A 288,358-nucleotide genomic window follows, 5' to 3' on the forward strand; every position below is an offset into this window, starting at 1 on the left:
TTTTTTTTCTTAATTTGAAGGAATATACAGTACTAATATGTATTGTTTGTTTCTAAAAGCCCCTTCCATTCTAAGATATAGTGGGATAATTATTCTATAAAATTCAAAATTACCCCATATTTTGTAAGGCAGAGGAAGCCAGCATGTTATTGGTTGTTGCTTCCCACTGTGTGACTCAGAAATGTACCCCAAAAAACAACAGGGGGTAGCAGATACTAATAGACAGCTATGCTTTAATGTACTAGCACTCAAATGCTTTGATTACAAAGGGGCAGAAATGATCAGCGGCAATATCTCAAGACTTGGCTCGGCATTAGCAGAGGTATTTTCAATTTACAAACCATTCTAATAATGTTAACAACGTACACAATCACATTCTCAGAAATAAAAAGCATTATGTTGAAACAGATATGCTTTCTTACCCCCCTATAAAGAGTTTCAATTATTACGAGGTGCTCATTCACTGAGGGGTGGTATAAGGAGATGGTTTATTTGATGTAATGTTATTATACAGTTGTGGCCAAAGTATTGACACCCCTGCAATTCTGTCAGATAATACTCAGTTTCTTCCTGAAAATGATTGCAAACACAAATTCTTTGGTATTATTATCTTCATTTAATTTGCATTAAATGAAAAAACACAAAAAGAATTGTCCTAAAGTCAAATTGGATATAATTCCACACCAAACATAAAAAAGAGGGTGGAGAAAAGTATTGGCACTGTTCGAAAAATCATGTGATGCTTCTCTAATTTGTGTAATTAACAGCACCTGTACCTTACCTGTGGCACCTAACAGGTGTTGGCAATAATTAAATCACACTTGCAGCCAGTTGACATGGATTAAAGTTGACTCCACCTCTGTCTTTGTGTGTACCACATTGAGCATGGAGAAAAGAAAGAAGACCAAAGAACTGTCTGAGGACTTGAGAAACCAAATTGTGAGGAAGCATGAGCAATCTCAAGGCTACAAGTCCATCTCCAAAGACCTGAATGTTCCTGTGTCTACCGTGCGCAGTGTCATCAAGAAGTTTAACCCCTTAATGTCCAATGACGGACACAGTCCGTCATCAGACATCTCCCCTGCTTTGATGAGGGCTCCGGCGCTGAGCCCGCATCAAAGCCGGGACATGTCAGCTGTTATGAACAGCTGACATGTGCCCGCAATAGGCGCGAGCTGAATCGCCGTCCGCCCGCGCCTATTAACTAGTTAAATGCCACTGTCAAAGCTGACAGCGGGCATTTAAATAGCATTTCCGGTCGCCGGGCCAGAAATGACGTCATCGCCGACCCCCGTCACGTGATCGGGGGTCGGCGTCATGTTGCCTGGACAACCAGAGGTCTCTATGAGACCTCTATGGTTGTTCCAGGCATATGGCTTTCATCGCCACCCGGTGGTCGGCGCTGAAAGCACAGCAGTAAATCTGATACATATGGGCGATCTGCTTATCGCCCATATGTAGCAGAGCCGATCGGGTTGCGCAAGCTTCTAGCCTCCTATGGAGGCTATTGAAGTATGCCAAAAGTAAAAAAAAAAAAATGTTTAAAAATAAAAAAAAATTAAAAAAACCTAAAAGTTCAAATCACCCCCCTTTCGCCCCAATCAAAAAACAGTAAAAAAAAATCCCACATACACATATTAGGTATCGCCGCGTTCAGAATCGCCAGATCTATCAATAAAAAAAAGCATTAACCCGATCGCTAAACGGCGTAGCGAGAAAAAAATTCAAAACGCCAGAATTACGTTTTTTTGGTCACCAAGACATTGCATTAAAATGCAATAACGGGCGATCAAAAGAACGTATCTGCACAAACGTGGTATAATTAAAAACGTCAGTCCGGCATGGAAAAAATAAGCCCTCACCCGACCCCAGATCATGAAAAATGGAGACGCTACGGGTCTCGGAAAATTGCGCAAATTTTTTTTTTTTTTTTTCTAGCAAACTTTGGAATTTTTTTTCACCACTTAGATAAAAGAGGACATAGACATGTTTGGTGTCTATGAACTCGTAATGACCTGGAGAATCATAATGGCAGGTCAGATTTAGCATCTAGTGAACCTAACAAAAAAGCCAAGCAAAAAACAAGTGTGGGATTGCACTTTTTTTGCAATTTCACCGCACTTGGAATTTTTTTCCCGTTTTTGAGTACACGATATGGTAAAACCAATGATGTCATTTAAAAGTACAACTCTTCCCGCAAAAAATAAGCCCTCACACGGCCATATAAATGGAAAAATAAAAAAGTTATGGCTCTGGAAAGAAGGGGAGGGAAAAATGAAAATGTAAAACCAAAAATACCCCTGGTCGTTAAGGGGTTAAAGCCCATTGCACTGTGGCTAACCTCCCTAGATGTGGACGGAAATTAAAAATTGACAAGAGATTTCAACGCAAGATTGTGCGGATGTTGGATAAAGAACCTCGACTATTATTCAGACTCATGGATATGTAGAACGTATGGTGCCTGGATAGACCTCTCTTTCTGGGCCCTTTCCGTATCGACCTGTACTCACGTTCATACCGATTAATCAGACAGCTTAACTCAGCCACGATCTCATGTAAGAAGACTCCAGGAAAAGAGGGATGCTTTAACTGAAATTCTTGTATTATGGTGAAAGCAGCAGGTAAAAAGGAATATTCTTCAGAGGAAATGCAACAGGATGCATACAGATGGAGGGACGATCACAAAATGGAGAATAAAGGAGGGGCAAACATACATCACAGGACTACAGGGAGAGAGTTGGGACAAAATACAGGGAAAGGCAAACTTCTGCCTTAGCAACAGAGATGCAATGCAAACAATACAAATATTAAATGATTTCCCAAGTCGTGGGACATGACACTCCCCGTCTGAAATCCTTGGATTTAACGATGTCCGAAATTCTTCGAAGTCGTTCGAACCTGAAAAACAAGAGAAAAGAAAAAAAACATGTATGCAATAATAAACATCAAACATTTTTAAAGTCCAACTCATTGTTGTTGACCCGTAGATCACACCGGAAGATAAGTCCAAGTCTATAAACCCATCTTCGGATTGGGGAAGCCGGAAACATGCCAACTCTTCCACCAACTCAGCAATCCAATGGAAAATGTCAATGTTCAATAAAAAACTGGGGAATGAGGAGGAATGCTCCCCGCCGTGAGCAACGTCCAGGAGCAATGTTCAGTTCATGTGACGTCCTCCTTTGGCAGTAGCAGCACGAGATCGGTAACCGGACGGAGGAAGGTTCGGGTAGAGCCCCCTTTTGTCACCTTAACTTCTGTCTTACGAGTCTTTCCGTCCTCGCTGGGCATGACCTTGGTGATAAGACCCATTGGCCAGTCGTTACGATGAGCCTCTTTGTCTTTTAAGAGAACAAGGTCTCCTTCTTGGAGATTGGGACTGGGTGTCTGCCATTTGTGACGGTTTTGTATATACTCGAGTACCACTCTGCTGTCTGTGTAGAAGGTAAAGGAATCAATTGCAATGTACATTTCGTCTCTTACAACTTCAGCAATTTCTACTGCCAGTAGTGCAGCGCAAAGTTCGAGTCTGGGTACAGAGTGTGCAGGCTTCGGAGTTAATTTGGCCTTACCCAGGATGAAACCACAATGCACCTTATCAGCTTCTAAGGTCTTCAGATAAGCTACTGCGGCTATGGCTTCTGTAGATACATCACAGAAAATATGGACTTCTCTTCTGATTGCAGCCAAAGATGATCTTGGAGAATAACAATGTGGGACTTGGAGTTGCTCTAAGAACTTCAAGGACTTCTTCCATGTCTCCCACCTTTGCTGTTTCTGAGTCAGAAGCGGGGTGTCCCAATCAGTGTTCTCGGCAGTGAGCTGTCTTAACAGTATCTTGCCTTGAATAGTGATGGATGCTACAAACCCGAGAGGATCGTAGATGCTGTTTATGACAGATAGGACTCCTCGTTTGGTAAAGGGTTTGTCACAGGGCGACACTTGGAAGGTGAAGGTGTCCTGTTTGATATCCCACAGTAGACCAAGGCTGCGCTGTGTGGGAGGAACATCAGAACCTAGGTTGAGGTCCTTTAGGTTCGTGGCATGGTCCTCAGATGGAAACGCGCTCATTACTTCTTGACTGTTAGAGATGATCTTGTGGAGTCTGAGGTTTGATGTGGATAGCATTTCCTGTGTCCTGGAGAGTAGGTCAATTGCCTCTTCACTTGTGGGCAAGGACTTGAGCCCGTCGTCTACGTATAAGTTCTTCTCTATGAATTGACGAGCATCGGATCCGTACTCTCTCTCACCTTCCTGGGCTGTCCGACTCAGTCCGTAGATCGCCACAGCAGGTGAAGGACTGTTGCCGAAGACATGGACCTTCATCCGGTAGTCTATGACTTGATTGTTGACATTGTTGTCTTTGTGTCATAGGAACCTAAGATAGTTTCTGCTGTCTTCCTTCATGATGAAGCAATGAAACATCTGCTGGATGTCAGCCATTATAGCAACAGGTTCTTGTCTGAAGCGGATCAATACTCCAAGGAGGCTGTTGTTCAGGTTGGGTCCAGTTAGTAGCAGGTTGTTGAGAGAGAGGCCTTCATACTGAGCACTGGAGTCAAACACCACTCTGATCTGGTTAGGCTTGCGAGGGTGATAGACACCAAAGGATGGAAGGTACCAACATTCTTCTCCTTCCTTCAGTGGTGGCGCAGGTTCAGCATGATCTTTGTCAATGATGTTCTGCATAAAGTCAATGAAATGCTTCTCCATCTCTGGTTTCCTCTTTAGGGTACGTTTTAAGGATGAGAACCTTGCAGTTGCTTGCTGCAGGTTGTTTGGCAATCTCGCTCTTGGGAAACGAAAGGGTAAAGGAGCTACCCAACTGTTGGAGTCATCTTGAACAAATTCTTTGTTCATAACCTTTATGAATTCTTTATCTTCCCTTGTGGGTGCTAACTTGTTGTCTTCACTTGTGGAATCGAACACTGTTGACCCGAGGTTTTCGTCCCAGGGCTGGAGTATGTTCATGTTGTTGAAGGATTCCTGTTGCCTCTTGGTGTTGCTCACTTTCTCTTTCACCCAGTAATGATGTGGGCATGGCTGAAAATGAGTGCTGCGACCATTTGGCAAGATGTGTGTTTTGTAAGAGGAGATGTTACTAGGTCTCTTCATCTTGTGTATGCAAACATCGCCTACAATTACCCAGCCTAGATCAAAGCTTTGGGCAAATGGTGCGTCGTGTGGTCCGTTAATTTGCTGACGTACCTTGTGCAGCCGGAGAATGTCTCTGCCAAGCAGAATCAGGATATCTGCGCTGTTGTTGAGGGCTGGTATCTTGTTTGCTATCCCCTTGAGATGTGGGTGATGAAGAGCAGCCTCTGGCGTTGGGATCTCTTCTCGATTGGATGGAATCTGGTTGCACTCGACAAGTGTATGTAAGGGTATCTCCACGGTGTTGTCAAGGGATGTCGCTATGAGACCACTGGCCCTTCTCCCAGAGACCTCTGTAACACCGCTGCAGGTACCTAAGGTGTAAGGGTAAGCATTTCCGTTTAAGTTAAACATATCAAAGAGTTCTGACCTTGCAAGTGATCGGTTGCTCTGATCATCCAAGAGGACGTACACCTTCACGGCTTTCTCTGGGTGACCGTTGGGATATACGTTCACCAGGCAAATCTTCGCACAGGACTTGTCCCAGAGACCTTCTCCGCAGACTTCTGTGCATGAAGAAGATATTGTGGTATGACTTGCAGTTTGAGCTGCGTCCTCCCCGTCATGGCTCGTGGTGGGGGAAGGAGTACGTGTAGAGTCAGGACGGTATGGGTGGAGTGCTTGTACGTGATCCTCACTGTCACACTCCATACACTTAATTGTAGTTTTACAGTCTTTAGCAAAGTGTTCAGTAGAAGCACAACATCTGTAGCATACCCCGAACTTCTTTAGAAGTTCCTTGCGTTCTTGGAGCGGTTTCTTCCTGAAGCCGATGCACTTTTTTAAGGGATGTGGCTTCTTATGGATGGGACACTCACGATTTGGGTTCTCTATCTTTTCACCCTTGTTGCTCTTGCCTGGAGCTGATGTTGGTAAGGGAAGAATATCCATCTTCTTCACTGACACTGGACCCCTGCGGTTTCTGTCATTGGAGCATGTGCTCACGTATTTAGAGGGAGGTGAAGCTGGGCCACTGGATTCTCCGTAGGAAAAGCTTGGGTCGTTCTTACGCTCTGCAATGTCTTTTATAAACTCACAGAAGTAGGAGAACGGAGAAAATGACACTTGATGGTCTTTCTTGTATTTTGACCCTATTGCAGTCCACTTCTCTTGTACATTGTATGGTAGCTTGGAAATAATGGGGTTTACTCCACGAGCAGTGTCCAGGTAGCTAAGGCCAGGTAGGTGGGTGTCTGCCTTGGCCAGCTGGAGCTCTAACAGCAGGTCACTGAGCTCTAGGAACTTTGAACTGTCCTTGCTGGATATCTTTGGAAAACTCTGTAGTCGCTTGAACAGTGCATCCTCTATGGCTTCTGGACTGCCAAAGTTTCTCTCTAGTCTTTCCCACGCAGCCATGAGACCAGCCGTTGGATTACTGATATGTACAGACCTGAGTCTCTTGACACGCTCTGTGGATTGTGGTCCTAACCATCTGATCAGCAGGTCCAGCTCTTCCGCAGCAGTGATGCCGAGGTCACCAGTTACGGTTCTAAAGGCACTTTTCCAACCTCTGTAATTTTCAGGTTGGTCGTCGAACCTTGTGAGACCGGTTTTAGTAAGTTCACGGCGACTCATGTACCTTGCGAAGTGGGACATGTCTGTTCTTTCTGACTTAGGATGCACAATTGTAGGCTGAGCGGTGTTGTACATAGGGGTGGAGACGTCTTGGCCTTGAAACATGGGGAAGTATGGAGTGGCATATGCATTTAGCCCAGCAACTGGGTTGGTGGGTATAGTTTCTGCTACATGTGGAGGTGGCACTGTGTGGTTGTCGAGGGTATAATGACCTTGAATGCAGGATTCTGTAAGTGGATCGGCATCCTGGTGCTCTAGAGAAGCGTCAACACCATCAAGAGTGTTACTGATGATCTGCGGTTCGTCATCTTGGCTTAGCACATAGTCTCTTGTGCGTTCAATAGGGTCTTCTGCCTCCATTTCACACAAACTGACGCTGTCTCTTTGACTCCCACTGACAGCCTGCTCGAGTACCTTTAATTCTGCCATGGCTGTTGCATGCTCACATTCCTTCTCTAGAGCTTCCTTTTCCGCTTTCACGCGTGCTGCTTCCATTTCTGCTCTCTTTTGTGCAAAGGCAGCTTGTACTTTAGTAGTTTCAGCCTTAGCACGTGCTCTTATAAGCTGCTCAGTAAGAGTAGAATATTTTGATGAACTTGACCTAGATGAACGTTTTGAGTGCTTACACGATTTGGATGAGCGAGTTGATGCATCTGTTGTCCGTGTGATTCTAGCCTCTATCTTGGCTTTATTGTCACGTACAGTGCAGTCTCTTTCAGAATTAAGCTGCTGGAAACCTTGCAATTCGTTTAAAGTCTCTGGGAGATTCAGTTTCTTCAGGAGAATAATGTATTGGTCACTCTTCTCCATATACATTTGGTATGCTGTGCATAATTGTTCTAGGACTCCCTCTGGTGGTAACTCATGAGAAGCAGGCCTTGATACAGTGTCTATGTGACTCAGCACTTTCTTCCATACTGAAGACACATCACTATATAATTCACATTTTGCAGTCTCTAAATTCTCCATGACTTTCCATGTGGGTTTGACTGTACGTTTTCCCCTTCCGCTAGATGGTGGATGGGGGTCTGGGTCTCTTTCCTGTGCTTGTAAGTCTGGTAGGGACATTGTATTCCTTGCTTCAGACATGATTAGATTGCAGGCAGGAAGAGTTGATGATGGGGGTTATACTTCCCACTGTTCAGCAACAGGAAATACACAGAGACTCTGCACAGAGTTGATACTTTGTATCTAATGCTGGAGCAGCTGCAGGGTCCTGTGTAATGATGGGAGTTATATTCCTCTCTGTTCAGCTGCAGTGTGTGGCTTCTATGCACGCTGGGGTCTGGCTGGAACTGGGTTACAGTCTATCTGGGAAATGTCCTTTTCCACTGAGATTTAGCACAGACCTTGAGTTACTGTCTCTGAAGGCAGGTTATTCCTTTTTACTATTCTGACTCATGGATATGTAGAATGTATGGTGCCTGGATAGACCTCTCTTTCTGGGCCCTTTCCGTATCGACCTGTACTCACGTTCATACCGATTAATCAGACAGCTTAACTCAGCCACGATCTCATGTAAGAAGACTCCAGGAAAAGAGGGATGCTTTAACTGAAATTCTTGTATTATGATGAAAGCAGCAGGTAAAAAGGAATATTCTTCAGAGGACATGCAACAGGATGCATACAGATGGAGGGACGATCACAAAATGGAGAATAAAGGAGGGGCAAACATACATCACAGGACTACAGGGAGAGAGTTGGGACAAAATACAGGGAAAGGCAAACTTCTGCCTTAGCAACAGAGATGCAATGCAAACAATACAAATATTAAATGATTTCCCAAGTCGTGGGACATGACAACCATCATCCAAACAAGTTCAAGCTGCCCTGCAGTCCGAGGGTGCAACAGTGTCAACTCGTACTATCCGTCGGCGTCTGAATGAAAAGGGACTGTATGGTAGGAGACCCAGGAAGACCCCACTTCTTACCCCGAGACATAAATAAGCGAGGCTGGAGTTTGCCAAAACTTACCTGAAAAAGCCTAAAACGTTTGGGAAGAATGTTCTCTGGTCAGATGAGACAAAAGTAGAGCTTTTTGGGCAAAGGCATCAACATAGAGTTCACAGGAGAAAAAAAGAGGCATTCAAAGAAAAAAAACACGGTCCCTACAGTCAAACATGGCGGAGGTTCCCTGATGTTTTGGGGTTTCTTTGCTGCCTCTGGCACTGGACTGCTTGACCGTGTGCTTGACTGTGTGCATGGCATTATGAAGTCAGAAGACTACCAACAAATTTTGCAGCATAATGTAGGGCCCATAGAACACCTGTGGATAGATCTAAAAATGGCAGTTTGGAGAAGGCACCCTTCAAATATCAGGGACCTGGAGCAGTTTGCCAAAGAAGAATGGTCTAAAATTCCAGCAGAGCATTGTAAGAACCTCATTGATGGTTACCGGAAGCGGTTGGTCGCAGTTATTTTGGCTAAAGGTTGAGCAACCAAGTATTAGGCTGAGGGTGCCAATACTTTTGTCTGGCCCATTTTTGGACTTTTGTGTGAAATGATCAATGTTTTGCTTTTTGCTTCATTCTCTTTTGTGTTTTTTCATTTAAGACAAATTAAATGAAGATAATATCTTGACTTCAGCAAAGCATTTGACAAAGTATCTCATACAATCCTTATTCAAAAAATGACTAAGTATGGAATGGACAAGGTAACTGTTAAGTGGATTCATAACTGGCTTAGTGATCGGACCCAAAGGGTGGTCATAAATGGCTGCACATCCAGTTGGAAGAATGTCTCAAGTGGGGTACCACAGGGCTCTGTCCTGGGCCCTGTATTGTTCAACATCTTTATCAACAATTTAGATGAAGGAATTGAGGGTAAACTGATTAAATTTGCTGATGACACAAAGCTAGGAGGGATAGTTAATACTAGAGAAGAGAGAGAGAGGATTCAAAAAGATATAAATAAACTGGAGAAGTGGGCAGCAACTAACAGAATGGTTTTTAACAGGGAAAAATGCAAAGTACTACATCTGGGCAATAAAAATGAAAAAAGCATATACAGAATGGGAGGAATAGGGCTAAGCAACAGCACATGTGAAAAAGACTTGGGTATACTAATAGGTCACAGACTGAATATGAGTCAACAGTGTGATGCAGCAGCAAAAAAGGCAAATGCAATTCTAGGATGTATTAACAGAAGCATACAGTCTAGATCACGTGAAGTCATTATTTCCCTCTACTCCTCTTTGGTCAGACCTCATCTGGAATATTGTGTCCAGTTTTGGGCACCACATTTTAAAAAAGACATCAACAAACTGGAGCAAGTTCAGAAAAGAGCAACCAGAATGGTGACCGGTCTGCAAACCCTGTCTTATGAGGAAAGGTTGCAGGATTTGGGATTGTTTAGTTTGCAAAAGAGAAGACTGAGAGGAGACTTAATAGCTGTCTACAAATATCTAAAGGGCTGTCACATTGTAGAAGGATCAACTTTATTCTCATTTGCACAAGGAAAGACTAGAAGCAATGGGATGAAACTGAATGGGAGGAGACACAGATTAGATATTAGAAAAAACTTTTTGACAGTTAGAGTGATCAATGAGTGGAAAAAGCTGCCACGAGAAGTGGTGAGTTCTCCTTCAATGGAAGTCTTCAAACAGAGGCTGGACAGACATCTGACTGGGATGATTTAGCGAATCCTGCTTTGAGCAGGGGGTTGGACAAGATGGCCCAGGAGGTCCCTTCCAACTCTACGATTCTATGATTCTATGATACCAAAGAATTTGTGATTGCAATCATTTTCAGGAAGAAACTGAGTATTATCTGATAGAATTGCAGGGGTGTCAATACTTTTGGCCACAACTGTAGAAGGATATGGGTTTGCTAGAGGGCATTGGAGCTGTGTTACGTGTTGCTATACAGGTGATTATATAGCCAAACATATTAGGTTATTGTGGTTTTACAAACAGGATTTACTAATACAAATATTCTTATACTTGCTATGTTCCAGCAAAGTTTATTGTTCCAAATTTAACATTAAATTGATATATGAAGTTAAATAATTCACTGGCAATCACTTTCAAGGTAGACTGGCCCACCATATCATCCTTCAAGCTCACATGTTGTGATGTTATAACAGCCCCCATAGACAGGCGTAGAAATTCAGGAATCTACAGGCAGGCGCAGTATGTCAGGAAACAGTAAGCAGGAGGAGGATGTCAGGAAGCGGCAGGCGAAGGACATCAGGAAACTGCAGGCAGGCAAGGGACGTCTGGAATCCGGAAGCAGGCAGCACAGGTATGTAGCAAGCCAAGGTCCAGCAACACAGAAGTCTTAATGCAATACCAAGACAAAAGGAGGTGTCTCAGTGAGCCTCATATATGCCCAGGCTGAAGCTCACATGGGATCACACAGGGACATCTGCATCTCGTGGAGTCTCAGCTCCAGGTGCGTGAGACATGAGCGTCGAACACAACAATGAATGGTGCGTGTCTTTCGAAGACATGGGCAGTCCATGCCTCCATTACTGAGAAATCAGCATTTGAATTTATATGCAAATGAGGCTGAAGAGCTACTGTAGATCTGAAATATCTGTCACTCCAGCTCTATTCCCAACCCAACGCCACCACATCCTGCTTGACTGAAAGCTTCTTTGCCTCACGTCTGACAGCATATAGGTTGTTAGAAAAGCAGGAGGAGATGGTGGTGTGTGGGGAATCAAGCTGGAGTGACTTCAGATCTACACCCTCATTAGCATAACCATTCAAAGGCTGATTTCTCAGTAATGGAGGAAGAGCCTGGCTAAGTCTTATCTTTGAAAGAGCTACATGCGTAAATAAATACTTTGGGGTGTGAAATCCTTCTGATAGATTCTGTTTAATTTTAGGCAGGGAAACTTTCAAAAAGGATTATTAAAAAGTATGCAGCTTGGATTGTGAAATCTGGTGACAGATCAACTTTAATAACTTATGAAGCAGTAAAAAAATGTATTACGTTTACTGCATATGTAATTATAATACAGCTTTTTTTAGGAAGAATCCTACTAAAAATAATACTCTAAAAGACAAAACTGAGGAATACCACATGTGTATAACATCTGCCCCCCACCACACACCCCAAAACGAGTTTCACCTGTGCTTCTTCAGGGAGTGACTTTCTTGGGATGCTTTTATGCAATTATATGGATTTTGTGATTTACATGTTTTTTTTGTATTCATCCTTTTTGATCAATAAAATACAGTAATTACTTGTTGCACACATATTGTATTTATTCTTCACTTTTTGTTTGCCTTTTTGAATACTTTTTGTTTTATTGTTATTTTCAGCATTCAGTGGCATTTCCATTAATTTAGGATTTAAGGGATTTTCTTCTAAAATAGTTCTTTTTAAAATAATATACTCAGAAGTGTTTGCTAAAAACTAGTGCCAGGTTATCAGATATTCTGGATGATTAGAATCTAATTACTAAGAACTATTACCAAAATTCTTTTTTATATTTGTACAAATAATATGCTTTCTCTTGGGGGAATTTCATCAGCCATTCATGGATGAGATTGGAATATCTTAATAAACTAATACACTCCATGCTAAAGAGGTGATGATACCTTATTCAGAACACAATGGTGAGTCACTCATATATAGAGGATACAGCAAAAAAATAATATACTAATATAAACTCACTGGCCACTTTATTAGGTACACCTGTCCAACTGTGTGTTAAGACTTAATTTCTAATCAGCCAATCACATGGCGGCAACTCAGTGCATTTAGGCATGTAGACATGGTCAAGACAATCTCCTGCAGTTCAAACCGAGCATCAGTATGGGGAAGAAAGGTGATTTGAGTGCCTTTGAACGTGGCATGATTGTTGGTGCCAGAAGGGCTGGTCTGAGAATTTCAGAAACTGCTGATCTACTGGGATTTTCACGCACAACCATCTCTAGGGTTTACAGAGAATGGTCCGAAAAAGAAAAAAAATCCAGTGAGCGGCAGTTCTGTGGCCGGAAATGCCTTGTTGATGCCAGAGGTCAGAGGAGAATGGGCATACTGGTTCGAGCTGATAGAAAGGCAACAGTGACTCAAATTGCCACCCGTTACAACCAAGGTAGGCAGAAGAGCATCTCTGAACGCACAGTGCGTCGAACTTTGAGGCAGATGGGCTACAGCAGCAGAAGACCACACTGGGTACCACTCCTCTCAGCTAAGAACAGGAAACTGAGGCTACAATTTGCACAAGCTCATCGAAATTGGACAGTAGAAGATTGGAAAAACGTTGCCTGGTCTGATGAGTCTCGATTTCTGCTGCGCCATTCGGATGGTAGGGTCAGAATTTGGCGTAAACAACATGAAAGCATGGATCCATCCTGCCTTGTATCAACGGTTCAGGCTGGTGGTGGTGGTGTCATGGTGTGGGGAATTTTTTCTGGGCACTCTTTGGGCCCCTTGGTACCAATTGAGCATCGTTGCAACGCCACAGCCTACCTGAGTATTGTTGCTGACCATGTCCATCCCTTTATGACCACAATGTACCCAACATCTGATGGCTACTTTCAGCAGGATAATGCGCCATGTCATAAAGCTCGAATCATCTCAGATTGGTTTCTTGAACATGACAATGAGTTTACTGTACTCAAATGGCCTCCTCAGTCACCAGATCTCAATCCAATAGAGCATCTTTGGGATGTGGTGGAACGGGAGATTCGCATCAGGGATGTGCAGCCGACAAATCTGCGCCAACTGTGTGATGCCATCATGTCAATATGGTCCAAAATCTCTGAGGAATGCTTCCAGCACCTTGTTGAATCTCTGCCACGAAGAATTGAGGCAGTTCTGAAGGCAAAAGGGGGTCCAACCCGTTACTAGCATGGTGTACCTAATAAAGTGGCCAGTGAGTGTATGTAGGGGCAATAACCCTGTATGGGAAAGGTATTCAAATCTGCTGTGATGGATGATCAGAATACCCACTTGCAACCCATGGTAATTTACACCTTGCTGTAACATGTCCCTTTGGTCACATTATTTTCAGGGGTACCATCATTTCTGTCCAGGCCTATTTCATGAGTTTTATTTTTTTAAAAATTCTAAGGAAGCATCTTTGAAAAGCAATGTCTGACTTTCATTTGTTCATTTTCATAGATTTTTGATTTATTATTAGTTTTGTCAGATTCAAGTTATTTCTGTGAACATTGTGGGCTTTTCTGTCATTATTTGAGGGGTACCGAAAATTTTGACCACGTGTGTGCATATAGTATAATGCACTCCCCATAGTCCTCCATATGGTATAATGTACTACACTACACTTAGTCCTCCATATAGTATAATGTCCCCCTTAGCACTCCATGTAGTATAATCCACTCCCTATAGTCATAATAAAAATAATAATCTTTACTTTTATATAGCGCTAACATATTCCACAGTGCTTTACAGTTTGCACACATTATCATCACTGTCCCTGATGGGGCTCAGTGATGAAAAATATAAATGTCCCTGATGGGGCTCACAATCTAAATTCACTATCAGTATGTCTTTGGAATGTGGAAGGAGTACCTGGAGGAAACCCATGAAAACATGGGGAGAACATACAAACTCCTTGCAGATGTTGTCCTTAGTGGGATTCGAACCCTGGACTCCAGTGCTGTAAGGCTTCAGTGCTATCCACTGAGCCACCATGCTGCCCTCCACATAGTATAATACACTCCCCATAGTCATCCACATAGTATAATACTCTCCCCATAGTCCCCACATAGTATAATGCACTCCTCATTGTCAACCATATAGCATAATACACTCCTCATAGTCCTCCATATTGTATAATGCATCCTCCATAATCCTCCATGTAGTATAATGCAGCCATCTTCAGAGTATAATGCAGCCCCCTTATGTAGTATAATACAGCCTCCCAATAGAGTATATGCAGCCCTCTCATAGAGTATACAGTTGTGGCCAAAAGCATTGACACCCCTTCAATTTTGTCAGATAATACTCAGTTTCTTCCTGAAAATGATTGCAAACACAAATTCTTTGTTATTATTATCTTCATTTAATTTGTTTTAAATGAAAAAACACAAAAAGAATTGTCCTAAAGCCAAATTGGATAGAATTCCACACCAAACATAAAAAAGAGGGTGGACAAAAGTATTGGCACTGTTCGAAAAATCATGTGATGCTTCTCTAATTTGTGTAATTAACAGCACCTGTAACTTACCTGTGGCACCTAACAGGTGTTGGCAATAACTAAATCACACTTGCAGCCAGTTGACATGGATTAAAGTTGACTCAACCTCTGTCCTGTGTCCTTGTGTGTACCACATTGAGCATGGAGAAAAGAAAGAAGACCAAAGAACTGTCTGAGGACTTGATAAACCAAATTGTGAGGAAGCATGAGCAATCTCAAGGCTACAAGTCCATCTCCAAAGACCTGAATGTTCCTGTGTCTACCGTGCGCAGTGTCATCAAGAGGTTTAAAGCCCATGGCGCTGTGGCTAACCTCCCTAGATGTGGACGGAAAAGAAAAATTGACAAGAGATTTCAACGCAAGATTGTGCGGATGTTGGATAAAGAACCTCGACTAACATCCAAACAAGTTCAAGCTGCCCTGCAGTCCGAGGGTACAACAGTGTCAACCCGTACTATCCGTCGGCATCTGAATGAAAAGGGACTGTATGGTAGGAGACCCAGGAAGACCCCACTTGTTAGCCCGAGACATAAAAAAGCCAGGCTGAAGTTTGCCAAAACTTACCTGAAAAAGCCTAAAACATTTTGGAACAATGTTCTCTGGTTAGATGAGACAAAAGTAGAGCTTTTTTGGCAAAGGCATCAACATAGAGTTTACAGGAGAAAAAAAGAGGCATTCAAAGAAAAAAACACGGTCCCTACAGTCAAACATGGTGGAGGTTCCCTGATGTTTTGGGGTTGCTTTGCTGCCTCTGGCACTGGACTGCTTGACTGTGTGCATGCATTATGAAGTCTGAAGACTACCAACAAATTTTGCAGCATAATGTAGGGCCCAGTGTGAGAAACCTGGGTCTCTCTCAGAGGTCATGGGTCTTCCAGCAAGACAATGACCCAAAACACACTTCAAAAAGCACTAGAAAATGGTTTGAAATAAAGCACTGGAGACTTCTAAGGTACCCAGCAATGAGTCCAGACCTGAATCCCATAGAACACCTGTGGATAGATCTAAAAATGGCAGTTTGGAGAAGGCACCCTTCAAATATCAGGGACCTGGAGCAGTTTGCCAAAGAAGAATGGTCTAAAATTCCAGCAGAGCATTGTAAGAAACTCATTGATGGTTACCGGAAGAGGTTGGTCGCAGTTATTTTGGCTAAAGGTTGTGCAACCAAGTATTAGGCTGAGGGTGCCAATACTTTTGTCTGGCCCATTTTTGGAGTTTTGTTTGAAATGATCAATGTTTTGCTTTTTGCTTCATTCTCTTTTGTGTTTTTTCATTTAAGACAAATTAAATGAAGATAATAATACCAAAGAATTTGTGTTTGCAATCATTTTCAGGAAGAAACTGAGTATTAGCTGACAAAATTGCAGGGGTGTCAATACTTTTGGCCACAACAGTAAATGCAGTCTCCTCATAGAGTATAATGGAGCTCCCATAGAGTATAATGCAGCCCCCTATAGAGTATAATGCAACCCCCATTCCTGCAGTATTATGGTCACCACCAACTTACTGATTATATATATATATACACTCACTGGCCACTTTATTAGGTACACCTGTCCAACTGTGTGTTAAGACTTAATTTCTAATCAGCCAATCACATGGCGGCAACTCAGTGCATTTAGGCATGTAGACATGGTCAAGACAATCTCCTGCAGTTCAAACCGAGCATCAGTATGGGGAAGAAAGGTGATTTGAGTGCCTTTGAACGTGGCATGATTGTTGGTGCCAGAAGGGCTGGTCTGAGTATTTCAGAAACTGCTGATCTACTGGGATTTTCACGCACAACCATCTCTAGGGTTTACAGAGAATGGTCCGAAAAAGAAAAAAAATCCAGTGAGCGGCAGTTCTGTGGCCGGAAATGCCTTGTTGATGCCAGAGGTCAGAGGAGAATGGGCATACTGGTTCGAGCTGATAGAAAGGCAACAGTGACTCAAATTGCCACCCGTTACAACCAAGGTAGGCAGAAGAGCATCTCTGAACGCACAGTGCGTCGAACTTTGAGGCAGATGGGCTACAGCAGCAGAAGACCACACTGGGTACCACTCCTCTCAGCTAAGAACAGGAAACTGAGGCTACAATTTGCACAAGCTCATCGAAATTGGACAGTAGAAGATTGGAAAAACGTTGCCTGGTCTGATGAGTCTCGATTTCTGCTGCGACATTCGGATGGTAGGGTCAGAATTTGGCGTAAACAACATGAAAGCATGGATCCATCCTGCCTTGTATCAACGGTTCAGGCTGGTGGTGGTGGTGTCATGGTGTGGGGAATTTTTTCTGGGCACTCTTTGGGCCCCTTGGTACCAATTGAGCATCGTTGCAATGCCACAGCCTACCTGAGTATTGTTGCTGACCATGTCCATCCCTTTATGACCACAATGTACCCAACATCTGATGGCTACTTTCAGCAGGATAATGCGCCATGTCATAAAGCTCGAATCATCTCAGATTGGTTTCTTGAACATGACAATGAGTTTACTGTACTCAAATGGCCTCCTCAGTCACCAGATCTCAATCCAATAGAGCATCTTTGGGATGTGGTGGAACGGGAGATTCGCATCAGGGATGTGCAGCCGACAAATCTGCGCCAACTGTGTGATGCCATCATGTCAATATGGTCCAAAATCTCTGAGGAATGCTTCCAGCACCTTGTTGAATCTCTGCCACGAAGAATTGAGGCAGTTCTGAAGGCAAAAGGGGGTCCAACCCGTTACTAGCATGGTGTACCTAATAAAGTGGCCAGTGAGTGTATATGTAAATATATATATATATATATATATATATAAAATACTCACCTCTCCTCCTCGTTCCCCTGCTGCTCTGGTCTCTGCAGAGGGCCTCAGCAGCCCCACTGCCCAGAAAAGCGATGATCATGATGTTATCATGGGTCCGCAGCATCAGAGGCAGAGGGGGAATGATGGGAGAGGGCATCAACTGATGTTCTTTCCTCCATCATTGGTTTTTATTATCATTATTATTATTTATTTATATAGCGCCATTAATTCCATGGTGCTGTACATGAGAAGGGGGTTACATACAAAGTTATAAACATTGTTAACAGTAAACAAATTTACATTGACAGACTGCTACAGAGAGGAGAGGACCCTGTCCCTGCGGACTTACATTCTATGGGATAGTGGGGAAGAGACAGATCAGGGGTGCAGCAACTCTAGTGGTTTTGAGGCGGCGGCTCGGGCGGTGGTGAGGCGGCAGAATGGTTATTGCAAGCTGTAGGCTTTCCTGAAAAGATGGGTTTTCAGGTTCCATTTGAAGGATCCGAGGGTGGTGGATAATCGGACGTGTTGAGGCATGGAATTCCAGAGGATAGGGGATATTCGGGAGAAATCTTGGAGATGGTTGTGTGAGGAACGAATAAGTGTGGAGGAGAGTAGGAGGTTTTGGGAGGATCCAAGATTACGTGAGGGAAGATATTGGGAGTTTAGTTCAGAGATATAGGGAGGGGATAGGTTGTGGATGGCTTTGTAGGTCAGTGTTAGTAGTTTGAACTGGATTCGTTGGTGAATTGGCAGCCAGTGGAGGGATTTGCAGAGGGGAGAGACAGGGGAGTAGTGAGGAGAGAGGTGGACATCTATGATGCTGATACAGTTGAATGCGAGGGGCGACGCTGGTGCCGTGACTCAGGGGCCCTATAGCGGTTGCGTAGTGTGCCGCTATTAGTGGCACACCACTGGCTTGGTTCCCCTGGGGGCATGGGGGCCATAGGCAGATGCCTAGTCTGCCTACCTCTAATGCCTGCCCTGTGTACACTCTAGACTCACACACTGAGAGACAGAGAGATAGAGAGAGAGAGACACACACAGAGACACAGATGGACATATCACCAGTCTGTACAGTACAAGACCTGTGGTGACATCACAGTCTCATTACCGATCACAATATCACCAAAGGTCCTGAAGCAGTCTCCATATCGTATGCTTCATTGGAAGAGGAGAGCCCCAATTGCCCAGTCTGATTTCCCTAATGCCAGCCCTGACATATATTTTGGTATTTGGTGGAAAAGTAGAATTACTGTATATTTTTGCTACTTTTTTTTTGCATGTTTTTATTTTTAATTTCATGTGATCATCATATTTTGGACAAATTCTTACGCATTATTTCAGTTCATACTTTCATGCAATATCTAATGAGCTCCAGGTCTTAATGTTGTAAGTAGCCCGCCGACCATTATTTCTGTTTAGCATACACTATATGACTCATGGGCTTGCCCTATACTAAGGAATGATGTCACATATTACGTCATCACTCATTTTCTATGTCTGATTCCCTAGCCTAACTAGTTTGTTTGTCATGGCTTGGCTTCTGCAGTAATTCACTGCCAAACTGCAAATAACAGACACAGCTATAATTTCACTCAAGCAAGTGCTTCCTAGTAATTAATTAATAAACTGGCATTCGTACATCTCCTCTTGTACTGCCAATTGCCTCTCCGTAAATCTCTGTTAAAGGGAGAAATGTACAAGTAGCTGAATTGCTATTACAGTGGCATGTAAAGGTTTGGGCACCCTGCATGGTTAGTACCTAGTAGCACCCCCTTTTTAAAGTATCAAAGCTTTTAAATGCTTTTTGTAGCCAGTCAAGAGTCTTTCAATTCTTCTTTGAGATATTTTCATCCTTTCTTCCCTGGGAAATTCTTCCTGTTCTGTGAGTTTTCTTGGTCGTTTTGTATGCACCACTATTTTGAGACCTAGCCACAGATTTTCGATGATTTTCAGATCATGGGACTGTGAGGGCCATGGTAAGACCTTCAATTTGTGGCTTTTGCGGTAGTCTATTGTGGTTTTTGACTTGTGTTAACCCCTTAGTGACAGAGTCAATTTTATCCTTAATGACCAAGCCAATTTTTACAATTCTGACCATTGTCACTTTATCAGGTTAAAGCTCTGGAGCACTTCAACGTATCCCACTGATTCTGAGACTGTTTTTTGTGACATATTGTGCTTCATGCTAGTAGTAAAATTTCCTTGATATGACTTGCATTAATTTATGAAAAAATGGAAATTTGGCAAAAATTTTGAAAATTTTGCTATGCTCTTAAATTATAGAGTTATATCACACAAAATAGTTAACAAATAACATTTCTCATATGTCTACTTTACATCAGCACAATTTTGGAATAATTTTGTTAGGAAATTATAAGGGTTAAAAGTTGACCAATGATTTCTCATTTTTCCAACAAAATTTAAAAAAAACATTTTTTAGGGACCACCTCACATTTGAAGTGAGTTTAGGCGGTCAATATGACAGAAAACACCCAAAATTGCCACCATTCTAAAAACTGCACCCCTCAAGGTGCTCAAAACCACATTCAAGAAGTTTATTAACTCTTCAGGTGCTTCACGAGAACTAAAGCAATGTGGAAGGAAAAAAATGAACATTTACTTTTTTCACAAAAAATTTACCTTAGACCCAAACTTTTTTATTTTTACAAAGGTACCAAGACCCAGGAGAAAATGGACCACAAAATTTGTTGTGCAATTTCTCCAGAGTATGCCAATATCCCGTATGTGAGGGAAAGTCACTGTTTGGTTGCATGGCAGGGCTCAGAAGGGAAGGGAGCACCGTTCGACTTTTTGAGCGCAAAATTGTCTGGAACCAATGGTGGGTACAATCTTGCCTTTGGAGACCCCCTGATGTACTTAAACAATGGAAACCCCCCAATTATAACTCCAACCCTAACACAGCCCTACCCCTGACCCTAATTCCAATCCTAGCCACAACCCTAACCCCAACACAACCCTATCCCCAACACCACAACCGTAACCCCAACACCACAACCATAACACTAACCCCAACCCTAGCCCAACCCTAACCCTACCTCTAACCCTAGCCCCAACCCTAACCCTAGCCAAACCCTAACCACAACCCCAACACCACCATAACTCCAGCACCCCAACCGTAACCTCAACACAACCATAATCCCAACACAACCCTAACCCCAACACAACCCTAACGCCAACACAACCCTAACATCAACACTACAACTGTAACCCCAACACCAAAACTGTAACCAGAGCCCCAACACAAATCTAGCCCCAACCCTAACCCTAGTCCAACCCTAACCCTAGCCCCAACCCTAACTCTAGCCCAACCCTAACCCTAATGGAAAAATTGAAAAAAATATATTTTATTATTTTTACCTAAATAAGGGGGTGATAAAGGGAGAGTTTGATCTACTATTTTTACTTTATTTTGATCACAGTGATAGGGTCTATCACAGTGATCAAAATTAACCAAATCTCCCATTGTTGCCGGGTGCCGGTCGGCAGGCGCACTGTGCATTTGCCCACCATTTCCTTCCGGGAAGATGACGTGCAGGGCCAGGGAATGGAACCAGAGGGTCTGGGGAAGGCAAAGGTACCGGGGTGGAGCTTGGGGGATCCCATTTCTCTCTCCTCTGGTATGCTAGATTATATCAGATGAGAGTGAAATGAATGGGAAATCTGATATTTTTTTGCGATCGCCGTTATTCACTGAGACTGGGGATGGTAAAAACCAATCCAAATGATGTTCTCCGGGGTCTCAGCTACCCCCGATTTTCCAATGCCGGGGAGCGCTATACCCTTAGTTCTCTGCGCTGTTAAAACCCTTATTTCTCAGAGCAGTTCAGCTTTGTTACAGATGATGTTATGTTTGCATCAAGAATTTCCTGAAATTTCATTGAATCCATTCTTCCCTCTACCTGTGAAATGTTCCCCCTGCAGTTGGCTGCAACACAACACCAAAGCATGACTGATTCACCTCTATGCCTAATGGTTGACAAATTTTCTTTTCCAGAAATTCTGTGCCCATTTTCTCAGGGGTTCTGACTTGCTTCTCTAGCAATCATACGAGCAGCTCTCACTGAAATTTTGCTTCCAGACCTTATCTTGACCGCCACTGTTCTTGTTAACTGCCATTTCTTAATTATATTTGGAACTGAGGAAAGGGCAACTCTAAAATGCTTTGCCATCTTATTGCCTTCTCCTGCTTTGTAGACCTCCATCATTTTCATTTTCAGAGTGCTAGGCAGCTACTTAGAAGAACCAATGCATACTGTTTTGGCACAAGGCTAAGGGAGGCTGGATTTTTAAAAAGCTGGGATTTTTTGCATCACCTGGCCTTTCCTAACAATGATAGTGAACAAGCCATAACCCTAACAGGCTAATTATGGTCTGAAACCTTGGTCAAAGTTATTTGAGCACAAAAATCTCCAAGGGTGCCCAAACTTTTGCATTGGCCCATTTTTCTTTTGGTAATTTTTAATATGTGAAATATGACAATATCAATTTTTTTGCCTAGAATACAAAGTAAATGTGTCATCTTTAACTTTTGGCCTTTCAGATATAATTCCATCTTTAGCCTATCTATGCTCAGTGCTATGCATAAATGAGAACACCCTCCGTTGAAAAGTAAGATGTAAATATCTCACTAAACATAGGAAGAATTTCCAAAATAAAATGTTGACATGCCTGAGTTTCATAGAACATTTTTTAACCAATAACATGAAAGGTTAATAATATAACTTTCATTACAAAATATATTCAGGGCCATGCGTCTGACCAGACGTGTCTGACCATGCATATTTCAAAATCCATATTTCAAACTACAGATTTCTAATTACACTACTGTGAATTATCTGGAATTCCATGATGCACTTACCCATTCATCACTGCTGTATTATCTTCATCCTCACCACCACCTGTGTCATCTAATTGAGTTGTTTTGTCTACCCACAGGTATGCTGCTCACTCATCTATTCAACTTTCCTGCATTGTGTGTGTATATGAATTGCATATAATCCTACCCTGGTATTGCACTGCTTTTGTATCCATAATGTATTCATTCCTCTTGTGTCTTCCATGCATACCTAAGTAGTCAATCCCTTCTCCCTTTTTTTATCACCTCTCTGAATCAGAACATGTGGTCTGGGCAATCACGTCCACAACCCCCTCACAGCTGACTCCTCTCAATTGCACATATATTCAGGGCTATGCGTCTGACAAGACGAGTCTGACCATGCATATTTCAAAATCCATGTTTCAAATTACAGATTTCTAATTACACTACTGTGAATTAGACTAGAATTGGACTGGAATTTGACTGTAAGGTAAAGGAATCTTTTTTTTTTTTTTTTTTTTATGTTTTCAAATAATTTTATTGTTTTTTTTGGAAATAAACAGGGTAGGGAAAGGAAGGTAGGAAGGGAGGGAAGGGAGTGGAGAATAAACAACCTTGTACAGGTACGGAAAAAAAATTTAAAAACTAGAGAACCCACAAACAGGCATAGAATAACATATCGAATAACAACATAAAAGAAAAAAAAAATCGACAATCCTTATTATGGGGTAACATTCTTGGAAGGAGATACAGCTCCCAGTACTAAAGCGCCCAGGTTTAAACTTCAAAATATAGTGCCTCTTGTTAAGTCTAGTTGATATGAAATTTGTTGTTCCAGGTCTTCCATTTTTTTTGAGTATTTGTGAATGTGATTGTTGTTAATTGCAAATCTGCGTTCTAAATCGCTGTGTTGGCCTATCTTGTCAAGTATGTCTGAAAACTTGGGAACCTCTGCTTTCTTCCACCATTGTGCTAACATGGTCTTGGTCACTAAGAGGATGTGTATGATAATGTGTCTTACCGAATCATCAAATTGTTCCATGTCTAAAGAAAGAAGTACTCTTTCGGGTGTAATTATGAAGTCCTTAGCAATGAGGTTAATGTGCTGTGTGACTTGAAGCCAGAGGTTTTTGATTTTTGAACAACCCCAGAAAATATGGTAGAGGTTCCCTTGGTGTCCACAATCTCTCCAGCACAAGGAAGATAGCTCTGTGTTAAAATGCGATAACCTCGTCGGGGTATAGTACCATCTATTTAACAATTTGAAATAACTCTCATGAAGACCCATTGATATGTTGGAATTGTAAGTGTTTTTGATGGCATCGTTCCAGTTCTCGAGACGGATATCAGCACCAAAATCAGACTCCCATCTCTTCATGTATATGTTTTTGTGGCTCGTTAGGTCTTTGACAACAGATCTATACAAATTACGCAGACTCCAGAGGTTTTTATTTTTAAGGTTGCACAGTAGTGAAGATAGCATTTCATAATTCAAAGTCTTCCCTTTTATGAATTTCCAAATTCTGTCTTTCAACATGGTGTAAAAGACTAGCTCAGATGACGGTAAATTATATTTAACCCTGATCTCACCGAATTTCAGGAACTCCACTCCACTAAAAACATCCCCCACCCTTTTAATTCCAGATTTCCCCCAAACCTCCGGTATCGGGAGATCATCCATCAGTGCCAATGAAGATAGAGGCAACTTTAAGATTTGCTCTGCTTTTTTGATATTTTTAGTCGGCTTAATGAGATCCCTCCAGGCTGAGATTATCGGCCGGAATATAGGATGAGATGAGTTCGCACTGGGCTTTTGCAGAAGGAAGTGAAAGAAAAGTTTTTGAATGGAACCTCTATCACTAGCATCTCCCTCCAAGCCATACCAAGCTGGATGTGTCATGTTTTCAGTAAACCAGTGCCAGCTCTGTTTGATGAGCGAGGCCTGATAATAAGCGTATATGTTGGGCAGTCCTGCGCCCCCATCTTTTTTATTTTTGTACATCAAGTCTGCAGATATTCTTGCTTTTTTACCTTTCTAAATAAATAGTCGGATGAGCTCTTGAGCTCTATCAATGGTTTGGCGCGGAAAGCTAACTGGTAAAGTCCTAAATATGTATAAAATTTTGGGAAGGATAAAAGTTTTGACTGCCAGAATCTTCCCAAAGATGGACGTCTCTAGCTGAGCCAAAAAGGATAGATCGCCTGTAATAGTCTTTATAATGCTGTCTAAATTGGCCCTAACTGTGGCTTGGATTGATCCTGCTATTCTAATCCCTAGATAGACAATCTCTTTCTCCTCCCAAATGAACTGGGTTTGGGCCTTTATTTCTCTAATTTCAGATTGTTTCATGTTTAGAGTTATACATTTTGATTTGTTTGGGTTTATCTTAAAATAAGATGCTCTAGAGAATTTTTCTAGTTCAACTGAAAGGGCTTTAATGGAGTTTGCAGGATCCAGTAGCGTGAGGAATAGATCATCTGCGAATAATCCAATTTTAAAATTTCATGATGGCAGTTCAAAGCCTTTAATATCATTGTTTATTCTTATTTTTTCGGCTAGGGGCTCTATGGCAAGCACAAATAGAAGGGGGGACAGGGGGCACTCCTGTCTCGTGCCATTGGTAATGTCGAACGGGTCGGAGAGGAAATTGTTTGCATAAATCCTGGCACTCGGACCTGAGTACAAGGCGAAGACTGTTGATAGAAACTTCTCATCAAAGCCAAATCTAGCGAGAGTTGCTTTTAAGTAAAGCCAATATAGCCTATCAAACGCCTTCTCGGCGTCCAGTGCCAGAAAAGCAGTTTGGGATCTCAGGTTGGTCGCTAAATTTATCAGATTCAACACCCTTCTAGTTCCGTCTGAGGCCTGGCGGCCCTCTGTAAAGCCTATTTGATCATCCGCCAACAGACGTGGAAGGATGTTTTTTAATCGGTTTGCAATGATCTTTGAGTAGATTTTAATATCGCTATTTATGAGCGATATTGGCCTATAGCTCTGTATCCTCTCAGGGTCCCCCCCTCCTTTGGAATCATGATAATTGTTGCCTCTAACATCTCCTTTGGGAAGGAACCCCGAGAGGACGCCAGATCAAAGACAGAAGCTAACTGTGGAGCCAGAACTTTTGAAAAGGATTTATAGTAGTCTCCAGAGAAGCCATCCGGCCCTGGTGATTTTTGGGACTGCAGTTTCTTGATTACGTCAGCAATTTCTCTCTCTGTAAAGGGGCTATTGACATAACTCAAGTCCAGCTCATCGACTCTTGGTAGATCAATACTCTGTAGAAAAGAATCTACAAAATTCAAGTTAACCACCGGTGTTTGGGGTCATCTTTCAGGTTATAGAGATTTTTAAAGAATTCTGCAAACGAGTTGACAATGTCCCTAGGGTGAGTTTTGGGGTCACCCGAGGGAGATACTATCTTATTTATTCTCCTTTTAATTCTTTCTCTTTTTAATTTCCTCATCATAAACCTGGTAGGCTTGTTAAGAGACGCATATGATTTGTACCTAGATGCTTTGATGACTGCATCATATTCCTGGTAGATTTCAGATCTCAAACCCTGTCTAAGTCTCAAAATCTCAGCCTGGACGGTCTGGGAAGGAACTTTTAAGTTTGTTTGTTTTTTCTCTAGATCATTAATTTGGGCCTGTAGGTTTGAAATATTTCCCCTATTTCTCTTCTTATGTTTAGAAAGAATTTGCATAAGACACCCCCTCAGGACCGCTTTATGGGCGTTCCAGACCGTGAACTGATCTACTTCACCAGATACGTTTTCCTTGAAGTAGTTTAAGAGAGCGCTTTCTATCTCTTGTTTGTACTCTGGTATATATAGCAAAGCTGAGTTAAGCTTCCAGCGGAATAGTTTGTCAGGGGGAGGACCCACAAGGAAGTCAATGAGAACCGGGGTATGATCCGAGATGGACTTCTGCATGAAGCGAATGTCCTTAATTTTGGACAGAGTGAATATGTTAGTAAGTAGAAGATCTATCCTGGATGCTGTCTTATGTACATCTGAAAATTGAGAATACTCACGTGACGATGTATTCAAGCAGCGGAAAGCATCATAAAGCTCATTTTGAATTAACCAGTTTTTTAAAGCTGGGACCTTGTGGCGAACTAAAGAGGATGAATCAATGCTGCTATCTGGGACAATATTAAAGTCGCTCAATAAGATGAGTTCGCCTGTTTTAACTTTGTCAATTTTTTTGATAAGCTTGTTCAAGAAGCGAATGTGTCCCTTGTTGGGTGCGTATACATTCACTATTGTGCATGGCCTTTCATGGAGTAAACATATGAGTATATGAAACCTGCCCAAGGAGTCTGGTATCTCTTTGATGAGCTGAAAAGGAACGGTGCCACCTACCAATGTGATGACCCCAGCCTTTTTCTTTGTGGAAAGTGACTTGTACATGTGTGGGAAGTACTTGTGCTGGAAGACCGGGTGTCGATCGGAAGCCAGTTTAACCTCCTGAAGGCATACCAATTCTGCCCGGGTTTGGTTGATCTCCTTCCATACCGCATACCTCTTATTCGGACTGTTGAGCCCCCTAACATTGTACGATAAAATTTTCATCGTTAGAATGCAATATCAAAACAGGAAAGGGAAACAAATAGAACAATGAAATACAGAAAAAAAAAAAAATTACGAACTTGAGAGTTCTCCTGGAGGACTCCAAACTGGTTGGTGTCTCACCTTTGATCGGGGGAAAAACGAGAAAAAAATTAAGTGGCAAGTTTCCACAGTGACAACGATAAACTGTAATTACGGGTACTAATATTCATGTTCAGGAAAAGGAAATAATAGTGACCCCCTAATAAATTCAAACATAAGACAAAGGTCAATCCTAATCCCTATCTCTAAAGGATGGCTCATCCATCAGGAATTTAAGAAACCTCTGACCCTCGTGAGGAGTATAGATGGGGTAGTGTTTATCTTTATACCAGACTAAAAGCTTGGTAGGGAAACCCCATCTATATGACACTCTAAGTTCCCTAAGTTTAGAGGCCAGATCTCTGAAGGAGCTTCTTGCGTCCATAGTCTCTTTGGAAAAGTCTTGGAAAATCTTAAGATCCTTATAAGGCTCAGGGGGTGAACCTCTCCCTCGCAAAGATTTTAAAACCTTCTCCTTGGTTTCAAAGAAATGGACCCTGAAGATAGTGTCCCTGGGCTTTTCCTGTGGGACCCCTTTGGGACGTGGGAGGCGGTGTATACGATCGATATTGACTTCTAATTCTGTCAGTTTTGGCGATAATTTTTTAAACAGATTTTTGGTGTAATCAGAGAGATCTGCCTGGGAGACCGACTCAGGGATACCTCGTATCTTTAAGTTATTTCTCCTGCTTTGGTCTTCCAGATCCGTCAATTTGTTTTTAAGGGAAATAACCTCCTTTTTGAGGAGTGAATTCTCCTTTGAGAGGTAAACTATATCCCTCTCCGCCTGTACCATCTTTACCTCATATTTCTCAACCTTTTGGCTAAGATTTCTGCAAGTTTCCTGTAGGGCCTTGGCCTGAGTCTCAAACCCTATTTTTAGGGCATCACTGAAGGACTGGAAGAGATCCGCCATGAATCCTTCAGTGGCTTGTTTGTTGGACCCCTTGTATTCCCCCAGGTTAATGGATGGAGGAGGAACCTCAAACGAAGGGAATGGACCTCCATTATCCCTCCTAGGCTTCTGCCTTTCAGGGCTTGTGTTTGGAGTATAGTCAGCTGAGACACTGTCGGAGTCCTCAGATGAGAGACTCCCAGTCTTTCCCTGATCGCCTGGTCCCTTCCTTTTGTTTGATTTGGAAGTGTCCATTTCCTCCGTAAGAGTCTCAATTGGAGGGGGGGGGTTTAATGTTGCCCCCTAAATTTTTATTTTTTTGAGGCGTTTCAGGTTGTGTTTTAGATAGGGTTTTTTGTCAATGAGCTATTAGTACCTGATCCCCCTTTTGCAACTTTGACAGATGCAGGGCTCTGAGATTTTTTTAGATAAGACATTTTTGGCTCGTCTCCTTTCAGGGGTGACCTAGATTTTATTGGGCTTAACAAATTAGAGATATCGTTGTATGATTTAGAGTGTGCCCCAAAATTGTGCCTCGTGACCCTGTGTGGGCTATTGGAAGCTCTGCCCCTACCTGACTGCATCTTGGTTTGCCACAAACCCTTCCCAGACATCAGATCTATGACCCCTTTAAATTATTCAAACAAGTTAAGAAAAATGGTCAAAAAGCAAGTTTCCCAAAGGAGATAACTGAGAGACCCTTAGTGAGCGCGAGTAAAGTCACACAATTCTGCAGTATCAATATCAGCAGCCCACTGTATCTCTGATCCTCAGTTGAAATAAAGGTAATCTTCTGTTATAATTCACTGGTCAGATGGATACCAGGCACAAGGACAACCAGCCATGAAATGCAGACTCTGTTATATTGTATGCCTGCGCCGCTCATATGCTGAAAGCAGCCAGTGAACAATCCCTAGCGATGCTATATGGGGATAAAGAGTGCCTCCAGATGCCTGTGTCCTTTCCCCAGTACCCCTGTGGTTAAGTCTCTGCTGTGTTATACAGTTTGTGGGAGTATCTGTGCCTGTCACAGGGGAGACCGCTGACTGAACGCTGCAGGGCCTGTGACGTCAGGTCTGCTCAGTGCTGACAGGCTGGAAGCTGGGAGCGGTCGGATCTACTTCCCATTGAAGTCTATTGTGGCTGTGAGCACTAATCAGCAGCCGGATCTAGTGGCCCAAACTCGGATGTGCCTCACCTCTGCTGTCTTCAGAGGCTCCCCCTGTGCTTGTCGCCCCCTGTCCGGTCCTCAATGTGGCTGTGGAACGCTGTTCTTAGCCGTTCTGATGTCTGTTCAATGGGTCCAGTGGTATCCCTCCGCCTCTCTGCTCTGTGACAAGAAAGTAATCCCTGCTTGTGTCCTCTGCTTATATTCTCGGTGTGTCAGTCCAGAAAGGGTCCAGATCAGCTCCTCTGCCCCCGCTCTCCTCACCCTGGCCGTGGAACTTCCTGATTTCGGTGGCACTCAGTCAGAAATCCAGAGGGGAGATTGTACATAGTTCCGTATCCCTCCGCCGCAGCAGTGCCATTATCCTCTACACCCCACAGGCAAAAAACATTGCAGGCAGTTAGAGTCAAGTTGTGCCTTACCAGGAGGATTCCAAATAAAGTCCTTATTGTCCTTATTACTGGCGATGAGCCTCCAGATCAGTCCTGGCTTATATACAGCCCACAGTAGCACTCCAGTCACTTCCAGGAAGGCAAATGGTGGGAGGGTGATGTCCCTCTGTTTCTCCTACACCACTACTGTCCCAAACTTTTAAAAGTTCATATCTTCGGTCTCCTTTGGACCAGGGACCTAGTTTTAGGCTCAGAATGTGCACCAGAGTTTCAGGAATAGAATAGGGTCCAGTATGGGGTTATTTGTTAACCCTTTGCACGCTTTTTTGTTGCTTTAGTGTGTGACTGTGGGAGCTTAGAGCTCTTGCCTCCTACATGCTCAGAGCCCAGGCCACGCCCCAGGTAAAGGAATCTTTAACCACCACAATGTTTCGGTTTCTTCTCACTTTCACTCCCATACTTTTCTATTTTGTCCGATCTCCTGTAATCCTCACACCTAGTAAGGAAGTTGTCATTTCCCCCCCCCCCATCCTCCCCAGCCACCTAACCTTCTCTTCAGAACTGTTCTTCAACATACAATCCTTTTTCTTCAGACTCACACGGCCACATCATGTCCTATCCTGCTCCCACCTTCTAACGCTCTGTCTGCTACTCCTCATTGCTGGCGACATATCCACAAATCCTGGCCCTCCTCAACACATCCCCACACTAATTTCTAACATCCTGCTACAATCCTCTACACGTTTTTGCAATCATGATAACCTCATAACTATTCTCCAGCCCCCGATCCTCTTACCTGGTGCCTTATGGAACGCACGCTCTGTCTGCAACAAGCTGTCGTTTATCCATGACCTCTTTATCACCAACAAACTCTCCTTCCTTGCCATCACTGACACCTGGCTCACTCCCTCTGACACAGCCTCTCCAGCTGCGCTTTCCTATGGCAGATTCCATCTCTTTTACACCCCTCGCCCCAGCAACAAACGTGGTGGAGGAGTTAGCTTGCTCCTGTCTGATACCTGCTCCTTTACCCCAATTCAACTTCCACCCTCCGCTACTCTTCCCTCGTTCGAGGTGCGCTCTGTCTGCATCTATTCCCCCTCCAACTGGCTGTCATCTACCGCTCCCCAGAACTAGCCATCTCCACCTTTCTCAACCACTTCACCACCTGGCTACTCCATTTCCTCTCTGCTGACATCCCCACCATCATCATGAGTGATTTCAACATCCCCATCGACACTTCCACCTCAGCTGCCTCTAAACTTTTATCACTGACTGCCTCCTTTGGCCTCACTCAATGGTCCTTTGCGGCCACTCACAAAGATGGTCACACGCTGGACCTTATCTTCACCCGTCTCTGTTCCCTCACTAATCTCACTAACTCACCCTTCCCCCTGTCCGACCACAACCTACTGACATTCTCTTCCCTCTCCTCTCCGACGGCGCAACCCCCACTCCACAAACTTGCTCATCCTCGCAGAAATCTCAAACACCTCAATTTACAATCACTCTCTGAGTCGCATCTCCCTCTCACAGACATAGCTTCCCTTTATGAAACAGATGCTGCTGCCACCTTTTATAACACCACAATAACATCAACACTTGATTCAGCCGCCCCCCTCATGCAGAGCAAAACTCGTACAATCAACAGCCATCCCTGGCTGACCAGCCTGACCAAAGAACTGAGACGGGTTTCCAGGGCCAACCCGTTCTACTGAGCACTTCAACACATACAGGCAGTCCCTTGCCAGTTTCAAGTACACACTCTCTGCAGCAAAACAAACTTACTTTGCATCCCTCATATCCTCACTGTCTCACAACCCTAAACAGCTTTTCAGCACTTTCAATTCTCTACTCCGTCCCACAGCACCTTCTCCATCTCCTCTCATTTCTGCTGAAGACTTTGCCTCCTTCTTTAAGCAGAAGATCGATACAATCAGAGAAAGCTTTGAGCCGCAGCCTCCAATGCCCCTCTTAGCCACTCAGCCCTGTTCTTCCAAAACCAGCTTCTCCACCATGACAGAAGATCAGCTCTCCACCCTCCTGTCAAGATCACACATCACCACTTGTGTGCTTGACCTGCTCCCGTCCCACCTCATCCCTAACTTTGCCACAGTCTTCATCCCAACTCTAACACACCTCTGCAACCTTTCTCTTACAAATGGTGTCTTTCCCTCATCCTTCAAACATGCCTCAATCACACCCATCCTCAAAAAGCTCTCCCTCGACCAATCCTCTATGTCTAACTATCGCCCGATATCTCGTCTCCCTTACGCCTCAAAACTACTGGAACAGCATGTATATCTTGAACTGTCCTCCCACCTCTCCTCCTGTTCCCTCTTTGACCGGTTACAATCTGGCTTTCGACGGCATCACTCAACTGAAACTGCCCTAACTAAAGTCACTATCGACCTACTAACCGCCAAGAGCAAGCGACACTACTCTGTCCTTCTTCTCCTGGACCTGTCTTCTGCCTTCGACAACGTGGACCATTTCCTCCTGCTACAGATTCTCTCATCTCTTGGCATCACAGAATTGGCCCTATACTGGATTTCATCATACCTATCAGACCGTACATTTAGTGTCTCCCTGTCTCCCTCTCACACACCACCTCCTCACCTCGCCCTCTGTCTGTCGGTGTTCCTCAAGGCTCAGTCCTCGGACCCCTTCTCTTCTCCATCTACACCTTCGGCCTGGGAAAGCTCATAGAATCCCACGGCTTGCTGTACCACCTCTATGCCGATGACACGCATATCTACCTATCTGGACCTGACCTCACCTCCTTACTGACCAAAATCCCACAGTGTCTGTCTGCTATTTCAGCCTTTTCTGCTCGCTTTCTCAAACTGAACATGGACAAAACAGAATTCATCATCTTTCCCCCATCTCACTCTACCCCTCCTCCAGACCTATTCATCTATGTCAATGGCTACTCGTCTTCCCCAGTCCCGCACGCTCGGTGCCTTGGGATGATCCTCGACTCTGTCCTCTCATTCAAACCACATATCCAAGCCCTTGCCTCCTCCTGCCGCCTCAAACTCAAAAATATTTCCCGGATCCGCGCATTCCACAACCATGAAACCACAAAAAACACTAGTGAACGCCCTTATCATCTCCAGCCTCGACTACTGCAACCTCCTACTCTCTGGCCTCCCCTCCAGCACTCTGGCACCACTCCAGTCCATCCTACACTCTGCTGCCTGTCTAATCCACCTGTCTCCTCACTATTCCCCAGCCTCTCCCCTATGTAAGGCCCTTCACTGGCTTCCTATTGTCCAGAGGCTCCAGTTCAAAACCCTAACCATGACATACAAAGCCATCCACAACCTGTCTCCTCCATACATCTGTGACATGGTCTCCCGGTCCCTACCCACACACAACCTTTGATCCTCTCAAGATCTCCTTCTCTACTCCCCCCTCATTTCTTCTTCCCACAACCGCATACAAGACTTCTCCCGTGCTTCCCCCATACTCTGGAACTCTCTGCTGCAACACATCAGACTCTCACCAACAACAGAAACCTTCAAGAAGAACCTGAAGACCGACCTGTTCTGACAAGCCTACAGCCTGCAATGATCCTCGGTCTACTTAACCACCGTACAACCAGCTCTACCCTCTCCTAGTGTATCCTCACCCTTCCCTGCAGACTGTGAGCCCTCGCGGGCAGGGTCCTCTCTCCTTCTGTACTTGTGTGTCCCTTGTCTTGCACATGTTTATTGTACTTGTCTATATTTCCCCTTTTCCCAGGTAAAGCGCTATGGAATAATTGGCGCTATATAAATGTATAATAATAATAATAATAATAATAATAATAATCTTTAGTTTTACCCAAACAAGTTGATGCTACAACCACTACATCTAGCATTTTGTATGACCTCCATGATTTTTAAGGACAGCAACAAGTCTTCTAGGAATGGAATGAACAAGTTGGTAGCATTCTAGACCTCTTTTAGAGCCTGAATGCTGGATGGAGAGTGATGCTCAACTTGTCTCTTCAGAATTACCCATAGGTGTTCGATTGGGTTCAGATTAGGAGACATACTTGGCCACTGAATCACTTTTACCCTCTATGTTTTTAGAAATGCTACAGTGGCTGTATATTTGTGTTTTGGATAATTGTCATGTTGTAAAAGTGCACATCTACCAAAGCCTTGAAGTGATGGGAGCATCTTCTCTTTCAATATAAAGGAATGCATCTGTGAATTCATGATGACAATAAATGAAATGTAGCCCCGACATCAGCAGCTCTCATGCAACCCCACAAAAGGACACTGCCACCACCATGTCTCACTGTAGGCATTTGGCATTTGTGTTTGTAATCCTCACCTCTGTAATCCAACACCATACAGTTTTGAAGCCATCAGTTCCAAAAACATTTATCTTGGTTTATCTAGCGTCTTCAAATTTTTGAGCATGGGCCCTGGCAAATTGTAGGTGAACTTTTTTGTGCATGGTCTTCAGGCTTCCTTCATGGATGATCCCAATGCATGCTATTCCTCTGAAGTGTACGCCTTATTGTGTCACAACAAACACTCACTCTGGTTTAGCGTTCTACTTCTTTAGCTAATTGCAGTAGACCTGCATGTCGATCTTCTTCAACTCTTCTAATCATTCAGAAGACGCTCATGTACTCATGTTTGTAACATGGCCTTGAATTAATTTGTTTAGGGAAATATGCTTTTTTGGGTGGTCAAAAAATAAAATCTTATTTGCAATCAATGCCTCTCTCTCAAATGTGACAAGCAGAGAGCCAAAAAACATGTACAAATTTTCAGCAGTAGCAAACACAGTTGCCTCCATATTTAATATCTAACATTAGCTACATGAGACATTGAGGGTGTGTAGGCCTGAATGTTCATGTTGTAGGGATACTACAGACACATCTGCTTAGCACAGCATGTACATCCATATAAATGTCCCCCACACTACCTAGCCATAAAGAATGTCCTGCATTTGGTATAAATCTGGGAATTTTATGACAGCTTTAAGCAGGTTTGGTCATCGGGGAATAATTAACACTTCACAGTCCATCAGATTACTTAGATCCAGGCGCCATAGCAACCATTTGGCGGCTGTTCATTGCCATTAAAAGTTATTGCTGACAACCTGAACCATAGGCTGGATGATACAGGATGAGAAGCAAAATAGAGGATAAATTAAGGATCTGACATAGCTGAAGTGTGTACATGTCAGCTCTTATGGAGAAAAACTGCAAAAACGCACTCAGGGACTACGGGGGATGTGAGAAGATGCTCTCAGACATGGGACTGGAAGACTGAGGATTAAAGCATCTGTCATATACAGAACTATGCAATCATTCTAGGAATGTGTGGAAAAAATGCTGCAAAATAGGAAATGCTTTAAAAAGTGAAACTGTTAGGCTATGTTCACACGTTGCATTTTTGCTGCATTTTTTAACTACTTTTTTCAGTATGAACAAAATCTATGAGATTTCAGAAATCTCATGCACACAGCTTGTTTTTTTCCTGACTGAATTTGAAAACAGCTGCTTTTTTGAAAACTGCAGCATGCAGATTCTTTCAGCATTTTTGCAGCATTTTTTCACTTATAGAAAGCTATTAGTAAGTGAAAAAAATGCAGTAAAGATGTTGCCTCCAAGACTGTACAGTGCTTTTAGCGGAAAAAAAAAACAGGTACAGCAGAATGTGAAACCTAGTTATTTTTGTGATTTTCCCACAAAAATCATCGCTGCATGTAGCACAAGCAAAAGGATGATCACATCTTCAAGACCACTAAACAGGCTAACAAATCAGTAAAAAGTAAACAAAAAGGTTTAAAAAATATGAAAAAACAACATAAAGTTCAAGTCAACCCCGTATCCCCCCATTGAAAATAAAGATATTAAATTTAAAAAAATACACATGTGGGTATTGCTGCTTTCAGAAAAGTCTGATCTCTCAACATATAAAAACAAATAACCTAATCACTAAACACCGTAAACAGAAAAAAAATTCAAGAACGCCTAAATTATGTTTTTTGGTCGTCACAATTCCACAAAAATGCTGTAACAAGTGATCAAAAAGTCATATCTATCCCAAAATGATACTAATAAAAATGTCATCTTGCCCCGCAAAAAATTTGCCATCATACAGCTCTATCGGACTCCAAAATTTGTTTTTTTGCAAACTTCAGATTTCTTTTTCACAGCTAAAATAATAAGAAACACTGGACATGTTTGCTATCACTGTAATCATATTGATGAGGAGAATCATATTGCATTGTCATTTTTGTCATATAATGTACACCTTAAAAACAATTCCCAAAAAACAATATCAGAATTCTTTTTTTTTTCAGAATTTCAGCGCACTTGGAATTTGTTTCCCATTTTTGAGTACACTATGTTGTTAAATGAATGGTAGAAAAAAACTGACGGCACATCTAGAACTAGTCTGAATAGGTGCATACCAAAAAACAGTTTACATATCAAATAAGGAAATGGTTGCACTCAATTGCATTAAGGCATATCAAATATGAAATAAGTGAAATATGAATAGCATAATGGCTTTTGTAATTTAGAAAAACATATGAGATACTTAGCACAAAATTTGGCCAAAAGATGTGAGCCCATTCACCAACGTCAAGGTGATCTCATTGAACGGATCCCTATACTAACTGCCTAGTGTGAACTAACCTCTGGCTAATAACATGGTAAAGCCTGTATTTATAGGAAGATAGGAACCAAAATGTGATTGGATTTAATTAAACTCCTAGCCTGATGAAGGGCGGAGTGCTCAGTCAGAAAGCTAACATACAAATGACAGAAAAAACTGACAGCACATCTAGAACTAGTCTGAATAGGTGCATACCAAAAAACAGCTTACATATCAAATAAGGAAATGGTTGCAATCAATTGCATTAAGTAGGCACCTATTCAGACTAGTTCTAGATGTGCCGTCAGTTTTTTCTGTCATTTGTATGTTAGCTTTCTGACTGAGCACTCCGCCCTTCATCAGGATGTGATTTTAATTACATCCAATCACATTTTGGTTCCTATCTTCCTATAAATAAAGGCTTTACCATGTTATTAGCCAGAGGTTAGTTCACACTAGGCAGTTAGTATAGGGACCCGTTCAATGAGATCACCTTGACGTTGGTGAATGGGCTCACATCTTTTGGCCAAATTTTGTGCTATATATCTCATATGTTTTTCTAGATTACAAAAGCCATTATGCTATTCGTATTTCACATATTTCATATTTGATATGCCTTAATGCAATTGAGTGCAACCATTTCCTTATTTGTTAAATGAATGGTGTCATTCAAAAGTACAACTCGTCCCGCAAAAAAAAAGCGCTCATATGTCTATGCGGACAAAAAAATAAAAGAGGCTCTGGGAGGAAAAAGCAGGAACAAAAAAAGGAAAATGGGCCCAAGTGTGGAGGTGTTAACTGAAATAAGTCATGCAATGGCAAGACTGAGCACAGCAACAAGACACAAGGTACATATACCATTTTAGCAAGGTTTTCATGAGCCAAACATTTCATAGCAGACTGAGATATTTTGTTCAAGTTGTTTTTAAGAAGCACCAAGAAATGGCAGCGTTGAGGACTGTAGACAGAGTGGACAGCCTAGGAAACTTTGTGCAGCAGATGAAAGACACATCATGCCTACTTCCCTTTGAAACTGGAAGATGTTCAGCAGTGCCATCAGCTTAGAACTGGTAGCAACCAGTGGGAGAAATCTGTCCAGAAGTGATTTTTATGGAAGAATTAAGGCCTATAAAAATAAGGCCAAGCAACTCAACTATGCATGCAAACATACAAACTGGGGTGCAGAAAATTGGCAGCAGGTGCTCTGGAATAATGAGTCACATTTTGTCAGTAACAGAAGGCAGTTTGCTCATCAGAGGGCTGGAGAGCAATACAATAATGAGTGTCTGCAGGCAACAATGATGCATGGTAGAGGTTTCTTGAAAGTTTGGGTCTTCAATTCAATAATGGGAATTGGGGTTTAGGTCAGGATTAACGGTGTCCTCAATGCTGAGAAATACAGACTGATATGTATCCATCATGCAATCCTAACTGCTACTGCAACTTTGGGGTCCGCCCTGGTTATAATCCACCAAAGGATAACATCCACATGGAGCATTCTATGAAATTAGCACTAGTGTGCATTTATATTAGACATTAGTCTGAGGACAGAAACTGATGTAAATGGCAGAACTAAAGACTATGTTGGTGCTATATAAAAAAAATGAGATCAATAAAAGATAAATGGTAGCATTTACATAGATGGATAATTGAGACATTTGTAATGATAACCCTTGCATTATCAAAGCAATTTAATCCAAATGGCTGGAATCACACAGGGAAAACTTAATGCAGCATTTTAAACCAAACAGAAGCAGGCACGAAAAAAACTAAAAAAAAATCTGTCTGTTTTTTTAATTTTCTTTTTGAATCCACTCACTGACTAATCTGATACATTTTAACTGAATATAGCAAAGGCGTACACAGAAATCATGAAGCCCCATAGGAAATGTTCTAATTGCCTCACTCACCTCAAAAATATGTTTGGCGGGGACACAGAAGAGCATATCTCACAACTCTGTAACCCTTACAAAGTAATTTTCCTCCCACTGAAGCCCTAGATTCCCCTTTCATTGCGCCCATAAAGTTGATGCCAACAAAAGGGACCCACGAGCAATGTATGATAGCCCCACAATGAACTCCTCCACAGTGCACTGGACACACACACAGTATGATGACCCTACTTTACCCCCTCTCAACTTCTTTGGAAAAATATGTTGATCCCAACACAGTATGATCCGCCAGTTGTGACCCTCACACAGCCCTCCATGCACCATAATGGACCAACATACAGTAAAATGGCCCCCACAACTCTCCACACTGTACAATGTCCCCCACTAGCCATCCAAACAGTATAATAGTCCCCACACAGTCCTCCACACATTATGATGGACCCCACACAAACCTTTATACTGTATAATTGCTTGCATACAGTATAAAGGCTCCCACATAGCCCTCCATATGTTATAATAGCTCCCACATAGCTTTCCATACAGTATAAAGGGCCCTCCATATAGTACGATGGGCCCCACATCGCCTTCCAGATAGTATAATGCACTCACCATAGTCCTCCATATAGTTTAATGCACCTCATAGTCCTCCATATAGTTGTCACGGGGAAAGTTTGGGAAAACAGGGGATGAGGAACCTGGGTCGCTGAACTGCCCCTCAGGCTAAGGGGGTGCCCTGACTTTCCTTAACTTGGGGGGTACACTTGAAGGTAGTGAGGCCCAAGTCACCGACCTGTCCCCATCTCCTGTTTAGCCCTGAGCTAAACCCCTAACCCCCTCCCCATGAGGTGAGACAGGGAAAAAAGGGAACTGCATCAATATAACAAAAGGAAAGATAAGACAGACATCTCGGGGTTAAATCAAAACAAAACTTAGCTTTCTCTGCTGCAGTGCACTGCACAGCAGAGTTAGGCACCAGATCAAGGTAATAGCTGAAGTTCCACTGCACTCAGCCAGCTCCTGACTCCAGCTTGGTTGGTCTCCAAAGAGGAAGTGTATCACCAACAGTTAGCTGAAGCATCTGGAGACCTTTTAAAGGAAGGTGGGAGTAGTCACCACCTGCATCAGCAAACTGACCAGCCATGTAATTACACCAGCAGCCACCGGGGGAAAAACTGATATTAACAACCGATGGCCTGAAAGGAAAAAAGGTTTAATATGCAAAGCAAAAATCTGCCACAGATCCAAAAATGGATCATGACAGTTCCCCCCTTACAATGAGGGGCCTCTGGACCCTCAACACCACACCTGACCAGAAAACAACCTATGGTGAGGACGCCTCAATCCACCAGAGTTCACCCCGGCAGTCACCTGACTCTCAGGTTTATGGTCAACGCGGACTGATGGAAGTAACAATAACGTATGCTCTCGAGGTGCCACAAATCTCCAGAGTGCCAACCTGGCGAATGAGTTGTGTACGGGCATTACTGGGGGTAACTCCAGCTGGTAAGTCCCTGGGCCGAGAATGGCCGACACCCGATACAGCCCGATCACCCGAGAATTCCAGACTCCAGCAGCACACTTCAACAGGATATTTTTGGTGGTGCGCATACATACTCGTTCACACACTGGTCCTTTCTGGAAACCAACCGTGCTGAAGACAGGAGCTTTCTGGTGTAGTGGTGATTCCGCTGAAAGCTGTGTTCGGGTGCCTTACTCTGCTGTGCGGTGCATTGCAGCAGAGAAAGCTAAGTGTTGTTTGTTTTTCCTTGTCTGTTATTTCTTCCCTTGGTGTTGTGTTAGTGCAGAGGTGGGACCAGTGTCCGCACTTACCAATTCCCTACTTAGGGATAGATGCAGGGCAAGTGAGGGCTAAGGTATCCTGCTCCATGACAGTTTGAAATAAGCCATATAGGGATGTCAGGATAATCCAGGACAGCCTCAGGAGAGTGCAGGAGGTGTCCATTTCCCCATTCCCTATTGCAGGGCCCACCGTTGTAATTGTGTCCCCGGTGTTCCCTTGTTTGTCTTCCTGTTTTGTGACTGACCAATTGTCGGGTCGAGTCACACAGGGCCAGTCACTTTGTGACAATAGTAAATCGCTCTCCTCATAGTACTCAATATCTAATATATAAAGCTCAAAGTGTGTATGTATGTATGTATGTGTGTATGTATGTGTGTATGTCTGGGATAGGTATATGGGCACGGGACTATGGGATGGAGAATGTGTGATGGGTATATGGGCACTGAACTATGGGATGGAGGATATGTATGACGGGTATATGGGCACGGGACTGTGGGATGGAGGATATGTATGATGGGTATATGGGCACGGGACTATGGGATGGAGGATATGTATGATGGGTATATGGGCACGGGACTATGGGATGGAGCATGTGTGATGGGTATATGGGCACGGGGACTGTGGGATGGAGGATATGTATGATGGGTATATGGGCATGGGACTATGAGATGAAGGATGTGTGATGGGTGTATGGGCACTCGACTATGGGATGGCGAATATGTATGATGGGTATATGGGCACAGGACTATGGGATGGAGAATATGTATGATGGGTATATGGGCATGGGACTATGGGATGGAGAATATGTATGATGGGTATATGGGCATGGGACTATGGGATGGAGGATATGTATGATCGGTATATGGGCACGGGCCTATGGGATGGTGGATATGTATGATGGGTATATGGGCACGGGACTATGGGATGGAGAATATGTATGATGGGTATATGGGCATGGGACTATGGGATGGAGAATATGTATGTTGGGTATATGGGCATGGGACTTTGGGATGGAGGATATGTATGATGGGTATATGGGCACGGGCCTATGGGATGGTGGATATGTATGATGGGTATATGGGCACGGGACTATGGGATGGAGGATGTGTGATGGGTATATGGGCACTGGACTATGGGATGGAGGATATGTATGACGGGTATATGGGCACGGGACTGTGGGATGGAGGATATGTATGATGGGTATATGGGCACGGGACTATGGGTTGGAGCATGTGTGATGGGTATATGGGCACGGGACTATGGGATGGAGGATATGTATGATGGGTATATGGGCATGGGACCATGAGATGAAGGATGTGTGATGGGTATATGGGAACTCGACTATGGGATGGAGGGTATGTATGATGGGTATATGGGCATGGGCCTATGGGATGGAGGATGTGTGATGGGTATATGGGCATGGGACTATGGGATGGAGGATAATTATAATTTGTTATAACTAACCACAGTTAGTTACTATGCCCGGGCAGCGCCGGGCTCTTCAGCTAGTAGTATAATATACCTCATAGTCCTCCATATCGTATAATACATTTTCCGTAGTCCTCCATACAGTGTAATACACTCCACATAGTCCTCCACATATTATAATGCCCCCATAGCCCTTAATATAGTTTAATGCACCTCATGACCCTCCATATAGTATAATGTACTTCCCATTGTCCTCAATGAAGTATAATGCACCCCATAGTCCTCCATATAGTATAATGCACTCCCCAAATTCCTCTGTAGAGTAATATGGGCACTAGAATGTACACATTGATTTAAAAAAAAAATACAATATTCCCCTCTCCTCCTGATTTCCCGCTGCTCCAGTCTCTGCTGCAAGCAATTAGAGCTCAGATGCAGAGGAAGAATGATGGGAGAGGGAGCGCTAGCTGGCATTACCTTTTTTCCTTGTTTTCATCTGTATTAGCATTTAGGATACCGATACATTTGAATGTGTGATGACAAGTGAGGTGGGAATGCCAGCCCTGGCCCTTGCCCCTGCGCCTCACGGCGATACACCACTGGTTGTTGTATTGTAAGAGTGGTGGAGCTGATGGTCTGCTCCCTGGCACTAAAAAGAGTTAAATGTATTTGATGTTCATGTATGTTACAAAAGGGTAACACTCACTGGGGTTGCAGTTTAGCTTAGGCAGGGTTAACTGTAATGGCCAGTCTAGTTTGGGAGGGGGAACTGAGAGTTAGTGTCAAGTACAGGAAGTGACAGTGAGTTGGAAGTAGTGACAAGCAGCAGGCACAGGTCAGGGACTGCTAGGGGTAACAGGAGTCTAGAACCTCAGGGGCAGTGGATTGCCAGAGAACCCTTCAACTACACAAGTCTTCTATTTACTGGACTGGGAACCTCAAGATAGATGTCGGGGCCTGGGGGCATGTTCTGCCTGTGAAACTGCAGGATAAATTGGACTCAAACTCTCAGAGGTGGAGTAAAATGGAATCCAGATATACTGCTTGAAAAAAGAGAAGATTCCCTGGGGCTAGAGAAAATAGTAAAAGGGATGCTCTTTCTCTACCGAGAACCAGGGCTGAAGTTGTGTCTGGTACCTGTAGAAAAGATGTCACCCTGGGGGTTTTTATGCTGGTTTTTTTTGCCTTTGTCTGGGCTATTATGTCCAGCAGTGACGCTTGTTCAGCATTTCTATGCCAGTGACATTTGTTCCACCTGGTGGATTATTTTGATTGTTGATTTATTTTGAGTGCATCAACTGTGTGGTACTATTGTCCAGGGGAATATTATTGCTCTTTCCCATTTATTTTGTGTAGACGTTTTTTTCTTTTGAGCTTTCTTATATGGTCTATCATTGTATGCAGCATAAGCTCTTTTTTACTATGAGATAAGTTATTCAAGCTGCAATATTAAGAATTTTTTGACTCTGAGATGAGATGCAGCATAAGCTCTTTTTCACTACGAGATAAGTTATTCAAGCTGCAATACTAAGAATTTTTTGACTCTGAGATGAGATGCAGCATAAGCTCTTTTTCACCACGAGATAAGTTATTCAAGCTGCAATACTAAGAATTTTTGACTCCGAGATAAGTCTACCTCATTATTGTGGGCTTAGTGCTCACTTTGATACTACGAGATAAGTTTATAGTAAGTTTGCAGTTTTTATAGAGACGGTATCGAGTGTCTCCACCAGGGGTTTTTAGGGTGTATATATATATGTCTGTGTTTTCTGTGTATCCTCGTCATTGACTAGGGATTTTTAGGGTGTTACAGGGCTGCCGACGTTGAGCGGGGGCGCCACATCGCCAACAACTAGGGTGCCAACCTCCATAGGCAGGAAGGGACTTATTAGGGCCCATTAGGGCAAGTGTAGTTGTCCCGAGTATTATTTATATTTTTAGGGGTGATTTATTGTCCTGTACCCTATAAGTTGGGATTGTCTAAAGATTTTAATTATTGAATTAAAAGTTAAATTTTAGGGGTCAATTTTGTTGCTCTCTTGGTATATTCAAGTTTTCCTGATCCTTTGTATTTTTTGAGGTTTCCGGCACTAGAGTTCTAGTCGTCTTCCTCTCTGAAGAGACAATGTGCATCAGACAGAGCACAAATTTACTCTGCGTGCATCATTAAACTCAATGGCCATTCTTTTGGGTGGGCAGCATGGTGGCTCAGTGGTTAGCACTACAGCCTTGCAGCGCTGGAGTCCTGGGTTTAAATCCCACCAAGGAAAACATTTGCAAGGAGTTTATATGTTCTCCCCGTGTTTACGTGGCTTTACTCCAGGTTCTCTGGTTTCCTCTCACATTCCAAATACATGCCGATAAAGAATCTAGATTGTGAGCCCCAATGGGGACAGTGCTGATAATTTGTGCAAACTGTAAAGCACTGAGGAATATGTTGGTGCTATTTAAAAATAAAGATTATTATTATTGGAGCCTCGAGATAGCCACTGAAGTATGGCTGACTTGTGGTGTGAACCTAGCTTTTAGGTTATGTCTAGAAAAAGAGACTGATGTGCACAATTGCTGTTGGGACTATCCACACAGTGAATTGCTATATAAGAGTATGCTGTTTTAAATCTGCTGTATTGACATTAAAATAACCTTAGGCTATGTGCACTCGCTGCAGTTTTTGCTGCGGTTCCGCTGCGGTTTTGGCCGCAGCAGAACTGCAGCAGTTCTGCAGACAGTGTACAGTAGCATGTTATCCTATGGGATTTACATTCTGCTGTGCACATGCTGCGGATTTTTAACTGCGGAAAAGCTGCGGTTTTGAATCCGCAGAAAGAATTGACATGTCAATTCTTTTCTGCGGATTCTGCTGTGGTTTACCATCTCCTCCATTGTAGAAATGATAAACCGCAGGTAAAACCGCAGGTCATTTTACCTGCGGTTCCGCAGATAAAAAATCCGCAGACCAATCCACAGCGTGTGCACTTAACTTTATACTCTGGCTAAAGAATAGATAATGACTTGGGGTCTGACAAGCTCTCCAGAAGCCCTAGGCAGGGGTCTAAAATGTGTCCTTTGGTTCCCGAAGCATAATAGATGTCAGTTTAATAATGATCGTTATCAGTATTTCTGATCGTTTATTACTGTAAACATACACATTTTGGCTTTAGATGACATATCCCAACGTCAAGGATGGCAATCAATCTAGTCTCATCTGTACGCAACTCTTGGGGATGAGGCCAGTGCACTTCACTGAACCACACATGTGCAGTTTTGGACTGGGATTCCAAAGGCTCACAAGTAACATTGACTCTGAGGGCCCCCTTTTCAGGTACATGCAAATATTGCATTACCCTTTATCACAAACCTTTTATACATTAGGCTAGGTAGTTTGTTAAATGATTGATAAGATGCTGCAATTGTCTTTACATAGAGAATCAAGTTTGTGCCAACTACTGCTCATATAGAAGGCTGGGGGGGCCTAAACCTGCACAGGGGCATTCCCCTATTCTCCTGTTGGCCATTCCGAGCCTGGCCAGGTACCACCACAACAGGTTGGAGATGACGAATCTTGGCTCTAGATTGGGTGCGTTTCAAGCACATGACTTTTATATATGCAGCCCCACCAATGTGACTGTGGCGCCCCAAGGAGTATGGTCACCATAGTGGCATTACCTTCCTCCTAGGGAGTGTGATGTCATGCTTGGAAGCAATAAAGGGTCTCTCTGGCAGTTAACCACAACACACAACACAGTTCCATTCCAGGTCAGCAGAGGGAGATCTGAACCAAAACTGGGGAGGAGCTACTCTCTGGGGGCCAGGAAAGGGAGATAGGAGTTTGTGTAAGGAGGGCAACGTGTGTGGTCGTGAGTAGAGCTGGGAGATTGAGCAGAGAGTTCAGGCTCATTCCCAGCTATAGCGCATGATCTGGAGCCCGGTATCCAAGGCTGTATGGACACTGATGGTCCTGCAACAGAAACCGGAGGAATAGGAAGCTGTAAATGCTCTATTCCCACATAAGACTTGGAGGCACAACAGCGACGTGTGAGCCAGAAGAGGAAGGCTACAGCTGTCTGCCATACGAGGGAGTTCTAGAGAGAATAAGCAAGTGGAACTTCAGAGTAACACAGTACTGCAAGTACCTAAAACTAAGCGCTAGGAAGGAGACTACACAACCCATCTGCCTAGAGAGAATCCTAAGTTGCTTCCAGGCTAGCCAGCTCCTGTGCCTTCTGTAATCTGGACCCTGGACTGCATTTGCCAAGCAAAGTAAAGGTAAAGAAACTGCACCCTGTTGTGTCCTTGCCTTCTTCCTGCAAACTCTCCAGCACTGCTACATTTCTGTGCCAAACACTACACCCTCTTCCTCAACACCTTCCCTCTTCATCTACTCTGCCCTGGGACTACAGCCCTGCCTGTGGAGGGCTACACCATCATTGCTGCACCACACCATCTGTCCCAGAGGATCTATCTGCAGCGTCGGCTTAACACCTTCATTGCCGAGCACCACAGGTGGCGTCACGAATCATTCACTCATAAACTTTATTCCATCACTTAATCCCTTTTACATGGGCGCCCAGGGCCACGGACCGGGTCACTGCTGCTGTGACATTCCCTTCTGGGAGACCGGCCCGGTATCGAGTACTCCACAGCCCTGGGAGGGCGACCCATTTTGGCGTCACAAACAGGATTTACGGAGCCCGGTGTCCTGTGTGCCAGAGACTGTCGGCGCCATAGCTGCCATTTCCCTGCTGCTTGGCGTGCGCGGGAAACAAAAGGGGCGGGCCGTTGTGGGCGGAGCCAGCCAGAGAGCGCGAAGAGTGAAGTGCCGCAGGGAAGTGAGGAGCAGAGGCCTGCAGTCCCGGCGTCCCCCAATCATCCAGCCTGCAAAGCGGCTACCGGTAAGCCAGCGCAACTCAGGGCCTGGTCAACGCTAACTGAGGGGGAGGAGAATGTCTGAGGCAAGAGCAGATGCAGTGGTGGATGCCACCGCACCCCACACAGCACCGCAAGATGCAAGGGCCAGCGCAGCTGCGGCTCCAATGGCACCGCAGAATCCAGCAGCCAGCGCTGCCTCCAGAGCACCGCAAGAATCAGCACCCACCGCAGCAGTCCCCATAATGCCGCTGTCTATGCCCTATAAACCGGGAGCAGCCTGGCTAACGCAGTACTCAGGGGAGTCACATACCCTGAGTGAATTTAAAGAGAGACTGTGCAGTTTGTTTGAGGTGTATCCTCTGTCTGAAAACCAAAAAGTGAACATCCTTATTGGACAGCTAACTGGTGCAGCACAGAGGGAAGTAAAAGCCTGGCAGGACACTTATAAAGAGACTGTTAAAAAGATCCTGGCTAAGCTAAAGAGCACCTTTGACACTCGCAATGCAGCTGAAATAAAGATGAGAGTCTTTGGGTGTAAGCAGAGAACGCAGGACAGTATACGGGACTTTGCCCTTAACCTGCAGGAGGCGCTGCGAGCCATCAAGCAGATTGATCCAGACAGTGTGAAAGATGGAGATAGACTGTTAAAGGAGCAGTTTATTGAGGGTCTCCTATCCAGTACCCACAGAGCACAGCTGCGCATCATAGCCCTACAAAACCCTGACCTAGACTTTGCAGACTTCAAAGACAGGGCTATTCGGGTGCTGCATGAACGAAATGTCAGCCGTCTAGCGCCCCCTAGGAGCCCAGTGATCACATACCATCAAGTAGCAGCATCTTTCCCTCTCAGCCCTGTGGAGGCTGATGCACAGACTCTGGACAAAGACCCATCTGCTGAACTGTGTCTTCGGGTCCAGGAGCTGACCAAAAATATGGCTGCACTTGCCAAAACTGTGCAGTCCCTGCAGGTGTCATCAAAGGAAAAGATCCTGCTGGCCTCCAGTCCATAGTATGTCCCGTGGCTATGGAAGAAGAGGATCCCGTCACGCCGAGGGAGAGACAACGATCGCTATGACCAGAACGGACGTCTCATCTTTCGTCACTGCAACAAGGCAGGCCACATTGCAAGGTTCTGTTATTTAAATGAGCAACCCCTGGGGCAGGGGGCCAACCCCCAGGAGTAGGACCACAAGGCCCAAAGAACTGGCGAGCCGAGTATGTTGGAGGGCGACCGGTCCTCCCAGTGGTGATTGACGGCATCCCCTTGAACGCTTTGCTGGACACTGGCTCTCAGGTGACAACTATGCCATATATCCTTTACAAGCGGTATTGGGCTGACTCTGAACTTACCCGTGGCCCAAGTGATGAACTCACAGTAGTTGCCAGCAATGGTCAGTCTTTGCCGCAAGTACGATGAAAAGAGATTACTATTAAATTAGGGCGAGTAGAGTTAAAATCTCAAGGTCTGATAGTTGTAGACATTGATCGACGAGAATGTAATCCAATGATGACCTTAGGTACTAATGTGATTGAAAATTGTCTTGCCGAGGTTATTGTTTTGCTGCAACAGGTAGCCGAGACTGCTGGTTCCAGTGAACAACGAGTCCTGCAGAAGGAGATCAAGGCCCTGATGCAAAGACTGCAGGTAGAACTGTCTGGCGGAGAAATTGGCAGCGTCAGAGTGAGTGATCCTTTCCCCATTGCGATACCTCCCAGATGTGAAATGTTAATTTGGTGTCTGGCAGCCATCGGCCTCAGAGGAAAAGATTACCAAGCATTGGTAGAGCCAGTGTACTCTAATAGCCGGCCCACTGTCCTGACAGCCAGAGGGGTAGTTGATGTTCGCAAAGGGAGAGTACCTGTACGCCTCTTGAATTGTGGGGAGGAGGAGGCCACAATACCTCGGTATGCCACAGTTGCTAAGCTGCTTACTGTCAGTAACAATGCAATATGGGCAGCAGAGCCCTTGGTCTCATCCGACCAGGTGGAGGACAATGGCTCTGTAAAGCAGCTGGAGGAGTGGTGTCAGCAGTGGCAGGCGGGAACTGACTCCACCCCTTCATACCAAAAGAGTGGGGTTTACCGAGTGACTCAGGAGTATGAGCGGGTATTCAGTAAACACCCTCTAGACTTTGGGAAGGCAAAAGGGGTTCAATACCATATCCCCACTGGAGATCATCCCCCATTAAAGAAAGGTACCGGCCTATACCCCCAACACAATACCAATGTGCCAAAAGTATGCTGCGGGAAATGAAGGAAGCTGGGGTAATCAGAGACAGTTGTAGCCCCTGGGCAGCTCCAATAGTCTTTGTGAAAAAGAAAGATGGTACCATGAGAATGTGTGTTGATTACAGGAAAATTAACAGCATTACACATAAGGATGCCTACCCATTACCCAGAATTGAGGAGTCATTAGCTGCACTTAAAACTGCTAACTATTTTTCCACCTTAGATCTCACTAGTGGGTATTGTCAGGTTCCCGTGGCAGAGGCAGACAAGGAGAAAACAGCATTTACCACACCAATGAGTCTCTGCGAGTTCAACTACATGCCATTCGGGCTCTGCACCTCCCCAGGGACATTTCAACGGCTAATGGAGGGCTGTCTTGGACACAAGAACTATGAGACAGTCCTGTTTTACCTTGATGATGTCATTGTTTTCTCCAAGACTTATGAAGACCATCTGGAGCACCTGGCTGAGGTGTTTGAAGCTCTCTCCAACTTTGGCCTGAAAGTGAAGCCATCCAAATGCCACCTCCTGAAGCCCAAGGCACAGTACCTCGGTCATGTAGTGAGCGCAGAAGGTGTGGCACCAGATCCTGACAAAGTCACTGTCATCCGGGACTGGCAGAAGCCAAGCAACCTCCATGAGGTACTTCAATTCCTCGGGTTGGTAGGCTACTACCGAAGGTTCATCAAAGGCTTCACTGAGATAGTCACACCTATGCAAAATCTTCTGGTGGGCCAACCCAAGAAAGCCAGGGAGAAGAATCCTACATTTGAATGGAATGAGGAACTGGAGAGATCTTTCACTCGACTGAAGATGGCTCTCACAGGCGATGAAGTTCTGGCCTACCCAGATTATGACCAACCATTTGTTTTGTATACTGATGCCAGCAATGTGGGACTGGGAGCAGTACTGTCACAGGTACAGAATGGCAAACAAAGAGTGATCTCCTATGCCAGCAGGAAGCTTCATCCCACTGAAAGGAACCCTGACAACTACAGTTCCTTCAAACTGGAGATCCTCGCCATAGTCTGGGCTGTGACTGAACGATTCAAGCATTACCTAGCTTCAGCCAAGTTTACCATCTTCACGGACAACCCGTTGACTCACTTGGAAACTGCAAAACTGGGTGCACTGGAGCAGCGATGGATGGCCCGGCTGTCTAACTATGAATTTACCATCAAGTACCGAGCGGGGCACAAGAATGCCAATGCTGATGCGCTGTCCAGAATGCCCAATCTGCCAGATGCAGGAGAAGACCCTGAGGCACTCGAAGAAATAGAGTTACCTGCCTTCCACCGGCCAATTGCGGCCCAACGTGCCCAAGGAGTGAGAAACAGACGGTCTATCATGAAAGAGGCCACCCTAAATCCATTGCCTCATCATGACTGGGCAGAAACCCAGGATAACGACCCCGCAGTCCACCTGGTAAAAGAGCTACTGTCACAAGCTGACTCACGCCCAGATCCAGATGCTCCTGAAGAAACCCAGCAGTTGTGGAAGGAAAGAGGCCGGCTGTTTATCTATGAGGGAAAGCTGTGTCGGAGGAGTATCAATGCCTGCACTCATGAGCTGGTCTGGCAAGTGGTAGTCCCAAAGAGGGAGGCATCAATGGTCTTGGAAGCATACCACAATGGAGCTGGACACTTCGGATGGAAGAAGTTGGAGGCCTTGCTCCGGGAGAGATTCTACTGGGCTGGTATGAGGAAGGCCATTGAAAATTGGTGCCGGGAGTGTGGACAATGCAGCCTGGGAAGAAAGGACCGTAAGAGCCAGCGAGCTCCTTTGCAGCCAATAATAACCCAACAGCCACTCGACTTGGTCACTCTGGACCATGTGAAGCTGGTTCCAAGCTGTTCAGGCTACATTTATGCTCTTACCATCGTTGACCACTACTCGAGATTCCTGGTAGTCATGCCTGTCAAGGATCAACCAGCCAGGAAAGCAGGCAGAGCATTCCAACAGCACTTTTGTCGACCACACGGATATCCCGAGCGAGTGCTTACAGATCAAGGTCCAGCCTTTGAGGCAGAAGTGTTCCAGGAATTCTGTAACTTGTACGGTTGCAAGAAGATCAGGACAACACCATACCATCCACAGACCAATGGCATGTGTGAAAAGATGAATCAGGTGGTGATCGATCTACTGAAGACCTTGCCTTTGGAAGAGAGGAATCTGTGGCCAGAGAAGTTGCCAGATCTGGTCGACCTCTACAATCACATTTCTGTGAATTCCACCAACTGCACTCCAGCCTACCTAATGAGAGCGAGGCCTGGCAAGCTGCCTATTGATTTGGATATGGGAGTCCTTACACCTGAGGTAACATCACCAGATGCTGACTGGGATACAGAGCGGCAGCAACAGTACCGAAGAGTACAAGAGTGCGTAGAAAAGAGTCTAGCTCAGGCGAGACAAAAACAAGAGAAGAACTACAATCAACATGCACCAGCAGTTCCCTTGTCACCAGGAGAACAAGTCCTAAAGAGGAAAAGAAGGCTGCATAAATTGGATGACCTATGGGAAGCTGAACTCTACACCGTCCTACCATCAAACTTTGACAACACCAAAGTGTGCCTTATCAGTAAGGATGGAGGAGAAACATCATCAGCAGTATCGAGGGATCATCTGAAACTGTGCCCTGACCAACTAAAGGACAGAATGGAAGAACAAAACAACCTTCAGCCCATAGAGGAAGAAGAAGAAAAGGTCAGCACTATACTCGCATAATTCCCTACAAATTGAACTAGAGCGAATCAAGCCATAGTGGTTCCAGTTTTGACCTTTCCCCAACTGGTAGTGCAAGAAGATGTGACTCAAGACCACCCTGAAACCCCTCAAGTACAAGCAGCGGATGCCACACCAGCAGTGGAACAAGAGAATTCTCACCCTGCCAGTGGTGAATCTGTCATGCCCACAGTGAGTAGAAGTGGTCCTAGGAAATCTAGTATCCCTGTGCTACGCAGAACCAACAGTAATGTAGCCAGTACAACACACACTACACCAGTAGTAGTTAACACAAGGCATCCAGTAAGGTCCCCAACAACACCAGTGCTACATAGGTCTGTCCGTAGTACCCAAGGTATTCCACCCTTAAGGTTCCGCATATAGATAAGTTTTGTAAATGTTAATTTGTAAATATGCAACGTTTCAAGTTTTGTGCCTACAGAGACTCTGTAAGACTTTTTGAATATTTTATTTTGTTTCAATGGACAGTTGGACCACAGGACTATGTGTGGTCAAAACTCTACTTGTAAGTAGTTTGCCAACTTGCTCAGGAATTGGACCATGGACATTGATGCATGGACTAATCGTCATTAGGACTATTTTTGAGCTTTGGTTTTTGTAATTTTTCATTTTTTTTAAATCTTGTTACAGTTATAATTGTTCATTTGTTTATATTATTTCCTTGTTTTCTTCAGTCCGGGAGTACTGAATTGCACTAGGGGGGAATGTGGCGCCCCCAGGAGTATGGTCGCCACAGTGGCATTACCTTCCTCCTAGGGAGTGTGATGTCATGCTTGGAAGCAATAAAGGGTCTCTCTGGCAGTTAACCACAACACACAACACAGTTCCATTCCAGGTCAGCAGAGGGAGATCTGAACCAAAACTGGGGAGGAGCTACTCTCTGGGGGCCAGGAAAGGGAGATAGGAGTTCATGTGAGGAGGGCAACGTGTGTGGATGTGAGGAGTAGAGCTGGGATATTGAGCAGAGAGTTCAGGCTCATTCTCAGCTATAGCGCATGATCTGGAGCCCGGTATCCAAGGCTGTACGGACACTGATGGTCCTGCAACAGAAACCGGAGGAATAGGAAGCTGTAAATGCTCTATTCCCACATAAGACTCGGAGGCACAACAGCGACGTGTGAGCCAGAAGAGGAAGGCTACAGCTGTCTGCCATACGAGGGAGTTCTAGAGAGAATAAGCAAGTGGAACTTCAGAGTAACACAGTACTGCAAGTACCTAAAAATAAGCGCTAGGAAGGAGACTACACAACCCATCTGCCTATAGAGACTCCTAAGTTGCTTCCAGGCTAGCCAGCTCCTATGCCACCTGTAATCTGGACCCTGGACTGCATTTGCCAAGCAAAGTAAAGGTAAAGAAACTGCACCCTGTTGTGTCCTTGCCTTCTTCCTGCAAACTCTCCAGCACTGCTACATCTCTGTGCCAAACATTACACCCTCTTCCTCAACACCTTCCCTCTTCATCTACTCTGCCCTGAGACTACAGCCCTGCCTGTGGAGGGCTACACCATCATTGCTGCACCACACCATCTGTCCCAGAGGATCTGTCTGCAGCGTCGGCTTAACACCTTCATTGCCGAGCACCACAGGTGGCGTCATGAATCATTCACTCATAAACTTTATTCTATCACTTAATTCCTTTTACATGGGCGCCCAGGGCCACGGACCGGGTCACCCCTGCTCTGACATTCCCCTCTGAGAGACCGGCCAGGTATCGAGTACTCCACAGCCCTGGGAGGGTGACCCATGATTTCTTAGGCCTGTTTCACACATCAGTTTTCGTTGTCAGTTAAAATCCGTTAAAATGGCGGACAACGGATCCGTTCCTGTACTGACCACAACGTTTGGCACCGGAACGTTGTTTTAACGGATCCGTCGAAGGAAGAATTTTAAAGGAACCGCTGCCTGGGGAAGGAGAGAGAGAGAGAGAATTTTTTTCAGCCGCCAGAACAGGGTTAAATTTGCGGACGAAGCAGATCCTCCGGGCATGCGCAATGTAAAATGCGGATCCGGACGGCCGAAAAAACGTTGCACGGTCCGTCCAGACATGTCGGCGGACGCTAAAATTTTGGCGGATCCGCAAAAAAATGGCCATCCATCAAGATCCGCCGGTAATGCAACTCAATGGGAAAAAAACGGATCCCCCAAGCAAAATGGTGGATCCGTTTTTTTGCAAAATGGCGGATCTTGACTGATTTGAAAAAACTGATGTGTGAAACAGGCCTTAGAAGTTATTTGCCTACAGTGTGTTCCTGGATAGAATATTTTATGTGATGCAGTTACTGATGATACAGATAGGGGACAAGTTTCAAAAGTATAAAACTAAAGTAAAAGCCAGTGGTCGTAGTGTCGGGACAAAGACAGTTGCGGCAGGCTGACTTTTGTAAAGGTGTGCTTTGCTGGTGATGTGCGGTGACTGTCAGTGTTAGTACTTTTCTTTTTCCACTGTCTGTTAAGCATACACTCCCAGAATCACTTGGGGCAGATAATGAAGACACTGAAGACTAGACACTTCATCTGAGGCATTTCATTACACAAGCCCCTCGGCAGCACTATATAAGTATGAGCTTCGGCCCAGCTGATAAGTTACCCAGCATCTAATTGCTGTAAATTACTTGAATGTCAAGGAATAATGGGAAAACTCCCAAGGCTGACCATATTACGTGCATTGTTTGTAGTTTTGAGCTCATTTTTGGGTAAAGTGGTCAATTAGAATGTGTTATTTTAGAGCGTTATATTTACTATTTCATATTTTTCTATATTTAATTATTGCATTTTTTCAAGAAGAAATCTTTTAGTCATGGATGTAAAGGTTTCTGATTCTTAATGTAATTCATACCTGCAAATTGACTGGATTTGGGTGTACAATGAACGGAGTCACAAATAGTGTGGAGTTGAAGCCTATTTGTGTTGATCGAGTATTTCCTTGATGATTAGGGCATATTGCAGGTAGGGCAAAGGTGGGACATAAAGGGAACCTGTCAGGTGGTATGAGCTGTCCGATCTGTGGACAGCCTGGTATAGAGAATGATATGCTGAGCATAATGATATATAGGTTGAAAAAGATTCAGAATATCTTGTTTTTTATTTAATATGATCCCCGGTGTTTGTATGAATATAAGTCCAGTGGGCGGTCCTACTACTGATTGATAGCTTTCCCTGTATGACTATGCTTGTAGATATAACTGAACCGAACATTCAGTGTCTCCCTCTCACACACCACCTCCTCACCTCGCTGCCTGCCTGTCGATGTTCCCCAAGGTTCAGTTCTAGGACCTCTACTCTTCTCCATCTACTTCCTCGGCCTGGGACAGCTCATAGAATCCCACAGTTTGCAGTATCATCTCTACGCCGATGACACGCAGATCCACCTATCTGGGTCTGACATCACCTCCTGGCTGAACAAAATCCCACAATGTCTGTCCACTATTATATCTTTCTTTTCTGCTCGCTTTCTAAAACTGAGCATGGACAAAACAGAATTCATCATCTTTCCCCCATCTCATTCTACCCCTCCACCTGACCTAACCACCAATGTCAATTGGCTGCTCACTTTCCCCAGTCCCACATGCTCGGTGCCTCGGGGTGATCCTCGACTCTGCTCACTCTTTCAAGCGACATATCCAAGCCCTTGCCTCTTCCTGCCGACTCCAGCTCAAAAATATTTCCCACATCCGTACATTCCTTGATCAAGAAACTGCAAAAACGCTCGTGCACGCCCTCATCATCTCCCGCCTCGACTATTGCAACATCCAACTTTCTGGCCTCCCTCTAGCACACTTGCAACACTCCAATGTATCCTAAACTCTGCTGCCCGATTAATCCACCCATCTTCCCATTATTCCCCAGCCTCTCCTCTCTGCCAAGCCCTTCACTGGTTTCCTATTGTCCAGTGGCTCCAGTTCAAAACCCTAACTATGGCATACAAAGCCATCCACAACCTGTCTCCTCCATATATCTGTGACATGGTCTCACGGACTCTTACCTACACGCAACCTTCTATCCCCTCAAGATCTCCTCTATGTAATGCTGCTTCGACACTGTGATGCGCAACCTCCACCAGGGGGTGCTGGTGGGGGAGGAAGGTTGCACTAACAGCATAGCACCACAATGTCGCAGCACACGCGCCACTAGGTGGCAGAAGAGTAGTCAGACAGGCTGGGTCAGAAACCAACAGGAAACGCAGTACCAGAGGACAGAGCAATACATGTGGTCACAAACAAGCCAGAAGAGTCAGAGCCGAACGGGAGCAGGAACGCACGACAGACAAACAGGTCAGAGGACAAGCCAGATCAAATACTAAGGGGTCACAACACGGAGAGCAAGCACTAAGATGATCGCAGTCACAGGAGATTGCGGGAAAGGGACATAGGAAAATGGACAGAGGACAAATCAGGGTATAACGGAGTCAGCCGCTCAAGCCGGAGGCAGGAACTATAACTGACGCTGCCTGAAGGTGGCAGGGAACCGAAATAGCCAAACAGATCCCAAAAAGAGGCAGGGAAAATTAACCCCTGCATGACCAGACCGGGGAAAAGATAACCAGAAACAAACCCTGACCTGGATCATGACACTCTACTCCCTCTTATCTCTTCTTCCCACAACCGCATACAAGACTTCTCCCGTGCTTCCCCCATACTCTGAAACTCTCTACGCCAACACATCAGACTTTCGCCTACTACGGAAACTTTCAAAAGGAATCTGAAGACCCACCTCTTCCGACAAGTCTACAACCTGCAATGATCTTCAGTCTACTGAACCGACGCACATTCAGCTCTACCTTCTCCTAGTGTATCCTCATCCATCCCCTATAGACTGTGAGCCCTCGCAGGCAGGGTCCCCTCTCCTTATGTACTTGTGTGTGCCTTGTATTGCTCATGTTTATTGTACTTGTCTATGTATGCCCCTTTTTCACATGTAAAGCACCATGGAATAAATGGTGCTATAAAAATGAAGAATCATAATAATAATAATCATAATAATAATAATATAGCTGTCAATCACTAGTAGGACCGCCCACTGGACTCCTACACATACAAACAGCGGGGGGTTTCAATGACTAAAATACAAGTTATACTAAAACTTCTCCCACAGAAATGTATATGAATCTGATCAGCTCCTCCTGCCCTATAACATCCTGCCCGCTGATCAGAGACCATGTTCAACATTACTTTTAAAGGTCTCATGTTTTGCATTCCAACATTGGCAAATAATTTTGGTGATTATATACTTTATGATTTATTATCTATGAATTTGATATTATGCTTTAGTTCTTATTGTGTGTATGATTGCCAAAAGTACCGCTTTTCTTGTATCCCAATTTTTCAGATACAATGTCTGCAATTTTGGTTTTGTCCCGGGAAGAAAAGGACATGTAAACTTCACTGAAAGTGGGTGATCTTGTTCTGATTGGGGACTTTCTCGGGAGGAGTGGTGGGCATTTATGGGTGAGACTGCTGGATACAGTTATACATCCCTATACAGCCATCAGCAATGTTGGTAAGTTTGTTCTGGTTACGGTGTTGCATATAAATTGATATCGTATTCGTATCCATGGAAAAACTAGAATTTACAGGGCCCATATCAAGGTTAGGGATGGACTTGTAGCACCTAGTTAACAATCATATCTGTACAAAAAAACAGCACTACTAGCTATGCTAAAGGAGCCCAAAAGCTGGAAAATATGAATGTACGTATAGCATGTGAGCAGGGCTCCACAGAATTGGTGGAGGAAGGTTGAACTTGATGGAGCTAGGTCTTTTCCAACTTATGTAACTGTGTAATGATGCAGATTTTGCATTGACAGACTAACAAATAACTTGAATGAAACAAGTTGCCCGACTTTCTTCATGGTTCCCTGAGAGGCAGCTCTCAGCCTGAGCATGTCCTTGCAATACGCAACCCAAGGAGCTGAACCATTTACTTAAAGGGCTATTCTCAAGCTGTCTCCTGAGCAGTTCAGAGTAATGCAATTACTTTAAGGTTTCCTTTGATTTTAGGATATTTTACTATAAATTCTTTACAAAACCATAAGTTAAGTTGCGGCGTGACATTTTACTTTATGATAATCCTGGTGTCAGAGAAGTTACTGCTGCCACCAAGTGGTCTGTTGTTGTAGTAGCACACATCACATCCTAATGGGTCTCACAAAAATCGAGACAGGTAAAAAGTGGAGCATGTCTTTAAAGACCATTGTCATCACTTTCTTCATTTTCCAGTTTTTGGGAGATGCAATCTGATCTGGTGCTATTGGTAAATGCTATGCTATTAGTTTGTCTTAGATATAGGAAATATGGAAAAGTGATGAGGTTCTTTCCTCTGTCATGGATTTTTTATGTTACCTTATTAATGAGTGCTCGTAATAGAGGAGATATATTTATTATTAAAAACAGGGGCGGACACTGACAGCTTGGGGCTGCTGTACAAGAAATATGTTTGGGCCCCCCTCCCTGCCCTGCATGCTGCTTATGATGAGGACAATCTGCGATGGGACCACCAGAGCCTTGGGCTCTGAGGAACAGGCCAGATTGCCCTCATTATCACCGCCCTGCAAACAGGGGCATACATAGAGTTCACAGGGTAACATAGAAAAAGTTCTGTTTAGGCCCCCACACCTCTAAATATATGTATATATATATTTTTTTTTGCTGAGATTGATTTATATGTCTCCGTTAGGATTTGGTTCTGCTGAATCCAACCATGTATATATTATTATTATTTATTTATATAGCACCATTGGTTCCATGGTGCTGTACATAAGAAGGGGTATCACTTACAGTAAACAAACTAACAATCACAGACTGATACTGAGGGGAGAGGACCCTGCCCTTTTGGGCTTACATGCTACAGGATGGTGGGGAACGAGACAGTAGGTTGGTGCGTTGCAGCAGTTCTGGTGTGGGTTGAGGTGATATCTCCAGTAGTGGTGAGGAGGTAGTGGGGTCATTGCAGGCTGGAGACTTTCTTGAAGAGGTGGGTTTTCAGGTTCCATCTGAAGGATCCGAAAAATGTAGTTGATAGTCAGACATGTTGGGGCAAAGAATTCCAGAGGATGGGGGCTATTCGAGAGAAGTCTTGGAGATGGTTGGGTGAGGAGCAAATAAGTGTGGAGAGAAGGAGGTCTTGGGATGACCAGAGATTATGTGAGGGAAGGTATCGGGAGATTAGTTCAGAGACATATGGGGGAGACAGGTTATAGATGGCCTTGTAGGTCAGTATTAGTAATTTGAACTGGATACGCTGAGGGAATGGAAGCCAGTGAAGAGATTTGCAGAGGGGAGAAGCGGAGGAGTAGCGAGGAGAGATATGAATTAGTCGGGCAGCAGAGTTAAGGATGGACTGGAGAGGTGCGAGGGTGTTAGCAGGGAGACCACAGAAAAGGATGTTCCACTAGTCGAGGCGGGAGATGATTAGGGCATGCACAAGCATTTTAGTAGATTGAGGGTTGAGGAAAGGATGGATTCTGGAAATATTTTTGAGCTGGAGGCGACAGGAGGTAGAAAGAGCTTGGATGTGTGGTTTGAAGGACAGGGCAGAGTCAAGAGTTACTCCGAGGCAGCGGTCTTCCGGTACTGGGGAAAGCGTGATGTCATTAATTGTGATAGATAGGTCAGGTAAGGAAGATCTGTGAGATGGAGGAAAGATGATGAGTTCAGATTTGTCCACATTAAGCTTGAGGAAGCGAGAGGAGAAGAAGGAGGATATGGCTGATAGACACTCCGGGACTCTGGACAGCAGAGAGGTGATGTCTGGGCCAGAGAGGTAGATCTGAGTGTCATCAGCATAAAGGTGGTACTGGAATCCATGGGACTTTATGAGTTGACGCAGGCCAAGTGTATAAATTGAGAAGAGTAGGGGTCCTAGAACAGAGCCTTGGGGAGAGAGGGTGGGATGAGGAGGTAGTGTTGGAGTGGGAGACGCTGAATGTGCGGTTTGAAAGGTATGAGGAGATCCAGTATAGGGTGAGGTCTTTGATTCCAAAGTAGGAGAGGATCTGTAGTAGGAAGCAGCGGTCAACTGTGTCGAATGCAGAGGACAGGTCTAGAAGCCGGAGTATAGAGTATTGTCCATTTGCTTTGGCTGTAAGTAAGTCGTTAGTAATTTTGGTCAGGGCTGTCTCAGTGGAATGATGGGGGCAGAAACCAGATTGTAGATTGTCAAAGAGCAAGTTAGATGAGAGGTGGGAGGAAAGTTCAGCGTGGACGTGCAGCTCCAGGAGTTTGGAAGCGAATGGGAGCAGTGATATTGGGCGATAGCTGGACATAGCGGTTGGGTCAAGGGTTGGCTTTTTAAGGATAGGCGTGATTATGGCATGTTTAAAAGCAGAAGGGAAGGTACTGGACATTAGAGATAGGTTGGAGGTGGGTTAGGGATGGGATAAGTGTGGTGGTGAGGTTGGGGAGGAGGTGGGATGGGATGGGGTCAAGTGCACAGATTGTGAGGTGCGATTTGGAGAAGAGGCGATTAAGCTCCCCTTCAGTGATGTTGGAGAGGGAGTTTATGGGGTTTGGGCATTGGTCTGGTATACAAAGAGGTTGTGGTGGTTGAACAATGAAGACTTGCCTTGTTTGGTCGATCTTATTTTTGAAGTGTGTGGCAAAGTCCACAGCAGAGATGAGGGGGGTTGGAGGGGGCAGTGGTGTGCCAGGGGCGTATCTAGGGGGGGGCAGCCGGGGCAGTTGCCCCGGGCGCAGCCAGCAGGGGGGCGCAGTCGGGCCGCCTAATGCAGCGGTCCGCAGTGTCCTCCCTGGCGGCTGCGTTCTGCCGCCCCCCCGGCCTGATAGTCGGCGGTTCTCTGTGTCAGCTGTCAAGCTGACAGCCGGTGCAGAGAAGGAGCGCGTGCCAGCTCCCAGGGAACAATTGTACTGGCGTCTATACAGACGCCAGTACAATTGAAGTTCTGACCGCCGGGCCAGAGCGACGTCAGCAGCGTGATCAGGCATGTGATCACGCTGCTGACGTCACTCCCCGGCGCCCAAAGCAAACGCTGGTGGTAAGTGTGCTCCTCTGTGGAGCTGAAGAACCACCGAAGATGGGAGATGAGGGGGAGTTAATGAGTGGAGATGGGGGGGGGGATTTGTAGAGGGGATGGCGGTTAATGTGTGGGGGTATTTAGAGTGGGGATGGGGGTTAATGTGTGTGGGGGTTAATGAGTGGGGATGCCATGGGGTTAATGTGTGGGGGGATTTGGAGTGGAGATGGGGGTTATTTAATGTGATGGGGGTTAATGAGTGGGGATTGGGTTAATGTGTGCGGGGGTTAATGAATGGGGATGGGGGTTAATGTGTGGGGGTATTTGGAGTGGAGATGGTTATTTAATGTGTGGGGGGATTTGGAGTGGTGATGGGGTTAATGAGTGGGGATTGGGTTAATGTGTGCGGGGGTTAATGAATGGGGATGGGGTTAATGTATGGGGGCGTTAATGAGTGGGGTTGGGGTTAATGTGTGCGGGGGTTAATGAATGGGGATGGGGGTTAATGTATGGGGGCATTAATGAGTGGGGTTGGGGTTAATGTGTGGGGGTATTTGGAGTGGGGGTGGGGGGATTTGGAGTGCTGATGGGGGTTAATGAGTGGGGATTGGGTTAATGTGTGGGGGGATTTGGAGTGGGGATGGGGGGTTATTTAATGTGTGGGGGGGATTTGGAATGGGGATGGGGTACTTAATGTGTGTGGGGGATTGGGGATGGGGGGATTTAATGTGTGGGGAGATTTGAGGACACAAGATAAAGAGTATGTATGAGGAAACAGTATGGGGGATGGGTGCAGACAGTATGGGGAGCGAATGGGTTAATGTATGTGGATGGACACAGTATGGGGAGTCAGGGATATGTGTGAGCAGACAGTATAGAGAGTGAGGGGATAAATATATGAGGAGACAGTATGGTGAACAGGTGGGATGCTAGAGGGGAATAGTGTGAGGAGACAGTATATTGCAGATATTTGTATTTAGGAGCATTATAATGACACTTCTATCTTTAAGGGCATCGTGTGGAGATTTACTGCAGAAGACCGGAGAAGATGGACGTCTACAGAGACGAGATGTGGATGAGAAAACTCATCATGGGGTCTAGAAGAAAAGGTGACTGACTGCAGAGACGACGTCATCTATAAGGTACTTGGATGTAAATGTTATTTGTGATACTGACTAATTCTCATGTTTTTATTTATGTTAGGAACATTATAGGGGTTGTCCAGGTTTGTGCTGAGTCTGCAGACATTCTATGTGACTGCAGACTTCTGAATTCTCACAGTGCGCCCTGTACGCTGTTAGGATTCTCTCGTGCCGGTAATTTACATACATGCGGTCACATGCTTACTAGACGTGTGTGGCCTCACTCAATGAAAATGAACAGAGCGAGGCCGGACACGTCTAGTCGGAATGTGGCCAGAAGTATATAAATCACATGCTTGTGCTGACATGATTGTACATCGGCAAGGGAGAATCCTAAAAGTGTGCAGTGCATTCGTTGTGAGAATTCAGAAGCTGCAATGTCAGGATTCAGCTCTGCAGGTTGCCGTAGTCATCACATGGACACTTCACTCATATGCGATTTTCATAGGTATGGTCCTGTGACAACGAGCTTCTCTTCCTGCTTCTCTCAGTTTTTTACTGAACATTGAGAGCATTAGGAGGAACAGCTCGCAGGTACATGGCTAAGTGTGCAAGTGGCATATGTACTTGGGCGGGGGGGGGGGCGCCGAACCGAATTCTTGCCCCGGGTGCCAGAAAGCCTAGATACGCCTCTGTGGTGGGCGAAGGAGGGAGTTGAAAGTTTTGAGTAACTGTTTGGGATTGTAGAATAGGGAAGATACGAGGGTTGTGAAGTAGGCCTGTTTAGCAGAGGTGAGGGCAGATGTGAAAGCGAGTGTTGTCTGTTTGAATGCAGTGAAGTCATCTTGCAAATTTGTTTTCTTCCAACGCCGCTCTGCAGCCTTGGACACCTGCCGGAGCTTTTTAGTGGTGTTGTTATGCCAGGGTTGTCTGTTGGTACGTCGCATTCTGCCATGAACGAGAGGGGCGACCGTGTCAATAGCTGATGCGAGAGTGGCATTGTAGAAAGCAGTTATTAAACTATTAAACTGTATGTCTGATATCTAATAATGGGTTATTTCACAAATAAATCAAGTTATCCCCAATCCCGATGATAAGGGATAACTTACTGACTTTTGGGGGACTGACTCCTAGGAACCCCCAGTAACCGAGCTCAGCCACGGATGGATTGGAGGGCGCATGCTAGTCGCCTGTTCTATTCATTTTCTATGGAACTGATGGAAATAGCCGATCACAGCGCTCAGTAGCTCTATAGATAATGAAGAGCAGAGGCCAAACATTCACATCTCTGCTCCATCCAGGAGGAGTCTGCAGACCCCTGTTCTCAGAATCTCTGGGGGGGCAGTGATTGATCCTTTGGAGCAGAGATAACTTGATTATTTGGTGAATAACCCTTTTAAAAGCCAGGTTGATGTTACAATTCTTTACAATTACAGTATCAAAGTTGAACCAAAACAAATATGTTCACACAGACACATGCATAAACACATACATACACACACATGCATAACTAACAAAATAAAGAATAAATGTAGGCTATCAGCTCATGAGAGGAGTCCCCACAGGAAAGGTCCCAGCAATGAGAATCACCATATTGCGGCTGCTGGGTATACATGAATTGGCCAATTTATGCGCTAAGTATTCTCAATTGTTCTTGTTTTCTAGAGCAGTAATGCAATTCCAATTTCATATATTTCATGTTTGCATGCTATAGTTCTACAGAGTGCTACTTTATTTGTTTGTTATATATGGAGATGGCTACTCTTAGTAAGCAACTGTTCACACCTGTTTTCTGTTTGGAAGTGACAGTCAGTCTTTTGATATTTTTAAACACACATGCATACATACACACACACATTCATAAACACTTACATATATACACACTAAGATGCACACATACATAAACACATGCACAGAGACACAGGGCCGGCTCCAGGTTTCCGTGGGCCCCGGTCAAAATAATGTCTCTGTGGGCCCCTTTAACACATACCCCAATTCATGATGCACAGCTAATGCAGAGAAATATACAATGCCTGATTTAACTTCTTACATTACATTAGTGATATCTATTGTAAATTATACAATAGCTCAGAAACCGGAGAGTATAGTCCTCCATACAGTATAATGGGCACCACATAGTGCTCCATACAGTATTATGGGCACTACATAGTGTTCCATACAGTATTATGAGCACCATGCAGCAAAGTGGATTTAGGTGATTGGGGGTCCACAGGTTTCAGGGTTTCAGTACCTGTAGCATTAAAGGTAAATGAGATATTGATAAATGTACCTTACCTGTAGAAACTGTCCTCAATTGTGTACCCTTTACAAAAGTAAATTTCCTCTACAGTATTATGGGCACCATATATTGCTCCATACAATATTATGGGCCCCATAAATTGCTCCATTCAGTATAATGGCCCCATATCATTCTTCATTCAGAATAATGGGCCCCATATAGTGCTCCATACAGTATAATGAACCCCATATAGTTCTCTATACAGTATAATGAGCCCCATATAGTGCTCCATACAGAATAATTTACCCCATACTGCTCCATACCGAATAATATACCCAATATAATGCTTCATATAGAATAATGGGCCCCATATAATGCTCCATACAGAATAATGGAACCCATATAATGCTTCATACAGAATACTTGGCCCAATATAATGCTCCATACAGAATAATGGGCACCATATAATGCTTTCTACAGAATAATGGACCCCATATAATGCTCCATACAGAATAATGGGCACCATGTAATGCTCCGTACAGAATAATGAACCCAATATAATGCTCCATACAGAATAATGAGCCCATATAATGCTCTATGCAGAGTAATGAGCCTCATATAATACTCCAGAATGGAGTACATATGGGAACAGGATGTGGAACATTATTACTGTAGGATACTGTTTTCATTGTGTATGTGTGTGCATGGGTCCCTGTTACTGTGCAGGGCGACAATGTCGCCTATTTTCATCTGGCTTAGTGTAGAAGTTGGGGAAAAAGTGGGGAATGTGCTCTAGATAATTGTGTTATTTTATGCAGAGATGAGTCCTGGCTGGAAGAAGTGATGGCACTCTCTGCTGGATGAAGATGAAGGACTTCAACTAAAGACCTCACTGGTGAATCAATGTGTCACCTGTACAATGACACTATAGACTGTATATTATATATAGAGCTCCTGTGTGTAAAGTCACTGGTGATCCCTGTATTAGCTGTACACTGACAATATACACTATATATTATGTACAGAGATCCAGTGTATAATGTCACTGGTGGTGATCACTGTATTATCTGTACACTATCCACTATATACAGAGCTCCTGTGTATAATGTTACTGGTGATCACCTTATTACTTGAACACTATGCACTATATACAGAGCTCCTGTGTATTTGTTCCTTGTATGTGGTAGTAATATATGGTTTAGTCATGGTGTGGCGGTATTTGTTCCTTGTATGTGGTATTATTCGGTACCTATGTGGTGGCAGTATGTGGTCTGGTTATGGTGTGGTGGTATTTGTACCTTGTATGGGTATTATTCAGTCACTATGTGGTGCTAATATGTGGTCTGATCATGGTGTGGTGGTATTTATGCCCTGTATGCGGTATTATTGTTCATTTTAAAAAATGTATGTGGCACATTGCCTTAAAGAAACATGAATAAAAATATACCTAAAAAGAGTACAGAATATATTAACAGAGGTTTAATAGGTTAGATTAGAGCAGGGCCCGGCCAAAAGAGTTTACCTTGTCGTGGTGGCGGCTTAAAAAATCTTTTAGCCAAAACAAAAGCTGATCCATCCTCAACTCTGATGCCCGATAAATCCACCTCTCTCCTCGCTACTGCAGTACATCTTCACTCTGTAAATCTCATCACTAGTTTCTAGTTTACCAGCAAATCCAGTTTAAACGACTAACACTAACTCCTCCATATACATTCGGGACCATTCATTTGCTGCATATATCCTGAAACCTCATTTCCATCTCTGCAAGCATATTTAATGGTTTATATTTCATTCATCTTACTGAGCTAGTCTCTGATGATGTAAGGTCATCCTACTAGCTCGAAGAGTTTTATGATCCATGTTGACCGGCAAACTTGTTTGTTTATCTCTATATTTATTGTCTCCTGCTGTCTTAACTTAGTTGATTGTTAATGAATCATATTAGTGATAGATCTAAGAACAAACCTCCTATATATTCATACACAGCTTTGGGGATGCAGTTATGTAGGGGGCATATATGCACATTTTATTCTAAGTGCATTTTTAAAAGTGCCTTGCAGTTAATCATGTAAGACAGGGCAGGAGACAGGTAAGACATTTAAAGAAACCTATTTCCATGACATTTGGATTGCAACAAATATTCACCATATGCATTTGTATAATTTATATCCTGGCCTGTTGTGAGCTCATTTTCTGGTTCACCTTTGGTGTTAGATGAACTCCCTCTGCTGGTGAAAGGAGGTGGTGAAGCTGATTTGGATGGGAGAGACCTGCCACCTGAACAGGTGGATTGCGATTGGACATCAGGAATCTCTGAGTGGATATAAGGGAGCCGACGCCATGTAGGGTTGCTGGTGATTTTCTCCCGCTCTGAGGTCTGGCCTCCAGTTCAGTTCCTGTCTTCTAAAGCTAAGTTTTGCTCTGCTATTGTGCCATGAGATTTTGTCTGATTTACTTAGTTTTGTGTTCAGCCAGCCCCGGCTGGGGCTGTGCTGAATTTCCATTTTTGTCCCTGATCGGTTTAATCTCTTTTGCTCTGTCCTCAGAATATATCGGAGTGCTGATATAGGGATTTTGAAGTCTAGTGACTTCAGGGCCGTTTTTCCTATCAGACGTGTTGGGACATTTTTGGTAGAGTTTTTGCGGATTGCAGCTAGCATCTTTTCTGTCCTGTCCTATCTAGTTAGTTGGGCCCCATTGTTTGCTCTGCCTGTCTTTATGTCTGTGTTTGTGTTTTCATCTTTTTTCACCGACAATACATGTTGGGGGCTGTCTATTGCTTTGGGGTCTGCTCTGGGGCAGTTTAGATTTCCCCTTTCTTTCTTTAGGCTTATTTAGCTCTCCGTCTGTGATGAGGTGTCTAGGATCATCGTAGGAACGCTCCACGGCTACTGCTAGTTGTTGTGAATAGGATCAGGGGTCTGCAATCCGCTAGTTACCAACCTCTCTGGTTTTCTGGACTTAGCTTGCCTTTTTGTTTTTTCCTCCTCCGGTGACTCATAACACTGGCCGCTGTATTCACTCACATCCATTGTCCTCGCACAAATTCTTTTTACTCTATCCATATCAGCCCCTCTGTCCTTTCCTCTCCTATGTACAGTACGCACACTCTTCACAATCCTAAACTGCACTAATCCATTCAGTCCCACCATACAACACAAAAGACACTCTCAGCTCACAAATCACTTATCCATTTGCTCACTATATCTATCCTCCTCCACCTAGTTGCAGGACATATCGCTCCCAACCCTGGCCCTTCTTGTAATAGTAAGTCGAACCCCTCACCTATTACATCCAGAACCCCCTCAAATCTCATTAATATTCCCTGCATGACATTTGTTAACTGTGCCCTCTGAACTCATGCTCAGCGTGTAACAAACGCTACTTCATCTATGACTTCTTCCTTTCTGATTCGCTCAATCTTCTGGCTCTTACTCAAACTTGGATCCAGCAGTCAGACACCACCGCTGCTTCTGCTTTGTCATATCGTGGACTACATTTCGCTCATACCCCGAAATTGGACAAAAGACCAGATGGAGGTGCTGGTCTGCTCCTACAGCCAAATGTACTTTTCAGGTTATTCCCCAAGTATCCTCTCTTATCTTCCCTTCTTATGAGGTCCACATTGTCAGACTCTACATCCCTTTTCTCCCTTTGAGTGGCGGTTGTGTATGATCCTCCGGGCCCCTCCCATCAGTTCCTTGATCACTTTGCCACCTGGCTTCCCCCTTTTTTATCCTTGTGACATCCTCAACCTCATCATGGGAGACTTTAATATCCCCATTGGTTTCACTTTCTTCCCATGTGCCACTCACCTTTTATCTCTAACTTCCTCCTTCTGCCTTTCACAGCTTACTAACTCTTCTACACATGAAAATGGAAAGATGCTGCACTCCTATCCCTGCCCAGTGCATTCTTTTACCACCTACCTTACAACCTTCTTTAATTCTCTGTCAAGAACTGTCATCCTGCTCACTTACAGGAATAAATGGCCATTATCACCCAGAAACTTATGAAGACTTTGCAGTCAACATTGACCCCAATCTCCTCCCTCTCATGTCCTGAGTCTGCACAAACCTGGCACATTCTGAAAACACGTTTCCTACAGCCAGTGCTGGCGTTAGGGGCAGGAAAACTAGGCAAATGCCTAGGGCCCCCACTCCCTCAAGGGCCCCCATCCAGAGGCATACTGACAGGCGCATTGTTAGGCACTTTAGTTGGAGCTGAGGCCTAGATCAAAGTGTTCTCCCCCGTGTCTCCCTCCCGGGACCATACGTGTACACGTGCCTATCTACTTAGCTCCTCCTCCCCAGCAGGACAGTTTCCTGCTCTCTGCTTCTGTTTTCAGCCTCTGCAAATAAAGGTCAACACACACTGTGGCCTGTTCCACCATCTGTCAGGCTCCTGCAGCTTTTCACTGACTCCGCACTCCCAAGAGCAGGTGAGGCTCAGCCAGAAATTGTTTTATTTCCCAGAGCAGCAATAACAGGTCAGAGAGCAGTGATTTACTCACTGTGGTCCCGGTGCTCCATGCTGATCACTGCAGGATCAGGATTCACAGCCACATACAGCAGCGATCAGGATCGACTCTGACCACAGTCACTGAATCAGTGCTTGTAATCTCTGGCAGGGTGACCTCCTGTCACTACTGTCTGGATGACACGAAACAGGGCTATTGTCTGCTGAACCAGTGTAAGGCTATGGGCCCACGTAGCGTTTTAAAACGCACAATGAAAACCGGACTCCTTCCCAGAAATGGCGTGTTTTTTTCCACGCGATTTCACCGCAATTTTACCGCGATTCTGTTCGCGATTTTGCCGCGATTTTCTCAAGCACTTTCCAAGCGATTTGAAGCATCGCTTGGAAAGTGATTGACAGGTTGGTCACACTCGTCAAACATAGTGTTTGACAAGTGTGAGCAGGTTTTTACTATTGAGGCCGCCTATGCGGCATCAATAGTAAGAGATAAAATGTTAAAAATGATAAAAAAATAAAAAATCAGGGTAAATTTACCTTCCGACGTCCCGCGCTGCCATCCCGGGCCTCAGCGTTCCCAGCAATGCCTTGCGAGACCTGTGATGACGTTGGTCTCGCGTTACTATAGCGATCTCGCGAGACCGCTAGAGTCACGCGAGACTACGTCATTACAGGACCTTGCCGCAAGGCATTACTGGGAACGCTGAGGCCAGGGAATGCAGCGCGGGACGCCGGAAGGTAAATATACCTGGATTTTTTATTTTTTATTCTTTTTTTTTTACAGGGGTATGGTACCCAGGGCCTGGAGGACAGTCTCCTCTCCTCCACACCGTGGGTACCAACCGCACATGAGACGCTTAACTTCTCGCATGGTGGGCATAGCCACATGCGGGAAGTAAGCGATTCTCATGCATTCCTATGAGTGCGGAATCGCGGCAATTCTTTGCGATTCCGCACAAAACAATGAGTATGCTGCGATTTTTTCCGCGATGCGATTCCACCGCGGATAAAAGCGCAGCATTAGCACAGCATGTGCGGAATGCCATAGGAGTGCATGGGGGGCGTCATGTACAAGATTTTTAAACGTTTTCGCAGCGTTTTCATGCCGAAAATCGCGGCAAAAACGCTTAAAAATCGCATAGTGGGCACACAGCCTAAATGTAAGGGAATGGAAAATGTTATTGCTCTATCTTTTATCTCTTTCTCATGTTTTACTGGTACTGCTACACGTTCATGTGCATTACATTATGTGTTTGTCACATAGGTACTGCTACACTAATCTGTGTATTACCTTAAGGCTAAGTGCACACGTAGCAGAAAATTTCTGCTCAAAAACCTGACTCCCTTCCCAGAAACCGCGTGTTTTTTTCTGCGCTTTTTCTGTGCGGTTTTGATGCGTTTTTTTTCTGTGCGTTTTCTAAACGCATAGAAATAGCCAGAAACGTGGAAAAAAGCGCGAAATTAATGAGCATGCTGCATTTTTTACTGCGATGCGTTTTTTTTCGCGGTAAGAAACGCATCAATATGCACCAAAAGTGCAAAATGCATAGAATTGAATGGGAAGCTTATTTTTAGCGGTTTTATAGCAGTTTTATTGGAAAAACTGCTAAAAATACAGCTAAAAAAATGCTGCGTGTGAACACAGCCTAAGGGATGAAAGTGTAATGTATATTTATGTTAATGCTATGTATAACTACAGTTGTAGGGAAAGCGTAGTACCCCAGTTAGGCCACTAGATGGGGGTGGAGCACATAGCCTGTAAATAGTTAAAGTAGGAGGAGCTAACGGCCGTTAAACTGAGGAACAGCTGAGATTTGAATCAGTTGGGCGGGAGCGCCCTGACAGGGCAGTCAGCTCTGTAATGTTAAAGACACGGGACTAGGCGTCCAGGGCCTGAAGGACACAGATAACAACACTGCAGAACACAGCAGCACAGATCACAGCCACACAAATCACAGCAGCCCAGAACATAGCAGTGCAGATGACTACACTACAGATGGTAGTCGGACAGTTGGCAGCAGTTTGGCAGCACATTTTGCTCATTATGAGGCAGCGTGCTACGTGGGCAGACACCTTTTTGTCTGGGGCGAAACAGACAGGGAAACTCCCAAAAATGGTAGAGCTGGACAGGGAGGATGCTGTGATGCTGAACGGGACGGGACATTCCGGGAATGTTCTGGAAGAAGAAGCTAGGGAAAGTGACAGAATTGTGCACTGTGGAATCTGAGGTAACTGCGGTAAAGAAAATGGATGCGCTGCATACAAAAATAAGTAAAGCTGTTATTGTTAAAGTTGAGCTGGACTGTGTCTCCGTTTGTGCCTGGAAAAAAATATACTTTTACCTGGAAAAGGTCCTGAGGGTGAGAAGAATGAAGCTACAGGTATTCTGACAGAAAACTGTCATGACTATATGAGGGGAGGCCAGGACACCGTTGCCCCGGAGTCCTCGGTCTCGACTACGGTCCTGGCAGACCCTTATATATTCATTATATAGAAATAAATGAATTCCCATGTGAAATAAGGGAAAACCAAACACATATATAGTACAGGTGTGTATTTGCAGTATATACCTTTATTGTAGATACTTCATTCAAAACTCCCATTTTTTAGTTTTTGCTGTTTGCTTTTTTACAGCATTTTTTTGGGTGCAGATTATCTGTGCGCTTTGTCTTACAGTAACGCAGCGAAAAACAATGTTGCGATATCTATAGCTTTTTTTCACTTTTTCATTGCTTTCTATGGGTGAAAACATGCTGAAAGAAGAGACGTTCTGAAGATTTAATAAACGCAGCAGTTCTGAAATTCAGTCAGGAGAAAATAAAAGGGTGTGCAGGAGATTTCTGAAATCTCAGTTTTTATATGTGCTGTAAAATGCAACTTCTTATTTGCAGAAGAAAAAACTGCAAACATTCTGTATATGAACAGAGCCAAAAGCTGCTTTTTAAAGCACCTTCGAAACACATGAGATTTCCAAAATCTCCTGCACGCGCTTGTTTTGTTTTTTACTGAATTTCAGCATGGCAACGTTTTTAATTCTGCATCTTGTCACTTCCTTCAGTATTTTTTCACCCATAGAAAGCAATGAAAAAAGCTGCCAATGTCACAACGCCACTTTTCGCTGTATTTTTTAAAGTGTTTTTGGTGAATTAAACTATTAGGCTACATTCACACGTATTCCGTGTTTGGTCAGTATTTCACATCAGTATTTGTAATCCAGAAACAGCAGTGGAACAATCAGAGGAAAAGTATAACAGAAACACGTCCCCACTTCTGTATTTATCACCCACTCCTGGTTTTGGCTTACAGATACTGAGGTACAAAAACTCGCCAAATACTGATAGTGTGAATACTGTAGACAAAGCAAACATCCGCACCCCTAAAAAACTGAAAAAAGCGTTAAAAACACCACAAAAAACGTTGAAAAATGAGCATTTTGAACACAGCATTTTTACTGCTAATATACGGTAACTGGTTTTGGTTACTGAAAAAAACGCTGCATGTGAACATAGTTTTACTCTGAAACACTATGACTTTTCAGAGAAAACAGTATAAAAAGCTGACCAGGAACTAAGGGGGGAAATCAGTATTACTAGCATTGTACATGCCAGTCTAAAAAGAGCTTTATACGTACAGTGAGCAGTGGCTGTAAGCACACCCTAGCACTGACTGATTGTAGTCACTGCAGCATATCAGTGCAGAGCCGGCTGTCAGTCAGTGCCGGGGATCGGTTACAGACACCACTCGCTATGTACTGAGCGGTGACTGAAGCTGCGCCTCTATGACTGAAATCTGGGGACTGCCAGAAGGAATAAAGTTAATTTCCTCCCATTAGCGACACTTTAAGTGCGGTGGCTGCATGGGTTTAGAATGCTATAAAAAATCAGATTAACACCATATCTGTTGGTTCATAGTATTTTGGGAAGCGACAGGTTCCCATTAATGAGGGGCATGCTTCCAAAAATGTTACTCCAGTTAGGGACTGAAGTAACATTGGAGTAACTTTTCATGAATTAGCCCTGGCCAGGTTTGGCCCATTTTGGCAAAGCTGGGCAGACCTGGTGTGAAAATACCAAAAGTTGCACAATTTTTATGTAAATTCCAAAGTATGCAACAATTTTGTGACTTAATAAGGTGTTTTACACCAGAATTATGGCATGTCCCCAAATCATTAATGTGTCTGTGTCTTGCTGACTAGTGCAAGGCCGGTCCATGGCAGGCTGTCCCCAAATCTGCTCACCTAGACTGACACGTGTGTCCCTATACATACATGGCGTCAATAAAGCCGCCAGTGCCTGATTCATGGAGCCTATGATTTAGATAGCGGAATCTCATGTCAGTTTCCTCGATAAATGCCAAGAGAAGTTGTCTAGACATATGACATTGATGACCTACCCATTGCATAGGTCATCAATAAAAGATTGGGGGGGTATGATACTCATCACCCCCACTAACAAATGTTATCAGCCTCTGCCGAATGCTGCACTTCAGCTCAAATTCAAGAACGCTGATAGAAACTGCTTGTTCGGGGTGCCCAGTGTCAGACCCCACCAATTTGATACTGACGTATCCTAAGGATAGGTCCTACATGTCATATAACTGTCCAACCCTTTTCAAGGCTTCTCTCAAGAATAGTGAGTTATTCACTTTTCATTGGACAGTGGGTTACTTACTGATCACTGGGACCTTCAATGATCCCAAAAACACGGCTTTGCATCCTGGAAACTCCATCCTGCAGAGCCCAGTCTTGAATGAGAAGCAGTGGTCCGCTCATTCATGGGCTATGGGGCTGCTCTCCAGTATCCAGCTGTTATATAAACGATGAAAAATGCTCAAACCAGAGACTTGACATCTAATGTGCCCCAAGTTACACTGCCCCCTGAATAGTGTTCCCAAATACAGTTCTTTCATCAAAGCTTCCCCCTTATACACTGCCACAGTCATAGCAGCCCTATCAGTAGTATCCTAGAGATATCTAATTCTATCATTTGTGGGGCACTCTAGAGGACTACATCAGACTGTCTCCAGGAGCAGCCAGACTGCAGAAGACACATAATCTACATAGGAGACAATGGCACCTCTATCAAGCAAAACAATGTCACCATTTGGCACTGCCACTGCACATGGTGTCCATTGTGTTACATAGGACTGCAGGTGACATCTACTACATTAACTGTACTCAGAGAGTTATCATTGTGCTATCTGTGGTGTTACATAGGACTGTGGGTGATATCTACTACATTATCTGTACTCAGAGCATTATCACTGTTATCTGTGGTGTATATACAGTTGTGGCCAAAAGTATTAACACCCCTGCAATTCTGTCAGATAATACTCAGTTTCTTCCTGAAAATGATTGCAATCACAAATTCTTTGGTATTATTATCTTCATTTAATTTGTCTTACATGAAAAAACACAAAAGAGAATGAAGCAAAAAGCAAAACATTGATCATTTCACACAAAACTCCAAAAATGGGCAAGACAAAAGTATTGGCACCCTCAGCCTAATACTTGGTTGCACAACCTTTAGCCAAAATAGCTGCGACCAACCGCTTCCGGTAACCATCAATGAGTTTCTTACAATGCTCTGCTGGAATTTTAGACCATTCTTCTTTGGCAAACTGCTCCAGGTCCCTGATATTAGAAGGGTGCCTTCTCCAAACTGCCATTTTTAGATCTCTCCACAGATGTTCTATGGGATTCAGGTCTGGACTCATTGCTGGCCACCTTAGAAGTCTCCAGTGCTTTCTCTCAAACCATTTTCTAGTGCTTTTTGAAGTGTGTTTTGGGTCATTGTCCTGCTGGAAGACCCATGACTAGAGTTGAGCGAAACGGGTCGAAAAAATTCAAAAGTCGGGTTTCATGAAACGAAACCCGACCCTAGGATGAGGTCGGCCACGAGGTCGGCGACTTACGCGCCAAAGTCGCGTTTCAAAAGTTTGTTTTGCGCTCTTTTTCAGCCAATCAGGATCCACGGACACTGTGGGCAACGTGATGACCTAGGCACGGGTCACCACCATCTTTCAGAAGGGCATGCAAGTGATTGGCTTGCTTTGGTGGGCGTCACAGGGGGTATAAAAGGGCGTGCACGCCGACCGCCATCTTACTTCTGCCGATCTTAGTATAGGGAGAGGTTGCTGCTGATTCTGTAGGGAGAGCGTTAGGCAGGGAAGAAGACAAAAAAACTGCTTCTGCTGCTAGCGATTTGGCCTGCACAACACACAAGTCACTGTGTGTGCAGTGCAAGGGGAGACTATATTGTGGTGTATCAGTGGTGTTGGTTGTTGGGCTGCCTTTTAAGGCTTCCTGACACGCTGGCATTGCTGTTTACCCACTGCTCCGCAAACTGCTTTTTTAAAAGCAATCCAATCTCCCTTATCCTCTAGTCACTTTTGTCACAGCTGTGCCATCGAGCCTGTCACATAGCGCTCAGATATCAGTGGGCCTCACACAATCCACAAGTGTCCAGTGTCCAAAAGTGTGCGCAGAGATTCAAAATCTCCATTATCCTCTCGTCACTTTGGTCACAGGCAGCTGTGCCATCGAGCATGTCACATAGCGCTCAGATATCAGTGGGCCTCACACAATCCACAAGTGTCCAGTGTCCAAAAGTGTGCGCAGAGATTCAAAATCTCCATTATCCTCTTGTCACTTTGGTCACAGGCAGCTGTGCCATCGAGCGTGTCACATAGCGCTCAGATATCAGTGGGCCTCACACAATCCACAAGTGTCCAGTGTCCAAAAGTGTGCGCAGAGATTCAAAATCTCCATTATCCTCTCGTCACTTTGGTCACAGGCAGCTGTGCCATCGAGCGTGTCACATAGCGCTCAGATATCAGTGGGCCTCACACAATCCACACGTGTCCAGTGTCCAAAAGTGCGCGCAGAGATTCAAAATCTCCATTATCCTCTCGTCACTTTTGTCACAGGCAGCTGTGCCATCGAGCCTGTCACATAGTGCTCAGATATCAGTGGGCCTCACACAATCCACAAGTGTCCAGTGTCCAAAAGTGTGCGCAGAGATTCAAAATCTCCATTATCCTCTCGTCACTTTGGTCACAGCTGTGCCATCGAGCCTGTCACATAGCGCTCAGATATCAGTGGGCCTCACACAATCCACAAGTGTCCAGTGTCCAAAAGTGTGCGCAGAGATTCAAAATCTCCATTATCCTCTCGTCACTTTGGTCACAGGCAGCTGTGCTATCGAGCATGTCACATAGCGCTCAGATATCAGTGGGCCTCACACAATCCACAAGTGTCCAGTGTCCAAAAGTGTGCGCAGAGATTCAAAATCTCCATTATCCTCTCGTCACTTTGGTCACAGGCAGCTGTGCCATCGAGCGTGTCACATAGCGCTCAGATATCAGTGGGCCTCACACAATCCACAAGTGTCCAGTGTCCAAAAGTGTGCGCAGAGATTCAAAATCTCCATTATCCTCTCGTCACTTTGGTCACAGGCAGCTGTGCCATCGAGCCTGTCACATAGCGCTCAGATATCAGTGGGCCTCACACAATCCAAAAGTGTCCACTGTCCACAAGTGTGTGCAGAAATTCAAAATCTCCCCTGTCCTATAGACACCCTGTACCTTGTTTTACATTACTATATAGTTTGTTGGATTTTGTCTACATTTCTACCAAAAATGAGGAAGGCTGGTGGAAGAGGCCGTGGAATTGGGCGGGGGTTGGCAGCTGGTAATGATGGTGTTGGTGGTGGATCTGATGGTAGTGGCAAGAGCAAAATAGGACCGAATGCAGGAGGTGCTGACCCTGCGTCATCGTCTGGCTACATAAGGCCTCGAACGCTTAGTTTTCTAGGAGTTGGCAAACCGCTTTTAAAGGCAGAGCATCAGGAAAAAGTTTTGTCTTACATTGCTGACTCAGCCTCCAGCTCTATCGCCTCCTCTTCTTCAGTTGTAAAAAGTAAAAGCACTGAGTCGTCATTGGAGGCTCATGTTCATGAACCACACCTTTCCTTGTGTCCTTCACCCCAACCAAGATTGAAGGATGACGCAGGCCATACTACTGATTACTCCATGGAGCTGTTTTCACATACCATGCCTGGATTATCAAGTGAAATGGTGAATTACCCAGACCAAGATGAATCTGACATGGAGTGCACTGATGCACAGCCGCTGATGGATGATTCTGCTGGTACATTCACTCAGAGCACTACATTGTCCTCGCAGTGTACAGAGCCAGATTTTGACCCTGATGAGACTCAGGTGCCCCTTCCCGCACACTATACCACCATACACGGTGACACAGAGAAAGGTGCACATGACATAGAAGAGGAGGTGATGGATGACCCAGTTGTTGACCCAGATTGGCATCCATTGGGGGAAGAGGGTGCTGCTTCCAATAGCTCAGATGAGGAGCATCCTCAGCAGACATCGACATCGCAACAGCTGTTATCTGGCAGGCCCGGAGCACACCAAAGACAGGTTCCAAACATCAAAAGAGTTGCTGGACAGCTTGTCCAGAGGGTCAAAAGATCACAGCGTGCTAGGCCGCAAAATGTCTGCCAAAGTAGGAAGAGTGCAGTGTGGCACTTTCAAAATCCTCATGATCAGGCCAAGGTTATCTGTAAGAAGTGCGCAATGACCTTTAGCCGAGGGAAAAATCTGAAAAATTTGAATACCAGTTGCATGCTTAGACATTTAACCAGCATGCACTTGCAAGCGTGGACACAACACCAAACCTCAAGTGCCACATGTGCAACTGATCACAACGAAGGTAGTCAGCAACGCTACATTGTTTCCCCCACTGTAAGCCAACCGGTTAGCACAGCAGCAAATGTTGAGGTGTCGTTGCAAGACCACAGCAGTCAGGGAATCCCACTGTTATATCAACGAAAGACTGATTCTAGGCCATCAGAAAGATCACCAACTCCATCACCATCATCAACCCTCTCTCAGTCCGCCCTGTCCACCGCTACTTCCACCATATGCAGCTCTCAAGTCCAGCTCACCCTCCCAGACACTATGAGTAGGTCAAGAAAGTACTTAGTCTCTCATCCGCGTACACTGGGTTTGAACGCCCACATTGCCAAACTAATCTCGTTTGAGATGATGCCCTTTCGGTTGGTGGAAAGCACAGCTTTCCGCGAACTCATGGCCTATGCAGTACCACGCTATGACCTACCCAGTCACCACTTCTTCTCTCGCAAAGACCGCATTGTCCATGCACTCAAGCAGTCAGTGAGCGGAAAGGTGCACCTCACAACTGATGCATGGTCCAGTCGGCATGGCCAGGGCCGTTACATGTCCATCACTGCGCACTGGGTTAATGTGGTGGATGCAGGGTCCACAGGGGACAGCGGTGGTGGGACAGTGCTGCCTAGCCCACGGTATAGGAAACAGTTGGCTGTAGGCGTTCGACCCTCCTCCTCCTCCTCCTCCTCCTCCTCCAGAAGCGAAAGCTCGTCCACAGAGCGCAGTCGTACGAGCACTCCATCTGCAGCTGCCACTGTTGCACACGATGTGTCCCCCTATCGAGCAGCTAGTGGAAAGCGTCAGCAGGCTGTGTTGCAGATGATGTGTTTGGGCGACAGACACACCGCCTAGGTGCTGGCCGAGTACTTGAAGCGACAAACTGAGTCATGGCTGGGCAGTGTACATCTTGAGGCAGGCAAGGTAGTTAGTGATAACGGCCGTAATTTTGTGGCAGCCATAGCCCTTTCAAAACTCAGCCACATACCTTGCTTGGCTCACACCTTGAACCTGGTGGTGCAGTGCTTCCTCAAAAATGATCCGGAGTTAACAGCCCTGCTCCAGAAGGTGCGAAGACTGTGCGCGCACATCCGCCGGTCGCCTGTACACTCCGTTCGTATGCAGAAGCTGCAGCGATTGCTCCACCTTCCCAACCACCGCCTCATTATCGACATTGCAACAAGGTGGAACTCCACCCTGCACATGGTGGAGCGGCTGTGCGAGCAGAGGCAGGCCATAATGCATTTGTGGGAGGATACACGGCCAGGCACTTTGAGAGCAGACATGGAGTTGACAGGCGTGCAGTGGTCGAAGCTGAAAGACCTTTGTAAAGTCCTTCAGTGTTTTGAGAAATGCACACGGCTGGTAAGCGCAGACGACGCCATCCTAAGCATGAGCATCCCACTTATGCGTCTGCTCATGCAAACTTTGACGCACCTTAAGGAGCAGGCGTCTGCAGCCAATGTTGATGAGGAGGAAGAGGAGGAGGGAATCCTTGATGACATTCAGCCATTGTCTGCTCAGGGACCTCTCCTGGACGAGGTGGAGGAAGAAGAGGAGGAGGAGGAGGATGATGGGGATGATTACTTAGGGGAGGAGGATGCATCTCGTGGGGCAAGTGAAAATGTTGGCGTGGCAAGGACTCGTACAGGGTTTGTGCGTGACTGGAGGGATGTGGATTTGCCAGAAAGTGCTCCTCCACCCAGCACTCGCAGTGCATCATTGACACCGGGAACATTGGCCCACATGTCAGATTATGCCTTGCGGATCCTAAAAAGGGACCCCCGCATTGCCAAAATGATGAACGATGACGACTACTGGTTGGCCAGCATCCTGGATCCACGCTATAAAGGCAAATTGCAAAACATCATGCCACAGGAGAACCTTGACCTAATATTGGCTAATAAACAAGCAACTCTGGTAAATCGGTTGCTTGAGGCATTCCCAGCACACAGCAGCGGTGATGGTTCTCACACGAGCCGTACGGGCCGGGGGCAGCTTGGCAGAGGTGTTCGTGGTGCACACAGCAGAAGTGGCGTTGGAGACAGGGGTTTCATGACAATGTTGTGGACTGATTTTTCAAATACCGCTCACACAACTGGTAATACTGCATCGATGGAAAGTGACAGGAGACAGCAGTTGTCAACTATGGTTACAAACTACTTTTCCTCCCATATCGATGTTCTCCCACACAGGTCATTCCCCTTTGACTATTGGGCCGCTAAACTGGACACCTGGCCTGAATTGGCCCAATATGCCTTACAGGAGCTCGCTTGCCCAGCTGCAAGTGTGCTATCGGAAAGAGTCTTCAGTGCAGCTGGATCAATCCTGACAGAAAAAAGGACCCGTCTGTCAACCCAAAATGTGGATGATCTAGCCTTCATTAAAATGAACCACGCATGGGTTTCCAAGGATTTTGTCCCACCTTCCCCTGATGACACATAGGGTGACAGAAAAATGGCTTGCTTTGGTCCACCTCTTCCTGGTACTTCACCTATTTCGCCTTTTGCATCAGCTGAATGTCCAACATCAACATATGCCACTTTCTAAAACTCCCTAACTGTGCTGCCTCCCCCCCCATGGCCGGGGTCACCACCTACTGCACGACACCGTGCGAGTGCCGTTGCCCTGGACAGGTGGGTAGGCCGACTCTTGGGCGCGGGCACTGGCACAGGGTCCCTCATAGTGCAATCAAGTGTCTCTGACGGTGGTGGTGCACACCCGCCGTCAGACACACCGCTGTACTATGAGGGGCCCAGTGCCAGTACCGACGCCCACGAGTGGGCCCCCCTTGCTTGGGCAGGGCCCCAGCATTTGCAATCTTTACCTCTCCCTGCTCCTCCGCTGTGTAATCTGGGCCGTCAAATCCATACTGTGCCTGACACCGTCTGAGCCTGCCTCCTGAGACATATATTTTGAATGTGTACGCTATCCATACATGTTATCCGGGGATACGGTACCCTTTCTAACCTTTGTGCAATCACGTGCAATCCATACTGGGCCTAAAACCGTCTGAGCCTGCCTCCTGAGACATATATTTTGAATGTGTACGCTATCCATACATGTTATCCGGGGATACGGTACCCTTTCTAACCTTTGTGCAATCACGTGCAATCCATACTGTGCCTGACACCGTCTGAGCCTGCCTCCTGAGACATATATTTTGAATGTGTACGCTATCCATACATGTTATCCAGGGATACGGTACCCTTTCTAACCTTTGTGCAATCACGTGCAATCCATACTGGGCCTGACACCGTCTGAGCCTGCCTCCTGAGACATATATTTTGAATGTGTACGCTATCCATACATGTTATCCAGGGATACGGTACCCTTTCTAACCTTTGTGCAATCACGTGCAATCCATACTGGGCGTGAGAACGGCTGGCGAGCTGTTAAGCAAGCTACAGCACCTGTCCAGACAAGTACAGGGATTCCCTAGCGAGGAGACTTATTTGATTGTTTTCAATGTTGGGACAGCAATTTTTGGGGAGCACTATACTCTGGAGAATGATAGATGGGGCCCACCATACACTGGAACATTCCAAAGGTGGACTTCAGACACTGGAGCAGCATTTACAGGGCCCATTATACACTAGAGCATTAGAAATGGGGCCCATTATGTTTGGAGCATTATTTGGGCCCATAAGACAGTGGAGCTTCATCCATGGGGACCATCATATACTGTAGCATTATGTGGAGCTCATCATATACTGTTTCAAACATTATATGGGACCAATGATTCTGTATGGAGAAATAGATGAGCCTCGTCATGAGATGTAAAAAGTGAGGTATTTTTCATTGTACTATACCGCTATTTATCTGCCGTATCGGAGCATGATGAGTTGTGGTATGTGTTAAAGGGGCGCTCTTTCGCCCAGGGCACATGAAAACCTGCAGCCAGCCCTCCCCCCCCACAACTTTAGCCAAATAACCCCCATTTTTCAGTGCGTAACTTGTATTATGAAGTTAATTAAGGTTGACAAGCTTAAGTAAGAAGAATTGATGCTTTTGGCATTCAAATGGGCACTGTAGGTGTGTTTCCTGTCCTCCTCTCACTGCCGACTTTTATTCCCCATTGACTTACATTGGGTTTCGTGTTTCGGGACGACCCCGACTTTTCCCTATAATCGGACGATCTTGCTCGACCCGACTTTTGGAAAAGTCGGGTTTCACGAAACGAAACGCGACCCTAAAAAACCAAAAGTCGCTCAACTCTACCCATGACCTCTGAGGGAGACCCAGCTTTCTCACACTGGGCCCTACATTATGCTGCAAAATTTGTTGGTAGTCTTCAGACTTCATAATGCCATGCACACGGTCAAGCAGTCCAGTGCCAGAGGCAGCAAAGCAACCCCAAAACATCAGGGAACCTCCGCCATGTTTGACTGTAGGGACCCTGTTCTTTTCTTTGAATGCCTCTTTTTTTCTCCTGTAAAATCTATGTTGATGCCTTTGCCCAAAAAGCTCTACTTTTGTCTCATCTGACCAGATAACATTCTTCCAAAACATTTTAGGCTTCTTCAGGTAAGTTTTGGCAAACTCCAGCCTGGCTTTTTTATGTCTCGGGGTAAGAAGTGGGGTCTTCCTCTTCCTGGGTCTCCTACCATACAGTCCCTTTTCATTCAGACGCCGACGGATAGTACGAGTTGACACTGTTGTACCCTCGGACTGCAGGGCAGCTTGAACTTGTTTGGATGTTAGTCGAGGTTCTTTATCCAACATCCGCACAATTTTGCGTTGAAATCGCTTGTCAATTTTTCTTTTCCATCCACATCTAGGGAGGTTAGCCACAGTGCCATGGGCTTTAAACTTCTTGATGACACTACGCACGGTAGACACAGGAACATTCAGGTCTTTGGAGATGGACTTGTAGCCTTGATATTGCTAATGCTTCCTCACAATTTGGTTTCTCAAGTCCTCAGACAGTTCTTCGGTCTTCTTTCTTTTCTCCATGCTCAATGTGGTACACACAAGGACATAGGACAGAGGTTGAGTCAACTTTAATCCATGTCAACTGGCTGCAAGTGTGATTTAGTTATTGCCAACACCTGTTAGGTGCCACAGGTAAGTTACAGGTGCTGTTAATTACACAAATTAGAGAAGCATCACATGATTTTTCGAACAGTGCCAATACTTTTGTCCACCCTCTTTTTTATGTTTAGTGTGGAATTATATCCAATTTGGCTTTAGGACAATTCTTTTTGTGTTTTTTTCATTTAAGACAAATTAAATGAAGATAATAATAACAAAGAATTTGTGTTTGCAATAATTTTCAGGAAGAAACTGAGTATTATCTGACAAAATTGCAGGGGTGTCAATTCTTTTGGCCACAACTGTAGGACTGCAGGTCACATCTATTACATTATCTGTACTCAGGTATAATTGTGTTATCGGTGTTGTTATATAGGACTGCAGGACACATCTACTACATTATCTGTACTCAGTTATGACGGTGTTATTTGCAGTGTTAAAAATTTTTTTAGGAGGGGGTTGGGGGCAACTTTTTGTCTTAGGGCTTGTCTTTTCTGACCCTAGCAACACCCCTGCGTACTGCTAATAGTCGCAGACCATTTGGCTGATATGAGGCCCCTGAATATGAGGGCCACGGTGTCAGCACTGACTCCAGGCCCCTGCGCCAACTGTATCCACATCCTGCTCATGTAATGTAACCTAAATGTTTTTGTGTGACGGTGCAGTATGATAGTGTAGTGACCCAGTCCAGAGTGTGTCTGTCCCTTTAAGTAATATTGAATTGTGAGTAGCTTCTGAACACTATAGCTCACTCTCTAACTGGCCCTCTACATTATTTGTGAGCTGTAATTCTCCATTTCTAGTCACCTCTATTTTAGATGCAAAGCATTTCTCATTTGCTGTGTTCTGGCACCATCTAATGGTGAAAGTGTACAATGACTCATAATTATTGTTTTGTAAGGATCTGAGATGTGAATTCGGTGTCCTATTGGCCAGCTCCTAGTCACATGGTCAATAGGAGGAGCTGTTTTCCCAGGCAAGTCTAAAATGTTCTGGAGTCTGAGGGATGCCTTCATGGAGAGTATAACACACGTGTAGGCTGTTTTTGCTTCAAGATCTCCTGCACGCCTAATAGCTTGAGTTCCCTCTAACCTGTACAGAAATCATTCTAAAGTATTTTTGACTGGATTCACCACATCTAAAGTATTTCTGACTGGATTCACCACATCTAAAGTCTTTATGACAGGATTCACCAGTTTCTACATTCGCCTATAAGTACTTGTGCACGTGCTGTGGCAAACTGTGGAGATAACCCCAAGTACAGGTCTGTAACCTCTAATTGCTGCGTCTACCTCCTTCTGTAAACTACCTGTTAGGGCTGGCGGAACGCACCAAATTATAAAATAATAGTAGGCGCGTTCGCCGCCCGGGGTCCACTGTGCAGAGTTGGTATGCTGATGCTAAGTAATGGCGGACGCTCAATATGGCGGTATAACACACGCGGGTTAAATGTCACCCGGTGTGCACTGGGCGAACTCTGTTACCTCACAGAGCCGCACTAACGCTAACACACAAATGCGGAACCTGTTCACACTCGCAGAGCTCGGGGAGAAAACTGCTCGGTATATGGTCACAGGACTCTGGCCCCAGGACATAAGACCAGCGTCCCTCTAGACCTACCGAGCATGTGGCATACAGCTGCGAATGCCGCTAACAGAAAACGACTGCTGCGAAGTGACAGTACCTGCCATGGTACGATGGTGCCCTATGGCAGGCGACACCATCGGACGCTAGTGCTTGGAAGTGATGAGCACTTGTGGCCTATGGCTAGCCACTGGCTGATGCTGACTTTGCAACTAATTCCCTAACCACATACGTAATATCAAAGGGAGGGGAATTTTAATGAGTCATTCACCAGGTGTATGCATCCGTCATCATCTACACATATAGCAACTAGAGTCTATACTAGCGCATGGCCGAGCGGCCATGCGGACCTTTTATAGCCATGCGCACAAGAGCTCTCTTCCTCTGAGCCTATGGAGGTGTCTCGCACCGGCACTAAGACATGTCCGATGTGAAGCTCTGTGCGCTGTTATCAGTGCCGACAGTTTGGCCATTCGGCTGGCACATGTCCTCAGCGACCGAAAAGACGACCACGTCCAGTGGTCGTAGGTGGTGGTCAATCCAAAATGGGACCCTTTTCACCCAAACCGGTGTTCCGGGGTACTTTAGATAGTGGGTCCTCCACCTGGGAGGCAGAGGTCACCCTGGATTCCGGGGCCGAGGGGAACTTTATGTCCTCGACTTTTGCCCAGAGTCACACTATCCCTCTGGTGTTACTTTCACAACCTCTGTCCATTAGGGTGGTAAATGGGGCACCGTTATCGTCTCAGGTGACCCATCAGACAGTCCCACTCAGACTCTCTATTTCACCCTCACATCAGGAGACTCTGTCCCTGCTTATCATGCCCAATGGCATCGATCAGGTGCTCCTCGGAGTTCCCTGGCTTCATTGCCACTCCCCTCACATTGACTGGGTTTCGGGGAGGATACTGGGCTGGGGCAAGGACTGTGAGGGAAGGTGTCTGAGGGGCAGTGTTCCGGTGGCTTCCACTGAAGTGCCTGCGGATCTCTCCGCGCTCCCCAGGCCCTACCACCAGTACACGGACGTCTTCTCTAAGAAGTCTGCGGAGACGCTCCCGCCGCACCGTTCCTATGATTGCCCGATCGATCTCCTGCCAGGTACAGAGCCTCCCCGAGGCTGTGTTTATCCGTTATCACTCCTTGAGATGGAGGCTATGTCTCAATATATCCAGGAGAACCTGGCTAAGGGTTTTATCAGGAAATCTGTGTCATCGGCTGGTGCAGGGTTCTTCTTCATACAGAAGAAGAACGGAGAGTTACGTCACTGCATTGACTACAGAGGTCTCAATGCTATCACGGTTAAAAACAAATACCCCCTACCATTGATCGCAGAGTTATTTGACAGGTTGCGGGGGGCCCGGATCTTTACTAAATTAGATCTGCGGGGGGCATACAACCTGATCCGCATTCGCGAAGGAGACGAATGGAAGACAGCTTTTAATACCAGGGATGGCCATTGCGAATACCTGGTTATGCCCTTTGGCCTTTGTAATGCGCCAGCTGTCTTCCAAGATTTTGTCAACGACGTCTTCCGCGACATGCTCTCTACCTCGGTGGTGGTCTATCTGGATGACATACTCATCTTTTCGCCAGATTTGACCACCCACCGGAGAGATGTCTGCAGGGTCTTCGACCGTCTGCGGGCGAACTCGCTATTCGCCAAGCTGGAGAAGTGCCAGTTTGAGCAGGAGTCCTTGCTGTTCCTGGGCTATATCATCTTGGCCCAGGGGCTGGCCATGGATCCTGCCAAACTACAAGCGGTAATGGACTGGCAAGAACCCCATTCCCTCAAAGCGGTGCAGCGCTTTTTGGGGTTCGTGAATTACTAATGCCAGTTCATACCACACTTTTCCACACTGGTGGCTCCTTTGGTTGCTCTCACCAAGAAAGGAGCTAACCCCATTTTGCTGGCGCTCCCATATTACATTGTCCCGATGTGGATAAACCGTTTATCCTTGAGGTAGACGCTTCTTCCATCGGTGCAGGAGCAGTCCTTTATCAAAAGGATGCTCAAGGTCGAAAGCATCCCTGCTTCTTCTATTCCAAGACCTTCTCACCGGCGGAGAAAAATTACTCCATCGGCGAAAGGGAGCTGCTAGCCATGAAGTTGGCTTTTTCCGAGTGGAGACATCTCCTGGAAGGAGCCCGGTTCCCCTTTCAGGTACATACAGACCATAAAAACCTGGTCTACCTACAGACGGCCCAACACCTGAATTCCCGTCAGGCCAGGTGGTCGCTCTTCTTTTCCCGATTCCGCTTCACCCTGCACTACCTCTCTGGAGAGAAGAACGTCCGTGCGGATGCTCTCTCACGCTCGGTGGTTTCAGCGGAAGAAGGAGAAGCTGAGCCTCGGTTAATTCTCCCGCCGGAGAGTTTTACGACCGTGGCTCCAGTCGCTCTCGAGTCAGTACCACCGGGCAAGACCTTGGTGCCTCCTCAGCTACGGCCGGAGGTCCTCGCCTGGGCACATGCCTCCAGGGTGGGTGGCCATTTTGGCAATAAACGGACCACCGAACTCCTGGCAAGGTCATATTGGTTGCTACATATGGCTCGAGATGTCAAGGAATACGTGCAAGCATGCGTCTCGTGTGCTCGGAACAGACCCTCTAGACAGAGGCCGGTGGGGTTGTTGTTTCCCCTGCCAGTGGCGGATAGACCATGGGAGATGGTTGGCATGGATTTCATATTTGGCCTGCCCAAGTCTGGTGGCAGTACAGTCATCTGGGTGGTCGCCGACCATTTTTCCAAAATGGTGCATCTGGTGCCACTCGCACGCCTACCTTCTGCTCGAGGTCTGGCCACCTTGTTCATTAAGCACGCATTCCGCTTACATGGCATGCCAGACAAAATCGTGAGTGACCGAGGTCCTCAGTTTGCGTCTCGGTTTTGGAGGTAGCTCTGCAGTTTACTTAGCATCGAGCTAAATCTATCCTCCGCCTATCATCCCGAGACGAATGGCTTGGTTGAGAGAGCCAATCAGACCTTGGTCACCTATTTACAGCATTTTGTCTCTGCCAGGCAGGATGACTGGGCATCCTTGCTACCTTGGGCTGAATTTGCCCTAAACAATGCGGTGGCTGATTCCACTGGTCAGACGCCCTTTCTCCTAAACTATAGTCAACATCCACGCGTCCCTGTCCCGATGCCAGTGTCCTCCACTGACTCCAGGGTGGCAGACTGGGCAGTGGAGGCCCGCGACATTTGGGATCACACTCAGGATGCTATCCGGGCATCTAAAGAAAGGATGAGGGCGTCCGCCGACACGCATCGGCGGCCCGCGCCAAGCTTCTCCCCTGGCGACATGGTATGGCTCTCTACCCAAAATATTAAACTGCGGGTCGAGTCTCCCAAGTTTGCACCGCGATACATTGGACCGTTCAAGGTCCTCGAGCGACTTAGCTCGGTGGTCTACCGCCTGGCTCTTCCTCCACATTTGGCCATTTCGGACGTGTTCTGGTATGATTGAGTCACCGTAGGAGGCAAAAACAGAAATGCTAGCTAAGTCCAGAAAACCAGAGAAGTTGGCAGCTATCGGATTGCAGACCCCTGAACCTATCAACACAACTAGCAGTAGCCGTGGGGGGTTCCTACGATGCCCTAGACCCCTCGATCACAGCCGGAGAATTAAATAGGCCTAAAGAAAGAAAGGGGAAATCTAAACTGTCCCAGAGCAGACCCCAAAGCAATAGGCAGCCCCCAACATATAATGACGGTGAAGCAAGATGAAAATACTAACACAGACAGAAAGATAGACTGAGCAAAGAGGGGCCCAAGCTAACTAAATAGAAAAGGACAGGAAGGCTTCTGTCTGCAATCCGCGAAAAACCCTATGAAAATAAGAGCCAACAGACTGACAGTGAAAAAGGCCCTGAAGACGCTAGGCTTCAAAAAAGCTATGTCAGTACTCAGGAATATACTGAAGACAGAGCTACAGGCAAAAGGAGATTCAGCTCACCCCAGCAGGGAATGGCAGAATACTGAAAGGCAAGGAAAGCAAAAAACAAAACAAAAAGCTAACAGGCAAAACAGAAACTTAGCTTTAGAGGAGCAGGAATCAGACTGGTGTCCTAGAAGTCCACAGAGAAATCACCCGCAGGGCAGAAGGGCGTCGGCAGCCTTATATCCAGTCCGTGACTCCACTCAGGCAGTCATCCTCATTAGACTCAGGTGCCTGATAATCAGGCTCATTACCTTCCTTTACCAGAATAGGGAGTTCACCAGACCCCAGTGACGAAGGGGAAAATGAACTCACAACAGTGTTCCATGTGTCCCTCCTCAAACCAGTTGACATGATCCGGTTTTCTGAGTCATCTGCCGGGTCATCAGACTTATCGTCTGACGAGTTTGAGGTTAACGCCATCGTGGGGCGCAGGTTTGTCCGTGGCAAAAAATTTTATTTGGTGGACTGGAAGGGTCATGGTCCCAAGGCTCGGACCTGGGAGCCGGTGGAAAACATTCATGCACCGCTCCTGATCGTGGCCTTTGAGCGCAGTGAGGCTCAGAGGGGGGGGGCCATGTTAGACGTCAGATTCCTGGCACTACACAGCACGAATCCAGAGCCAGACATCCTGCGGTCTCCCATTCTCCTCCGACCGCTCGGACTCCTGCTCAGCAATCACGGCGAGCCAGGCATCCTCCTCAGACTCGTTCTGTGAGCCTGGATGTTGCTGTCACCTCCGGTGCAGCAATGGTAGCGCAACCTGCTTTGCAGGGAACCGTTCCAGAGGCTATGTCCTCGTGCCGTGCTACTGGGCATGCCCGCAACGTGCCCTCTCAGTGGAGAGCAGGGGTCACATGTGCAGGTCCTGTGTCGGATCTGATTGGTCCTTCCTAAAGTATTGGAAGGTCCCGGAAGTGCATGGCTATAAAAGCCCCGCATGGCGGCTCGGCCATGCGCTAGTGTAGCATATTATTCTGTGTGTGTATGGTGATGGATGCATGGACTGGTGTCTGACTCATTATGAAACCCCTACCCTCTGATATTACGAGTGGTGACTGAGTGTGTATAGTCTGCTCCAGGGTTGTGGCAAGCTACACGCCACTTGCTCCACGCCTACACTAGCGTACGTCGGCACCCTCAACCACGCCACCAGGGCGATCAGGGTGAGTCCGATGAAATGCACGCACCAATCTTTTGGCATGAATATCAGAGGCAGAGACCCAGGAATTATCCTCCTGACCATAACCCTTCCACTTAACCAAATACTGGAGTCTCCGTCTAGCCAGACGGGAATCCAGTATTTTCTCTACCTCATATTCCATGTTACCTTCAACCAATACAGGGTCTGGAGGTGCCACCCCAGGAACAACTGGTTCAACAAACCTCTTCAACAAGGACTTATGGAACACATTATGGATTTTAAATGTGACAGGAAGAGCCAAACGAAAAGAGACCGGATTAATAATCTCCAAAATCTTGTAAGGTCCAATAAATCTAGGCTTAAACTTAGGAGAAGCCACCTTCATAGCAATATTTTTTGATGATAACCACACCATATCACCAATCTTAAACTGGGGACCAATGGTCCTATGTCAATTGGAAAACCGCTGGGCCTTTTCCTGGGAGAGAGATAACTTATCCACCACTTGGTCCCTGATCTGGTGCATTCTCTCCACCACAGTGTCAACACCTGGGCAGGCAGAAGGCTCCACCTGCCCTGAAGAAAATCGAGGATGAAACCCAAAGTTACAAAAAAAAGGTGACATCAAAGTGGCAGAACTAGCTCTATTATTTAAAGCAAATTCGGCCAAGGGCAAAAACGAAACCCAATCATCCTGATCAGCGGAAATAAAACATCTCAAATACGACTCCAAGGTCTGGTTTGTTCTCTCTGTCTGCCCATTGGTCTGAGGGTGAAAAGCAGAGGAGAAGGACAACTGAATTCCCAGCTTGGAACAGAAAGTCCTCCAAAATCTAGACACAAACTGAACTCCTCTATCAGACACAATGTTCTCAGGAATCCCATGTAAGTGAACCACCTGTTGCAAAAACAGGGGCACCAACTCAGAGGAAGATGGCCACTTAGGGAGTGGTACAAGATGAACCATCTTAGAGAACCTATCACAAATCACCCAAATAACAGTCATTCTTTGAGAGACCGGCATATCAGAGATGAAATCCATTGAAATATGGGTCCATGGCCTCCTGGGGACCGGCAAAGGCATCAACAACCCACTAGAGCGAGAACAAGATTTAGACCGGGAGCAAGTCCCACAGGACTGCACAAAATTCCTGACATCATGAGACAAGGTGGGCCAACAAAAAGAGCAACTCACCAGATCTCTAGTACCAAAAATACCTGGATGACCAGCCAATGCAGAGCAATGAACTTCAGACATCACTCTCTTCTTCCACTGGTCAGGAACATACAACATTCCACTGGGACAACGCTCAGGTTTGTCCTCCTGGAACTCTTGCAGAGCAAGTTTCAAATCGGGCGAGATGGCAGAAAGAACTACCCCTTCGCCTAAGATGGTAGCAGGCTTGGTCACCACAGGAGAATCAGCAAAGAAACTCCTAGAGAGGGCGTCTGCCTTGACATTCTTAGTTCCAGGAAGAAAAGAGACCACAAAATCAAAACGTGTTAAAAACAAGGCCCACCTAGCCTGTCTAGGGTTCAAGCGTTTAGCCGACTCTAGGTAAATCAAATTCTTGTGGTCAGTGAGGACCACAACTTGATGTTTACCTCCCTCCAACCAATGTCTCCACTCCTCAAATGCCCATTTCATGGCCAACAGTTCCCGATTCCCCACATCATAGTTACGTTCAGATGGAGAGAACTTTCGGGAAAAGAAAGCACAGGGATTCATTTTAGATGTTACAGGATCCTTTTGGGACAAAACAGCTCCTGCACCAATCTCAGAAGCATCCACCTCTACCTGGAACGGGAGTGAGACATCAGGTTGCCGCAAAACCGGGGCGGAGGTAAATCTTCGCTTCAGCTCCTGAAAGGAAGCAACAGCCTCAGGAGACCAATTCAACACATCAGCACCCTTCTTAGTCAGATCAGTCAATGGCTTGGCAATACTAGAAAATTTTGCTATAAATTTCCGATAAAAATTAGCAAAACCCAAAAACTTCTGGAGGGCCTTCAAAGAAGTGGGCTGAACCCAATCATAAATGGCCTGTACCTTGGCTGGGTCCATTTCAATAGTTGACGGAGACAAAATAAATCCCAAAAATGAAATCCTCTGTACTCCAAAAAGGCATTTCGATCCTTTGACATACAGGCAATTCTCCCTCAAGATCCGGAACACAGTCCGAATATGTTCCACATGAGAATCCCAATCCTTGGAGAAGATCAAAATATCATCCAGATAGATAATCAAAAATTTATCGACAAAGTCTCGGAAAATATCGTTCATGAAGCACTGGAAGACAGAAGGGGCATTAGTGAGCCCAAAAGGCATCACCAGGTACTCAAAATGTCCCTCCGGAGTATTAAACGCCGTCTTCCATTCATCCCCCTGCTTAATGCGGATAAGATTATGCGCCCCCCTGAGGTCAAGCTTGGTAAACCAGCAAGCACCTCTAACTCTAGAGAATAGATCCGAAATCAGGGGTAACGGATACTGATATTTAATAGTAATTTTATTGAGGGCACGATAATCAGTACAAGGACTTAAAGAACCATCCTTATTGGCCACAAAAAAAAACCCGGCACCTAAGGGTGAAGAGGATGGTCTAATATGACCCTTCTCCAACGCCTCCTTAATATAGGACCGCATAGCCTTGTGCTCGGGTACAGATAAATTGAAGAGCCGACCCTTGGGAAATTTGCACCCCGAGCTTAGTTCAATTGCACAGTCATAACTCCTATGAGGAGGCAAGGACGCAGACTCATTCTCACTAAATACATCATAAAAGTCCGCCAAATAGTCAGGAACATCATGCGACTGAGGAGAGGTGGAAAAAACCGGAGCCTCACTAAAGGCACACCGACAACCCCAACTCACCACAGACACAGATTTCCAATCCAAAACTGGATTATGAATTTGCAACCAGGGAAACCCCAGAACAACGGCATCATGCAGACCATGCAATACCAAAAATCTGCAATTTTCTTGATGGTCTGGGGCGACCCGCATGACCACCTGGGTCCAAAACTGAGGTTTATTTTTAGCCAAAGGAGTAGCATCAATCCCCCTCAAAGGGATAGGCGTCTGCAGAGGTGTCATCGGAAATCCACAACGTTTAGCAAAATCCAAGTCCATTAGGTTTAGCGCTGCTCCCGAATCCACAAAAGCCTTGGCGGAAAATGTGGAAAGGGAGCAGATCAGAGTAATTGCCAGAAGAAACTTAGGTTGAACCCCACCAACAGAAAACGTGTGTGCAAAGCGTTTCTCTCGTTTAGGACAAACAGAAATAATATGCGAGGCATCTCCACAGAAAAAACACAGCTTATTACGCCTTCTGAACTTCTGACGTTGCGCCTTAGACAAAACTCTATCACATTGCATAGGTTCAGACGTCTGTTCAACCGGTGGCAACACCTCTCGTGCAATCCTGCGTTCACGTAAACGCCGATCAACCTGAATGGCTAATGACATAGAATCGTCCAGACCAAAGGGAACAGGAAATCCCACCATAGTATCTTTTACGGCTTCTGACAAACCCTTCCGAAAGAGAGCAGCCAAGGCATTATCATTCCAGGTAGTAAGGACCGCCCACTTTCAGAACTTTTGACAGTACAACTCTGCAGAATCTCGACCCTGGTTCAATGCCAACAGGGTCTTTTCAGCCTGATCAATAGCATTAGGTTCGTCATACAACAACCCCAAAGCTTGAAAGAATGCGTTCACATTAGTCAGAATAGGATCATCTGGTTTCAAAGAAAATGCCCAATCCTGGGGATCGCCACGCAGCAAAGAGATGACAATCTTAACCTTCTGCGCGGAGCTCCCTGACGAGTTAGGCTTCAAGGCAAAAAATAATTTACAATTATTTTTGAAACTCAAAAATTTAGATCGATCCCCAAAAAATACATCAGGTGTAGGGATCTTTGGTTCAACAGCATGCGAACGAGCAAGGTAGGCGGAAATTCCCCGCACTTCCGCAGCGAGCTGCTCCACACGATCAGACAATTTCTTTATCTCCATTGAGAGAGAAAAAAAAAATTCCCCCTACAGCCTCAGAGATATAGAGGAAAGAATATACACACACCTTTTTTTTTTTTTTTTCTTCTTTTTAAACACAATTCTTTCCTGCTATTGAGTACCCTAGGATCTGCGGTATGGCGGGTGATTCTGTTATGATTGAATCACCGTAGGAGGCAAAAACAGAAATGCTAGCTAAGTCCAGAAAACCAGAGAAGTTGGCAGCTATCGGATTGCAGACCCCTGAACCTATCAACACAACTAGCAGTAGCCGTGGGGGGTTCCTACGATGCCCTAGACCCCTCGATCACAGCCGGAGAATTAAATAGGCCTAAAGAAAGAAAGGGGAAATCTAAACTGTCCCAGAGCAGACCCCAAAGCAATAGGCAGCCCCCAACATATAATGACGGTGAAGCAAGATGAAAATACTAACACAGACAGAAAGATAGACTGAGCAAAGAGGGGCCCAAGCTAACTAAATAGAAAAGGACAGGAAGGCTTCTGTCTGCAATCCGTGAAAAACCCTATGAAAATAAGAGCCAACAGACTGACAGTGAAAAAGGCCCTGAAGACGCTAGGCTTCAAAAAAGCTATGTCAGTACTCAGGAATATACTGAAGACAGAGCTACAGGCAAAAGGAGATTCAGCTCACCCCAGCAGGGAATGGCAGAATACTGAAAAGCAAGGAAAACAAAAAACAAAGCAAAAAGCTAACAGGCAAAACAGAAACTTAGCTTTAGAGGAGCAGGAATCAGACTGGTGTCCTAGAAGTCCACAGAGAAATCACCCGCAGGGCAGAAGGGCGTCGGCAGCCTTATATCCAGTCCGTGACTCCACTCAGGCAGTCATCCTCATTAGACTCAGGTGCCTGATAATCAGGCTCATTACCTTCCTTTACCAGAATAGGGAGTTCACCAGACCCCAGTGACGAAGGGGAAAATGAACTCACAACAGTGTTCCATGTGTCCCTCCTCAAACCAGTTCACATGATCCGGTTTTCTGAGTCATCTGCCGGGTCATCAGACTTATCGTCTGACGAGTTTGAGGTTAACGCCATCGTGGGGCGCAGGTTTGTCCGTGGCAAAAAATTTTATTTGGTGGACTGGAAGGGTCATGGTCCCAAGGCTCGGACCTGGGAGCCAGTGGAAAACATTCATGCACTGCTCCTGATCGTGGCCTTTGAGCGCAGTGAGGCTCAGAGGGGGGGGGGCCATGTTAGACGTCAGATTCCTGGCACTACACAGCGCGAATCCAGAGCCAGACATCCTGCGGTCTCCCATTCTCCTCCGACCGCTCAGACTCCTGCTCAGCAATCACGGCGAGCCAGGCATCCTCCTCAGACTCGTTCTGTGAGCCTGGATGTTGCTGTCACCTCCGGTGCAGCAATGGTAGCGCAACCTGCTTTGCAGGGAACCGTTCCAGAGGCTATGTCCTCGTGCCGTGCTACTGGGCATGCCCGCAACGTGCCCTCTCAGTGGAGAGCAGGGGTCACATGTGCAGGTCCTGTGTCGGATCTGATTGGTCCTTCCTAAAGTATTGGAAGGTCCCGGAAGTGCATGGCTATAAAAGCCCCGCATGGCGGCTCGGCCATGCGCTAGTGTAGCATATTATTCTGTGTGTGTATGGTGATGGATGCATGGACTGGTGTCTGACTCATTATGAAACCCCTACCCTCTGATATTACGAGTGGTGACTGAGTGTGTATAGTCTGCTCCAGGGTTGTGGCAAGCTACACGCCACTTGCTCCACGCCTACACTAGCGTACGTCGGCGCCCGGTCCTCGGCGCCGACGCTTGTGGCTTTCTCTGCCGCTGCGCTGTAGTAACAGCAGCTATTGGTGTTCGCGGCTTCGACGCCACACGCAGGCCTCTGTGACGCTAAGAGGGCCCGCGCCTTTGCTTTAGTGTTCGCCAAGCGACTCTGTGTTTGTACGGAGCCGCTCTTAGCGTTCGGGTGACATTAACCCGAGCACAGTACCGCACCTACTAGGTGTATCTGCCATTTTCAGCAGTGGTCTTTTCACCTACCGCATGGTGGACCCCGGGCGGCGAACGCACCTACTATTATTTATATTTGGTGCGTTCCGCCGACCCTAACAACAACAGTATCCTTATTCCATCACATCTCCTCCAGTCCATTTTCCCTGCTGTCACCACTCACCTAATAAAAATATTCCACCTCTCTCTCTCTTCCGGTATCTTTCCCTCCTCATTTAAACATACCAGCATACATCCATTACTTAAACAACATCCATCAATCAAAACTGTGCCTCTAACTATAGACCTGTCTCTAATCTTCCCTTCATCTCTAAACTCCTGGAATGCTTGGTCCACTCTGTTATAATCTGCTATCTCTCAGATCAAGCTCTTCTTGACCTCCTACCATCCGGCTTCCACTCTTTACACTCTACTGAAACTGCCCTCACTAAAGTCTCTAATGATCTACTAACATCTAAATCTAACTTTCACTACTCACTGCTAATTCTCGTGGATCGCTCTGCAGCAATCGACACTGTGGCTCATCAGCTCCTCCACACTATGCTCCTCTCTGTCGGCCTCAAGGACACCGTTCTCTCCTGGTTCTCCTCCTATTTCTCTGACCACTCCTTCACTGTATCTTTTGCCGGCTCTTATTCCTCTCCTTTTCTCCTTACTGTAGTGGTCTCTCAATGATCAGTCCTAGGCCCCCTCCTGTTCTCCTTGTATACTGCCTCTATTAGACAAATAATCAGTAGATTTGGTTTACAGTACCATCTCTGTGCTGATGACACCCAATTATACACCTCTACTCCTGACATCACACTGGCATTATTACAAAACAGTGATTTTCTTACCACTTTCTCTAACATCATATCCTCCTGCTCTCTGAAACTGAACCTGTCAAAAACTGAACTCCTTGTGTTTCCTCCCTTCACTATGCCTGACATTGCCATTTCTGGTGTGTGGTTCTACCATTACTCCCCAACAACATGCCCGCTGTCTTGGGGGTCATACTTAATTCAGATCTTTTATTCACTCCCTACATCTGATTACTCATGCTCTCTTGTCATCTACACCTCAAAAACATTTCTAGAATTCAACCTTTTCTTACTTTCGACTCTGCAAAAACTCTTACTGTAGCTCTTACTCATTCTCGTCTGGACTACTGTAATTCTCTACATATCAGTCTTCCTCTTACTAAAGCCTCCCCTCTACAATCTGTCCTGAATGCAGCAGCCAGGATGATATTCCTCGCCCAACGTTACACCGATGCCTCTACCTTGTGCCAGTCATTGCACTGGTTACCCATCAACTCCAGAATCCAGTATAAACTTATTACCCTCACCCACAAAGCACACCATGGCTCAGCACCACCCTACATCTCCTCCATCGTCTCAGTCTACCACCCTTCCCGTGTCCTCCATTTTGCTAATGACCTAAGATTAAAATCCTCAATAATCCGAACCACCCAATCATGTCTCCTAGACTTCTCACGTACTTCGCCAATTCTTTGGAATGTACTACAATTCGATTAATCCCCAATACCCACACTTTTAAGCGTGCCCTAAAACGCTTTATGCATTTAATAACCCTCTGTGTCTGTACTTTTACACATGCTAGTTGGTTACCAGTTCATGCAGCATTACGTGAACACCCTATTTATTTAATTGAAGGCTGGACCATACAATACAAGCAATTGATACCATCCACCTTTCGTGCCTCCCTTATTTCCTCATAGATTGTAACCTTGCGAGCAGGGCCCTCTTGGTTGATTTATGCGAATGTTATTCTGGATGTCTTTTATTGTCTGTACAAGTCTCCTCTAAAATGTAAAGTGCTCAGAATATGTTGGTAATATAGAAATAAAATTATAAATATTATTATTCCAACTGAACTTGAAAACTCATCTCTTCAGGAAAGCTTACAACATGCAATGATACCACTGCCACCTCAACGGAGCTGTCGCAAACCCCCAACCTACTGTCTCCTTGCCCATTACCCTGAAGACTGTATAGTCCAGTCAAAATACGGAAAAAAAAATCCTTTACCCTGAACAAATTCCAAGAAAGCGTTTTATTGTTTTTTTTGGTAGTATTACATGTAGGGAAAAACATACTAAAAGTTTACCAAGATAGAGTTACCACAAAGGGTCCAAATGTGACGTCAAACAATAAGTCCGCCAAAGCTGTAAAATGTTAAATGCGACTCGCCTTTCAGTGTCTATCATATTTCTTTTACAATTACTACTATTATTATATTTATTATTTAACGATTTATTTATCTTCTTTTACAGAGCTGAGAATGATGGAAAGTCAAGAAACTTGCCCCTTATGCAGCCATGAAGTAGAAGATGACGGAGAAAGAGTGGTGATTGGTGCGAAAGGAGCTGAAGGGATCAATAAAGCCAGTATTGAGAGGGGCATTAGCACTGTGGTAGCTGCTGGAGCAGTGGTGCACAAGAGATGTCGTATGAACTACATAAACAAGAAGCAAATAGACTTGCATAAGAAAGCTACTTCCGTTCATCGTTCACCTGCCAAGAGAGGTACACGGGTGTCTACTGGATCCTATGATAGCACGACACAGTGTTTGTTCTGTGGACATGAAGTGGTGAAGACAAGATCTAGTAGTGATTTCGATGACTATAGCTTTGTTAAAACAGATGGATTTGTAAGGTCTATCTTGTCACATTGCAAACAGCGTAATGATGACTGGGCAATCACCATTCAAGGGAGAATCGCGTACTTTGGGAAGGACTTACATGCTGCAGACTGTCTGTATCATCTGTCTGTAGTAGCTCCATTGCAGCTTGGGTTAGCAGTGCAGCTCCATCATCATTTCAGGTCTCAATTTCTTGTAGACAGTCTCTCAGCCATGGGATATTGTTCATCATATTCAGAAGTTCATCGATTCGAGGAAAACGCTGCCGCTTCTGTTGGCCAGGATGTACTCGGTGGTACCATAGACAGACTGGATACGGCACTGCTGTTCGTTGCGGAAAACATCGATCATAGTATCATCACGATAGATGGGAAGGGGACTTTCCACGGCATGGGGATGGTAGCTACTGTGACTCCAGGAAGGAAGGTCGGTCGCACTGTTCTCAGACGGAATACTGCGGACTTGGAGATAGTTGAACAAAGCAGAGTTGATGTAAGGGAATACCGTTTCGCAAAACACACTCGCCGAAACATAAAATTCAAGCCCTTGCCATTTCTCGACGCCATTGACCATTGTGTTGATGTATTGTGGGAGATGTCTTTACGCTTCAAACAGCCTGCACCGAGCTGGAATGGAATGATGCACATGCTACATAAAGACTGTGATCATCCGGGGTCGTCTTCGGTAATCTTCTTGCCCATCATTGACATGTATTCCGGAGACAAGTCATGCATCTTCTCTACTCTTGAGTATCTGTGCAACCTTGCTGATAAACACCGATCCGCTGCAGCTGTTACATTCGATCAGCCACTCTACTGGAAAACGTCAGAAATCAAACACGAGGTGCCTGAAGACAGCCCGGTTCGAGATGTTGTCTTGATGCTCGGGAGCTTCCACACATTGATGAATCTTATGGGTACCATAGGAACGTTGATGGATGGGAGTGGAATCAAAGAGATCTTGGGAACAATTTACGGTGACAATGCTGTGCAACACATCATTACTGGAAAGGCAGTTCAGCGTGCAGTTCGTGGCCAACTCCTCCTTGATCAGTGTCTTACTCAGCAAGTTGCAGACAAAGTACTTTGCGACCATCCCGGGTTTTGCAGACCTGTTGCAAGACCTTGAGCATTTGTATGCTCGGACACTGACAGGGGAGAGTGACTTGAATTCGGTCATCACTTCTACCTGCCTTAGTGAAATTGTCCACCTCTTGTCCACCAAAAGAAACGGATTATCCGCTCACTCTCGCACCAGTAAACTATGGCTGAATTACCAACAGATGGTTGGAATTGCAAGGGAGCTTATCGAGGTCGATCGTACAGGATCCTGGCTGATGCACCTTCAGGCTGTAGCCGAATGTTTGCCCATTCTTGCAGCTGCTGGGCATGGGAACTATGTGAAGGACGCCTACCTTTACCTCCAGTCTATGACCACTCTGGAAGATGATATGCCATCAGTCTTCCATAGATTTATGACTGGCTTGCATGTTGTAAGGCGGACTGATCAGTACTGGGCAGGCCTGGGTTGCGACCTAGCAAGCTCTGATGCGCTCCCTAAAAACTGCAGGAGGACTCACCAGAGGAAGTGGAATGTCCGAACATCAGAGGGCCTTGTGGACAAAACAAGGAGGCAAGAACATCAAGGACAAGAAGAGATCGTGAAGACCTGGAGAAAATTGCAGATAAACTCGAGACCTTTTCACCTTTCTCTGATGAAGTGTCTCTTCGGAACATTAGCACCGGTGTCAATGCAAATAAGGATGTGAATGTCCATAACCTGTTCACCATTGGCAGAGAAATAGTGGCAACAATGGAGGGTCAATCACTGTTTTCAGTTAAGTACAAGCGGTCAATGAAAGCCAAGACCCTGGCATCCAGTGAGGCTATTAACGTTGCTAAGGACAAAACAATAGACCCCTTTTGTTCCAAAGGTTTCTTGTGGTGTCTCAAACTGCTGATCTTTCCCTTGATGAGGTGATGGCCTATGAACTTTCACCATACCCACATCCCTCTTTGAGGCAAAACATCTCTTACGCCTACCAAACAAAGCACAACTGATGGCTGCTATAAAAGAACAGAGTTCAGATGACGCAGTACTCAAGGATGTACCAGAAGTGGAACATTATGTTCTTGACGGAGGTTCTCTTCTCCATCGACTGAAGTGGTCAGAAGCAAAGACATATTGTCCAATCGCTGAAGACTATGCATCTTTCACACTAAAGCACTATGGTAAGGCTACGATAGTATTTGATGGTTACATTGGAGGACCAAACACTAAGGACATTACCCATCAGCGATGGCGCAAAAAACGAACAAAGTAACAAAGTGAACATTGCTGAAGGAACGAAATTTGTCGGGAAAAAGGAGGACTTCCTTTCGAATGTGGAGAACAAACAGTCTCTTATCAATCTCGCTTAATAGCGCATGAATGACAGAGGTTGCCACGTAATACAATCAGAGGGGGATGCAGATGTGGGGATTGTTAAGGCAGCATTGTCAATGTCATCCAACAAAAGTACTAGTCTCATTGGCGAAGATACAGATATTTTGGTGTTGTTACTTCATCACGCGTCAACCAGCGATGACAACAAGCTTTATTTCTACTCAGATAAAGGGAGTCCTGCAACAGTATACAACATTAAGGTTATGAAGAAGTTCCTGGGAAACCATGTCTGCAGCTGTCTTCTGTTCCTTCATGCATTCACGGGTTGCGATACCACTTCCGCGGTTTTTGGAATCGGAAAAAATCTCGGTCTACACAAGGTTTTGAAGGGAGACTCGGTCTTAAATAGCTGTGCTAAAATCTTTTCCACACCTAACAAAAACAGAGCTGAGATTGAAGACGCTGGGTGTAAAGCGATGGTGGCATTGTTCGGGGGCAAACCTGGAGACAATTTGTCTGCAATGAGGTATTCTACTCTCTGCAAAAAAGTTGGTTCAGCCAAAATCTTTGTTACACCTGAACAACTGCCACCGACCTCCTCTGCAACGAAGTATCATGCCCTTCGGAGTTACCTCCAAGTGATGCTTTGGATGGACAATGGTGAGGCCATGGACACTACTGAATGGGGATGGGAATTGCAGAACAACAGTCTAGTTCCAGTGATGATGGATACTTCACCCGCGCCAGAAACACTTCTGAAAATAATTCACTGCAATTGTTCTCGTGGTTGTAGCACACTTCGGCGCACTTGCAAAAGACACGGACTTACCTGTTCACGGGTATGCGGACCATGTCAAGAAGGGCATTGTGACAATATGAGTGAGGAAGCAGTGTCTGATGATGAAAATAGTGACTATTGACCTGACACGCTTATTCAGTGATGAAGTAGGTCTTAAAATGCACTGTGTATTAATTCTATAATTTCTAGAAATGTACATATATGTCATGACGTCATTGATGACGTCATGACCTTGCCTGTCCATGTAGTTAGTATAAAACTTTGTATAAAAATTGTTATATGAAAATATATAGTATACAAAATGCAAACTCTTCTGTAACCTAAAGCTACAGCTTTGAAATAGGGAAATATTTGCTAGTTTTAGTGCGAAGGCTGTCATCGTCTTATGACGTCATAGTTAGGACCTTTGTGGTGATCAATTATTGGAAAACTTTTAATATGTTGTTCCCCACATATAATAGTAATAAAAAAAATCATAAAACGCTTTCTTGGAATTTGTTCCGGGTCAAACCGTATTTTGACTGGACTAGTAGGCCCATGAGGGCAGGACCCTCTCCCCTCTGTTCCAGTCTGTCACTGTTAGTTAATTTTTAAATTTATCTGTGTTTTGTATGTAAACCCTTTTCACATGTACAGCACCATGGAATCAATGGTGCTCGAAAAATAAATAATAAGAAGATATAAATTACAAAGTGCATATTCGCCAGCTCCTAGGAACATCCAGTCCAGATCATTTGCCCAAAAATCCATATGATCAACATTGGGAACTATTGAAAGGTGGTAGTTGACTTGATAACACCTGTGTTTGGAATCCATATATCGTTAGAACCCAGAATCTGCTTACTTGGTCTGTTCGGGGGGGGGCTAGATTCGGATTCCCCTATAGCTATAGCTATCTCCCGAGTGCTATTTCAAGCTAGAAAACTATTAGCACTACACTGGATAGAAAAATCCCCCCCCCCCAACGATAGCAGAATTAACATCCAAACTAAATAATGTCTTATATATAGAAAGGGGAACATATATTAAAATAAATGCCCTCAAAGAATTTATAAAGATATGGGAACAATGGTTAACTCCTGAGATTACATGGGAAAGCCTTCTCAGATACACTATGGTAGACTGTCTGTACATTTCCTTGTCATAAATCTGTAAAATCTCCAGTCCGAAATCATCTCAGATCCCTAACTCACATACCAAAAGTGATAGATTTTGGTTCTGGGAAACAAAGAGGTCCTAGATATCTATATGTAAATGCTGTGATTCTCTGTATTTTGGCACAATAGACGAGCAGTCAGATGGTATTCATTTATATTTGCATTCAGGTATGCAAACAGTAGTAAGCAAATGATAATACCTATACGATGAACATTAATGTGAACTGTTTTGTATTTGGTTTGTAATGACATATATGTTTTTTATTTGTGTGTTTGTTCCATTTAGTTTTGTTTCAAAAAAACAACATCAAAATGTGAATATATCTTGATGTTTTTCACAATAAAAAATGATCTGATTGAAAAATCCATATAACCAGCGCAAACAGCGGGGAGATACATGTTGCAGCATGCAAATCCAGTTGCCGGCTGTCTGTTGGCAATTATCCACCATATGGACTGTTTATATGGACTTTTATGTCAAATAATCTGGACTGGATATTTCTAAAGGCTGGTAAATATGCACTTTGCTCTTTGTATCTGAGTTTGCTTGACAATATATATGAATAGCAAAATGAGATTGATGTCCTTTGTGCTTTTTCCTTATGAATCTCTCCCAGCTTCCTAACATACAGGAACACTAGGCTAGGCTGAGGATTTCTGTGTCCTCTATACTGTGCATGCCCGAGAACTGTTGTCACAACGCAGGTGCCGGCACACAACACAGGAGGAGGCGGCGGAACACGGGCATGATGGATAGATGGGAGGCGGCACCCAGATGCAAGACAGGGGCATGATGGACGGCTGGGAGGCGGCACACAGACGCAAGACAGGGGCATGATGGATGGCTGGGAGGCGGTGCCCAGACGCAAGACAGAGGCATGATGGATGGCTGGGAGGCGGCTGATACAGGGGGACACAATATACCTATGGGATGCAATACAGGTATGAGGACCTAATTATAAAAGTCAATATTTTGCCTTTACTGGGGATCAGAAACATAATAGCCACCTTCACAGAATGCAGCCTTAGGCTACTTTCACACATCAGTTTTTGTGCATCAGGCGCGATGCGGCGAAAAGTGTAAAAACCGGATCCGGCACCTGTTGCCACCGGATCCGGTTTTTTCCCCATAGAGTTTCATTATCGCCGCATCGCGCCTGATGCCTATGCGGCGTATCCGGTTTTTGCCAGATCTGGCAAAAACAGCCGGTCCGGCATCTGGAAAAAACGTTCTCTGCAACGTTTTTTCTCAGCGCCGGACCGGCTTTTTCCACAGCGCATGCCCGGACTCTGTGAATGTTAACCCCACAAGTGCCCGGTGAGAGAGAGAGAGATCTCTCTCTGTCACCCAGACACTTGTGAGAGATCTCTCTCGCCGGGCACTTGTGGGGTTAACACTCACAGTGTCTGGGTGAGAGAGAGAGAGCTCTCTGTGGGGTTAACCCCACAAGTGCCCGGCAAGAGAGAGAGATTCTCTTGCCCGGACACTGAGTGTTAACCCCACATGTCTCTCTCTCTCTCTCTCCAACCCCCTCTCCTCTCCCCTCCCCTCTCCTCTCCTACCCTCCCCTCTCCTCTCCTACCCTCCCCTCACCTCCCTTTCAGCCGCTGTCTCTCTCAGCGGCTGTCTCTGTCCACCTCCTGCTGCGGCTCCTTTAAATCACGTCCGAGCCGTATCAGACGCCGCACACACATCCGGTGTCACGGCTGCAGGCCGGATCCGGCGGCCCGGCTTTTCGCCGCACGCCGCCGGACCCCACACACCGGATGTGTGAAAGTAGCCTAAGTGCTGCTGAAGGTGGCTCTTTTACTTAAAAACGCCCTGGGTGGGTGACAGGTTCCCTTTAACAGGTCAGGTTCTTCACTTCCTCTACAAAATCTTTTTGGAAAGAGTTGAGAGGACCTCAGACACATTACATGGTCAGTTTGGTTATCCTGGTGAAATTCGTGTGTTTCAATGATTTTTATCTTATTTGTATGGTGTTGGACCTTAATAGATGGGCTGTTTCATATGTCCATGAAAATCGGTCCAATGTCAGATCTTAATGCATGGACTGGCCAAACATCTCCTGACCCTATTGTGATAGCTTTAAATATTTCTATGAAGCTGTCACACTTGAGTCAGGAGATGTTCGGCCAGTCCGTGCATTAAGATCAGACAGGGGGCAAATTATTACGGTCATCTGAAAGAGCCTTTAGGCTGACGCTTACTATTCTCTAGAGATCCATTTTCACCTGTTACTGTATCTCATTATCCTCACAGGCAGGATTACAGCGACAAGTAACAACATTAAATAGATGCCACAGAACCATACCGCCCAAAAAAAGGAGATGTCCCCGTGCTCCTCCATGCACAATGACCTTCTCAGGCACAGATCACAGAGCATGCCTGAAAAGCTCTCACATAGAGGTCATTCAACACTATCCCAGAATGATACAAGCCATTATATGCAGTAAACTGGTAAACCTGTGTGAGGATCGATCTCGAAAAATGGATCACAGAGCAAAGACTGCTATACTGTAGTTCTAATGAAAGCAATGGCTGCCTTCCAGAAAAGCTCCTTCATCTGAATAGCTGCACTTGAAATTACAACATGTAAGTAGTAATTACATAATGTATAGAGCACTAACTTGTCTAATATTTTTAGGTCCCCTTCTCACTATCAGATAATCCAAGTTACTGCACAGGATTCTGTTCTACATTCTTTGCCATCATCATATCTTTAAGGTCTATGACCTTCGACCTTGATTGTCTCACGGATGGTCTTTAATTTTATAAGCTACCTCTCAAAGTCTTCAAGTTTGAAATGTGAAATTGTTTAGTAAAAGTAATCTTTGATGTAAGAGATCACAGTTCTCGTAAATCCATTCAATAAAGTTTTAGCGCGAGAATTCTTTAATAGTTTGTAGAAGACAGTGCACTCTAATGTGATTAAAATGGTAAAAATGCTGTTATTATCCTCTAAAGTAAGACGCTCTTCAATGTTGAAACATCAGGAAGGAAGAGTTGAGGAATTATGGAAATCACAGAAAACATGTTATTGATATGCAAATGATGGGAAAAATGGAAACAAAATGTTCAAAATATCTCGATTTATTCAGTACCAAGTATGAGCATCACATATAGAAATAGGAAGACTTATACTCTCTGGCTGCTACCAATGGGATTATTTTATTAATGGTTGTCTAAGAAATGTTCTGTTATTGTGAATGCACTCTGATCTGCTGCTGACAGCTGCTTTTGTAATTGTTGACCAATGATGTTTGACCTTAGTGTTACATTGATTTGATGGTGGAACCAGTGGTACGGCCAAATTTCCAAAGTGTCCCAGGAGCTATTTTTCAACAAGAGAACTCAAGGCAACATTTTGCGAATGCTTCTGTGAAAAGCCTGTGTGGCCTAAATGTGCTACCATGACCTAAAGCGTCTCCAGTCTTGTCTCCTCTCGCCCACAACTGGTAACTCATCAGTCAGCAATTGCAAAGGGAGCTGCTAACAGCGGATCTTGATGATTTGCCCAAGTGCATTCAGTGTGGAAGAGCATTCCTCAGACAACCATTGATAACCTTATTGATAGCAGCCAAGTTGTGTAGGTGCAGGTATTTCTGTACATGGCGCTAATACTTGACACTGAGTAAATTGAGAGGTTTTGTAAATGTTGTTTTGATTTTTTCATAATTTGCATATCATTACCATGTGTATCCTCGATTTTCCTTCTTGGTGTGCAATTTCAATAAAGAGGACTGTAGATAGTAAAATAAATACTAGCAGCTCTGCATGCTGAAAAATTATATTTGGCGATAGCTAAATCCAGGTTAATTGACTAATTAATTGGTATTTGCTAAAGTATATCTGTCCCCAGATTTTACAAAATAAACTGCATCCTTTATTATATGGATCACTTAGACCTGATGAGAATGACACACTGCATGATCCCTTCTGAAAGATTAAGTTAAAGGGAGTCTGTTAGCACAGAATGGCTGCTCCAACCAAGTACAGGCACTCAGTTCACAAAGGAGTGGTCAGGGCAGCACTGTGGCTCAGTGGTTAGCACTGCAGCCTTGCAGCGCTGGGGTCCTGGTTTCAAATTGCACCAAGGACATCATCTGCAAGGAGTTTGTATGTTCTCTCCGAGTTTGTGTGGGTTTCCTCCCACATTCCAAATACATACTGATAGGGATTCTAGATTGTGAGCGCCATCAGGGACAGTGCCAAAAATGTAAGTAAAACGCTGTGGAATTAATGGTGCTATATAAGTGAGTAAAATAAATAAATCATTTCTATACACCTCCCCACCTGCTTTGGGCCAGTGAATTGAGTGGTTGTCATACAGCTGCTTAATTCACCCCCATTCTAGGGATCGGTAGAGTGTACCCCCCAGTAATCACACATTTTTCATACATTCCCTGGATAGGTGATAAATGTATTGTGCCTTTACAGCTCTGTTATGTTACAGTTTCTTTTACTTTGTATTGAGCTACTTATTTTCTATGAACCGGAATAATGAGACTTATTCTCTGTATTTTTTTTTGTGTTTCCATGAATTCTTCTCCTCCACAGTGTTTTATAGACTGAGGTCCCCTTCTGCCCATTGGCAGGCCAGCTGTGATTTATTAACCAGTTCTCCTCTTTTACTGTGCAGACAGCTATGTGAGGCAGCCCATGGAGCATCTTTCAGAAAAGCCCATTGATGGGATTGTAACCTTTGAAACACTTTTACAATCCGTCTTATCTGAAGACAAAAACTGGCAGAAAGGTCATCATTTACATCGTACTAGATGACTGGAGGTTCTCTGCTAAGAAAAAGGATTGTGCAAAACATTGATTTCTGACTGCTTCTCCTAGATGGACCATATAGTTTGACCTCCATCTAATGCTCTTGACATCATATGCACTGAGTCACCCATTGTCTGGCATAATATTAAAGTGAGTCTGCCATGACAGGCAGATGTTCGCTGTCTTCACACCTGAGTGCTTTTGAGATGACTGCTAGAAGATTTACCATATCTCAATGTCCTCGTTCATTTTCAGAATGATTATTCATATTTTTCTGAGAACACGAAGCCCTAAACCACCCGAACAAAGAAAGGAGCAATGACCAAAAAAAACCTAGATTGTGATTTGGGTTGGTATATTGCGTATGTACTATGGAGGCTGCTTTGAGAGCTTAGAGGGAAAAAGCCCTCGCTGCTCCCATATGCTTTTACTTGTGGATGACATGACATTATAAGTGCCGAGCTTGAAGGGTGGGGGTGGGGATTAAATAAACACCGGCCCAACCACCCACCTACCCTAAATAAACAATCAGACATGGCTCTTCAGTTGGGAGGTGACTGGTCACGGCTTTTATTAAAAGTTCATACAACCTGTAAATATAAAGTGTAAATACATAAATCTAAAAAAATACATAATTACTCTGTAGGTCAAGTCCTTGGCAACAATGGCTGCCTCATTAACTACCAAAGCACAGACCTATGTATGTGTCTCTACATATAAGCCAATGAGCACAGATACGTGCAGCGTTAGCCTCTACCACCAGCCACTAGTCCTCCGACCAGTGTTGTACAACGGCTCACACTTCCATGGCCACCAAATCATCAGACCTCACTCCCCAGGATCCTCCCGTTAAAGGAGATAATTATATTATTAATTAACCATCACAACTGGTGAGTGCCAATAGATATGAAATGAAGCCCCTTCTTGTTACCAAGGACCAGCCACAGTATGCAAGCTTATCCACTTAAAGGGAACCTGTAATGTACTTTTTGTGTTTAAGGCTGTGTGCCCACGATGCGATTTTTAAGCGTTTTTGCCTCGATTTTCGGCGCGAAAACGCTGCGAAAACGTTTAAAAATCATGTACAGAACGCCCCCTATGCATTCCTATGGCATTCCGCACATGCTGTGCTAATGCTGCGCTTTTTTCCGCGGCGGAATCGCATCGCGGAAAAAATTGCAGCATGATCATTCTTTTGTGTGGAATCGCAAAGAATTGCTGCGATTCCGCACCCATAGGAATGCATGAGAATCGCTTACTTCCCGCATGTGGCTATGCCCACCATGCGGGAAGTTAAGCGTCTCATGTGCGGTTGGTACCCACGGTGTGGAGGAGAGGAGACTGTCCTCCAGGCCCTGGGCACCATACCCCTGTAAAAAAAAGAATAAAAAATCGGGGTATATTTACCTTCCGACGTCCCGCGCTGCCATCCCGGGCAACAGCGTTCCCAGTAATGCCTTGCGGCAAGGTCATGTGATGACGTAGTCTCGCGTGACTCTAGCGGTCTCGCGATATCGTTATAGTAACACGAGACCAACGTCATCACAGGTCTTGCAAGGCATTACTGGGAACGCTGAGGCCCGGGATGGCAGCGCGGGACGTCGGAAGGTAAATATACCCCATTTTTTATTTTTTAATCATTTTTAACATTCTATCTTTTACTATTGATGCCGCATAGGCGGCCTCAATAGTAAAAAGCTGCTCACACTTGTCAAACACTATGTTTGACGAGTGTGACCAACCTGTCAATCACTTTCCAAGCGATGCTTCAAATCGCTTGGAAAGTGCTTGAGAAAATCGCGGCAAAATCGCGAACAAAATCGCAGTAAAATCGCAGTGAAATTGCGCGGAAAAAAACGCGTGATTTCTGGGAAGGAGTCCGGTTTTCACTGTGCGTTTTAAAACGCTACGTGGGCACATAGCCTTAATCTGCCCCCAGTGTGTTGTTAGTGATACTATGTGCATCACTTACATAGTTTTCTCAAAGAAAAGCTCCCAATATATGTGTAAACACACTTTATATCATTATTAGTAGATATACTAATTAGTATATTAATCAGTATATTAATTAATAATACATTTTATAATAATAATACATTTTATTTCTATAGCGCTGACATATTCCGCAGCACTTTACTTAGACATATATTAGTGATACCTTTAGTTTCAGTCATAGGGATGGCTCTTTTTACCACTTCAGTCACAGTCAGTCATGGTCCTGTTTAAAATTATTCACGCCCATCGCATTATGATTTATTGCCGTGACTGGGTGTATTTCCTCAGCTTCTTTTCATATGTGTGCATGCTCTGGAGCCTCTGTGAGTCAGTGACCACATGATAGTTTGTTGAGCGCCACAGTATGTGCTCCACTGCCTTCCTGCTCGCCATGGAACATGCGCACATGTGAAAAGAAGCTGGGGACATACACCCACATTCAGTGCGTATATCCAGGGAGCTGAAGGGCAGTGTGAAAGAGTGGGATTTTCGAGGCCATTACCATGATGTCAGGCCAGTCACGGCAATAAATCACGTGGTGGGCGTGAATAATTTTGAACAGAACCATGACTGACTGTGACTGAATCGGTAAAAAGCACCATCCCTATGATTGAAACTAAAGGTATGTGATGCAATCTACAAGTGATATAAAGTGTTTTTACACATATATATGTAAGGAGGAAGACCTGTCTGTGGGTACCTGCGTTATGCCGGGTCCGGAACTGTCCAGGCTGCGTCCAGTGTTGCTGGGGTGAAAGAATGAGGGACCGGACAGATCCCATGACCCGGATGACCCAGTGAGAGTGGGCGTGGCTTAGCCGGGCAGTGAACAGGAAGCACTGGAACGTGCGCTCAGTTTTCTGCTGGCAGTGAGAGCAGAGAGATGAGTGCGGTGCGCTCCGTGGTTACAGAGGCAGTGCAGAGACGTGCCCCAGCAGAGCTTTTGTGAACGCTCTTGTGAGCCAGCGAGGGTTCAGAGCGCCAAGCATGCAGCCAACTAGAGTGCAGTGCTCAAGTGGAGGAGCGGGTACCAGTGGCAGGACCCTGAGGTGCATTCCCCATTGCTGATATATGTGCAGCAGCACACGTGTGAGACAGAGACTACCACAGCACTCCCTACTTTGGCTGCACAGATTTATGGACTAAGGGCTCAGCGGGCAAAACCAGTGACCGCCCGTTGCCGCCAGAAGCTGGACCATGATTTCTCGGGATCTATCTGAGGACACCACGCCTGCCGTTGCCGGTACTCCAACTCCCATTAGACTGTATGAGGATCAGAGAAAACTACGATAAGTGCCGTTTAACTATCAGACTGTTGCGTTAACTATTTACTTCACTTGATGCCTTTTTATATTGTTTATTAACTCCCTGCGAGGAGATCATTTTCATCCTTTTGTTAAAAATTAAATAATATTGTTATACAGCATTGTTCTGCAATCCCTGCGCTACAGCATTTCCGAACCTGCTTACATATACTGGGGGCTTTTCTTTGAGAAAACAATGTTAGTGATGGTCATTGCATCATAACAACACACTGGGGGCAGATTAAAACACAAAAAGGACATGACAGGTTCCCTTTAAGTTTGCATACTAGCCCTAACCTGCAAACTAAAATTCAATACCTCACAAAGGCCAAAACATCAAGTCTCAGATCCATAAGGTGAACCTCCTCTCTTCTGAGGTACAACCCATCTTTTTTCTAGCAGCAGGTGCTGTACCACCAGCCCACCATTCAGCCTCATAAAATTGGCCATTGATTTGTTTATTTTTAGCCTGGCGTTGTTAAGAGTCTGTACCAAAACTGCATTGCACCACCTCAGGTGTTGATTTAGGATCAAATAGCTAAAGTCTCAGAGTAAGAACCCTAAATGTACAACAAATCCCTCTTCATGTTCTTTATCAAAATATGCATAGGAAAGGCACCATTATGGATGTGGATGCTCCTGGTGTTCTGCTTTCCTCCACGCATGACGCTGTGTGGATCCCAGCATACGGCTAAACCCTTCACTCCCAGTAAAAAGACTGTGTGGGTGCTTAAGTCTATACTTATTGAGAAGATGTGAACAACAATGGTAGATGATAAGGGATGATATAGTGGAGGAGATTGGTGAACACAATAGTGGATGAAATCGGGTAAAAACTATAAAGAAACAGACAGTACAGTATATCAGTACTGGCAGATAACAACACAGCAATAATACAGGGTGCTATTATAACAGTAGCAGGCATTATTACAGAGGATGAGTAATACAACACACAATGCAGTGAAGAGAGATATCTAGGCTGCAGCATTGCACTACCTTGAACAGAAATGCATCTAACTACATGCAGTGCAAGAGCATTACAACAAGCTGGAAATACATTGCACATATCATGGGGGCTGCTTTATGGCTAGCTAACACAGATACATAGCACAACACATAACTGTATGAAACCCTCACAGGAATCCGCTTGACAGAAGCAGTGATTTTGCAGAGAACAGGACACGTGTGTGTAGCTCAGGGATCCGGGAGAAAATGGCTACAACTTCCTAGCACGGGAAGAAGAAGGGGCTGTTCTAAACAGAACAACTATTAAAGGGAAAGGATTCTAAATCCATGAACAGGAACGAGAAGGGCAACTATGACATCTAATGGCCATAGCTGGAACAGCACTTAAGAAATGTCTTGCTGCACATGAATGGGCAGAACACCTGGCATGCACTTCCAATACGTGAGGAGGTTCCTATTTCCCAACTGTGTCACACAGCTAATAATCCCTTCTCTAGCCAGCACCCAGGCCATGCTATATGATAACACTGGTCAACAGCATTTTTGGTGCCAAAGATATTTCATCGAATTTAGGGTATTTTTGGGGTGCTGATTCTGAATATGTCATCAGTTTTGCCAGATTGGCTCAAGTTTTTGAGATTTTTGGTATCTTATTTATAGCACTTGTTGGTAAATGCGACGCATCATCTCATTAATTTCTTTGGATTAGTACTTGAACTGAGCAGTTCTCAATATAGTTTTGTGTTAATTAGTGTTCTAAAAGTTTGTTCATAGCTTGATTTTTGCACTAACTTTATGTTGTTGTCTGTTTTCCAGTGAAAAGCATGAACTCATCAAGAAGAAGTTGTCTTAACGATCCAGACTCATTCTGTTACATTTGTGGTGAATACACACTGCCAAAACATAGAAGAAACATAACAGACTTCGTAAAAAAAGTGTATTTTGCCTATTTTGGGGTTATGCTTGGGGACCAAGACAAGTTTTGGGCACCACACATAGTGTGCAAAGCATGTATCGAATTATTACGAAAATGGAGCAAAGGACAAAGAAAAAGCTTCAAATTTGGTGTTCCAATGGTGTGGAGAGAGCCAAAAAATCATCATGATGACTGTTATTTATGGTAAACACAGGTACAGGCACATCTTCACAATGAGGGACAGGCCTTCTTGCAGATTCCATGTTACTCCCATTTTCGTTTCTTATGCTTATTGAATCCTTGCACTTGCACTGCACAGAAATAACAGTCATCATGATGATTTTTTGGCTCTCTCCACACCATTGGAACACCAAATTTGAAGCTTTTTCTTTGTCCTTTGCTCCATTTTCGTAATAATTCGATACATGCTTTGCACACTATGTGTGGTGCCCAAAACTTGTCTTGGTCCCCAAGCATAACCCCAAAATAGGCAAAATACACTTTTTTTACGAAGTCTGTTATGTTTCTTCTATGTTTTGGCAGTGTATATTCACCACAAATGTAACAGAATGAGTCTGGATCGTTAAGACAACTTCTTCATGATGAGTTCATGCTTTTCACTGGAAAACAGACAACAACATAAAGTTAGTGCAAAAATCAAGCTATGAACAAACTTTTAGAACACTAATTAACACAAAACTATATTGAGAACTGCTCAGTTCAAGTACTAATCCAAAGAAATTAATGAGATGATGCGTCGCATTTACCAACAAGTGCTATAAATAAGATACCAAAAATCTCAAAAACTTGAGCCAATCTGGCAAAACTGATGACATATTCAGAATCAGCACCCCAAAAATACCCCAAATTCATTAAAATATTTTGGACACCAGAAAAAAAATTTTTTTTCGTTGACCTGTGTAATATACACAGCTATTACTAATATTTTCTGGCTATCTCTTACAGAAGGATATAAGTATTCACCAAAAAGCAAATAACCCACTCTCATATAGGGATTTGTTGCCTTTCTAGACATTTCTTGGGTTTTGTGGTTTAAAAGAATAGTCTATGGATAAGTCTTTGGAAGTTCTGAATAATCAGAGTTAATGATTCCTAGGAGAAGGCTGTTATCAAAACAACCTGGCCTTCTATAACACCTCAGCAGTGCCACAGGCTGATCGCTTCCATGCCACGTGGCATTGATGTAGTAATTGATGCAAAAGGAGCTCCGACCAAGTATTGAGTGCATTTACTGAACATACATTTCAGTAGGCCAACATTTCGGATTTTAAAACCATTTTTCAAGCTGGTGTTATAAAGTTTTCTAATTTACTGAGATAATGACTTTTGGGTTTTCATTGGCTCCAAGCCATAATCAGCAACATTAAGAGAAATAAACACGTGAAATAGATCACCCTGTGTGTAATGACTCTATATAATATATGAGTTGCACTGTTTGTATTGAAGAACTGAAATAAATAAAATTTTTGATGATCTAATTTTGTGAGACACACCTGTACATATTGGGTTGCTTTGAGTTAGACAAAAAAAGACATGCAATTTGTTTTTTGAATCTCCTCCACTCTTATCTATGGACTATTTCTGGTATTGTTCCTATCTATGTGATTGGACTGAACCGTGATACCAGACAAAATCCATTAACAGATGTAGCGCTATTTCTGCTTTTGTCTTAATTTGGTAAACCCTTCAAAGGAACACTTAAATATACATAAATGTAATATGTATTTAGCATCCTTTATCTCCTTTTTATTAAATGTAAAACTGAAAAATACATAAGTGAATATTTTGTGCATTTTATAAAGTCAGCCCTGTCCGTCTTCCTTACTGTGCTATGTCTGGCTGTAAGACAACTAACTACATAAGATTTTCTTGTACTAAAGTAGTAAAATCTAAAAATGCTTAAATTGAATAACACTGAATTGTAATAAGACTACAGTTGTGCTCAAAAGTTTACATACCCAACAGAATTTTTGCTTTCTTTTTTTTTCTCTGGGGAGATCTCAAGCGCGCAGTTCATTTTAGACAGCCCAGGAATTAACAGGAACTGGAGGCTTTTTGCCAAGAAGAGTGTGCAGATTTACCATCTGAGAAAATAAAGAATCTTATCCACAACTACCACAAAAGACTTCAAGCTGTCATTGATGTTAGAGGGGGCAATACACGGTATTATAAGAAATGGGGTATGCAAACTTTTGATCAGGGTTATTTGGATGTTTTGGGCTATCATTATGATTTAAAAAGAGAAAACACAGTAGTTTGACATTAAATGGCTTCAACCAACCACTAACTATGAGTGGAGAAAAAGGTTTGGTGTTATCAGTCATATTCTCTGAAAAAAGTCAAGAAAGCAAAAATTTTGGCCAGGGTATGTAAACTTTTGCGCACAACTGTATATCATTTTTTATCCTGTACAATGTAAACTATTAAAAAAAAGTCAAACACAATGCCATAATTGCTTTCTTATATTTATCCCTCCTACAAAAACTGGAATACAAAATGATCAAAAAGCCTCACGCATCCAAAAGTGGCACCAGTGAAAGCTCAATCTTGTCCTGCAAATACAGAAAGCCAGACAGAGCTTTGTCTATGAAAAATGGGTCTCAGAATACAATGACCAAAAAGAACTATATTATTTTTGTTGCAAAAGTAGTAAAATATATAAAACTAAAAGAAATTGCTATTAATGTTTTCATATTGTCCATCAGAATAAACTTAAAGTGTCAGTTGTATTGGATGGTGAATGTTAGGGAAAAGAAAATAAAATTCAGAATTGCTGTTTTTTGTGTTCAGGCCTCGTACCAAAAATATAATAAAGTCATCAAAAAGCCATATGTACCTCATAGAATCATAGAATCATAGAATCATAGAATCGTAGAGTTGGAAGGGACCTCCTGGGCCATCTGGTCCAACCCCCTGCTCAAAGCAGGATTCGCTAAATCATCCCAGTCAGATGTCTGTCCAGCCTCTGTTTGAAGACTTCCATTGAAGGAGAACTCACCACTTCTCGTGGCAGCCTGTTCCACTCATTGATCACTCTAACTGTCAAAAAGTTTTTTCTAATATCTAATCTGTGTCTCTTCCCATTCAGTTTCATCCCATTGCTTCTAGTCTTTCCTTGTGCAAATGAGAATAAAGTTGATCCTTCTACAATGTGACAGCCCTTTAGATATTTGTAGACCGCTATTAAGTCTCCTCTCAGTCTTCTCTTTTGCAAACTAAACATTCCCAAATCCTGCAACCTTTCCTCATAAGACAGGGTTTGCAGACCGGTCACCATTCTGGTCGCTCTTTTCTGAACTTGCTCCAGTTTGTTGATGTCTTTTTTAAAATGTGGTGCCCAAAACTGGACACAATATTCCAGATGAGGTCTGACCAAAGAGGAGTAGAGGGAAATAATGACTTCACGTGATCTAGACTGTATGCTTCTGTTAATACATCCTAGAATTGCATTTGCCTTTTTTGCTGCTGCATCACACTGTTGACTCATATTCAGTCTGTGATCTATTAGTATACCCAAGTCTTTTTCACATGTGCTGTCACTTAGCCCTATTCCTCCCATTCTATATATGCTTTTTTCATTTTTATTGCCCAGATGTAGTACTTTGCATTTCTCCCTGTTAAAAACCATTCTGTTAGTTGCTGCCCACTTCTCCAGTTTATTTAAATCTTTTTGAATCCTCTCTCTCTCTTCTCTAGTATTAGCTATCCCTCCTAGCTTTGTGTCATCAGCAAATTTAATCAGTTTACCCTCAATTCCTTCATCTAAATCATTGATAAAGATGTTGAACAATACAGGGCCCAGGACAGAGCCCTGTGGTACCCCACTTGAGACATTCTTCCAACTGGATGTGCAGCCATTTACGACCACTCTTTGGGTCCGATCACTAAGCCAGTTATGAATCCACCTAACAGTTGCCTTGTCCATTCCATACTTAGTCATTTTTTCAATAAGGATTGTATGAGAGACTTTGTCAAATGCTTTGCTGAAGTCAAGATATACTATATCTACAGCATTTCCTTGATCCACCCAATCAGTGATACCGTCATAGAAGGAAATTAAGTTAGTCTGACATGAATTATTAGTTAGAAACCCATGCTGACTCTGTTTAATCACTTCATTCTTATCCAGGTATTGACATACATGTTGTTTAATAATTTGTTCCTGATCTTTCCTGTACCTCAATACGGTACCAATGAAATCTACATCTTGTCATTCAAAATAGAAGCCCTCAGTTGGGCTGACAGAAAAATATTAAACTAAGGTTCTTATAATATGACATCACAAAAGAAAATGAAAAGTGTATTTATCTTACAAAAGTAATAAAAGCATATATATTTGGTATCATCACTTTAATTATACTGACCCACAAAATAAAAGTTAAAACTTTATTTTTTGCCACAGATGAAAAGTGTAAAATTTTTTCTATTTCTCTAACTAAAGAACTAAAAAAGTTAGCTATATTGGGTGGTATGAACCTAGAAATGATGCCACTGAAAAGTACAAGAAAATATGAGCAGATCAATTTGTGAAGAATTGAATTTCCGTTGAATTTCCTGAAATTTGCAGTGTCAAGCAAATTCAAACATTTTGAGAAAATAGGACTTGCACAGCACTATTTCTCACACCTCTGAAGCATCAGAGAGCAGGCAACCATCATTTTGCATTGCCACGTGGACCTTCCGGTAATTCCCTGTAGTTATGACATCTAGCAGATTATCATGGCTTGTACAATAGTGGTCAGTACCTGGGCCAGGTATCTAATGGAGCACAGTTTGTACGGCAGAGTCGTTCTCCATCTCCAAACTCACTGGGTAAGTATTTCTCTTCTGTAGGGTGTAGTCTCTTATGGTCATGGGGGGTTCTCTCTTCTGTAGAGTGTAAGCTCTTATGGTCATGGGGGCTTTTTCTCCTGTAGTGAGTAAGCTCTTATGATCAGTGGGGTTCTCTCTCCTTTTACCACTTCTGTAGAGTGCAAGCTCTTATGGTCAGCAGGGTTCTCTCATTCAGTCTTGTAGATTGTAAGCCCTTGTGATCATCTTGGCTCTCTTTCTCTCTTCTGTAGAGGGTAAGCTCTTATAGTCAGTGGGGTACTCTCTCTCTTGCCTATAAAGTGTTAGGCCCTTATGGCCAGCGAGGTTCTTCTGCCTTACCCCCTATGAGCAGTTACAAGCTTTCCTGTTTTGAAAACCATAAAAATCTATTCTCTGCAAATTTATTTTTTGTGGAAAATTTGGCAAAGTTGGCAAATTCGGATTTCAAATGATCTGCTCCCTTTTAAATACTACTCATCTTCCAAAAACAAGCCTTTTGTACATAGACTACAATAATAATTATTGCACCTAATAAGCAACAATGAAAAAATAATGATTTTTTTTTATGTCCTGGAGGCCACATTCAGCGCTCCCGTGTATATGCTAAATCTCCTTGAAAGGTGGATTTTCTTTTATATTAATGTGCAATGACCTTGGGTTTATTTCTTACATTTAAACCAATGACAGATTTCTTATAGAATACATTAGAAGACTAAACCCATAATACAGTTTACTTGTTCACAAATCCTAGCCAATATATAGATATTTATCTATGCATTATTCTAGCGCCAAAGACATAAAGCAAATAACAAGGAGTTACCCAGAAATGAAGGTCGAAATTCACATGATCTATAACAAATCGCATAATACTCAAGCACTAAAAGAAAACAAGTGGATTCTAGAACTGACCCATTAACCAACCAGAGCGCTTAAAGTTTATCACAAAGTGACAAAATTATATTATCATAGTCCTTCCATTATTTATCAGATCAGAGCAGGAAGGTTTATGTGTCGCCAGACCAATATTGCTCCTCATCATTTTCCATTTTCGGAGCATAGCCTTCATATACATGTTTTTTCGGTGATGTACACGCACTTTCATTGACTTCTTAAAAGGTGCATGTTTGTCATTTCTCATTTTATTGCCTTAACCTGAAGTTAAAGAAGACAGATCGTGTGCGAAAGTATCACATCAATAAAATAACAGTTATCAAGAGAAAACCAGCAATGGCTCAAAGTAATTCCAGTCTGTAAGAAAGTGCTGGAATCACACCGGATATTAGTCATCGGAACAAAGAAAGTAGTATTTCTCTGAAATGGATGGATAGAAATAAGAGGACCCGATGGGCTCACTGATTCTTATCTCCTGTTGTATTCCGTTTGTTTTATTGTGTTATAGTTAGGTCCATATATATTTGGACACAGACAACATTTTTCTAATTTTGGTTCTAGACATTACCACAATGAATTTTAAACAAAACAATTCAAATGCAGTTGAACTTCAGACTTTCAGCTTTCATTTGAGGGTATCCACATTAAAATTGGATGAAGGGTGCACGCATCACAGAAGCAAAGCGTCACGAAGATAAGCGTCGGGATACAGCAGTTATTACATGGCACAGAACTAAAATCCATCTTCTCTCTTCATACAGGTAAAATTCCCTCTGCTTGCTGTCTTCTGCAACATATTCAAATGGTACAACTTCCCACCTCTGATTGCTGTCTCATCTGCTGCAATAGACTCTAATGGTAAAATTCCCTCTGCTTGCTGTCTTCTGCAACATATTCAAATGGTACAACTTCCCACCTCTGATTGCTGTCTCATCTGCTGCAATAGACTCTAATGGTAAAATTCCCTCTGCTTGCTGTCTTCTGCAACATATTCAAATGGTACAACTTCCCACCTCTGATTGCTGTCTCATCTGCTGCAATAGACTCTAATGGTAAAATTCCCTCTGCTTGCTGTCTGCTATGTCATCTGCTGCTTTACCATCTAGAAACATATTTTAATGTGTCTGCTAATTCATTGTTATAAATCATTGGGTGCATTGTACTTAAAACTCACTGTTGCATTTCCATGACTGGGATCAGTGTAGATCTTATCTGGTGGAGGTGTTAAAATAGATGTTGCCAGGCTGAATGTCTTTGATCATCCAAAAAAAAAAAAAAAAAGCCCTGGTGTGCTGACCCCAGCTGCCAAATTATCCTCAACCAGTTCCCACAATCCATCTCTTCTGACCCTGCAGTCTGGACTATAAATTTAGAACCATCCATAGGGGTGCACGCATGTGGGGGTGCACGCATCACAGAAGCAAAGCGTCACGAAGATAAGCGTCGGGATACAGCAGTTATTACATGGCAGGAGTCAGGTAACCCACACTCTGCTCTCCCTTTTATCCATGTGCCTTATTCCTATCCTCCTATGTTCTCTTGCAATTCACTTTCACCGACCAATCCCCCCTCCATCACAACTCATATACATCAGCCCCACTCTCCTTCCCTCTCCCATGTACAGCTCCCATGCACTTCTCACCTTCTTAAAAAGCCTCAGCCCATCTTGCCCAAACACACTGCACAAAAAATCTTCATACAATTCCAAAAACTACTTGCTCTTTATCTTCCTGCTCCTACTAATTTCAGGGGACATCTCCCCCAACCCCGGTCCACCATCCCTCAACCCCTACCTACATCACATCGAAACCTTAATAATCTTACTAATATTATTTGCACTCCTTCATCTCCTTCTTTCAATTGTGCCCTTTGGAATCCACGGTCTGCTTGTAACAAGCTTCCTTTCCTACACAATTACTTTCTGAAAAACTCGCTGAATCTGTTGGCCCTCACGGAAACCTGGATTCAGGATTCTGACACTGTCTCTCCTGCTGCCATTTCCCATGGTGGCTTACAATTCTCCCATTCCCCGAGACCGACAAACAGACCTGGTGGTGGAGTCGACATACTCCTGTCCCCACAATGCACTTTCCAGGTCATCCCCCCAGTTCCATCACTCTCATTCCCTTCTTTTGAAGTCCACACCATCAGGCTCTTTCGTCCCCTCTCCCTCAGAGTAGCGGTCATATACCGGCCCCCAGGCTCACCCACCCACTTCCTGGACCATTTCTCTGCCTGGCTGCCGCACTTCATGTCCTCAGAACTACCAACCCTTATCCTGGGAGACTTCAACATCCCCATTAACAGCCCCACTTCCACATCTGCATCCCAGCTTCTATCACTAACCACCTCTCTAGGCCTCTCTCAGCTCTCAACCTCTGAGTCACACAAAGACGGTAACACCCTGGACCTGGTTTTCGCCCGGCTCTGCTCAATCTCCCACCTAGATAACTCACCGCTTCCCGTCTCTGACCACAACATTCTCTCCTTTACACTCACAAATCCTCGCTCACCCCAGCACCCTCCTACCTACCATTCAGTCAGAAATCTACAAGCCATTAACCCTCATACACTTTCAGACTCCCTACACTCATCATTGTCCCCAATCTCTTCTTTGTCCTGTCCTGATCTGGCTGTACATCACTTCAATGACACTCTTAGAAGCACCCTTGACCAAGTAGCTCCCCTCACCCTCAGAACCTCCAAACACAGAGTGAAACAGCCCTGGCTCACATCGCAAACCCAATTTCTCCAGCGATGCTCTAGGTGTGCTGAACGCTTATGGAGGAAAACACGCACACCAGAAGACTTCATACACTTCAAATTTATGTTAAGGACATATAACTCTGCCCTTCACCTCGCCAAACAGACCTACTTCACCACCCTGATCTCCTCACTATCCAACAACCCCAAGAAACTTTTTGACACCTTTCACTCCCTCCTCAGGCCAAAAGCACAAGCCCCTATCACAGACATTTGCGCTGATGACCTTGCCTCCCACTTTATAGAGAAAATAGACGATATCCGTCAGGAAATCCGCTCCCAATCACCAAATTCTGTGACTCCCATCCCTCCCTGCATTTCCCCTGGCTCACTCTCCACATTCGATCCCATCACAGAAGAAGAAGTCTCCAGGCTCCTCTCCTCTTCTCGTCTGACTACATGCACAACCGACCCCATTCCCTCACATCTCCTCCAGTCTCTCTCTCCAGTCGTCACAACTCACCTAACTACAATCTTTAATCTCTCCCTCTCCTCTGGCATTTTCCCCTCCTCCTTCAAACACTCTATCATTACTCCATTACTAAAGAAACCCGCTCTCGACCCATCCTGCACAAACAACTACAGACCAGTCTCCAATCTCCCCTTCATCTCTAAACTCTTGGAGCGCCTGATATACTCCCGCCTTACCCATTACCTCTCCACTCACTCCCTCCTAGACCCTTCACAGTCCGGTTTCCGCCCCCTACATTCGACAGAAACTGCACTCATCAAAGTGACCAATGACCTTCTCACAGCAAAACGTAATGGTGACCACTCTCTGCTCATTCTTCTCGACCTTTCTGCAGCTTTCGACACTGTTGACCATCCTCTCCTACTCTCTAGGCTCCAGTCACTAGGCATTAAGGACACTGCTCTTTCCTGGTTCTCCTCCTATCTTTCCGACCGCTCCTTCAGTGTTCTGTTTTCTGGCTCCACTTCATCTCCTCTTCCTCTCACTGTTGGGGTACCTCAGGGCTCAGTCCTTGGCCCCCTTCTTTTCTCTCTCTACACGGCCCCAATTGGACAGATCATCAGCAGATTTGGCTTTCAGTACCATCTTTATGCTGATGACACACAACTGTACACATCATCCCCTGACCTTACCTCCGCTGTACTACAGAACGCCACTGACTGTCTGTCTGCAGTCTCCAACATCATGTCTGCTCTCTATCTGAAACTCAACCTCTCCAAAACTGAACTTCTTCTGCTCCCACCATCTACCAACCTCCCTAAATCTGACATTTCCCTCTCTGTAGGTGGCACCATAATAACACCCCGACAGCAGGCGCGCTGTCTGGGTGTTATGTTTGACTCCGATCTCTCCTTCACCTCCCATATACAATCTCTTGCCCACTCGTGCCGCTTACACCTAAAGAACATCTCTAGAATCCGCCCTTTTCTCACCATGGAAACAACAAAAACTCTCACTGTCGCCCTGATCCACTCCCGCCTAGACTACTGTAATGCTCTATTAATTGGCCTCCCTCTCACTCGACTCTCCCCTCTCCAGTCTATCCTTAATGCAGCAGCCAGGGTTGTCCATCTGGCTAATCGTTACTCAGACGCGTCCGCTCTTCGCCAGTCGTTACACTGGCTGCCAATTCATTACAGGGTACAATTCAAAGTACTTGTTCTCACCCACAAAGCTCTCCACAGTGCAGCACCTCCTTACATCTCCTCCCTCATTTCTGTCTATCGGCCTAACCGACCGCTGCGCTCTGCAAATGACTTTCGACTAACCTCTGCCCTAATCTGTACCTCCCACTCCTGACTCCAGGACTTCTCCCGTGCTGCGCCAATTCTCTGGAATGCTCTACCCCAAGATATTAGGACCATCCACAATTTGCATAGTTTTAGGCGCTCGCTCAAAACACATTTGTTCAGAGCGGCCTATCACATTCAGTAATCAAAGTCATGTTATGTTTGTGTGTGTGTGTAGCCCATTCACTATCTCCATCTAACCCCCACCCCCTGAAGATGGCTGGACCATCATTGTAAATACATAATTGTAAATACAAACCTGTGCTTTGTATCTCCCCCACCTCATTGTAGATTGTAAGCTCCCACGAGCAGAGTCGTCTTATTTCGCTTTAATTATTGTATTGTTAACGTTGTTACTTATGACTGTTGTGTTTAAAACTGTTCAACTGTAAAGCGCTGCGGAATATGTTGGCGCTATATAAATAAAGATTACTATTATTATTATTATTATTATTATTAAGGGTTTAGAAGTTTCAGCTCCTTAACATGTGCCACCCTGTTTTTAAAGGGATCAAAAGTAATTGGACAGATTAAATAATTGTTGCAACAATTTTATAGCAACTTTTATCTGTAATCACTGCCCTACTTTTTCGGGGAATAAATTATATAATTATTTAGATCTGTCTCCATGCTCTAAGAATCGAACTATACGCCTTTGATAGATAATCGCTACTAATTCAAGGGGTTTGCCACGGACCCTCTTAATTTAACACTGTGAATTAAGTAACCGTGACTGGTGGCAGCGCGTTGTGTATGGCTATTGCGGCTTGCTGGCAGTACAGAAGGGTCTTATATTGCTGAATAAGGGGCTGCGGCCACAGCATTGATAATTCCCTTACTGCAGAAGCCCAATTGCCGGTTCACAACAGGCAGTCCGTCCGGCGACTAATTATCCTAGGTGCAGTTCCCTGACTGACCTGAGGGTAAGGGGGGCGCCGGAGAGCTGCGAGTTCCAAAGTGGAACTGAGAAAGTGGGATATACATAAATCCCCGCAGTACTTGGAAGATTGATAGCAGTGGCGGGGCATCCAAATTAAACCCCCCCTGCGGCAAATTGTAGAGCGAGAGTAGCTTGCTGGATTTTGGTCACATGGTGCCAGTGGTGGGATAACTAAGATAAGCCCCAACTGTGCCTGTGATAGCCGTGTGCCGGCAGTGTGTCTCGTCCCTCCGTCCACTGATACACCCGTGTCAGTGGTGGGACTGTGACATAGTGGTGACACAGGGCCCGCTGTCCGTCGCGTTTTGGTGGCAGCGGGACCCCCGTTAGTCGCCCGTATTTGGACGAACGGCCGTGGGCTGTTCGTCACATATTATTAATTGTTGCACCTCAAAAACATTTCTAGAATTCGACCTTTTCTTACTTTGGACTCTGCAAAAACTCTTACTGTTTCTCTTATTCATTCTCATCTCGACTATTGTAACTCTCTTCTAATCAGTCTCCCTCTTACCAAACTCTCCCCTCTCCAATCTGTCTTGAATGCTGCAGCCAGGATCATATTCCTCACCAATCGTTACACCGATGCCTCTACCTTGTGCCAGTCATTACACTGGCTACCCATCCACTCCAGAATTCAGTATAAACTTATTACCCTCACCCACAAAGCCCTCCATAGCTCAGCACCACCCTACATCTCCTCCCTTGTTTCAGTATACCACCCTACCCGCGCCCTCCGTTCTGCTGATGACCTGAGGTTAGTAATCTTAATAGTCAGAACCTCCCACTCCCGTCTCCAAGACTTTACACGTGCCGCGCCAATTCTTTGGATTGCACTTCCCAGATCAATACGATTAGTCCCCAATCCCCACAATTTTAAGCGTGCCCTGAAAACGCATTTATTCAGACTGGCCTATTGCCTCAACACATTAACCTAATCTATCCCTGTGTGGCACAGCCAAAAGTTTTACCACAACCAGATTTCCTGCATCATGTTCCCACATGCTTTATGCATCCATTAGCCCTCTGTCTGTACTGTCACACACTTAACATTATGGCTGGTCCATACAATCAGGTCAACTGTTACCACCCACCTTTCGTGTCTACCTCTTTCCTCATAGACTGTAAGCTTGCGAGCAGGGCCCTCATTCCTCTTGGTATTTGTTATAATCTACTGTATGTGATTATTGTTATGCTGTAATGTCTATTGTCTGTACAAATCCCCTCTGAAATGTAAAGTGCTGCGGAATATGTCGGCGCTATAGAAATAAAATTTATTATTAAAATTTATTATTAATTGTAAATAAAATGTTCATTTCTAGTACTTGGTTGAAAACCCTTTGTTGGCAATGACTGCCTGAAGTCTTGAACTCATGGACATCACCAGACGCTGTGTTTCCTCCTTTTTGATGCTCTGCCAAGCCTTCACTGCAGTGGTTTTCAGTTGCTGTTTGTTTGTGGGCCTTTCTGTCTGAAGTTTAGTCTTTAACAAGTGACATACATGCTCAATTGGGTTGAGATCAGGTCACTGACTTGGCCATTCAAGAATATTCCACTTCTTTGCTTTAATAAACTCCTGGGTTGCTTTGGCTTAATGTTTTGGGTCATTGTCCATCTGTAGTATGAAATGATGACCAATCAGTTTGGCTGCATTTGGCTGGATCTGAGCACACAGTATGGCTCTGAATACCTCAGAATTCATTCGGCTGCTTCTGTCCTGTGTCACATCATCAATAAACACTAGTGATCCAGTGCCACTGGCAGCCATGCATGCCCAAGCCATCACACTGACTCTGCCGTGTTTTACAGATGATGTGGTATGCTTTGGATCATGAGCTGTACCACGCCTTACCATACTTTTCTCTTTCCATCATTCTGGTAGAGGTTGATCTTGGTTTCATCTGTCCAAAGAATGTTCTTCCAGAACTGTGCTGGCTTTTTTAGATGTTTTTTAGCAAAGTCCAGTCTAGCCTTTTGATTCTTGATGCTTTTGAGTGGCTTGCACCGTGCAGTGAACCCTCTATATTTACTTTCATGCAGTCTTCTCTTTATGGTAGATTTGGCTATTGATATGCCTACCTCCTGGAGAGTGTTGTTCACTTGGTTGGCTGTTGTGAAGGGGTTTCTCTTCACCATGGAGATTATTCTGCGATCATCCACCACTGTTGTCTTCCGTGGGCGCCCAGGTCTTTTTGCATTGATGAGTTCACCAGTGCTTTCTTTCTTTCTCAGGATATACCAAACTGTAGATTTTGCCACTCCTAATGTTGTAGCAATTTCTCGGATGGGTTTTTCTGTTTTTGCAGCTTAAGGATGGCTTGTTGCATCTGCATGGAGAGCTCCTTTGACCGCTTGTTTCCTTCACAGCAAAACCAAATGCAAGCACCACACCTCAAATCAACTCCAGGCCTTTTATCTGCTTAATTGAGAATGACATAATGAAGGGATTGCCCACACCTGTCCATGAAATAGCCTTGGAGTCAATTGTCCAATTACTTTTGGTCCCTTTAAAAACAGGGTGGCACATGTTAAGGAGCTGAAACTCCTAAACCCTTCATCCCTTCATCCAATTTTAATGTGGATACCCTCAAATGAAAGCTGAAAGTCTGAACTTCAACTGCATCTGAATTGTTTTGTTTAAAATTCATTGTGGTAATGTCTAGAACCAAAATTAGAAAAATGTTGTCTCTGTCCAAATATATATGGACCAAACTGTACAGTGAGGATTGGCATGTCCTATACCTCATTGTGAGAGGATGCTCTGGGGCAGCATTCTGAACGGCTAGGAACTCACACTCACCCCTTACAAAATGTTGTATATCGTGTATATTGTTCCAGAATGTTTATTCATATTTTATGTTGCATGTTCTGTTGTGTTGTGCTTTTGTTCTGCCCCATGGAGAACTCACATCTGCCTAGTGGGTTATGGTAGGAGCTAGCGAGTTGCTGTTCGGGGTTGTGTGGATGCCACTGTTTATTGTGTATTAACAATGAACTGGCAACATGATTTTCCAGATCAGTACGTTTACAGAATTGCTAAACATACATAGTTTTTTTAATATATATAAGTGATAACCCCAACCCTTCATTCATCCCAGAAATTTAAAAAAATTTAATCGACATCTCATTATTTTAATGCGCCACCTCCGTTGCCATTTTCCTTATGACTGCCACCAGTGAGAGTGCTATCCACAGCGAAGATGGTGCCAGCCCAAAATTTAAATGAATACTACGGAGAAATTGGAGGGGCTTTGGCTGAGCCCTCTGAGCCGAAGACCATATCCACAGTCCCACCCACAAGTCCCGCCACAAAGCACGGAGGAAACCGAAATGTATCATGATGATTTCACGAAAACCAGTCTGCAGATTTTTACGCTAAAGGAATGTATTAAATCAGTATGACAGCGACATTCTGCCCATACCTTTGGTTTAATATGAATGTTTGCTGTGCAGCTGGGGCAGTGTGACCATCACCTCTTTCTCCGAACTGCCAAAGTCACTTGGATGGCCTAGACTTCATGTGGGGTCTAGGACCTCATCATCCCCTCTCTAGCCAATCTGTAACTCTGCTGCCATACTAATCCACTTCTGTCCTTGCTACTCCTCAGCTTGTCCCCTCTGCAAATCCCTTCATTGTTTCCCAATTCCACTACACATCCATGTCAAGCTAGTAACACTGCCCTACCAAGCTCGCCATAATCATTCTCTCCTATATATCTATGAATTTATCTCCCCTGATACCTCTCACTACGTAATCTCTTGTCCTCCCAAGACCTTCTTCCTTCCTCCACAATTGTACTTTCCTCATCCAATCACCTACAAGATTTCTCCTGAGTATCCCCCATCCTGTAAAATTCTGTGGCCAGCATATCTGATTATCCCCTACATTCGGAACTTTCAAGCGAAACTTGAAAACTCATATCTTCAGAACAGCTTATGGCCTTCAATAACCCCGCTGCCACGGCACCAACACCAGAGCTGCTCAACCCCCCAACCTACTGTTTCCTTCCCCATTGTCCTGTAGAATGTAAGGTCAAAAGGGTAGGGTTCTCTCCCCTCTGTACCTGTCTGACACTATTAGTTTGCTCATTGTAATTTAGTAATTTATATTTGCATTTTGTACGTAATGTAACTGTCTCGCCTGTAGAGGGGTACTCAGGTCGCTGGGCAGCGTTGGATTCAGAAGGTCACGAGGGTGGCGGCCGTGCCCGGTGCCTGTGCTCCAGGGACAGTGAGATGGGAGTTGAAAAAAATAAAGTAAAAATAAAAGAAGTTTGAAAAAGAGTATGTGACGCCAGTTTGAGTGTTTGACTGTAGTATAGCCGGCACTGAAGATGATCCCTGGGGAAGTAGATGGTGATGGCAGTGCAGATGTTTAACCCCCTCCAGCCAGGGCTGATCCCCAGAGATTGTGATCGAAGTAGAAGGCACAGAGTAATAAGGCAGGAGACAAGGAAAGTCACTTTACCATTTAGTGTAGTTCAGATGCAGTTCAGAGGAGATATTACAACTCTCACCAGGTTTACAGCCTGCTCTGCAAAATGGGAGTTATCCTTCTCTCTGATGTGACTTGGTGTAAGCTTCCTGCTATTCTAATCCCTTCAGGGACCAAGGCTTCCCAGAGTTTGGAACTTCCAGTACAGCCACTTCTCACTGTTTTCTTCCCTTGACAACTTGCAGCTTGGATCCTGTGTGAAGCTCAAGTTCCTTCTTGCACAATCCTTCACTGATCTTGTTTGCTGCAGTCTTCCTGGGGGGAAAACACTCTGCTGTTGGTTGTATAAACCCACACAGTCTCTCAGTTTACCACCCTGCTCTAAAAGCAAGGATGGCCTAGGGGCTGACTCCCTGATTCTTCTTAGCTTTACACCTGGAGGGAGCACATGTTATGGCTTCCAGGAGCGTTTTCTGCTATGAATAACTCACTGAGGAGGAAAAACAAAAACAAGCTAAGCCCCAGAAAACCAGAGAGGTTGGTAACTAAGCGGATTGTAGACCCCTGATCCTATCCACACAACTAGCAGTAGCCGTGGAGTGTACCTACGATGATCCTAGACGCCTCGTCTCAGCCGGACAACTAAATAAGCCTAAAGCAAGAAAAGGGGAAATCTAAACTGCCCCAGAGCAGACCCCAAAGCAATAGACAGCCCCCAAACATGTATTGACGGTGAGACAAGATGAAAATACAAACATAGATAGAAAAATAGGCTGAGCAAACGATGGGGCCCACACTAACTAGAAAGGACAGGAAAGGAAAGATGCTGTCTGCAATCACGCACAAAACCCTGCCAAAAAATGTCCAGCACTTTCTGATAACAAAAACCCTGAAGTCGCTAGACTTCAATTCCCTATATCAGCACTCTGGTATATTCTGAAGACAGAGCAAAAAGAGACCAATCTGATCAGGGACAAAAAGTAAACTGGCATAACCAGAGACATAAGAATGGAAATTCAGCACAGCCCCATTAGGGGCTAGCTGGCTGACCACAAAAACTGAGTAAACCAGACCAAATCTCATGTGAAAAAATAGCAGAGCACACTTAGCTTGAGAAGGCAGGAACAGAACTGGAAACCAGAACCTCAGGGCAGGAAAAAATCACCAGCACAAAATTAGGGAGTCGGCTGTCTTAAATCCAGTCAGAGACTCCTGATGTCTAATCACAGTCCTCCTCCTCAGGTGGCAGGTCTCTGCCATTTACATCAGCTTCATTACCTGCTGTCACCACCAGAGGGAGCCCGGATGGAGAACTCACGACTCCTCTGTCAACACAGCCAGCTCCACCACCCTCACTAGAAGCCAGAGGTAAACCAGAAAATGAGTTCACAACAGTTCTCCATTTTCCTCCACCGTCTTCTTCTTGACAGGACAACAACTTGACCCCTCCCAGTTAGGGTATGTCTGCAAAGCTCTAAGCTTCAGACAAGTAAGGGAGGGAGGTAAATTGTGTGTGTGTGTTGTGGTCTCTAGCAGAGAAAGCATAACTCCCATTGCTCACAAAACACATGCAAAACAGTACATAATTAACCCTTTTGTGGTGACAAAGATGCAGGGTGCCACATTCCCCCCTAGTTAAAGTTAGCAAGTCCTCAGGCTACACATGGATCATAAGCATATAACAAAATGACATAACATTTAACCTGGGTATAGGTGAACAGTCCCAGTAACTGAGTTGAGTTGTGGATTACAGCCAAAAACCACTTCTGATTGATTGGATCGTCCCAGAGTGCAGCTGCAGGGTACACAGACCATAATATGAAATTCACTGCACTGGCTATTTTAGATGGCTTCCTGCCAAGGTACGATGAACGTTTTTTCTCTCAAGTTTACGAGTTCTTGTAGCAGAATAAGGCATAAAACTGCTGAAATCTCACATTAGTCCATGTGGGCACAACTTCATTAACATTTTCAATAACGTTACATAAGGCAAAGTTCAATATAAGTACAGCTCAAAACTAAATTATTAATCTTAGACTATTTTATAAATCATTTCTATAGCGAGAAGGGGTTTGGCCCTGTGTGCTACGCTGTGATCTGCGCAAGATAGGAATACTAGGCAACTTCCGACGAATCTTTGAACCTACCATGGGTACAACAGGTTCACTGCTGATGGAGGGCAAGTTTTCTGATTCTTCCGCATGCAAAGTGTTAGTGGTTGGCATTAGTGACTCGTCGCTTCCAGAACAATTTGGTGTCTCTGGTAAAGTCCTTTGTGGGAACACCATTACTGGATCTACCACTGCATTGTTAACTTGTAGCCAAGAACTAGGGAATTCATCTAGAACTGTGTGAATTTTTGTATCAGTCTTTTCTTTTAGCTTAGGATCTTCCTTAGTCTCAACTCTTTCACGCAGTGGTGCTGGACATACTTTTAGACTGTCTCTTGACACGGTAGCACATGTTTTTCTGCCATCTTTAGAGATAGTGCACACTTTGCTATTGTCATAGCTAGATGGTTGAATAGTGTAAGGCTGAGCCTCCCATTGGTCATCTAACTTGTGGTTTCTTTTCTTTTTCTTCAGTACTTGTTCACCTGTTGGTAAGGGGGTTGCCTCAGCATGTCTATTAAAGTTCCTTTCCTGCTTTTGCCTAGCTTGAGCAAGACTTTCCTCTACACATTGCTGAACTTTTTGATACTGCAGTTGTCTTTCTGTATTCCAATCCGTGTCCAATTAGCTGGATATGGTTTCAGGGGTTAGGACTCCCATTTCCAGGGGAGTTTACCTGGCCATGCGCGCATCAAGTAAGCTGGAGCATATCCTGTTGAGCTGGTTGGGATATGGTTGTACATTTCGATCAAATCAGGCAATTTCTCAGGCCATTGGTTACTTTCTTCCAGTGGTAGGATCTGCAATAAATTAATCACCAGATGATTTAGTTTTTTGCAAAGACCATTGCCTTGTGGATGGTATGGTGTTGTTCTGATCTTTTTACATCAATAGAAGGAGCAAAATTCTTGAAAGACTTCTGCTTCGAAGGCTGGACCTCTGTCTGTCAGCGCTTGATCTGGATAGCCATGGGGTCTGCAGAAATATTCCTGGAATGCCTTTGCAGCTGTTCTTGCTGTTTGGTCTTTCGCCAGAGCGACCACTAGGAAGCGGGAATAGTGATCCACTATTGTTAAGACATAGGTATACCCTGATCGGCCTGGGGATAGTTGCACGTGGTCTAAAGCCACCAGTTCCAAAGGTTGTTTAGTGATGATGGGCTGCAAGGGGGCCCTTGATTGGCAGAATTCTTTCTTCTGAGATTACATGGGCCGCATTCCCTACACCACTGTTCAATGGACTGTCTCATACCTGTCCAAAAGAAGCGGTCGCGGATGACTACTTCAAGCTTTTTCCAACCAAAGTGTCCCGCTTGATTGTGGTAAGCTTCCAAGACCATGGGCATGTCCTTTTTGGGGACCATGATCTGCCATACCAGTTCATGCGTATGTGGGTTAAGAGCTCTTTGGATCAACTTGCCTTCAAAAAGGAACAACTCCTTTCTCTCTTTCCACAACTGTTAGACAGCTGCAGGCGCATCAGGAGCTGGAGATGAATCTGCTTCTCCAAGGAGTTCTTTGACCAAACATATAGCCAGCTCACTGCTCTGCGTCTCTGCCCAACCATGGTGGGGTAGTGGATTAAGGGAAATTTCGTGAACGGCAAGACTTCTCCTTGTCACGTGGTTAGCGTCTTGGGAGGCACTGTGGCGGTGGAATGCTGGCATCTCTATTTCTTCCAGGTCTTCTAAATCTTCTGCTGGATCAGGAGCAATTGGCATATGGGACAAAGCATCAGCATTGGCATTTTTAGTGCCATCTCGGTATTTAATGACAAACTCATAATTGGGCAACCGAGCAATCCATCTTTGTTCCAAGGTGCCGAGTCTGGCGGTCTCCAGATGGGTTAACGGATTGTTGTCCGTATAGATGGTAAATTTGGATGAGGCTAAATAGTGCTTGAACCTCTCGGTCACTGCCCAAACGATAGCCAAGAATTCTGGCTTGAAGGAGCTATAGTTGGCAGAGTTCCTCTCAGTAGGACAAAGCTTCCAACTGGCATAAGCAATGACTTTCTCTTTACCCTGCTGCACTTGAGATAGGACAGCTCCTAACCCAACACTGCTGGCATCGGTGTGCAGGATAAAAGGCTGATCATAGTCTGGATACACAAAGATCTCTTCTCCAGTAAGTGCTTGCTTAAGGCTGTTGAATGACTCATCCAACCTAGCATTCCACTCGAGCAGGGGACTCTTGCCTCTGGCCTTTTTGGGTTGGCCAACTAGGAGATCTTGAAGCAGGGCTGCCAATTTAGTAAAGTCTTTAATAAAGCGTCTGCAGTATCCCACTAGCCCTAGGAATTGTCTGACCTCTTGGATGTTGGTGGGGACCTGCCAGTCTCTGATGACAGTCACTTTGTCTGGGTCGGATGCTACCCCTTCTGCACTCACGACATGGCCTAAATACTACACTTTGGGCTTTAGGATATGACATTTAGATGGTTTTACCTTTAAGCCGAAGTTGGACAATGCCTCAAAGACCTCTGTCAGGTGTTGCAGATGTTCCTCATAGGTCCTGGAATATACAATCACATCATCCAAGTACAATAGCACAGTCTTAAAGTTCATATGTCCCAGGCAACATTCCAGAATTCTCTGAAAGGTCTCATGAGCACTGCTCAATCCGAGTAGCATGTAAATAAATTCACATAGCCTCATAGGGGTGGTGAACTCAGTTTTTTTTTTGTCTGCCTCAGCAACAGGAACCTGCCAGTACCTGCTGGTTAAGTCCAAATTGGAGTAGTACATAGCTGATTTTAACGCTGCTAGAGACTCCTCTATGGCAAGAGATATGCATCTTTGTGAGTAATTTTGTTAAGTTGTCTCTAATCTACACACATGCGCATGGTACCATCTTTCTTTTTGACTAAAGGCCCCATCACACACAGCGATCTCGCTAACGAGATAGCTGATTTTGTGACGCCACAGCGATCTCGCCAGCGAGATCGCTGTGTGTGACAGGGATCAGCGTCCGCCCCCCCTGCCGGGCATCGCTGATCGTGCTCAATCAGCCTGGGCCATTTTTCGATCGCTGGTCTCCCGCTGGCCAGCATCGCTGCGTGTGGCAGCGAGAGACCAGCGATCAGCGACATTGGACGCTGGTTTCTAATGTAAACATTGGGTCCAGGACCCGTAGAAGCAAGTAATCGCGAAACGGCCATTGTCCGTCACCTCCCTCCCTTAGCATTCCTCTAACGTCCTGCATGTCTACATATCCATTGATGGAATTCATGTGAAATAAAGACGCACAGTTTTTCAGCTATATTTGTGAGTGCTGCATATTTCTTCTTTTTTCATTTCACATTGAAATATTCATGTTTTTTCATGCAAGCACCTCCGTTTTTTTGACTGAAATATATGCCGCAATACTTCAGATAAATATCTCCGTCTGTTAATGTGGTGATTTGTGTGCCCTAGTTTGCCATTCATCTGTTTGCTCTTTGCTGGGATCAGTGCAGACATAGGTAGATTCTCTTAAGACACGGATGGATCTGTCCTTAAACTGAACGAAGTCCATGTCAGGGTTCTGCAATGACATCATGCGCAGTTGTGCCTTACTGGAATCAGACAAAAGACCCTCAATGAACTGTTCTTTCAGCATTTTGTTCTCACATCTTACACTGTCTGGAGGTGCAGCTATGGGTTAAGCAAGTGTAGGAGACAGGAACAGTTCAGAAGGGCGAGCACGCCAGAAGTGTCCACAAGAGCTCTAAGCCCAGGACACCATAGCAGCTACGCAACATTATGAAGAAGAAAAGCACAGGCACAGTCAGCCGGGTGCAGGATAAGACCGAAGCACCCGGGAAATTGCAGTTTATGACAGCAGCAGTAACAGGAAGGCATACGTGGTCCAAAAGTCGTGCAGGGTGCAGAATATTCACCATGTGGCAGATCTTAAATAGGGCTGAAGCTTGCAAATCCAGGGCAAAATGGATGAACGGGTTCCCCTGTGTCCTGAGGTCCTACAGGAGTGATGCTGCGATACCTCCAAGGGCGCTACTACCCCGTAATGTGCGTGAGGACAAAGAAAGCAGGAAAGGGAAAGTGCAGGAGGAATGCTGTGTGGACTGTAATGTAACTGATGTGCCCGGGACCACTGAATAGAAAAGTCAAATCGTTTGGTTGGCATCTGAATCGGTATCTGTGTTCGTTCTTTCTACCCTGTGCACAGAAGCTGAGTGTGCAGAAGCTGTGTCGCACCACAGTGAAATTCCTGATGGTGAGCCAGAACACCGACCGGTAGAAGCTGACAATTTTCCTGTGAGAAGAGGCTGGGACACCAAAGCCCTGGTGTCCTTGGCCATGACTACTGTCCTGGCCCTTTCTTACACATGTTCCATCATGTAGGGGGTATGATAATATGATAATACTCCCTCATGATAATAAGTCTGCCCCAATGTATGTGTGAAAGCCAGGGAAAAGTTGTCAGGTTGAACCGACACAGCAGACAGGACTGTGAAGTGATATTCTTGCTTCCGCAGAGTCCATGTTATAAACAGCAGAATGGTTCTGTGCATTGGGGATAAACAGACGTTTATTAAATGATATCAAGGGAAACCTAACTGTGGTCTCAGTGATCCCTGTGCAGCTATGACCTGGCTGACACTAACAAATTATTAAAAAATTATTTTACTGAGTCCAGTAGACCAACAGTTCGGGTCATCACACTTCTAATATTTTGCAGGTCTTTACAATGTCTCTACAATGCAGCATTTTTAAAAAATATTTTACATCAACATTTCTACCAGATTATTGCAGTTATGACTGTCTGTCTGGTGTTCTTATTGTCTGTTTCCTGCCTCATTAGTATATTCACAATAGCTAATTTCTGAGTTAAGTTTATTGTCTTCTTTTTTAATTCCTTACTTACTGTTTTAGTGTCCAGATTGAAATATTCCAGGTTGTATGATATTTAAAAAAAAACAAAGAAAACTTGCATCTTAGCCAAATTTAACTAAAATGGTTTTCCCAAGATTGATAACTGTCCCCCATTCAAGGGATACAAAATAACTTCCTAATTGCTATGGGTCAAATCACTGGGAACCCAACAACTCTGCGACTAGGATCTGTAGAGCCCTATCTGAATGGAGTGAAGATCAAGCATTTGCACCTAGGCTCCATTTATAGCTTTTGGGATGTCTGGAAATAGCTGAATGCTCTATTCACCTCTCTCCTGCAGTCTCATAATTAATGGACATGAGGTTGAGCATGGGCACCATTCAGACTGGACGTAGGGTCACTGGAGAATAAGTGATCATTTTCAATATTGGCATCTAGTGCTGCACACTTTTGCATTGGAGTTGAGCAGTGCCGATGACATTACTACACCGCACACCTGCCGAGACATGTGCTTGTTCAGCAGATATGGTGTATGTCTCCTTCTCATTAGACTACTACATGCACAATACCTGCAGATCATGTGCGTATCTCGCCAGGTGTTTGGGGTTGAAATATTATCGGCACTAACGACTTATGATATGAGTGGCACTGGATGGCACCAGATAACCACTTTACCTTGGGATGAGTTTCAATACCAGGCACAAGCACTGTGTGTAGAAAACAAACAGGTTGTTTCTTCTAATCCTGGACAACCTAATTAAAAGAGGCTTCAGCAGTTCAGTTGTGCAATTCCAAAGAAAGCAGCCATAATAAAAGAAACATGAGAAATTATGCTCCAACGCCGGGAGCTGTTGACAATTTTAAAGTGGTTTTACAATCCCTCACACTAAACTTGTATGGATTCCAAATCCAAAAATAATAAACTCACAAATGCAAAAATGACTTCACATTCTTAAATCTCTCTGGGTCCCCAGCAAGTCCTCCGCATGTGAGTGGCCGGGTCATGATGCGTAGTCTATGCTGATGATGTCACGTGACTGTTGATGGCGTCACGTGACTTTCGATGATGTGACATGACTGTCGATGATGTCACGTGACTGTGGGGACTAATATCTGGATACAGGGGTGATGTCACTAAGAAGATCAACCATCACCAAATCAGGACTGGTGGAGAACTCGGCTGGCAGTGGCATGTGAATGGTAGGAAATTGTCATGGTAAATTTATTTAAAAGATTATTACTTTCTGAAATATAATGTCTACTTCATAAAAAGAGTTATACGGTTCTGAGAACCCTTATAAATGTGATATATGGAACTGTAGAATACTGAGGTGAACTACATTTACTGAATTTTTTGTATTAAACATGGACATAACCCTTACATTATAGCTATAATATTTGGAGAATTTACACATGGACAATAAGATATTCTGCTTCTGAAATATATTGCTCACCAGCAAATGGTGCTTACAAATGTGCCCATTTATAGGCTTCTGAATTGGTCTCTCTCTGTGCAGCATTTATGTTGGTTATCCAGAAAAAAAAAGAATTAAAAGCACTGACTCATAAAATTTGATCATCACAATTACGTTTGATTGGGGGCTTCGGCTTTAACTTTCTGGTTTCATTTCACCGATATGAAACAATTTAGCTCTTTTTTGTTTTATTTTTTTTTTCCTTTGGAACCAATGCCCCATTTGTTGGCAGTGACCTTAAAAGCTTAATTAAAAACTAATGCAGTGTGAGAGTGTGAATCCGCTAGCACTCCCAGGGCTCTGGAGCTTGTCAAAAAAGTCCCATTCCAGCTTTCCCATTCTCTCAAGCAGTTTCTCCTCTCGACAACATTAATGCTTTCAATAGCACTGGGATAGATTTGACCTTGGAAATTAATCTGAAGTCTTGCATTAACTCCTCGCAGGCTTGCTTGCTGTCTTCACGCACTCAATTTAAAGACCATGACAAAGTGGAGCAGCCATGTGTTTTGCTTTTTACTTTCTCATATTCTTCTAATGCTTTTTAGGACTCTCTTAAAAATAAAGATCAAGAACTAATAACTGTTATTCTGTATGGAGGGTGACAGAGGCCGTCATATGCCTCCCCCTCTTTGAACAGTATTCACATTACATGTATGCGGTTCCCTAGTGTTTATGACTGTTAATGTATTCATTTACTGTTGCTGTAATGAGTATGTTCTTGACAGGTGTTGTGTATAGGATCAGGGAATAGGGTAGAAGGTATCAGTAGCATAGGACAGTAGTGGGCATAGAATAGTGGCATACTAGAGATAGAGAATGAGAATGTTAGAATAACATAGTTAGCGTAAGGGGTTTTCCAGGCCGGGAGGAGTTACAGATGGGTGCAGTACAGAACAGTGGATATAGTGATGGGACTTCCTGGTTAGTGAGCAGAGCCTGGGAAGCCATGCCCTGGGCAAGAAGTAGTGATGCAGCAGTGAAAGCAGTCAGATAGCCATGGGGGTGAAGTTGCTGAGGCAAGAAGGGATCCCAGGCTGAGCGGCGTGCAAGTGGTCACCATCTTAAACGGTAACCATTCCAAGGGGGATCCGGGGCCTACAGCAGGGATAAGGCAGAGCTGAGATGGTGAACCTTTTACCTTTTCCTGCTGAAACTGGACAAGGGGAATGGTAGGAAGCTGGTGGACCTAAAGGCACGACCGCCGCAGAAGGGACAGAGATTGTCCAGCGAGGCAGAGATTGCCAGGATGGGACAGGGATTGTCCAGCGAGGCAAAGATTGCCAGGATGGGACAGAGATTGTCCAATGAGGCAGAGAATGCCAGGACAAGACAGAGATTGCAGGAAAAGCAGGGAAAGCTCCAGGAATGTCATTGCATGAGAACTGTGCTGTATCTGTGTCAAGAAGCCTCTTATTAAGTAAAGTTGAACTGTTAAGCATGGACATAAATTCTGGAGTCATTCATGAGAATCGGGAATCTGGAGCCAGGATGACTGAAGCAGAAGGAACTCTAGAATCTAATGTGAGTGTTCTACTTTACGTTTCCTTTGTGGGGTGCCAAGTTGTGGGAATGCAGCAGCACCTCGCCAAGACTAGCACCCTGGCCTCCTTACAGTTCAATGTATAACATAAATAAATGGGTTCACCCCTTCCTGCCTTCCCCCCTCAAGAGAAAAAAAATTGTTGCTTATTTAGTAATGCTTGTTTAGGCTGGTTTCACATTTGCGTTTTTTTGCGCTGGAAAAAAACGCATACGTGCGCATGCGTTTTTCCCCTATATTTAACATGGGTGCGCATACCTGCGCGCTGGTAAGCGCACGTATGCGATTTTCATGCGCTGCGTTTTTTTGGGGTGTGCGTTTGTATTTTCCAGACGCAGCATGTTGCATTTTTTGGCCCTGCAAAAAAGCGCATGCGCACGTATGCGCACGTTTTGCGCTAAAAATGGCCATTATAGCCTATGGATGCGCATACGTGCGCACTGGCATGCTCATGTATGCGTTTTTTTGCACATGCGTTTTTTTTTGTTAACCATGGAATTTAGGGGTTTGGGTTAGAGTTAGGGTTAGTTAAGGGGGTTTAGGGTTAGGGTTAGGGTCAGGGTCAGGGTTAGGGTTAGGGTTAGGGTCAGGGTTAGGGTTAAGTATGGTTTGGTTAAGGGTTAGGGTCAGGGTTAGGGTTAAGTATGGTTTGGTTAAGGGTTAGGGTCAGGGTTAGGGTTAGGGTCAGGGTTAGGGTTAGGGTTAGGGTCAGGGTTAGGGTTAGGGTTAGGGTTAAGGTCAGGGTTAGGGTTAGTTAGGGTTTGGGTTAGGGTTAAGTATGGTTTGGTTAAGGGATAGGGTCAGGGTTAGGGTTAGGGTCAGGGTTAGGGTTAGGGTTAGGGTCAGGGTTAGGGTTAGGGTTAGGGTTAGGGTCAGGGTTAGGGTTAGGGTCAGGGTTAAGGTCAGGGTTAGGGTTAGTTAGGGTTTAGGGTTTGGGTTAGGGTTAAGTATGGTTTGGTTAAGGTTTAGGGTCAGGGTTAGGGTTAGGGTCAGGGTTAGGGTTAAGGGTTAGGGTCAGGGTTAGGGTTAGTAAAGTCATGGTTTGGGTTAGTGTGAGGGGCCACCTAATGTTGGAAAAAAACGCAAACGCGGTAAAAACGCACTAAAAACGCATACAAACGCATAAAAATGCTGCGTTTTTTTCATGCATGCTCATAAAAATGCTTGAAAAAAACGCAGCAGTTGTATGCTTTTGTATGCGTTTTTTCAATGCTTTTTTTGCGGGAAAAACGCGCTGCAAAAAAAAGCAAGTGTGAAACTAGCCTTAGTTATTTTCCTAATAGTACTTATTGAAAATTAATAGTAATTAGTAAATAGTAATAGTAAATTAAGTAATTGTAAATAAAGAAAAGCAAAGTTTTATTGCAACTTGGAGGTTTTGGTCTGGCTGCTGACGAAGACGAGCCGGCGACCAATGAGGCCAAAATTCCAGAACTGGGGGTTTCTGGGGGAAATTTTGGTACTGCTCAAATGCAGGGTTTTACTCTAAAAGGGGCACTTGACAATGTAACTGTGATAAATGGGGTTGTTCAAGAACCAGGGGCTGCTTTATCGGGTTAATAGCTTAAGAGAGGAGGTGGTAGAGCAGTTATAAGTACGGGATCCTTTTAGACGTAGGGTACTAGACCTGGCCCATTCTTCCAGAGCAGCTATTAGTACTGGGTCCTCATAGGCATAGGTTACTAGACCTGGCCCAGTCTCATGTCTTGGGTGGGCATCTGGGAGTAGTCAAAACTCAAGAACATGTCCTTCAGAGGTTCTACTGGCCTGGATGTCACAGAGAGATTGTTAACTACTGCCAGTCCTGCCTTACTTGTCAGTCAACTGCTCCTGTATCCCACTTCCAAAGTATCCTAGCGCCATTACCCACTATAGCGGTCCAATTTCATCTGATTGCCATGGACCTTGTAGGGCCCCTAGTTAAGTCCGCCACCATTACATTCTAATGGTGATGGACAATGCAACACGGTATCCGGAGGCAGTATCTCTGAGACACTCCTCTATCAGGAGTATAACCTGAGAGTTAGTCCATATTTTCTCCCAGAGAGGCCTGCCAAACGAGATCCTGACAGACCAAAGAACTCTGTTTATGTTTGAAGTGATGAGCGAGTTGCATAAGGCACTCCAGATTACATAGCTCCGGACATGGGTGTGTACCATCCACAGACGGACGGCCTGGTGAAGAGGTTCAAAAAGACCTTGAAATCCATGCTTAAGAAGGTCATGGAGAAGGATGGACGAGACTGGGATTGCCTACTGCTGCATTTGTTGATCTCTATCAGGGAAGTGCCACAGCCTCTACGGGGTTCTCACCGTTCACAATAGCTATATGGACAGCACCCTCGTGGACTTCTGGATATTGCGAAGGTGACCAGGGAAGCAAGGGTTACGCTTCACTGGCACATCATCGACTATGTGGCCCAGATGCAGCACCAGATCACAAAGGTGATGTCGATTGTGAGTGAGAGCCTCCTTCAAGTGCAAGAGGTCCAGGCAAGTTCTACAATTGGGCAGCGAGACTGGGACCGTTTAGCCCTGAAGACCGGGTGTTGGTGTTGATCCCCATGGTGGAAAGTAAGATCCTGGCCAAGTGGCAAGGGCCATACGAGGTGGTCAAAAAGTTGAGTGATGTCAACTACAAGGTCCACCAACCAGGGAGAAGAAAGCCGTACCAGGTGTAACACATTAACATGCTCAAACCATGGCTAGACATGTAACTGGTGAAAGCTACATGCCTAAGGGCCAACCCTGAAGCCAGGGTCGAGGATAATAGAGTGTCAGAGAAATTGTCACTGGCCCAGAAGAAACAGTGCCAAGAGGTGCTTCAGCAGAACCGGGACCTGTTTTCAAAATTGCCAGGTTGTACTCAGGTCGTGGAGCATGAAATCATGACGGAACCACATGTGAGGGTCAACCAAAAGCCATATCGTATTCCTGAAGCCCACCATGAGGTGATCTCTAAGGAGGTGAGGATAATGTTGAGCCTAGGCATCATCGAGAAGACAAAGAGCGGTTGGTCCAGAACAACTGTCCTTGTGCCGAAGCCGGATGGAGAGTGGCATTTCTGTAACAACTACAGGAAGCTAAATGAGGCGTGCAAGTTTACTCATATCCCTTGCCCTAGGTTGATGAGCTCATTGAGAGGCTATGGTCTGCCAGATATATCACCACCCAAAACCTAACAAAAGTGTACTGGCAAATTCTCCTATACCCAAGTACCAAGGATAAGACAGCCTTTTCTATATCTGAAGGGTGCTTTCAATACACCAGGATGTAGATTGATCTGCAGCGAGCCCCAGCTACCTTCCATAGGGCCATGGACAGGATCCTAGCCTCTCACAAAAAGTAAAAAAAGTATGCTGCCGTTTATCTGGCTACATTCTGATCTTCAGCTCGGATCGGGGAAATACCTGCATAAGGTCCAAGCTGTACTGGATATACTGAGGAAAGCAAGGTTTACCATAAACCCAAAGATGTGTGCCATGGGTAAGGAAGAGGCAAAATACTTGGGCTACGTTTTCGGAAGGGGTGAAATAAAGCTGCAAGTAAATAAGATGGAGGCAATCCAAAATTGGCGGAAATCAGTCTCCATGATGCAAGTTCGGACCTTTATGGGAACTGTAAGATACTATCGGATCTTAAAGACGTCAATGACCAAGTGGTCCTCTGAAGCAGAGATTGCGTCCCAGTAGTTGAAGCTCACTGTATGAAAACAGCCTGCCTTGATCACGTCTAACTTCACAAAGGAGTCTGTAGTCCAGATGAATGCCTCAGAGGTTGGGAGCCTTGTTGTCTCAAGAAGTAGATGGGGAGGAACATCCAGTCCTATACCGGAGTAGGAAACTCTCCTCCTGTGAAAAAAACTATGCCATCGTAGAGAAAGAGTGCTTGGCCATAAAATTGGCAATTGACATGATGAGGTACTACCTTTAGGCCAGAAGTTCAGGTTAGTGTCAGACCATGCGCCTCTGAGATGGATGAGGGAAAGAAACAGGAAGAATGCCCTGGTGACTAGGTGGTTTCTGACGCTCCAGGACTTCAGCTTCCATGTTGAGCTCAGGCCAAGGAATCTACATAGTAATGCAGATGCCCTATCCAGACTTCTCTGATTAGTGAGTGTAGGTGCTAAACCCCCTGGCTTTGGGCAGAGGGAGGGGATATGTGACAAAGTCACTGGCAAAGTGCTGGAGGATAGATGCATTTCACTGAGGTTATTCGCTTCATTTCTTGAAACCCAGAAGTTTCCTCCAGCACACTATGTGTTAAAGGGGTTAATCGGCCATTTTAAGGGCTGAGTTTTTGTGGACAGCATAGAGTGAGTGGGAGGTTGTCCACCTTATCTCCACCCCAGGGTGTGGTCTAGGGTTTAAGTAGTTGAATCAGGAGACATTTAGTGTTCAGTAGGGCTGGAGAGAGGAACTCCAGTGTTTTTTGTCCATGGAACGGAAAACTGAACCAGTGAGTGATTATTATGCTGAGTGGGCGGATCCTAGGATATGCAGATTGCATACCACTTTGTTTTGCTTTTGCCTGAAGGGCTGTGTTTATTTTTGATTTGTGTTGGTTTATACCACATGTCTAATAAACCCACGGAAGATTTTATATATATATATATATATATATAGTGAGGTAGCGCTGTCATTCGGGTAGGGGATACTCGCTCAGCAGCCACAAAACTAGATCCAGCATGGGTTTTCCATAAAACGAGCATAGCCTGTTGTGAGTTCATTTTCCCCTTCACCTTTGATGTCTGATGAACTCCCTCTGCTGGTGAAGAGAGGTAGTGAAATTGATTGGGATGGGAAGAACCTGTTATCTGAACAGGCGGAGTGTGATTGGACATCTGGAATTTCTGAGTGGATATAAGGCAGCCGATGCCCTGCAGGGTTTGCTGGTGATCCTTTCTGCTCTGAGCTCTGGCATCCAGTTTTAGTTCCTGTTCTACTAAAAGCTAAGTTTTGCCCTGCTACTGTTCCATGAGATTTTGTCTGGTTTCCTTGGTGTATGTATTCAGCCAGTCCTGGTTGGGACTGGCTGAATTCCATTTTTGTCTCTGATCTGTTGATCTCTTTGCTCTGTTTTCAGAATATACCTGAGTGCTGATATAGTGATTTTGAAGTCTAGCGACTTCAGGGCCTTTTTTCCTATCAGACGGTTGGGACATTTTTGTAGGGTTTTTTGCGGATTGCAGCCAGCATCTTTTCTGTCCTGTCCTATCTAGTTAGTTGGGCCCCATCATTTGCTCAGCCTGTCTTTCTGTCTGTGTTTGTGTTTTCATCTGTTTTTCACCGACAATACATGTTGGGGGCTGTCTATTGCTTTGGGGTCTGCTCTGGGGCAGTTTAGATTTCCCCTTTCTTTCTTTAGGCTTATGTAGTTCTCCGGCTGTGACAAGGGGTCTAGGGCACCGTAGGAACCCCCCACGGCTACTGTTAGTTGTGGTGAATAGGATCAGGGGTCTGCAATCCGATAGCTACCAACCTCTCTGGTTTTCTGGACTTAGCTTGTATTTTTGTCTTCTCCTCCTCCAGTGACTCATTCATAACAATAGTCCATGCGGTTTATTCAACATCATAAACCTACAGCAGAAACAAAACTTCATATAAACAGCAGAGCGTCCATGCCAGAGCTTCACTCTGTAAATCTGTAAACCCTGTGTTCACACAGGTTGTACAATGTCCAGCATACAGGCTCTCTTAGCCTCAGTTATCTCACCCACGTTCGGGTTTACTCATGGCTGCTTCAGCTTACTGCAGACGTTCATTCCCTCCCCTGGGAACTCTTAGGCACGTGCAGCCATTCACCACAGCCACTTCACAGGCTGTTAGCCACGAAGCTCCATCTCAGCGGGACCTTCCACACTGGACCAACCAGGTCCCAGCAATCACTACATGTGACCTACCCTGGCCATATTATATGGTCCATAGCCATGCCCACCGGGTCACATGACTATGACCTCATCACAGGTCCTTCAACCACTCACACTCTTTACAACAGTGTTCTTTAAAAACACCCCCTGGGTGGGTTTCTAGGTAACTAGTTCCTGAAACATTGAACCAGCACCTCAGCAGTATCACTGCTGATTAACACACACATAAATCTCCATCTCAAGGCCACCCACCTTGAGATACATAACAGTCATTCAGTATCTTGCCATTCATCCACTCTCCTGGGACATCCATACAGCCCCTAGTGGACACAGTGGTCACTACTCCACTATGTATATATTTATATATATATATATATATATATATACACATACACACTCTGTATATACAGGGTGGTCCAAAAGTAGGTGGACAGTATGTGTAATGTTATGAAGGGGGAGAAAACTGGTCGTCCCAAAACAGCCTGTACAGAAAATAATAAACAACTTGTCACTGAAACATTTGTTCAGAGTTCAAAAATGTCCACCAGAAGAGTCTCTTTAGAATTGTCAATTTCGCGAGCTTCCATCATGCGAATCCTGAAATCTATTGGGTGGAAAGCTTATCGTCCATGTCTAATTCATGGTTTATTGGAGGATGATTCAGACAGGCGGCTACAATTTAGTGAGATTATGCTTAACGAAATTGAAGAAAATGCAGTAATTTTAGATAACATTATGTGGAGTGATGAAGCTTCTTTCAAATTATCTGGCCAAATTAACAGACATAATTGTATTTACTGGTATAATGAGAACATGCATTTAAGATTAAAGCAACAACTAAATGAGCCTGGTGTCAATGTTTGGGGTGGTATTTCAAGTTTTGGTGTTTTTGGACCATTTTTTTATGGAACAGTCACAGGAGATAAGTATCTTGAAATTCTAATGAATCAAGTTGTTCCCCAGTTACAGCAACAGCCTAATTCAAATGACCTTTATTTCCAACAAGATGGGGCCCCTCCACATTATTCAAGAGTAGTCCGCGAGTATTTTGATGAAACATTTCCTAATAAATGGATTGGCCAAGAGGCCCACTTGATTGGTTGGCACGTTCACCAGACTTTACCCCAATGGATTTTTTCTTTTGGGGAGTACTCAAGGACAAAGTTTATAGTCGAAAACCAAAAAGTGTCAGTGATTTGAAAAATTACCTAAGAGATGCATTTCAAGAAATTAATACCCAAAGAGACTTGTGCAAAAAGAAGACCTTGTGAGGATCGGAGGTTGCGTGTAGTCCTCGGAGACAAGGTCACAGATGTATGGAGGAGACAGGTTGTGGATGGCTTTATATGCCATGGTTAGGGTTCTGAACTGGAGTCTCTGGGTAATAGGTAGCCAGTGAAGGGATTAACCGAGAGGAGAGGCTGGGGAATAGCAGGGGGACATGTGGATTAGTTGGGCAGCAGAGTTTAGGATAGATTGGAGGGGTGCGGGAGTGTTAGAGGGGAGGCCACAAAGTAGGAGGTTGCAGAAGTCAAGGCGGGAGATTATGAGGGCATGTACTAGAGTTTTTGCAGGTTGTAGGTTGAGGAATATACGGATCCGGGAAATATTGTTGAGTTGAAGTCAGCAGGAAGTGGAAAGGGTTTGGATATGTGGTTTGAAGGAGAGATCAGAGTGAAGGATTTCCCCAAGGCAGTGAGCTTGTGGGATTGGGTAGAGTGAGCAGCCATTTACTTTAATGGATAGGTCTGTTGGGGGGAGTCGAGTAATATGGGGAAAGATGATGAATTCTTTTTTGTCCATGTTAAGTTTTATAAATCTAACGGAGAAGAAGGATTAAATAGAGGACAGACATTCTGGACTAGGTGATATCTGGTCCAGAGAGGTAGATCTCTTTGTCATCAGCACAGAGGTGATACTGCAAGCCGTGAAATACTATGAGCTGTCCCAGGCCGAAGGTGTAAATGGAGAAGAGCAGAGGCCCTAGGACTGAAACATTGTGGGACTCGGACAGATAGGGGGCGAGGTGAGGAGGCAGTGTGTGAGTGGGATACACCGACTGTCCGGTCTGTAGATTTGATGCGCTCCAAGATAGGGCAAAGTCAGTAATGCCAAGAGATGACATGGTCTGTAATAATAAGGAGTGGTCCACGGTGTCAAAGGCAGAGGACAGGTCCAGGAGGATGAGGACAGAGTAGTGTCGCTTGGCTTTGGCAATTTCAGTGGAGTGACGCGTTCAGAAACCAGATTGTAAGCGGTCAAAGAGGGAAGAGAGGTGGGAGGACAGTTCGAAATGGACATGTTGTTCCAGGAGTTTTATAGCTAGACACAGAGGATGGGTCAAGAAAGTGCTTTTTAAGGCTAGGCATGATTGAGGCATGTTTGAAGCATGAGGGGAAAACACTTGTTAGGATCGGGATGAAGACTGTCATGAGGTTTGGGATGAAATGGGATGGGATCGGTCAAGTGCACAGGTGGTGAGATGTGATCTTGAGAGTAGGGTGGAAAGTTGATCTTCTGTAATGGTCGAGAAGCTGGTTTTGTAGGAGGAGGGCTGAGTATTTAGGAGGAGGCACTCTGGAGGTTGTAGGCCAAATCTTTGTCTGATGTTATCAGTCTTCTGTTTGAAGAATGAGGCAAACTCTTCAGCTGAGATGAGAGGATAGGGTGGATGTGCTGGGGGATGGAGGAGAGAATTGAAGGTGTTGAATAGCTGTTTAGGGTTGTGAGACAGGTAGGATATGAGAGATGAGAAGTAGGTTTGTTTTGCTGTGGCGAGTGTGGCCTTGAAGGTAGTGAGGGACTGTTTGATTGCGATGAAGTCCTTGTTGGAGTGTGATGTTTTCCATCTCCGCTCAGCAACCATAGAAGCCTGCCTCAGTTCTTTGGTCAGGCTGGTGTGCCAGGGTTGTCTGTTGATATTGCGAGCTTTGGTATGTGTGAGAGGGACGACCGATTCAAGAGCTGCAGCTATTGTGGTGTTATATAAAAACGGCAGCGGCATCCGCATTGTATAGGGAATTTATGTCTGTAGGAGGAAGAAGGGATTCAGAGAATGAGTGTCGATCAACATCTTTGAGATTTCTGCAAGGTTGTGCAAGTTTGTGAGGTGGTGATTGTGGACCTGGAGCGGAAAGGGAAGAGAATGTGAGTAGGTTGTGGTCAGAAAGTAGTAGAGGTGAGTTAGAGAGGTTAGATAGGGAGCAGAGGTGGGTGAAGATGAGATCCAGTGTGTGGCCATCTTTGTGCGTGGCTGCAGTATGCAATATGCAATATGAACCCCCACACAGCTTCCCTATATACAATATTAGCCCCAACAAAGCCCTATACATACAGTATGAGCACCCACACACAGCCCCCTACATGCTGTATGAATCCACACACAACCCCTACAAATAATATGAGTCCACACACAGCCCTTACATACAGTATGAGATCCCAGATAGCTGCTTATATACAGTATAAGGCCCACATAGCTCCCTATATACAGTATGAGCCCCATATAGCTACAGTATGATCACTCACATAACTCCCTATATACAAAGTATAAGCCCCACATAGCTCCCTGTACACAGTATAAGCCCCATATAGCCTCCTATTTACAGTATGAGCCCACACATAGCTCCCTATATACAGTATGAGCTCTGATATAGCCGCCTATATACAGTATGAGTATGCACATAGCCTCCCTATATACAGTATGAACCACTATATAGCTTCATATTTATAGAATGAGCCTGCATATAGCCTACTATATAAAGTATAAGTCCCTATATAGCCACTGTTAGGTAGCGCTCTCTGAGGGTATTGGGGAACACTCACTTGGCTGCAGATAGACCAGGTCCGGCACAGGCTTTTTCATATAACATAGTCCATGCGGTTTATTGTGCAGCATAAACCATAGCAGCATGAGGAAAATGATAACAGTCTTACAGCAGACATAAACGAATGTTCATAGTGGAGCTCCGCTCCCTTAGCCCTGTGTTCACACAGGCTGTGCTTTATCCAGCAAACAAATTTCAAAAACTGACCGTCACATCAAAGCATAAGCATTGTGTGAACAGGTGCTTAACCTAGAGTCACCAACTCATATACATTCAAGCAAAAAAGGAAGCACACTGTAGCGCCATAACATGCAAATATGAAAAATGAATTGCATTACTGCATTAGAAGTATGAAAAATTGAGAAAGTTTAGCGCATAAAATGGCCAAGTTATGTGTACCTTGAAGCCACAGTAAGGCATTTCTCATTTTCCAGGACCCTGTCTATGCCAATCCTCACTAAGATTGAAGTCTCCATCTGAATGGGAACCTATGAAAAATCCTCTGTGTAGACTAAAGTCTATGTCTCTGTGGAGGGGAAGTGGTCTCAATTTTTCATACTTCTAATGCAGTAATGCAATTCATTTTTCATATTTGCATGTTATGGCGCTACAGTGTGCTTCCTTTTATCCAGAAAACAGGCTCTACAGTCTCTCAGATAATTGCCCCCTCTGTCTGGGGTTACCTTTTAGCTGCTTCTCAGTCCTGACGTCTGTTATGAATGAGTCACAGAGGAGGAAAAACAAAAACAAGCTAAGCCACAGAAAACCAGAGAGGTTGGTAACTAAGCGGATTGCAGACCCCTGATCCTATCCTCACAAATAGCAGTAGCCGTGGAGCGTACCTATGATGATCCTAGATGCCTCGTCACAGCTGGAGAACTAAATAAGCCTAAAGCAAGAAAAGGGGAAATCTAAATTGCCCCAGAGCAGACCCCAAAGCAATAGACAGCCCCCAAACATGTATTGTCAGTGAGACAAGATGAAAACACAAACACAGATAGAAAAATAGGCTGAGCAAACGATGGTGCCCACACTAACTAGAAAGGACAGGAAAGGAAAGATGCTGTCTGCAATCACGCACAAAACCCTGCCAAAAAATGTCCAACACTTTCTGATAACAAAAACCCTGAAGTCGCTAGACTTCAATTCCCTATATCAGCACTCTGGTATATTCTGAAGACAGAGCAAAAAGAGACCAATCTGATCAGGGACAAAAAGCAAACTGGCATAAACAGAGACATAAGAATGGAAATTCAGCACAGCCCCAGCAGGGGCTGGCTGACAGCAAAAACTGAGTAAACCAGACCAAATCTCATGTGAAAAAATAGCAGAGCACACTTAGCTTGAGAAGGTAGGAACAGAACTGGAAACCAGAACCTCAGGGCAGGAAAAATCACCAGCACAAAATTAGGGAGTCGGCTGTCTTAAATCCAGTCAGAGACTCCTTATGTCCACTCACAGTCCTCATCCTCAGGTGGCAGGTCTCTGCAATTTAGATCAGCTTCATTACCTACTGTCACCACTAGAGGGAGCCCAGATGGAGAACTCACGACTCCTCTGTCAACACAGCCAGCTCCACCACCCTCACCAGAAGCCAGAGGTAAAACAGAAAATGAGTTCACAACAGACGTCCCTTTCCTCCTGGGGAATGTCCAGCACTCACAGGCTATTACACACAGGCCACACATGGTCAGCGGTGTCCACATGTGCGCATCAGGAAGGTAGCACACCTCCTAGCACGTCGGCCTTCCGGGACCTTGCACATGAACCAATCAGATCCAGGCATTTTCTCATGTGGCCTACCCTGGTCACCTTATATGGTCCGTAGCCCCACCCACAGCATCACATGGCTATGACCTCATTGCAGGTCCTTCACAACCACACACATAGGCTTTACTTCAGACACACACTCCTGGGTGGGTTTGTAGGTGACTGGTCCCACCCATCTCACCAGCCACCTGGAAGCTGTCCTTAATACAGAGTAATAAACTCTCAGCAGAATATCTGCTGATTAATAGTGGTTCCAGCTTCCATCACAAGGCCACCCACCTTGTGATACATAACGGTCATTTACCATCCTTTCTCCATTACAATAATGGATATGCCTGAGTGCATGACCCATACAGCGCCCTGCTAGCTGTCACAGCGGTCACTGCACCACACCACATATATACAGTATAAGAATGCACATAGACTCCCTATACACATTATGAGCACCCATATAGCCTCCTATATACAGTGTGAGCCCCAACATTGCTCCCAATATATACAGTAGTATAAGCCTCCTATATACAGTGTGAGCATGCACGTGGCAGCCTACATACAATATGTACCCTTATATAGCCTCCTATATACAGTGTGAACCTGCACATAGCCTCCTATATACAGTATGAGACCCTATAGCCTCCATATAGCCTCTTATACACAGTTTGAGCCTGCACATAGCCTCATACATAATGTCAGCCCCCATATAGCCTTGTATATACAGTATGAGCCTGCACATAGCCTACTATAACCAGTATGAGACACTATATAGCCTCCTATATACAGTGTGAGCCTGCATATAGTCTCGTATATACAGTATTTCTTTATTTTTATTTATTATGCTTTGTTTATATAGCGCTATCTTATTCCGCAGTGCTTTACATACATTATCATGAACCCATATATGACCCCCTATATACAGTGTAAGCCTGTACATAGCCTCCTATATACAGTACGAGCCCTCATAACCCATACACATAGTAATAAAAAAACACATACAGACATGCCCACCTTGCTCCCGTTCCCCTGGCACTCTGCTACGGGCCCCGAGTGTTAGGCGTTGGGTTCCTGTCTCTGCACAGGAAGGAACTTGAGCCTTGCCTTCTGCAGTCTCCCATTCTGAGGCTGCTTCTGCGGTCTTCAATTCTGAGGCTGCTCAGCGGAGACATTGATCCCAGCACCTTGCCCAGGCTAATGCTAGGCGTCTGGTTGCTCCTTCTGGCTCTACTATTGTATCATGAATGAGTCAGCAGCAAGCAGACGCTCATGGGACTAAGTCCTGCTTTTCCCCTAATGAGCATGCCCGTGGGATGACCTCTCATTGGAGGTTGGAGGTCACATGCTCAGGTCATGTTGCTTCTCCAGTTGGACCACCAGGAAGGTCCCGGAAGGCTGCAGCTATAAAAGGTTCGCATGGCTGCCCGTCCATGCGCTAATATAGAGACTTGTTGCTAAAGGGGTGTCTTTGATGATGGATGTCTGAGACTGGTGAATGACTTATTATATTTCCCCTCCCTTTGATATGCATATTTGTAGGCCTAGTGCCACAGTGCTCTCAACTCCAGTTACATAGTAGCACCTGAGGGCGCCAATCAGCACACGCCACCTCGGTACTGCATTATCGCAGTGTCCGTCAGAGTGGCGCCATGTGCAGATAGTGCACTTTCCAGCTCTAAGCTGAGGCTGGATAGTGGCGTCTGCCAGTGTGGCGCTGTACACACACTGTGCGGTAAGCAACTGTCTGCTGCATCCTGTGACAGTTAACAAGGCACAACCTAACTTAAGGGTATGCCCCGGCACCGCAGTAGCGGTTCCGTGCGAGAGTGGATCTAGAGGGGTGCTGACCCAGTGTCTTGGTGCAGTGTCCTGTGACGTCACACTAGCGCTCTCCTAGCCGTAGTCTGTGAGGCTTAACAGGTTACGGTCCCTATGCCATTTAGGGCACTCTCTGTGAAGTAACAGAGTTTGCCTCAGTGACTTTAACCCGCGTGAGTTCGGCTATTCTTTTCCATACACAGTCCATTATTGTCTAGCAGCAGTTAACACTAGAGATGAGTGACTTTGCCTTTTTTAGGGTCGAGTCGGGTTTCATGAAACCCCACTTTCTCAAAAGTCAAGTCGAACGAAATCGTCTGACTATCGGGAAAAGTCGAAGGCCCAACTGAAACACGAAACCCAAAGCAAGTCAATGGGGAAGCAAAGTCGGCAGGGAGTGGAGGACAATAAACACACCTACATGCCGAACCGCTTTTTTAAAGTGTGAGAAATCTCTCTCTCTCGACGCTGCACATGTCATTTCGTTGCCCACAGTGTACATGGATCGCCCTCCCAGGGCCGTGGGGTACTCGGTACCGGGCCGGTGTCAGTGGGATGTGTCACAGCAGTGGTGACCCGGTCCGTGGCCCTGGGCGCCCAAATCAATGATGGTTTGTGATATAGATTATGTGATAGTTCGTGACGCCACCTGTGGTGTTTGGCAAGCAAGATGTTAAGCCAACGCTGCGTGCAGATCCTCTGAAGCTGTAACCCCAGGGCAGTGTAGTTGCAATAGATGATAATAGGCGCAGGCAGTGTGAGGAATGTTGGTACCCAGATGTAGTAGTGCTGACGGTGTTAGCGCACAAATGAATGGAAGACACCAGGGTTTGCAGTTCCAAAGCTTTACTCACGGTTCGTGGTACACACTGGTGCCTGTCTCCGTGCCGTGTCCTCCGGGGCAGAGACTCAATCAACCTCCCAGGCAAGTCAGGATTCTCCTCTCCAACACTCCGCCAACATGTACCTCTCCTGAACGACTCCTCTATTGCGCCTTAAGGTGTGAAGAGCTCCAGTACCGTGGTACTCTGAAGTTCCTCCTGTCAGATGTTCCTAACAACTCTACTCATATGGCAGACAGCTATAGCCTCTCTCGGGGACTCCCTTCTCCGGAGTCCTGGCTCTCTATTCAGTTGCAGTTGTGCCCCAAGTCTTAGATGGGAGTAGTGCATTTACAGCCAACTACTCCACTGGTGTCTGCTGCAGAACCATAAGTGTCCATACAACCTCGGGGACCGGACCCCGGTCTTGCGCTGAGAACCTATAGGCAGGGTTCCTCTTCCAACCCACAACTCCTCTCTGTTCTCTCTACTCCTCTTTCCTATGGAAGCTTAGGTTGCAGTTCTACGTCTTTCTCCTTCTGTTCTTTTCCTGTGCCAGCTAGCTCAGATCACTGAGGCAGCTGCAGCACTCCTTCTCCTCGGACCCGTCCTCAGACTCTCCTGACTGACTGTCCAGACTGCTCTCAGACTGACCTCAGACTGATCTGTAATTCTAAACCTTCCCAACCTTTTATATGGATCTCACCTCCACCCACCTCCCAGCACATCCAGTGATCCAAGCAGGGAACCACCAAAGGCACTCCTAATGTCTAGGACGAGAGAGAGTCCTCGCTGTGGTCGTGCTGAACTACCCTGTTGTGCGGGATGCGAGTGTTGGAGTGTGGAAAGGAGCTCCCAACTTACTAGGTGGTGGGGCACTACACCTTAGGAGAAGGTGCAGTACCTTTGTGGCGACTGAGCCTCAGGGGCGCCACATACGTCCTTGCTCAGTGGTTGAAAAACAGTCACGTGCAAGCATTCTGGGAAATCCAACTTTGGCGCTCGTTTTGCCGACTGCATGGCCGACTTCACGCTGTAGTCGGGTTTCGGTCGGCGAAACCCGACTTTGCCATAAGTCGGTGACTTATGAATCTGGCCGACCTGTTTCGCTCAACTCTAGTTAACACCTCTGCACGGTGGACCCCGGACTGCAAACGCACCTAGTCCCTATGTTTATTTAATTAGGTGCATTCCACCAGTCCCTAACACTGAGGCTCCACTTTTGGTATGGCAAGCACGTACATGTAAGCATGATGACGTCTTCATGTCAGTGCCAGCTCATGACGTCATTGCGTAGAAGTGCAGCATCAAGAAAGCTTCGTGTCGGGATATGTGCAGCTCACAAAACATTATAATTAGGGCAATCTGGCAAGATGGAGAAGAGCAGTATGGTGCCACAGTATGGGGAGGGGCAGTGTGGTGGGGGGACAGTATGGAGAGGAGCAGCATGGGGAGCATTATGGAGACTTGAAGTGTAGGGGCACCTTATTGATAGGGGCAGTGTGGGGAGATATTATGGAGAGGGGAATTATGGGGGGAGCAGTATGGAGAAGTAGCGACATGGGGGGGTCACTGAAGATGGGGATAGCATGAGGGAGAGCAGTGTGGAGGCCATAGTTCATAAGTAAGGAAAGCATGGCAGTTATGATTCATAAGGGAAGACAGGGTTGTGATTCGTTCAAAAGGGACCGTGTGGTTATAATTTATAAGGGAGGACAGTGTGGTGGTTATAATTTAGAAAGGGGGATAGTGTGGAGACAATGTATAATAAAAGAGAAAGAATGCCATATTTTGTGAAGGAAGCACAGTGAGGGGGAAATTATTTATTCAGTATCATGGCATGAGAGATATTTTTATTCATGGGGCTTGTAACGAGCACTGTCATAGAGGAAAATTAAAATCCATAAGACATCACCAGGGAGGGGACATGTCCCCCTAAATTGAACATATGGGGAAGATAGAAAATAAATTATAACTGGAGAGGAGCTGACATTCCAACCTCCTTTGAAGCAGAGACTTCTTGTCATGAATAGGTGATGAAAGCAGGATATTTTTATACCATTCCTCAAGGCAAAACTGTTCCACCTCCTTCAACTTAGATGGTCTCCTCTAGTGAATAACAATCTTCAAGTCTGACCACAGATACTCAATTGGATTAAGGTCTGAGCGTTGACTAGGCCACTCCAAAACACTTACATGTTTTCCCTAAGCAACTCAAGTGTTGCTTTAGCAGTTTGTTTTAGGTCATTGTGTTGTTGGAAGGTGAACCCCTATCCCAGTATCAAATCACTGACAGACGGTACCAGGTTTTGCTTAAGAATGTCCCTGCATTTCGCACCCTCTATCTTCCCTTTGACTCAGATCATTTTTCCTGTCCCTGCTGCTGAAAAACCTCCCCACAGCATGATGCTGCCACCAGATGGTGATCTCGGAGTGATTAGTGATGATACATAACATTTACCTTGGTGGGCAAAAACTGCCATTTTGGTCTCATCTCATCACAGCACCTTCCTCCATACATTTGGGGAGTATCCCACATGTCTTTTGGCAAACTCAAAACAAGCCTTACAATTTTGCGTGTAAGTAAAGGCTTTTTTTCTGCTCACTCTTCCATAAAGGCCACCATTATGGAGAGTACTGTCATATGAACAGATACTCCAGTCTCTGCTTGAGAACTCTGCAGCTCCTTCACCTCTGGTCTCTTGTGCTTCCTCTTTGATTAATATCCTCCTTGTCCAGGCTGGCAGATTTGGTGGGGGCCCCTCTCTTGGCAGTTTTGTTGTGGTACCATGTTCTTTCCATTTGATGATAATGGATTAGATGGTGCTCCGGGGGATCACCAGAGATTGGAAGATTTTTTTATAACCCAACCCTGACTTGTACTTCTCATCTTTGTCCCTGACTTGTTTGAGATCTCCTTGGCCTTCATGGTGTTTGGTTAGTGTTTCCTCTTGCTTAATGGTGCTGCAGGCTCTGTGACCTTTCAGAAAAAGTGTGTATATACTGACAGACCATGTGACATTTAGCTTTCACACAGGTGAACTTTTGACTAAGCATGTAACTTGTGAAGGTAATTGCTTGCACCAGAAATTTTTAAGGACTTCATCGCAAAAGGGATGAATACATATGCACATGTTAATTTTTTGTTATTTGATCCCATAAGTTTAATTTATGTCTATATTTTTCTCACTTCACTTCACCAACTTACACTATTTAGTGCTGATGCATCACGCACAAATCGGATTACACAAATGTTTAAGCACAGGTTGCAAATAACAAAATAGGTGAAAAACCAAAGGAGTGAATACTTTTGCAAGCCACTCTATGCTAAACCTCAAAACTTTGAGTTTTGAGGAGGATTTGGAGAGTTTCTGCTCTGAAAACTCAGGGAGGGTGTGTTCACACAGAGTTTTTGGTGCAAAAGCTAAATCAAAGTCTATTACCCCATCAATTTATGCATTGACAGTGGTCTTGGAGGACAGTGGACCGTATCGCACTGGATTCCCTTTTGGCCAGAAAGTTTCATCTGTATTATGGACAGATGATAACTTTCCAAGTTGAGGCAATCGCTTTAAACATGGTACCCAATTGAAACATCAAGATTTGTTGCACTATACTGAAACCATTCAGTGTTTCCTTTCCCATCATTATATGCTTGCCTTTTCTTTTAGAGCTGTAGCTATCTTACCTAAGCTATTATCATACAAAGGCCAGTTTCACATTAGCGTATGACCGAGGTGCGTAGGGATGCGGGCTTCTTCCGTGAAGCTCTGCCCCCGGCTGCGCCTCCTCCGTTCTGCCCCGCCTCTGTCAGCATGCGGCCTGCGTACCCAATCTTTAGCATTAGGTATGCAGGCCGTGCCGATGAATGCAGAAGCCTGCGCATGTGTCTTTTTGACGGTGCGGCAAGCGCACCAAAATGGAAGATGCTGCGTTTGGCGCAGGTCGCCGTGTAGTGTCGGTGGTGGGGTGCCGAGCTGGGGGGGGTGGTCCTACTTTTATACCGCGCAGAGATGACAACAGAGACACGATGGAGGCAGATTCTGGGTGCAACAGGTCCAAGTTTATTTCTTCACTTGCCGTCCGACTGACGGCACACCTCGCGGCCCTCCGTTTCCAGAGCCGCTTCTCACACCGTACACTGGAGACGTGTCTGCACACACCGTCCCCTCCTTTACTGTCGACGCTCCTGACAGGTCCGTCACTGTGGCCGCCTTAGGCCCATTAACCAACAGCGCTTCTACTGCTCAGTCGTCGTGTCACATACGGTGTCTTACACCCAGTACCTCGTCTCAACTGCGGTCCTTTCCTGTCAGGACCACCCCCCTGATGTCCTCTCTCCTCAGTCCCCCTGGTCTGGATTCTCCTCAGAGTGCACAGACTGTCGTAGTCCTCCTGTCACTTGAGCTCCCCCTGGGGACTGGAATCTTCTGGAACCCTCCCTCAGAATTTATAGCTCACCCGGTTCCTTGAAACTGTCACTCCAACTGTCACCTCGCCCCCCATGACCAATGGTTTCTAAAGCCCTAAGCTGCTGTAAAGTCCTTTGCTCACACTCCACCCTGCCATCTAATGGTCATCCCAAGGTACTGCACGTCCACTACACTTTCCTAGTTGTTTCCCCACTGTAATCACTGACTCCTACCTACACTGTGCAAACCTATCTTTCTTCACTCTGACTAGTCCGTCCGTCCGTCAGGTCACCTTCCCTACACTCCCCCTTCCTTTGTCCATTGTCGTCCTCGACAATCGTCATCCCTGCCTTCGTCGTTCTGAATCTACACCTACATTCTGTTGTCGGACCAGAAGTTGAGCCAAACCCACTATCTGCGGGGGCCGAACCATACTGGGAGCACTATGCTCTGAGCAGCCTACTGCTACTCACCAGCGCGCACGCCACATGACAACGTCTTTCAAATTGGGCAAGGTACACCCGTATTCTCTCTACGGCGTGTATCTTTCCCCTACTCTCCCCTACTGTTACCTTTCACTATCCGGTACGCCATGATCGAGGCCACTCACCTACCAGATCATTGCCGGCGCCCGCCTTTCCTTCTTCAGGGGTGTCCGTGGTGTTGGGGACCTGACCTAGGACGGCTGTCTTTCTCACGTCTTCCCACTCATTTTCCTTCTTTCAATTACATGTCATGGTCGGCGTCCCGGTCTCCCAGACCTCAACTCTTAGATCCCTACCGGATCTCACACTTTCCTTTGGTCCCGCAGACCTTCCCTTAACCCGGACCTGTTGCATTTTACTTTGGCATATCATACAATAAACAACTTTATAATAGCACAAGTACCCATTTTTATATTATTTTTTTTTTCATTTTCTTTTGCTTTAAAACTCAACGTTCAACAATAAACATCGCCAGTACTCCTTTTCCCTCCCCCTTCCTTGGACATGAACACTCCCTCTTGTCTTCGTATCCCCGTTCTGTCAAGTTTCCAAATCAGTAAAATAACATCCTGTAAGAGGAACATTCTAAAAAAACCCAGCTTAATCACATAAAACATTTTTTTTTTTAAAACTAGAACTGTTCTTTCAGACTCTGACAGTCCAGGCCATCTCCTGATGGCCGGTAGCAAGGGGCCCACAGCCGTGGAACTCCTGGGGTGAAGGGAGTGTCCAATACAGTCCTCTTTACGGGGGTTCGCGTTCCTCAGGTACCGCCAGTACCGCCACCGCATAATACCCGCGGGGGCAGTATTCTTTATAATAAGAGACAAAGTCCCCTATTTCCAGGGCACGGCCGTGGCGTATGGAGGCTACGTTCACGTATACCTTCTGACCAGTCTGATCACGTATGAAGCCATACCCCCGGGCCACATTGGTGTACACCAGCCACCCCCGGGATCTTTCCACCGCCATGCCAGCCTCCCCTTTTGAATGAAGCAGGCTCCATACCTCCTGCTCTCGAACCTACTTTTGTTTTACCACCTCCGCAACCCAAACGGAGGGTACCGCGCCAGTCCCAGAGTCCGGTGGGCGGGACCTTGCCGAGAAGGGGCGCGGGGCAGAGGCGGTCGATGATATCTGTGGCCCAGCAGCCGCTGGGGCCGGGTAGCGGATGGGAGCAGCCGTGATTCCGGAGGGCTGGTCCACAGGGCCCGTTAAACAGACCCTAGCCGGTTCCAATACTGGCATTACCGCGGCCGCAGGGTAGGCCGCATCCACAACTTCCAGCAAAGCCGGAGTAACGGCCGGTTCGGGTGATGAGGCTGACACCGGCCGAGGGAGCGCAACCGCGCCTTCTGTAAATAAGCTCCGCCCTGGTGACTCCGGGTGGGAAGGCTCGGGAACGGGAGCTAGGGCCTTGCTCAATTCCACGTATAGCATAGGGCCCTCCGCAGCCGGGCCTTCCGGTACACTGGAGGCTGCGTGTTGTGGCAAAATGATAGGGGCCGCTTGTGAAGCCGCCGGCAGGGCCGGGGGAACTCTCACCTTCCCCGGCGCCACGGCCTCCGTCACACCACCGCACGGCTCATCCCGCAGCCTCCGCTCTCCAACTCGCTGCTCAGCGGGCCTAGCTTCCAGACTCAGGGGCTCCGCGGGGAGACTCTCCGCCGGTATCAATGGCGGCCGCTCCTTCTGGTTCCGCACGGGCTCCGCACAGATTCCTCTTCTTGCCCATGGACCCGAAGATGACGTCTTCTGTCTCAGCTCGTTCTCCTGCCGCCACTGCCATTCTAGGCGGCCAATGCCCCGACATCTGCAGCGTCTCATACCGTCCGGTGGGCAGCAATCGAATGGCGCCAAACAGTCGCTCCCAGGCTTTTCTTCGGTGTCACTCCCTCTGTGGGGTGGGGCGTTGGCAGGCCTCTCCACCCACCTGTCAGGGTCCAATATATGGAAACGTCGGCCTCCGGGCACATACTGCTGTCCACGGGGGTACGTTGGAGGGGGTCCCAGTCCATTCTGAACAACTGCGAACACCCGAACCTCGCCTCTGCGTTGAAGGAGCACCGCCATACTGCACTGTCCCTGGTACCGCCCCGGATCCTCTACTGGCCACACAGATTCATCACTGCGCTCCTCATTTGTAATCCACTGGTAAGCCAATCGTAATCCACCGGTAATTGTAATCCAAACTGAGTAGTCCGAGTCCTTTTCCATTCTTTGAGGCAGGTCTGCCGCAGAAGATGAGGTATTAGCGGCGGCCATCCTGCCGACTACACCAAATGTAGTGTCGGTGGTGGGGTGCCGAGCTGGGGGGGGTGGTCCTACTTTTATACCGCGCAGAGATGACAACAGAGACACGATGGAGGCAGATTCTGGGTGCAACAGGTCCAAGTTTATTTCTTCACTTGCCGTCCGACTGACGGCACACCTCGCGGCCCTCCGTTTCCAGAGCCGCTTCTCACACCGTACACTGGAGACGTGTCTGCACACACCGTCCCCTCCTTTACTGTCGACGCTCCTGACAGGTCCGTCACTGTGGCCGCCTTAGGCCCATTAACCAACAGCGCTTCTACTGCTCAGTCGTCGTGTCACATACGGTGTCTTACACCCAGTACCTCGTCTCAACTGCGGTCCTTTCCTGTCAGGACCACCCCCCTGATGTCCTCTCTCCTCAGTCCCCCTGGTCTGGATTCTCCTCAGAGTGCACAGACTGTCGTAGTCCTCCTGTCACTTGAGCTCCCCCTGGGGACTGGAATCTTCTGGAACCCTCCCTCAGAATTTATAGCTCACCCGGTTCCTTGAAACTGTCACTCCAACTGTCACCTCGCCCCCCATGACCAACGGTTTCTAAAGCCCTAAGCTGCTGTAAAGTCCTTTGCTCACACTCCACCCTGCCATCTAATGGTCATCCCAAGGTACTGCACGTCCACTACACTTTCCTAGTTGTTTCCCCACTGTAATCACTGACTCCTACCTACACTGTGCAAACCTATCTTTCTTCACTCTGACTAGTCCGTCCGTCCGTCAGGTCACCTTCCCTACAGCCGCACCATCAAAAAGACGCATGCGGAGGCATCTGCATTCTTCGGCACGGCTTGCATACCTAATGCTAGGGTACGCAGGCCGCATACCGACAGAAGCGGGGCAGAATGGAGGGGGCAGCCATACGCTAGTGTGAAACTATGTACAACATCAGAAAAAGAAGGGAGTACACGTCCAATACTATAAAAATGCAATTTTATTTACCATATACTCGGTATAAAATAGTACTGACATAACGATACATATATATAAACAAGAAGGATCAGGTACCGTAATATAAGCTGCTATTGTCCTGAACAAACAACATACAAAGTGCTAAGTGCTTTTTATAATGATGGGCCATAAGTAAGGGACTCCATAATAGGAGGGGGTCATAAACAGGTGCGCATTCCGAAAGAAAACCTCATTACCCGACGCAATAGTGCTTACCCATCAACATTCAATCGGGACAAATGCAGCGCCGCCACCAACGAGCGTTTCGCCTCTTTTTCAAGGTGCGGTGATGTGCTGTATGGTGGGCCATGGTTAAATACCCTGTTTACAGGTGCTCGCTTAATCGGCGCATGTATCTGGTCTTGTGTCCCGGAAGTTACATAGCTTCTGGCGACCAGCATGGTGCCGTGTGTCAGGAAACGTCACGATGATGTCACTGGCACGCAAACGTCATAATCTCACGCCATTGGCGATGCTCCAAAGGGCACAGACCGCAGACATGGGCACTGGAGCATACAATCCATAATAAGCACGGGTGAAGGGAAAAGGAAGTGCAAAATAGCTAATAATGTAACTGTGTATGAATATTAAATCAGATAAAAGTGCATATCATATATTAACCATATATACGTGCATCATTTAAAGTGCAACCATATTTTGATAGAAATAATAATTATCACCAATATATATACAAATCAGTCACATATTATGACAAAATAGTGTACAATTACTTATACAAATACTATACATGCAGTGCTTATCAAGAGCATAAATATACAATCATAATTTAATATATTAAAAAGTGCATAATATAAACAAAAAATTCATATTTTGTGAACAATGGAATTGTTACGCTTCATCCTAACTTGATATATTTTTCTTAAGACATGCACATGACGCCATTATTCCCACCAGATCTTTATCACTCAAATGTCATGGTAGTAAAGATGTCCAATCGCGAGATCAAACTAACAAATACAATGACAAAAACTTCATTTAAAACACAAGGAGATCAAACAATACAAAAACAGAAACAAATTATAAAAACGAGCTAAAACTCAAATGCTCATTGAGACCTGCCGGCGTCACGATATCAAGTACCGTAATCCACCGGCATTCCCTCTGAGCTAACACACGTTTTGTGTCACCCCCCCTTATTCCTGCACGGACCCGATCAATACCCCAAGCTTGGAGACCACTTGGATCACATTTGTGTTTCAGGCGGAAATGTCTCGGAATAGACTTGAGGCTATTTATGTCCTCCACTTCACGGGCGGCCACAATATCTCTCACATGCTCACGTATGCGAACACGTAATTCGCGAGTGGTGAGTCCCACGTATATTAACCCGCATGGACACACTACATAGTAGACCACATATGTGGTATTGCAGGTAATATACTCTCTGATTTTGTACTCTCTGCGGCCATCCAATGAAGTGAAGGACAAAGACCTCCTTAAATTTTGACACGCCAGACATCCACCACATGGAAAAAAGCCATTCCTTGGTGTTCCAGCTTGAAAGGGGTCTGGTTTCTTAGTGATATAGTGACTCTTAACCAGCATATCCTTGAGAGTATTGCACCTTCGTGCAGTCATAAGGGGGCGTTGAGGAAGACATTCACATAAAACAGAATCTGTTTTTAGGACAGCCCAATGCCAATTTAGAATCGATCTCATCATATCCCACTTATGGTTGTAAGTAGATATATGCCTTACCTCTCCATTAGTTTTCGGCATTATCCACCTGTTTGCCAAGAGATCAGTCCTAGATGCCTTTTTAGCCCGCCAGTGTCCCTTCTTTATACATCTCCTACTATATCCTCTCTGAGAAAATCTAGTGTGAAACTAGCCTTACTTGATTAAAAAGTAATATCAGAACATCCAGGTTGACATAATCACTATATGAAATGTACAATTTACATGGAACTAGCATGGAGGTGCCATAAATATTCTTCACCATTCTTCTGAAACACTATAGAGGTGACATCTTTACTATAACACTCACGTAAAAACGGAAGTCTGGTGTATAATGCAAGTCTATTTCAGTAAGCATTTGTCATGTAGTTAAATAAAAATTTTAAAAAAAAGTGTATTGAAATGAATCACAATGCTGCGCTGTGCCAGGTCTGCCATTTTTCTATTGATCTGGTATGGTGTTCCTCAGCCCTTTAACCTGCCCTGAAACGCAATGAGATGATTTTACAAGCAGCGCTTTATAGTGTTTTGAATAGAATTTTTAAAAGAGAGACAGTAATTACTATCCCGCTCCTACAATATATCAGGCAAGACCTCTGACTTCCAAAGTAATTATATCGACATGCATGGTGATAATATCACTGTATTATAGCGTGTCTTATGTTTATTGCTGGCCATTCTTACAGTTTCTACCTTTTCTGAGCTGGGTTGGCGCGGTCTAGTCTCGCAAATCGCTCCAGCATGAAAATTGTTAAGAAGCTGGTGATTAAATAGTCTGGGGACTTGGTAAATGTGACCTAGTAAAAGCCAAGGTATGGCAAGGGAGACACAAGCGCTGAATCTCAGGTCACCTGATCCAGGAGAAATGGGTGATAAAAACAAGCATTTTCGGAAATTATGTAGAATATTCCATTTGTGGCTTGCTGCAGTCAGGGAGGGAGCAGAATTTTAATCAGGGAGACTGCAGTGACAGACTGCAATGTGCCTGGCGTTATACTGTCCTTATAAATCATATTAACACAGCCAGACGCTCAGTACACAGAGCAGCTTAAAGCTGTCAGTGCTGAGTCTGGCCAGGGGAATCTGAGAGGGGGAGGCTGAAAGGAACCTAGGAAGGGAACAAATAAAATATTGAGTGGGAGGAAGACTTGGAAATAAGGGCAAATAAAAGGAGGGAAACAAAGGAAAACACAACAGCATGAGATGAAATCCTGCTAGATGGGGTTATAAAGGCAGTGAAAATCATAGGTCCCATATAGTGTGTGCAAATAATAGAAGTAAACCTAAAAAGGTGGAAAACAAAGGAAAATACAACAGCACGACATGACACCTACGAGAGGGGGATATAAAGACTCAAAGACTATAAAAATCATAGGTCCCATATATTGTGTGCAAAAAGTAGAAATAAACTAAAAAGTTGGAAAACAAAGTAAAATACAAAAACAAAAGATGAGACCTGTGAGAAGGGCATATGAGGCAATGAAAATCATAGATCCCATAAGGTATGTGCAAAAATTAGAAATAAACTTGAAAAGTAGGAAGACAAAGACAAGGAAAATGCAACAAGATAATATGAAAACCTGTCAGATGGTGATTTAAAGACGATGACAAGTATAGATCCCATAGAGTGTTCAAAAGTTATAAATAAACCTAAAAAGAAGGTAAACAAATGAAAATGCAACAATGTGTGAGGAGACCTGTGAGAGAGGGATACAGAGACTGAAAATCATAGGTCCCATATAGTATATGCAAAAATTAGAAACAAACCTGAAAAGCAGAAAAACAAAGGAAAATGCAACAAGATAAGATGAAAACCTGCTAGATGGTGATATACAGACTGAAAATCATAGGTCCCTTATAGTGTGTGTGCAAAAACTAGAAATAAACCTAAAAAGTAGGTATACAAAAGTCAAATTCGTCAACGTAAGATGAAAACCTGCAAGACGGGGATATCAAGACAATGAAAATCATAGGTCACATAGTGTATGTGTAACGGTGTGACAGGAACTGAAGACTACAATTGTAGTGTGAATAGTAATATGTGGCTGTATTGTGCTTTTACAGTCTAGCATGGGAAGAGGCTGGTCCAGCAAGAAGGGTAATCATTCCTGGTTTATTCAGTCTGAGTTAGTGAGAGGTTTGTGTGACGTTCAGGTTGAAGCTGCAGTGGGCTTCAGGCACATGGAGTACATATCGTTCTAACAGCATGAGATTTTACCAAATTTTCTGTGGACCTTCCTATAATGTCTGGTGGCTATGGCTCAACCTAGGCACGGAGGATTGTGCCTTAATCCCTTCGATACAGAGGAAGCTGGAAGAGGAACGACGTGAGGGAAATGTTGCGGGTCTCGGGAGGGGCCAGGAGGATCAAGTGTAGGGATAATCCAAGCCGAATGAAAGCAGAGTCTTGAAATGTACTATGCTGATTAAACTGGAAGCGGAGGGTGCCTTGCATGAAACTGCCTGTTGAAAATTGTTGTATCTGAACTGTCCAGTAAAGTTGAATTTGTTATAACAAACCAAGTGTCCCCTGATGTGTGCATGGCTGATCCTGGACCAAAAAATGTGGATGTAGCGGAGGCCTCCAGCCTGAACTAACACTGTTTATTTGTGGGATGGCCAGGGTGTGGAGAAGCAGCAGATTTCCCCTTGTTACTGTCCTGGGTATCTTACATGTGCAAACATTAGAAATAAACCTAAAAATTAGGAAAACCAAAGAAAATACAACAACATGTGATGAGACCTGTGAGAGGTGCATATAAAGACAATGAAAACAATAGGTCACATATAGGGTGTGCAGAAACTAGGAGTAAACCTGAAAGTAGGAAAACAAAGGAAAATACAGCATAAGATGAGACCTGTGTGAGTGAGAGTGAAAATCAATGTCAAAAATTAGAAAAACATAGCATTTATATATAAAAATCACAAAAAAGGTATTGATTTTTATAGACAGCGCTATAGATCTGCTAAACATACATATTAGGTCAAACGTGTAATCAACTGTCAAATGTTTATTGGGGCATCATGACTGTCCCTCAACTAAAGATGTAGAAAAGAGGGACTGGACATATTGTATATCAACATACCCCAGCCTATATTCCCGTGGGAGATAAGCTGCTACCTGAAGTGCACATAGGGAACTACAAAGAGATAGTGTGTATGTATCAAGCCATGCCCACTCCACATAGCCCTGCCCACTCTACATAGCCACACTCACTCCACATGCAAAGCCCTGTCTACTCGGCCCACGTTGTTAGCGCAAATGGGCGGAGACATATTCACCTTGAAAGCCACCCTACAAATCTCACCGGCTGTGATGTCCCAGCCGCTGCGAGCTACAATCAGGGCCGCTGCCTATAGAGTATCAGTGCGCGGCAGGCACAGGCCACATCTAGCTCTATTGTGTCTAGAATGGAGGTGCTCCTGTGAGGCATGATGTCAAGGGAAAGGGAGGAGTCTCATGGATTACATGCTGTACTCATAAAAGGAAGTTGCTGTACACGTGTGAGGGGAAGAGAGGAGTGAGGTGAAAATGAGAGGAGGGGAAAATGAGGGGAGTGAGGGGAAAATAGTGGAGTGAGGGGAAAATGAGATGTGCGGGGACAATGAGATGAGTGAGGGGAAATGAGAGGAGTGAGGGGAAAATGAGAGGAGTGAGGGGAAAATGAGAGGGGTGAGGGGACAATGAGATGAGTGAGGGGAAAATAGTGGAGTGAGGAGAAAATGAGAGGAGTGAGGGGAAAATGAGAGGGGTGAGAGGACAATGAGATGAGTAAGGGGAAATAGTGGAGTGAGGGGAAAATAGTGGAGTGAGAAGAAAATGAGAGGTGTGATGTGAAAATGAGAAGTATGAAGTGAAAATTAAGAGGTGTGAGTGGAAAATAAGAGGAGTGAGGGGAAATAGTGGAGTGATCGGAAAATAACAGGTGTGAGGTCAAAATGACAGGTGTGAGGGGGGAAATGAGAGGAAAGAGGGGGAAAATGAGAGATGTAAGGGGGGAAATGAGAGGTGTGATGGGAAAATGAGAGAAGTCAGGTGCTGCTGCAGTATAAGGCTGTGTATAGAGAAGAGTGAGGCGCTGCAGGTGGAGGCTGTGTATAAGGCCATATTCTCAAGTTCAGTATTTGGTCAGTATTTTACCTCAGTATTATAATCCAAGACCATGAGTGGGAGAAAAATACAGACATGGTGACGTGTTTCTAATATACTTTTCCTCTGATTGTTTTACTCCAAGTTTTAGCTTACAAATACTGAGGTAAAAATACTGACCAAATAACGTGTGACCAAGGTCTAAAGAAGTGTATACGATATGCTTTATTGCAATTAGTGCAATTTCTCTCGGGATCAAGTGTTTCCAATTGTATATGGAAGAGGAGTGTGAGGTGCTGCCGGAGGAGGTGACTATAAAGGTGAAAAGCTGTGCTGCAGAAAAATGCTGTGTATAAAGGAGGAGCGTGAGGTGCTGGAGAAGGCTGTGTAAAAAGGAGCATGAGGTGCAGGAGGAATAAGGCCCCTTAACTGCCGCCGTTAAAAGTCGTATCGGCAGTCGTCTGTAGTGTTGAATATATGATGTGAAATGTTTTTATGTGCAATATAACCAATAGAATTTGTTTTAACTAATCACAGTTAGTTACTACTAGCTGAAGAGCCCGGCGCTGCTCGGGCATAGTAACTAACTACGGTTAGTTATAACAAATTATAATGATTATATCTATATATATAAAGCTGAGTGTAGCGCCCCGCCCACTCCGCATAGCCACATTCACTATAATATCCCACATCATCCCATCAGCCAGAGCCACCGGACTACTACCCCTAATATCCCACATCATCCTGTCAGAAAGAGCCACCAGACTACTACCACTAATATCCCACATCATCCCGTCAGTCAGAGCCACCGGACTACTACCACTAATATCCCACATCATGCCATCAGAGCCACCGGACTACTACCCCTAATATCCCACATCATCCCACCACAGCCGCCGGACTACTACCCCTAATGTCCCACACCATCCCGTCACAGCCACCGGACTACTACCCCTAATATCCCACATCATCCCGTCAAAGCCGCTGGACTACTACCCCTAATATCCCACATCATCCCATCAGCCAGAGCCATCGGACTACTACCCCTAATATCCAACATCATCCCTTCAGCCAGAGTCACAGGATAACTACCACTAATATCCCACATCATCCCATCAGAGCCACCGGACTACTACCCCTAATATCCAACATCATTCCGTCAGAGCCACCGGACTACTACCCCTAATATCCCACATCATCCCGTCAGCCAGAGTGTTGTGAGCTCTCTTGATCCAACTTTTGAGGTAAGGCTCCCTCTGGTGGATACTGCTGGTAGTGGTGCTGGTCAACATGATGTTAACCCAACAGCTGCAGAAGATAATTGGAGGAGTGGTGGTAGTGACTGGGGCTTCATAAGCGAGCAGACTTCTCTCAGTGACTGCCGGTGATACTCCTTTCTTTGCTTACTGAGGATTTCTGTCTCCTGCCTGATCCTGCATTTTTTCAGCTAAGTGTCATCTGCTAAACCCTTTGCATCTGTTTTTGCCTTGCTGTCAGGGGTCAGCTTGCTCCCCCTGGGGCTGCTGGCTCCTGCCCTTTATTTTTGTATCTTTTGTTTGTTTGCTCAGTCCCCTGCTGTATTAGCCTGTTGCTAGCCGCCAGTTCACACCTGAGTGCTGATATAGTGGGGGCGAGGTTGTTCAAACCTCAGTATTTTGGTACTTCAGTCGTGTTGGAATTATTAGGGTTTTTGCGTAATTGCAGACAGTGCCTTTTCTGTCCTGTCCTATCTAGTCAGTGTGGGCCCCATCATTTGCTCAGTCTATTTTCTGTCTGTGTTTGTGCTTCATCTTGTCTCACCGACAATATATGTTTGAGGGCTGTCTATTCCTTTGGGGATCTGCTCCGCGGCAGTTTAGATTTTACCTTTCTGTCTTTAGGCTTAGTTAGTCCTCCGGCTGTGAAGAGATGTCTAGGGCAACGTAGGAATGCTCCACGGCTACTGCTAGTTGTGTTGGTAAGATCAGGGGTCTGCAATCCACTGAGCGACCAACCTCTCTGGTGTTCTGGTGGCATAGCCTATTGCGCTCTCCTCCTCGGTGACCCATTCATAACACCAGTGCGATCAGACTACTACCCTTAATATCCCACATCATCCCGTCAGAGCCACCGGACTACTACCCCTAATATCCCACATCCTAACTTCCATACCGGGGATCCCTTTAAGAGAGGCCAGGGGTCAGAACCAAAGCTCTGGATGGATTTGCCCTGACTTCCATAGCAATGATCCTTTAAGAGGGAAGATGTGCCTATAGGATGGAGGATGTGTTTTGGGTATGCGGGCAGGGAGGGGGGATTCATTTCTGTCCTGTGCTCTCTGCTCCTTTCTGGGGGCAGACAATGGCTGGGAGCTTATGTTCCAGGGGATGCTAGATTTCTCCCACCATGGCAGTGTCTGCTGAGGTGTTGTTGTGGAGTGAGAAAACTATTGCTCATAGCAACCAATCATAGCTCAGCTTCTTTGCTTAGTGATTGTTTGCAAGGAGAACTGTTGTTCATAGCAACCAATCACACCTAAGCTTCTTTTGAACAGCTTTGGTGAAATGAAAGATGCTTCGTGATTGGTTGGTGATACACACACATACATACATACCGTATATACTCAAATATAAGCCGAGATTTTCAGCCCATTTTTTGGGCTGAAAGTCCACCTCTCGGCTTATATTCGAGTCACATACACCAGGGGGTCGGAGGGGGAGGGGGGGTGGGGGTGTCAGGTCCTACTTACCCATCCTGGCATGGTCTCTGCAGCCCCCAGCTTCTCCGCGATCTCCCTTCAGCGGTCACATGGTACCGCTCATTACACTCATGAATATGCGCATCCCTATCAGACAAAAAGTCTGATAGGGATGGTTCGATATATATGGAAATCTGTCCTAAAATTTTATGTTACTATTATAAAATATTGTTCTTCACATGGTACAACATACAGATTCATTAGAACAGCTACAGTTGTGGCCAAAAGTATTGACACCCCTGCAATTCTGTCAGATAATACTTAGTTTCTTCCTGAAAATGATTGCAAACACAAATTCTTTGCTATTATTATCTTCATTTAATTTGTCTTAAATGAAGAAACACAAAAAGAATTGTCCTAAAGCCAAATTGGATATAATTCCACACCAAACATAAAAAGAGGGTGGACAAAATTATTGGCACTGTTAGAAAAATCATGTGATGCTTCTCTAATTTGTGTAATTAACAGCACCTGTAACCTACCTGTGGCACCTAACACGTGTTGGCAATAACTAAATCACACTTGCAGCCAGTTGACATGGATTAAAGTTGACTCAACCTCTGTCCTGTGTCCTTGTGTGTACCACATTGAGCATGGAGAAAAGAAAGAAGACCAAAGAACTGTCTGAGGACTTGAGAAACCAAATTGTGAGGAAGCATGAGCAATCTCAAGGCTACAAGTCCATCTCCAAAGACCTGAATGTCCCTGTGTCTACCGTGCGCAGTGTCATCAAGAAGTTTAAAGCCCATGGCACTGTGGCTAACCTCTCTAGATGTGGACGAAAAAGAAAAATTGACAAGAGATTTCAACGCAAGATTGTGCGGATGTTGGATAAAGAACCTCGTCTAACATCCAAACAAGTTCAAGCTGCCCTGCAGTCTGAGGGTACAACAGTGTCAACCCGTACTATCCGTCGGCGTCTGAATGAAAAGGGACTGTATGGTAGGAGACCCAGGAAGACCCCACTTCTTACCCCGAGACATAAAAAAGCCAAAACTTACCTGAAAAAGCATAAAACGTTTTGGAAGAATGTTCTCTGGTCAGATGAGACAAAGGTAGAGCTTTTTGGGCAAAGGCATCAACATAGAGTTTACAGGAGAAAAAAAGAGGCATTCAAAGAAAAAAAAACGGTCCCTACAGTCAAACATGGCAGAGGTTCCCTGATGTTTTGGGGTTGCTTTGCTGCCTCTGGCACTGGACTGCTTGACCGTGTGCATGGCATGTCTGAAGACTACCAACAAATTTTGCAGCATAATGTAGGGCCCAGTGTGAGAAAGCTGGGTCTCCCTCAGAGGTCATGGGTCTTCCAGCAGGACAATGACCCAAAACACACTTCAAAAAGCACTAGAAAATAGTTTGAGAGAAAGCACTGGAGACTTCTAAGGTGGCCAGCAATGAGTCCAGACCTGAATCCCATAGAACACCTGTGGAGAGATCTAAAAATGGCAGTTTGGAGAAGGCACCCTTCAAATATCAGGGACCTGGAGCAGTTTGCCAAATAAGAATGGTCTAAAATTCCAGCAGAGCATTGTAAGAAACTCATTGATGGTTACCGGAAGCGGTTGGTCACAGTTATTTTGACTAAAGGTTGTGCAACCAAGTATTAGGCTGAGGGTGCCAATACTTTTGTCTGGCCCATTTTTGGAGTTTTGTGTGAAATGATCAATGTTTTGCTTTTTGCTTCATTCTCTTTTGTGTTTTTTCATTTAAGACAAATTAAATGAAGATAATACCAAAGAATTTGTGTTTGCAATCATTTTCAGGAAGAAATTGAGTATTATCTGACAGAATTGCAGAGGTGTCAATACCTTTGGCCACGACTGTAAAGTCATGGCCAAAAGTTTTGAGAATGACACAAATATTATATTTTCACATGATTTGCTGGCCTCTGGTTTTTATGTGTGTTTGTCAGATGTTTTTATCACATACAGAAATATAATTGCAATCATATTATGAGTAGCAAAAGGTTATATTGACAGTTAGAATGAGTTAATGCAGGAAGTCAATATTTGCAGTGTTGACTAGAGTTGAGCGATACCGTCCGATACTTCAAAGTATCGTATCGGATGTAGAGTTGAGCGATACCGTCCGATACTTCAAAGTATCGTATCGGATGGTATCGGCCGATCTTTAAAAAAAGTATCGGTATCGCCGATTCCGATACCGGAAGTCCCATTCAAGTCTATGGGACTTCCGGTATCGGAATAAGAAAAACCCTTTCCTGCCCTTGTACAGCCTCTCTGGGGTCTGTACGGGCCTTTCGGGGGGCTGTGCCGGCCTGCCAGGGGGTCTGTGCAGGCTCCGGTGGTCTGTGCCGGCCTGCCGGTGGTCTGTGCAGGCTCCGGGGGGGCTGTGCCGGCCTGCCGGGGGGCTGTGCCGGCCTGCCGGTGGTCTGTGCAGGCTCCGGGGGTCTGTGCAGGCTCCGGGGGTCTGTGCAGGCATCGTCCGATGGGACTACAAGTCCCATCGGGCGATGCCTGCTACCATGACAGTGATTGACACATTAGCCAATGATGGGACAGTAGTAGTCCCATCATCCGGCTAATGTGTTAAATGTAAAAAAAAAAAAAAAAAAAAAAAATATTACATGCTACATACATACAACATGCATACTACATACATGCTACATTCATACTACATACTACATACATACTACATACATGCTACATTCATACTACATGCAACATACATACTACATATATACTACATGCATGCTACATACATACTGCATGCTACATACATACTACATATATACTACATACATACTACATGCATGCTACATGCATCATACATAACACATATATACTACATGCATGCTACATACATACTACATATATACTACATTCATGCTACATACTACATGCTACATACATACTACATATATACTACATGCATGCTACATACATACTACATATATACTACATACATACTACATACATACTACATGCATGCTACATACATACTACATGCATGCTACATACATACCACATACATAACACATATATACTACATGCATGCTACATACATGCTACATACATACCATATACATACTACATGCATGCTACATACTACATGCATGCTACATATATACTACATGCATGCTACATACATACTACATGCTACATACATACTACATATATACTACATGCATGCTACATACATACTACATGCTACATACATACTACATATATACTACATGCATGCTACATATATACTACATACATACAATACATTCATACAATACATACATAGACATACAGTACATATAACATAGAGTAACATACTTACCAATACTTGTCACATTGTTCCCCGAAGCCATTGTCGTCTACGGAATAAATATTAACATAACAAACCACAAAAATACTCACCCACGATCCGAAGCAGTCCACGAGTGTGTCCCACGACGATCTTGGGTAGAGAACTGCAGCATCAGCTGTTGCTGCCGTTCTCTACGGGCTGCAGGAATCCAATGACGGAAGGTAGGTATCCTTTCGCACTGTATTCCTCCGCCACTTAAAAAAAAAAAAAGTCCCTAGTCTCACTTTATGCCATTGCTGTGTGGGAAATTCCCACGCAGCAATGGCATAAAGTGAGACTAGGGACTTTTTTTTTTTTAAGTGGCGGAGGAATACAGTGCGGAAGGATACCTACCTTCCGTCATTGGATTCCTGCAGCCCGTAGAGAACGGCAGCATCATCTGATGCTGCCGTTCTCTACCCAAGATCGTCGTGGGACACACTCGTGGACTGCTTCGGATCGTGGGTGAGTATTTTTGTGGTTTGTTATGTTAATATTTATTCCGGAAAGACAATGGCTTCGGGGAACAATGTGACAAGTATTGGTAAGTATGTTACTCTATGTTATATGTACTGTATGTCTATGTATGTATTGTATGTATGTAGTATGTATGTAGCATGCATGTAGTATATATGTAGTATGTATGTAGCATGCATGTAGTATATATGTAGCATGTATGTAGTATGTATGTGGTATGTATGTAGTATGCAGTATGTATGTAGCATGCATGTAGTATATATGTAGCATGTATGTAGTATGTATGTGGTATGTATGTAGCATGTAGTATGTATGTAGCATGCATGTAGCATGCATGTAGTATATATGTAGTATGTATGTGGTATGTATGTAGTATGTATGTGGTATGTATGTAGTATGTATGTGGTATGTATGTAGCATGTAGTATGTATGTAGCATGCATGTAGTATGTATGTAGTATGTATGTAGTATGTATGTAGCATGCAGTATGTATGTAGCATGTATGTAGTATATATGTAGTATGTATGTAGCATGTATGTAGTATGTATGTAGTATATATGTAGTATGTATGTAGCATGTAGTATGTATGTAGCATGCATGTAGTATGTATGTAGTATGTATGTAGTATGTATGTAGCATGCAGTATGTATGTAGCATGTATGTAGTATATATGTAGTATGTATGTAGCATGTATGTAGTATGTATGTAGTATATATGTAGTATGTATGTAGCATGTAGTATGTATGTAGCATGCATGTAGTATATATGTAGCATGTAGTATGTATGTAGCATGCATGTAGTATGTATGTAGTATTTTTTTTTTTTTTTTTAACATTTAACACATTAGCCGGATGATGGGACTACTACTGTCCCATCATTGGCTAATGTGTCAATCACTGTCATGGTAGCAGGCATCGCCCGATGGGACTTGTAGTCCCATCGGACGATGCTTGCACAGACCCCCGGACATCAGCACAGCCCCCCGGCAGGCCGGCACAGCCCCCCGGCAGGCCGGTACAGACCCCCACAGGGTGCACAGACCACCGGCAGGCCGGCACAGCCCCCCGGCAGGCCGGCAGAGACCCCGGGCAGTCCACACAGCCCCCCGGCAGGCCAGCACAGCCCCCCGGCAGGCCGGCAGAGACCCCCGGAAGGCCCGAAATGACGGCGCATCATGATGCGCACACACCGCGCATCATGATGACGTCAGGCCGTCAATCAACTGAACTTCCGATTCCGATGCCGAATTCCGATATTGAAAAAATATCGGAAGTCGGTATCGGAATTCCGATACAGCAAGTATCGGCCGATACCCGATACTTGCGGTATCGGAATGCTCAACACTAATCGGATGGTATCGGCCGATCTTTAAAAAAAGTATCGGGTATCGCCGATTCCGATACCGGAAGTCCCATTCAAGTCTATGGGACTTCCGGTATCGGAATAAGAAAAACCCTTTCCTGCCCTTGTACAGCCTCTCTGGGGTCTGTACGGGCCTTTCGGGGGGCTGTGCCGGCCTGCCAGGGGGTCTGTGCAGGCTCCGGTGGTCTGTGCCGGCCTGCCGGTGGTCTGTGCAGGCTCCGGGGGGCTGTGCCGGCCTGCCGGGGGGCTGTGCCGGCCTGCCGGGGGGCTGTGCAGGCTCCGGGGGGCTGTGCCGGCCTGCCGGGGGGCTGTGCCGGCCTGCCGGGGGGCTGTGCAGGCTCCGGGGGTCTGTGCAGGCATCGTCCGATGGGACTACAAGTCCCATCGGGCGATGCCTGCTACCATGACAGTGATTGACACATTAGCCAATGATGGGACAGTAGTAGTCCCATCATCCGGCTAATGTGTTAAATGTAAAAAAAAAAAAAAAAAAAAATTACATGCTACATACATACAACATGCATACTACATACATGCTACATTCATACTACATACATGCTACATTCATACTACATGCAACATACATACTACATATATACTACATGCATGCTACATACATACTGCATGCTACATACATACCACATATATACTACATACATACTACATGCATGCTACATGCATGCTACATACATAACACATATATACTACATGCATGCTACATACATACTACATGCTACATACTACATATATACTACATGCATGCTACATACTACATGCTACATACATACTACATATATACTACATGCATGCTACATACATACTGCATACTACATGCATGCTACATACATACTACATGCTACATACATACTACATATATACTACATACATACTACATACATACTACATGCATGCTACATGCATGCTACATGCATGCCACATACATAACACATATATACTACATGCATGCTACATACATACTACATGCTACATACTACATATATACTACATGCATGCTACATACTACATGCTACATACATACTACATATATACTACATGCATGCTACATACATACTGCATGCTACATGCATGCTACATACATACTACATGCTACATACATACTACATATATACTACATACATACTACATACATACTACATGCATGCTACATGCATGCTACATGCATGCCACATACATAACACATATATACTACATGCATGCTACATACATACTACATGCTACATACATACCATATACATACTACATGCATGCTACATACATACTACATGCATGCTACATATATACTACATGCATGCTACATACATACTACATGCTACATACATACTACATGCTACATACATACTACATATATACTACATGCATGCTACATACATACTACATGCTACATACATACTACATATATACTACATGCATGCTACATACATACTGCATGCTACATGCATGCTACATACATACTACATACATACTACATGCTACATACATACCACATATATACTACATACATACAATACATTCATACAATACATACATAGACATACAGTACATATAACATAGAGTAACATACTTACCAATACTTGTCACATTGTTCCCCGAAGCCATTGTCTTTCCGGAATAAATATTAACATAACAAACCACAAAAATACTCACCCACGATCCGAAGCAGTCCACGAGTGTGTCCCACGACGATCTTGGGTAGAGAACGGCAGCATCAGATGATGCTGCCGTTCTCTACGGGCTGCAGGAATCCAATGACGGAAGGTAGGTATCCTTCCGCACTGTATTCCTCCGCCACTTTAAAAAAAAAAAAGTCCCTAGTCTCACTTTATGCCATTGCTGTGTGGGAAATTCCCACGCAGCAATGGCATAAAGTGAGACTAGGGACTTTTTTTTTTTTAAAGTGGCGGAGGAATACAGTGCGGAAGGATACCTACCTTCCGTCATTGGATTCCTGCAGCCCGTAGAGAACGGCAGCATCATCTGATGCTGCCGTTCTCTACCCAAGATCGTCGTGGGACACACTCGTGGACTGCTTCGGATCGTGGGTGAGTATTTTTGTGGTTTGTTATGTTAATATTTATTCCGGAAAGACAATGGCTTCGGGGAACAATGTGACAAGTATTGGTAAGTATGTTACTCTATGTTATATGTACTGTATGTCTATGTATGTATTGTATGTATGTAGTATATATGTGGTATGTAGTATGTATGTAGCATGCATGTAGTATATATGTAGTATGTATGTAGCATGCATGTAGTATATATGTAGTATGTATGTAGCATGCAGTATGTATGTAGCATGCATGTAGTATATATGTAGTATGTATGTAGCATGTAGTATGTATGTAGCATGCATGTAGTATGTATGTAGTATGTAGCATGTAGTATGTATGTAGCATGCATGTAGTATATATGTAGTATGTATGTAGTATATATGTAGTATGTATGTTGCATGTAGTATTTATGTAGTATGAATGTAGCATGTATGTAGTATGTAGTATGAATGTAGCATGTATGTAGTATGCATGTTGTATGTATGTAGCATGTAATTTTTTTTTTTTTTTTTTTTACATTTAACACATTAGCCGGATGATGGGACTACTACTGTCCCATCATTGGCTAATGTGTCAATCACTGTCATGGTAGCAGGCATCGCCCGATGGGACTTGTAGTCCCATCGGACGATGCCTGCACAGACCCCCGAAGCCTGCACAGACCACCGGCAGGCCGGCACAGCCCCCCGGCAGGCCGGCACAGCCCCCCGGAGCCTGCACAGCCCCCCGGCAGGCCGGCACAGCCCCCCGGCAGGCCGGCACAGCCCCCCGGCAGGCCGGTACAGACCCCCACAGGGTGCACAGACCACCGGCAGGCCGGCACAGCCCCCCGGCAGGCCGGCAGAGACCCCGGGCAGTCCACACAGCCCCCCGGCAGGCCGGCACAGCCCCCCGGCAGGCCGGCAGAGACCCCCGGAAGGCCCGAAATGACGGCGCATCATGATGCGCACACACCGCGCATCATGATGACGTCAGGCCGTCAATCAACTGAACTTCCGATTCCGATGCCGAATTCCGATATTGAAAAAATATCGGAAGTCGGTATCGGAATTCCGATACAGCAAGTATCGGCCGATACCCGATACTTGCGGTATCGGAATGCTCAACACTAGTGTTGACCCTTCTTCTTCAGGACCTCAGCAATTCTCCCTTGCATGCTCTCAATCAACTTCTGGATCAAATCCTGACTGATAGCAGTCCATTCTTGCAAAATCAATGCTTTTATTTTGTCTGAATTTGAAGGTTCTTGTTTGTCCACCCGTCTCTTGATGATTGACCACAAGTTCTCAATGGGATTAAGATCTGGGGAGTTTCCAGGCCATGGTCCCAAAATCTCTATGTTTTGTTCCCTGAGCCATTTAGTTATCACCTTTGCTCTATGGCAAGGTGCTCCATCATGTTGAAAAAGGCATTGTTGCTCGCCAAACTGCTCTTGGACGGTTGGGAGAAGTTGCTCTTGGAGGACATTCTGGTACCATTCTTTATTCATGGCTGTGTTTTTAGGCAAGACTGAGAGAGAGCCCATTCCCTTGGCTGAGAAGCCACCCCACACATGAATGGTTTCAGGATGCTTGACAGTTGGCATGAGACAAGACTGGTGGTAGCGCTCACCTGGTCATCTCCGAATAAGCCGTTTTCCAGATGTCCCAAACAATCGAAAAGGGGATTCATCAGAGAAAATGACTTTACCCCAGTCCTCAGCAGTCCACTCCCTGTACCTCTTGCAGAATATCAGTCTGTCCATGATGTTTTTCCTGGAGAGAAATGGCTTCTTTGCTGCCCTCCTTGAGACCAGGCCTTGCTCCAAGAGTCTCCGCCTCACAGTGCGTGCAGATGCTCTCACACCTGCCTGCTGCCATTCCTGAGCAAGCTCTGCACTGCTGGTAGCCCGATCCCGCAGCTGAAACACTTTTAAGAGACGGTCCTGGCGCTTGCTGGTCTTTCTTGTGCGCCCTGGAGCCTTTTTGGCAACAAGGGAACCTCTCTCTTTGAAGTTCTTGATGATGCGATAGATTGTTGACTGAGGTGCAATCTTTCTAGCTGTGATACTCTTCCCTGTTAGGCCATTTTTGTGCAGTGCAATGATGACTGCACGTGTTTCTTTAGAGATAACCATGGTTAACAGAAGAGAAACAATGATGCCAAGCACCAGCCTCCTTTTAAAGTGTCCAGTGGTGTCATTCTTACTTAATCATGACAGATTGATCTCCAGCCCTGTCCTCATCAACACCCACACATGTGCTAATGGAGCAATAACTGAAACGATGTTAGCAGGTCCTTTTAAGGCAGGGCTGCAATGATGTTGAAATGTGTTTTGGGGGATAAAGTTCATTTTCTAGGCAAATATTGACTTTGCAAGTAATTGCTATTAAGCTGATCACTCTTTATAACATTCTGGAGTATATGCAAATTGCCATTAGAAAAAATGAAGCAGTAGACTTTGTAAAAATTAATATTTGTGTCATTCTCAAAACTTTTGGCCATGACTGTACACAGGGGTTCAATAGCTACAGTGTATTTCACATATTTTCTTGAGTCTTCATCTTTGACATACATAATTGCACAGTAATAATTATAAGTTGACAAAACGTGGGGTGTTAACTTCAATGACTCCCCCAAGGCTGTGCTGCTGTTCACAGAACACTAAGGTACGGTAAGTAGCATTGCGGCTTTTTTTCCCTGAAGGATTTCAACACCAAGTTCTTATGTATACCCCAGGGAATGTTTGCTGTGAAACACAGATATGTAAGATGTGCCTATGGTCGTAAATGCACAGTAGAAGATATTGGTTTGGGGGTTGTGCAGAGAAGTTTTGCTGCTGGGAGCTCTACTTTTTCTAACTGAGCTTTCAAAAATGAGAAAGAATTGTACAAAAAGGAACAGACAATATTCTAGCCGGAAACTATAAAAGTAAAAATTCAGCTTCAACTTAGATGAAAATGAATTTAGATTTTTTTTTTTGTCTGAATACCATAGGTCCAAATTTCTGTTATTTCATACAATTCATAGGAGTGAGATCACTTCTGCTATGGAGCTCCAGATCTATTACTTCCTTCTCATTATCACAGAGATAAATGATTATATTATTTTGTACAATTTTATGACTGAGGGATCATAAAGTAACGGAAAGAAAAACTAGAGTGCAGTATGTTCTCGATTCAAAAATCAAAGGCACTTTAGGATCAGTTATCAAACAATAAGGGCCAGTTAACAAGGTGCAAAACATTTAGCTATTTGTTACAGTTTGTTGGCAGAAAAAAAGTTGATATTTTGGCATATGCTTGATTTGCACAAAATATACAACCTTTTTCGATTTTTCACTCAGCGTGTTTTTTTTTTAAATTGTGGATGTGGCTTCAATATAGGAAAGTAGTCAAACACATATCAATTTCTGTATTTATTTATTTTTACTTAAAGGGTACGTACCTAAAATGATACCTAAAATCAGTGTCGGACTGGGGTGCCAAGGGCACACCAGTAACATTGACTTTGGGGGCCCACTTTTCACCTGCATTCAAATATTATACTACCCTTGTTCACAAATTTACGTATATCTCTATATAATAATAAACTGGTTAGTTTGGTTAAGGAATGATGGGATGCTGCTTTTTTCTGTACAGAGTGAATCAAGTGAATTATGCCAAGTACTCCCCATATATTGGGATTGGGGGCCCAGATAATAATAATAATAATAATAATAATAATAATAATAAATTTTATTTCTATAGCGCCGACATATTCCGCAGCACTTTACATTTCAGAGGGGATTTGTACAGACGATAGACATTACAGCATAACAATAATCACATAGATTATAACAAATACCAAGAGGAATGAGGGCCCTGCTCGCAAGCTTACAATCTATGTGGAAAAAAAGGGAGACACGAAAGGTGGGTGGTAACAGTTGCCCTGATTGTATGGACCAGCCATAATGTTAAGTGTATAACAGTATGGACACAGAGGGTTAATGGATGCATAAAGCATGTGGGAACATGATACGGGGAACCTGGTTATGGTAAAACTTTTGGCTGTGCCACACAGGGATAGATTAGGTTAATGTGTTGAGGCAATAGGCCAGTCTGTATAAATACGTTTTCAGGGCACGCTTAAAATTGTGGGGATTGGGGACTAATCGTATTGACCAGGGAAGTGCATTCCAAAGAATTGGCGCAGCACCTGTAAAGTCTTGGAGACGGGAGTGGAAGGTTCTGATTATTGAGGATGCTAACCTCGGGTCATCAGCAGAACGGAGGGTGTGGGTAGGGTGGTATACTGAAACAAGGGAGGAGATGTAGGGTGGTGCTGGGCCATGGAGGGCTTTGTGGGTGAGGGTAATAAGTTTATACTGAATTCTGGAGTGGATGGGTAGCCAGTGTAATGACTGACACAAGGTAGAGGCATCGATGTAACGATTGGTGAGGAATATGATCCTGGCTGCAGCATTCAAGACAGATTGGAGAGGGGAGAGTTTGGTAAGAGGGAGACCGATTAGAAGAGAGTTACAATCGTCGAGAAGAGAGTGAATAAGAGAAACAGTAAGAGTTTTTGCAGAGACAAAAGTAAGAAAAGGTCGAATTCTAGAAATGTTTTGAGGTGCAGATGACAAAAGTGAGCCAGTGATCGAATGTGGGGGGCAAAGGAAAGCTCGGAGTCAAGTATGACCCCAAGACAGCGGGCATGTTGCTGGGGAGTAATAGTGGAACCACACAAAGAAATGGCAATGTCGGGTATAGGTACATTAGTATTGGGCGGAAACACAAGGAGTTCAGTCTTTGACAGGTTCAGTTTCAGATATAGTGAGGACAGATCTGCACAGAGGCCCACCGGGGGATTCCACTGTTACCCTATGGGCCAGTCCGAGCCTGCCTAAAATGTAAAAGGAGGGGAAAGAAGTGAAAGAGGTGGGGAAGGGAAAACACCAGGAAACAATTAGTGAATGAAGGCCATGTACACCATGCCAGTATAATAAATCCTAGAATCAACTCTGCCATTTTTCTAAACCAGAACCAGAATGAAAATCCAAACTGGACTTATCACATAGACCAAGATCATCACCAGCCATAACTTCCATCATCATCAGTATACTAATCTCTGAGACATTCCTTTACGGTGATTTCTGAAGATTATCACAAATGCCTTCTTATGACTGACAGGGTATAACGAGATCTGGAGGTAGAAGACCACTGCGTATTGTGAATTGCAGATCTTCAATTTGGCTTGTGTTTTTGGATCTCATGTTAAATGATTTTGGTTTCCTTTGGTGCTGAAGACAAAATGCAGTGGACCTATACCAGCAGATGACATATCTCCCCAAACCATCACTGACTGTAGTATTTTCACAGTCAGTGATGGCTATATGTGGTATGGCTATATGGCTTGAAAAATAGAAAAGTTATGGTTCTTGGAAGAAAGGGAGGAAAAAACAAAAGAAAAATTGCACGAGGTGAAGGGGTTAACTATGTGGTTCTTTGTATTATCTTTATTGTCTGTACATGTTCCCGTTTAATTGTAAAATGCTGCAGAATATGATGATGCTATGTAAAAACAATTGATATATATGCAGATATCGGACTCTATGATTCTGTGCAGACCAAATCCCTTCAAAATCAAAATATCCAATGTAAAAATAGGCAATATATGTGAACAATATATCTTGGGTCCCCCAATTGTTCAACAAAAAACAAAATCAGACAAAACCAAGTAAAGATAAAAAGGTGTAAATAAAATAACAAATAAGCAGCAATTAAGAAAGTCACTAATAGGCTACATGGTGAGTTTTTGATATTGGAGATTTTCTGTACCATTTCGGTCACACCCTTTTTCGCCCCCTTTGTAGCTAAATCTCCTAAAACCTATGAAAGATCATAACTTCCCAACAGATGGTCATAGGGTGGCAGTTCTGTCACCATGGGATCTGGCCAGGCCCCGTTACACTTGGAGATTAAACACGGCTTCACTACCTGGCTGCTACTAGCCATTGTGTGTATCTCCCCACCCTGGGGTGCTAGAACAGATCGAGACCCTGGAATGTGTTCAGCTCATCCCAGTGATTTAAAAAATGTAACCGGGACTGGGCTAGGACGTACAATATTTTCCTTAAATCTCTCTGTGAAATTCTCATCTGACTGAAGGAAGTTTGAATGAAGCAGTCACACAGCTTGGGCTCCACTAGAGGTCATCCTGTATGAGTGAGAATAATAGCTACGGTGGTGGGGGTGTTAGTTTTCACTTAGAAGGTGGTTAGGCTGGTCCAGCTGCTGAGCCAGGTGTCCAGTTACAGCTACACATGCTCAAGGAGCACTGTAGTAGGATATGCCACAGTTGATCGGCGTTACTTATATCTCCCCCACATTCATCACAAGCACAATGTGCATGAGATATCTATAAATCACATTCACTTTGCTGCAACTGTAAGACACTGCATTTTTGTGCACCAAAACTGGTTGTGGGATCTTACAACCATTTTTGCTTCAGAAAAAAAGGTGCAAAAATAATGAACTGGGGCATTGGTCTTTTAGTAAGACTTCTTAAAGCAGACTGTTAAGTATTTGATCATCAGTTTTTTATGTATGGTTCAGAAATAATTTACTTGCTCTTTATATATAATTGCTCATTTTGCTTTTACAAGTGATAAATTTCCATATTAAAATGTGAAATTCAGTAGTTTACAGCGTATTTTTTGTACCAAAATAGCTAAAAAAAATCTGACAAAGTACTCAGTAGTACCAGCATGAAGGTGTTGCAATATAGGCCTTTTATAAAAGGCATTGGGAAAGCTTTACAATTTCTGGATGTCATTCAAATATTTAATATCTATTCATCTCCCAGCCAATTCTAATAAAGAACTAACAAAATTCAATCTTATTTTTATCCATTTCAGTGCACAGTTGGATCAGGCTATTTGAGGGCATTCGATATTATGCCCATTATCACCCACAACAAAAATCAGTCCTTCTAGAAACCACAATCTTGTTCATAAATCTGCAGGTTAAGTGTTAAAATGTAGAAGATGTCAATGGAAGTGAATTCTCTGAACCTTTCACTTCTTCATAATACAAAGGTTTCAAGGTCCAGGGTCAATGTACTTTAATAGCAGCATTAGCATATTAGTCCTTACTTGGTTACTGCTCCGTTGTTGGCATTGAGCTGTTATATAAATTTTGTTATATATATTACTAGCTGAAGAGCCCGGCGCTGCCCGGGCATAGTAACTAACTGTGGTTAGTTATAGCACATTATAATTATCCTCCATCCCATAGTCCCGTGCCCATATACCCATCATACATATCCACGATCCCATAGGCCCGTGCCCATATACCCATCATACATATCCTCCATCCCATAGTCGAGTGCCCATGTACCCATCACACATCCTCCATCCCATAGTCCCATGCCCATATACCCATCACACATCCTCCATCCCATAGTCCCATGCCCATATACCCATCATACATATTTGCCATCCCATAGTCGAGTGCCCATATACCCATCACACATCCTCCATCCCATAGTCCCATGCACATATACCCATCACATATCCTCCATCCCATAGTCGAGTGCCCATATACCCATCACACATATCCTCCATCCCATAGTCCCATGCCCATATACCCATCATACATATCCACGATCCCATAGGCCCGTGCCCATATACCCATGATACATATCCTCCATCCCATAGTTGAGTGCCCATATACCCATCATACATATCCTCCATCCAATAGTCCCGTGCCTATATACCCATCACACATCCTCCATCCCATAGTCCCGTGCCCATATACCCATCATACATATCCACGATCCCATAGGCCCGTGCCCATATACCCATCATACATATCCTCCATCCCATAGTCGAGTGCCCATATACCAATCATACATATTCTCCATCCCATAGTCCCTTGCCCATATACCCATCATACATATTCGCCATCCCATAGTCGAGTGCCCATATATCCATCACACATCCTTCATCTCATAGTCCCATGCCTATATACCCATCATACATATCCTCTATGATGACATCAGCGTTGCCATGGCAACCATTGTGACATCATAATGAGGGGCGGGGCTTGATACACACACACTGTTTCCCCATTATGTAGATAGGGGCATTATGACATCATAATTAGGGGTGGGGCTTGATACACACACTTTTTCCCCAGTATGTAGATAGGGGCAAAATTGTTTGGTGAATTGGAACGCGCGGGGTTAAAATTTCGCCTCACAACATAGCTTAGAACGCTCTCGGGGTCCAGACGTGTGACTGTGCCAAATTTTGTGGCTGTAGCTGCGACGGTGCGGATGCCTATCTCGGACATACATACATACATACACACATACATACATACACACACTTGAGCTTTATATAATAGATTTATTTTTAGACCATCATTGATTTCATGGTGTTATACACGAGTGGGGATTTTACACAAAATACAAATTACAGTGAACAAACTAACAATTACAGACTGGTACAGAGGGGAGAGAGTTCTGCGCTTATGCACTTACAGTCTACCAGAAATTGGGTAAGGCGATAATAGGTTGGTGTGGGGGGTTCGGCAGCTTCAGTGCTTGTGAGGTGCCACCAGGGTTATTGCAGGCTGTAAGCATTCTTGAATAGATATGTTTTGAAGTCATGTTTGAAGGTTCTACAACTGGTGGATAATCGGACATGTTGGGGCACAAAATTACAAAGTATGAGGGATACTCGGGAGAAGTCTTGGAGGCAATTGGGTGAGGAACGAATAAGTATGGAGGAGATAAGGAGTTCTTGAGAGCTTTAGGAGATTACGTGTTAAAAAGTAAAGGGAGATTAGTTCAAAGATATATGGAGGAGACAGATTATGGATGGCTTTGTAGATCAATGTGAATAGTTTGAACTGGATACGTTGGGAACCAAATAAGGGATTTGCAGAGAGTAGAAGTGGAGGAATAGCGACGACAGAGGTGGATTAGTCGAGCAGAGTTAAGGATGGACTGGAAAGATGTCAGCAGGGAGGTCACGGAGGATGATATTGCAGTAGTTAAGGTGAAAGATGATGAGGTCATGCATTAACATTTTAGTAGATTCATGGTTGTAGATAGGAAAAATTCTGGAAATATTTTTGAGTTGGATGCAGCAAGAGGTGGAAAGAGCTTGAATGTGCAGTTTGAAGGACAGGGCAGAGTCAAGGGTTACTCAGAGGCAGCAGACTTGTGGTAGAGCAATAAGCGTAAAATGATTTATTATGATAGATCAGTTAGGGAGGGATAGGTGAGATGGAGGAAATATAATGAGCTCAGTTTTGTCCATGTTGAGTTTTAGAATGTGTGATGAGAAGGAGCATATGGCTGATAGCCACTCTGGGATTCTGGATAGCAGAAAGGTGACATCGGGACCAGACAGGTAGATCAACGTATCAGAATATAATCCATGTATAGATGGTACTGGAAACCATGGTAATTTGAGTTGTCTCAGGCCAAAAGGTACAGATTGAGAAGAGAAGGGGTCCCAGAGCCTTGAGGGACACCAACAGAGATAGGGTGCTATTGGGCCTCACACTGTGCTTACAACTGCCTGGCCAAAGTTACGTCCAAGACTCCGCCTCCAGTGCCTTTGAACCTTGTTTCGCTCCTCATTTAATATTGTGCCTTTGCTGATATCTTTTGTGTAACGAAGGCAGAGTTCCTGCAACCCGACAGACCTTAAGACTGTCCTGCCATCCTTCTTCCTGGCATCTCTCTACCCCGGGAGTGGGTGTATCCCCTATCTCTACCTGAGACATGAGCCATGTCGGAGTACATGCATGAGAACTTAACCCAGGGATTTATCCATAAATCCTCTTGTCCTCGCGGAGCCGGCTTCTTCATAGTGACTAAGAAGGATGCTTGTCCATGCCCTTGTATAGACTATTGAGGTTTCAACAAAATCACTATAAAGAACAAGAACCCCCTGCCACAGATTTTTGAGCTGTTTGACAGAATCAGCGTAGCTAATATCTAGAGATGAGCAAACCTTTCAGGGTTCAGTTCGATTCGCCGAACAGTTCGACGAACGTACCCAAACTCCATTAAATTCAATCCAAGAGGTCAATCCAAGAGTATACACAACACCTTATTATACGGTGACGAAAAGCTTCCCAGACAGCTAAAATTAGGGGCAGACACTATGAAAAGTGACATAAATTGACCAACAGTAGAAATTTACTAATGGCACAGCATCAGTCAGCCATGGGCCATGCATGAGGTATCAGGGACTGGGCCAGCATTTACAGCTTTGAATTGAAATTTTAATGAGTACCTGGTGGTTAAGAGAGCAATGTAAGCCTTCTTACCTGGGAGCCCTGATACCTCATGCAACACCTCCAATTTTTTTCCATCCTCAATCAGATGGCACAAACATCAGTTTCATACAGTACTATTGGTAGAAAAATGTAAGAAGAGTAACACAGGTAATTGACTGATCAATTGACCCGATTTTGTACAAAAGAGAAAAAAAAAAGAAAAAAATTGGGTTACTCAATACCCAAACATATTTGGTATTGAAGTCAGACCCAAAAAATAGGTTCAAAGAAAATTTACGATGTCTTTTGCGCAAATATGTGGAGAGGAATGTTTTATCAAAACAAAGAGCAGAGAAGTTAATAACCGATTTTCCCCGAAAACCTCACTGGTACCTCATGCCTAAGGTGCATAAATCTCAGACATGCCCCCCCGGGTCGCCACATCGTGTCTGGGATAGGGTCACTCACAGAGCCCCTATCCCAGTACATAGATTGGTTGCTACGCCCTCTACTCCGAGAAATCCCTTCATACGTTAAAGACTCCAGGGACTTTATTAATATCACAAAAGATTTTGATTGGCAGGACAATTTCTGCATGGCCTCGATCGATATTGAGAGCCTTTATACCAGAATTCCACATTGTCAGGGAGTTGAGTCTAATAGACACATTGTTGGTAGCACAGGAAAAGACCCTGAGACGGTGAATTTTATTTGTGAGAGTTTGTCATTTATCCTCACCCACAATGTGTTCCAATTTGATGACACTTGGTATAAACAAATAGAGGGGACCGCAATGGGCACGCCCGCTGCATGCACGTTTGCAAATTTGTTCCTCGCGGATTTCGAAGAGAAATATATCTATTCGATTCTCAATCCCTTTTTGAAGCATATCTGTTTATTTGTTCGCTATGTGGATGACGTGTTCATAGTTTGGGATGGAACGGAATTCATTTTTTCATCATTTGTGGGATGGCTAAATGACAATAATCAGATGAATATGAAGTTCACATTTAAGTTCGGGGGCACATGTCTGGAATTTTTAGATATTAATTTGTGGGTACATGATGGGTCCTTGCACACGGAAATTTATCGGAAACCGTCTGCCACTAATGGTCTCTTGCATTTTGATAGTGCACATCCATATTATGTGAAAAACTCCCTCCCGCATGCACAATTCCTGAGATTGAAGAGATTTAACAGCACACATGCTAGTTATCAGAAGCAAGCGCAGGCTTTGAAAAAACGCTCTGAGAATAGAGGTTATCCTATTGCATTTCCAGATAACGCCATGTCCCGTGTTGATAACTTGAATTCCTCTCAAACAGTTGCAGAAAAAAACTCTGCTGCAGAAAAAATAAAAAAACGTTTCACTTTTTCGCTCTCTTTCAGTCCAATGGACAATTACATCAGGAGTGTCATTAGAAAGATTTGGCATTTATTAGAGAGGGACAAGGATTTAGCTGACATTGTCAAGAGAGATCCTGTTTTTGTGAGTCACCGAAGTAAAAACTTAAAATACCTTCTGGTCTGCAACAGATGTAAAAGTGATAATAAAAACTGGCTAGGTCTGAACAGTCCTGTAGGCAATTATAAGTGCAAGAAATGCCCCTTCTGCCCCTTTAAATTGACAGGAAAATCTGTCAAAATCTGAACAATTCAGCATGAGGTCCAGAACTTTATTTCTTGTAAAACAACCCACGTTGTGTATGTCATCTTCTGTCCTTGTGGTTTTTATTATTTAGGAAAAACTATTCGTCCATTGTATGTTAGATGTAGAGAACATTTTCAGTCTATTTCCACAGGATAGATAGAGCATGTTAAAAAAGTGCATGGGGGTAATGCAGAGTCGCTGCGGTTCGCAGGTGTAGAAAAAGTATCACAGCCAACTCAAGCGGGAAGCAATCATAGAATTCTCTTACAAAGAGAATCTAAGTGGATTCTACAAACGAATGCCACAGGACCTTTAGGGTTAAATGAGAAAATAGATATGGCGGTGTTTTTGTAGGAACTGCTCAGTGTTTGTATTTCTACATTTTATTATGAAAGAGATTTTTTAACCCTTGTTTTTAATTCTGTGTTTGACTAATTTGTTCACATGTTTCATTCCATTGGGGGAGTATGAGTCGGAAATCAGGAGGTGTGTCCACATGTGTGTGCTTCTAAATTTCCACCTGCCTGCATTCCAGCCTCAGGACCCGTTGAAGCGCAAGTGCGTGAAACGGCCGTCGTCCACTCTCTGTACGTTCCTCCTGTGCCAATGCCTTTTAATTAATAAAGAATTTTCACGACAGAATGGTGAGTGCCATCACTTTTTTTCTCTTTTATACAAAATCAGATTACTTGTTTGCTTTTCTGGATTGAGCACCTGTTCTGACTGTATTTTGGCGGTCGGTCCAGGTGTGTGATTTTCGACTTGGATAGCAGTCATGGAACGGCTTTGGGGTTAAGAGCAGTGCCAAATCTTCTGTCTCTCTTACGGTATGTATGATCAATTGTTCCACAGTAGAACCTTTTCTCATGGCACAGAAGCAGTAAGCCATAGGCCATGCATAAGGTATCAGGGTCTGGGTCAGCATTTAGGCTACTTTCAGACTAGCGTTCTGAGGTGCAGCGCAGGGCTGCCCCTGGCTGCGCCTCCTCCGGTCAGCTTCTCCTATAATGGCATGACGCTGCATGCGATCAGCGTACCCTATATTCAGCGTTGGGTACGCTGGCCGTGCGCTGGTAAGATTATGCCGGCACTTGAGCCCTTTTGGCGCTGCTCCGAGCGCACAAAAATGCAACACAGTGCGTTTTTGTGTGCTCGGCACAGCGCCAAAAGGGCGCAAGCGCCGGCAAAATCATACCAGCGCACGGCCAGCGCACCCAACGCTAAATATAGGGTACGCTGATCCCATGCAGCATCATGCGATCATAGGAGTAGCTGACTGGAGGAGGCGCGACCGGGGGCGGAGCTTAGCGGCGGCCCTGCACTGCGCCTCAGAACGCTAGTCTGAAAGTAGCCTTACAGCTTTGAAATTAAGTTTCAATGAGGACCTGGTGGTTAAGGGAGCAGTGTAAGCCTTCTTAGCTGGGGCCCTGATGCAACATCTCCAAAAAAATTTTTCCCAGCCACACTCAGATGGCACACACATTAATTTCTTACAGTACTATTGGTAGAAATATGTGATATAGAAGAGTTAATGGTTTGCTTTATATCCCTTTAATTACCTTTAAGACTTCAACTGCTTTTTGCCTATTATTGCTATGTGTTATTCTTATGTAGACTATTAGTCTCTGTCTTCAAGGAAACTATACTTGTTATCAAATTTGTTCTCAACAACATGTTCTGGGTACATTGTAAACAAGGTACGACCCTGAGGTGATAGTGGGGGCCAAATGAGCTCCATAGTCACATATTGTTGTAAATGGTATAAAAGTTTCCTTGTATTTCATTACGTCAGATAAAGTGATTTGACCACGGCTTGTGTGTTGAGTCTCTTTGTCTCCAAGCGCTTGCAACAGAAGGGCGGAAACCCTCACAATTCGGACTCACTGGTGATCTGGCATACATGACGCTTGGTCAGAACCAAAAGCAGCTACAACAGTTTTTGGCACCCAACGTGGGGCCGTGGAAACCAGCCTATTCGGAATCCGTATGTGGGAGCTTCCTGGGAGGTTGAATATGCAGAATCCAGGCTGCTGCAGGTGAGAACATTTATTCTTACATTGATTCTGCGTCTGCAACCTTTCTAAGGATATCTACATATCTCTGGGTAAGACTATACAACACGGTTCAAAAGAACCCACATCACCAGTGAGTGGTTGGTATGTCTGTATGAGAGTTGAATAATAGAGTAATAAGATAATAACTGTCATCTGTATTATTTGTTAATCTGTTCTGGTAATATACTAATATACTAACTGGTTGTGTACTGGTGTACTGTGTAGCACAAAGCCTGGGATAGACTCTGTGCAGCGTCTAATTTGGATTGGCAGTAAATCATATGAGGCTGTATTTTGTATAGGGCTGTGGTTTTTGGTTGTTTTGGACCTTCTGACGTTGGTTTGGTTTTCATTGATTCTTGTTGTTTAAAAAGTTGGCTTTGGTGTTCTCAGAGTGTCAGTGGACACTGCTGTAAGTTAAGGTATCAAATCCAAAGTCCAAGATAGGCAGGCTGTGTGAATCCTTGTATGTATGTCTATGAGAATCTCTGAATGAGTTCAGAGATGAGTAACTGAGTATAAGGGATATAAATAAATCCCTGATTGATGAGGAGTTCCGTTAGAAGTAGTCCTCTGTATGTCACAGAGGACATCATTATTATTATTTATTGTTATAGCGCCATTTATTCCATGGCGCTTTACATGTAGGGAGGGGTATACATAAAAACAAGTACAATAATGTTAAACAATACAAGTCATAACTGGTACAGGAGGAGAGAGGACCCTGCCCGTGAAGGCTCACAATCTACAAGGGATGGGTGAAAATACAGTAGGCGAGGGTAGAGCTGGTCATGCAGCGGTTTGGTCGATCGGTGGTTACTGTAAGTTATAGGCTTGTCGGAAGAGGTGGGTCTTCAGGCTCTTTTTGAAGGTTTCGATAGTAGGTGAGAGTCTGATATGTTGTGGTAGAGAGTTCCAGAGTAGGGGTGAAGCGCGAGAGAAATCTTGTATGCGATTGTGGGAAGAGGAGATAAGAGGGGAGTAGAGAAGGAGATCTTGTGAGGATCGGAGGTTGCGTGCAGGTAAGAACCGGCAGACGAGGTCACAGATGTATGGAGGAGACAGATTGTGGATGGCTTTGTATGTCATGGTTAGGGTTTTGTACTGGAGTCTCTTGGCAATGGGGAGCCAGTGAAGGGATTGACAGAGGGGAGAAGCTGGGGAATAGCGGGGGGACAGGTGTATTAGTCGGGCAGCGGAGTTTAGAATAGATTAGAGGGGTGCGAGAGTGTTCGAGGGGAGGCCACTGAGCAGGAGGTTGCAGTAGTCAAGGCGAGAGATAATGAGGGCATGCACTAGGGTTTTTGCAGATTCTTGGTTGAGGAATGAACGGATTTGTGAAATATTTTTGAGCTAAAGTCGGCAGGAAGTGGAAAGGGCTTGGATATGTGGTTTGAAGGAGAGATCAGCATCAAGGATTACCCCGAGGCAGCGAGCTTGTGGGACTGGGGAGAGTGGGCAGCCATTTACTGTAATGGATAGGTTCGTTGGGGGGGTCACGTGAGATGGGGGAAAGATGATGAATTCTGTTTTGTCCATGTTAAGTTTCAGAAATCTGGTAGAGAAGAAGGATGAAATAGTGGACAGACATTGAGGGATTCTGGTTAGCAGGGAGGTGATATCCGGTCCAGAGATGTAGATCTGTGTGTCATCAGCATAGAGATGATACTGAAAGCCATGAGATTCTATAAGCTGTCCCAGGCCAAAGGTGTAAATGGAGAAGAGCAGGGGTCCTAGGACTGAACCTTGTGGGACTCCGACAGATAGGGGGCGAGGTGAGGAGGTGGTGTGTGAGTGGGAGACGCTGAATGTCCGGTCTGTTAGATATGATGAGATCCAGGATAAGGCCAAGTCTGTGATGCCAAGGGATGAGAGGGTCTATAATAGTAGGGAATGGTCCACTGTGTCAAAGGCAGCCGACAGGTCCAGGAGGAGGAGGAGAGAGTAGTGTCGCTTGCTCTTGGTGGTTAAGAGGTCATTGGTGACCTTAGTAAGGGCAGTTTCGGTGGAGTGGTGTGACCGGAAGCCAGATTGTAAGCGATCGAAGAGGGAGCAAGAAGAGAGATGGGAGGACAGTTCAAGGTAGACGTGTTGTTCCAGTAGCTTGGATGCATAGGGGAGAAGTGATATAGGGCGATAGCTAGATACAGAGGATGGGTCAAGAGAGGGCTTTTTGAGGATAGGTGTGATTGAGGCATGTTTAAAGCTTGAGGGGAAAACACCAGTTGTTAGTGATAGGTTGAAGAGATGGGTTAGGGTTGAGATGAAGACTGTGGTGAGGTTTGGGATGAAGTGGGAAGGGATCGGGTCAAGTGCACAAGTGGTGAGATGTGATCTTGAGAGTAGAGTGGAGAGTCGATCTTCTGTAATGGTGGAGAAGTTGGTTTTGGAGGTGGAGGGCTGGGAAGTCGGGAGGAGGGGCTCTGGGGGTTGTTGACCAAAACTGTCTCTGATGTTATCAATCTTCTGCTTGAAAAATGAGGCAAAGTCATCAGCTGAGATGAGTGGGGAGGGAGGAGGTGCTGGGGGACGGAGGAGAGAATTATTCAACTCACTTTGAGCTGAATTAGGCGGAGTGATTGAGATAAGGGATTTTTGTTATCTTCTCTTTGTAAAATCAAATGACCGCTGAAAAGTGAAAAGAAAAAAAAAATCCCTGAATGAGCACGTATGAATGAATCATCACTAGAGTTGAGCGATACCGTCCGATACTTCAAAGTATCGTATCGGATGGTATCGGCCGATCTTTAAAAAAAGTATCGGTATCGCCGATTCCGATACCGGAAGTCCCATTCAAGTCTATGGGACTTCCGGTATCGGAATAAGAAAAACCCTTTCCTGCCCTTGTACAGCCTCTCTGGGGTCTGTACGGGCCTTTCGGGGGGCTGTGCCGGCCTGCCAGGGGGTCTGTGCAGGCTCCGGTGGTCTGTGCCGGCCTGCCGGTGGTCTGTGCAGGCTCCGGGGGGCTGTGCCGGCCTGCCGGGGGGCTGTGCCGGCTCCGGGGGGCTGTGCCGGCCTGCCGGGGGGCTGTGCAGGCTCCGGGGGTCTGTGCAGGCATCGTCCGATGGGACTACAAGTCCCATCGGGCGATGCCTGCTACCATGACAGTGATTGACACATTAGCCAATGATGGGACAGTAGTAGTCCCATCATCCGGCTAATGTGTTAAATGTAAAAAAAAAAAAAAAAAAAAAAAAAAAAAAAATTACATGCTACATACATACAACATGCATACTACATACATGCTACATTCATACTACATACTACATACATGCTACATACATACTACATATATACTACATGCATGCTACATACATACTGCATGCTACATACATACCACATACATACTACATACATACTACATATATACTACATGCATGCTACATACATACTACATGCTACATACATACCACATACATACTACATATATACTACATGCATGCTACATACATACTACATGCTACATACATACCACATATATACTACATACATACTACATATATACTGCATGCTACATACATACTACATATATACTACATGCATGCTATATACATACTACATGCTACATACATACCACATACATACTACATACATACTACATACATACTACATATATACTACATGCATGCTACATACATACTACATATATACTACATGCATGCTACATACATACTACATGCTACATGCATGCTACATACATACTACATACATACTACATGCTACATACATACCACATATATACTACATACATACAATACATTCATACAATACATACATAGACATACAGTACATATAACATAGAGTAACATACTTACCAATACTTGTCACATTGTTCCCCGAAGCCATTGTCGTCTACGGAATAAATATTAACATAACAAACCACAAAAATACTCACCCACGATCCGAAGCAGTCCACGAGTGTGTCCCACGACGATCTTGGGTAGAGAACTGCAGCATCAGATGATGCTGCCGTTCTCTACGGGCTGCAGGAATCCAATGACGGAAGGTAGGTATCCTTCCGCACTGTATTCCTCCGCCACTTAAAAAAAAAAAGTCCCTAATCTCACTTTATGCCATTGCTGTGTGGGAATTTCCCACACAGCAATGGCATAAAGTGAGACTAGGGACTTTTTTTTTTAAGTGGCGGAGGAATACAGTGCGGAAGGATACCTACCTTCCGTCATTGGATTCCTGCAGCCCGTAGAGAACGGCAGCATCATCTGATGCTGCAGTTCTCTACCCAAGATCGTCGTGGGACACACTCGTGGACTGCTTCGGATCGTGGGTGAGTATTTTTGTGGTTTGTTATGTTAATATTTATTCCGTAGACGACAATGGCTTCGGGGAACAATGTGACAAGTATTGGTAAGTATGTTACTCTATGTTATATGTACTGTATGTCTATGTATGTATTGTATGAATGTATTGTATGTATGTAGTATATATGTGGTATGTATGTAGCATGTAGTATGTATGTAGTATGTATGTAGCATGCATGTAGCATGTAGTATGTATGTAGCATGCATGTAGTATATATGTAGTATGTATGTAGCATGCATGTAGTATATATGTAGTATGTATGTAGCATGTAGTATGTATGTAGCATGCATGTAGTATATATGTGGTATGTATGTAGCATGTAGTATGTATGTAGTATGTATGTAGCATGCATGTAGCATGTAGTATGTATGTAGCATGCATGTAGTATATATGTGGTATGTATGTAGCATGTAGTATGTATGTAGTATGTATGTAGCATGCATGTAGCATGTAGTATGTATGTAGCATGCATGTAGTATATATGTAGTATGTATGTAGCATGCATGTAGTATATATGTAGTATGTATGTAGCATGTAGTATGTATGTAGCATGCATGTAGTATATATGTAGTATGTATGTAGCATGCAGTATATATGTAGTATGTATGTAGTATATATGTGGTATGTATGTAGCATGTAGTATGTATGTAGCATGCATGTAGTATATATGTAGTATGTATGTGGTATGTATGTAGCATGCAGTATGTATGTAGCATGCATGTAGTATGTATGTAGTATGTATGTAGTATGTATGTAGCATGCAGTATGTATGTAGTATGTATGTAGTATATATGTAGTATGTATGTAGCATGTATGTAGTATATATGTAGTATGTATGTAGCATGTAGTATGTATGTAGCATGCATGTAGTATGTATGTAGTATTTTTTTTTTTTTTTTTTTTTTTTTTAACATTTAACACATTAGCCGGATGATGGGACTACTACTGTCCCATCATTGGCTAATGTGTCAATCACTGTCATGGTAGCAGGCATCGCCCGATGGGACTTGTAGTCCCATCGGACGATGCTTGCACAGACCCCCGGACATCAGCACAGCCCCCCGGCAGGCCGGCACAGCCCCCCGGCAGGCCGGTACAGACCCCCACAGGGTGCACAGACCACCGGCAGGCCGGCACAGCCCCCCGGCAGGCCGGTACAGACCCCGGGCAGTCCACACAGCCCCCCGGCAGGCCGGCACAGCCCCCCGGCAGGCCGGCAGAGACCCCCGGAAGGCCCGAAATGACGGCGCATCATGATGCGCACACACCGCGCATCATGATGACGTCAGGCCGTCAATCAACTGAACTTCCGATTCCGATGCCGAATTCCGATATTGAAAAAATATCGGAAGTCGGTATCGGAATTCCGATACAGCAAGTATCGGCCGATACCCGATACTTGCGGTATCGGAATGCTCAACACTAATCATCACACATCATTTTTGTGTCAAGTGATTTGTTACCTTTCTAGTTGTGGGGGAATCCCGGACAGATGCGTTATAGATATTTCAAATCTACATCTGAGACTGAATGAATTAAGTAATGATATAGCTTGTGTTATATGTGGCATTACATTGTAAAGTTTCCTGAAAGCATTTGGCCAGAAAAAGGGCAAGACGTGGTTGCTCACATTATACAGTTATCTGCTCTTACAGTGAAATCCTGTGATTTTGAGTTTTCTTTGCAGAAATTGATTTTGATAAGTCTAAAGAACTACGGAATTCTGTGAAGGACACTACATTCTGATGGGAGGGGGAAGGATGGAGCTGCGCGGTTTCTTCTCTCCCCTTCTCTCGCTCCCCTCGTCTTATCTCTGCTGAGTGTCTAATAAGAGGATTCACAGAGCTGCGCTCAGTTTCTCTGTGGTTCTGAAATGCTCACTATAAGATTTGTACATTTTAAGCAACAGTACTTAATTGAAGTGGAATGAAATTTTGTAAGCTGAAGTTGAAAGTAAAATATGGTGCCTAATTTAATTGTAAGTGATTGTTTGGTCATTGTAAGTGATTGTTTGGTCATTAATGTGTTTTGAACCTGCTTCTAGTTGTGTGATTGATTTGTATAGCAAATTGTGGATCAACAAAGGAGGTAGCCAACTGTATGGTTGATAAAGTAGGTCAGAGGCCTATCACACCTGGGCCTTCTTACTTTAGTCAGCGGGTTTTTTTGTTGTGGGTGAGAGGCGAGGGCAAGGAGCCCTCTGGATATACCTTGGCAGGCTCACTCTGACTTGCTATGTGTGGGCTGTAAGACAGAAGTCCAGACACACAGAAGGGTATTTCAGAAGCAAGATGAGCTGTCTAAGTTGAAGTAGCCTTCCCACAATCCATGGAGCTGGGCTGGAAGGAGAAATGCCTATTCCTATTCTACCCAGCTGATCTAACGGGTGAGAGGCAGAGAGCTTTCTCGTTACATCCTGTAGGTCTACCAGGTGAGAGGCAAGGAGCCTTCCCGCTACACCTTGGCAGGCTCTCTCTGACATACTAAGTGTGGCCTGTAAGACAGAGGTCCAGCCACACTGGGAGGGCATTTCAGAAGAAAGGTGAGCTGTCGGCAGAAAAAGGTTGAAGCCATGGCAACTTTTTCTGTGTACAGTCGGTGCCCCCAATGGGATCCAAGACGGCTATGCAAATTGTAAAAGACAGAGGAGAAAGGAAGTAGTGAAACAAGTGGGACAAATATTGAAAAAGGCAAAAATACCAGAGTGTGAATGTTTGGATGTACAAAAAGGCACAGACAAGGGAAGAAAATAGCAAGTGAATAAATGATGCTTGTGAATGTACAGCAGTATGAAAGGTGTATTATGAATGTTTTGATTGACAAAAGTTAACCAGAGACTCGGACAAAACAGATGGACTTGTAAACACTGTGATCAGACTCAGACAAACCCAGACTGAATAGCTACTTGTGTGACCTGTGCTACTGACCTAAGCAAATTGCACTAAATCCTATCCAGACAAGATCATAAGAAGCTGACATAATAGTGTGGTTGGTAGATAGTGGGGACATTGGCCTTTGAGGAGTAAGCTGACAGTAGACATCAGACGACCAACCACATCAGGACCTAGAAGGGCGACTAGAATAAGAAAGATGCAGGTGTATTATCCCTGGAGCCCCTCTGACCAGCTAGCTTTGTTGAAGCAGTTGCCTGACCCTGAAGACCAACCATTCCCATTTTACAGACACATAAAGAAAGTACAGCAGACATATAAGTGTACCTGGGTAGACCTGGAGAGGTTGGTGAGTTTAAAGGCAGGTGATGTACTAGGACATATAATTAAGACACACACAGATGTGGCAAAGAATCAGGCTTGGGGCATGGATGATAAATCTGCACGATCTGGGGAGACGTACTGTGAGTCACTAAGACAATGGGCTACAGTGGAACAATCAGAGCAGTCCGTACTCCTGACTAATGTGACACAGCAAAGAGAGAGTGTAGAGATGTACTTTGGATGGTTACAGCTGAAATGGGCAGACATGGGGTACATTTGCATAAACCCACTTGATGTTAGAATACTGGTGAATGCATTCATTGACGGTATGAACAAAGACTTACGAGATGCAGTACAGACAGCCAGACCTGAATGGAGATATGTAGATCCGAAAGACCTCCTTAAGGTGGCTAAAGTAGTTGAACAAGCAAGGACAATGAGACGACCTGTCATGTATGCTGGAACACAAGGGAAACAGTGGAGACGTAGCAAGGGACCTAAGGACAAAGAAACAGTGAGGTGCTGGAATTGTGGTGAGAATGGGCACTACGCCAGCCATTGCAAAAACTCTGTAAAGGAGAGTAAGCAGACCAATCTTTCACCTCCTTCGCATACAGACTAGGAAACTGGCAACCCAGTGACAAATGTGTACCCTGTTCTTGTCCCCTCCGGACCTGGTCCTGCCTTGATGACCACCATAACAATGCCGGGAGGGAAAGAGGCAGAATTTTTGATTGACACTGGGGCAGCCGGGACTGTGGTACACAGAGATTTGATAATGCCAGACATGATTACTAATGAGATTGTGGAATGTGTGGGGGGAGAGGGGCAAGTGACAATACCCCTATGAATTTATTGGGAGCAGATGTGCTGAGTGCGATCCAGGCCACCATACAGTACTCTCCTGAGTGTATTACAGTCACAAGTCCCCTCTCAGATAAACATTTGTGTAAGATTGCGGCAATGGTGTATGGGTCACCCTCCCAGGGCTGTGGGGTACTCGGTACCGGGCCGGTGTCAGGGGGATGTGTCACAGCAGCGGTGACCTGGTCCGTGGCCCTGGGCGCCCAAGCAATGGGGAGATGTAGTTAATGGTAGAATAGTTTGTGACGCCACCTGTGGTGTTTGGCAAATATGGTGTTAGGCCAACGCTGCATACAGATGGGACTGACGGTATGTGCAGCTTAGATGTTAAAGCTCCCCACAGGTGGAGCTGTAGCCCCAGGGCAGTGTAAATGTAGTTGGCATGGGGATGCAGCAGTGCCGAAAGCGTAGGGAACAGACAAGACACAGCGGTTGTAGTTTCTGTACCTTTACTGAGTATATGCAGTCCAGAGTCCTGATTACAGATGGTATTGGAGCAGGTTAGCCTGGAAGCAGATCAGGATTCTCTCTCAGCAGAAGGGCTGTGCAGTCTCCTTCCTAGCGCTTGTAGTGTGAAGCACTCCAGTACTTAGTTACTCTGAATTGCCTCTCTTCAGATGTTCCTAGAACTATACTTGTATGACAGACAGCTGTAGCCTCTCTCGGGGACTCCTCTCCTGAGTCCTGGCTCTCTATCCAATTGCTGTTGTGTCCCAAGTCTTTGCTGGGAGCAGGGCATTTACAGCCTCCTACTCCTCTGGTATCTGTGGCAGGACCGTTAGTATCCGTACCACCGTGGAGACCAGGCTCCAGTCTTTGCGCTCTAGCGGTGAGGGAGCTCTCCTCCCGGAGCTCAACCTCCACCCCGCTTCACACGTCTGCACACCTGGACCTCCTCACACTATCTGACTACTCCTTCCTCCTGACCCTCAGAGAGCACTCTGCTCCTCAATCCAGGTTCAGAGCTCCCCCTGCTGGGCCAGAGTGGAACTGTGTTGCATGCATTAGATTAACTGCTGGAGAGACCCATCACTGCTTCCAAGCCTGGCATTACCCTCCCCTGGAGGAAGGCAAAGCCAGTGTGGCGACCATACCCCTGGGGGCGTCACATGTATATGACAAAAGCGGTGAAACTAACACCTGACACCAAAATGCCTGAGGATGAAGAAATGGGATAGGTGCCAGACACTGTTTGGGCAAGGGGAAAAACTGATGTGGGTCGGTTGCCCATTCCCCCTGTCATGATTAAATTGAAAAAAAGGAACCACTCCTCCTTGTTTAAAGCAATACCCCTTGGGCCTAGCCAAATCAATGGCCCTGAGCAGAGATATTAGAGAGTACGTTAAGGCAGGAGTTCTAGTGCAAAGATCTTCCCCCTGCAACACCCCTGTGTGTCCCATTAGGGAAAAGGACTCAAGGGTTTGCTGACACTTACAGAAAGGTTCATGACTTAAGGGCTATTAATGATGATACAGTGAGTGTGACCTCTATCGTCCCTAACACACACACACAATACTGTCACAGATCCCAGTAATGTCAAAATGTTTCACAGTCATTGATTTAGCAGGTGCATTTTTCTCTGTACCCCTGCACCCTGACTGTCAGTATCTTTTTCCTTTACTCATAAAGGTGAACAATATTATTGGACAGTCCTCCCACAAAGGGGGAAAGAACTCCCCTGCCATCTATTCAGCAGCAATGGCAGGGATCCTTGAGTAGTGGCAATCACCTCATCCGCTGATTGTACTATTACAGTACGTGAATAACCTTTTGCTGTTCTGCCTGGATCAGAGGTCCTGCAGGGAAGCTACAGTTTCCTTGCTGTGTTTTTTTTATCAGGAAAGGGCTGCAAGGTCTCATGTGACAAATTACAGTATTACAAACAAAAGGTGACATTTTTGGGATATTGTATTGCCGAAGGTACCAGGCACCTGACAGGAAACAGGCAGTTCAAAATTTTCCCTCTACCCAGGTCACATCAGCATCTATGCACCTTTCCTAGGCTTAGTGACCTACAGTAGGCCTTGGATAAGGCCTGCTTCACAAATGTTGCAACCACTGCTTGTCATCAGACCCGTATGACGTCATACAAAATGCAATTGATTCCTTCCATTCTCTCAAACTGCTCATTGTGTCAGCCCCGGCCTTAAGGCCCCATCACACTAAGCGATCTCGGTAGCGAGATCGCTGCTGAGTCACAACTTTTGTGATGTAACAGCGATCTCACCAGCGAGATCGCTGTGTGTGACAGCGATCAGCGAGCGGCCCCCCTGCCGGTATCGCTGATCGCTGGAAGAAACCTCTGGACATTTCTTTAGTCGCTGGTCTCCCGCTGGCCAGCACGCATTGCTGTGTGTGACAGGCGGGAGACCAGCGATCAGGTGTAAAAAAATAATAAAAAAAATAAAAAATATAGTTATTCTCACCTTCCGACGTCCCGTTCAGCCATCCTGCCTCTCTCCACACTCCGGTCCCAGTGATCCTTTGCACGAATGACCGCGAGACTTTGTGATCCCGCGAGACCGTGACATCGCGCGGTCATTCTCACAAAGGCTTACTGGGACCGGAGAGTGGAGAGAGGCAGGATGGCTGAACGGGACGTCGGAAGGTGAGAATAACTATATTTTTTATTTTGATTCTATTTTTTACAGGGATGGCCAGCGATGCCGGGCGCTCGGCATCGCTGTGCTGATCGCTGGTGAAGCTGTCTGTGTGACAGCTCACCAGCGATCACATAGCGACTTACTAGCGATCCTGACACCTTGATATCGGTGTCGGGATCGCTGGTAAGTCGCTTAGTGTGACGGGGCCTTTAGGCATTCCAAATTACGACCAGCCACTTTTCTTGTTTTGCACAGAGCAGGGAGAACATGCTACCGCAGTACTGACACAAAAACATGGAGGGAAACAGAGACCAATAGCTTACTACTCAGCACAATTAGACCCAGTGATCAGAGAGTCACCTACGTGTGTCTGTGCAGTAGGAGCAGCTGCACTACTACTAGGCATGTGAGATCACACTGACGTTTCCTTTGACAATCTATTCCCCGCATGACATCCATGCCATACTCGTACAAGTTCAACCAAAACATCTGTCTATGGCCAGACAGCTCCGACTTGAGTGTGCTCTACTAATTCCAGAGTATGTTACCCTCAAAAGACGTAACGTTCTGAATCCAGCTACCCTCCTGCCTGTGGATTCAGAAAAGGGGGAATTGGTGACCGTATTAGCGAGTGAGGAAGGATACTTTGACATGACGCATGAACATGACTGCATAGAACTGATGAGTCAGGAGACAGTTGGTTTTGCACACGTTCATGAAAAACCTGTTCCTAATGCAGACTTTGAGTTTTTTTTGTAGATGGCTCCAGATACCACCAGGATGGACGATTCTACACTGGATATGCAGTAGTATCCTCACATGAGGTAATCCGAGCGGAACCACTCTCTCCTCACATGTCGGCACAGGAGGCAGAGTTGAAGGCACTCACTGAGGCGTGTAGAGCCACTGTAGGTAAAGTCGCTAATATTTAAACTGCTTCGAATTATGCATGGGGAATAGCCCATGATTATGGCCCTATTTGGAGAAGCAGAGCGTTCCTTACAGCAGCCAGCAAGCCCATTAAAAATTCAGAGCTGGGGAAACAATTGATGGAGGCATTGATGTTACCAGTCCAGGTTGGCATTGTCAAGGTAAAAGCACACACAAAGGTGACTCCGTGGAGGTAGAGGGCAACAGAAGGGCGAACGAGGCTGCTAAAGTAGCACAAAGCGGCCTAGAGAGCGCAGTGGATGGTGGGGAGTCAGCGTATTCCAGCCACATTGGGTCTAGATGTCCTGAAATCCCTCCGGCAAAAGGCTGCCCAAAAAGAGAAGGTACACTGGGAAAGACTGGGAGCTGAGCTGAACTCAAATGGAGTATGGGAGAATAAGGATAAATTGTGCCCACCAAAGTCCCTGTTCCCAATCATGGCGCAAGCAGCACATGGCCCCACTCACACCTCAAAAAGTCACGTGTGCCATGGTAGATGCCGTCTGGATCGCTCCTGGTTTCAGTTATGCAGCCGCGAAACTTGTACAATCATGCCTCATTTGTGCACAGCACAACCCAGGTAAATCAGTAAAAGTCCCTAAGAAAGTGACACCTAGGCCTCTCTACACCTTTCAGAGACTGCAGATTGACGACATACAGCTACCAAGGTAGGAGTGTATGCAAATATCCTAGTATGTGTAGATCTCTTCTCTGGTTGGCCGGAAGCCTATCCGGTAAAATGTGCAAATGCTAAAACGACTACAGACAAACTGATGAAAGAACTGATCTGCAGGTATGGTGTCCCAGAAACCATAGAAACAGATAGGGGTACACACTTCACGGGAGAAATAATGAGGGAAGTTATGCAGGCTCTGGGTGTACAGTAAGCATTTCATACACCATACTTCATACAAGGTAGTGGGAAAGTGGAAAGACTAAATGGGACACTTAAACTGAAAATTCAAAAGGCCATGCCAGACACAGGAAAGAGCTGGGTAGAGTGCTTGCCTCTTGCACTCTTTCCAGACACACTCCAAATAGAAAGACAGGCTTGCCTCCCTTTGAAGTCCTGTTTGGTAGTGCACCAAAGACTGGTCTGTACTTCCCACTGGTGCTACAAATGCAACACGTCTCTATGACAGCCTACGTCCAGGCCTTGCAGGAAAACATTAATGTGGTGCATAAACCTGTGTTCTCATACATTTCAGATCCTAATGCCAGTGCAGATATGCATCAGCTGAATCCAGGTGATTGGGTGGTTATATGCAGACACGTGAGAAGGAGCCTGGACCCACGCTTTGACGGCCCCTTCCAAGTCCAGCTGACCACATCCACCTCAGTAAAACTTGAGAGAAAACCCACCTGGATCCACGCCAGTCGCTGCAAGAAGGTCCTTTCACCAGTAGAATGACTGTACTCCTCATCACCTTGCTGGCAGTGACAGGGTTACTGCACTCTACAGAGACACAGGATAAACTCTTAAATGCTGACTGGGACAACAAACTTATTCGGCATCATGCTCTTCTTATAAAGGACATGGAAGGACAGAAACCGAAGGACTGTTGGATCTGTACACACAGCCCTGTATCTGCGAGGACTATGCCGTACTTAGCCTTACCTCTGGAGCCATGGGAGGTATTAACCCCACACTGCATACACAATGAGACTTGGACTCAATCTAGGTTTTGGGGAAAAGATGTGCCCCGTGATATATCTGCCTCATTGGCTATAATCAGATGGGCCGCTAATCCCCGATTTTAGTTCAATATAACGCGGCCTAAGGTACAAATGTGGTGGCGGAAATATGACTCAGATGTCGGAAATATGGTCGCCAGGAGGAGGACTGAAATTCCTCACTCAGACCCTATTTCCAATGATGAACTGTGGTTCAGTCTTCAACACACTGGAGCAAATACCTGTGGTGAGGACAAAATTTCTTCCGCATATACACTCGCGATCAAACACAGGTTAATGATACAGTGTACCAAGATGGTGTTGAAGGCTGTAAATCATCTATGGGTAAAACAATAAGGAAAGATAAGGGTAAATGTACATCTGGTATAAGTGGAAAACAAATGAATAATACTTGGTGTGCCCATAAGCCTATGTCTGGACTTTTGAGTTTATACCAATGTATACAGACCCCTGGTCACGTTTGTGTTCTCCCAGAAGGAGTATTCTTGGTTTGTGGACATTGTGCCTACAGGTGGGTGAGCCCAGACATAAGAGGAGTTTGCACTCTTTCCAAACTGACACCAGACACTTTCATAGTTCCTCATAGTAAAATAGACACAGCAGTAGAGTTGAGCGACTTTTGGTTTTTTAGGGTCGCGTTTCGTTTCGTGAAACCCGACTTTTCCAAAAGTCGGGTCGAGCAAGATCGTCCGATTATAGGGAAAAGTCGGGGTCGTCCCGAAACACGAAACCCAATGTAAGTCAATGGGGAATAAAAGTCGGCAGTGAGAGGAGGACAGGAAACACACCTACAGTGCCCATTTGAATGCCAAAAGCATCAATTCTTCTTACTTAAGCTTGTCAACCTTAATTAACTTCATAATACAAGTTACGCACTGAAAAATGGGGGTTATTTGGCTAAAGTTGTGGGGGGGGGGAGGGCTGGCTGCAGGTTTTCATGTGCCCTGGGCGAAAGAGCGCCCCTTTAACACATACCACAACTCATCATGCTCTGATACGGCAGATAAATAGCGGTATAGTACAAAGAAAAATACCTCACTTTTTACATCTCATGACGAGGCCCATCTATTTCTCCATACAGAATCATTGGTCCCATATAATGTTTGAAACAGTATATGATGAGCTCCACATAATGCTACAGTATATGTTGGTCCCCATGGATGAAGCTCCACTGTCTTATGGGCCCAAATAATGCTCCAAACATAATGGGCCCCATTTCTAATGCTCTAGTGTATAATGGGCCCTGTAAATGCTGCTCCAGTGTCTGATGTCCACCTTTGGAATGTTCCAGTGTATGGTGGGCCCCATCTATCATTCTCCAGAGTATAGTGCTCCCCAAAAATTGCTGTCCCAACATTGAAAACAATCAAATAAGTCTCCTCGCTAGGGAATCCCTGTACTTGTCTGGACAGGTGCTGTAGCTTGCTTAACAGCTCGCCAGCCGTTCTCACGCCCAGTATGGATTGCACGTGATTGCACAAAGGTTAGAAAGGGTACCGTATCCCTGGATAACATGTATGGATAGCGTACACATTCAAAATATATGTCTCAGGAGGCAGGCTCAGACGGTGTCAGGCCCAGTATGGATTGCACGTGATTGCACAAAGGTTAGAAAGGGTACCGTATCCCCGGATAACATGTATGGATAGCGTACACATTCAAAATATATGTCTATACAGCATGAGGCAGGCTCAGACGGTGTTAGGCCCAGTATGGATTGCACGTGATTGCACAAAGGTTAGAAAGGGTACCGTATCCCTGGATAACATGTATGGATAGCGTACACATTCAAAATATATGTCTATACAGCATGAGGCAGGCTCAGACGGTGTTAGGCCCAGTATGGATTGCACGTGATTGCACAAAGGTTAGAAAGGGTACCGTATCCCCGGATAACATGTATGGATAGCGTACACATTCAAAATATATGTCTATACAGCATGAGGCAAGCTCAGACAGTGTTAGGCCCAGTATGGATTGCACGTGATTGCACAAAGGTTAGAAAGGGTACCGTATCCCTGGATAACATGTATGGATAGCGTACACATTCAAAATATATGTCTATACAGCATGAGGCAGGCTCAGATGGTGTTAGGCCCAGTATGGATTGCACGTGATTGCACAAAGGTTAGAAAGGGTACCGTATCCCTGGATAACATGTATGGATAGCGTACACATTCAAAATATATGTCTATACAGCATGAGGCAGGCTCAGACGGTGTTAGGCCCAGTATGGATTGCACGTGATTGCACAAAGGTTAGAAAGGGTACCGTATCCCTGGATAACATGTATGGATAGCGTACACATTCAAAATATATGTCTCAGGAGGCAGGCTCAGACGGTGTTAGGCCCAGTATGGATTGCACGTGATTGCACAAAGGTTAGAAAGGGTACCGTATCCCTGGATAACATGTATGGATAGCGTACACATTCAAAATATATGTCTATACAGCATGAGGCAGGCGCAGACGGTGTTAGGCCCAGTATGGATTGCACGTGATTGCACAAAGGTTAGAAAGGGTACCGTATCCCTGGATAACATGTATGGATAGCGTACACATTCAAAATATATGTCTCAGGAGGCAGGCTCAGACGGTGTTAGGCCCAGTATGGATTGCACGTGATTGCACAAAGGTTAGAAAGGGTACCGTATCCCTGGATAACATGTATGGATAGCGTACACATTCAAAATATATGTCTATACAGCATGAGGCAGGCTCAGACGGTGTTAGGCCCAGTATGGATTGCACGTGATTGCACAAAGGTTAGAAAGGGTACCGTATCCCCGGATAACATGTATGGATAGCGTACACATTCAAAATATATGTCTCAGGAGGCAGGCTCAGACGGTGTCAGGCACAGTATGGATTTGACGGCCCAGATTACACAGCGGAGGAGCAGGGAGAGGTAAAGATTGCAAATGCTGGGGCCCTGCCCAAGCAAGGGGGGCCCACTCGTGGGCGTCGGTACTGGCACTGGGCCCCTCATAGTACAGCGGTGTGTCTGACGGCGGGTGTGCACCACCACCGTCAGAGACACTTGATTGCACTATGAGGGACCCTGTGCCAGTGCCCGCGCCCAAGAGTCGGCCTACCCACCTGTCCAGGGCAACGGCACTCGCACGGTGTCGTGCGGTAGGTGGTGACCCCGGCCATGGGGGGGGAGGCAGCACAGTTAGGGAGTTTTAGAAAGTGGCATATGTTGATGTTGGACATTCAGCTGATGCAAAAGGCGAAATAGGTGAAGTACCAGGAAGAGGTGGACCAAAGCAAGCCATTTTTCTGTCACCCTATGTGTCATCAGGGGAAGGTGGGACAAAATCCTTGGAAACCCATGCGTGGTTCATTTTAATGAAGGTTAGATAATCCACATTTTGGGTTGACAGACGGGTCCTTTTTTCTGTCAGGATTGATCCAGCTGCACTGAAGACTCTTTCCGATAGCACACTTGCAGCTGGGCAAGCGAGCTCCTGTAAGGCATATTGGGCCAATTCAGGCCAGGTGTCCAGTTTAGCGGCCCAATAGTCAAAGGGGAATGACCTGTGTGGGAGAACATCGATATGGGAGGAAAAGTAGTTAGTAACCATAGTTGACAACTGCTGTCTCCTGTCACTTTCCATCGATGCAGTATTACCAGTTGTGTGAGCGGTATTTGAAAAATCAGTCCACAACATTGTCATGAAACCCCTGTCTCCAACGCCACTTCTGCTGTGTGCACCACGAACACAACTGCCAAGCTGCCCCCGGCCCGTACGGCTCGTGTGAGAACCATCACCGCTGCTGTGTGCTGGGAATGCCTCAAGCAACCGATTTACCAGAGTTGCTTGTTTATTAGCCAATATTAGGTCAAGGTTCTCCTGTGGCATGATGTTTTGTAATTTGCCTTTATAGCGTGGATCCAGGATGCTGGCCAACCAGTAGTCGTCATCGTTCATCATTTTGGCAATGCGGGGGTCCCTTTTTAGGATCCGCAAGGCATAATCTGACATGTGGGCCAATGTTCCCGGTGTCAATGATGCACTGCGAGTGCTGGGTGGAGGAGCACTTTCTGGCAAATCCACATCCCTCCAGTCACGCACAAACCCTGTACCAGACCTTGCCACGCCAACATTTTCACTTGCCCCACGAGATGCATCCTCCTCCCCTAAGTAATCATCCCCATCATCCTCCTCCTCCTCCTCTTCTTCCTCCACCTCGTCCAGGAGAGGTCCCTGAGCAGACAATGGCTGAATGTCATCAAGGATTCCCTCCTCCTCTTCCTCCTCATCAACATTGGCTGCAGTCGCCTGCTCCTTAAGGTGCGTCAAAGTTTGCATGAGCAGACGCATAAGTGGGATGCTCATGCTTAGGATGGCGTCGTCTGCGCTTACCAGCCGTGTGCATTCCTCAAAACACTGAAGGACTTTACAAAGGTCTTTCAGCTTCGACCACTGCACGCCTGTCAACTCCATGTCTGCTCTCAAAGTGCCTGGCCGTGTATCCTCCCACAAATGCATTATGGCCTGCCTCTGCTCGCACAGCCGCTCCACCATGTGCAGGGTGGAGTTCCACCTTGTTGCAATGTCGATAATGAGGCGGTGGTTGGGAAGGTGGAGCAATCGCTGCAGCTTCTGCATACGAACGGAGTGTACAGGCGACCGGCGGATGTGCGCGCACAGTCTTCGCACATTCTGGAGCAGGGCTGTTAACTCCGGATAATTTTTGAGGAAGCACTGCACCACCAGGTTCAAGGTGTGAGCCAAGCAAGGTATGTGGCTGAGTTTTGAAAGGGCTATGGCTGCCACAAAATTACGGCCGTTATCACTAACTACCTTGCCTGCCTCAAGATGTACACTGCCCAGCCATGACTCAGTTTGTCGCTTCAAGTACTCGGCCAGCACCTCGGCGGTGTGTCTGTCGCCCAAACACATCATCTGCAACACAGCCTGCTGACGCTTTCCACTAGCTGCTCGATAGGGGGACACATCGTGTGCAACAGTGGCAGCTGCAGATGGAGTGCTCGTACGACTGCGCTCTGTGGACGAGCTTTCGCTTCTGGAGGAGGAGGAGGAGGAGGAGGGTGGAACGCCTACAGCCAACTGTTTCCTATACCGTGGGCTAGGCAGCACTGTCCCACCCCCGCTGTCCCCTGTGGACCCTGCATCCACCACATTAACCCAGTGCGCAGTGATGGACACGTAACGGCCCTGGCCATGCCGACTGGACCATGCATCAGTTGTGAGGTGCACCTTTCCGCTCACTGACTGCTTGAGTGCATGGACAATGCGGTCTTTCACATGATGGTGGAGGGCTGGGATGGCTTTGCGAGAGAAGAAGTGGCGACTGGGTAGGTCATAGCGTGGTACTGCATAGGCCATGAGTTCGCGGAAAGCTGTGCTTTCCACCAACCGAAAGGGCATCATCTCAAACGAGATTAGTTTGGCAATGTGGGCGTTCAAACCCAGTGTACGCGGATGAGAGACTGAGTACTTTCTTGACCTACTCATAGTGTCTGGGAGGGTGAGCTGGCCTTGAGAGCTGCATATGGTGGAAGTAGCGGTGGACAGGGCGGACTGAGAGAGGGATGATGATGGTGATGGAGTTGGTGTTCTTTCTGATGGCCTAGAATCAGTCTTTCGTTGATATAACAGTGGGATTCCCTGACTGCTGTGGTCTTGCAACGACACCTCAACATTTGCTGCTGTGCTAACCGGTGGGCTTACAGTGGGGGAAACAATGTAGCGTTGCTGACTACCTTCGTTGTGATCAGTTGCACATGTGGCACTTGAGGTTTGGTGTTGTGTCCACGCTTGCAAGTGCATGCTGGTTAAATGTCTAAGCATGCAACTGGTATTCAAATTTTTCAGATTTTTCCCTCGGCTAAAGGTCTTTGCGCACTTCTAAGGCCTCTTTCACACATCAGGTTTTCGGTGTCAGGCGCGATCCGGCGCTTTTGACTAAAACCGGATCCGGTGAAATGCAATGCCGGATCCGGTTTCCCCCCCATTGACTTGCATTAGAGCCGGATCGAGCCGGATGGCCATGCGTTTCATCCGATTTTCGCCGGATCCGGCAATGTGACGCGATCCGGCGTCTGGAAAAAACGGCTACTGTAACGTTTTTTGTTTCCGGGGAAAAAGCCGGACACGCCGGATCCGGCGTGTCCGGCTTTTTCATACAATGAAAGCCTATGAGCGCCGCAATGCGCCGGATCCGGTTTCTTTGGTCTGAGCATGCTCAGTAGCTCTGCCCACAGGACATATATAAAAGCAAGACAGTGGGACCCTCAGCCACACCCAACATGCCACCCAAGCCAAGAACCAGGAGCAGGAGAAGGCAGCAGACATCTGCAGCAGCAGCACCATCAGCACCACCCCAAATGGAGCAGCATGCTGAACAACGGGAGGGGAGTCCAGCAGCAGATGAGAGACGGTAATTATCAAATCCCCCATTCCTCCAAACTAGGGCTATGGAATATCAAGATATTCATTGGCCCTTTGTTTCTCTTTATTCAACAGCCGCCCAATAGATGCAGCAGCAGCAATGGCAGCAGCAGAAACACCACCCACAGCCATGGAGTCTGGCCATGAGGAAGACAGCACATCTTCTGGGAGCCCTCCCTCGCATCGTCAGCGTTTGACGGTAAGTTTTTATTTCCAAAATCCATCATCTCTGTAATATATGTGTATTCATTGCCTTTTATTTCAAAACAGGAATCACAAGATGAAGAGGAGCTCCCAGAAGAAGAAGGAAGGGGTGGACAGACACTTGGAGTGGGCTCACAATTGGTAAGTTTTTTGCATCAAACGCAGAAACACAACATCACACTACACACAACACATAGAAAACAATGTTCTGCAGACCACACACAGCAAACAAATGCCTACATCCAAAGACATAACATTTTTTGTTTTCTTCTCTAGTCTTCCCAATCTGGTGCTCGGCCAAGAGGTCCTCGCAGTGCCTCCCAGGGTCGTCGGCGACAGCAACGCGGCGGTCACCAGCGTGTAAGTATAAATATTTTTGCTTTTTTTTTGCACTTTTTATTTCATTTCTTTTGTGGAGGCTAATTATGTTATTTTTGTCTTTTTCTTTAACAGCCTTCACAGCGTGCTCCCGACTCTGACGGTGAGGATGGAGGGATTGATGTGGACCGCCTCATCGATCTCGTCAGAGAAAGGGAGCCGCTCTGGAATATGGCTGACCGCCGCCACGCTGACCTGATCGTTACCCGACGACTCTGGGAGGAAATCTGTTCGCTCCTTGTGGACCGCTGGGAGGACCTCGAAGCTCGGGCCCAGATTAAAGAGCGTAAGTATATACAGTACCGGTTGCTTGATTTAAACCAGTGTTTCCCGAACTCCAGTCCTCGTGGTCCCCACGGATCATGTGTTCAGGATTTCTATTTACTTTGGAAATCCTGAAAACATGACCCCTGGGGACCATGAGGACTGGAGTTTGGGAAACACTGATGTTGTATACTAACCACTTTGTCCTTTCTCATTTCAGGGGAGAGAATTGTGAAGCGGTGGAGGTCTGTGAGGGATCGTTTCAAGAAGGAGTTCAATAAAGAGATGCGGGCCCCGAGTGGATCTGGAGGACGCAGGAGCAAGTACAAGTACGCACGAGCCCTGTCGTTCCTCCGGGAGACAATGCTCACCAGAAGGTAAATATTACACACCACATGTGACAAAAAAATGTTTAGATGTAACTTTTTTTTTTCAGCCAGGGCCATACCATGTCACTATTTTAATGGTTTTTTTTATTCTTTATTCCACAGCACGGTGAGCAGCACTCGGGAGCCTGCACGATTGGACCCTTCTGAGGCGATCCCTGAGGAGACCGGCACCGAGGGACACTTCGACCGCCCCGGTACATCTGCACCTTCCCAGCCTTCCCACACATTCGACCCATCTGTCCCATCCACCAGCACAGGAGCATCGTGGCCGCCTACATTACATGAAGCTGCTGGTGAGGAGATCGCTTTCCCTTTACCCCACCCTTCTGCCACTGCCACCTCTAGTACACCTGCGGGTACTGGGCGGCAGCGGCAGAGGGGTCAGGAAAAGAGTTGTGCGCCAGAGTTCTTGAATCTGAATGCATCTTTCCAGAACTGTCTAAAAGTCTTGTCAGAGCAAATCTCCGCAGGCTTTCAGCAGATCAACTCCAGCATTCTGGAGGTGAAGACACTTCTGCAAACCATGCATTCAGAAGCAAGATCTTCGCCAAACCACACCTTTTTCAGGTCTGTTGTGGAGCGCATGGCAACACTATCTCCTACCCAGCAGATGCATGTAATGCATTCGTGCCACGGTGCTCTACAGCAGGTTACCTCCCAACCTCCACCTGCACCCCCTCCAGCCACTTTCCATCCTCCCCCTCCTATAACATCTGCACCCCCTCCAGCCACTTTCCATCCTCCCTCTCCTATTACATCTGCACCCCCTCCAGCCACTTTCCATCCTCCCCCTCCTATTACATACCAGCAACCTCCCCAGTACCAGCAACCTCCCCAGTACCAGCAACCTCCCCAGTACCAGACATCTCCCCACTTCCAGCAACCTGCCCCGTATCAAACTCCTTCCCCGTACCAAACTCCTTCCCCGTACCAAACTCCTTCCCCATACAACTTTCCATCAACATCATCTGCTCCTACAGTCCCTGCCCAACCCTCCACTCCACCGCCCACCACCTCTTCTGCCTCCCACATGTCCACCCATTCTGTAGCTTTTTCCACACCATCACCTCTAACTGTTCCTTCCCCACCACGATCCCAGTCCTCTCTCCACACTCCCATTGTCGAAGTGTCTCGCAGCCCCTCCAGCAGTATTTCCACCCCATACTACACAGATTTATGATGTGTTTTGTAATAAAAATGCCCAGTTGGTTTCAAACCTTTATTAAAAAAGTTTTTTTAACTTTAAAAAACAGTTTACAAAAAAAAAATATTTTAAATAAAAGTTAAATTATTGTTTACACTGGTTGTCTGTCATTTCTTTCTGCGGCGAAATATATTTAAAAAAAAGGTTAAATACAGGGTATTTAAAAGGTAAAAAGGTATTCAAAACCAGGTATATAACTGTGGGTAAATTTTAGCTTTTTGCCACAGTTGTGTTCCTGGTTGTGTTTGAAGCAAAGTATTTCACCTAAAAAGTTGTGTTTATTGTTGGTGATTTCCTAACAATGTACACAACTTTTGTTAAAAGGTGAAATACTTTGCATAAAACACAACCAGGTACACACCTGTGGCCTAAAGCTAAAAATAGAGACCATGACAAGATAGCCAACTTTGGTTGGCAAAGGTATATACTGTTGGTACAGAAGGTACACAAGTTTGGTTAGGGCACAAATCTTTCACACTCTGTCATCCTGCCAGTGTACTCTGCCTTGAGGTGACATAAAGTATAGTGCAAAATTGTCCCTCATTACTGAAACCGTCACAGAACTTCTAGTGGTAATGTCATGGTAATCTTGCAAGGTGGTTTCTTCAGAGGTGTCCTCAATGGAAATGGGTTCCTTGCAGATAACAAAATTGTGGAGTACCACGCAAGCTTTGATCACCTCGTCCACAGTTTCTGTCTTGAGGTTGATCGCAGTCAATAGGACCCGCCATTTGGCTGTCAGAATACCAAAGGTACATTCAACCATTCTTCTTGCTCTTGTGAGGCGGTAATTAAAAATGCGTTTTGGTCTTGTCAATCCTCTGCTAGAGTACGGTTTCAAAAGGTGTTCTGAAAGCTGGAAGGCTTCATCCCCTACACAGACAAATGGCATAGGTGGACCAGATGTTTGCGGCAGCGGTCTAGGTGGTGGGAACTGGAAGGTGTTTCCATACAGTTTACGCCCCATGGCAGACAGTTTGAAAACTTGAGAGTCATTGGAGCGGCCATAGGCCCCAATATCAACCGCAATAAATTTGTATTCCGCGTCAGCGATGGCCATGAGGACAATTGAAAAATATTTCTTGTAATTGAAATATTCCGATCCCGATCCAGCTGGCTTTACAATGCGGATATGTTTCCCGTCCACAGCGCCCAAGCAGTTGGAAAACTGACATATCTGTTGAAACTTGTCAGCAATTTCAATCCACCTCTCTGTTGTGGGCTCTGGTAAAAACTCTTCAGCTAAGGAGTCCCACAGTGCACGGCATGTGTACTTCACAATTCCAGATATGGTGGAAATCCCGAGTCTGTACTGGAAATGCAGTGACGAAAGGGATTCTCCAGTTGCAAGAAATCTGTGGGGAATTAAAAAACAATAAATTAGTTTTAAATCACAGCATTACATACCAAAACTGAGCTATAACACTTGGAGATACAAACTACCACCAACAAGATTGCAGTGAAAGTGTGCTCTGATGCGATCACATACAATAAATGTGGCTTACCTTAAAGTCACCATCAGACGCTCTGCGGGTGAAACAGAGAAGCGGCAATAGGTGTCCGCTTTTCTTATGAGGTGTGCAATGCGCTCCACCAAGTAATCAAAATTCTCCATTTTCATCCTAACATATCCAAAAAATGTATCCGGGTTTCGTCGAAGGTCCATGCAGAGTGTAGAATAGACCCCACGCGTCATTCTCTTGGCTGTGATGGGGTGGATCCACAAACGTCGTCTACGATGCCTGATGTGCTGCTGTCTCGCTCTCTCCTTCTCCAGAACAATCACCCTCAAACGATTCGCCTCCGCTATAAAATCCGCCAAATTCTTCAAAATATTTCCAATGACAACATCCATCTTCGCCAGTAACTTGCTCTTCTCTCCAACCTGCACTTTCTCCTCTACAACCTGTCAAAGAAGGGCTGTAGGAACATGCTATATATAGTTTTCCAGTAGCTAATCCCGTTCGGAAGGCCACAAGGGTCAATTTTAAAAACCGGATCCGGCGTAATCCGTCGAAAAACGGATAGAAAAACGGATGAACCGGATGAGACGGATCCGGTTTTGTCTGTCAAGAAAAAGACGGATCCGGCAGAAAACCGGATCCGTCACATCCGGTTTTACTAAACATTTGCCGGATCCGGCGTTCCGGCACGACGCCGGATCGCGCCTGACGCCGAAAACCTGATGTGTGAAAGTAGCCTTACAGATAACCTTGGCCTGATCATGAGGATTTTGTTCAAAAAAGTGCCACACTGCACTCTTCCTACTTTGGCAGACATTTTGCGGCCTAGCACGCTGTGATCTTTTGACCCTCTGGACCAGCTGTCCAGCAACTCTTTTGATGTTTGGAACCTGTCTTTGGAGTGCTCCAGGCCTGCCAGATAACAGCTGTTGCGATGTCGATGTCTGCTGTGGATGCTCCTCATCTCAGCTATTGGAAGCAGCACCCTCTTCCCCCAATGGATGCCAATCTGGGTCAACAACTGGGTCATCCATCACCTCCTCTTCTATGTCATGTGCACCTTTCTCTGTGTCACCGTGTATGGTGGTATAGTGTGCGGGAAGGGGCACCTGAGTCTCATCAGGGTCAAAATCTGGCTCTGTACACTGCGAGGACAATGTAGTGCTCTGAGTGAATGTACCAGCAGAATCATCCATCAGCGGCTGTGCATCAGTGCACTCCATGTCAGATTCATCTTGGCCTGGGTAATTCACCATTTCACTTGATAATCCAGGCATGGTATGTGAAAACAGCTCCATGGAGTAATCAGTAGTATGGCCTGCGTCATCCTTCAATCTTGGTTGGGGTGAAGGACACAAGGAAAGGTGTGGTTCATGAACATGAGCCTCCAATGACGACTCAGTGCTTTTACTTTTTACAACTGAAGAAGAGGAGGCGATAGAGCTGGAGGCTGAGTCAGCAATGTAAGACAAAACTTTTTCCTGATGCTCTGCCTTTAAAAGCGGTTTGCCAACTCCTAGAAAACTAAGCGTTCGAGGCCTTATGTAGCCAGACGATGACGCAGGGTCAGCACCTCCTGCATTCGGTCCTATTTTGCTCTTGCCACTACCATCAGATCCACCACCAACACCATCATTACCAGCTGCCAACCCCCGCCCAATTCCATGGCCTCTTCCACCAGCCTTCCTCATTTTTGGTAGAAATGTAGACAAAATCCAACAAACTATATAGTAATGTAAAACAAGGTACAAGGTGTCTATAGGACAGGGGAGATTTAGAATTTCTGCACACACTTGTGGACAGTGGACACTTTTGGATTGTGTGAGGCCCACTGATATCTGAGCGCTATGTGACACGCTCGATGGCACAGCTGCCTGTGCCCAAAGTGACGAGAGGATAATGGAGATTTTGAATCTCTGCGCACACTTTTGGACACTGGACACTTGTGGATTGTGTGAGGCCCACTGATATCTGAGCGCTATGTGACAGGCTCGATGGCACAGCTGCCTGTGACCAAAGTGACGAGAGGATAATGGAGATTTTGAATCTCTGCGCACACTTTTGGACACTGGACACTTGTGGATTGTGTGAGGCCCACTGATATCTGAGCGCAATGTGACACGCTCGATGGCACAGCTGCCTGTGACCAAAGTGACGAGAGGATAATGGAGATTTTGAATCTCTGCGCACACTTTTGGACACTGGACACTTGTGGATTGTGTGAGGCCCACTGATATCTGAGCGCTATGTGACACACTCGATGGCACAGCTGCCTGTGACCAAAGTGACGAGAGGATAATGGAGATTTTGAATCTCTGCGCACACTTTTGGACACTGGACACTTGTGGATTGTGTGAGGCCCACTGATATCTGAGCGCTATGTGACAGGCTCGATGGCACAGCTGCCTGTGACAAAAGTGACGAGAGGATAATGGAGATTCTGAATCTCTGCGCACACTTTTGGACACTGGACACTTGTGGATTGTGTGAGGCCCACTGATATCTGAGCGCTATGTGACACGCTCGATGGCACAGCTGCCTGTGACCAAAGTGACGAGAGGATAATGGAGATTTTGAATCTCTGCGCACACTTTTGGACACTGGACACTTGTGGATTGTGTGAGGCCCACTGATATCTGAGCGCTATGTGACAGGCTCGATGGCACAGCTGCCTGTGACAAAAGTGACGAGAGGATAATGGAGATTTTGAATCTCTGCGCACACTTTTGGACACTGGACACTTGTGGATTGTGTGAGGCCCACTGATATCTGAGCGCTATGTGACAGGCTCGATGGCACAGCTGTGACCAAAGTGACGAGAGGATAATGGAGATTTTGAATCTCTGCGCACACTTTTGGACACTGGACACTTGTGGATTGTGTGAGGCCCACTGATATCTGAGCGCTATGTGACACGCTCGATGGCACAGCTGCCTGTGACCAAAGTGACGAGAGGATAATGGAGATTTTGAATCTCTGCGCATACTTTTGGACACTGGACACTTGTGGATTGTGTGAGGCCCACTGATATCTGAGCGCTATGTGACACGCTCGATGGCACAGCTGCCTGTGACCAAAGTGACGAGAGGATAATGGAGATTTTGAATCTCTGCGCACACTTTTGTACACTGGACACTTGTGGATTGTGTGAGGCCCACTGATATCTGAGCGCTATGTGACACGCTCGATGGCACAGCTGCCTGTGACCAAAGTGACGAGAGGATAATGGAGATTTTGAATCTCTGCGCACACTTTTGGACACTGGACACTTGTGGATTGTGTGAGGCCCACTGATATCTGAGCGCTATGTGACAGGCTCGATGGCACAGCTGCCTGTGACAAAAGTGACGAGAGGATAATGGAGATTTTGAATCTCTGCGCACACTTTTGGACACTGGACACTTGTGGATTGTGTGACGCCCACTGATATCTGAGCGCTATGTGACAGGCTCGATGGCACAGCTGTGACCAAAGTGACGAGAGGATAATGGAGATTTTGAATCTCTGCGCACACTTTTGGACACTGGACACTTGTGGATTGTGTGAGGCCCACTGATATCTGAGCGCTATGTGACACGCTCGATGGCACAGCTGCCTGTGACCAAAGTGACGAGAGGATAATGGAGATTTTGAATCTCTGCGCACACTTTTGGACACTGGACACTTGTGGATTGTGTGAGGCCCACTGATATCTGAGCGCTATGTGACACGCTCGATGGCACAGCTGCCTGTGACCAAAGTGACAAGAGGATAATGGAGATTTTGAATCTCTGCGCACACTTTTGGACACTGGACACTTGTGGATTGTGTGAGGCCCACTGATATCTGAGCGCTATGTGACACGCTCGATGGCACAGCTGCCTGTGACCAAAGTGACGAGAGGATAATGGAGATTTTGAATCTCTGCGCACACTTTTGGACACTGGACACTTGTGGATGGTGTGAGGCCCACTGATATCTGAGCGCTATGTGACACGCTCGATGGCACAGCTGTGACAAAAGTGACTAGAGGATAAGGGAGATTGGATTGCTTTTAAAAAAGCAGTTTGCGGAGCAGTGGGTAAACAGCAATGCCAGCGTGTCAGGAAGCCTTAAAAGGCAGCCCAACAACCAACACCACTGATACACCACAATATAGCCTCCCCTTGCACTGCACACACAGTGACTTGTGTGTTGTGCAGGCCAAATCGCTAGCAGCAGAAGCAGTTTTTTTGTCTTCTTCCCTGCCTAACGCTCTCCCTACAGAATCAGCAGCAACCTCTCCCTATACTAAGATCGGCAGAAGTAAGATGGCGGTCGGCGTGCACGCCCTTTTATACCCCCTGTGACGCCCACCAAAGCAAGCCAATCACTTGCATGCCCTTCTGAAAGATGGTGGTGACCCGTGCCTAGGTCATCACGTTGCCCACAGTGTCCGTGGATCCTGATTGGCTGAAAAAGAGCGCAAAACAAACTTTTGAAACGCGACTTTGGCGCGTAAGTCGCCGACCTCGTGGCCGACCTCATCCTAGGGTCGGGTTTCGTTTCATGAAACCCGACTTTGCCAAAAGTCGGCGACTTTTGAATTTTTTCGACCCGTTTCGCTCAACTCTACACAGCAGCAGTTCCAATTCATACCTTGTATAGAAGGGCTGCAGACAATAAGCCCCGGTCAAATGGTAGGCCGCATCTAGTAGAAATAGGGATAACAAATAAAATATTCAGTAGTATGCTAATATACCCCTTCATAACACAAATGTGGGATAAATTAGTGGAAGCTACCGACTACCTGGACGATCAGATTTTCCAGATTCTTGAAGTTCTTAATGAAACTAACACAATACAGAGACAATTAATCATAGTTACTAACCAACATACTATAGTACTAGATTACCTGACAGCAAAAGAAGGAGGAATGTGTCAAATAATTGGTCCCACCTGTTGTAATTATATCGACCCTGCTGGCAATCTCCAGATCAGGGCCAGTATAGACAAAATAGGTGAACTTAGAGACCAATTATTAAAACAACAATGTGCAAACAGAGACTCCTGGTGAGGTAACACATTCTCTTTCCTAAATCCAGCAAATTGGTTTAATGGCCTTGCAGGATGGATTTTTTTTGGCATTATATAGACTTGTATGCAAATTTTGTTGTTTTGCTTATTGCTTTATGTAGCCATAAAAGAGCTAATATATGTATTACTTAAGCTACTGGATAATGTATGCATAAAAAAAGAATCTAAGGCTGAACCTTCAGTAGTGTATCATAGACCCCAGGTAGCCATTGCTGATGGGGAAAGTGAGTGTCCACACTGAGTGGATGGGAGAAGCAGGTGGGAAGCCCCCTTATGGGTACTAGACCCATGAGACAGTAGCTCCTTTGTGGACATCAGCTGACCCTGTGGCAAAGGTTATACCATTTACAAAGGAGGGAAATTGATATAGAAGAGTTAATGGTTTGCTTTATATCCCTTTAATTACCTTTAAGACTTCAACTGCCTTTTGCCTATTATTGCTATGTGTTATTCTTATGTAGACTATTAGTCTGTCATATTTGTTCTCAACAACATGTTCTGGGTACATTATAAACAAGGTACAACCCTGAGGTGATGGTGGGGGCCAAATGAGCTCCATAGAGTCACATATTGTTGTAAATGGTATAAAAGTTTCCTTGTATTTCATTACGTTAGTAAAAGTGATTTGACCACGGCTTGTGTGTTGAGTCTCTTTGTCTCCAAACGCATGCAACAGAAGGGCGCAAAACCTCACAATCCGGACTCACTGGTGATCTGGCATACCTGACGCGTGGTCTGAACAAAAAGCAGCTACAACATATGTAAGGAAAGTAAGTGCAGAACTGCCTGTCTAGAAGCTCTACTTACATAGGCAACCCACCAAATGGAGACCCAACTTGAAGCCTTCACATTTGAAAAAAATTATTTGGAATTCTCGCTCAGTGTGTAACAAACTCTCCTTCATTCATGACTTTTTCCTTTCTAATTCTCTTAACCTTCTGGCTCTTACTGAAACCTGGATCCAGCAGTCAGACACTACCGCTGCTGCTGCTCTTTCATATGGTGGACTACACTCCTCTCATACCCCAAGATCAGACAATAGAGCAGGTGGAGGCGTTGGTCTGCTCCTATAACCAAAATGTATCTTTCAGGTTATCCCTCAAGTACCCTCACTTGTCTTCCCTTCTTTTGAGGTCCATGCCGTCAGACACTACACCCCCTTCTCCATGCGAGTGGCGGTGGTATATCGTCCTCCCGGCCCCTCCCATCAGTTCCTGGATCATTTTGCCACTTGGCTTCCACATTTTCTCTCCTGTGACATCCCTACCCTCATCATGGGCGATTTCAACATCCCCATTGCTCTTACCCTCTCCCCATCTGCTACTCATCTTTTATCTCTAACCTCCTCTTTTGGCCTTTCGCAGCTTACTAATTCTCCAACGCATAAAGACAGAAACTCCCTCGTCTTCTCTCGGCTTTGTGCAGTGGATGATTTTGCAAACTCCCCTCTCCCACTCTCTGACCACAACCTTCTTTCATTCTCTATCAAGAACTGCCAGGCTGCTCAGGTCACCCCCACTTTCCATATTTATAGAAACATACAGGCTATTAACACCCAGAAACTTATGAAGAACTTGCAGTCTTCATTGGCCCCTATCTGCTCCCTCTCATGTCCTGATTCTGCATTGAAGCATTACAATGAAACACTTCAAAGTGCCCTGGATGAATTTGCACCTCCTATATATAGAACACCACAACACAGATGGTGGCAACCCTGGCACACCCTGGAGACAAGTTTCCTGCAGCGGTGCTCCAGGTGCGCCGAACGTCTGTGGAGAAAATCCAACCTACCCGAAGATTTCATCCATTATAAGTTTATGCTTCGAACATACAGCACTGCCCTTCACCTCTCAAAACAAACCTATTTCAACACCCTCATCACCTCACTGTCCAATAACCCTAAACGTCTTTATGACACTTTTCATTCTCTACTCAACCCAAGAGTACAGGCCCCAACCACTAAGCTTAGAACTGACGATCTGGCCAATTATTTCAAAGAAAAAATTGACCAGATCCGACAGGAAATTATCTCCCAATCACCTCATACTATGCACTGTCCTCCCTCCCCCACTGCATCTAGCTCACTCTCTGATTTTGAACCAGTCACAGAAGAAGTAAGCAGGCTCCATGCAGCTTGTCGCTCAACCACTTGCACCAGTGACCCATTTCAGTCACATCTACTCCTGTCCCTTTCCCCTGCTGTCACCCCTCACCTAACTAAAATATTTAACCTCTCTCTCTCTTCTGGTATCTTTCTCTCCTCATTTAAGCATGCCATCATACATCCACTACTTAAAAAAACCATCCCTCGACCAAAACTGTGCCGCTAACTATAGACCTGTCTCTAATCTTCCCTTCATCTCTAAACTCCTGGAACGCCTGGTCCACTCGCGTCTTATCCGCTATCTCTTTGATAACTCTCTTCTCGACCCTCTCCAATCCAGTTTCCGCTCTTTACACTCTACTGAAACTGCCCTCACTAAAGTCTCTAATGATCTACTAACAGCTAAATCAAATGGTCATTACTCCATGCTAATTCTCTTGGATCTCTCTGCAGCATTCGACACTGTGGATCGTCAGCTCCTCCTCACTATGCTCCTTTCCATTGGCCTCAAGGACACCGTTCTCTCCTGGTTCTCCTCCTATCTCTCTGACCGCTTCTTTACTGTATCTTTTGCTGGTTCCTCCTCCTCTCATCTTCCCCTTGCTGTTGGGGTTCCTCAAGGATCAGTCCTAGGCCCCGTCCTCTTTTCTTTGTACACTGCCCCTATTGGTCAAACAATCAGTACATTTGGTTTCCAGTACCATCTCTATGCTGATGACACCTAAACGCTGTGTCTAACATCATGTCCTCACTATATCTGAAACTGAACCTGTCAAAGACTGAACTCCTTGTGTTTCCTCCCGCTACTAAAGTACCTATACCCGACATTGCCATTTCCGTGTGTGGTTCCACTATTACTCCCCAGCAACATGCCCGCTGTCTTGGGGTCATACTTGACTCTGAGCTTTCCTTTGTCCCCCACATCCGATCACTGGCTTGCTCTTGTTATCTGCACCTCAAAAACATTTCTAGAATTCGACCTTTTCTTACTTTTGACTCTGCAAAAACTCTTACTGTTTCTCTTATTCTTTCTCGTCTCGACTATTGTAACTCTCTTCTAATCGGTCTCCCTCTTACCAAACTCTCCCCCCTCCAATCTGTCTTGAATGCTGCTGCGAGGGTCATAATCCTCGCCAATCGTTACACCGATGACTCTACCTTGTGCCATTCATTAGACTGGCTACCCATCCACTCCAGAATCCAGTACAAACTTATTACCCTCACCCACAAAGCTCTTTATGGCTCAGCACCACCCTACATCTCCTCCGTTCTGCTGATGACCTGAGGTTAGCATCCACAATAATCAGAACCTCCCATTCCCGTCTCCAAGACTATACACGTGCTGCGCCAATTCTTTGGAATGCACTTCCCAGGTCAATACGATTAGTCCCCAATCCCCACAATTTTAAGCGTGCCCTGAAAACTCATTTATTCAGACTGGCCTACCGCCTCAACACATTAACCTAATCTATCCCTGTGTGGCACAGCCAAAAGTTTTTACCATAACCAGGTTCCCCGCATCATGTTCCCACATGCTTTATGCATCCATTAGCCCTCTGTGTCTGTACTGTTACACACTTAACATTATGGCTGGTCCATACAATCAGGGCAACTGTTACCACCCACCTTTCGTGTCTCCCTTTTTTCCTCATAGATTGTAAGCTTGCGAGCAGGGCCCTCATTCCTCTTGGTATCTGTTATGATCTATGTGATTATTGTTATGCTGTAATGTCTATTGTCTGTACAAGTCCCCTCTGAAATGTAAAGTGCTGCGGAATATGTCGGCGCTATAGAAATAAAATTTATTATTGTCACACACCCAAAAGAGGCATCAATTTCCAGAGTAGAAATATTATAGTATGCCTCTGGAACACCTTCCACTTCAGGCAACCCAACAGATGGAGACCCAACACGGAGTCTCAGCATTTCAAAAAATTATTATCACACCCCACTAAAGTGGCATCAATTTCCATAAAGTAGAAACAGTATAAGTGGCCTCTGACACACCTTCCACTTCAAGCAACACACCAGATGAAGACCCAACTTCAAGTCTCCACATTTCAAAAAATTGTTTGCAACATAAGCAGCAGAAGCCACATCTGGCACAGAAGCCACAATAAAGGTGTCACAGACTGCAATAACGTGAGATCAATGAATGACACTAAAAACGACACTATCGCCTATTCTGCCCAATCTGCGACTGGGGTGCAAAAGTCATTGAAGATCCATGACTTGTTTATTTTGATGAAAGTTAGGTGGGCCACACTTTCAGGGGACAGACGAATGCGCGTATCCGTCAGGACACCACCAGCAGCGCTGAAGATACGTTCTGAGAAAACGCTGGCTGCCGGGCCTGACAAAACCTTCAAGCCATGAAAGGTGATCTCAGGCCACTCTTCCATTTTTGAAGACAAAAATGCAAAAGGGTCCAAACCCACCCTGATGACATTGATATTGAGCTTGAGGTACTCCTGCACCATCTTCTCCAGTCGTTCACAGCATGTCAGACTTGTACTCTGTTCTGTGCTGGTGCATGGGCAGGTCTAAAAAACGACTCACAAAAATTGCCAATACCACTTACACTGCTGCTAATGTTTTTGCAATGATGATTTGACGTTCCTGGGGTTGTATGTCTAGAACTGTAATGGACACTGTGAGCCTCACTACTGTCTTGGGGATAACCACTCTTAACACAAGCGTTTTTTGATACTGCAGCATTCGCGCATTCCTTTCCAGGGGGGAGCAGCAGGCTAAATTTGCTCTTGTACCGTGGATCTAACAGGGTGGCAACCCAGTAGTCAGCACTATTTCTAACCCTAAGAATACGGGCATGATGTTGAAGATAGTGCAGCAAGAAGGCGCCCATGTGTCGTTTTCTTCCTTGAGGACCAAGCCAATGGTGTGTTGGTCGTGGGGTAACACTCAAGGTTGCTTCCTCCATCCCATCCCACCAATCATGGACAACAGAGAGGGGATCATTATCCTCTTCATGTGTTGACTGTTGCACGTCCATCACCTCTTCCTCCTCCATTTGTTCCTTGGCTCCTGTTATGGAGCTCCTGTTATGGAGCCATCATCTGCCTCTCATAGTTATTAACCTGTTAAATATGGTTTTCAATCTGTGACAGGGCATTTACAGTGCACAGACCCAGGGAGCACACTGTCCTAACTGCCAATTACTGCCTCTGCGACATGATTGTGGAGCGTTGATGGGTTGCCAGGATGGCCTCCATGAATGTCGATGCATTTTCCAAGTCTGAAAAATATAAAATTGACACTCTGTAATTAATACTGTTCAGAAAAAGAATATATCGTATATACTCATGTATAAGCCCATCCGAGTATAAGCTGACCCCCCCTAATGTTGCCACAAAAAATGGGAAAACTTATTGAGTTGCATATAGGCCTAGGGTGGAAAACGCAGCAGCTGCTGGTAAATTTCAAAAATAAAAATAGATACCAATAAAAGTAAAATTAATTGAGACATAAGTAGGTTAAATGTTTTTGAATATCCATATTGAATCAGGACCCCCATATAATGCTCCATACAGTTCATGATGGGCCCCATAAGATGCTCCATACAAAATATGCCCCATATAATGCTCCATAAAGTTCATGATGGGCCCCATAAGATGCTCCATACAAAATAAGCTCCATGTAATGCTGCACAAAGGTTAATAATGGCCCCATAAGATGCTCCATAGAATAACATGCCCCATATGCTGCTCCATAAAGGTTATGACCCCATAAAGCGCTCCATAAAGGTTATGGCCCCATAAAATGCTCCATAGAATATGCCCCATATGCTGCCTCATAAGATTCTCCATAGATTATGCCCCCATAAGATGCTCCATAGATTATGCCCCCATAAGATGCTCCATAGATTATGCCCACATAATATACTCCATAGATTTTGCTCCCATAAGATGCTCCATAGATTATGCCCCCATAAGATGCTCCATAGATGATGCCCACATAAAATGTTTCCATAGATTTTGTCCCATAAGATGCTCAACAGATTTTGCCCCATATGCTGTTACTGCCACTGCTGCAAATAAAAAAAAGACATACTCACCTTTCGTTGCTGGAGGCCAGGTACCGGCATCACCGCTGGCTCAGGGCCCTGGCACCTGAGATATTCACCTGTCCCCATTCCAACGCTGCTCGCCACTGTCTGCTGGTTCTTCTGTCAGTGACTGTTGAGGCAGAAGGCGCGGCACACACTAACCATGTCACTGCGCCCTCTGCTGCCTGAACATCACTGACAGAGGACCCAGCAGACAGCGGCGAGCAGCGTTGGAATGGGGACAGGTGAGTACTGCATATACTTAGCCACTCCTGGCGTGGTCTCTGCAGCCTCCCCGCTTCTCTCACCATCTCCCTTCCTTCCTTCAGCGGTCACATGGTACCGCTCATTAAAGTCATGAATATGTGCATAAAAGTATGCAGTGCACCATTCAGAGAAGGTAGCACTGTGCATTTGCACAGACTCCGGTCTGATGCCTCTCACCCAGCCAAGCCAGATCTCACACTTTGAGCTGACAAGGTGCAGTACCCTGAAATAAAGTGTCTGTAAATTGAGATTTTGGTTTTGGCTTTTATCCTAAGTCATGTGGCAAGGCTTGTTAGAGGGTCATTATTTACTTTTAGGATTGCTACTTCCAATAGCTGGAACTAGAGTTCAAGTGCTCTTCTTCTCTGAAGAGACAATTTGCATATTTCCCAGAGGAGCATTGCAAGGCCTAAAAGTCTCCTCACCTTGGCATGTCAGGCTTGACATGTCACTCTCTGCAAGGACAAATGTTACATTTTGGTTTTGGAATTTATCGAATTCCTAAGTCATGTGGCAAGGCTCATTAAAAGGTCAATATTGGCCTTTAGGATTGCTAGAGTTCTAGTCCTCTTCCTCTCTGAAGAAACAATTTGCAGGATGATGGAAGCTAGGCATAGATGATTCTTGGGTGCAATTGCTTCCTACTCTGATGTGATCTCACCTATTATAAAGCTTCAGTTACCTGACTTCCTGCTGACTTATCAGTGAGAAAACAGTGCATGCATACTGCATTGTTGAATGTATGAATAAGCACAGGCTGATATACCAATTAACATCAGATATATTGCCGGTGTTTACAGCACGCTCCCAGTGGGGCACATTACACAATTAACAATGATACTGGGGGAGTTTTAAAGGGATGGGGGTGTAGATTGTGTGCCGGTACTGCTGCACTGTGCCAAGTGTAATTGCTGCTTCTCCACTTTGCATAGAGATTCCATATCCTCTTTATATCCCTGTGCTGAACACCCTGTGGAGTGTCGTCTGTAGATTCATTAACTGGAGTAAGGATGTAAAAAGCAGAAGAGTGTAACATTTTAATTAGCCCTGAACAATAAACAGTCTTAATGAGCGGCATGAAAGTTCCCATGTGAACTCTGAGTGGTCTTAAGGAAGGGAGGGCCCATTACACCCTCAGCCAATTTCATGCTGACTCTATGCCCTACATGCCCTACGATCCTCATTATTGGATAAATATGTGGACACCTCAAGTTGGGGTTTGTTTGCTTATTTTTCCCACTTCCTCACAGACAATCCTAAAGACAATGAACTACAGTAAAAAGAGCAAACTTCAAAGGCAGTGCACATCTATTACACACTGGCCACATGTAGAGGTTTACTTCAGCGGCCCACCTGGCAACTGCCGGGCTTCTAAACTGGACTCGGCTCTCACTCATCCAATATCCTTAATTTACACATAGACCTTATGTGCTCCTTATTATCCATTGGATGCCATAAAGCTATACCATGTATTCAGCCTTGGCTCATAAGGTACGTCTGGAAAACATGTAAATAACACATATATGTATCCAATGAACATACTACATCTGCTGATTAACATGCATGTTCTCTATATATGATTATTACCATTAAATACAAGGTCATGAGTTGTCCAATATTAACAAATTGTTAAAGTTCATCTACCTCCTCTTGGCTGCAGTGGTCATATCAATATACAGTATGTGATATCTTCGCAGGACCATCAGTGCTAGAATAGTGGTGGATTTGCTGGGTGGGTATTGCATTTGTTTTATCTTTCTCTCTTCTTTTTAGACCTTTCTGTGCCCTACAACTAGTTGCTGTTGTTTATTTAATACTGGGTGATCAATTTATATATATATATATATATATATATATATATATATATATATATACTGTGTCTATATGTAATAGCATAGCTGGGAGGGACATGGTTAAATCCCAGCTCTGCAGGGTCTTGATTAGAACACCTGTATGGTATTGCTAAGAACTAGGAAGTAGCTTCATGGAATGGCAGTCTCCTGAGGCAGTGTCAGTCTGCTGGATATTGAGCAGAGGTGAATGTGCTGTTGGTGAGTGCCCAGCATGCGGCTTTGGGCAAAGGGAGGGGATATGTAGCATAGCTAGAAAGGACAGGATTAAATCCCAGTTCTGCGGGATCTTGATTAGATACACCTGTAGGGATTTCTTAAGAACCAGGAAGTAGCTTCATGGAGTCCCCTTAGGGAGTGTCAGTCTGCTGAATGAAGCAGAGTTGAAAATGCTGTTGGTGCGTGTCCAGAAAAAAATTTGAGCTGTAGCTGAGAGAGACACACAAGCCGGGGTCTCTCTCTGAATGGGAATTGCTAAGCAGTCTGTTTGTGAGAACTGCAGAGAACTTTGTGGAAGCTGCAGAGAACCATGTGGAAGCTGCAGCCTGTTCATTGTGAACTGTGCCAGAAGTTGGAACACTTCAGTTTGGTGCTGGAAGCTGTTGGAGCTCTGGTTGAAGGGGGTATCACAGCTTGCCTCTGCTGTGTATGAACTCTGCTCCCGGAGAAAGGACTTTATTCTGTTCGGGTGAGCACACACTGATATATGTTATCATGATTAAATGCTTAATGTAACGTCGGCAGCCGTGCCCGCCGCCATCCCACCAGCACCGGGTCCCGCCGCTGCATCTCCTTACCCAGCCTGCCATGCTTCTCCCTGCTAACACGTGCTCCCTCCTCCTCCTTCCTCCCGGTAGCTGCGATCCCGCACATGCGCCTTAGGTCATGGGCGCGCGCCTGTCTGATTTCTTAACCCTGCGGTGGGCAGCTGCCGGATCTCGGCCAGCCAATCACCTGCCAGTAGGGGATATATCAGGCGTCTCCCATAAGGGGAGGATGCCTGGTTATCGTGCGCCTACCCTGCACTAATCTGGCTGCCTATAGCTAGCCTATAGTCTCTCTCTCAGTCTCGTGGTTTCCCCTGTCCCAGCCTTGTTTCTCTCTGCCACTGTGTTCTATTTCCTGCCTCCTGCCTGTCCTCTGTCCTGCCTGGTCCTTGTTCCGCAGCCTATGTCCCCACTGGTCTCCGTCTCAGTTCCGCACTCTAGTGTCTGTCCCGCTCCCTGTCCAGTTCTCCTGCCTGCTGTCTGTCTGTCGTCCTAGTTGTTCCTGGTGCTATACTGCTCCGTGCTTCTCTCCACGCTTACCGCACGGAGTCCCGTACCTTGGTCCCTGACCGATATCCCGGTCCTGTCTGCGGCCACTCTGGTCCTTCGAGCCGCCCCTCTTGGTTCCAGCTGTCACGGTGTCTGACCCCCGCGGACCTGCCCCTAACAGTCCCTGTATAGGGGTCGGTTCAACCTGGCGCGCTCGCCCCGTTGGCCTCAGTTCCGTGACCCAGAGGGTCCACTCTCGGACGCAGCCAAATCCCTGAAGCGTCACACTTAAGCCGTGTGCAGGAAGCAATAAGTATCACTGGTTGCTATGGACAATAACTGTTTTGTGTGACAGAGCTGGGGCTAGCTCAGTCGTTTTTGAGTAACCAGGGTCTGTTCTGTTTAGTTAGTGCCTGGACAAGGCTAGGGAGTTATTTTTATGATTATGTTGCTTTGGTGCTCTGAAACCTGTGGAAAGCAATAGAAACTGCACGTGTTTGGTACAAAACTGCATTGCTTGTGTGAACCCTACCTAATGCTTACCAGAGGGAGTGAATCCCTACAATATCTTTCTACCTTATATACACAGTTGTGGCCAAAAGTAATTCTGCAATTCTGTCAGATAATACTCAGATTCTTCCTGAAAATGATTGCAAACACAAATTGTTTGGTATTATTATCTTCTTTTAATTTGTCTTAAATGAAAAAACACAAAAGAGAATGAAGCAAAAAGCAAAACATTGATCATTTCACACAAAAATCCAAAAATGGGCCAGACAAAAGTATTGGCATCCTCAGCCTAATACTTGAGTATTATCTGACAGAATTGCAGGGGTGTCAATACTTTTGGCCACAACTGTATGTATATATATCTATTATGCAGCTATTTATATTCATGTGTATATATATGTAAGGGGGACGACGAGACAGAGTGTACCTGCATGCCGGGTCAAAAACTGAAAAGGCTGCATCCCCTGTTCCCTGGGGGAAGTCGAGCGCCCACCAGGCCCGTTTGGTCCTCGGTACCGGGCCGCTTCTTAAAGGGGCAGTGTCACAGCAGCGGTGACCCGGTCCATGGCCCTGGGCGTCCAATTAAAGGGGTATATTTACAGGGGATGAAAAATGAAGAGTTTTTGTAATAAGTGTTCATGATGCCTCCTGTGGTATCTGATCAGAATTGACCAGCGCTGCAGTGCAGATCCGCTGGGACTGATAGTGATGCAGCAGAGTTGGTATAGCTCCCCACAGGAGGAGCTTTGTCCCAGGGCAGATGGAAGATGTTAAGGAAGATGGTGATGTAGTAGTTAGCAAGGGATGTAGCAGTGCTGAGAAGGTGTTGCAGAAAGAATTCAAAGGACACAACAGAGTGAAGGTTCCTTTACCTTTTATGGTGCTTTGTAGGTACAGTCTAGGGCTCAAGTTACAGTTCTTGCTGTAGTTGGTTAGCCTGAAAGCAATTTGGGAATCTCTCTATACAGGTGGGTTGTGAGGTCTCCTCTCTAGCACTATTCTCTGAGGTACTTGCTGTTGTGAACTCCACTCAAGTTCCTCTTTCTGTCTGTTACCTAGAACTCCACTCGCATGACAGGCAGCTGTAGCCTACTTCAGGAATCGCTCCTTTATGGCGTCTCCGGCTCACACGTGCTGCTGTGTCATCGAGTGTCTGGTGGGAACAGAGGATCTGCAGCCACTTGTCCTCTGGATTCTGCTGTGGGACCTTTAGCATCCACACAGCCTCGGACCCCGGCGTCTGGTCTCTGGCACTCAAGACTGGGTATGAGCCCCTCTATGGCTCCTGTCCCCCAGCTCCACTTCTTCCCATGTCCTCTCTCTTTCCTGTTTAGGCATCCACTAAATTAACTTCCTCCTTGTGACCAGAGAGAGCAGCTCCCCTGAAGTTGGGTTTAGAGCTCCCTTTGCTGATGTGTAGCAGGAACTGTGTTGTATGCTGGAGCTACCTGATAAAGAGATCCCTTCCTTGCTTCCAGGCATGACATCACTCCCCCTTAGAGGGAGGTAAGGCCACTGTGGCAACCGTATTCCCAGGGTGCCACATTCCCCCTAGTACAATTCAGTACTCCCGGACTGAGGAAACATAAAAGAGAAATAAAGCATAACTATTTACAGAATTTTAACAACAGATATATAAATTCAGCGAAATCCTGAAATGGGGTGTACTTTGCACCCTACAAAGTACAATATCAGGGAACCCGTCTCAAAACCTCAGCGTAGGCCTTGCTGAGAGCAAGCGCTGAGAAAGCCTGCTGCAGTGCCTGTCAGATCACTGATCTGACACAGTGCACTGCAAAGTGTCAGATCAGCGATCTGACACTAGACAGTGATGTCTCCCACCTGGGACAAAGTAATAAAGTAAAAAAAAAAACACGTGTAAAAATAAATTAAAAAAAATTCCTAAATAAAGTAAAAAAAAGAATATTCCCTAATAAATACTTTTTTTGTAAATAAAAAAGCAAACAATAAAAGTACACATATTTAGTATCGCCGTAACGTCTGTAACGACCCGCTCTATAAAACTGTCCCACTAGTTAACTCTTTTAGTAAATCCATTAAAAAAAAGAAAGCAAAAAACAATGCTTTATCATCATACCGCCGAACAAAAAGTGCAATAACGCGTGATCAAAAAGACAGATATGAATAAACATGGTACCGCTGAAAACGTCATCTTGTCCGGCAAAAAAGGAGCCACCACACAGCGTCATCAGCAAAAAAATAAAAAAGTTATAGCTCACAGAATAAAGCGATACAAAAATAATTATTTTTTATATAAAATGGTTTTATTGTATAAAAGTGCCAAAACATAAAAAAAATATAAATGAGGTATCGCTGTTATAGTACTGACCCGAAGAATAAAACCCCTTTATCAATTTTACCACACGCGGAACGGTGTAAACGCCACCCCCAAAATAAATTCATGAAATGCTGGCTTTTGTTCATTCTGCGTCACAAAAATCAGAATAAAAAGCAATAAAAAAAAACACGTGCCCGAAAATGGTACCAATAAAAATGTCAACTTGTCCGGCAAAAAATAAAACCTCAAATGACTCTGTGAGTCAAAATATGGAAAAATTATAGCTCTCAAAATGTGGTGATGCAAAAACTATTTTTGCAATAAAAAACGTCTTTTAGCGTATGACAGCTGCCAAACGTCAAAGCCCACTATAAATAGTAAATCAAACCCCCTTTATCACCCGCTTAGTTAGGGAAAAATAATACAATTTAAAAAAATGTATTTATTTCCATTCTCCCGTTAGGGCTAGGGCTGAGATTTTGGTTAGGGGTGTGGGGGTTAGGGTTGGAGTTAAAATTGGGGGGTTTCCACTGTTTGGGCACATCAGGGGCTCTCCAAATGCAACATGGCGTCTGATCTCAATTCCAGCCAATTCCGCGTTGAAAAAGTCAAACGGTACTCCTTCCCTTCCAGCTCTGCCATGCGCCAAAACAATGGTTTACACCCACATATGGGGTATCAGAATACTCAGGACAAATTGCACAACAACTTTTGGGGTCCAATTTCTCCAGTTACCCTTGGGAAAAAAAAAATTAGGGGCAAAAATATCATTTTTGTGGGAAAAAGTATGTTTTTTTATTTTTATGGCTCTACGTTATAAACTTCTGTGAAGTACTTGGGGGTTCAAAGTGCTCACCACACAACTACATAAGTTCCTTGGGGGGTCTAGTTTCCAAAATGGGGTCATGTGTGGGGGGTTTTCACTGTTCAGGCACATCAGGGGCTCTCCAAACGTGATATGGCGCCCGATGTCAAATCCAGCCAATTTTGCATCAAACGGCGCTCCTTCCCTTCCGAGCTCTGCCATGCACCCAAACAGTGGTTTACCCCCACATATGGGGTATTAGCATACTCAGGACAAGTTGCACAATAACTTTTGGGGTCCTGTTTCCCTTGGGAAAATAAAAATTGGGGGTGAAAAGATAATTTTTTGGGAAAAAATTTGATTTTTTAATTTTACGGCTGTATGTTATAAACTTATGTGAAGGCCTTGGGTTTTAAAGTTCTCACCACACATCTAGATAAGTTCCTATGGGGGGGTCTAGTTTCCAAAATGGTGTTATTTGTGGGGGTTTCCACTGTTTAGGCACATCAGGGGCTCTCCAAATGCGATATGGCATCAAGCCAATTCTGCGTTGAAAAAGTCAAACAGCGCTCATTCCCTTCTGAGCTCTTCCATGTGCCCAAACAGTGGTTTACCCCCACATATGGGGTATCAGCGTACACAGAAAAAATTGCACAATAACTTTTGGGGTCCTGTTTCCCTTGGGAAAGTAAAAATTGGGGGTGAAAAGATCATTTTTTTGGAAAAAAAATGATTTTTTAATTTTACGGCTGTACGTTATAAACTTCTGTGACGCCCTTTGGGGTTCAAAGTTCTCATCAAACATCTAGATAAGTTGCTTGGGGGTCTAGTTTCCAAAATGTTGTCATTTGTGGGGGGTTTCCACTGTTTAGGCACATCAGGGGCTCTCCAAATGCAACATGGCGTCCAATCTCAATTCCAGCCAAAAAAGTCAAATGGCGCTGCTTCCTTTCCGAGCTCTGCCATGCACCCAAATAGTGGTTTACCCCCACATATGGGGTATCAGCGTACTCAGGACAAATTGCATAATAACTTTTGGGGTCCTGTTACCCTTGGGAAAAAAAATTGGGAGTGAAAAGATGATCTTTTGGAAAAAATATGATTTTTTAATTGTACGACTGTACGTTATAAACTTCTGTGAAGCCCTTTGGGGATCAAAGTTCTCACCACATATCTAGATAAGTTCCTTGGGGGGTCTAGTTTCCAAAATGGGGTCACTTGTGGGGGGTTTCCACTGTTTAGGCACATCAGGGGCTCTCCAAACGCGATATGGCACCCGATCTCAATTCCAGCCAATTTTGCGTTGAAAAAGTCAAACGGCATTCGTTCCCTTCCGAGTTCTGTCATGCACCGAAACAGTGGTTCCTCCTCACATATCAGGTATCAGCGTACTCAGGACAAATTGCACAATAACTTTTGCAGTCCAATTTCTCCTGTTACCCTTGGTAAAATAAAAAAAAATTGGACCTGAAAAAAAGTTAAATGTTCATTTTTTTTTAAACATTCAAAAAATTCCTGTGAAGCACCTGAAGGGTTAATAAACTTCTTGAATGTGGTTTTGAGCACATTAAGGGGTACAGTTTTTAGAATGTTGTCACTTTTGGGTATTTTCTATGATATAGACCCCTCAAAGTGACTTCAAATGAGATCCCTTCCTTGCTTCCAGGCATGACTTCACTCCCCCTTGGAGGGAGGTAAGGCCACTGTGGCAACCGTACTCCCAGGGTGCCACATTAGCCTGACTGAGCCGGACATTCCCCTCTTGCCTGGGGGAAGCGCTAGTGAGTGGGACCTTCTTGCAGACCCTGGAGGGCATCGAGAGAGGAAGAAAGTGTGTGCAGCATCTGGGGGATAAAAGAGAAAAGCTCTGCTGCCCCTTCCCCCACGGTAGAGTACCAGCGCTGCAACAGGCTGGATAGAGAGAGCCCCCATGGCCTGCAGAGATGAGTCGTGCACACAGAGCAGAGCCGTGCACAGAGCAGAGCCAAGCTGACAGTGCCGAAGTAGAGAGAAGGGACAGGCATGCTGAAGCAGCCAGAGAGAGAAGTACTCCGTCCTGGGAGAACCAGCATTACTTAGGCCAGTGTCTGTGCAGCAGCCCTGTCGCCAGCAGTGGGGATCTCAGAGAAAGAGACATGCAGTGTGAGATTGGTGATTACAGAGAGAAAGTGCAGGGTGCCTGTGACCACCAGAGAGAAGCTGCGCGCCAATGGTTGTTGGCGCTTGAGACTTGGCACGAATAGGCAGCGCGCAGCATGAAGAGGAAAGTGCAGCGCACTCAGTAGTGACCAGAGAACAAGGTGCCGTATGCTCCATGTCCGTGAGTACAGTACACATGCCACATAAGAGTGACCACATACTGGACTGATACTTGCACCCTGACGTTACCAGCGAATATTTGCCCGGACACTTTTGACCTGAATTCACAAGTGAATATAGTTGCAGAGCCACGTTAGTCTCTTACAGGACTGTGGCCCGTATCCCTGTTAGCCACTGCAGTTTATGGATTAGGCCAAGTGGAAGGTACCGGAGACCGACCACTGACGCCGGAAGAAGGGACATTAAGGCCCAGGACTTTTCTGAAAAAGACACAGCGCCAGCTTTTGCCGGCGCCATTGAGTTCTCAGCAGGAGTTACAGTTGGCGGAACTCCTGACACAAGTGCTTCACAAGAACTACTGTTATCTGAACTGTAGTTCTTCTACTTACAATATCCTTTGCCAAAACTGTTAAATCCCCTGTTTAACCCTTTACCTCCCAACATCCTTTTCCATTTATACTGTTTAACCTTTTACCTCCCTGCGTGGAGTATTCCCCTGTTATTAAACTTATTAACCCTTTCTCTTTCTCCTCTCCATCACTGCAACCCGCGTACCTGCGATTGCTACATATATATACTGTACATGCATACAGTTGTTTGTAAACGCTACCAATTACCCAAGAGACAATCTCGGGAAATAGAAGGCCAGTATGCAAAGTTAAAAAATTATATTTTCATAAAAAATTTAATTTAATGCGTACCAGAACAGACTATAGAAACAATAGAAAATATCCAGATATTTTCATTGAAAGGATTAGCAGGAAGAACAACAATAAAATGAAGGTAATCAATCTATCTAATCATGTTCTCACTAAAGGCCCCGTCACACTAAGCGATCTCGGTAGCGAGATCGCTGCTGAGTCACAACTTTTGTGACGTAACAGCGATCTCACCAGCGAGATCGCTGTGTGTGACAGCGATCAGTGAGCGGCCCCCCTGCCAGTATCGCTGAACGCTGGAAGAAACCTCTGGACATTTCTTTGGTCGCTGGTCTCCCGCTGGCCAGCACGCATCGCTGTGTGTGACAGGCGGGAGACCAGTGATCAGGTATAAAAAATAATAAAAAAAATAAAAAATATAGTTATTCTCACCTTCCGACGTCCCGTTCAGCCATCCTGCCTCTCTCCACGCTTCGGTCCCAGTGATCCTTTGCACGAATGACCGCGAGACTGTTATCCCTCGAGACCGTGACATCTCGCGGTCATTCTCGCAAAGGATCACTGGGACCGGAGCGTGGAGAGAGGCAGGATGGCTGAACGGGACATCGGAAGGTGAGAATAACTATATTTTTTATTTTGATTCTATTTTTTACAGGGATGGCCAGCGATGCCGGGCGCTCGGCATCGCTGTGCTGATCGCTGGTGAAGCTGTCTGTGTGACAGCTCACCAGCGATCACATAGCGGCTTACCAGCGATCCTGACACCTTGATATCGGTGTCGGGATCGCTGGTAAGTCACTTAGTGTGACGGGGCCTTAACGCTCAAATCAGAGTTTTTAGAAAAAGGCTTAACCTTTTCTCCATCTTCCTACCTAGACAAATTAATGGTGGTGAAAGATCTAAACCTTTTTGCCAGAAAAATAATTTCACAAAAACTACATTTCAGATATGACCAGGACATTCTTTTACCCACTGAAACTTAAAAGAAAGCACTACGTAACCTTGAGGTCCTGGTGGAAGAAAGTTCCCATATGGAGGGAGGTAGGTTTCCAACACATCTCGTTAGTAAATCAAAGCATTTTTCTCCACTAAGCACATGTGCATTTATTGAAATAGTTACCAAAATGGTTACGACAGAGTCTCTCCCCCATAGTCCTAAGTGGAGATCTAATTCAGATAGGGAAGAGAGAATTACCTTGGAAGAACTACAGTCTCACCCCAATAAAACTAGCAGACAAGGGGATAAACTTAGTTATTTGGCTGAATACTTTGTATGAAAAGCAAGCACCTAGGATTCTAGGCGTAACATCTTGCAACAAAAAATTATCGTACAACCCATTAACCCAATTGCAAAACCAACTCATCTTAATTTTTGAAAAAGCACATGAAGAAAATATAATTCCTAAAAAAAGTGTTAGACAGCATCAAAAACCTCCACCCTACATTCCTTACTTTTTACCTGCTACCCAAGCTTCACAGGAATCCCCTTGACCCCCAAAGGAGGCCCATATTCTCTGGTAATGGGGAACGCTACAAGATTGTCTGCACAATTATTGATTTTTATGTAAAATGTCTTTTCCTTACATTTCCATCATACATCCTGGACTTGTCAGCAGCCCTCCAGTGACTAAACCATTTACAATTAGAGGAGGGGATGTCAATGGTCACAGCTGACGTAAAGGCATTGTACGCCTCTATAAAACAGGAGGATGGCCTCAGGGCAGTTTCATAATTCCTCCAAGAGCAATCTAGAAAAACCCTTGATACAACTAGCTCTGACACTACTTCAGTTTGTGCTATAATATAATATTTTCATTTTTCATAATTAAATCTTTTTGCAATTACAAGGAATGGTAATGGGGGCCTCATGTGCCCCCTCATATGCCAATCTTTTCTTGGGAGCTTGGGAAAGGGACATTTTTCAAAACAATCAGTTGGTTGGTATTGAGCACATACAGGGATGGATGAGGTACATTGATGATATCTGGTTTGTGTGGGAGGGGTCAATGGATCAATTAACATCTTTGATGGACCATCTAAATCAAAAGGACGAAAACATCATCTTGGTGTTCAAACATGGAAGAAATCTAGATTTCCTAGATCTTCACATTTCTACCCTTCCTGATGGTAGAAGTTTCACCAATGTTTTTAGAAAACTGATTGCAACTAACACCTTATTACATGCCACCTCATCTCACCATAAATTCACCATAAATGGAATTCTGATAGGACAATTTTTGAGCATTAAAAAAATATATACGGAGGAGGCTTTTTGTAACCAAGCGGACAGTCACGAAATTTCCAAGAATGGGGCTACAGTAATAGATTAAAAATAGCCTTAAACAAGCTTCTAAGATCCCAAGAGAGGAATTACTGTACAGTAAAAAATAAAAAGCAACTAATAAGGACAGCAAAAACCAGCTACGATTAATAACGGATTTTAACAAACAATGGCCAGATTTTACCTCCATAATCATTCTATTTTTTGCAAAATGCTCCAAAAACCTAAATAACTCCTAAGAATGCAGTCATTACAATCCAGACTCACTAACCAAAATGAAGCAATCACAGATGAATTATGGTTTCTTTCTTTGCAGCATGTGCAAGGCCTGTCTAAACCTGATAAAAAGCAAAACATTCAACAACTACAATGGAACCAAAAGCTTTGAAATTCGAAAAACCCTTTACTGTTCTTCTAAGGGAGTCATCTATCATACCCAGTGTCCATGTGGTAAGGTTTTTGTGGGGCTCACCACACGTGAACTTAAAATACGAGTTAGAGAACACGTGAGAGATATTGAAAAGTCCATCTCCACTGAAGATGTGAGTACCCTGAAAACAATACCTAAATGCTTTAAACTGCAACATAGTAATCCCTCTGGCCTTAAAATTAAAGCCATAGATCAAGTATGTATGGGTGTCGGGGGGGTGCTCTTTGGAGGACCCTGACCCAGTTAGAGAGTAAGTGGATCTGTAGATTTGGAACCCTGTCCCCACATGGCCTAAATGCAAATTTGGGTTTTAGTGCCTTTCTATGAAATATACTTTCCCTATTCCAATACTGCATCCTAAAGAAGTAGGTGTTTTTAAACTCTGTTTTTTTTATTTTTGGTTTTAACTTTTTATTCTATTTCTTCAAGACTTCTACAGTACCTGGTCTGTGTCCGTTTTTTGTGTTATGGTGCTTGTGGCCAAGATTGTGGTGGGTGTCCCACTATCCTATGGAATCTCTGTGTCCGTTTGGTTCTGTGGTCTGAGGGTTTGTTGGTGTCTGGTCCCTCCCTTTGAGAAACCTCTAATGATGAGAAACAAAGAAAACTAAATAGACTGTTTTCAGTCTATAATGAATGCAAGACCTACCTCTTGGCTCCTTTGCGGGAATTGTGTTGGTGCTTCATTTATTCTCCTTAGATGCCCTGGAACTGGTCACTGAAGTTTATACATGCATATCTTATTTGAACTAAAATGCATAACTTACCTTTGATGTGGATTTGGCCTTTCATCTTTTGTATTGATTTCTGGGGTTCCATTGATGCTTTCTTCCTCTTCCTTTGAAAGCAAAGTTTGAAGATACACATTTAGCATATCCTGCACTAAGAATAAATATTTTGGGGACTATTTTTCTTTTTGGATGTCGGGTGTTTTGGGGACGCATATCCTGCACCAAGAAGTAACTTTTTGGGGGACTGGTTTTGATGTCGGATGTTTGGTGTCTTGTGGAAGCTTTCTTCCTCTTCTTCCTAAAACAGGAACTTGGATATACATGCATATCCTATACAAAGAAATAACCTTTATCTCGACTAGAGATGAGTGAACTTATTCGGAAAATGTTTGCCAATCTCAAAGTCGGCATGAACATTGCACATTCGGATTCCTGTTCGGATTCCTGAGCATTTCCTCAAAATCTGCAAAATTCGTCCAAAATTCGGTAAACGATCAAGTTTCCACTAATGCTTTTGTTAGGACTTTGTTTAGGATAGGGGTGCTGTATGATGTGGGGGGGAACGTGTTTGATGAGGGGAGAGGGTAGGGAGGGGTCAGAAGAGTGGCGGACTGTTATTCTTTTTTTTTTCAATAACTTAATGTGTTGAGATTCCGGCAGCCAATCAGGGCACAGAAACCATCCATGATGTCTAGACAGAAGGGCTTGTGTCATTGGCTGCTGAAGTCGCATGTCCCTCTCCATATAAAAAGGGGACTGGTAGCTATGGCGCCATTTTGTGACTGTATCAGCGTAGTGAGGCTGCTGCTGCAAGTACTCAGATAGTTAGCTAGGCGGTATATTGTCAGCTAGTTCAGATAGATAGGATCCTGTGTCAAATCAACCTTCCAGCATATCAATCCTTTGTGTTAATCGTATGATCCTGACACCTGTCCACATTTCAGAATCTAAATCCTTTCTGCTAATTGTGCAGTCCAGTCATCAGTACACATTTCAGTATCTAAATCCTTTGTGCTAATTGTGTGGTCCACACACCAGTTCACATTTCACCATCTAAATCCTTTGTGCTAATTGTGTGGTCCAGACACCAGTCCATATTTCAACATATAAATCTTTTGTGCTAATTCTGTGGTCCAGCGATACTATCTCAGAAAATAAATACTGATTGTTAATTTAGTGACAGGTGACTGACAGGTCTGGGACTAGGGTTGTGAAACAGCTAGTTAAAAGAGGGGAAGGGTACATCCAACATCAGTGGGAAAAAGCAAGGTTGTCGTGGAAGGGGGAATAGGCTTGAAATTTGAGGTGTTCGTGGGGTAGGTGGTAATGTTACTTAAAGTGCTTAAAGTGTTACTAAACAAACACCGGCTTGTCCTATCCAAAGACAACTAACAACTTTTGTTACTGAATGAGCTACTTGACGTCCTTTGTTTGGTAGCCACACAGTGATACGCTTTGTAGATGAGGGTCAGAAAGAGCGTGAGCTCCAGTTGATGACAAGCGTTGCATCAAATGGCCTCTCCTCCTCTTCCTTCATCTTAACATCACACACAGTAAATCCTAAGAGGTGGCATCCCAACTACCTTTGTTTCCCTCCATGTCTTAACTCCCAGGGGTGGAGATGATCCTGATGAGGCTCAGATACCTGAGCCGCATGCATACTGTGCTGTGCTGTCACGGCAAGAAGAGGAGGAGGCTGACTCTCAGGGCAAGTAGTGGGAGAACAGATAGGATGACAAAGAGGTTGTAGATTCTACTTGATGTGAACCCAGAGGCATGCAGCTGAGTAGCTTAGCAGACAAAGTGGAGGAGGAAGATGACGAGGTTATGTTGCAGCTTCCCGCACAGACACAGAGTGATGCAACCATGACACCATGACAAGCACTGCATCATCAGCCACAACTCTGGCTGTTACCACCATTGGTCACGGGTCTGCAGTTTGCAGGGGCGGCAAGGGTTGCATATGCTGAGCCTATTTTGAGACTGCAAAGGATGACCCAACTCATGTTATCTGCCAATTTTGTAAGAAACTAATCAGTAGAGGCAAAAATTCCTTTAATTTGACTACTACATGCATGAACTGGCACATGTGCAATCAACATGTGTTAGTCTGGGAATCTCATTGCGCTAAAATGCGGCCTAGCGGGCCTCACCAACCACCGGCTGCCCCATCAACTGCATCTGCTGCTTCTTCCTCCTCCATCACCATGGCAAGTGTTCTCACTCTGGTCTCCAGCTGCAGAACCTCCACTTGTTTACCCACTACAGTCGGGGTGAGTGAGAGCCCGTCAGCTGTTACGGAAGTGGACATTCCTGCTGTTTTTGACAAATCTTTCTCAATCCACCATAACATCTCTGCGTGCAGCTCACTCACAGTTCAGCAGTTTGTTGTGTACAGGCTACTCCATCCTCACTCAGCACAGCAGCCAGCCCTCGGTCCCACAGTTGTGGTCACATAAAAAATTGTTTCCTGCTACACATTAAAGTTAAGAGCTAGAACTTCGCTATCTTCAATCTGTTGACCTCGGAAATGTTGCCTTTCCGCCTGGTGTATACAGATGGTTTCTGAAAGCTAATGGCCCTCGCAGTCACCCAGTACCAGTTGCCAAGTTACCATTACTTCACTAAGAAAGCTGTGATTGCGCTACGCCAGCATGTTGCAGACAACATCACCCGTTCCCTGAAAAAATGTATGTCTGATAGGGTGAACTTCACCACTGACACCAGGGCGAGCAAACAAGGGCAGGGGCATTACATCTCACTGTCTGGGCATTGGTTAACTCTGGTTGTTGTGTGGGCAGGCGGGAAAGGGGCTGCTCCACAAGTCTTGGAATCTCCAGGGCTTGAACGGCAAACCTCTTTATCTAACACTTACTCCATGCCTTCTGCCTCCTCCACCTCCTCTAGTGCCTCAACCTGTGTCCTTAATCTCTCCCATGATGAGCCACTCGCTTCAACAGTGCAGAGAAAATCCCCTCCACCTTCGTACTGCACAACCAAGACTTACCGCAATCAGGTAGTGTTCTAATTAATATTCCTTGGAGCAGGGCTGGACTGGCCATCTGGTAATTCTGGCAAATGCCAGAAGGGCTTGTCTGACTGTGGGCTGCATTGTGTGCTACAGTGTTAACAAATTGGCATGCTCTGGATGCCTATACTGTTAACAGTTGTGATGGAACACAGAGCTACCGACTCCATCACTTACCCCAGCAGGCTTCTTTTTAGACGGAATCCTGCCGGAAGCCAGATAGGATAGAAAAGTAGACAGAGGCTATGGAGGAAGAGGTACTGGAATAAGTGAGTAAAAAGTTTTTTATTTTGGGGGTACTTGGGGGACCATCATACTATATAGGGGTCTCTGGAGTGGGCCATCATACTATATAGGGGCTGTTGGGGGACTATCACATTATATAGGGGGCTGTTAGAGGTACCCTCATACTATATAGGGTGCTATGGGATGGACTATAATACTTTATAGGGGGCTGTGATGTGGAATATCATACTATATAGAAGCAGGGCCCTCACTCTTTTTGATATCTCGGTTATGTTCATTCTGTAATGTCTATATTGTATGTACAAGTCCCCTTTAAAATTGTAAAGTGCTGCGGAAAATGCTGGAGCTGTAAAAATTATTATTATAGTGGGCTGTCATGTGGATCTTCATACTTTATAGAGGCTGTGTGGTGGACCATCATACTATATAGGGGGCTGTGACCTTGACCATCATACTATTTAGGGGACTGTTGGGAAGACCTTCATACTATATAGGGGTTGTGGGGTTGACTATCTTTCTACATATGGTGCTGTTGGGGGGACAATCATACCGTGGGCTGTAGCCCATGTGGGGCTGTAGTGACCATCTTATTGTGATGGGATTGTGGGGCAACCATACTGTGTAGGGTCATCATACTCTATGGAAATCATGAAAGTGGTATCCTAATGGGTGACATGACTTAGAGGTTTCAGTAGGAGCAAAATAATTGTCAGGACTCTCTTGTCGAGTATCCCAGGACCAAAGGCTCTTTCCCTGTCCCTAGCGCTAGGGGCACCCTAGCTTGCCCTAGTCCCCAGATTACTTCTGATGGTAAAGATGCCAGGGCCACGTACCTTGCCTTAGCTCCTGAATCCACCTTGCGTTTATTGTGAAAAAACGGATATTTTCCGAAAATTTTGAAAATTTTGCAATTTTCCAACTGTTTTCATGCCCTTAAAACAGAGAAATATGTCTCACAAAATAGTTAATAAATAACAATTCTCACATGTCTACTTTACATCAGCACAATTTTGGAACCAAAATTTTTTTTTGTTAGGTGGTTATAAGAGTTAAAACTTGATCAGCGATTTCTCATTTTTACAACACTATTTTTTAGGGACCACATCACATTTGAAGTCACTTTGAGGGGTCTATATGATAGAAAATACCCAAAAGTGACACAATTCTTATAACTGCATCCCTCAAGGTGCTCAAAACTGCATTCAAGAAGTTTATTAACCCTTCAGGTGCTTCACAGGAATTTTTGGAATGTTTAAAAAAATGAACATTTAACTTTTTTCACAAAAAATTTACTTCAGATTCAATTTGTTTTATTTTACCAAGGGTAACAGGAGAAATAAGACCACTAAAGTTGTTGTACAATTTGTCCTGAGCACGCTGATACCCCATATATACAGGTAAACCACTGTTTGGGCGCATGGCAGAGCTTGGAAGTCGAAGGAGAGCCGTTTGACTTTTCAATGCAAAATGATCGGACGCCATGTCACGTTTGGAGAGCTGCTGATGTGCCTAAACAGTGGAAACCCCCCACAAGTGACACCATTTTGGATAGCAGACCCCCTAAGGAACTTATCTAGATGTGTGGTGAGCACTTTGAACCCCCAAGTGCTTCACAGAAGTTTATAATGTAGAGCTGTAAAAATAAAAAATCATATTTTTTTCACAAAAATGATCTTTTCACCGCTAATTTTTTATTTTTCCAAGAGTAACAGGATAAATTGGACCCCAACAATTTTTCCTGAGTATGCTGATACCCCAAATATGGGGGTAAACCACTGTTTGGGTGCATGGCAGAGCTCAGAAGGGAAGGAGCACTGTTTGACTTTTTCAACACAGAATTGGCTGGAAATGAGATATGTCACGTTTGGAGAGCCCCTGATTGTGCCTAAACAGTGGAAATCCCCCAATTCTAACTCCAAACCTAACCGCAACACACCCCTAACCCTAATCCTGACCCTAATCCCAACCATAACCTTAACAACAAACATAACCCTAACACACCCCTAAACCTAATTTCAACCCTAACCCTAATTTCAACCCTAACCCTAATCCCAACCCTAACCCTAATCCCAGCCCCAACCCTAAACCTAACTTTAGCCCCAACCCTAATCCCAGCCCCAACCCTAATCCTAACCCTAACCCTAATGGGAAAATGGAAATAAATATTTTTTTTTTACTTTATTATTATTTCCCTAACTAAGGGGTTGATAAAGGGGGGTTTGATTTACTATTTAGAGCAGGTTTTTATGTTTGGCAGCTGTCACACACTAAAAGACGCTTTTTATTGCAAAAAATAGTTTTTGCATTACCACATTTTGAGAGCTATAATTTTTCTATATTTTGGCCCACAGAGTCATGTGAGGTCTTATTTTTTGCAGGACAAGTTGAAGTTGAAGTGTTTATTGGTACCATTTTCAGGCACATGACAGTTTTTGGTCGCTTTTTATTCTGATTTTTGGGAGGCAGAATGAACAAAAACCAGCAATTCATGAATTTCTTTTGGGGGGCGTTTATACTGTTCCGCGTGTGGTAAAATTGATAAAGCAGTTTTATTCTTCGGGTCAGTACGATGACAGTGATACCTCATTGATATAATTGGCGCTTGATATGATATGTTTTGGCGCTTTTGTACAATAAAAACTATTTTATATAAAAAATAATTATTTTTGCATCGCTTTATTCTGACAGTTATAACTTTTCATTTTTTCTCTGATGACGCTGTATGGTGGCTTGTTTTTTGCAGGACAAGATGACATTTTCAGTGGTACCACGTTTATTTAAATCCGTCTTTTTGATCCCGTGTTGTTCCTCTTTATGTTCAGCGGTATGCTGATAAAGCATTTTTTTTGCCTTGTTTTTTTTAATGGTGTTCACTAAAGGGGTTAACTAGTAGGACAGTTTTATAGATCAGGTCGTTACGGACATGGCTATACTAAATATGTGTACTTTTATTTTTTAAATTCTTTTTCTTCAATTATTGATTTAATGATAGAATAAATATTTATTTTGTATTATTATTTTTTATTATTTTTAAAAAATATTTTTACATTATTTTTAATTTTTTTTAAATTAAATTCTTACTTTTACACTTTGTCCCTCTATGGGGCACTCAACTTGTGCAGGCTGATCGTTTCTATAGCATGCAGATCTGCATGCTGTAGAAGCTGTCAGCGCTGCAGCTTCTGTACACTGACCTGTGAGACTTCCTGACTTGCACTGCACATGACAGGAAGTCTCTCAGGCCTGGAGACCCGGATGTCATCATGGCGACATTGGGTCTCCTTGACAGCATCATGCCACGGGGTCGCCGATCCAAAGGCAGAGGGGCTGTCAGAGCTGACAGCCCCTCTGCCTGCTCCCGTGACCGCTCCTGGCACTTAGTGTCAGGTATCAGCTGTGAGAATCAGCTGACACCCGGTCACGATCAACCGCGCTCCCCTGTGAGAGTGGCTGATCGCCTATGACGTACTATCCCGTCCATGGGAATTAAGCCCCAGGGCACATGGACGGGATAGTACGTCATCTGGCAGAAAGGGGCTAAAATGTCTGGGTATCTGTTTAAGGTACTCCAAGCTCATCTTTGACAGCAGCCAAAATGTCCCTCTGCAATCATGTTCCCATGTCGATCGGATCATGATATTTCTCTTTTGTGTACTGGCGGTCACCATGGTAACCTATATGCGGTATATCTATTCCTCCATGTTGCATCCACATACCAGTGATGTGCATGCGGGCCCACCTCCCCCTCTCCCTCTTCCTCCAATACATCTCCATGGCTGCATCGCTGTCTCCTGGTCCGGCGTCTGCTCATAGGTTGCACATGGGCATTGCTCCAGATCACATCAGGATGCCTCCTTGACAGTTGATGGGAGCAACGGGCAGGTAGTGGGGGGCCAAATGCGCTAATCCACACTGGCAACATATATCCCTCCTTTGTACCCTCGTGGTGTCATGATCCAGACCAGCTTTTGGGTCTTGTCGCTCCTCTCCCGGTCTGGTCATGTCAAGGGTTAACTTTCTCTGCCTCATTATGGTGTCAGGTCTGCTATTTCTCTGCGCTGCATCCTGCAGGCAGTGCCAGTTATATTTCCTGCCTACGGCGTGTGGAGCTGGCTCTGGTAAAACCCTGATTTGTCCTACTGCGTTTAGCTTTCTTAGCCCGTGTCTGTTCATTCCTCTCTTACCCGCCCCGTCTCTGCATGTCCTTGTGTGTTTGGATTCCCCGGGACTCGACTGCTTTGGCTCTGACCTGACTCTGTCTCTTCCTTCTGGTACTTCTGCTATGGACCGATACTGATCTTTTGGTGCTCCTCTGACTCTGCGTTTGGGATTTCCCTTGGTACTACTCTCCTCTCTGGTATCGACCCGGTTTGTCTGATTATTCTGCTGCCACCTGGTGCTAGCTTCGCTGCAGTTCTGCTGGTCTGCTCTGAGTAGGATTTCAGCACTCTCTCCACTCTGCTGCCATCTAGTGGAGTTTGCATTTACCTGCAGTGCTGCAGCGTGACATGTGGTTCACGCAATCTTATTGGCCACATGCATAAATATATGGACCTTTGTCCCACATGTCATTCACTTTCCCCGGAATAAGGCTTGTTCAGTCAAAACACTGCATCTGGATAAATGACTCTATATTCATTTGTTTCTTGCATGTTTACTGCTCTGTGTCTGTAACATTATACATGGCTTATACTTTATCCCCTAAGTGACCACCAATACATCTTATTGACCTGCAATATAAGAGACCAACATCCCCCTACAGGTGACAATCCTGTAGCTGTCAGCTGTACACTATAGCTGACAACTTGCTGCATCTACCATGATTTGTGTTGGTACTGACTATAGTTGTTTAACCCCTTAACGACCAGAGGTATTTTTGGTTTTGCATTTTCAATTTTTGCTCCCCTTCTTCCCAGAGCCATAACTTTTTTTATTTTTTGGTCAAAATGGCCGTGTAAGGGCTTGTTTTTTTGTGGGATGAGATGTCCTTTTGACCAACACCATTGGTTTTACCATGTTGTGTACTAGAAAATGGGAAAAAAATTCCAAGTGCAGTGAAATTGCAAAAAAAGTGCAATCCCACACTTATTTTTTGTTTGGCTTTTTTACTAGGTTCACTAAAAGCTAAAACTGACCAGCCAGAGTGTTTTCTAAGAGATAGTATACTGGAGTATTTAGAGAAGAATAACCTCATGACCCAATATCAACATGGGTTTACAAGGGACCGTTCCTGTCAGACTAATCTGATAAGCTTTATGAAGAGGTAAGTTCGGGACTGGACCAAGGGAATGCAGTGGACGTGGTGTACATGGACTTTTCAAAAGCTTTTGATGCGGTGCCACACAAAAGGTTGATACATAAAATGAGAACAATGGGGATAGGGGAAAATATGTGTAGGTGGGTTAAGAGCTGGTTCAGGGATAGGAAACAAAGGGTGGTTATTAATGGAGCACACTCGGACTGGGTCACGGTTAGCAGTGGGGTGCCACAGGGTTCAGTTTTGGGCCCGCTTCTTTTTAACATATTTATTAATGACCTTGTAGGGGGCATAGAGAGTAGAATTTCAATATTTGCAGATGACACTAAACTCTGCAGGGTAATCAATTCAGAGAAGGACAATTTTATATTACAGGAGGATTTATGTAAACTAGAAGCTTGGGCTGATAAATGGCAAATGAGCTTTAATGGGGATAAATGTAAGGTCATGCACTTGGGTAGAAGAAACAAGATGTATAATTATGTGCTTAAGGCCGGGGTCACACTAGAGAGGAATACGGATGAGTGAGAGGTGTTAAAAGCACGCATTACACACGGACCAATGATTTTTTATGGGGTAGCTCCCAACAGCCGTATATTTCTCGGCCGTATTCTACGGACCGTGCCAATCGCAGCATGCTGCGATTGTCAGCGTACTACGCCCGTAATACGCCAATGCAAGTCTATGGGTGCGCAAAAAATACAGATTACACACGGACCATACATGTGACTTGCGAGAAATACACACCAGGTGTCTTTTAATTCAGTGCGCTATACAGTAAACTCACACTGACAGTTTTAATAAAGAAACGGAAGAATAGATATAGACACATAGAATATATATATATATATATATATATAAATCCAACAATGTAGACCAGCTCACTCCTGTGAACCACCTGGAACCTCAGCTGACCTGGTTAACTCCGTTGTGCCCGGATCTGGATGTAGGAGTCCATCCATACAAATGTGAACAACGACAAAGCAAAGTCCAGCAATAACGTGAGCAATCCAGGATGCTATTAAAATTTTTTTTCTTTTTATTCATAAATCCATTAAAATGCAATGGTCCAAGCAGTTCAAAACAGCAATAAAGCAGGAAAGTCGTGCAGATAGGACTACGCGTTTCAGCGGTAGAACCCGCCTTCTTCACGGTCCAGAATCTTTCCATTTTAATGGATTTATGAATAAAAAGAAAAAATTTTTAACAGCATCCTGGATTGCTCACGTTATTGCTGGACTTTGCTTTGTCGTTGTTCATATATATATATATATATATATATATATGCATTCTATGTGTCTATATCTATTCTTTGGTTTCTGTTAGAAACCCTGTCATAGGGCTCCATTATATGTCCAGTTTGCAAGTCTGCGAGAAAATCTCGCCATACGGATGCCATACGGATTACATACGGATGCTGACATGCGCAAAATACGCGACCACACCTTGATTACGGATGACATACGGAGCACTATTTAGGGGTCATTCATCCGTATTACGCATGTAAAATATGGACCGTATTTTGCGTCGGTTAGTGTGACCCTGGCCTAATTGTAAAACACTGGGCAAAACTGTCACTGAAAAAGACCTGGGTGTATGGGTGGACGACAAACTCACATTTAGTGGCCAGTGTCAGGCAGCTGCTGCAAAGGCAAATAAAATAATGGGATGCATTAAAAGAGGCATAGATGCTCGTGAGGAGAACATCATTTTTCCTCTATATAAGTCACTAGTGCGACCACACTTAGAATACTGTGTACAATTCTCCGGTGTATAATAAAGACATGGCTGTACTGGAGTGGGTGCAGAGAAGAGCGACCAAGGTTATTAGGGAACTAGGGGGTCTGCAATACCAAGACAGGTTATTACACTTGGGGTTATTTAGTTTGGAAAATCGAAGGCTTAGGGGTGATCTTATTACAATGTATAAATATATGCGGGGACAGTACAAAGACCTTTCTAATGATCTTTTTACACTTAGACCTGTGACGGGGACAAGGGGGCATCCTCTACGTCTGGAGGAAAGAAGGTTTAAGCATACTCACAGATGCGGATTCTTTACTGTAAGAGCAGTGAGACTATGGAACTCTCTGCCATATGATGTTGTAATGAGTGATTACCTAATAAAATTTAAGAAGGGACTGGATGCCTTCTTGAAAAGTATAATATTACAAGGTATATACACTAGTTTCCTTAATATTGCGTTGTTCCAGGGAGCTAGTCTGATTGCCGTATGTGGAGTCAGGAAGGAATTTTTTTTCCCAATGTGAAGCTTACTGTTTGCCACATGGGTTTTTTTTGCCTTCCTCTGGATCAACATGTTAGGGCAAGTTAGGCTAGGATATGGGTTGAACTAGATGGACTTAAAGTCTTCCTTCAACCTTAATAACTATGTTACTATGTTACTATTATTTTCCAGGTCATTACGAGTTCATAGACACCAAACATGTCTAGGTTCTTTTTTATTTAAATGGTGAAAAAAAATTCCAAACTTTGTTAAAAAAATGGTGCCATTTTCCAATACTTGCAGTGTCTCCATTTTTTGTGATCTCGGGTTGAGTGAGGGTTTATTTTTTTTTTAATGATACCATTTTAGTGCAGATATGATCTTTTGATCGCCCACTATTGCATTTTAATGCAATGTTGTGGCGAAAAAAAAAAGAAGTAATTCTGGCGTTTTGACTTTTTTCTCGCTACGCCGTTTAGCGATCAGGTTAATCTTTTCTTATTGATAGATTGGCGATTCTGAATGGGAGATACCAAATATGTGTGTGTTTGATTTCTTTTAATTGTTTTATTTTGAATGGGGCAAAAGGGGGGTGATTTAAACTTTTATTTTTTTTATATTTTTAAAAACTTTTTTACTTTTGTCTTGCTTCAATAGTCTCCATGGGAGACTAGAAGCTGCCTTAGGCTGGTTTCACATTAGCGCTTTTTAAGCGCATGCACAGCCGGGGGTAGCTCCGCCCCCGAGCCGGCTCTCTGCCCGGCGTGCCCGCCCCTTGCTTGTAGCGCCGCCTCCTAGCGCACAGCGGCGCCTGCGATCGGCGCACCCTATCTTTAGCATAGGGTGCGCAGATCGTGCGCAGGCCATGCGCTAGTTGCGCTTTGACCTGCGCTGTGCACTTTTGACGGTGCGCCGTGCGCGCCAAAATCCGGAAAGTTTGATTTTGGCGCGCACGGCGCACCGTCAAGAGTGCGCAGCGCAGGTCAAAGCGCAACTAGCGCACGGCCTGCGCACGATCTGCGCACCCTATGCTAAAGATAGGGTGCGCCGATCGCAGGCGCCGCTGTGCGCTAGGAGGCGGCGCTACAAGCAAGGGGCGGGCACGCCGGGCAGAGAGCCGGCTTGGGGGCGGAGCTACCCCGGCCGTGCGTGCGCTTAAAAAGCGCTAATGTGAAACCAGCCTTAACCTGATTGGCTCTGCTAGATAGAGGCAATGATCAGATTGCCTCTATATAGCAGAATTACTTACATGCTATGTGCGCCGACCACCAGGTGGCGCTCACAGAAAGAATGCACTGACAATCAAAGGGGTCTCCAGGAGACCTCTGACTGTAATGCCAACAAACCAGTGACCCACGATCACGTGACGGGCGTCACCGGTGGGCAGATTTCCGGCTCTATGACCGGAAGTGGGAGTTAAATGCTGCTGTTTATCTGATTGCACTCGTCCGCAAGTGAGTATGAGCCCTTAATGTGCTTTCCTTGCATCATAGGCACTTGATATGTCTTTCTAACCAAAGTTATGGAGCTCTATAAGATATAGATACAAAAGAGCAAATGCACTTTATATATACTATATATTTATAGATCTACATACTCCTTTCTGAATGGCACCCCATTCCTATGCTTTCCATTCCTTTCATTATAATTAGTTTTTTTTTTTTTTAGCCAGATTAACATCATACAATTGTTTTCCCAACAATAGGAAGCCATGATAATACTAAAATGCACTTGCACCTTAAGGCTATGTGTGCACGTTGCCTATTTGTGTTTTTGATGCATTTTTTCATGTGTTTTTGCAAATCCATAGAGCTAAATAAGGATATACTATTAAAAAAATTCTGTTGTCATTTCCTTGTTTAACCTTTTTCATTCTCCATTGAAGACCATAACATCATTACATACCATGTTCAAATTTATAATCTTTACACACTAAACAAATATAAGGGAATATATATATATATATATATATATACAGTGGGGCAAAAAAGTATTTAGTCAGTCAGCAATAGTGCAAGTTCCACCACTTAAAAAGATGAGAGGCGTCTGTAATTTACATCATAGGTAGACCTCAACTATGGGAGACAAACTGAGAAAAAAAAATCCAGAAAATCACATTGTCTGTTTTTTTTTCATTTTATTTGCATATTATGGTGGAAAATAAGTATTTGGTCAGAAACAAGCAATCAAGATTTCTGGCTCTCACAGACCTGTAACTTCTTCTTTAAGAGTCTCCTCTTTCCTCCACTCATTACCTGTAGTAATGGCACCTGTTTAAACTTGTTATCAGTATAAAAAGACACCTGTGCACACCCTCAAACAGTCTGACTCCAAACTCCACTATGGTGAAGACCAAAGAGCTGTCAAAGGACACCAGAAACAAAATTGTAGCCCTGCACCAGGCTGGGAAGACTGAATCTGCAATAGCCAACCAGCTTGGAGTGAAGAAATCAAATGTGGGAGCAATAATTAGAAAATGGAAGACATACAAGACCACTGATAATCTCCCTCGATCTGGTGCTCCACGCAAAATCCCACCCCGTGGGGTCAGAATGATCACAAGAACGGTGAGCAAAAATCCCAGAACCACGCGGGGGGACCTAGTGAATGAACTGCAGAGAGCTGGGACCAATGTAACAAGGCCTACCATAAGTAACACACTACGCCACCATGGACTCAGATCCTGCAGTGCCAGACGTGTCCCACTGCTTAAGCCTGTACATGTCCGGGCCCGTCTGAAGTTTGCTAGAGAGCATTTGGATGATCCAGAGGAGTTTTGGGAGAATGTCCTATGGTCTGATGAAACCAAACTGGAACTGTTTGGTAGAAACACAACTTGTCGTGTTTGGAGGAAAAAGAATACTGAGTTGCATCCATCAAACACCATAGCTACTGTAAAGCATGGTGGTGGAAACATCATGCTTTGGGGCTGTTTCTCTGCAAAGGGGCCAGGACGACTGATCCGGGTACATGAAAGAATGAATGGGGCCATGTATCGTGAGATTTTGAGTGCAAACCTCCTTCCATCAGCAAGGGCATTGAATATGAAACGTGGCTGGGTCTTTCAACATGACAATGATCCCAAGCACACCGCCAGGGCAACGAAGGAGTGGCTTCGTAAGAAGCATTTCAAGGTCCTGGAGTGGCCTAGCCAGTCTCCAGATCTCAACCCTATAGAAAACCTTTGGAGGGAGTTGAAAGTCTGTGTTGCCAAGCGAAAAGCCAAAAACATCACTGCTCTAGAGGAGATCTGCATGGAGGAATGGGCCGACATACCAACAACAGTGTGTGGCAACCTTGTGAAGACTTACAGAAAACGTTTGACCTCTGTCATTGCCAACAAAGGATATATCACAAAGTATTGAGATTAAATTTTGTTTCTGACCAAATACTTATTTTCCACCATAATATGCAAATAAAATGAAAAAAAAACAGACAATGTGATTTTCTGGATTTTTTTTTCTCAGTTTGTCTCCCATAGTTGAGGTCTACCTATGATGTAAATTACAGACGCCTCTCATCTTTTTAAGTGGTGGAACTTGCACTATTGCTGACTGACTAAATACTTTTTTGCCCCACTGTATATATATATAAATTATATATATAATTACCAAGCCCAAGAGTAGTAATTAACAGGTGTCAGCTAGATACCCTCATTAATAAAACAGTACATAAAGAGTTAACTAAAGACACACACACCAGCCTATGTAGGAGCATTAACATAATTAACCTACATACTGTATGTTGTTTTCAAATAATTTTATTGGTTTTTTAGAAATAAACAGGGTAGGGAAAGGAAGGTAGGAAGGGAGGGAAGGGAGTGGGGAATAAACAACCTTGTACAGGTACGGAAAAAAATTTAAAAACTAGAGAACCCACAAACAGGCATAGAATAACATATATCGAATAACAACATAAAAGAAAAAAAAAATCAACAATCCTTATTATGGGGTAACATTCTTGGAAGGAGATACAGCATCCCAGTACTAAAACTCCCAGGTTTAAACTTCAAAATATAGTGCCTCTTGTTAAGTCTATTTGATATGAAATTTGTTGTTCCAGGTCTTCCATTTTTTTGAGTATTTGTGAATGTGATTGTTGTTAATCGCAAATCTGCGTTCTAAATCGCTGTGTTGGCCTATCTTGTCAAGTATGTCTGAAAACTTGGGAACCTCTGCTTTCTTCCACCATTGTGCTAACATGGTCTTGGTCACTAAGAGGATGTGTATGATAATGTGTCTTACCGAATCATCAAATTGTTCCATGTCTAATGAAAGAAGTGCTCTTTTGGGTGTAATTGTGAAGTCCTTAGCAATGAGGTTAATGTGCTGTGTGACTTGAAGCCAGAGGTTTTTGATTTTTGAACAACCCCAGAAAATATGGTAGAGGTTCCCTTGGTGACCACAATCTCTCCAGCACAAGGAAGATAGCTCTGTGTTAAAATGCGATAACCTCGTCGGGGTATAGTACCACCTATTTAACAATTTGAAATAACTCTCATGAAGACCCATTGATATGTTGGAATTGTAAGTGTTTTTGATGGCATTGTTCCAATTCTCGAGACGGATATCAGCACCAAAATCGGACTCCCATCTCTTCAAGTATATGTTTTTGTGGCTCGTTAGGTCTTTGACAACAGATCTATACAAATTACGCAGACTCCAGAGGTTTTTATTTTTAAGGTTGCACAATAGTGGAGATAGCATTTCATAATTCAAAGTCTTCCCTTTTATGAATTTCCAAATTCTGTCTTTCAACATGGTGTAAAAGACTAGCTCAGATGACGGTAAATTATATTTAACCCTGATCTCACCGAATTTCAGGAACTCCACTCCACTAAAAACATCCCCCACCCTTTTAATTCCAGATTTCCCCCAAACCTCCGGTATCGGGAGATCATCCATCAGTGCCAATGAAGATAGAGGCAACTTTAAGATTTGCTCTGCTTTTTTTATATTTTTAGTCGGCTTAATGAGATCCCTCCAGGCTGAGATTATCGGCCGGAATATAGGATGAGTTCTCACTGGGCTTTGCAGAAGGAAGTGAAAGAAAAGCTTTTGCATGGAACTTCTATCACTAGCATCTCTCTCCAAGCCATACCAAGCTGGATGCGTCATGTTTTCAGTAAACCAGTGCCAGCTCTGTTTGATGAGCGAGGCCTGATAATAAGCGTATATGTTGGGCAGTCCAGCGCCCCCATGTTTTTTATTTTTGTACATCAAGTCTGCAGATATTCTTGCTCTTTTACCTTTCCAAATAAATAGTCGGATGAGCTCTTGAGCTTTATCAATGGTTTGGTGCGGAAAGCTGACTGGTAAAGTCCTAAATATGTATAAAATTTTGGGAAGGATAAAAGTTTTGACTGCCAGAATCTTCCCAAAGATGGAAGTCTCGAGCTGAGCCAAAAAGGATAGATCGCCTGTAATAGTCTTTATAATGCTGTCTAAATTGGCCCTAACTGTGGCTTGGATTGATCCAGCTATTCTAATCCCTAGATAGACAATCTCTTTCTCCTCCCAAATGAACTGGGTTTGGGCCTTTATTTAGTTAATTTCAGATTGTTTCATGTTTAGAGTTATAAATTTTGATTTGTTTGGGTGTATCTTAAAATAAGATTCTCTAGAGAATTTTTCTAGTTCAACTGAAAGGGCTTTAATGGAGTTTGCAGGATCCAGTAGCGTGAGGAATAGATCATCTGCGAATAATCCAATTTTAAAATTTCGTGATGTCAGTTCAAAGCCTTTAATATCATTGTTTATTCTTATTTTTTCGGCTAGGGGCTCTATGGCAAGCACAAATAGAAAGGGGGGACAGGGGGCACCCCTGTCTCGTGCCATTGATAATGTCGAACGGGTCGGAGAGGAAATTGTTTGTATAAATCCTGGCACTAGGACCCGAGTACAAGGCGAAAACTGTTGATAGAAACTTCTCGTCAAAGCCAAATCTAGCGAGAGTTGCTTTTAAGTAAAGCCAGTTTAGTCTATCAAACGCCTTCTTGGCGTCCAGTGCCAGAAAAGCAGTTTGGATTCTCAGGTTGTTCGCTAAATTTATCAGGTTCAACACCCTTCTAGTTCTGTCTGAGGCCTGGCGGCCCTCTGTAAAGCCTATTTGATTATCCGCCAACAGACGTGGAAGGATGTTTTTTAATCGGTTTGCAATAATCTTTGAGCAGATTTTAATATAGCTCTTTATGAGCTATATTGGCCTATAGCTCTGTATCCTCTCGGGGTCCCCCCCTCCTTTTGAATCATGATAATTGTTGCCTCTAACATCTCCTTTGGGAAGGAACCCCGAGAGGACGCCAGATCAAAGACGGAAGCCAGCCGCATAGCCAGAACTTTTGAAAAGGATTTATAGTAGTCTCCAGAGAAGCCATCTGGCCCTGGTGATTTTTGGGACTGCAGTTTCTTGATAACGTCAACAATTTCTCTCTCTGTAAAGGGGCTATTGACATAATTCTAGTCCAGCTCATCGACTCTTGGTAGATCGATACTTTGTAGAAAAGAATCTACAAAATTCGAGTTAACCACCGGTGTTTGGGGGTCATCTTTCAGGTTATAGAAATTTTTAAAGAATTCTGCAAATGAGTTGACAATGTCCATAGGGTGAGTTTTGGGGTCACCCGAGGGAGATACTATCTTATTTATTCTCCTTTTAATTCTCTTTTTAATTTCCTCATCATAAACCTGGTAGGCTTGTTAAGAGATGCATACAATTTGTACCTAGATGCTTTGATGACTGCATCATATTCCTGGTAGATTTCAGATCTAAAACCCTGTCTAAGTCTCAAAATCTCAGCCTGGACGGTCTGGGAAGGAACTTTTAAGTTTTTTTGTTTTTTCTCTAGATCATTAATTTGGGCCTGTAGGTTTGTAATATTTTCCCTATTTCTCTTCTTATGTTTAGAAAGAATTTGCATAAGACACCCCCTCAGGACCGCTTTATGGGCGTTCCAGACCGTGAACTGATCTACTTCACCAGGTACGTTTTCCTTGAAGTAGTTTAAGAGAGCGTTTTCTATCTCTTGTTTGTACTCTGGTATATATAGCAAAGCTGAGTTAAGCTTCCAGCGGAATGGTTTGTCAGGGGGAGGACCCACAAGGAAGTCAGTGAGAACCGGGGTATGATCCGAGATGGACTTCTGCATGAAGCGAATGTCCTTAATTTTGGACAGAGTGAATATGTTAGTAAGTAGGAGAGCTATCCTGGAAGCTGTCTTATGTACATCTGAAAATTGAGAATACTCACGTGACAATGTATTCAAGCAGCGTTCCGCATCAGCATCATAAAGCTCATTTTGAATTAACCAGTTTTTTAAAGCTGGGACCGTGTGGCGAACTAAAGAGGATGAATCAATGCTGCTATCTGGGACAATATTAAAGTCGCCCAATAAGATGAGTTCGCCTGTTTTAACTTTGTCGATTTTTTTTGATAAGCTTGTTCAAGAAACAAATGTGTCCCTTGTTGGGTGCGTATACATTCACTATTGTGCATGGCCTTTCATGGAGTAAGCATATGAGTATATGAAACCTGACCAAGGAGTCTGGTATTTCTTTGATGAGCTGAAAAGGAAAGGTGCCACCTACCAATGTGATGACCCCAGACTTTTTCTTTGTGGAGAGTGACTTGTACATTTGTGGGAAGTTTTTGTGCTGGAAGACCGGGTGTCGATCGGAAGCCAGTATAACCTCCTGAAGGCATACCAATTCGGCCCGGGTTTGGTTGATCTCCTTCCATACCGCATACCTCTTATTCAGACTGTTGAGCCCCCTAACATTGTACGATAAAATTTTCATCGTTAGAATGCAATATCAAAACAGGAAAGGGAAACAAATAGAACAATGAAATACAGAAAAAAAAATTAAGAACTTGAGAGTTCTCCTGGAGGACTCCAAACTGGTTGGTGTCTCACCTTAGATCGGGGGAAAAACGATAAACTGTAATTACGGGTACTAATCATGTTCAGGAAAAGGAAATAATAGTGACCCCCAAATAAATTCAAACATAAGACAAAGATCAATCCTAATCCCTATCTCTAAAGGATGGCTCATCAGGAATTTAGGAAACTTCTGACTCTCGTGTGGAGTATAGATGGGGTAGTGTTTATCTTTATACCAGACTAAAAGCTTGCTAGGGAAACCCCATCTATACGACACTCTAAGTTCCCTAAGTTTAGAGGTCAGATCTCTGAAGGAGCTTCTTGCGTCCATAGTCTCTTTGGAAAAGTCTTGGAAAATCTTAAGATCTTTATAAGGCTCAGGAGTTGAACCTCTCCCTCGCAAAGATTTTAAAACCTTCTCCTTGGTTTCAAAGAAATGGACCCTGAGGATAGTGTCCCTGGGCTTTTCCTGTGGGAACCCCTTGGGACATGGGAGGCGGTGTATAGGATCGATATTGACTTCTGATTCTGTCAATTTTGGCGATAATTTTTTAAACAAATTTTTGGTGTAATCAGAGAGATCTGCCTGGGAGACCGACTCAGGAATACCTCGTATCTTTAAGTTATTTCTCCTGCTTTGGTCTTCCAGATCCGTCAATTTGTTTTTAAGGGAAATAACCTCCTTTTTGAGGAGTGAATTCTCCTTTGAGAGGTAAACTATATCTCTCTCCGATTGTACCATCTTTACCTCATATTTCTCAACCTTTTGGCTAAGATTTCTGCAAGTTTCCTGTAGGGCCTTGGCCTGAGTCTCAAACCCTATTTTTAGGGCATCACTGATGGACTGGAAGAGATCCGCCATGAATCCTTCAGTGGCTTGTTTGTTGGACCCCTTGTATTCCCCCAGGTTAATGGATGGAGGAGGAACCTCAAACGAAGGGAATGGACCTCCATTATCCCTCCTTTCAGGGCTTGTGTTTGGAGTATAGTCAGCTGAGACACTGTTGGAGTCCTCAGATGAGATACTCCCAGTGTTTTCCTGATCGCCTGGTCCCTTCCTTTTGTTTGATTTGGAAGTGTCCATTTCCTCCGTAAGAGTCTCAAGTGGAGGGGGGGTTTAATGTTGCCCCCTAAATTTTTATTTTTTTGAGGCGTTTCAGGTTGTGTTTTAGATAGTGTTTTGGTCAATGAGCTATTAGTACCTGATCCCCCTTTTGCAACTTTGACAGATGCAGGGTTCTGAGATTTTTTTAGCTAAAGCGTTTTTGGCTCGTCTCCTTTCAGGGGTGACCTAGATTTTATTGGGCTTAACAAATTAGAGATATCGTTGTATGATTTAGAGTGTGCCCCAAAATTGTGCCTCGTGACCCTGTGTGGGCTATTGGAAGCTCTGCCCCTACTTGACTGCATCTTGGTTTGCCACAAACCCTTCCCAGACATCAGATCTATGACCTCTTTAAATTATTCAATCAAACAAGTTAAGAAAAATGGTCAAAAAGCAAGTTTCCCAAAGGAGTTAACTGAGAGACCCTCAGTGAGAGTGAGGAAAGTCACACAATTCTGCAGTATCAATATCAGCAGCCCACTGTGTCTCTGATCCTCAGTTGAAATAAAGGTAATCTTCTGTTATAATTCACTGGTCAGATGGATACCAGGCACCGGGACCACCAGCCATGAACTGCAGACTCTGTTATATTGTATGCCTGCGCCGCTGATATGCTGAAAGCAGCCAGTGAACAATCCCTAGGGACACCATATGGGGATAAAGAGTGCCTCCCAGATGCCTGTGTCCTTTCCCCAGTACCCCTGTGGTTAAGTCTCTGCTGTGTTGTACAGTTCGTGGGAGTATCTGTGCCTGTCACAGGGGAGACCGCTGACTGAACGCTGCAGGGCCTGTGACATCAGGTCTGCTCAGTGCTGACAGGCTGGAAGCTGGGAGCAGTTGGATCTACTTCCCATTGAAGTCTATTGCGGCTGTGAGCACTAATCAGCAGCCGGATCTAGTGGCCCAAACTCAGATGTGCCTCACCTCTGCTGTCTTCAGAGGCTCCCCCTGTGCTTGTTGTCCCCTGTCCAGTCCTCAATGTGGCTTTGGAACGCTGTTCTTAGCCGTTGTGATGTCTTTTCAATGGGTCCAGTGGTATCCCACCGCCACTCTGCTCTGTGACAAGAAAGTAGTCCCCGCCGGTGTCCTCTGCTTATATCCTCGGTGTGTCAGTCCAGAAAGGGTCCAGATCAGCTCCTCTGCCCCCGCTCTCCTCACCCTGGCTGTGGAACTTCCTGATTTCGGCAGCACTCAGCCAGAAATCCAGAGAGGAGATTGTGCATAGTTCCGTATCCCTCCGCCACAGCCGTGCCATTATCCTCTACACCCCGCAGGCAAAAACATTGCAGTCAGTTAGAATCAAGTTGTGCCTTACCGGGAGGATTCCAAATAAAGTCCTTATTGACCTTATTACTGGCGATGAGCCTCCAGATCAGTCCTGGCTTATATACAGCCCACAGTAGCACTCCAGTCACTTCCAGGAAGGCAAATGGTGGGAGGGTGATGTCCCTCTGTTTCTCCTACACCACTACTGTCCCACACTTTTAAAAGTTCATATCTTTGGTCTCCTTTGGACCAGGGACCTAGTTTTAGGCTCAGAATGTGCACCAGAGTTTCAGGAAGAGAATAGGGTCCAGTATGGGTTTTTTTGTTAACCCTTTGCATGCTTTTTTGTTGCTTTAGTGTGTGACTTTGGGAGCTTAGAGCTCTTGCCTCCTACATGCTCAGAGCCCAGGCCACGCCCCACATACTGTATGTTGTAACAAAACAGCAACTGTCAGAAATCTGAGTGAAAAGCAATATCTGTTTATTTTTCAAAAACATTTTTTTAAAAATTGCACGGGCTCCCGCATAATTTTCATAACGAGCAGAGGGAAAGCCGACTGATGAGGGTTGATGTTATATTTCTGGGAAGGAGCCAATAGCCATAAAGGTTCTCAGGCTATTAATATCAGCTCATAAATGTTTGCTTAGCCTTTACTGGCTAGCTTACAGGGGAACCCAAGAAAAAATTTGAAATGGGGGTCCTATAAAATCGAACCAGCAAAGGCTAGGCAGACAGCTGCAGGCTGATATTCATAGCCTGGGAAAGGGCCATGTATATTGGCACCCCCCAGGCTAAAAACAGCAGCTCTCAACCATCCCAGAAATGGCACATCTTAGCCTTGCTCTTCATATTTGTGAGGTTGATGTCACCTTTGTATTGTCAGCTGACATCAAGCCCACAGGTTAGTAATGAAGAGGCTTCTATAAGACACCTATCCATTACTAATCCTATAATTATATGGTAAATAAACACACAGCCAGAATAAAGTCCTTTATAATAATAATAACAATAATAATAATCTTTATTTTTATAAAGCGCTAGAATATTCCGCAGCGCTTTACAGTTTGCACACATTATCATCATTATCATTTATTTGAAATAATCACACAGACTCCTTTATTGAATCTAAATTAACCATACTTACTGAAAGCCTAATCTCCGATGCCCTCGTCTCCTGCAAATAATAAAAAAAATAAACCAACATATAATACTAAACAGACTTCTTAAATAAACAAAGGAATAAATCCATATTATTTGTGTACATATATTCCCTTAAAAACTTTTATTGATCGTTTGAATAAAAAACACCTATTCCCGTGTAATCCACAAAGACAAAAAGCCCTAATCAAGGACTACAATAACCTATCTATACACCTTCCTAGCCTTGGAGGTTGGCACCCTAGAAGAAATCGATTATTTGGCGCCCCCACTCAGACGTCGTCTGTCCCTATCTCCCCTAACTCACCCTGATTACAAAGGTGAGAAAACAATCAATGAGAGGAATGAGATGAAGGAAGGGAAAAAAAAGGTTATATGTAGAATATAAATGGGCAAGAAACATATTATATCATATTAGGAGTGACCCTAAAAAAGGTACAAATCTCAATAAGAGACCAACAAAAACCACATACAGCAATGTTATTGCACCCTAGGTACAGGTGCTGATAGAGTGAAGTATGGAAGACTTCACCTGCCCTGAAGAGAATCGAGGATGAAACCCAAAGTTACAAAAAAAAGGTGACAGCAAAGTGGCAGAACTAGCTCTATTATTTAAAGCAAATTCGGCCAAGGGCAAAAATGAAACCCAATCATCCTGATCAGCAGAAATAAAACATCTCAAATACGACTCCAAAGTCTGGTTTGTTCACTCCGTCTGCCCATTGGTCTGAGGGTGAAACGCAGAGGAGAAGGACAACTGAATTCCCAGCTTGGAACAGAAAGTCCTCCAAAATCTAGAAACAAACTGAACTCCTCTGTCAGATACAATGTTCTCAGGAATCCCGTGCAAGCGAACCACCTGTTGCAAAAACAAGGGCACCAACTCTGAGGAAGATGGCAACTTAGGGAATGGTACAAGATGGACCATCTTAGAGAATCTATCACAAATCACCCAAATAACAGTCATTCTCTGAGAGACAGGTATATCAGAGAAAATCCATTGAAATATGGGTCCATGGCCTCCTGGGCACCGGCAAAGGCATCAACAACCCACTAGAGCGAGAACAAGGTTTAGACCGGAAGCAAGTCCCACAGGACTGTACAAAATTCCTGACATCACGAGACAAGGCGGGCCACCAAAAAGACCGACTCACCAAATCTCTAGTACCAAAAATACCTGGATGACCAGCCAATGCTGAGCAATGAACTTCAGACATTACTCTCTTCCTCCACTGGTCAGGAACATACAATTTTCCAATGGAACAACGCTCAGGTTTGTCCTCCTGAAACTCTTCCAGAGCACGTCTCAAATCGGGCGAGATGGCAGAAAGAACTACCCCCTCACCTAAGATGGTAGCAGGCTTGGTCACAACAGGAGAATCAGCAAAGAAACTCCTAGAGAGGGCGTCTGCCTTGACATTCTTAGTGCCCGGAAGAAAAGAGACCACAAAATCAAAATGTGTGAAAAACAAGGCCCACCTAGCCTGTCTAGGATTCAAGCGTTTGGCTAATTCCAGGTAAATCAAATTCTTGTGGTCAGTAAGGACCACGACTTGATGTTTAGCTCCCTCCAACTAATGTCTCCACTCCTCAAATGCCCATTTCATGGCTAACAGTTCCCGATTCCCCACATCATAGTTACGCTCGGATGGGGAGAACTTTCGGGAAAAGAAAGCACAGGGATTCATTTTAGATGTTACAGGATCTTTTGGGGACAAAACAGCTCCTGCACCAATCTCAGAAGCGTCCACCTCTACCTGAAACGGGAGTGAGACATCAGGTTGCCGCAAGACTGGAGCAGAAGTGAACCTTCACTTCAGCTCCTGAAAGGAAGAAACAGCCTCCGGAGACCAATTCAGCACATCAGCACCCTTCTTAGTCAAATCAGTCAATGCTTTGGCAATACCAGAAAAATTAGCTATAAATTTACGATAAAAATCAGCAAAACCCAAAAACTTCTGGAGGGCCTTCAAAGAAGTGGGCTGAACCCAATCATAAATGGCCTGTACCTTGGCCGGGTCCATTTCAATAGTTGACGGAGACAAAATAAATCCCAAAAATGAAATCCTCTGTACCCCAAAAAGGCATTTCGATCCCTTGACATACAGGGAATTCTCCTTCAAAATCCGGAACACAGTCCGAACATGTTCCACATGAGAGTCCCAATCCCTGGAAAAGATCAAAATATCATCCAGATAGATGATCAAACATTTATCCACAAAGTCTCGGAAAATATCATTCATGAAGCACTGGAAGACAGAAGGGGCATTAGTGAGCCCAAAAGGCATCACCAGGTACTCAAAATGTCCCTCCGGAGTATTAAACGCCGTCTTCCATTCATCCCCATGCTTAATGCGAATAAGATTATACGCCCCCCTGAGGTCAAGCTCGGTAAACCAGCAAGCACCTTTAACTCTGGAGAATAGATCAGAAATCAGGGGTAACGGATACTGATATTTAACAGTAATTTTGTTGAGGGAACGATAGTCAATACAAGGCCTTAATGAACCATCTTTCTTGGCCACGAAAAAAACCCCACCACCTAAGGGTGAAGAGGATGGTCTAATATGACCCTTCTCCACCGACTCCTTAATATAGGATCGCATAGCCTCATGCTCGGGTACAGATAAATTGAAAAGTCGACCCTTGGGAAATTTACACCCAGGGCTCAGCTCAATTGCACAGTCATAACTCCTATGAGGAGGCAAAGACGCAGACTCATTCTCACTAAATACATCATAAAAATCAGCCAAATAGTCAGGAGCATCATGCGACTGGGGAGAGGTGGAGAAAACAGGAGCGTCACTAAGGGCACACCGACAACCCCAACTCACCACAAAGATTTCCAATCCAAAACTGGATTATGGATTTACAACCAAGGAAACCCCAGAACAATGGTATCATGCAAATTATGCAACACCAAAAATCTGCAATTTTCTTGATGGTCTGGGGTGACCCGCATTACCACCTGGGTCAAAAACTGAGGTTTATTCTTCGCCAAAGGAGTAGCATTAAATACCCCTCAAAGGGATAGGCGTCCGCAGAGGTGTCATAGGAAACCCACAACGTTTAGCAAAATCCAAGTCCATCAGGTTCAGAGCTGCTCCCGAATCCACAAAAGCCTTAGCGGAAAATGTGGACAGGGAGCAGATCAGAGTAATTGCCAGAAGAAACTTAGGTTGAACACCACCCACAGCAAATGTGTGTGCAAAATGTTTCTCTCATTTAGGGCAGACAGAAATAATATGAGAGGCATCTCCACAAAAAAAACACAACTTATTATGCCTTCTGAACTCCTGACGTTGCGCCCTAGACAAAACTCTATCACATTGCATAGGTTCAGACATTTGTTCAACAGGTGGCAACACCTCTCGTGCAGTTTTGCGTACACGCAAACGCCGATTAACCTGAATGGCTAATGACATAGAATCGTCCAGACCAGAGGGAACAGGAAATCCCACCATAGTATTTTTTACGGTTTCTGACAAACCCTTCCGAAAGAGAGCTGCCAAGGCACCATCATTCCAGGTAGTAAGGACCACCCACTTTCGGAATTTTTGACAGTACAACTCTGCAGAATCCTGACCCTGGTTCAATGCCAACAGGGCCTTTTCAGCCTGATAAATAGCATTAGGTTCATCATACAACAACCCCAAGGCTTGAAAGAATGCGTTCACATTAGTTAGAATAGGATCATCAGGTTTCAAAGAAAACGCCCAATCCTGGGGATCGCTGAGCAGCAAAGAGATGACAATTTTAACCTGCTGCGCGGAGCTCCCCGATGAGTTAGGCTTCAAGGCAAAAAATAATTTACAATTATTCTTAAAATTCAAAAATTTAGACCGATCCCCACAAAACACATCAGGAGTAGGTATCTTTGGTTCTGCAGCATGTAAATGAGCAAGATAGGTGGAAATTCCCCGCACTTCAGCAGTGAGCTGCTCCACACGATCAGACAATTGCTTAATCTCCATTGAGAAAAAATTCCCCCTACGGCCTCAGAGAAATAGAGGAAAAAATATACACAAAAAAAAAACAATTCTGACACTTTTTTTTTTTTACAATTCCTTCCTGCTATTAAGTACCCTAGAATCTGCGGTATGGCTGGTGAATCTGTTATGAATGAGTCACCGGAGGATGAAAAAACAAAAACACAAGCTAAGTCCAGAAAACCGGAGAGGTTGGTAGCTAGCGGATTGCCGACCCCTGATCCTATACACCACAACTAACAGTAGCCGTGGGGGGTTCCTACGGTGCCCTAGACCCCTCGTCACAGCCGGAGAGCTAAATAAGCCTAAAGAAAGAAAGGGGAAATCTAAACTGCCCCAGAGCAGACCCCAAAGCAATAGACAGCCCCCAACATGTATTGTCGGTGAAAAACAGATGAAAACACAAACACAGACAGAAAGACAGGCTGAGCAAATTATGGGGCCCAACTAACTAGATAGGAAAGGACAGAAAAGATGCTGGCTGCAATCACGCAAAAAACCCTGCCAAAAATAGTGTCCAACACGTCTGATAGAAAAGGCCCTGAAGTCACTAGACTTCAAAATCACTATATCAGCACTCAGGTATATTCTGAAGACAGAGCAAAGAGATCAACTGATCAGAGACAAAAATGGAGTTCAGCCCGTCCCAACCAGGGCAGGCTGAACACAAACACTAAGTAAACAGACAAAATCTCATGGAAAAATAGAAGAGCAAAAATTTAGCTTTTAGTAGACAGGAACTAAACTGGATGCCAGAGCTCAGAGCAGAAAGGATCACCAGCAACCCTGCAGGGCGTCGGCTGCCTTATATCCACTCAGAAATTCCAGATGTCCAATCACACTCCACCTGTTCAGATGACAGGTTCTTCCCATCCAGATCAATTTCACTACCACCTTTCACCAGCAGAGGGTGTTCATCAGACATCAGAGGTGAAGGAGAAAATGAACTCATAACACTATCCTGTCCGACATAGTTCATTTAATTCCGAGTGTCCCACGGCGATCTCACATGTAGAACAATCACATTGAGAGACTGCTCTACCGGGCCTCCGGCGATACATTGACAGGAAGTAATCTCTCCCGCAGTGTATAACTGTGCTACCATGAGAGTTCACCGGAGTTCATCAGCTCCGGTGCTCTCAAGGCACTGCCACTGTCTGAGAACTTTCTCACGCAGCGGTGCCGTAAGTGAGAGCACCGGTGCTGATTAGTTGATGTACTCCATTTCATCCATTATAAGTTTATGCTTAGAACATACAACACTGCCCTTCACCTCTCCAAACAAACCTATTTCAACACCCTTATCACCTCACTGTCCAATAACCCGAAACGTCTCTTTGACACTTTTCATTCTCTACTCAACTCAAGAGTACAGGCCCCAACCACGGAGCTCCGAGCAGACGGTCTGGCCAATTACTTCAAAGAAAAAATTGACCAGATTCGACAGGATATTATTTCCCAGTCACCTCATACCATGCAGTGTCCTCCCTCCCCCACTGCATCAAGCTCACTCTCTGATTTTGAACCAGTCACAGAAGAAGAAGTAAGAAGAAGTATGCACCCCTCACCTAACTAAAATATTTAACCTCTCTCTCTCTTCTGGTATATTTCCCTCCTCATTTAAACATGCCATCATACATCCACTACTTAAAAAACCATCCCTCGACCAAAACTGGGCTGCTAACTATAGACCTGTCTCTAATCTTCCCTTCATCTCTAAACTCCTGGAACACCTGGTCCACTCCCGTCTTATCCGCTATCTCTTTGATAACTCTCTTCTCGACCCTCTCCAATCTGGTTTCCGCTCTTTACACTCTACTGAAACTGCCCTCACTAAAGTCTCTAATGATCTACTAACAGCTAAATCAAATGGTCATTACTCCATGCTAATTTTCTTGGATCTCTCTGCAGCATTCGACACTGTGGATCATCAGCTCCGCCTCACTATGCTCCGTTCCATTGGCCTCAAGGACAACGCTCTCTCCTGGTTCTCCTCCTATCTCGCTGACCGCTCCTTTACTGTATATTTTGCCGGTTCCTCCTCCTCTCATCTTCCCCTTACTGTTGGGGTTCCTCAAGGATCGATTCTAGGTGCCCTCCTCTTCTCATTGTACACTGCCCCTATTGGTCAAACAATCAGTAGATTTGGTTTCCAGTACCATCTCTATGCTGATGACACCCAATTATATGCTTCTTCTCCTGACATCACGCCAGCCTTTCTAGAAAACACCCTGGCGATTGTCTAAACGCTGTGTCTAACATCATGTCATCACTATATCTGAAATTGAACTCCTTTTGTTTCCTCCCTCTACTAATGTACCTATACCCGAGATTGCCATTTCTGTGTGTAGTTCCACTATTACTCCCCAGCAACATGCCTGCTGTCTTGGGGTCATACTTGACTCCAAGCTTTAGTTTGCCCCCCACATTCGATCACTGGCTCGCTCTTGTCATCTGCACCTCAAAAACATTTCTAGAATTCGACCTTTTCTTACTTTTGTCTCTGCAAAAACTCTTACTGTTTCTCTTATTCATTCTCGTCTCGACAATTGTAACTCTCTTCTAATCGGTCTCCCTCTTACCAAACTCTCCCCTCTCCAATCTGTCTTGAATGCTGCAGCCAGGATCATATTTCTCACCAATCGTTACACCGATGCCTCTACCTTGTGCCAGTCATTACACTGGCTACCCATCCACTCCAGAATTCAGTATAAACTTATTACCCTCACCCACAAAGCCCTCCATGGCTCAGCACCACCCTACATCTCCTCCCTTGTTTCAGTATACCACCCTACCCACACCCTCCGTTCTGCTGATGACCTGAGGTTAGCATCCTCAATAATCAGAACCTTCCACTCCCGTCTCCAAGACTTTACACGTGCTGCGCCAATTCTTTGGAATGCAGTTCCCAGGTCAATACGATTAGTTCCCAATCCCCACAATTTTAAGAAGCCCTGAAAACACATTTATTCAGACTGGCCTATCGCCTCAACACATTAACCTAATCTATCCCTGTGTGGCACAGCCAAAAGTTTTACCATAACCAGGTTCCCCGCATCATGTTCCCATATGCTTTAGGCATCCATTAGCCCTCTGTGTCTGTACTGTTACACACTTAACATTATGGCTGGTCCATACAATCAGGGCAACTGTTACTGTGACATCGACATGGGCCACTCGGTACTAAATGGACTATGGCGGACAGGGAGTATATGTGGGTTTATTATTTTTGTTTGCTTGCAGGAGACGCGGGTGTCGGGGATTAGGAGTTCGGTGAGTATGTATATTGTATGTGAATTTGTATTTGATTATGTCAATGTTTTCATTTTTTTACAATTGAACTCAGGCACCGGATGATAAGACTATTCTCCCATCATCAGTTCATGCTCTCTCTGTTATGTGACTGCAGACATAGCCGGATGGGAGTAGTAGTCCCATCAGACGATGCCTAAGTACAATCACTATGGGCTGCGCGTCGCATGGGTACACACGCACACAGACACCCGCAGACAGACGCAGATAAACACAGACACACGCACACAAACACAGACACCTACAGACAGACACATACATATTCTCCGTTCAAACACATATTCTCTGCCCACACACTCTTCCTCCTTCTGTCATCATTTCCTTCGACAATTCTGCAGCATTTTTGGCAGAAAATCTGCAGCAAATATGAGGCAAATATGCAAACCTTTTTACACCTGCATTTTTGCCGCAGATTTGACTGACTCAATTGAAGTCATGAGTCAAAAACGCTGCAGAAGCGCAAAAAGAATTGACATGCTGCAAAAAGTAAAATGCTCCAAAAAAGGACGCAAATTTGCGTATCATGTGCACAACACTTCAGAATTGTCATTGCATTACCTTGCTTTAGTGTTCCATTACATTTTTGGAGCATTTCCGTGTATAAAAAAATGCCACGAAAGCGCATTAAAAACGCATCGTGTGCACATAGACTAAAAGTACTTTTGATTCCTCCATTCCTAACATGCATATCTTTTTTTTGTCTAAACATTTAACACTAATTTGACCTGGCTGTTCTAACCTTACATAGCTGTACTGAGATATTCCATTGTCTCCGTGGTGTATATACAGTACATTTATACTAAGGGTATGTGCACACGTTGCAGATTAGCCTGCAGAATTTTCTGCAGAGAATCTGCATCTCTTTGCAGAAAACACAGGGAAAAACGCTTGCGTTTTTCATGCAGAATTGATGCAGATTTGGATGTGTTTTTGCTGTGCGGAGTTGTTTGGCGTTACTGGGAATGGAGTTGGGTGAACTTTCTTCTTTGTGTCCCTCGAGGAGAGGAGAGAGAGAGAGATATTTTATGTACCAGACTGGAAAACGCTGGTGCGGATCCGCAAAAAGAATTGACATGCTGCGGAGGATCCGCAAAAAGAATTGACATGCTGCGGGAAAAAAAGGCTGCAAATCTGTGCGGATTTTTCCACAGCATGTGCACAACAATTCTTCATTTACCATTGAATAAGGCTACTTTCACACTTGCGTTTTTTTGCTGTGCATTTTTTGCGCACACAAACACATGAAAAAAATGCATCATGCGTTTGTGTGCGTTTTTTGCGGGTTTTGGTGCGTTTTTTGCGCATACGTGCGCATTACAATGCGCACATATGCACACCCATAGACTATAATGGGTGTTTTGCTGTAAAAAAAAACACATTGCGTGCGCATGCGTTTTTTGGGGGCAAGTCGGACGCATAAAAAATGCGCACACTACAAACGCACACAAACGCATGTGTATGTGCACCTATGTTAAAGTATAGGGAAAAAAACGCATGCTTTTTTTGCGCTAAAAAACTGCGCAAAAAAATGCAAGTGTGAAACCAGCCTAAGGCCTGTTTCACACTTCAGTTTTTTGCAGTCAAAATCCGCCAAAATTTGAAAATGGCGGATCCGCTAAAAATGTGTAAAAACGGATGCCAGCTGATGGTACGGATTTGTTATTTGACGGATCCGCTATACGGATTTTTGTACGGATCCGTCAAAAAGCGGATCCGTTCCATCCGTTGGCATCCATTTTCCCATCCGTTGTATCCGTTTTCTTGCGGATCCGTTTTTCCACACCTCCAAAATGGGATGCTCCCAAATATGACTGGCTTTTGGAGAATGCTCCCAAATGTGATTGGATACTGGAAACTAGGGAAAACTATTTCTAGGGTGTAGTAATTCAATTTCTTTGAAAGGTTTTAGAGCTAGTGGCAGCGATGGAAGGAGTTAGTGCGAGTATGGAAGGAGTTATTGCGAGTATTGACAGCTTCTGTGTGGAATTTGATGTTCACTGCAATCGGTTGGCAATTATTGCTCTCCAGAGGGAGAAAAGAAGACTGCGAGTCCTGCGTCTGAGGAGACAACGGCAGTGGATTCATCCGATTAATGCGCAGAGGTTTAGTCGTGGCTTGTCTTCTACACTATACCTGTAATTGAAGGATAACCCTGAAAAGTTCTTCAACTATGTGCGCATGAGGCAGGAATTGTTCGAGATATTGGTGGAGCGTGTTGGAGAACAAATCCGGAGAAGGGACACCTACAGTACATGCGGTTTTCTATATCACCGGCGGAGCGTTTGATGGTGACCCTTCGGTAAGTTAACTACTTTTTAAAATGTTTCAGATTCTGCAGGCTTTTATTGTTATGTTATGGCTTGTATTTTGTATTAATTTTACTTTTTTCCCTTTTTTTACCAGATTCCTGGCAACTGGAGAATCCTTCACCTCCCTCCATTACCAGTTCCACCTTGGGATTTCAACTATTTCTGAAATTATCCAACAGACCTTCCGGGCATTGTGGGATTGTCTACAGGAGGAATACATCCCACAGCCAACACAGGAGAGGTGGCTGGAGATTGCGGAAAACTTTCAACAAATCTGCCAGTTTACAAATTGCATTGGTGCTGTGGATGGCAAGCATATTCGGATTGTGAAACCCATTGGATGTGGTTCACAGCTTTACAACTATAAGAAATACTTTTCTATTGTCCTTATGGCCATTGCAGATGCAAACTTCAAATTCATTGCCGTGGACATTGGTGCATACGGTCGTTCAAATGACTCTCAGGTCTTCAAGATGTCCGCCATGGGCTGTCGTTTGTATGGAGACAATTTTGACTTCCCACCTCCAAGACCACTCCCTGGAACAACAGGCCCACCAATGCCATTTGTGTGCGTTGGTGACGACGCTTTTCAGCTTTACAAACACCTTCTCAAGTCATATGGTAGTCGTGAATTGACACACCGCAAAAAAATATATAACTATCGATTGACCAGAGCGTGAAGAGTGGTGGAGTGCGCTTTTGGCATTTTAACTGCCAAATGGAGAGTCCTGTTAACGGCCATAATAATAAAAACTGAGACTGTGGATGAGGTGGTGAAGGCATGTGTCATCCTGCACAACTTTGTATTTTCAAAGGAACCTGTTTCCATAGAAGAAAATCTGTCTGAAACCACCTTGTGGGATTATCAGCAGCCAACTGTTCGGAGAACTGGGTCAGTGGCAAGAATGAGGGACACCTTTGCAGATAATTTTCTGACACCAGAGGGACAACTTGACTGGCAAGATGACATGGTATAATTTTTTTTTTAATATACCAATTGTGGGTAATAAGTGTTGTGTTTTTTTTTACCTTTTACACCACTGGTGTACTGTGAAATGTTACCAAGTGTTACCAAGCATTGTGTTAAAGTGTTGTGTTACCAAGTGTTGTTTTTTTTTTTGCCTTTTACACCACCGGTGTACTGTGAAATGTTACCAAGTGTTGGGTTACCAAGTGTTGTGTTACCAAGTGTTGGTTTTTAAAATAACTTTTACACTGTGAAATGTTACCAAGTGTTGCTTTTTTTTACATTTTACACTGTGAAATGTTACCAAGCGTTGTGTTACCAAGTGTTGTGTTTTGTTTACCTTTTACACCACCGGTGTACTTTGAACCTTTACCAAGAAATAAAGAACAAAAAAGAAACTACACAATAAAGTTCTTTGAAAAATAAAAACATTGTTTATTAGTGGAATTTTTCAAAGTTATTTATTTTAAACCTTTTTTTTGGTATATATGTAACTTTTTTTGGTTAAATTTTTTAAAACTTTTTTTGGGTATATATTTGACACCTTTTTTTGGTATTTTTGTAAAAAAATTTTTGCTAATTTTTTTTTTAACAAACCAAAATTATCATTGCAAATGCTGATACTGTTGGGTGGAGATACTATCGGAGGGGTTAACAGGGTTGACCACATCGAGGGGGGGTGGAGGACTGGGAAGGGAGTTGGTGAGGATCAGAAGTGGAAGGGGGGTTGAAAACATGAGGTTGGGACGGGAGTGGATGGACAGACGAGGTTTGTGGGTACAATGAAGGTGTATGTGGGGGTGGGTACGGTGAGGGCATTGGGGTATAATGCAATGGGGAAGGAAGGTACTGGGAAGAATGGAATGGGGAACTAGAGAAAGGAGAGGGAGTGGTAGGAGGAGGGATGGTTGTATGATGGATAGTGGTGGAAGGATGGACGGGGAAGGATGGACGGTGGAAGGATAGACAGGGGAAGGATGGACAGAGGGAGGATGGACAGGGGGAGGATGGACAGGGGGAGGATGGACATGGGGAGGTTGGGATGCTTTTAACAATACTTCCACTAGAGCATTGTGACAGGCTTGCATCACACGCATCTGTTGGTAAGTACTTAAACCTTCCATTTGCCGGACAACGGATTGAAAAAAAATATGTCTCGGCGTCTGGTTTGACTCTAAATTCATCTGTTCCATGTATCTTCTGAGTTCCATGATACTTTGATTGATCATGGTCAACCCAGAAGATAACTGTTGTCCATAAGTCTGGAAACCATGCTGGACAGATGAGTTCAGGCTCAAACAGTCAGACAAGATCATCCTTTCCTGACTCCTCAGACCCTGCCGGCCAGAACCAAAAGTCGGTCTAGATGTTGCGGCAGTGTCTGAGGGGTGGGGAACAGGGTACAAGTCGTCACCAGTAGCTTCATGTGATGAAGTCTGCCCTGCTGCTCCAGTGCTGGTGGAGGGGATAGAGGGACGAGACAAGAGGGAAGGTAGAGAGGGATCGGATACCTCGATGTGGTCACCGGGGGCGGTCTCACAAGGGATCACTCCAGAGGGAGGCAACTCTGATGCAGGCTCCCGAGTGCTGCAGATGGTGCTAAAAAAAGAAAAGAAAATATATTAAAGATATTGATATTTAATTTAACTGTGCTGAAAAAAAAATGGTTAAACATGTAAACATTTGTACTACAGAAATGGGAAAAAGCAAGGTTGTCGTGGAAGGGGGAATAGGCTTGAAATTTGAGGTGTTCGTGGGGTAGGTGGTAATGTTACTTAAAGTGCTTAAAGTGTTACTAAACAAACACCGGCTTGTCCTATCCAAAGACAACTAACAACTTTTGTTACTGAATGAGCTACTTGACGTCCTTTGTTTGGTAGCCACACAGTGATACGCTTTGTAGATGAGGGTCAGAAAGAGCGTGAGCTCCAGTTGATGACAAGCGTTGCATCAAATGGCCTCTCCTCCTCTTCCTTCATCTTAACATCACACACAGTAAATCCTAAGAGGTGGCATCCCAACTACCTTTGTTTCCCTCCATGTCTTAACTCCCAGGGGTGGAGATGATCCTGATGAGGCTCAGATACCTGAGCCGCATGCATACTGTGCTGTGCTGTCACGGCAAGAAGAGGAGGAGGCTGACTCTCAGGGCAAGTAGTGGGAGAACAGATAGGATGACAAAGAGGTTGTAGATTCTACTTGATGTGAACCCAGAGGCATGCAGCTGAGTAGCTTAGCAGACAAAGTGGAGGAGGAAGATGACGAGGTTATGTTGCAGCTTCCCGCACAGACACAGAGTGATGCAACCATGACACCATGACAAGCACTGCATCATCAGCCACAACTCTGGCTGTTACCACCATTGGTCACGGGTCTGCAGTTTGCAGGGGCGGCAAGGGTTGCATATGCTGAGCCTATTTTGAGACTGCAAAGGATGACCCAACTCATGTTATCTGCCAATTTTGTAAGAAACTAATCAGTAGAGGCAAAAATTCCTTTAATTTGACTACTACATGCATGAACTGGCACATGTGCAATCAACATGTGTTAGTCTGGGAATCTCATTGCGCTAAAATGCGGCCTAGCGGGCCTCACCAACCACCGGCTGCCCCATCAACTGCATCTGCTGCTTCTTCCTCCTCCATCACCATGGCAAGTGTTCTCACTCTGGTCTCCAGCTGCAGAACCTCCACTTGTTTACCCACTACAGTCGGGGTGAGTGAGAGCCCGTCAGCTGTTACGGAAGTGGACATTCCTGCTGTTTTTGACAAATCTTTCTCAATCCACCATAACATCTCTGCGTGCAGCTCACTCACAGTTCAGCAGTTTGTTGTGTACAGGCTACTCCATCCTCACTCAGCACAGCAGCCAGCCCTCGGTCCCACAGTTGTGGTCACATAAAAAATTGTTTCCTGCTACACATTAAAGTTAAGAGCTAGAACTTCGCTATCTTCAATCTGTTGACCTCGGAAATGTTGCCTTTCCGCCTGGTGTATACAGATGGTTTCTGAAAGCTAATGGCCCTCGCAGTCACCCAGTACCAGTTGCCAAGTTACCATTACTTCACTAAGAAAGCTGTGATTGCGCTACGCCAGCATGTTGCAGACAACATCACCCGTTCCCTGAAAAAATGTATGTCTGATAGGGTGAACTTCACCACTGACACCAGGGCGAGCAAACAAGGGCAGGGGCATTACATCTCACTGTCTGGGCATTGGTTAACTCTGGTTGTTGTGTGGGCAGGCGGGAAAGGGGCTGCTCCACAAGTCTTGGAATCTCCAGGGCTTGAACGGCAAACCTCTTTATCTAACACTTACTCCATGCCTTCTGCCTCCTCCACCTCCTCTAGTGCCTCAACCTGTGTCCTTAATCTCTCCCATGATGAGCCACTCGCTTCAACAGTGCAGAGAAAATCCCCTCCACCTTCGTACTGCACAACCAAGACTTACCGCAATCAGGTAGTGTTCTAATTAATATTCCTTGGAGCAGGGCTGGACTGGCCATCTGGTAATTCTGGCAAATGCCAGAAGGGCTTGTCTGACTGTGGGCTGCATTGTGTGCTACAGTGTTAACAAATTGGCATGCTCTGGATGCCTATACTGTTAACAGTTGTGATGGAACACAGAGCTACCGACTCCATCACTTACCCCAGCAGGCTTCTTTTTTAGACGGAATCCTGCCGGAAGCCAGATAGGATAGAAAAGTAGACAGAGGCTATGGAGGAAGAGGTACTGGAATAAGTGAGTAAAAAGTTTTTTATTTTGGGGGTACTTGGGGGACCATCATACTATATAGGGGTCTCTGGAGTGGGCCATCATACTATATAGGGGCTGTTGGGGGACTATCACATTATATAGGGGGCTGTTAGAGGTACCCTCATACTATATAGGGTGCTATGGGATGGACTATAATACTTTATAGGGGGCTGTGATGTGGAATATCATACTATATAGAAGCAGGGCCCTCACTCTTTTTGATATCTCGGTTATGTTCATTCTGTAATGTCTATATTGTATGTACAAGTCCCCTTTAAAATTGTAAAGTGCTGCGGAAAATGCTGGAGCTGTAAAAATTATTATTATAGTGGGCTGTCATGTGGATCTTCATACTTTATAGAGGCTGTGTGGTGGACCATCATACTATATAGGGGGCTGTGACCTTGACCATCATACTATTTAGGGGACTGTTGGGAAGACCTTCATACTATATAGGGGTTGTGGGGTTGACTATCTTTCTACATATGGTGCTGTTGGGGGGACAATCATACCGTGGGCTGTAGCCCATGTGGGGCTGTAGTGACCATCTTATTGTGATGGGATTGTGGGGCAACCATACTGTGTAGGGTCATCATACTCTATGGAAATCATGAAAGTGGTATCCTAATGGGTGACATGACTTAGAGGTTTCAGTAGGAGCAAAATAATTGTCAGGACTCTCTTGTCGAGTATCCCAGGACCAAAGGCTCTTTCCCTGTCCCTAGCGCTAGGGGCACCCTAGCTTGCCCTAGTCCCCAGATTACTTCTGATGGTAAAGATGCCAGGGCCACGTACCTTGCCTTAGCTCCTGAATCCACCTTGCGTTTATTGTGAAAAAACGGATATTTTCCGAAAATTTTGAAAATTTTGCAATTTTCCAACTGTTTTCATGCCCTTAAAACAGAGAAATATGTCTCACAAAATAGTTAATAAATAACAATTCTCACATGTCTACTTTACATCAGCACAATTTTGGAACCAAAATTTTTTTTTGTTAGGTGGTTATAAGAGTTAAAACTTGATCAGCGATTTCTCATTTTTACAACACTATTTTTTAGGGACCACATCACATTTGAAGTCACTTTGAGGGGTCTATATGATAGAAAATACCCAAAAGTGACACAATTCTTATAACTGCATCCCTCAAGGTGCTCAAAACTGCATTCAAGAAGTTTATTAACCCTTCAGGTGCTTCACAGGAATTTTTGGAATGTTTAAAAAAATGAACATTTAACTTTTTTCACAAAAAATTTACTTCAGATTCAATTTGTTTTATTTTACCAAGGGTAACAGGAGAAATAAGACCACTAAAGTTGTTGTACAATTTGTCCTGAGCACGCTGATACCCCATATATACAGGTAAACCACTGTTTGGGCGCATGGCAGAGCTTGGAAGTCGAAGGAGAGCCGTTTGACTTTTCAATGCAAAATGATCGGACGCCATGTCACGTTTGGAGAGCTGCTGATGTGCCTAAACAGTGGAAACCCCCCACAAGTGACACCATTTTGGATAGCAGACCCCCTAAGGAACTTATCTAGATGTGTGGTGAGCACTTTGAACCCCCAAGTGCTTCACAGAAGTTTATAATGTAGAGCTGTAAAAATAAAAAATCATATTTTTTTCACAAAAATGATCTTTTCACCGCTAATTTTTTATTTTTCCAAGAGTAACAGGATAAATTGGACCCCAACAATTTTTCCTGAGTATGCTGATACCCCAAATATGGGGGTAAACCACTGTTTGGGTGCATGGCAGAGCTCAGAAGGGAAGGAGCACTGTTTGACTTTTTCAACACAGAATTGGCTGGAAATGAGATATGTCACGTTTGGAGAGCCCCTGATTGTGCCTAAACAGTGGAAATCCCCCAATTCTAACTCCAAACCTAACCGCAACACACCCCTAACCCTAATCCTGACCCTAATCCCAACCATAACCTTAACAACAAACATAACCCTAACACACCCCTAAACCTAATTTCAACCCTAACCCTAATTTCAACCCTAACCCTAATCCCAACCCTAACCCTAATCCCAGCCCCAACCCTAAACCTAACTTTAGCCCCAACCCTAATCCCAGCCCCAACCCTAATCCTAACCCTAACCCTAATGGGAAAATGGAAATAAATATTTTTTTTTTACTTTATTATTATTTCCCTAACTAAGGGGTTGATAAAGGGGGGTTTGATTTACTATTTAGAGCAGGTTTTTATGTTTGGCAGCTGTCACACACTAAAAGACGCTTTTTATTGCAAAAAATAGTTTTTGCATTACCACATTTTGAGAGCTATAATTTTTCTATATTTTGGCCCACAGAGTCATGTGAGGTCTTATTTTTTGCAGGACAAGTTGAAGTTGAAGTGTTTATTGGTACCATTTTCAGGCACATGACAGTTTTTGGTCGCTTTTTATTCTGATTTTTGGGAGGCAGAATGAACAAAAACCAGCAATTCATGAATTTCTTTTGGGGGGCGTTTATACTGTTCCGCGTGTGGTAAAATTGATAAAGCAGTTTTATTCTTCGGGTCAGTACGATGACAGTGATACCTCATTGATATAATTGGCGCTTGATATGATATGTTTTGGCGCTTTTGTACAATAAAAACTATTTTATATAAAAAATAATTATTTTTGCATCGCTTTATTCTGACAGTTATAACTTTTCATTTTTTCTCTGATGACGCTGTATGGTGGCTTGTTTTTTGCAGGACAAGATGACATTTTCAGTGGTACCACGTTTATTTAAATCCGTCTTTTTGATCCCGTGTTGTTCCTCTTTATGTTCAGCGGTATGCTGATAAAGCATTTTTTTTGCCTTGTTTTTTTTAATGGTGTTCACTAAAGGGGTTAACTAGTAGGACAGTTTTATAGATCAGGTCGTTACGGACATGGCTATACTAAATATGTGTACTTTTATTTTTTAAATTCTTTTTCTTCAATTATTGATTTAATGATAGAATAAATATTTATTTTGTATTATTATTTTTTATTATTTTTAAAAAATATTTTTACATTATTTTTAATTTTTTTTAAATTAAATTCTTACTTTTACACTTTGTCCCTCTATGGGGCACTCAACTTGTGCAGGCTGATCGTTTCTATAGCATGCAGATCTGCATGCTGTAGAAGCTGTCAGCGCTGCAGCTTCTGTACACTGACCTGTGAGACTTCCTGACTTGCACTGCACATGACAGGAAGTCTCTCAGGCCTGGAGACCCGGATGTCATCATGGCGACATTGGGTCTCCTTGACAGCATCATGCCACGGGGTCGCCGATCCAAAGGCAGAGGGGCTGTCAGAGCTGACAGCCCCTCTGCCTGCTCCCGTGACCGCTCCTGGCACTTAGTGTCAGGTATCAGCTGTGAGAATCAGCTGACACCCGGTCACGATCAACCGCGCTCCCCTGTGAGAGTGGCTGATCGCCTATGACGTACTATCCCGTCCATGGGAATTAAGCCCCAGGGCACATGGACGGGATAGTACGTCATCTGGCAGAAAGGGGCTAAAATGTCTGGGTATCTGTTTAAGGTACTCCAAGCTCATCTTTGACAGCAGCCAAAATGTCCCTCTGCAATCATGTTCCCATGTCGATCGGATCATGATATTTCTCTTTTGTGTACTGGCGGTCACCATGGTAACCTATATGCGGTATATCTATTCCTCCATGTTGCATCCACATACCAGTGATGTGCATGCGGGCCCACCTCCCCCTCTCCCTCTTCCTCCAATACATCTCCATGGCTGCATCGCTGTCTCCTGGTCCGGCGTCTGCTCATAGGTTGCACATGGGCATTGCTCCAGATCACATCAGGATGCCTCCTTGACAGTTGATGGGAGCAACGGGCAGGTAGTGGGGGGCCAAATGCGCTAATCCACACTGGCAACATATATCCCTCCTTTGTACCCTCGTGGTGTCATGATCCAGACCAGCTTTTGGGTCTTGTCGCTCCTCTCCCGGTCTGGTCATGTCAAGGGTTAACTTTCTCTGCCTCATTATGGTGTCAGGTCTGCTATTTCTCTGCGCTGCATCCTGCAGGCAGTGCCAGTTATATTTCCTGCCTACGGCGTGTGGAGCTGGCTCTGGTAAAACCCTGATTTGTCCTACTGCGTTTAGCTTTCTTAGCCCGTGTCTGTTCATTCCTCTCTTACCCGCCCCGTCTCTGCATGTCCTTGTGTGTTTGGATTCCCCGGGACTCGACTGCTTTGGCTCTGACCTGACTCTGTCTCTTCCTTCTGGTACTTCTGCTATGGACCGATACTGATCTTTTGGTGCTCCTCTGACTCTGCGTTTGGGATTTCCCTTGGTACTACTCTCCTCTCTGGTATCGACCCGGTTTGTCTGATTATTCTGCTGCCACCTGGTGCTAGCTTCGCTGCAGTTCTGCTGGTCTGCTCTGAGTAGGATTTCAGCCCTCTCTCCACTCTGCTGCCATCTAGTGGAGTTTGCATTTACCTGCAGTGCTGCAGCGTGACATGTGGTTCACGCAATCTTATTGGCCACATGCATAAATATATGGACCTTTGTCCCACATGTCATTCACTTTCCCCGGAATAAGGCTTGTTCAGTCAAAACACTGCATCTGGATAAATGACTCTATATTCATTTGTTTCTTGCATGTTTACTGCTCTGTGTCTGTAACATTATACATGGCTTATACTTTATCCCCTAAGTGACCACCAATACATCTTATTGACCTGCAATATAAGAGACCAACATCCCCCTACAGGTGACAATCCTGTAGCTGTCAGCTGTACACTATAGCTGACAACTTGCTGCATCTACCATGATTTGTGTTGGTACTGACTATAGTTGTTTAACCCCTTAACGACCAGAGGTATTTTTGGTTTTGCATTTTCAATTTTTGCTCCCCTTCTTCCCAGAGCCATAACTTTTTTTATTTTTTGGTCAAAATGGCCGTGTAAGGGCTTGTTTTTTTGTGGGATGAGATGTCCTTTTGACCAACACCATTGGTTTTATCATGTTGTGTACTAGAAAATGGGAAAAAAATTCCAAGTGCAGTGAAATTGCAAAAAAAGTGCAATCCCACACTTATTTTTTGTTTGGCTTTTTTACTAGGTTCACTAAAAGCTAAAACTGACCAGCCAGAGTGTTTTCTAAGAGATAGTATACTGGAGTATTTAGAGAAGAATAACCTCATGACCCAATATCAACATGGGTTTACAAGGGACCGTTCCTGTCAGACTAATCTGATAAGCTTTATGAAGAGGTAAGTTCGGGACTGGACCAAGGGAATGCAGTGGACGTGGTGTACATGGACTTTTCAAAAGCTTTTGATGCGGTGCCACACAAAAGGTTGATACATAAAATGAGAACAATGGGGATAGGGGAAAATATGTGTAGGTGGGTTAAGAGCTGGTTCAGGGATAGGAAACAAAGGGTGGTTATTAATGGAGCACACTCGGACTGGGTCACGGTTAGCAGTGGGGTGCCACAGGGTTCAGTTTTGGGCCCGCTTCTTTTTAACATATTTATTAATGACCTTGTAGGGGGCATAGAGAGTAGAATTTCAATATTTGCAGATGACACTAAACTCTGCAGGGTAATCAATTCAGAGAAGGACAATTTTATATTACAGGAGGATTTATGTAAACTAGAAGCTTGGGCTGATAAATGGCAAATGAGCTTTAATGGGGATAAATGTAAGGTCATGCACTTGGGTAGAAGAAACAAGATGTATAATTATGTGCTTAAGGCCGGGGTCACACTAGAGAGGAATACGGATGAGTGAGAGGTGTTAAAAGCACGCATTACACACGGACCAATGATTTTTTATGGGGTAGCTCCCAACAGCCGTATATTTCTCGGCCGTATTCTACGGACCGTGCCAATCGCAGCATGCTGCGATTGTCAGCGTACTACGCCCGTAATACGCCAATGCAAGTCTATGGGTGCGCAAAAAATACAGATTACACACGGACCATACATGTGACTTGCGAGAAATACACACCAGGTGTCTTTTAATTCAGTGCGCTATACAGTAAACTCACACTGACAGTTTTAATAAAGAAACGGAAGAATAGATATAGACACATAGAATATATATATATATATATATATATAAATCCAACAATGTAGACCAGCTCACTCCTGTGAACCACCTGGAACCTCAGCTGACCTGGTTAACTCCGTTGTGCCCGGATCTGGATGTAGGAGTCCATCCATACAAATGTGAACAACGACAAAGCAAAGTCCAGCAATAACGTGAGCAATCCAGGATGCTATTAAAATTTTTTTTCTTTTTATTCATAAATCCATTAAAATGCAATGGTCCAAGCAGTTCAAAACAGCAATAAAGCAGGAAAGTCGTGCAGATAGGACTACGCGTTTCAGCGGTAGAACCCGCCTTCTTCACGGTCCAGAATCTTTCCATTTTAATGGATTTATGAATAAAAAGAAAAAATTTTTAACAGCATCCTGGATTGCTCACGTTATTGCTGGACTTTGCTTTGTCGTTGTTCATATATATATATATATATATATATATATGCATTCTATGTGTCTATATCTATTCTTTGGTTTCTGTTAGAAACCCTGTCATAGGGCTCCATTATATGTCCAGTTTGCAAGTCTGCGAGAAAATCTCGCCATACGGATGCCATACGGATTACATACGGATGCTGACATGCGCAAAATACGCGACCACACCTTGATTACGGATGACATACGGAGCACTATTTAGGGGTCATTCATCCGTATTACGCATGTAAAATATGGACCGTATTTTGCGTCGGTTAGTGTGACCCTGGCCTAATTGTAAAACACTGGGCAAAACTGTCACTGAAAAAGACCTGGGTGTATGGGTGGACGACAAACTCACATTTAGTGGCCAGTGTCAGGCAGCTGCTGCAAAGGCAAATAAAATAATGGGATGCATTAAAAGAGGCATAGATGCTCGTGAGGAGAACATCATTTTTCCTCTATATAAGTCACTAGTGCGACCACACTTAGAATACTGTGTACAATTCTCCGGTGTATAATAAAGACATGGCTGTACTGGAGTGGGTGCAGAGAAGAGCGACCAAGGTTATTAGGGAACTAGGGGGTCTGCAATACCAAGACAGGTTATTACACTTGGGGTTATTTAGTTTGGAAAATCGAAGGCTTAGGGGTGATCTTATTACAATGTATAAATATATGCGGGGACAGTACAAAGACCTTTCTAATGATCTTTTTACACTTAGACCTGTGACGGGGACAAGGGGGCATCCTCTACGTCTGGAGGAAAGAAGGTTTAAGCATACTCACAGATGCGGATTCTTTACTGTAAGAGCAGTGAGACTATGGAACTCTCTGCCATATGATGTTGTAATGAGTGATTACCTAATAAAATTTAAGAAGGGACTGGATGCCTTCTTGAAAAGTATAATATTACAAGGTATATACACTAGTTTCCTTAATATTGCGTTGTTCCAGGGAGCTAGTCTGATTGCCGTATGTGGAGTCAGGAAGGAATTTTTTTTCCCAATGTGAAGCTTACTGTTTGCCACATGGGTTTTTTTTGCCTTCCTCTGGATCAACATGTTAGGGCAAGTTAGGCTAGGATATGGGTTGAACTAGATGGACTTAAAGTCTTCCTTCAACCTTAATAACTATGTTACTATGTTACTATTATTTTCCAGGTCATTACGAGTTCATAGACACCAAACATGTCTAGGTTCTTTTTTATTTAAATGGTGAAAAAAAATTCCAAACTTTGTTAAAAAAATGGTGCCATTTTCCAATACTTGCAGTGTCTCCATTTTTTGTGATCTCGGGTTGAGTGAGGGTTTATTTTTTTTTTAATGATACCATTTTAGTGCAGATATGATCTTTTGATCGCCCACTATTGCATTTTAATGCAATGTTGTGGCGAAAAAAAAAAGAAGTAATTCTGGCGTTTTGACTTTTTTCTCGCTACGCCGTTTAGCGATCAGGTTAATCTTTTCTTATTGATAGATTGGCGATTCTGAATGGGAGATACCAAATATGTGTGTGTTTGATTTCTTTTAATTGTTTTATTTTGAATGGGGCAAAAGGGGGGTGATTTAAACTTTTATTTTTTTTATATTTTTAAAAACTTTTTTACTTTTGTCTTGCTTCAATAGTCTCCATGGGAGACTAGAAGCTGCCTTAGGCTGGTTTCACATTAGCGCTTTTTAAGCGCATGCACAGCCGGGGGTAGCTCCGCCCCCGAGCCGGCTCTCTGCCCGGCGTGCCCGCCCCTTGCTTGTAGCGCCGCCTCCTAGCGCACAGCGGCGCCTGCGATCGGCGCACCCTATCTTTAGCATAGGGTGCGCAGATCGTGCGCAGGCCATGCGCTAGTTGCGCTTTGACCTGCGCTGTGCACTTTTGACGGTGCGCCGTGCGCGCCAAAATCCGGAAAGTTTGATTTTGGCGCGCACGGCGCACCGTCAAGAGTGCGCAGCGCAGGTCAAAGCGCAACTAGCGCACGGCCTGCGCACGATCTGCGCACCCTATGCTAAAGATAGGGTGCGCCGATCGCAGGCGCCGCTGTGCGCTAGGAGGCGGCGCTACAAGCAAGGGGCGGGCACGCCGGGCAGAGAGCCGGCTTGGGGGCGGAGCTACCCCGGCCGTGCGTGCGCTTAAAAAGCGCTAATGTGAAACCAGCCTTAACCTGATTGGCTCTGCTAGATAGAGGCAATGATCAGATTGCCTCTATATAGCAGAATTACTTACATGCTATGTGCGCCGACCACCAGGTGGCGCTCACAGAAAGAATGCACTGACAATCAAAGGGGTCTCCAGGAGACCTCTGACTGTAATGCCAACAAACCAGTGACCCACGATCACGTGACGGGCGTCACCGGTGGGCAGATTTCCGGCTCTATGACCGGAAGTGGGAGTTAAATGCTGCTGTTTATCTGATTGCACTCGTCCGCAAGTGAGTATGAGCCCTTAATGTGCTTTCCTTGCATCATAGGCACTTGATATGTCTTTCTAACCAAAGTTATGGAGCTCTATAAGATATAGATACAAAAGAGCAAATGCACTTTATATATACTATATATTTATAGATCTACATACTCCTTTCTGAATGGCACCCCATTCCTATGCTTTCCATTCCTTTCATTATAATTAGTTTTTTTTTTTTTTAGCCAGATTAACATCATACAATTGTTTTCCCAACAATAGGAAGCCATGATAATACTAAAATGCACTTGCACCTTAAGGCTATGTGTGCACGTTGCCTATTTGTGTTTTTGATGCATTTTTTCATGTGTTTTTGCAAATCCATAGAGCTAAATAAGGATATACTATTAAAAAAATTCTGTTGTCATTTCCTTGTTTAACCTTTTTCATTCTCCATTGAAGACCATAACATCATTACATACCATGTTCAAATTTATAATCTTTACACACTAAACAAATATAAGGGAATATATATATATATATATATATATACAGTGGGGCAAAAAAGTATTTAGTCAGTCAGCAATAGTGCAAGTTCCACCACTTAAAAAGATGAGAGGCGTCTGTAATTTACATCATAGGTAGACCTCAACTATGGGAGACAAACTGAGAAAAAAAAATCCAGAAAATCACATTGTCTGTTTTTTTTTCATTTTATTTGCATATTATGGTGGAAAATAAGTATTTGGTCAGAAACAAGCAATCAAGATTTCTGGCTCTCACAGACCTGTAACTTCTTCTTTAAGAGTCTCCTCTTTCCTCCACTCATTACCTGTAGTAATGGCACCTGTTTAAACTTGTTATCAGTATAAAAAGACACCTGTGCACACCCTCAAACAGTCTGACTCCAAACTCCACTATGGTGAAGACCAAAGAGCTGTCAAAGGACACCAGAAACAAAATTGTAGCCCTGCACCAGGCTGGGAAGACTGAATCTGCAATAGCCAACCAGCTTGGAGTGAAGAAATCAAATGTGGGAGCAATAATTAGAAAATGGAAGACATACAAGACCACTGATAATCTCCCTCGATCTGGTGCTCCACGCAAAATCCCACCCCGTGGGGTCAGAATGATCACAAGAACGGTGAGCAAAAATCCCAGAACCACGCGGGGGGACCTAGTGAATGAACTGCAGAGAGCTGGGACCAATGTAACAAGGCCTACCATAAGTAACACACTACGCCACCATGGACTCAGATCCTGCAGTGCCAGACGTGTCCCACTGCTTAAGCCTGTACATGTCCGGGCCCGTCTGAAGTTTGCTAGAGAGCATTTGGATGATCCAGAGGAGTTTTGGGAGAATGTCCTATGGTCTGATGAAACCAAACTGGAACTGTTTGGTAGAAACACAACTTGTCGTGTTTGGAGGAAAAAGAATACTGAGTTGCATCCATCAAACACCATAGCTACTGTAAAGCATGGTGGTGGAAACATCATGCTTTGGGGCTGTTTCTCTGCAAAGGGGCCAGGACGACTGATCCGGGTACATGAAAGAATGAATGGGGCCATGTATCGTGAGATTTTGAGTGCAAACCTCCTTCCATCAGCAAGGGCATTGAATATGAAACGTGGCTGGGTCTTTCAACATGACAATGATCCCAAGCACACCGCCAGGGCAACGAAGGAGTGGCTTCGTAAGAAGCATTTCAAGGTCCTGGAGTGGCCTAGCCAGTCTCCAGATCTCAACCCTATAGAAAACCTTTGGAGGGAGTTGAAAGTCTGTGTTGCCAAGCGAAAAGCCAAAAACATCACTGCTCTAGAGGAGATCTGCATGGAGGAATGGGCCGACATACCAACAACAGTGTGTGGCAACCTTGTGAAGACTTACAGAAAACGTTTGACCTCTGTCATTGCCAACAAAGGATATATCACAAAGTATTGAGATTAAATTTTGTTTCTGACCAAATACTTATTTTCCACCATAATATGCAAATAAAATGAAAAAAAAACAGACAATGTGATTTTCTGGATTTTTTTTTCTCAGTTTGTCTCCCATAGTTGAGGTCTACCTATGATGTAAATTACAGACGCCTCTCATCTTTTTAAGTGGTGGAACTTGCACTATTGCTGACTGACTAAATACTTTTTTGCCCCACTGTATATATATATAAATTATATATATAATTACCAAGCCCAAGAGTAGTAATTAACAGGTGTCAGCTAGATACCCTCATTAATAAAACAGTACATAAAGAGTTAACTAAAGACACACACACCAGCCTATGTAGGAGCATTAACATAATTAACCTACATACTGTATGTTGTTTTCAAATAATTTTATTGGTTTTTTAGAAATAAACAGGGTAGGGAAAGGAAGGTAGGAAGGGAGGGAAGGGAGTGGGGAATAAACAACCTTGTACAGGTACGGAAAAAAATTTAAAAACTAGAGAACCCACAAACAGGCATAGAATAACATATATCGAATAACAACATAAAAGAAAAAAAAAATCAACAATCCTTATTATGGGGTAACATTCTTGGAAGGAGATACAGCATCCCAGTACTAAAACTCCCAGGTTTAAACTTCAAAATATAGTGCCTCTTGTTAAGTCTATTTGATATGAAATTTGTTGTTCCAGGTCTTCCATTTTTTTGAGTATTTGTGAATGTGATTGTTGTTAATCGCAAATCTGCGTTCTAAATCGCTGTGTTGGCCTATCTTGTCAAGTATGTCTGAAAACTTGGGAACCTCTGCTTTCTTCCACCATTGTGCTAACATGGTCTTGGTCACTAAGAGGATGTGTATGATAATGTGTCTTACCGAATCATCAAATTGTTCCATGTCTAATGAAAGAAGTGCTCTTTTGGGTGTAATTGTGAAGTCCTTAGCAATGAGGTTAATGTGCTGTGTGACTTGAAGCCAGAGGTTTTTGATTTTTGAACAACCCCAGAAAATATGGTAGAGGTTCCCTTGGTGACCACAATCTCTCCAGCACAAGGAAGATAGCTCTGTGTTAAAATGCGATAACCTCGTCGGGGTATAGTACCACCTATTTAACAATTTGAAATAACTCTCATGAAGACCCATTGATATGTTGGAATTGTAAGTGTTTTTGATGGCATTGTTCCAATTCTCGAGACGGATATCAGCACCAAAATCGGACTCCCATCTCTTCAAGTATATGTTTTTGTGGCTCGTTAGGTCTTTGACAACAGATCTATACAAATTACGCAGACTCCAGAGGTTTTTATTTTTAAGGTTGCACAATAGTGGAGATAGCATTTCATAATTCAAAGTCTTCCCTTTTATGAATTTCCAAATTCTGTCTTTCAACATGGTGTAAAAGACTAGCTCAGATGACGGTAAATTATATTTAACCCTGATCTCACCGAATTTCAGGAACTCCACTCCACTAAAAACATCCCCCACCCTTTTAATTCCAGATTTCCCCCAAACCTCCGGTATCGGGAGATCATCCATCAGTGCCAATGAAGATAGAGGCAACTTTAAGATTTGCTCTGCTTTTTTTATATTTTTAGTCGGCTTAATGAGATCCCTCCAGGCTGAGATTATCGGCCGGAATATAGGATGAGTTCTCACTGGGCTTTGCAGAAGGAAGTGAAAGAAAAGCTTTTGCATGGAACTTCTATCACTAGCATCTCTCTCCAAGCCATACCAAGCTGGATGCGTCATGTTTTCAGTAAACCAGTGCCAGCTCTGTTTGATGAGCGAGGCCTGATAATAAGCGTATATGTTGGGCAGTCCAGCGCCCCCATGTTTTTTATTTTTGTACATCAAGTCTGCAGATATTCTTGCTCTTTTACCTTTCCAAATAAATAGTCGGATGAGCTCTTGAGCTTTATCAATGGTTTGGTGCGGAAAGCTGACTGGTAAAGTCCTAAATATGTATAAAATTTTGGGAAGGATAAAAGTTTTGACTGCCAGAATCTTCCCAAAGATGGAAGTCTCGAGCTGAGCCAAAAAGGATAGATCGCCTGTAATAGTCTTTATAATGCTGTCTAAATTGGCCCTAACTGTGGCTTGGATTGATCCAGCTATTCTAATCCCTAGATAGACAATCTCTTTCTCCTCCCAAATGAACTGGGTTTGGGCCTTTATTTAGTTAATTTCAGATTGTTTCATGTTTAGAGTTATAAATTTTGATTTGTTTGGGTGTATCTTAAAATAAGATTCTCTAGAGAATTTTTCTAGTTCAACTGAAAGGGCTTTAATGGAGTTTGCAGGATCCAGTAGCGTGAGGAATAGATCATCTGCGAATAATCCAATTTTAAAATTTCGTGATGTCAGTTCAAAGCCTTTAATATCATTGTTTATTCTTATTTTTTCGGCTAGGGGCTCTATGGCAAGCACAAATAGAAAGGGGGGACAGGGGGCACCCCTGTCTCGTGCCATTGATAATGTCGAACGGGTCGGAGAGGAAATTGTTTGTATAAATCCTGGCACTAGGACCCGAGTACAAGGCGAAAACTGTTGATAGAAACTTCTCGTCAAAGCCAAATCTAGCGAGAGTTGCTTTTAAGTAAAGCCAGTTTAGTCTATCAAACGCCTTCTTGGCGTCCAGTGCCAGAAAAGCAGTTTGGATTCTCAGGTTGTTCGCTAAATTTATCAGGTTCAACACCCTTCTAGTTCTGTCTGAGGCCTGGCGGCCCTCTGTAAAGCCTATTTGATTATCCGCCAACAGACGTGGAAGGATGTTTTTTAATCGGTTTGCAATAATCTTTGAGCAGATTTTAATATAGCTCTTTATGAGCTATATTGGCCTATAGCTCTGTATCCTCTCGGGGTCCCCCCCTCCTTTTGAATCATGATAATTGTTGCCTCTAACATCTCCTTTGGGAAGGAACCCCGAGAGGACGCCAGATCAAAGACGGAAGCCAGCCGCATAGCCAGAACTTTTGAAAAGGATTTATAGTAGTCTCCAGAGAAGCCATCTGGCCCTGGTGATTTTTGGGACTGCAGTTTCTTGATAACGTCAACAATTTCTCTCTCTGTAAAGGGGCTATTGACATAATTCTAGTCCAGCTCATCGACTCTTGGTAGATCGATACTTTGTAGAAAAGAATCTACAAAATTCGAGTTAACCACCGGTGTTTGGGGGTCATCTTTCAGGTTATAGAAATTTTTAAAGAATTCTGCAAATGAGTTGACAATGTCCATAGGGTGAGTTTTGGGGTCACCCGAGGGAGATACTATCTTATTTATTCTCCTTTTAATTCTCTTTTTAATTTCCTCATCATAAACCTGGTAGGCTTGTTAAGAGATGCATACAATTTGTACCTAGATGCTTTGATGACTGCATCATATTCCTGGTAGATTTCAGATCTAAAACCCTGTCTAAGTCTCAAAATCTCAGCCTGGACGGTCTGGGAAGGAACTTTTAAGTTTTTTTGTTTTTTCTCTAGATCATTAATTTGGGCCTGTAGGTTTGTAATATTTTCCCTATTTCTCTTCTTATGTTTAGAAAGAATTTGCATAAGACACCCCCTCAGGACCGCTTTATGGGCGTTCCAGACCGTGAACTGATCTACTTCACCAGGTACGTTTTCCTTGAAGTAGTTTAAGAGAGCGTTTTCTATCTCTTGTTTGTACTCTGG

Source organism: Dendrobates tinctorius, unplaced genomic scaffold, assembly GCF_039654945.1.
Source record: "Dendrobates tinctorius isolate UK_male_01 unplaced genomic scaffold, ASM3965494v1 ptg000145l, whole genome shotgun sequence".
NCBI lineage: Eukaryota > Metazoa > Chordata > Amphibia > Anura > Dendrobatidae > Dendrobates > Dendrobates tinctorius.